The sequence below is a fragment of the Pleurodeles waltl genome, chromosome 6 (genome assembly GCF_031143425.1).
Source record: "Pleurodeles waltl isolate 20211129_DDA chromosome 6, aPleWal1.hap1.20221129, whole genome shotgun sequence".
Taxonomy (NCBI): domain Eukaryota; kingdom Metazoa; phylum Chordata; class Amphibia; order Caudata; family Salamandridae; genus Pleurodeles; species Pleurodeles waltl.
This window is the reverse complement of record NC_090445.1, coordinates 726,354,624-726,642,981: the sequence shown is the minus strand read 5'-3', so window position 1 is coordinate 726,642,981 and position 288,358 is coordinate 726,354,624.

Here is a 288,358-nt window from a genome sequence, read left to right as displayed (position 1 = left end):
CCCCCTTAAGGTTTTGGGTAATAAACTTACCCTTATCACAAAGTAAACCTGCAAACAAATTCATGGATAAACTAACAATAAATATTTGAAACAGAAATAAATTATTATGGTTTAAAATTATCAACAGTTCTAAAAAAAATATTAATAATAGTTATTAATATATAATAATTATTGTGTGTGAACTAATATACATTGTAAATAAAATAATATCCACCCTATCCCCAGTTAATCCCACAACCAAAACTTAAAATGACTAAAGTAATTCAGAAATAACAAAATCTATGTATGCATCTTGGAAAGAATTAACACTGAAAAGAAATTGCATAATTAACATTTAAATCTTTTAACAAAAATGAATGCATACTTTAGAAAACACTACTTATAAACTACCCAAATTATTCCAAAAACCCACAAAAGTAATACATTGTTATCATTTTATTAAAAAATGAATTTACAATGAATGTAACGAAAAAACAATAAATTAAAACAATATAACAAAATCTGATATTATAGTAAATTATATTTACTAACAGTCTAAACAAGTGATCTCCTTACCTTTGATAATTTCGTTCTCAATATTTTGACCCTGATATTATTGTCAGAGGATATTCTTGAATCAATATTCTGGTGTAACATCTCACTCTGCATAGAAGAGGTGGCTATTTTCATCATTACCTGTAGTGTTCATGTTCTCCAAGTGTTTGATTTATTTAGAGGTCTATTTTAATTTTTACAGTAGAAGGATGAAATGTTCACCATATTTGGGTCTGGGTTGACAGTGCAGCTGTTTGCCATATTTATTGTTACCAGTTATATAATATACACATAGAAATTGCTTCAGCTACCATTATAAGAGTGTTACCATCTCACCTCATATTTAAGGGCTATTTAGTGTATCATTCTGCCTTTCATAGAATGGTTGCCTTATAATTGATGATAGACAACTTTACATCTCAAAAGTACACTGAATCATCAGACATAAAATTCTAATTAATTGTATACAGAAAGTAATTAGTTTTGTTTTCAACTGCAGCTGGATTTTTTTTAAATTGTTTTAGGACTCAAAACATAAGCCAGTCCTAATGGCAGTAGTCACTTACACTCATGAGTTTGACTCCACACCTTTTTCATAGAGTGGAGACATGTAAGTCCACACTTTTGAGTAACTTTACAATCATACTTTGTGAATAGCCAATAAGTAGTAAAGTTGCTCCATAGTGTAAAAGTAAATTGCATGTGTAAATTACTCACAAATGTAAGTTATATCTATGAATAGCCCCAATTAGTGTAATTGTTATAATCTGTATTTTGCAGGGCTATTCACACAGGCAATTTACACTTTTGAGTAAATTTACACGTGCAATGTACTCTCACACTTTTTAATAACTTTACAACTTTTGACTATTCACAAAGTTCGAGTAAAAAGTTTCTCAAAAAGTGTAACTTACATATCTCCGACCCCCGAAAAGGGATGTGAAGGTTAATATTTACATATGTGAGTTGCTAGTAAAAAAACACAGTAGTAAGTCTAGCATCACACATGGCCAACCCTGAGTAGTGTAAACCCCTCCTATGGAAAATAATGGAGATAGGAACTTAAAATAAAACCCTATAGGACATTTTGTTAAATTATATTAAATATTTGAAAATACTTAGAAACATAAATCAATACAATTTAACGTTAAAAATAATTGTTGAAAATAGTATGTATTTTTTATTCAATTCTACAATATTTTAATACAGTGTTTGCATTTACAAATTAAATTAACAATTAACTTTCTTAAGATTTAAATCACTTTTAATAAGTTCTCTTCATCACTTTTAATTCATATTAATGAATTTGTTTTATATAATAAACTTTAGAAAAATAATTTTATATTTAATTTCTCATATATACACTGGTGTAATGCATAATTCAAAATTAAGTTAATAGTACTGTAAATTTGGAATTTAGGGCCATATGTACGACACATTTTCTCATTGACACAGAATGGGAAAAACCCTTTGCTACATCTGTCCCTTAGTTCTATATTCAAAATAGATATAAAAAATTAGTTTGCATGGTGGGGTGAAGCTTTGCCAGAAGGAAGATGGCCAGTTCACTGTAGTGCTCCAAACAACACTGGTGCTGCAATTCAGGATACACCAACTCTGGGCAGCATGAGCTGCACTGTCCCGGATGAGTTGGGATACTGCTCTACAACTGGAGATAGGTTTAGTGGCTCTACAGCAGCTCCAGTGGATCCAGGAACTGTGTGCCAGACCGTAGTCCAGGTAGTCCACTTGCACTCTAACAGCCAACCATTCCCCAGCACTGCTGCCGCCTCACAGTGAGAATAGTAGCCGGGGCAGTGCATAGATGCTCATGGCAGTACCCCCACTAGTCCTTCACTCCAGTGCGGATACTAGCCCATCAAAGAGGAAATAGTTGGGCAACAGCCATTCACAGTCCTGAGAGGCAGTGAAACCTACTCAACATGGGTCTGGTTACACAGGAGAAGGCCTGAGGCCACCACCTGCACACAGGCCCTTACATGGTGCAGAAGATTAAAGGTGTACCTGGTGGCAGCGCAAAGGATAAAAGGACCGGACAAAATGGCGCTTCTCCTGCAGGGACATAATCTGCACCCAGGGGCTCAGGGTGCCAGTGCTCAATGTGGGATCCTCTCTTCACATTCACACTTGACTCCATCTCATTACCATGGCAGGTGATACAGCAAAGCAAGTGTTGAATTGCATGAAAAGGCTGGCACCTAATCCACATTACCACCCCTGCGGCTAGTACTTGCTGCACATGTTACATTGTTCTGGGGCACCCCGGAGAAGGCAAAGTGGTAGAAATATGGATGGGAGGTGCGCTCCACCACATGAGTGGCAAGCCACTAACACCACAAGCCCTACCTCCACACTAATGATCCCACCAGTAGTGACTGATGGGGCTTGAAGCACCCAAACCCAGGATGGGCACTTGCCACTGAGGCAAATCTAAAGCCTTCGGAGGGAGATGGTGGATCCAAAAACCTCACCAACCATATGGACTGATGAGATGATTCTCTTGCAGAATGGGAGAGACTAGAAAATGAGATGAAAAAATTGGAACACAGGAACAGGTGGGACTCTCAGGCAGTGGCTGTAAAGGGCAGACATAAGTCCAGTTCTCCCCCAAGACCTGACGTAGCAAACGGACACTGTCTATGGGGGCGGCAACTGCCTCATCAGCCACAGCCAACAAAGACGGCAGTCTGGTGAGATCTGCCTAATCTAGTCACTGGGTGGGACTGTGGGAATGGGAATTTGTGGGTTGACTGCCTTCAATGCATATCTGACAAACTAGGGTGATGCTACTGTTGCCATTCAGACTGTAGCCCTGTGAATGGGTGTTGCTTTGAGGTTTCTGATCTACTGTTAATGATGTGGCAACAGGCCGAACAGGTGGCACAATTTATGGCCCATTGATTTGCTCACCAAGAGACAGTGCTATAGGCAAGGGGGAAGCGGGGAGGAGGGACTTAGTGCTCCCATTCAAAAAAGTTAGTCAGTGAGTGATTAACACTCAATACGATTAGTGTTGGTCTACTTTGCTGTTCTCAGCCCTTACCCCCTTATATTCTGTTGCATCACTAGAGTGCAAGAGTTCTTATTTGTGTTAATTCAGACACACACACCCCAGGCCAGACACGTTTTACTCAACCAGTACCTGGTACCCACATTTCCAGCGAACTCCTTGTGGTACATGTTGTTTTACACCACTGCTCACTGCATTCAAACTCTGCACAACCCTGTGATCACAGACTCCCCAGAATACCATGACAGGCCAAAGTCACCCCCAAACATCTTCGTAGTTCAACTTTCAATGTCAAGAGCCTGATCCAATAAATTAAGAGGAAGAAGGTCCTCACATATTTATCCTCAAAATCTGCCCACCTGCCTTTCCTACAGGACTCTCACAGAGTCAGATAAGTTGAAAAGGGAGTAGATAGGGCGATTTCTCAGTGGCAGTTACATTGGCAAACCAGGGAGTAATGCTGAGGCACAGGGCAGGTCTACTTCTACCAAGAAGTGAGGTTTGGCAATTCTCTTTCACAAATCACTTCCATGCACAGCACAAAAAACTTGGGAGGACAAAGGTGGCAGATGTGTCTTTGTCAAAATTAGGACAATGGGTTTGTCTGTGACAGCTGGATATGTATCCACTCCTAACACTGATAGGACTAGTTTATTTTCTTCCCTCTCTGGACTATTCTCTGAATTTGATTGTACCGATTTGTGGTGGGTGGGAACTGAGACATAGCGCTGGACCCTCACATACACAGGACTGGCACCTGTGACACCTCAAATGCTAAGGACAGTACAGTGCTCAGCGATGTTGTGAATGACTACTGTGTTAACGGAACCTTGAAGACTAATTCATCCATCCGACTAATAGGAAATATATTTTTGTCTCCTGTGTTCATAAGACATGCTCCAGGGTTGATTACTTATCCATCACCGGGCTCTTCCAGAGGCTAGGGACTCTAGGATAATGAGGGAGAAATTGCAGATCAAGCCCCAGTTCTTTTAGAGCTTGTTCTGGGACACACAAGACCAACTACCTAGAGATGGTGACTACACATGTTTCACTGCAAGACCTCAGAAGACAAAAATAAATTGTCCGTCTGTCTGCGCAATACTTGATTTGGAATGAGGAATTGGTGTCCTAACCTCAAGTCCTGTGGGCTGCAATGAAAGCTGCCACAGGGGAGAGTTAAGGAGGGATTTGTCAGCTCTAAAGCACATGGCCAGGGATACACAAGGACGACTGAAATGGGATATGCTGGACCTTATGCAGCAGTATTTCCCACCTCCTTCCCCACAGCTTCTGAACCGCCTTGAGAGAGTGAAGTTTGACCTGAATTCTCTTTTCTCATCCTAGACGCACCATTTACGTCTCAGATAGCACCATTACGAACAAGGCTAAAAGTAGACAGATTACTGGTGGCCCTACCCCGTCAGCAGGAGGCTCACTTTGCCACACAGGTCGTCAGGGACAGTACGGATCTCCTGATTATGCACCCAAATCAAGATAGTGAACACCTTTTGCCAGTTATCTTGATGCCCTATGCAATGCGGACATGCAGAGAATCTTTGAACTGAATGGATGTTTAGGGAAAGCATGTGACTTCCACCCCTCTCAGAGGATGACAGACTGCTATTGGAAGGGGAAATAATGGTAAAATAAATCTTAGAGGCTATCTCTGCTATGCTTTACAACAAGATCCTAGGAGGTGATGGATTCCCAACTGAATTCTGTAAAGTTAACAAGTAGATAGTGGCACATCTACTGTACAAAGTCATCAAAGAAGAGGAAGTAAAGGGGTCCTTGAGTGCAGATCCTAAAATCAGTCTTATTCTCAAGGAGGGCACGGACCCCACTCAGTGCCCAGCTACTAAGCCACATCAATATTAAATACTGATATAAAAATACTGGTTAAGGTGTTAGCTACTCAACCCAAAAGGTCCTGCATGCAGAGTTCATGACTCACAAGTAGGCTTTGTGCCAGGACGTTTGTCTAGCAACCACATGTGAATGCTAATCAATGTTCTTTGGCAGGTACGGGTGGATATCGATGACTATATATATATGCATATATATATATTATAAATATATATCATATATAGTAGATAGGAGATATGATTGCAGATAATATCCAGCCAGTGACTTCCAATGCTGGTCAGCCCTGCAGTTCTCACTGTGGAGGGGGGCTCAAGCCATGAACCATGAAAATGGTGACATATGGCTCAATTCTGTCTTCAGCATGATGCTGATTGCTATTCCTGAAGGCCTTCTTTGAGTGATTAATATGCGCATAAAAGTATGTCTATGGGCAGGCAGAAAACTCTGACTTAAACATCAAAACTTCATACAAATACAAGAGCAGGGGCACTGACAACCATACATATTCAAATACTATCTGGTTCATCGTCTGTTTCAATTTGTCAACCTCCTTGTAGACAAGGCACAACAGGTGACACAGGTACAAATAGAACACCCAGCAGCATGAGCCTCTGCGCACTATTGTATTAAGTCAAAACCCTAGGTGGTGGTGTCTGCTCTCTGCCAACGGTATTATGTATTCCTCATTTTCCAGTCAGTCCCCGTGTCCCTCCCTTTTTACGACCATTTGTAGAGACACTGTCATCATATGTTAAAGATACCTGTGATTCTTTTAAACAAATCAATGGTGTGTGCTGGGAAAATCAAAATTTATTGTTGAGCTTAGATGTAGAAAGTTTATACACATGCATCCCGCATGAGTTAGGTATTAAAGCTAGTAAACACTTTCTGAGAGCACGGTCTACCTCCTTTCTACAACATACAGACATGTTGCTACAGATGATGGAAATTTGTCCAAAAAAATAACTTTTTCATCTTTGATAATGAAATTTGCCAACAAACTCAGGGGATAGTAATGGGGACATGTTTTGTCCCCAGCTATGCAGGACTTTTTCTAGGCTGGTGGGAGGAACAAGTGGTATACAATAATTATCTTTTTCAAGAACATGCTGTCCTATGGGCCCGTTACAGTGATGATATTTTCTGTATTTAAAAGGGTAATGAAAATGAAGCTAGAACTTTTGTTCAACAATTGAATTTGAATCAATTCAATCTTAAATTCACAGCACATATCCATAGTTCGGAAATAGAGTTTTTAGATCTCAAGCTAGAGGTAAAAGAGACAGGATTGGTGAGCACACTCTATCGCAAGGTAACAGCAAGAAATAGCCTGCTTCATGCAAATAGTTGTCACCCTAGTAGTTTAATTCGTAGTATTCCTTATGGGGAATTACTACGAGCCAGGAGAAATTGTAGTGATGAGAAAGACTTCCGTCAGGAAGTAAAGATCATGACTAAGCGATTTTTGAACTGAGGATATTCTTGTAAATTTAGAGAGAATGCATGTAGAAAGGTGTTGCCCATCAATCGAGATAAATTATTAGTGCCCCAAACGAAAGGCAAAACGCAGGATCATGAACAAGTGAGATTTATTACAAGTTTTCACAACAAAACATGGGAAGTTAGACAAAGTCTAACAAAACACTAGGAGATACTAAGAATGGATGAGCATCTGGTGGGTGCTATAGCTAAGAAACCTCAATTAACTTTCAGGAGATGTAGGTCCTTGAAGGATAATTTATGTAGAAATTTAATTCGGTCTACAGGCACAATAAGACCGTCATCTATACGTGGCTTTTATGTTTGCGGAATATGCAAAGCTTGCAAGAGTAGTAACAATTGTCAATAAATCCAATTGTCTCCACATGTATCACCATACATTAGAAAAAAAACATCTGACTTGTAACACAGATGTCTGTTTCTATGCCTTAAGTTGTCCGTGTAAGAAATATTACATAGGCAGCACTATTCACAAGGCTAAAAAGTGTGTTTTGGAACATATGAGGGCTATCTCCAAGGAAGATAAGACGTATCCGGTTGCAAGGCACTTTGCAACTTTTCATAACAAAAATGTGAATCTTCTAAAATTTTGTGTTCTAGACAGTATTCCAATTCGCATAAGAGGTGGTAACAGAGAACAGGAGCTAAGAAGATTGGAATCTAAATTTATCATAAAGTATGCAACTATTTACCCTGGGTGCCTCAAGCTTGATGAGGAACTCTCAGCACATTTGGGATAACCCAATCTAGCAAACATTTTGCAAAATAGATTTCTTTGCGTAATGTCTTCCAGTATCAAATAAAAGTACGTCAGGCGTTAATCCGTGGCGTGGTAGGAGGTGTATATATGTTCAGAATTTGCACAGTCGTGTTTTGTAGTTTGAGTAAGCACTGTGAGATGTGATAACCAGTAATAGATATATATTTTGTGTTTTATGTCCTTATAGGTTGAAGTGACCTATCATATTCTATTGGGGGTGGTATGAATAATAGAAAACAATTCAAAAACATGCAATGTGATAGTGGATGATACTTTTTTGATAGTATAAGAATGGGATGTGTAAACTTGACTTTTTTGCTTAAGATAGACATGAATAGTTTCATTTTTGTCGTGTGATTAAGCATTTTCCTATTGTCTTCATGATTTTTCATTTTGTACTAATATAGTTTTGATTAGAAGTATGAAATACCCCGGAGATGTTGATATAGTAGATCTTTTATGTGGGAAAGAAAATACTAGTATTATGTTTCAAGATGGCCGACAATTTTCAAGGAGTTAGCATGGACTTGTAAGTCCTTTGTTTATGTTTAGCATAAAATGTGACAGTGCAAATGGCTATTTAACATAGTTGGAACAACGCAACTGTAGTAACCTGTGATCAAGGAGCGTCTTGCTCCGAAACGCATCAGGTTTTTTATGCTACCTGTGTTGCCATGAATAAGCATTAAATCGCTTGTTGTGCATACTTTGAGTTACGGCCAGTCGTTTTTGTCTCTCTGAGTTTCCTTGGGTTTCTCGGATTCACGCGACGACGCCATTTGTGGAATGTTTTGAAGGGTCGCTCTCTTGCCATTAACTCACCACTGTGAAGTGGCCGGATCTCAGCGAACATTTTCATGTGGATACATATATATACATATATATATATGTACATCTCCACAGAGATCCCTGCTTATATAGGTGTAGAAGAGGAGGAGCTGTAAACTCCACACCTAGGTATCTAAATAGAATTTTGTAGTACTGTAAAACATACTATAAAATGCAGTTTGTGAATAGTTCCCTGTTAGTTGGGGGACTGGATTTGTTATGAGAAGTTATATATGAGTAGTAGTAAATGCTGAGTGCATTATCCATTTTTCGTAATGGAAATGTGTAGTATTTGGTGTTGTGTGATATCTGTGTTATTTGGGTATCTATATGAGTCGTAGAATGTATGATGTGAGATGGTTCCAACCGGGGAATTGATTGAGGCTTCAGTAAATAAGGGGCATTTTCAAGAAGCACAGAAGATATTAATGTACCCCTCCATGAAGTGGCTGGATAAGTTTTTCAGTCACCATGATAACAAGAGAGCATATGGCAGGGCAAGTGTCCCTTCTGCAGGGTTCTTGCTGAGGCAAAGGCCACATGTCTAGAGTTCTGCTCCTCCTCGTTCTGATCTCGTCAGCCTGCTGCCACTGTGCTGCGGGGGAGGGCCTAAGAAGAAACTGGACTATCCTCAGTCTGCACTAGGACCCCACTCACTGCCTGTCTTCACCAGCTAGAGGGGTATTCGGCCATCCTGCTCTCATATATATGCAGTCTGCGACAACAGTTCCTATTTGTTTTATACTATAAACTTTAGAAAAATAATGTTATATTTAATTTCTCATATATACACTAGTGTAATATTTAATTCAAAATGAACTATCAACTCCCAACTGTTCCAAGCAGGATAGCTTAGCTGGAGACCCAAAGCCTGTTTTCCAGCAGCCACACTATAATGCCTAGCATCATGCACCAGCCCTAGCCTGACTTTGACAGCTTCCATCACCCAGGGAGGCTGGGCAATGTCCTCAGGTAGCCTCCTCATTGCCATTATAGTCCCTATCATCTAGTTCCCCAATGGACAGTAGAGCACTAATGTGAATCTATCCTGGATCGATGCAGTTTTTCCATCAGCACAGCACCCTATGCAGAGAAAACCTCCTTCGTCTTTAGTGGTCCAGCTTCTAAATGTGAATAACCTTACCTCGCCCCCTCCAGGCAGCATGCGCCCCAGTGAGTCCCATAGTTAAGGGTAGAATTCCAGAGTACAGTCCAGGAAGTGGGAGATCTGGACATGTTGCCAAATAAGATATCTTAAAGTCATATTGGTGCCAGTTCCAGTGCTGTGCAGGATTGTGTGTAGTTGATCTATGTGCAGCTTCATATGTATAGCTATATAATATACTTTCCTCCCTATAATACCAATCAATAAACGTAGTTTATTACAGGCGCACCTCCTCCACCAAGGCTGAGGAGCGTCGCCCCCCACCAGCAGCTGCACACCTTTTAATACAAAACTGTAATAAACTATGTTGAAAATTACAATTATAAGGCAAGGAAGCCGATTGTGTGCTCATTGAGATCTCTAAAGGAGGGTTTGTCTCTAGTAAAAATGTCCTGCAAGACACCATTTGCTCCTCTCTGTGCCATAGGTCCACAGTTAATTGTGTCTAGTGCTGCACAACGATGGCATTGTTTGTGCAAGAGCAGCCAATGAAAATATCAATATACAACACAGAGTAAAAGCGTTGGAAAAGTAATTAGGTCTCGCCTTTGGGAACTACTGGCATTGCTAATTCCTTTTGGCAATGTTGTACAGCATGCTGTGCAGAATAGCCAAACGTAAAAAAAAAAAAAGGACAACATGGCCAAATCGGCTGCATCATTTTGTAGGAGCGTGCATGCTTGATGATGTATGCGTGCCTACAAAATGATGCAAGTGCAGTTTTTTAAATTTACCAATCCTAGAAGGAGAGCTAAATAAAAAAAAAAAATAGAAGTGGCCCAAAAGCCTTTTTTTTAAACAGAGTGATTGGCAGCAATTTGGTTTCTGGTCCTACCCAAAAACAAAATAAAAAAAAACATTTTTTTTAAAAAAGGTGCTGTGTAGGGGAGGCAATAGAAGTGGTTGGTTGGCGCAATAGGGAGTGGGGGTGCAACACACAAGGGAGAGCAACTCAGATGCGTGCAAAACGCACACGAGGCAGAAAGCAACACAAGTGTGGGAGAGAGAGGGAGTTCAGAGGAAAGAAGCACACAAGAGAGAGCTTGCAACAAGGGTGAGACAGCAACACAGAGCGCAAGGGGCTTGTACTTAGCAGTGGCGGAGAAGCAAGTGATGGAGAGAGCTGGAAAACAAATGGAGTTCCGTGATGTGGTTAAGCAAAAAGAAAAAAGTAGTGGAAGGACAGAAGCTAACCAGTCAGAGAGAAAGTAAAGAGGCTATGCCCCAGGAAAAGGACAAACACAAGATGGACAAGCAGGGGCAAGGAAAGCTGTCAAGCAAGAAGCAAACAATGAGAGTGACAATACAACCAATTGATGATAAGCAGTGGGCTGGCTTTAAGTCCCAGTAAGTTCTTGTTAAGCCCACAATAGGTGTTTTGCAATCAGACAGCATATGGTGCCTGGTAGGCTAAACCAAAAAATAGAGCTGTGACATTTATTGCTTTTTGTACAATGCTGCAAATATACACACAGTATTGCGTTACACAAATCTTGATAAATCTTGGCCCCAGTTTGCACATAAACCTTTGTAGGTTCATTGTATTAGCCTCAATAGGAATTTTAACGACAAGCTGGCTGGTATTGATTACATACTACCAGTAGGTCTCTTTTATGTAGCTGAAACATGATGGTATTCTGGTCAGATCCGGTTCCTACTTGGAAGGAACTGTGCGCATCTGTGAGGGTATTGAACCAAACACCCTCAGTGTATAATTTAGATGAACTACCCGAACCTCCAATTAAGCTCAGTGTTAACTCTACGCAGTTGGCTTGTGTTGCTGGTTTAAGATCGAATGGGAATGGATGAATTTTCTTGTGAATTAACTATATGAAACCTGAATTACATTGCAAGTGACAATTTCCTGCTCTTGTTGAATTCAAGATAAATGATAATCTTGACATTAGTATATTCTTTTTGGCCCATCCTAGGAACGCTTTCTAGGTTAGGGGTCCTAGAAATAGACAATGGATTGTTAATTTGATGAAGCCTTCCTTTTTCTCAGAGCTAAGAATTTCTTTTTTGATGCTTCTGGACGGGTCTGTAGCTCGCAATGGTATAAGGGGTAGGGTGTTGTTTAATGGCAATGCTCTTTAGTCTCACAACTGGACTGTTGAGATTGAGGGAGCTTCCAATGCTGATGCGTCTACCCTAAGCAGAAGTCACTCATCTGTAGTGTAAATGAATTGTTTCTGAGCTAGAAGGATACCTTTGATTTGAAGTCTCTCCATCCTTTCCAGAGCCGAAGCACAGGATCAGTGCAGACTGCTCTTAAAAATGTATTACACACGGCAGGCTATTGAGGAGCCCAAGTACGTCTGTACTCAAGAGAGAAGCGTTCCACTGTCACTTCAAGACCAACCCCAACACTGCAGAAATAGCAGTTGGCGGTGACGTAATGATTTTCGATACCAAGATACTATCATCAGTGTCTGTTGAGAGGTCTTCAGGCATAATTTATGCTTTTAAGAAATGTGTCGAAAGTGACTTCTTCACATAACCATTGGCTACCCAATTTAAAATAATCTGTCGAAATAAAATAACACATAAGCAGCAGCAGTCCTGTACTTCACAAATTCTGATCAGTGCATCTGGCCTCCTTTGTTGCTGCTTATTCTCACACCTAAACTCCAACGTTCTAGTTCTCGTCTGTAAGCTTCCAAACCATTGATAACTGCTGCCTCATCAGTATCATGTGTAAACAAGCATTGGCAAAGCCAATACCTCTCACCTACAAAAGAGCTATTGGCTTTGGGAATGTGCTTTGCCATGTTGTACACCAGTGTGGCTACTGTCCAGCATGGCTAAATATTAGTGGCGTGGAGTGGGGAAGTAGAGTCTCATAGAGTGGATTTGGTGGAGTGTCGTAGAGTGGAGTAGGGGAAGTAGAGTGCCATCAAGTTGAGTAGAGGGGAGTAGAGTTCAGTGGTTCAGTGGCAGAGCGTTTTGTAGAGTGGAGTGGGGTGGAATAGGGTGGAGTGGGCTGGAGTGAATTGAGGTACTGGATGGATTGGATTGGAATATAGTGGGGTGGATTTGATTGGAGTGGGGTGGGGTGAATTGAGTGGAGTGGGGTGGATTGGATTGGAGTGGGGTGGATTGAAATGGGGTGAGGTGGATTGGGTTGGGGTGGATTCCACTGGGGTGGATTAGATTGGATTGGGGTGGGTGGTTTGGATTGGACTGATAGGGCTGGGGTGGGGTGGACTGGATTGGAGTTGGATGGATTGGAGTGGCACGGGGTGAGGTGGATTCGATTGGACTGGAGTGGGGTGGACCGAATTGGAGGTGAGTGGGTTGGATTCACTGGATTGAAGTGAGGTGGAGAGGACTGGAGTGGGTGGATTGGATTGAATTGGACTGGGGTGGGTTGGACTGAAGAGGAATGGGATGGATTGGATTGGAGTGGGGTGGACTGGATAAATTGGGTTGGAGTGGGGTGGGGTAGACTGGGTTGGGTGGGTGGATTGTATTGACATAGAGTAGGGTGTATTGGAGTAGATTGTGGTAGATTGGAGTGGGTGGATTGGAGTGGGGTGGGGCAGAGTGGATTGGATTGGAAGGGGATGGGGTGGATTGAAATGTGATGGGGTGGATTGAAATGGGATGGGGTGGATTGGATTGGGGTGTGGTGTGTTGGATTTGATTGGGATGGATTGGAGTGGGGAGGATTGCATCGAGGTGGGGTGGATTGGAACGGGATGGGGTGATTGGAGTGGGTTTGGGTGGATTGGACAGGGTGAATTGGAGTGGGGTAGAGTGGATTGGGGTGGACTGATTGGAGTGGGGTGGATTGGATTGGTGTGGGGTGGATTAACTGGAGAGGGGTGGACTGGATTGGAGTGGGGTAGATTAAGGTGGTTTGGAGTGGGAAGGATTGGACTGGAGTAGGATGGATTCACGTGGAGTGGATTGGACTGGAGTGGGGTGGATTAAAGTGGAGTGGATTGCAGTGGGATGGATTGGGGTGAGGTGGATTGGGTAGCAGTGGATTTGATTGGTGTGGGATGGATTGGAGTGGGTGGATTGGTTGCATGTGAGTGGTGTGGGTTGGATTGGAGTGGGGTGAGTTGGATTGGAGTGGGATGAGATGGATTGGAGTGGAGTGGGGTGGGTAGGTTGAGAGTGGATTGGATTGGAGTCAGGTGGATTGGACTGGAGTGGAGTGGATTGGAGAGGTTTGGAGTGAGGTGGATTGGATTGGATTGGGGTGAAGTGAGGTGAAGTGTGTTGGAGTGGAGTGGGGTAGATTGGACTGGGCTTGATTGGGGAGGATTGGATAGGTGTGGGGTGGATTGTTGTGGGGTAGACTGAAGTATAGTGGGGTGGACTGTAGTGGATCAGAGTGGGTGAATTGGGATGGAGTGTGGTGGGGTGGATTAGATTGGATTGGAGTGGGGCAAATTGGAGTGGGGCAGAGTTTCTGCACTAGAGTGGGTTGTTTGGGATTGGAGTGAGGCAGTGTAGAGTGGGGCAGGTTGGAGTGGGGATGGTTAGAGTGGGGCAGATTGTTTTGGATTAAAGTGGGGCAAACTGAAATGGATTACAGTGGGACAGATTGGGGTGGGGCAGGTTGGAGTGGGTATGGTTGGAGTGGGGCAGATTGTTTTGGATTAAAGTGGGGAAAACTGAAATGGATTAGAGTGGGACAGATTGGGGTGGGGCAGTTTAGAGTGAGACAGATTCTTTTAGATTGAAGTGTTGCAGACTAGAGTGGGGCAGAATATTATGAATTGGAGTGGGGCAGATTGGAGTGGGGAAGATTGTATTAGGGTGGATTGGAGTGGGTGGATTGGATTAGGTTGGTGTGGGGTGGATTGGAGTGGGGTGAAGTGGGATGGACTGGGGTGGATTGGACTGGGGTGAGGTGGATTGGACTGGAGTGGGACGTATTGTTTTGGATTGGCGTGGGGCAGATTGGAGTGGGGCGGATTGGAGTGGGACAGATTGTTCTGGATTGGAGTAGGGCAGATTGGAGTAGGGCAGATTGTTCTGGATTAAAGTGAGACAGATTGGAGTGAGACGATTTGTAGTGGGGCAGATTGTTTTGAATTGCAGTGGGGCAGGTTGTTTTGGAATGCAGTGGGTCAGATTATTTTGGATTAGAGTGCATCAGATTGCAGTGGGGCAGATTGTTTTGGATTGGGCAGATTGGAGTGGAGCCGATTGTTCTGTATCGGATTGGGGCAGATTGTTTTATATAGGAGTGGGGTAGATGGGAGTGGGTATTTTGTTTTGGATTGGAGTGGGTCAGACTGTTTTGGTTTGGAGTGGGGCCAATTGGTTTAGAGTGGTGTAGATTGCTTGGGATTGAGTAGGGTGAATTTGAGTGGGGCAGATTAGATTGGGGTGGGCTGGGAGGATTGGAGTGGGGTGGGCTGGAGTGGAATGGATTGGGGTGAGGTGAGGTGGAGTGGATTGGAGTGGACTGTGGTGGGTGTAATGGTGTGGGGTGGATTGGGGTATACTGCATGATTATGTGTTAAAGCATCATTCCATAAATACACATATTTAGAATGAGATATTCATCATCTTTTGAGAACAATGCCAAGCAAAAACAAAAGAAAACATGAGTGCAAAGTGACAGAAGATGACTTGGCAAAATAAAAGAAAGTTAGCTATAAAAATTAAAACTTTGCGTTTTTATGTGTCATGACGAACATGTTTTTGACAGTCATGGGCCTTCTGTTTGCAGGGCACTAGAAGTTAGAAAGAACAAAATAGTACCTCAATTAAGTCGGGAGCAGCGTACGGGCAATGATCAAGTCAAATCAATCAGTGCTTGGTCCCAGCTCCAGACTGAGGAAAGGAAATAATGCCAGGCCCGCAGTGATGAATTACGAGGCTATAAAACACTGGGTCCCAGTGCCAGTGCACCTGGTCCACTATGGCTAGCTACGCCCTTGTGTCCACTGTGCTTCATAGCAACTTTTAAACACTTCACATAAGAAACAAACTTTTTCTCTACGAAAACTCAAATCTGACAAATTACATGAAGCTACCACTTTGACATGCCTCTCTACGTTTGAACAGTCTAGCTTTCAATGACATGCATTACATTGAACAGTAAAATGGCAGCTCTTCAAAGCACTTCATTACTTTACAATCAATTCACTGTTGACAGAAACACTTCATTTGAAAACTTTAGGAAACTGAATCTTAGATAGATCAGAGTAAAATACCCAACTAACTGTTCAAACAGCTACTTACATACCATTATTTTCAGAGGGTCCCTGCTCAAGGAAGATTAGGAATAGGGCTGGGTGTCAGAGCGGACAGCTTCAGACGGGCTCGGAGATGCCTGCTCTGCAATTGAACCAGACATTATGATAAACGGTAATATTAGAAGCCCATTTAGAGAAAGTCAAGTTGGGCACAAAATAAGCAACGTCTTTAGCGATTTTTACATTGTTAAGTGTTCATTTTTTCTTTAATCGCAGCATCGGACGCACTTGGCCTCTGTGATTAGGTCCATTGTCCTCATCAACGAGTTTAAACCTGGTGCTCTGCAAGATTAAAAAGAAACACTTCTGTATGTAAGAGCCTGTTACAAGAACATTGTGTGCAAGGGATATCAGCTATACAGGTTCATTAAATCAAGAACGTGTGTCTGCCAGCTCATAGAGATGAGGTTTGAAAGTCGGGGGGGCGTTTATGGAGCAAGCGAGCCTGCCTGACATAAGGGCAGACACAGCTCCTCCATTAGGATGGAGGGCCATCGATCCTGCCAGCAGCAGATGCTGCAAATCACCTTTAACAAACAAAAAGATAACAAAACATGTTTATCATCTTTTCATTTGTTAAAGGGGCGGGGATGACGAGAATAGGGGAGTGCACTGTGCACTCCCCTTACTGCGCATGTATGTTTGGCTGGCTGTTTTGGGCTGGCCAAACATACATGAGCAGTAGGCTCTCTCCAGCCTGGCAACACAGTTGCCGGGCTGGAGAGAGCATGCACAGGCTCACAGTCTACCTGGGAGCGCCCTGGCTGGGCACTCCCAGCCAATCCTGAAGTTGCTCTGAGCAGCGTCAGGATTGATCGCAGGGCAGGCTGGGAGCCTGTGCCTTCCTGTAGCCACAGAAGAGGAGCAGCGCAGTGTGGGAGCGGACCAGGTAAGTGATTTTAAAAAATGTTGTTTTATTAATTCACCGTCCGACCATCCCTACGTCCCCCATGCCACCCCGCCCCAACAAAGCCTCGCGAGCCGCTCCTGCACAAGGGGTGTTTGGATGAGGGGTGGAGGGAGGTGGGGAGGTATGGTTGGGGGGACAGGTTTTTGTAAAATGGCACAATTTAAAGCTGATGTTAATAAAGAATGTTGTGAGAAGGCAAGAAGATTTATAAGCAATTTTGAACGTGTGGGCTTGAAACATTTAAAAACAAAGATCAGTGATATCTATTCAATCTAACACAAGACAGGGTTGTTTGTACACCTTATGCTTAACTCAAGTATTTGTAGATGCTCTCATATGTGATAATGAGCAAAAACATGCTTTGTGAAATAATTGTTTTGCCTTGGATCACACAATATGGTCTAGCAGGGAAGCTGGGATTGAACACAGATTTTCTAGATTCACACAGTGCAATTGAGACGCAAGATTGTTATCCTCTTCCATCAATAAAGATTAATTTTGTGCTCAATTCTTCGAGAAAGAGATTGGAGTTTGGGTGACAGGCAGAATCCACAATTTATGTTGGGTAGTTTCACATAATACAGACCTTATCCAAGGACATAACAACGCTTCACAACAGATATAGACTATGTTAAATATTATTTTGTCTCTAGATGCCTGTATTTGTTTTTAATTAGATATAAGTGGAACCATGTAGGTTAGATTTGGCATATGAATTTCCAAAGTGCTAAGAGCCCTCTAGAAAGCTTCTTGGTGCCACCAAATACATACCTCACAAAAAACAAAACAGTGCTAAGGAACCTAAAGAAAAAGATGTTCACACGCTTAGGAGCAGGAATTCAGCATAACAGGAAAGTTGATTGCCTTTCCTAAAGGCTGAAGGCACAATTATGTCCCTTAGTTGAGCATGAAGGACATTCTAAACTAGAGAACAAGGTGGTTGAGTGCTCGATCACCATATTAAGACTGCTTTGTTCCTGGTATGTGTACGAGGGATAGTGCCTCAGAACAACTATAGTAGACAAAATACTCTCCTAATCCACAGGGGCACAACAGACCTTGTAAATCATGCATTTAAATGAATCCTCTGCCATACTGGGAGTCTGTGGAGGGCTTTAAAAAATCAAAAGTGTGATCTATAAAACACCCTCACTGCAGCTCAGCTCAGGAGACATCAAAGACACTTTAGGTATACCCACCCTGTAGCTGACAAGTACATAATGGGCTTCAAGTTTACCCGCCACACACACACACACACACACACAAACACACACACACACATATACTCACACACAGCTGAGCCTGGCCTTACTTCCCTCTCCAGCAAAGCATTACTTTTCGGAAGCCCCTCTGACTGCAATATAACTCTATTTCCTGCATTTAACACAGCATTAGTTTCTCCTTTCAACAAAACCCAGTTTATCCCCTGATACACAATATTACTTTCCATCTTCAGGGTAAACACCCTCTGCAGTTTATCTCGCCCTTTTCAGGTCAGTCAATTTATCATTGACCCTTGTCATACATCTCAGCACATTGTGAATTGCAAGATAATTTAACTACATCTGAATTTGTTTATGTCCCTGCATATGCAGCGGCTTTGTAACTTTAAGGCAAGGGGCACTGAATCTGACCTCTTCTGCTACTATTACCCACGGCCTCTTTGTTTTTGTTCATGTCTGTCCAGTGTGCTGACTTTGAGAACTAAACTCTAGTTCAGGTTGATGCGTATGCACTAATCAGGTTCCTGGCTCAGCTTTCGGCCCTTGACCCTCCTGGAGTGTTGGAATTCTCTCATTTCTTGTCTAGGGAACTTTGATGCAAAGGCTGGGGACAGTGGCAAACTATTGGAATACTCGGAGCACAAGCTCCTTCATTGCTGAATGTTTGATAATTAGAGTATACCTATTGCCCCCTGTCCAAGGGAAATGTATTGGAAATGTGTTGTCTTTTATCTAAGCAGAGCGTTGAGTGATGGTTATTACAAACAGTTCAGCTCCTTATTACTTATTTATTTTTTGTTACATTTTTCTATAGCGCAAGCACATTACTCAAGGGCAGATTCATTTTTTTATTTTTTAAGGCACAGGGAGACTAAGGGGGTCATTACGACCCCGGCGATCAGCGTTAATGTGGTGGTAAGTACCACAGGCTGCCAGTACTTACCACCATATTATGACATTGGTGGGTTGGCTTAAGCCAACACGCCAATGTACGACTCCGACCGCCACGGCGGTAACAGCCGCCGGGCTGGAGATATCCATCTCTAGCCCGCCGGCTGCCATTGTTCCTCCTTCGGGATTATGACCCCCCCTACCGCCATGGTATTCGTGGCATTGAAAACGCCATGAAAACCATGGTGATAGGCCATATCAGTGACAGAGAATTCCTTCCCTGTCACTAATAGGGGTCTCTCGCCTCCTCCCTCCCCAGTTACCCCCCTACATTCACTCCCCCTTCACACACACACACATGCATACACACACTCATTCCCACATGCTGACACGCATGCATACATCCATTCACACACACATCCGCACACACTTCCAAACATACACGCAGACATGCATTCGCATACACGACATTCACGCACTCACACTTCCATACATGCACACACGCATTCAACAGACAACACACATCCGCATTCACGCACACACATACATGCACATCCCCACACACGCACACAACACCCCCCACCTCCCACCCCTGTCGAGACCCAACTTACCTGGATCCAGGGGGTCCTCTGTCAGGAGACGGGACGGGGCACTGCTACCGCCAGGCCGTATTATGGGTCATAAGATAGCTGGCGGCGGTCTACTGGCGTGGCGCTGATGGTGGCAGCAGCGCCACCTTACTGCCATCCGCCGGCATGGCCACAGCCGGATTTCAGCCATTCTTGTGGTGGAAATCAGGCTGTGGTCATAATATGGCAGACGGCTGGTAGCCGCGGAAACAGTCTTTTGCAGCCGTCACCACGATGGTAGGCAGTTTTTGCCGCCAATGTCAAAATGAGGGCCTAGGTGATTTGCCCAAAAATCACAAGACGTTGAGTCAACGGTAGGACTTTAAGGGCCTCATTACGAGTTTGGGGGTCAGACCGCCAGACCTCCAATTTGGCGATCCTGAGCCGACCCCCACGCTAGTGGTCTTTCAGACAGCCTTATTACGAGTTCAACAGGCAGGACCGCCGACCACCAGGCAAAAATGGCAGACAGCCAGTGGTGCAGCGGTCTGCAAATAAGTGGTCTGACCTCCAGCGCTATCAGCCCTGCGGCCAGTGACCGAGCATATTACAATCACACAGTCGCCTTGGCAGTCCTTTTATGGCGGTCAGTCAATTACAGTGTGAACCACGAGAGTTTGCAGTCAGCAAAGTAACAGACTAGTGCACATTAGATGAATCTGAAAACAGAGCTGCCACACATTGGCAAAGTGAATACACCTGCCAAGGACACTATAAAACACACCCCTTCACAGACCACAATCCTTTGCATTTCCAACTCAAAACACTGAAGCCCTAGCACCTTATTTTCCATAGACTGCGTAGATTAGGCACCCCTTTTTTCATCATCCCATAAAACACCCTGCCCACACTTTTGTACATTCACACCCTTTTACACTTCCCCTGTTTAGTAAGTCACTGTCTCCCGTTTATTTTTTTCCACCATGTCACGTTCTAAAAATCCCCATTTTCCAGAATGGTAGATGAACTCATATGAGTAGAGCCACAATTGTTTAGAGCACAAGTTCAGCATACTCCTTTACAGTGGGAAAATTATAATGTGGGACAGAATGAATGCTGTAGGCACCACCCTGAGCACGGAGGACATCAGGAAGCGGTGGAATTACCTGAGTGGCAAGCTCTGTTCCCTGGTCTCCAGGCAACAAATGCAGGCCAAGAAGACTGGTGGTGGCCCTCCCAGTGCCCCATTACATCTTTTTAACTATGAGGAGAAGGTCTTGGCCATCCTGCATCCTGAGGGCTTGACAGGAATACCCAAAACTGTCACAAAAATGCAATGTCCTGCATGCTCACAGCTCAGCCTTTGCCACTGTCTTTTTTGTGACCACTGTATTGTTGGACCCAACAGCCAGCCACTAAGGTACATCACATGCCATATGTGCAAATGTAACCTGTAAGTCTTTTAATAGACAGTAATAATCCCAGGAATCATGGTATGTATCAACAGGTAAATGCATGCCAAAACCTAAGTGCAGTGCGCATTCAGATATGTAATACCCAACATTTGTGTAGTATGTGTGGTACGGAAAGTTACCTGACTGCAACTCCCAGGAGGCACTGTTTCTCTAACTCCAGACACCAGACCAGTGTTCACTTGCCCAAATACACCTGTTTGTTATCCCTCCAATGGACTGTACTCACCTGGGAGGATGCCATTTGTATAGTGTGTGTAGTACAGTGATTGACATGACTGCAACTCCCAGAAGGCACTGTTTCACTAATTCCAAACACAAGTCCAATGGCCACTTGTCCAAATACTCCTGTGTCTTAACTCGCAGTGAAGTGTACTCACCTGGGAGGGTACCATTTGTATAGTGTGTGTAGTAGAGAGAGTGACCTGGCTGCAACTCACAGGAGGCCCTATGTCGGTAACTCCAACCATCAGCATAGTGGTCACATGTCCCAATACCTCTGTTTCTTAACTCTCAATTGAAGTGAGCTCACCTGGGGGAATAACGTTTGTATAGTGTGTATAGTGCAGGGATTGACATGCCTGCTAAGGTCAGAAAGCTCTGGTACTGTTACTCCAATCACCAGCCCAGTGTTCTTTTGTCCAAAGACCCTTGTTTGGTAACTCCCAAATGAAGTGTACTCACCTGGGGGGATAACATTTGTATGGTGTGTGTAGAACAGGGATTGACATGACTATTAAGGCCAGGAAGCTTTGTTACTGTTACTCCAGCCACCAGCCCACTGTTCTCTTGTCCAAAGACCTGTTTGTCAACTCGCAAGTGAAGTTTCCTGACCTGGGGGGGTGGGTAACATTTGTATAGTTTGTGTATTACAGGGAGTGGCATGACTGCAACTCTCAGGAGGCCTTGTGTCTATAGCTCCAAACATCAGACCAGTGTTCACTTATCCAAAGACCTCTGTTCCCTAACTCTCAATTGAAGTGTACTCACCTCGGAGGATACCATTTACTAAGTGTTGGGAAGTAGAGGGAGTGACCTGACTTCAAAGCCCAATAGGCCCTGTTTCTCTAACCCCAATCACCAGCACAGTGGCCACTTGTCCAAATACCCTTGTTTGTCAACTCTCAAATGAAGTATACTCACTTGGGAGTGATCAAACACAGATCATGCCCAAATCAGAAACGTATCGGTCAACATAGCTCCATCTTGACTTGCTAACCCAAGATGAAATATTTGAGGATTGTTATATACCTTTCCCAGGGTATATAACAAGTATTCATAAGGCCTCAATATGCCTCACCATATTGGTATTGGCAGCAGACACATTCAGACTGCACTGTGCACATGATGACTCTAGTTACATATACAACAGAATCCTGGGGTTGCCTGCATCACACTCAACTAGGTCTCCAAATGGTCAAAGCTATATCTTGCCTAGCCACTGGTTTGCCTGCACTTGTGACAAGATGTCATTTTTAGGCCATCCTCCCAAGTGCCAATGATCTGCACATGTCAGCAACTGCTTGAGTCAAAATGAATTGGCATGCTTCACACATGTTATGTCAATATACCCAATACCATGGTTACTTGCCACAATAGGATTAACTGCAACTTAACTTTGTACAAGGTCTCTGCTCACTGTAACTCTAAACCATTGGAGATAAATGTCACAATACAACCAGTAACATTGTATGTTTTACATCAACAGATCGAGCTGCCATTGGGCACACAGAGGCAACAGAACAGACTGTCACAACCCCTCGGATGTAGAGCTCAGTGAAGAAGACACTACTGGACGTGGAGGACAGTTCTGGCCCATCTGGGCAACCTGGTCAGACAGCAACAGTGAGTCTCACTGTGGCCACAACTTAGCCTCCCAGCCCTGTTTCCTCAACAGCACAGGCAACCATTCGCCCCCAACCTGTGTGCACATGACCTCACTAGCCTGCTCCTAGATTTGCCCCAGGGGGTCACTATTCTGGGGGGAGACTTTAACGCTGTCCCCGTGCTGGATGTGGCGGGATCCCCTTCGAACCACAGACAGACCGCGGCCACGGGATTGTCAAGCTAGGTGGGATCCGTGGGGCTGTGTGATGCGTGGAGAGTCTGGCATCCGCGGTGCCGTCAGTGCACGCATACTTCAGCAGCATACCATACACAATCTAGAATTGACCTTATTTTATTACCTGCCGCAGATGGCTGCCATCTCCCACAAATTGAGATCCTGCCGAGGGGTATATCAGACCACACGCCACTCCGGTTTGTAATGGGGCCCGCTCAAGTGGTGGTCCACCCTATGTGGTGCATGAATGCATGGTACCTGTGGCACAAGCCCCATGTCCAACAACTGCGAAAAACACTTCAGGAATATTTTGTTCTTAATAAAGATTTGGTCTCCTCACCGGGTATTCTCTGGGAAGCGAGCAAAGCAGTGGTGCTGGGCATGGCCAAGAGCCTCATCCGCTCTTGGGAGCGGTCCCAGACCCTACACATTATCCAATTGGAGGCTCGGGCCACCAAGCTGGAGGCGGAACAATTCACAAAGCCGAATGAAGCAGGGGCCAGGAAACTCCTGCGGATACGAGAAGAGATCCATGATCACTCTCTAGAGGTGGCTAAGTACCTTTGGCGTGCAGTTAATGCTAGAGTGTATGGGTGGGGAGGACAAAAATGGGAAGCTGCTTTACTGGTTGGCTTCACACCATCAATCATCTAGAATTATCCCTGAAAGTTTTAACACACATGGAGAACCTGTTACTAAACTACAAGAAGTGGCGGATACACTCACCTCCTGTTATCAGGTACTGTACAGGGCCTCTTTGGCGATTGACTTGGATCATGCTCACCAATTCTTAACAGACATTCCCCTTCCTGAATTGCCCCTACAGAGGCAGCCATCCTCGATGACCCCATAACAAACAAGGAAATCAATGATGCAATCTCGTCACTGGGAGCTGGAAAGACTTCCGGACCTTATGGGTTTCCATCGGAATAGTATAAAGTTTTTCGAGACAACCTAACGCCACATCTCAATGCCTTATATGAGGAGGTTGACCGATTGGGCTCCTTTCCGGAGGGATTAGACATGGCCACTATTGTGGTGTTTCCCAAAACTCAACCACCGTCACAGGTATGTGCTGACTACAGACCAATCTCTCTTATTAACAGTGAGATGAAGATTTATGCCACAATTCTTGCCTCACGTCTTAAGAGGGTCCTGCCATTGCTGATTCACTTGGATCAATGTGGATTTATGGCTAATCAAAGTACGCGACATTGTGTACATCGTTTACACGTGGTCTTAACACTGCATCACCAGTTACCCCAGGACCCGGCCCTTCTATTTGTTGATTTCAAGAAGGCCTTTGATACCATGGACTGGGGGTTTCTCTTCCTAGTGTTGCAGCGTGCTGGCTTGGGGCCTAGATTCTGTCGACCGGTCCGTGCCTTATACGCCAACCCCATGGCCCAAGTGCAGGTCAATGGTATCTTATCTTCCACTATCTCCATCCGCCATGGAACGCGTCAGGGCTGTCACCTGTCCCCTCTTCTTTTTGCCCTAGCCATTGAGCCTTTGGCACAACTGATTAGAATTGACCCGCTGTATTACGGTTGGCACTGGGGAAACGCATCTGAAGAACGTGTGGCTCTGTATGCTGACGATGTCTTGCTATTCATGACGGAAGCCAGTGAGTCTGACCCGAGAAGCTTTCACCTTCTGTGCTGTTATGAGGAGGCGTCTGGGCTCCCCTAAATCGGTGCTGATGCACTTGGCATCATCACAGGACTGCTATGATTGGCAGGGGGTAGGGCATATTCGATGGTTGAGCTTTAAATATTTAGGTATATGGGTGGCCCTCCTCCCGGAGCTAACATGGTCCTTGAACCTGGCACCATTGATGTCTCGAGCCAGGACAGACCTGCGGCGATGGCAAGTGCTGCCATTAAACGTTTTGGGCCATGTGGCCTTATATAAAATGATGATATTGCTGCATATTTTATATGTGCTCCAGAACGTCCCGTTTCCGATTCCACGCCCCTGGTTCCATACATTAGACAGAACCGCAACTTAATTTCTCTGGTATGGCTCGAGACACCAGATTGTGCTGCAGCACTGCTAGAGGAGGGTTTACGATCGAGGAATGGGCATGGCTAACCCTTATTTGTACTACCTTACGACACGGCTCCTGATTGTGCATGACTGGTTAATAGGGGGGTGGGCCGATCCGACTTATCAGCTGGAATTAGCTATACTTAGCTTTCCACAAATTTTAAACTTCCTCTATGGATCACCACTTCCCTGCGAGATAGACCCAGTGACTAGAGCAATATTTCTTGCATGGCGTGCGGCCCTGCTTCACACTCGATGGAATAATGTCATTACCAAGTAGACCCCCTTGTGGCACAGCAAATGGCTAAATAAATCGACTGCATTGAGTGGTTTTGATAGATGGGGCTTGGTGGGCATTTCACTGCTTGGTTATGTGTGGAGGGGAGACTCGATGTGATCCTTTCAGGATTTGCAGACCGACTTTCAACTCTCCCGCACACAATTCTTTAGGTACCTATAACTCCACCATGCCCTGAGCGTGCTTTTATCCCGTACTGACACACTACCTGAACATAGTCCACGGAATGCCAAATTACTAATGGGAGCACTGGAGGAAAAAGGGGCTTCCCAAATTTACAAGATGTTAATTAACCATGCCCTGGGCAATCTAAATCATCTCAGCCATGAATGGGAGTAATGGCTGGGACCTCTTGAGGAGGCAGATTGGCTGGATTTGCTGATAGCATCTAGACTACTGGCGGTGTCGGCAAGGTTGCGACTGGTGCCAATGTATTTTTTGTATGGGTCATACCTTTATCATGTCTGACTGCACCGAGTGGGCCTCTGCCCTTCTGCTCACTGTCCTCGGTGCTCAGAGGAAGCAGCGGACTTCTTTCATATGGTCTGGAAATGCCCACACATAGATGTGTATTGGGGTAAGATATCCCGTGGGCTAAATGCATGGGGAGGGAGCAACAGATGTCTTCAAAACTGGTCCTGTTGGGTGCAATGGAAGAGCTAGAGGGCTCCAAGGTAGACCGCACTTTTGTGGGAACCACCCTACTGGTGGCAAAAAGAGACACTGCAGCCACTTGGAACTCCGACACTGGCCCGTCCTTATGGAAATGGAGGCATGGAATTGATTGGTGCACAAGCCTAAAAAAATCAGTCTGTAAGGCGAGGAGTTGTCCCCATAAACACACAAAGGTATGGGGGAAATGGCTGGGCCTTCTCCCATGACCCCTTAATGTTGTGTGCTCTGTGATGTACAATGGTAATGTTGAGACGCCATATTGTCAACTCATGCTGTCTTTATTATGTTGATTTTATGCTGGCAACGCCAGAACCTACCTTTGCATTTCTATCTCTTGCTCTCTTTTGTTTCTTCTTTCCCTTTCTTTATATAAAACCAATAAAAGTTGTTTATAAAACAAATCTATGCATCATAGGACTACCATCTGAATTAATGACTCCTTGCTTACTCCATCTCATGATAATGGAGTGTACAGTGGTGCTGAATTGGAGTATAGTGTAACTATTTCTCCTGCATATGACTTAAGGGCCACTATCAATGCTGTCAGCTCTGCTGCCTGCGCCAAAGAGTGTGCAGGCAAGGGCAATTGTTCTATGACCTGTAGTGTCTGTGTCACTGAGCACTGACTACCACTGCCCCTGTGTGTCTAATTCCTGTTTCTTGGTCAATGGTGGATGAACCATCTACAAAAAAGAGAATACTGTCTGGTATAGGGGCCTCTATGGCTTGACTGCATTCATTGAAACTAAGGTCCCCATGAAGAGTTTGGTGGGTGGCGGAGGCCGCCCGCCAAACTCTTCCCGCCCTCAGACCACCTGTGCAGCCTGAACCCAGCCAGCCCTAATAAGACTTCACCGCAGGGCTGGCGGGCAGAAACAGTGTTTCCGCCCGCCGCCCCTGAGGTTAACAGGTCGTTAACATTGATGCTGGCTAATTGAGCCGGCACCAATGTTGTGGGCAGTGGAATGCGCAATGTGGGTGTGCATGGGGGCCCCTGCACTGTCCATGCCAAGTGCATGTGCAGTGCAGGGGTCCCCAAGGGCCCCCTGAGTCCCCTATTCTGCCAGCCTTACAATGGCGGTGTGAACCGCCATCGAAATGTTGGCAGATGAGGACTCACTAGAGAACACTCTGGGGAACTCGCAATACCCTTGGGGCAAACAAGAGTACAGAAACTGGGTCCCGCAATATGAGAACACTGTCAGATAGTCACTATCTGGATGCAGAGGAATGCTGAAGAAGGCATTCTTAAGATTGATAACTGAAAAGTACATGGCGTCCTGCAGAATGTTTGTGAGGACGATGGAGGGGTCTGGGACAATTGGGAATTTGGGTAACACAATAGGTCTTGAACCATGAGCCAAGTATTGCCCTTAGCTTTTTTAACCGAGTATAAAGGGATGTTACAAGGTGATATTTCAGGGTAAATTACTCCCCGTTCCAGTAATGCCTATATAGTAGGGGCGTTGTCCTCCTCTGCTTCCTTGGACAAGGGGTATTTTTTTTCTCTGGGTAAGATGGCACCTTCCTTCACTGTAATCCGGAATGATGCAGTAGTGTGGATGAGGCTGACATTGTGAGGATCCTTAGTCCACAGGAGGGCTGGCACCTGTGACAGATTGGCTTCTTCTACTGAGTCCAAAGCTCTGATTGGTGTGGGCATTCTGACTTCTAGCACAGTCCTTAAAGCATGTCATCCTGGAAAAGTATAATCCTTTTCTTGGGCTATCATCAAATAGCTTGTCGTCTAGTAGCTCCCTAACCATCTTTCCTGGCTCAAGGAAGATGACAAATGCCCACAAAGCACCATTATGGTCGCTGGCTCTCAGGGCGCCATAGGTAGGTGTTAGTTCCAAAGCCTCTGTCTGCAATATTACCTCTGCTTCTGATAGTCCGGGGTCCTGTTCTTGCTGCCAATAAAGGAGTTCTTTAGGCAATTGAACCTCCCTCCCCAATAGCTGTGGTGTCTCTACTATGATGGTGTATACTGCTGCAGTACATGCTTTCACATCAGTGGATCATGCTCTAGTATGGTCTCTGCTGGAGGAGTCCACCGTACCACGACTCTGGATGGTGAATCTTCAGGTGTGCAAACCATGCTACCATCTGGCTTAAAATGAATAGTCATATTCAATTTTGTCATCAAATCTCTGCCTAACAAATTTTCTGTGGCAGCTGGTGAGAACAGTAAGCAGCCGTCAATATGTCTTCCTCCGACTTCCATCTCTACTGGTTTGGTAAAAATGACCCTTATCATTTCCCCAGAGAATTCATGTGTGTCCATGGATCTGTTGGAAATTGGCAGTCCTCCCTCTTTAATACAGAATTTTATTGCTCTTGTATCTATGAGGAATGCATATCTCATGTCAATAATGGACACCATCCCAGTGGGTTCTTTATCTGACCTGTGTGTCACTAATAAAACTGAACACATAGAAATACTCTGCGGGCACCGTCATTGTGCACATCGTCCTGCAGGGTTCACCTAGAAAGTATTTCCCCCTTCACAGCAACTGCTCCTTGTCCATTTTGGGGTGGGATTTGCGAGGAGGTTACTTCATAGTTCTGCTGAGGCAGTCCTTGCTGCCTTGGGGCATTCCTGGTGACTGCACATTTTGCAAGGGTGTCTGGGGTACATATGTGATCTATGGATTCTGCTGTGGCTGCACTGTCATATTTCCAGATGGACCATAAACTTTAATTCTTCCACTTTCCTCATCCCACCTCTTCACGTTGCAGTCTCTAATAAGATGCCCAAATCTCTTGCAATAATAACACGCTTGATCCCTTTTTGGAGGAACCATCCTACCTCTTCCTAGTCCTCCTTGCCCCCCTCTACTTGTGTTCTTATATCATCCTGCTGCTGCAGGCACTATTGGGGGTGACCCTGGAACAGTTTGTTCCCACAGATATTGCTGTCATCTGAGTAGCCACTGCCAGTATAGCACCTTCCATTGCTCCCTTCTTCACTAACTTCTGCTTCACCAACGTGGCTTCTGCTTTTCCTGCTACTTACTGTTTGATTTTCTCCCTTTCCTACTTCTTCTTGCAAAAATGGATGATGTGTGCTTGAATTTCGGTCGAGGGTTTGGCTTCCAGTACCACAATGTTATCTAAGCTGTCCTATATGTCAGAAGGCAATCATTTCTTAAGTACATCATAGAATAACACAGCATTACCTCATATCACTTCTCAGCCCTGACCCACTTCCTGGGTCCACTTTTCTTCCATTTTATTGATGTACTGTGCGGGGTCCTCATTTGGTTGCATAGACTGAGTCATGAGTGATCCGATGTCTGGTCTATTAGGGTACATTTTCCTCAGCTGAGCAAATACCACAGATCTGACCACGTTAAATATTGATCCATCTCACCTGGTCTCAGTGAGGGTAGCATTTCTAACTCCAGCCTTTTGAAACATTGTGTCTGTTTCATCCCCTATGATGCAAATAAGCAGACTTTTAACATCCCCTACTGCCAGGGTGATGCCTGTAGTTTGCTTCTCAAATGCTCTGATCCATTTCCCTGCTCCTTCTGTGAGCAGTGGCAGCTGTTTTCTGAGTTTTTTCTTGTCAATTTGGACCACAGAACATAATGTGATGCACTAGGGCCCTTACATATCAGGGGCATCAGATGTAAAGGGTGGTGGTGCACGGGGGATGATGCTGTCTGGCGTACTTCTGCCAAATACATAGAAATCCCCTCATGTAAGGGTAGTCCCAATCTGGATCACTCTCGCCATAAAGAATGCAGTCTTCAGCATTTGCCATGTTGTGTGGGTCAAAGGACTCTTCTTCTGGCCATAAGTTAATTTGTGGAGCTAACCACTCAGTCCGGTCTTTTACATTTTCTGCAGATGGTACAACAAAATGCCACCTATGCTCTCCTTCAGTGATGGTCTCACCGGCATACATATGCTGACTTACTTCTTGAGTTTGGAGGAGTTCACCCATGCTTTCCACACTGGCATATAGATTCTATTCTGTCCGCTTATTCCCCAAAACTCTTCAGAGGTTGTCCAGTACAGTCATCGTCATGCCTTTCTCTCCCTACTTCACTTGTCTCTCACCTGTCCTCACTGCGTGATAGACAGTCCTGCACACTCTCTGCAGAGACTACCATGCCCACTTTCTCCTTCTGCCAAGGAGGTGGATTACTTTCAGTCCTTCTTTGTACCTGTTCCCTTCCTCGAGATACAGGTTGTCCTGTCATCTCCACAGCTCCATGCACATAGTTGCTCCACCCTACCTTCCCTGCATCTCTTTGCTGTGAGGTGGACATTTGATTTCTAATTACTCTACTTGAAGTGTCCCTTTTCTGAGGCAACCGCGATGCTGCTGATGAAATATGTGATTGGTCATCGCTATTCCCTGAACTCTGCTCTGCTGTATGAACTGTGCCTCTAATTGCCCTGAAAATTGTGGATCCACTATCCTAGTCTGCTGCCTAGGAGTGCTTGTCCTCTTTGGTCTTGGTATTTGTGGGGTCACCTTTGAGGTCGCTCTTGGGGAGTGTGTAGGGAATTTTAATTTCAGGGCTTTTGAATCCTGGTGCGGCTTCTTGCGGCTGCACTCACGTTTAGATGCTGGACACTGTTGGTGTACTGCTTGTAGGGTCATATGGGGGTGCAGGAACAGATGGGGTACTAAAGGTCTCTTCCTGTGAGGAATCTTTTGAATCTTCAAAAATTAATTTGCATACCACTAAGGTAGTTTCTCTTTTCTTTAAATTGGCTCCTGCATATTTACTTTGAAGGCATGTGACAACATGCTCAATTGCTCTATCACTGAACGTTCCTTCTTTTGGCCAAGGATAAGTATGCTTTTGGGTGGCTTTAAACCACTCCTGGTTATACTTTTGTAATTTCTTTATGTCACTGAGAAATACCTTCTTCATATGTTGTAAGGGGGGTCTTCATGTTCAGGTATTCTTCATCTTTTACCTTTTAAATTTTCTGCTACCAGATTTCAGTAATTTTAGAGTACACTCACACAACCTTTCTGGTGGGAAATAATTTTGTCTACTTTACTGTTTTTACAATAGGCTTTCTGTTTTTAATTCTGTCTACCAAGTCTTATGGGACACTTTACAGTATAATTTCCATTACATGCAATAAACATTTGTAAAAAAAACAGTTTGCAAGTTATACAATATCTCACAACAACATCACACTGTGGCCACACTTCATTCTACTGCACGCAGTCACCTTCAGTCACTCAACAAACCAAACTTTAATAAAAAAACATGTTTCATGCAGTGCCCTATTTCACAGACAGGTCCATTTATACAAATCAGTACAATACTTTATTACACATGATTAGCAATAGATAATTTGTAAGTTTACAAATTAAAATGGAAAACACTTGAAAACATGTGAACCCTGAATTCCTAAGTTAAGACATTACTTGCACTTTATTATACAATTGAGAAAAGTTTATGACCTAGCATTCGTTGACCTACGACTGCATACATGCTCTTTTGTAAATGTAACTTATTTGAAGTGTGTGCTGATAGTATTGTGTGTCCAAGACTCCCGAGAGCTAGGAATTTGGTTTCTTCCCTGCACCCATTGTAAGTCACACATTTGTGTGCTTTGAGCTAATTCAATTATATGCCTGGAGTCTAATCAGTCCACAATCTGTTTGTAGGCACAGAGAGTGTGCTGAGGAATCATGTGCTAATGTCGTGAATACCTGCAAGTTGGTCACACATTAGTTGGCCTTTAACAGATGACCCTTTCGTGTTCCTTACTCATCTACATCCTTGAATGAACCTTTCACCTTGCTTGTGTCAGTGTGGGGGTTTGGCCTAAACTGATTTTTGATTGTGAACAGCGGTGCAGCCTCTATTGATGTTTGATGCTGCGCAATGTTTTCAAATTTCATATTCACATAGTATGCTTATTTTTTTATATTTCTTACAACAAAGCATTCAGTTCAACTTGATAGATGCACCTTTATATGGAATGATCCTGCGGTTACCATGGTTGAAAAGACAACCTGCTTACTGACTGGGAACATAATACAATCAGATACCCACGTGCATACTGTTTGAGTTGAATTGTCAGATGGATTTGGAGCTGGTGTCAAGCTTCCTTGTAGTCTGATTATGTATTTATCGCGAGGGAGTCAGATCATCTTGGAGAATATTTAAAAAACTACTTAGCCAACAGGTTTATATGACATTCCAAATCACCTGTCTTGTTCCGCTTGTTTTTGGTCTCCAAGAAAGGCAGCAAATTGTGGCTGTGCATAGATTATAGGGCAATAAACAATGCTACCATTATGAACTGTTATTCAGTTTCCTTAATCCTGAATCTCCTCGGACAAGTTAAATCCACCATGATATTTTCCAAGTTGGATTTAAGATTATCTTACCATCTGGTCCAATTAGGGAAGGGATGAATGGAAGGTGGCTTTCCATACCAAGTTCTGGCTTTTTGAATGTCAAGTGAGGCCCTTTGGTCTATGTAAAGCTGCTATCGCCCTTCATTATTCTGTGAATTTTGTCAGGAGGGAGTTTACTGACATATTTGTGGTTGTCTACATAAACAATATCTTGATGTATTCCACCACAGAAACAGAACACATTATTTATCTCAGAAAAGACTTACAAGTCCTGTGAGGCAATAATCTATTTGCCAAACTAGAGGAGTGTGAATTCCCTGTGTTCACCATACAATTTCTAGGATTCATATTCTCCCCTGATTGTTTGACTATGGACAGTTCCAAAGTCCAAGCAATGTTAGATTGGCCAGTCCTCTGCAGCATTAAAGGCTTGCAAAGCATTCTAGGTTTCACCTATTTTTACTGACATTTTATTCCCAATTTTTCCCATATAGTATCTCCAATTACCTCTTTACTACAAAAAGTTCAACCCTTTAAATGGTCATTAATGGCTAATAAAGCATTTCGCAGATTAAAAGGAGCCTTCCCTTCAACCCCAATCCTTGTGCAACCTGACACAAGTCAACATTTTTTGTAGAGATGGATGCTTTTGGTGGTGCATTTGAGTCAGTGCTGTCCCAACAACATTATCAAACAGTGCAATTAGATCTGGTAGCCTTCTTTCCTGAAAAGTTCAGTGGTGTAGAACGTAATGATACAATTTTCAATAAGAGCTTTTAGCGGTAAAGTCTGCCCTTTAGCAGTGGCATCATTATCTCTTGGGAGCATCCCATCCTATGACAGTTTCCACTCACAATCATAATTGTCATTTAATAAAAACAATAAGAACACTTACCCATGGACAAGTTAGGCGGTTTCTGGTGTTTGCCGATTACCATTTTGTGATAACTTTTTGTCCCTGACCAAAAAATGAAAAAGCAGACATGCTCTTGGACCCAGAAGAGTCCAACAAAGAAACCAGAACAAAAATACATGATCTTCTATTGGCTAGAGGCAATTTTGAACCAGGTTCCTGTGTTTTAGAGTTCAGGGAATTTGAATTACAATCAGCCAATATGGATGTTCTAGGAAGGCTAAGGCAAGGTATCAGTAGGAGTACAATAGAGGGTTAACTCTTCCAGGGCAACCAGCTATTCCTACCCACTCCTGAACTACAAAGATAAGTGATACAGTTGAATTATGATTCTCAACTAGCTGGTCGTTTAGGTATTAGCAAAATGTATGAATTAATTAAATAATGGTATTGGTGGCACTCCTTGGTAAAGGACTGTAAACAATTTGTTCTCTCTTCGGAACTTGTGCCCAAACCAAAAATGGCAATCACAAATCGCTGGCTAACTACAACTGCTACCTAATGCACCAGAACCATGGCATACCATTTCAATTAATCTGGTCGCTGATTTACCATGAGTTCAAGGATTCAACTCTATTCTTGCAGTGGTTATTGACTTAACAGAAATGTGTCAATATATTGCTATCCCAGCTATTCCAAGAGCCGTAAAATAGCAGACTTGTTCCTCCAACACATTGTACGACTATATGGCCTCTCCACTTGAATAAATTCTGATCAAGAATCAGCTTTGGAGTGCATTTGCTAAAGAATAGGTGGTGAGCTAGGGCTGTCCACTGCCTATCAACTTGAAACTGGCTGACAGACCGAACGTTCCAATCAAGAAGTTGAGAAGTACCAAAGAAGCACTGCACTGAGTAAAGATCAAGAAGGATGGGCAGATAACTTGTGGTTAGCAGAGATCAGTCACAATAATGTTGTAAACATCTAGAGGTAATATTCCCCATTCTATGCTCTCTATGGGCTTGGTCCTTGAATTTGTCCTCAAAACCATATCAGACCATTAGAGTTTTCAAATATCAAACAAGGCCATTTCTCTAAGCAGCAAACCTTTAGCTCATTAAATGACAACTTGTTGAAAGCTAAACAGTCTTACAAACAGTATGCATATCATAAGAGAAGGAAAACTCCTCATCTTAAAGAAGATCTCCTCTGGTTAGCTACTAAACATATACGACTACCGCCGTGATAACCCAGATACATAGGTTTGTTTCCCATAAATCAAGTCCTAAGATGGAATGCCTTACAATTACTGTTACACCCTACTATGATGGACCATCTAGTCTTTCTTCCTCATAAAAACATGTATTTCTACTAAACAACAAACCAATCCACCTAAGCAGTTAAAAATCCAAGGAGAAATTGAAAATGAGGTTCAGGGCATTTGGGATTCCCAAATACTTTCTGGCCAACTTCGGTAGTTTATAAACTGGTAGCGATATAGTCCTCAAGAAAGATCATGGGAACCCGCTTACCTTGTGCATGCCTCTCATTTTTTTTCTTTTTCCATATAATTTTTATTAATTTCCAAAATAACCATTGACATATAATAATAGACATCCATAATACATCAATTATAGGTATAATACAATCCATATATCCATACATTCAGAGTCCAACCTTAATATGTTTAAGTTGCAAACTGTACCCGCTATACTTATAATTCCCTCCCTCCTTTGAACCTGTGCATCTGTGTTTATGTTGTCTGGCAGGTAAGCAAACAAAGTGTGTCAGAGCATGTGATAGTGGGGGCTTCAATTGCGAGGACAACTGTCAGGACACACAGAGAGTCTATTGTCCGGAGACGGTCAACCATCTGTATCTCTGTCATGTTGCGGAGTGCCTGGGGTCCTGTAACATAGCTGCCCATGTGGGGGATCGTCTTCTAATTTGTTGTCCGTGCGGACCCTTTTCATACTAAGTTCCTCGGCCATTTCTCTGAGCCATGTGGTATTTGGGGGCTCTGAAGAGAGTCAATAGATGGCTATACAGCGCTTTTCCAGCATCAGACAAAAGAGTATGAATTTTCCAATAAGTAAATTTTTACTGGGGCTGGTATGCCTGACCTGGCAATGGAGCTTTCATCAAGTCCTCGCCAATGTACGGTATATGTGGGAGATGAGGTGTTGGTCCCCCGTCATTAGCAGAAGAGTAGAAAGCATTGTGGAGCTCGGCGGATGGCCATCATTTAGTTTAAAAATCCACTCCCAAACCCTAGTAAAGCAGGCCTGCATCTGGGTCAGGGCCTAAACCTGGGGGTTCTGTCAAAAATCGACTCCAGCACGCACAAACCCTAGCTACCTTAAAACAACTGAAAGCAAACTTCCCTGGACACCTTTCCTTGAGATTCCTAGACATCTCCCGCCCAGAAACAACAAAAAGAAATGGTGGAGAAGCTTCTATGACAAACCAACAAAGTACAGGAATAAAAATGTGGCCGCTATAAAGGCAGGGATTTTGCAAACCTTGTGGCATTTGCAAAATAAATACGAATAGTATTTTACTTATTTGCTTACTGCACAGGTGCATTTTAAGCGTATTCAATATTTTCAGTATCAGCTATTTTAGAAAAAGAATTTAGCTCAGAAACTTTTTCAAGCCCTGCATCCTGAAAAATAAAAGCGCAATATCGTGCATTTCAGGCCCGAACTCCCGCGAGATTTGGGAAAACTGGGACCAGTACAAAATCCCAGCAGTCATCTCTAAAATGGGCCTATAAATACCACACCCTTTAGGTTCTCGATGTTTCGCACTGATGATTTAGAGGGAGACGCCCCGTCAACTTGAGCTTCATTCTCCACCCACCAAAAAATCTGGCAGCGTAGGCTTCATTAATGAAAAGTTAAGTAGAACCTCTTTATCACCCTCAAGACAAAACCGATCGAAGCAGCTGCATGCGTAAGTAAAGAGATTTGTAATGCTTATTATTATTATTTCACTGGACATTTGTGAATGGGGACTTGGGGGGAGCAAAGGGCTTGCCCTGTCTCCCCCCGGGTTTATCGGGCTGTTGTGGAATGATCCACGAGCCCGAACGGGGATTGTTTAAGGAACAGGATAGGGCGGTGACGTGGCAAAGGGGATAAAAGGTAGGGGCTGGGTGTGGGCGGCCTCTTTGCCCGCTGTCACACACAGCGGGCGTTTTGTCTTCGTGCCCTCCCGCCCTCCCATTTAAATTTTCAATTCTTTATGGTGTTCTCATTGGGGGGAGGTTTTTGGTTGAGTTTTTTCTTATTCTTCTTGTCCCTCCTTTTCATGGTTCAGCTTTTAGCTGTTTCAAGTTTTAACAGGGCAGGTCTAATTCTGTTTGTTTGGTTATGTTTTTTGCTGGGTGTAAGGGACATTTGTAGTTTACCGGGGGTGAAGAGGGTTTTTTTTGTTTTGTCTTTGCCGCTGATAGTCAGGTCTGGTATGGGTAGGGTAGTTTACATTTTTTTCTGTGGGGCCTTTTGGGGGGGAAGGGGTAGATCAGAAAGATGAGAGGGCAGGGAATTTGCACAGACAAGGGTAACTGGAGAAGGTGACTGCAGGACCGATGGGTTAATGGGTTGGTCAGGTCAAGGTGGGGATGGGACAAGGGGTAGTGCGGTGGGGTCAGTTTAGAGGGAGGGGGAGAGGTTAGGTGATGATGATTTTGTATTAGTGAGGTTTGGGTAGTTTTGTGAGGCTATTATGCCAAGGTTGTAATTCGCCAGACCTGTTCTATTAAAGCAGCCTTTTACCCCTTTTAAGTGAGTGTCGTGGTCATTTCACTTTTCAGCCTGATGTAAATGATTACTGTGAAACAGGCAGATAGTAGAAAAATCTTTCTTAATGTTTTAAATCAATTAATTTGTTCAGTACTGTAAACTTTGTAAGTGCTCTTCTGAAGGTACAGTTAAGGAGAAGTGTCCTCCTTGTTTGTTTTCAAAATTCATAGTCAGTTTAACTCAGCATTTTCCTAGGCACACGGAGAGTTGCTAGTGGCAATATAATAACACTCTATACATAGCTGCCGAGGTTTCAGATTGCTATGTGACATTTTCGAAAATTTCTGTGTAATTAAGAGTGACATTTCAATCACTATGAGTGACGCTTTCTTGCAAGCAAAATCAAGCGATGAAGAAGAGACAACCATATAAATATCGTAATATAGCGAGAATCCCGTACCTCCTGCTGCACACCATTGCCACCCTGTGTCCTTTGGTAAACACTACTCAAAGCTTGCCTAGCAATGTGAGAAACTGGAACAAGAAGGTTTTACTGCACTTAAGGACTTGCGTGACAATCTCAGCCATTGCAGTAATGTGGGAAAATGACCAGAAATGCATTGTTTTTCTAACGTGAGATGGGGACACTTGGCGGGGCTGTCTATAGGATAAGAAAGATATTTCCTGAAAGGATGGTCCTCTTACTCAGAAGTTAAAACCAAGCAGAAGACAAGAGCCTTATCTCAGTCAGGTGAATGGTCAAGATCACCCAGGTAGGAGGGATAGATCGTTTATATCACAAATTTAAAATCACGAGGTAAGAAGCGAAATTGTTAAGGTTCTTCTTTTTTCTTTGTTTCTTCTCACAGGGAAAGAGCAACCTGTTTCTCATTTTTATTGTACTTTATTTTAGCTTATTATTTAATCCAGATCCCACTTCACTTGGGTCCAAATGATCACCACTTAATATTCAGAATCTGGTGGGGTTTGCGTGGGCATGAGGGATTGCTGGGTCCATGCTGCCTCAGCAATTATAGCAGACAAAGGGGAGGATTTTTACAAAAGGAACAATACAGTCCATCAAACTAGATCTGAGACAGCACTACTGAGAAATATTCTGAAGAAAAGTAAGCCTTTCAATTGGTCTAATGAATATTAGAAAGCTTTCTCAAACTGAAAAAAAACCTTACTAAGTGCACGAGTTAGGAAGGTTTGATACCATCAAAGACGCCATTCTCACCACAGATGCCAGCACAGGGCCAACCTTAACCCTAATTGGGTGGGGGAGGGCAAGATAAAATTGGATTTACCTAAAGATCATGGATTCTTTTCTAATCTTGTGATAGTTGATGGCTTAACCAAATGTGCCACTATGTTCCTATCCAAGCTATTCCATGAGCCCAGTCTTGTTCTTCCAAAACACCGCATAATTATATGGCCTCTCTACTTGAATTATTTCTGATCAAGGGTCACAATTTACGTCTCTATTTTGGTGTGCCTTTTGTGAAAGAATACTGAGCTAGGGCTTCCTTCTGACAGACTCTGAAGAGGATGGAGAAAAATTATTTGGTGGTGGAGCAGGATGCTGTGGCATGTTTTTGGATCATAAGACATTTTCATTTTTTGTGATTAGCCATTTGTATATGAATGGACACAAACAATAGTCTTTTGCTTTCACCTCTAAAAGTACAGAAAGAACCACTCCATACATCATGCCACTAGATGGTTACTTGGAACATAACGTTAAACATTCAGATTTAGTAGCTTGTCAAGTATGGTCTTAAGCACGAATGAGAATCCAAATGGCAAAAGAGAAGAGGTAGTTCTTTTGCTTGTGGTAAAAGTAAGGGTGGGCGTAACTTGTGTAATTTGGTGGCTAGTGTAATTATGTAAAAGTACTGCAAAAGTACACAGGATTACCTAAAGAGCGTAACCCATAATTTGGCACTATTTTCTGGCAAATGCATCCTTTCATCCAATGCTCCTGCGGAAGGATTTTTGTGACAAATTATGTCTAATTACACAAATGGGTATAATCGTCAAAAGAGTAATCTAAAATTACCAAGATTACTCCAATTACTCTGACAGAAATCAAATGTCACCAATGCCTAGCAAGAAGGTAAAGGAACACATGAACAAGAAGAGCAAAATTAGACTGATGATGATGTACTGAAAGCTGCTAAAGAATGGGTGTTTCTTAGTGTGCCACAAAATACCAGAGAACATCAAAACATTTTGGAATAGAAAAAAACGAATTAAGCCTGGAAGATGCTATGTTATGTTATGCAGATTTGTCGAATGCACTATCACCTGAGAGGGTTCCTGGCGCTGAGTGCATTTGTCTAGGCACACCTGGCACCTACTGGGACTACATCTTCTTGCAAAATTCAAGAAGTGAGGAGGAGGCTCTTATGCGTAGCGGCAGGTCATTCCATGCTTTAGGAGTGATGTAGGTGAAGGATCAACCACCAGATCTGGTTTTCAGTATGAGTGAAATTCATGAACATAGGAATCCGGAGGAGCGGAGGTGCCTGAATGTTTTGTGAAAGATGATGTGATTGTTGAGGTATGATAGGCCAGGGTTATTTAGTGCCTTCAAACTGTGGATGAGGAGTTAAAAATTGTTCTAGTTTGTGAATGAGGAGCCGGTGGAGCTCCTTCAGGTGTGGTGTGATCTGAGTGAGGCATGGGAGGTTGAGTGTGATTGTAGCTGCTGAGTTCTGAATCGTCTGCAACCTTCTGGTGAGTTTTTTGTTAATCCTGGTTTAGAGGGTGTTTCTATAGTCCACCTTGCTTGTGCCCAGGACATGCATGACAGTGTTTCAGGTGCTGATTGGGAGCTATTTGAAAATCTTTCTCAGCATCTTCAGGGTATGGAAGCATGAGGCGTTGATGGCATTGACTTGAGCAGTCATGTTGAGTTTGCTGTCATTTATGATCCCAAGGTTCTTTGCATGGGTGTGTGCTGGTCCTAGCTCTGCTGGCTACTAGGTAGCATACCACGGTGATGTGCTCTTCCTGAAGATTGCAATTTTTGTCTTATCCTTGTTCCGCTTCAGAAAGTTGGGGCCTGATTTAGATATTGGGGAACGGGTTACTCTGTCACAATGGTGACGGATATCCCATCCACCAGAATGTAAATTCTATAGGCTATAATGGGATTTAAATTTAGGCTTTCGGGATATCCGTCACTGTTGTGACAGATTAACACTTCCACCAATATCTAAATCAGGCTCAGTTGGCTTTCATCCAGTGGGCAAGTTCAGTCATGCAAGTATTGAACTTGATCCAGGTACTGTGCGTCTTTTCAGTGAGGGAGAGAATGAGTTGCTTGCCATCGATGTTGGAGAGGACATTGTTATCATGAGAGCAGATGATGCTGGCAAGTGGGATCATGTATAGGTTGAAGAGTTGGTAAACTCTGTTGTAGGGAGAAGTTAGTGCCTTACGTTACAAAAAATTGCGTCATAAACTGTCAGTCATAAACTGGGATGCAATCTCTAAAATCTTGCATTGGTTTGTTCAAAGGGTTCATTTTTATACAGTTTCTTTTTTGCAGTGGGAAATAAATGTTTACTGAATCATATTTCTGCAATGTCAACATTTTCCAATTCACAAATATATATTTAAATAACTAATCACTATTTCAATGTAGCGATTCAGTGTTCGTATATTCGAAGCACTCACAATTTGCAATTAGTCTCAAAATGGGCTTTTTGCACTTGCAAAGTACCAACAAATTGAAGCACATGATAACCAGGTGCAAACTATAAAAATAAAGCCTAGAATGCTTCACCTCTTTTCACAATGGCTGCTGCGTTGTATGCTGTGGTGAGGTGGAAGTATCTTTTGGCTGAAGGACAGAGGAAAATGAACAGGTAAGAGAGGATTTACAGGATCAGCATCACACTCTTTGACAAAATCGAAGAGGCCATTTATACAAAATACAGGCTTACTAGTAGTGGTATTTTAGATCTAATAGATTAGATGCACCCTTTATTGTATAGAGACACATGGCCAAGCCCTTCCCTCACAAATTAAAGTACTGTGCTCTTTACATCTTTTGGCATCAGGGAGATATCAAGCCAATGTGGCTGAAGCAGGAGGCATTTCACAGAGTGCACTATCTCAGATTCTTAGAAATGTTCTTGAAGCCACGTTGCCAAAAATGAATAGTTACACTGTGGTTCCTCATGCACCAGGCAAACTATTAGACACCAAGGTTGCATTATTCAGAGAAGAATAATTCCCTCAGATTATTAGCTGCTTTAATTGAACACACGGTTCAGATCTGAATTTCACAAAAAAATAGGAAACATTGGGGGACATTTTGACCTCGGCGGTCTTTTTCCAAGACTGCTGAGGGACCGCCGTGCGGAAGACCGCCAGTGGTGGCGGTTTGCCGCTCGGCCTATTATGACCGTTGGCAGCTCTCCGTACTTTTACGGACGAGAGCCGCCAACAGCCATACTGGCAGGAGGCAGGGAAGTGGAGGTTGCTCCACCTCCACCGCCACGCCAACAGAACACCGCCCAGCGAATCACGTCCTGTGATTCGTCGTGGCGGTGTTCTGTTGGCGGTGTGGTGTCGGCGGAGCTGCCCCCATGGCTCCCATCCCCTCCCGGAGGATCGTCGGACCAGGTAAGTCGATCATCCGTGAGGGGAGGGGGCAGGGGGTGTTGTGTGTTGTGTGGGTGCATGGGGGTGTGCGTGTGTGTATGTAGAGGGGGTGTGTGAGTGCGTGTATGTCTGCGGGGGTGTTGTGTGTATGGGAATGGATGCGTGTATGTCTGTGGGTATGCCTGTATGGATGTGTGCGTGTATGTTTGAATGTGGGTGTGCGTGTTTGATTGTGTGTGTGGATGTAGGCATGTATGTCAGCGTGTGTGCGTGTAAGTATGTAGGTGGTGCCTGCGTGCCTGTCGTGTGGGTATGGGGATAGGGGTGGGGAGGGGGACCCTGCCACCTTTGGGGGGTGGCAGGGGTGGTGGGGGGGTAGGGGAGGGAACCAGGGTGGGGTTGGGGGTGGGGGAGACCCCTATCAGTGCCAGGGAAGGAATTCCCTGGCACTGATAGTGCTTACCGCCATGGATTTCATGGTGGTTCAAACCGCTGGAAATCCACGGCGGTAAGCCGGGTCCAAATACCGCCAGCGGTATAGTGATGGCCGTCGGGCTGGAGACCCAGGTCTCCAGCCCGGCGGTCGTCTCCGCCCTGGCGGGCGGAACGGAGAACCGACGGATGACCATGGCGGTAACCGCCATGGTCATAATTCCACAGAGTGAGACCGCCAGCCTGTTGACGGTCTTACCGCCGGTTCTCCGACGTCCGCCAGGGTCGTAATGACCCCCATTATGTCTCCTTAAATATACAGGTAGTGTGTGATAGTGTGTGCATCATTACTGACATTGTAGCACATTATAAAGCCAGTAACCATGACTCCTATATGATCCACTACTGTGGTCTGTACAGGAGTCTGGCTACAGGGCAGTTTGAAGATTGTTTTATTTTGGGTATGCAATACAAAATACTTCAAAGATATATATGCCTTTAATTTGTTTCATGAAAGTGCTGGATTTCTTATAATGTTTAATGTAATTTTCGGGGACAGTGCAAATGCTCTTCACCCATGGATTATGACACCCTTCCTGCATCCTCATTCTGCCAGGCAGAGAAGATATAATATCACACAACGACAGACCAGGTTCATAGAAAGAGTACATTTGACCTCCTCAAAAGATGCTTCAGATGCCTACATAATAGTGGGGAATCATTGAAGTATGCACCAGGCGTAGCTTTCAAAATCCTGGCATGTTGTGCTATGTTGCATAATGTTGCAACACAAAGGGGCCTTTTTTTTGGAGATGTTAGGGGATAATACTAATGATGAATGTATACCTCCACCTAGTCAACAACATCAATATGAGGATGCCAAGAGAGCTATTGGCGGAAGGAATGTTAGACACAAATCTTCAGCAACTACTTTTAAAGTAGGTATTTTTATTATTTACATTTTCTATTTGCGCAAGGTAGTATTTTAAAAATTTTAAACAATATTTAATGCTATACTTTTTACAGGCCATTGAAGAAGAAAGTCATGTTTTCTTTTCAAGTAACATTTTTCCAATGATAATGTAAGTCTAAACATATCTCGTACATATTTTTTAAAGTGCATGCAGTGAAAAAACATGTTTTCATTCCATTCCTGCTACTCTGTCACTATATGTTTGTGTCTTAGTTCCATGTACATATAGGGTTGGTCTAGTACTACATCTTAGAGTTCCCTGCTCCTACACAGACAAACTGGTGTGATTTGAGGCGTCTTCACTCTCTTCTAGTACACCAGCCTCAGCACTTCTTGCATGTCTATTTTACATTTCATCTTGCAAATTACATTTCTTCTAGCCCTTTAGCAACATCTCCACTAAAATGTCCTAGTTTTACTTGTCAATTGAGGAACCCTTGTGATACAAGACTCATAGCTTTAGCAAGGCGAGCTACTGATTGACCAAGGCTTTTCAATCTCTTAGTTAAATGTTTATGCTGATGGGATTCCAAGTGGATTGCTTTATCATAGAGTCCTTGCCCAGATACCTAGTGTATCTGGATGGACTCAACCTTGGTAGCCAAGGGAGCTCTTTGGGTATTGGGTGGAATCCTAGATTTAAAATAGTCTAGGGTTGTGGTGACTGGTGTTCCTGAGCCTGATGGGTTTGGGCCCCAGCGTTCCTCAAAAGCAAGAAGACAGGTGGGAAGGCAAGTTGAGCTCAGCCTTAGGCTGGGTTTTCAATATTAAAGCAGGTTGGAGGTAGTTGTGATTATTGGTGAACATTTAACTGTGCATACTTGGGCGAGGGCTCCCCTCATCCCTGGTGATCAAGCCAGGGCAATTATGGCAGCTATGGGACATGGCCTTCTTTCAGTGCTTTGGGTTTCATCCCTCCTAGGATATTGACAGTGTGGCCCAGTATCGTATGAGGGGTATAGACAGCTGGGGGAGGGCAGGAGGCACAGTCACGGCTGGAGTGGGTCAATTCCATAGGCTCCGAAGTACTGCTTCATATGACCACAACCCAGTTGGGCTGGTCGAAGTGTCATCAGTCCTCCTTGTTGAGATGGGGCTGCCATTGCGAAGAAAGAATAGCAACTGCAGAATGCTACTAATTAGTGCCAAAGTGAAAGAGAATCCCCCGAAAAAAATCGAGAAAATAGAGTGTATGGCTGAAGATATAATGCTTAATATAGAGGAAAAGGAGCTGACAAAATTGGAAGCAACAGCCTTAAAGAAATGTACAATTCCAGCTGTGCCAGATGGGTTACAAATATGCCCAATTAATTCACCAAATAGTCTTGGAAAGTTAGTATTTAAAAGGGACTGTATCTCTGCAGATGACCTTACCACTTGAAGAGCATAGGTTTTGCAGGCAGATGCAAGAACCATGGGGGTCATTCTGACCCCGGCGGTAAAAGGCGCTTACCGCCGGTCAGAAGACCGCCATAACACCGCCGCGGCCGCGGAAAGCCACCACGGTCATTCTGACCCACAACGGCCAAACCTCCAAAAATCCGATCTCCACTGCAGGCCGCCACATCAGCGGGCAGCGATAAACTGGAGATGACCAAACCTCCACCGTCACGCCAACAGAAATACGCCCATGCCATTTCGACCCACGAATCAACGCGGCGGGCTTTCCAACGCGGTATTCCATTGGCGGTACACACCGCCGCGGTCAAAATACACACACAGCACCAAAACACAGGCACATTGGACAATTACAAATACACACACCTGATACACATACACAACCCACTCCCACACAATCAATCAACTATAAAACACACCCCCACATCACCCACAAACCCCTACGACCACAATTACTGAGAGAAGGAGAGAGAGACACAGCAGACAATCCATAGCAATACACACTGAGGCACACTACACCATCACACACACCACATAGTAGCACAAAGCACCACACACCAACATACTCATCATCACATACACCACCCCACACCTCACCCACACCACCCCATGGCACCCCAAAGGCACCCACGCTTTTCGGACCAAGAACTCCGGGTGATGGTGGAGGAAATCCTAAGAGTGGAACCCCAGCTCTTCGGCTCACAGGTGCAGCACACCAATATAGCTAGGAAGGCGGAGCTATGGCAGCGGATCGTGGACAGGGTCAACGCGGTGGGACAGCATCCCAGGAATAGGGAGGACATCCGCAAACGATGGAACGACCTACGGGGGAAGGTCCGATCGATGGTCTCCAGGCACAACATCGCGGTCCAGAAGACTGGCGGCGGACCCCCACCCACCCCTCCCGAATTTACATCATGGGAGCAAGAGGTCTTCAACATCTTGCATCCTCAGGGCCTCGCAGGAGTAGCCGGAGGAATGGACTCTGGTAAGTCCAATCTCAACTACTATATCCCCCCCACCCCACCAGCATGCCAACCCACACCCCCACCCTCACCCCCAAACCACCAGCACACATCCTCCCTGAAAATGTCTCACCAGCACAACCCACCCATCCCAACACCAACTCCTGCATGCCAACACAATCCATGGACACCCATCACCCAAGCATGACCACTGCACTTACCCCCCCCCCCACTAACTACCCTCACAACACCTCCCTCAAGGGAATGCCTGCACTGGGGGACGAGGGCACCCATAACACGCACGCCATTGCACACACAGAAACAATAACCAAACTCTCTTACCCCATGCAGGACCCGAACGCTAACACACCAGCCAGGAGGGTCCAGAAATGTCCATCCCACCCCCGGAACAGGCCCACAGTGAGGACAGCAGCTCTGTCGACACTGAACCTGATGACCAGCCCGGACCATCGGGGACCTCTGGGCAGTCGGTTCCCCTCAGGCAGCCACAGGCCACACCAGACCCGACCCCCTCTGCCAACACCAGCACAGCTCCCACCCAGCGGGCCCATGCCTCTGTCTCTAGGACACGTCAATCAGCGGTGTGTCTGCCACTACAGGGCACCCAGGCTAACCCAACACCCCAACAACAACAGGGACCTGGGGGCAGTGGGAGCGGGCACACCGTCCAGGAGACAGAGGCCGGGGGAAACCGGGCAGCTCGGAGGGCTGCTGTGCGACAGTGGGGGGGAGGAGAGGCCCAGGGAACCCACTCTCCAAGAGGCCCTCACCACCATCATGGGGGCCTACCACCACTCCCAAGAGACGATGGCGACGGTACTGGCCAGGTTCACGGAGATCCAGGCACAGCAGGAGGAACGCTACATGGGGTTCAGGGAGGAGCTGAGAATCATCGGGACCGCAATGGGGACCATCGTCCTGGCCCTCAACAGGATAGAAGACGCGTTGCGGGACCATGTGGCACCACACAGGGCCCCTGTCACTAGCCCGGACCAGGAACAGCCTACCACCTCCGCCGGCGCAAGTGGACAGGAGGCCCCAACACCACGACAGGCCACCAGAACCCCACCTCCTGCTGAAGAACAACCACCCCGTAAGAGGAGCCTGAGATCCAAAAAAAAGACAGAGTAGGATGTCAAGACCCCCGCCAGCAGGACATACCCCCTGAACTCTTCCCACTGTCCCACATTGCCACCCTGTCCAACCATGAACTGCCTCTGCTCCATCCTTCCACAGGCAAAAGGACAATGCACCTGTGAGACTGAGAACTGGACTCTGCCATGGACATTACTCCACCCCCACCCATCACCCTTATAATCACATGTACCAATATCTAGCACTGTAAATAAATCACATATTGCACACAAATCAGTTTGGAGTCATGCTGTATTATTAGCAAATGTTTTACATATTACTGTTCAATATCTGTTCGGTCAATTAGTGATGACAACATACCAATGTCAATACGCTGTAGTTCATGGGCAAACCAAGCAGAAGTCAGGCACTGAGTCATACAGCACTGAGAAGGGAAGGGAAAAACAAAAATTACCCAAAAAGATCTGGTTGGAACTACAGAAAGTACAGATGCAGGAGGCTATAAGCAATTGTGAAATGGCGTGGGTGATTCTTACCTGGGTGTTACTGGAAATACTGTTGTATCACTCTGTCCCTATTGTCTGTGTCGTCCTCTGAGTCTTCCTCCTCTTCACTCTCCACAGGCTCCACGGCTTCTACAACACCACCATCTGGACCATCCTCCTGCAGGAAAGGCACCTGGCGTCGCAAAGCCAGGTTGTGAAGCATACAGCACGCCACGATGATCTGGCACACCTTCTTTGGTGAGTACATTAGGGATCCACCGGTCATATGCAGGCACCTAAACCTGGCCTTCAGGAGGCCAAAGGTTCGCTCAATCACCCTCCTAGTACGCCCATGGGCCTCATTGTAGCGTTCCTCTGCCCTTGTCCGGGGATTCCTCACTGGGGTCAGTAGCCACGGCAGGTTGGGGTAACCAGAGTCACCTATTAGCCACACACGTTGTCTCTGTAGCTGCTCCATCACATAGGGGATGCTGCTATTTCGCATCACATACGCGTCATGCACTGACCCTGGGAACTTGGCATTTACATGGGAGATGTACTGGTCAGCCAAACAGACCACCTGGACATTCATCGAATGATAACTTTTTCTGTTTCGGTACACCTGCTCATCGTCTTTTGGGGGTACCAAAGCCACATGGGTCCCATCAATGGCACCAATGATGTTGGGGATATGTCCAAGGGCATAGAAATCACCCTTCACTGTAGGCAAGTCACCCTCCTCTGGGAAAATGATGTAGCTCCGCATGAGTTTCATCAGGGCAGACAACACTCTGCTCAAAATCTTAGAAAACATAGGCTGAGACATTCCAGATGACATGGCCACTGTGGTCTGGAATGACCCACTTGCCAAAAAATGGAGGACTGACAAAACCTGCACCAGAGGGGGAATCCCTGTGGGTTGGCGGATGGGGGACATCAGGTCTGGCTCCAGCTGGGCACACAGTTCATGGATAGTGGCACGGTCAAGTCTGTATCGAAGTATTATATTGCGTTCTTCCATTGTCGACAGGTCCACCAGCGGTCGGTACACGCGAGGATTCCTCCTTCTCATCCCAAGTCCCAGCGGACAGTGCCTAGGAAGGACAACATGGAGCACAGAGTCAGCCAAACCACAGGTACGTACAGACAGCTTGCACAGTTAAAGAATGGCAATGGGTTGCAAGGCGTGTATGTGTGGCAATGCAAGGCCTAGGCCTGTGTGTCGCAGTCAAAATTAAGCCATGTAGGCCCTTGAAATGGCGGCTGCCTGACCTGTGAAGTGGGACAATGGGATGTGAGGTCAATGCGCTGGCGGGGCACACCGTGGCGGTAGGCGGTCGAAGACCGCGGCGCAAAGCCGCATTGGTTAACATTGAAGCCTATGGGTTTCAGGAGCCAATGACGAAGTGCGCCGGCGGTCGCGGTACGCACCGCCGCGGTACGCACCGCCGCGGGCGTGACCGCCATTTTCTATCTGCTTAATCACTCGAGACCTGATCATCCACAGGAGAGGACCTATACTGCAAGTGCTGCTGTGACCTCGGTCTGGAAGATACAATGGCTGCTGCGACTGGGGAAAGGGCCCCTGCCTTCACGTCTGAAGAGTTGGAGAAGCTCGTGGATGGGGTCCTCCCCCAGTATGCGCTACTCTACGGTCCTCCAGACCAACAAGTGAGTACACCGGGTGCACATGGAATGGGCTATGCCTGTGTGGATTGGGGTGGATGTAAGTTGGTGGGGTGGGGGGCGAATGAGGAGTGCAACGCCCGACAGATGAGAGCATGTGCCATATGGCAAAGTTGGAGGGGGGGGCCAATCACATCTAACATGCAGGTCATTGATGATTTCCTCCTTTCCACCCTGTACATGTCAAATAGGTCAGCGCCCATCAGAAGATCGAGATTTGGCGTGCCATCGCCAAGGAAGTCCGGAACTTGGGGGTCCACAACAGATGGGGCACCCACTGCCGCAAGAGGTGGGAGGACATCCGCCGTGGAACAAGGAAGACCGCAGAAACACTGCTGGGGATGGCCTCCCAACCTAGGAGGGGTGCCAGTCGCACCATGACCCCCCTGATGTCCCGGATCCTGTCGGTGGCCTACCCTGAATTGGATGGGCGCTTTAAGACATCACAGCAGACACAAGGGGGTGAGTATCAGCACATTCTCCTATCTTTCTGCGCAGTGGAGGCGTATGGGTGGGGGAGGAGGGCTGTGGGTGACATTAGGCCAGGGCGCTTTCTGTAGTGTAGTCCTCTCCCTTAGGCATGGCCCTGTGCCCCCGGCCCCCACCTCGGTAGGGTGACAAGTACAGCCATTGAAGGTCCAGCATCTCCCATGTGCGCGTTTGACGTCTCTTGGCCTGTTGTCTTAGTCAGTAGTACTGAGTAGTGTACCCCGAATGCGCGGCTTAGTGCATTAGGCACCTGTGTCTGTCCTCTCCGCCAACGGTGTTGACATTGCATGCACTCAACCTGGTCTTCTTTTTTCTCCCCCCACCCTTTCTCTTCATCTTCTTGTGCATGTGTGCATTAGCATCATCAGGCGGAGGAGATTTGGCATCGGAGCACGAGGGAGCTGCAGGACACAAGGCCCCGGTGGGCCCAGGAACAGACACCGAGGGCACCAGTGATCCGGAGGGCGAGGGGAGCACCACGACGGGGACCGCTGGTGAGAGCAGCGAAAGCGACACGTCCTCGGATGGGAGCTCCCTAGGGGTGGCGGCAACATCCGTGCCCCCCGCCTCTACAGGTACAGCCGCCACCCAGCGCACCAGCCCCACCCTCCCAGCAGCCCCTCAGTCTTCGCTCCGTGCCCGTTCGCCCAGGAAGGCGCGCGTCTCCTTCGCCCCAGGCACCTCAGCCCCTGCCCCTGTTGCCCCTGCTGCCCTCAGTGCGGAGCTCATTGACCTGGTAAGGACGCTCATTGTTGGGCAGACGACCCTTTTGAATGCCATCCAGGGTGTGCAAAGGGAGGTGCAACAGAGCAATGCGTACCTGGAGGGCATTCATTCGGGTCAGGCTGCCCATCAACGAGCGTTCACTGCTCTGGCCTCAGCACTGACCGCAGCCATTGTCCCTGTTTCCAGCCTCCCTCTTCTTACTGCCTCCAGCCTTTCTCTGTCTCCTGTCCCTCAGCCTATCCCATCCACACCATCAGACCAGCCTGCACACACCTCAACACCCAAGAGCAGCTCATCCAAACACAAGCACCACAGATCCCACAAACACTCACCCAAGCAACACCCAGATGCAGACATGCCAACAGCCACTGCCACCCCTGTGTCCCCCTCCTCCTCGTCTCCCTCCTCCCTCCCTGTGACGTCTACACTCACACCTGCATGCACCCCAACATCAGCCAGTGCTTCCATCACCACCTCACCCTCCAGTACAGTCCACACTCGTGCAGTCACCACCCCCACTGCCATTTACACGTCCCCTGTGTCCTCTCCCACTGTGTCTGTCACCCCCTCTTCCAAGACACACAAACGCAGGCAGCCACCCACCCAACAGCCATCCACCTCACGACAGCCTACAGCACCAGCACCTTCACCCAATGACAGCACACCTGACTCTCCTACAACCACCTCCTCTACCTCCACTTCCATCTCCACTTCTCCTACCCTTTACCTTGGCCCTAAGAAACTTTTCATGGCTAACCTTGACCTCTTTCCCCCCGATGAGCTCCCCCATCCATCTTCAAAGAGTCCCAAGAGCACCGCAGCCACCACCAGCCCAGCTTCGGGTGTCACTGTTGTCCATGGGTTCTGGAGCCCACCCTTTGCCAGCAGTGACACATCGATCAGCAGCAAGGACACGTCCAGCCCCCCCCCCTGCAAGAGGACCCGCAAAAACAAGGGCCGCCGTGCGAGGACCGACAGGGCTGCCCCCAAGGAGCAATGTGCGGCCACTTCACCACCCACACCATCTAGGGGAGGCAAGGGCCCGAGAGCCCCATCAAAGGAGCGGAAGGGCAGCAGGAGCGCGGAGAAGGTGGACCCCACATGCCACATCCCAGCTGGGAAGGAGGACACTAAGGAGGCCAGGAGTCCGTCCCCGAAGGGTCCAGAAACGTCATGGTCCGAGGGCGACTGAGCAGGGAGTCCAGGCCAGGTCTGGCTCCCTTGACCTGCTGGATGAGCACCGCTGAACCGGGCCCGCCGTGGAGAAGAGCACCGCTGAACAGGGCCTGTGGTGAAGAAGAGCACCGCTGAACAGGGCCCGCCGTGGAGAAGGGCACCGCTGAACAGGGCCCGCCGTGGAGAAGAGCACCGCTGAACAGGGCCCGCCGTGGAGAAGAGCACCGCTGAACAGGGCCCGCCGTGGAGAAGAGCACCGCTGAACAGGGCCCGCGGTGAAGAAGAGTACCGCTGAACAGGGCCCGCCGTGGAGAAGAGCACCGCTGAACAGGGCCCGCGGTGAAGAAGAGCACCGCTGAACAGGGCCCGCGGTGAAGAAGAGCACCGCTGAACAGGGCCCGCCGTGGAGAAGAGCACCGCTGAACAGGGCCCGCGGTGAAGAAGAGCACCGCTGAACAGGGCCCGCCGTGGAGAAGAGCACCGCTGAACAGGGCCCGCGGTGAAGAAGAGCACCGCTGAACAGGGCCCGCCGTGGAGAAGAGCACCGCTGAACAGGGCCCGCGGTGAAGACGAGCACCGCTGAACAGGGCCCGCCGTGGAGAAGAGCACCGCTGAACAGGGCCCGCCGTGGAGAAGAGCACCGCTGAACAGGGCCCGCGGTGAAGAAGAGCACCGCTGAACAGGGCCCGCCGTGGAGAAGAGCACCGCTGAACAGGGCCCGCCGTGGAGAAGAGCACCGCTGAACAGGGCCCGCGGTGAAGAAGAGCACCGCTGAACAGGGCCCTTCTTCTCAAGCACCGCTCCGCTGGGCCCTTCTTCTCAAGCACCGCTGCGCTGGGCCCTTCTTCTCAAGCACCGCTCCGCTGGGCCCTTCTTCTCAAGCACCGCTCCGCTGGGCCCTTCATGTCAAGCACCGCTCCGCTGGGCCCTTCTTCTCAAGCACCGCTCCGCTGGGCACCGCCGTCTCAAGGACCGCTCCGCTGGGCCCTTCTTCTCAAGCACCGCTCCGCTGGGCACCGCCGTCTCAAGCACCGCTCCGCTGGGCCCTTCTTCTCAAGCACCGCTCCGCTGGGCCCTTCTTCTCAAGCACCGCTCCGCTGGGCCCTTCTTCTCAAGCACCGCTCCGCTGGGCCCTTCCTCTCAAGCACCGCTCCGCTGGGCCCTTCTTCTCAAGCACCGCTCCGCTGGGCCCTTCATCTCAAGCACCGCTCCGCTGGGCCCTTCTTCTCAAGCACCGCTCCGCTGGGCACCGCCGTCTCAAGCACCGCTCCGCTGGGCCCTTCTTCTCAAGCACCGCTCTGCTGGGCCCTTCTTCTCAAGCACCGCTCCGCTGGGCACCGCCGTCTCAAGGACCGCTCCGCTGGGCCCTTCCTCTCAAGCACCGCTCCGCTGGGCACCGCCGTCTCAAGCACCGCTCCGCTGGGCCCTTCTTCTCAAGCACCGCTCCTCTGGGCACCGCCGTCTCAAGCACCGCTCCGCTGGGCCCTTCTTCTCAAGCACCGCTCCGCTGGGCACCGCCGTCTCAAGGACCGCTCCGCTGGGCCCTTCTTCTCAAGCACCGCTCCGCTGGGCACCGCCGTCTCAAGCACCGCTCCGCTGGGCCCTTCTTCTCAAGCACCGCTCCGCTGGGCCCTTCTTCTCAAGCACCGCTCCGCTGGGCCCTTCCTCTCAAGCACTGCTCCGCTGGGCCCTTCTTCTCAAGCACCGCTGCGCTGGGCCCTTCTTCTCAAGCACCGCTCCGCTGGGCCCTTCTTCTCAAGCACCGCTCCGCTGGGCACCGCCGTCTCAAGGACCGCTCCGCTGGGCCCTTCTTCTCAAGCACCGCTCCTCTGGGCACCGCCGTCTCAAGCACCGCTCCGCTGGGCCCTTCTTCTCAAGCACCGCTCCGCTGGGCCCTTCTTCTCAAGCACCGCTCCGCTGGGCCCTTCTTCTCAAGCACCGCTCCGCTGGGCCCTTCCTCTCAAGCACCGCTCCGCTGGGCCCTTCTTCTCAAGCACCGCTCCGCTGGGCCCTTCATCTCAAGCACCGCTCCGCTGGGCCCTTCTTCTCAAGCACCGCTCCGCTGGGCACCGCCGTCTCAAGCACCGCTCCGCTGGGCCCTTCTTCTCAAGCACCGCTCCGCTGGGCACCGCCGTCTCAAGCACCTCTCCGCTGGGCCCTTCTTCTCAAGCACCGCTCCGCTGGGCCCTTCCTCTCAAGCACCGCTCCGCTGGGCCCTTCTTCTCAAGCACCGCTCCGCTGGGCCCTTCATCTCAAGCACCGCTCCGCTGGGCACCGCCGTCTCAAGCACCGCTCCGCTGGGCCCTTCATCTCAAGCACCGCTCCGCTGGGCACCGCCGTCTCAATCACTGTTTATGGTTCACTGTGCCCACCATGCCTCCTCCTTGACCAGTGGAGACTGTCATCCACCTGATGGACTGTGGCTTTGCACTCCCCAGGATGGTACAGTGGGCAGCCCACCCACTGTAGAGACATTGAGAGACTGTGGCTTTGCACTCCCCAGGATGGTACAGTGGGCAGCCCACCCACTGTAGAGACATTGAGAGACTGTGGCTTTGCACTCCCCAGGATGGTACAGTGGGCATGGTGGCTCCTCGTGGATCTGGCGTCGTGGACTCATGTGGCTGTGGTGCCCCCCCCTTCCCTTCCCCCTGAGGTGCCTGTAGTTTTTACATCTGATGCCCCTGCAGTGTTCTCTCCAAAGGACTCAGGTCTCCTGTGTGGGCTTTGCCCTTGTTTCTCAAAACTTTGGCCCACGGACATGATGAATTCGTAGGATGTGCAGGACTTGTTACTTCAGTTATACACTGATGTGTATGTCATTTGTTTTCTTGTGAATATCTTTCATGGTTGTACGATATTTTTCAGGACCTTTTTGGTACATAAATATTTATTCCAAATTTGATTATGTCCTAGCATTTTTCTGGGGTGTTTGGGTGGTGTCACTGTGACTTGTTGCTCTGCATTGGTGTGTACATAGTTGGGGGGTGGGGGGGTCGCATATGTGTGTGCCCGTAACCTTTCGTCCTCCCCCCTCCCGTGTGTCATAGGTGCAGTACTCACCGTTGTCGTCTGCGCCGGACTTCGTACTCGTGATGAGAAGGTAGACGAGAGCAGGTAGGATGTTTAATTCGGGTTCCATGCTGTCCTCCTTCCTCCTGGAGTGCGTAGTGGTGAGCGTTTTCCCGTTCGTAGTCTGTTTCCGCCGTGTTTTTATCGGCGGTGCTCCCGCCCCGGAAAAGGTGGCGGATTGGTGAGTTGTGATAGGGTGGGCGGTACATTGTCTGCCGCCTGGCTGTTGGCGGTGACCGCCGCGCTGTTTGTTTGTACCGCCGTGGCGGGCGGAGTGTTAAAGTGGCTGTCTGTGTTGGCGGTTCCCGCCAGGGTCAGAATTTCATATTTTTTACCGCCAGCCTGTTGGCGGGTTGGCCGCCGCTTTAACACCGACCGCCAGGGTTAGAATCACCCCCCATGTGTTTTTTAAATAAAAGAGCCTTCAGTCTGCTTAGCTTGTCTAAATTTAAATTTGAAGTAGCAATGTGAGGCCAAATTTCTGCTACTTTCATCTGTCGTGTGGGTGGGGGAAGCACATTACCTCAACAGGTAACAATTTGAGGGACCAAAACAATGTAGGCAATTCCGGCTCGCATTCCACAACAGTTCTCTTTGCTCAGAACCACATAACTCCGATTTGAGAGAACCAGAAACGTTGGACCAATCAAAGAGATAGGAACTCCCTTCAGATAACACACTAAGGGGCTGATTACAACTTTGGAGGAGGTGTTAATCCATCCCAAAAGTGACAGTTAAGTGACGGATATACCACCAGCCGTATTACGAGTCCATTATATCCTATGGAACTCGTAATATGGCTGGTGGTATATCCGTCACATTTGGGACGGATTAACACCTCCTCCAAAGTTGTAATCAGGCCCTAAGTTTGCTACTAAAGCATTACATGCTCCGTGCAAGGACAGCTGTTTACAAATCATCGAATGGCTCACAGAAGTCTAACACTCAGTTCCGCTAAGAAAGACCTCTTTAATGCCATTGAAACAGTTGTGCAAGAAGGGCAGCTCAAACACCTCGAGGATGTAACTATCTCCTAGTCTTTAATACCTGCCTACTGGAACGTGCTTCAAACAGAATGCACATTGGAGCATTGATATGGGCAGATTAATGAGTCCATGAATTAACCGGACAATAGATGGTTTTGCCACAGTAAAAGGCAACCTTTCCAACCTTTCGATGTTAAGCATGACATAAGTAGCTTCTTAGCCATTATTTGTTGCTGTCTTGTTAGATTAAATGAGACAAACAGGGCTTTTGAGCTAATATATTTCCAGGGTATTCAACCACTTTTTCATACTTGTAACGTCCAACCTAACAGCATAATGAACCATACTTGATTTTGTCCATGTTGTAAAGACAACATGCTATTTTGTATAATGTCAATCTCAGAAGAAATGATGTTGTAAAAGGTGTGTATGTAGTTGGACAAGGTGTTCTTTCCATTAGCTACAACAGCTATTGCTTTCTGTAAGATTTACTGATCTATTTGCCTTAACGGGGCTGTAGCTTCTTGTTGGGAAAGTTTCCAAATTTCATTTTAAATTGCTTATAAAAGTACTTTTTTCGTGGATTTCTGGGGCCCAACAGGAAATCTTGTAAATCTGTATCTTCTGATAGGAGACTGGGGGTCCCTTTACAACTGCTAATGTGGAATATTTCAGCCATCGTTGGCATAATTTCCCTACACTATATGAGGTGACAACATCAGAGTGTTGTGATGATATGTAACGAGGTCAGGTCGGCTCGCTCTAAAACCCCAAGTGGAGTTTACAAAACGTGCATGACAACCATTTGCCACAATAACCACCCATCAGGACCTGAAAGTGTAGTGTTAAATGTTCTGTTCTGGACCCACCCATTGAGCTGTTCTTCAGGGACATTGATAAATCTTTGCCAATTATTACATTTTGCTGGTGAGGGAATACTGGGCACATTCATTTCCTTAATTTTCACCAAGTCTAAACAATTAATTTGTTGTATAATTTGGTTTGAAAATATAATTTGCAACAGAATGAGGCATGCTCTAAACAAAGCTTCCATTCCCTTAATTTGCCAATCTTTAGTTCCCCAAACACTCTATAAGTCAATTGACTTCAACCAATATTCATAGACTTCTATCGCCAACTGGGAAACAAGGGAATCAGAATAAATCAATCTTGTATATGTTAACAAAACATTTTGCAATGCTGTAGAAGATAACATGAAATAGTAAGACTCAGGCATGGCTTGGGGCTTTAAGATGGCGGCAACACTTTTCCACCGCCATCCACGCCATGCGGGACCCACCTCCCTGAATCCCTGGAGCCCTGCTGGATGTTGAGAGAGAGGTGATTCGATTGACCGCCGGCGCACGGATATTTCGAACCTCGTGGGTCTTGACAGGTGGGCGCCCAAGATGGCAGGCACCCACTGAGATCGTCACACCGGCCAGAGCGCCTCCCGGGTGGGGGCGCCACCACATGGTGGAGGACTGGGCTTGATCCCCACCTGGCCGATTGTGGCTGCCCCTTGGGGATTAAGCGGGACGAAGATGTCTCGGACCTCAAGGATCCTGAGAGATGAGCGCCCAGGAGGATGGGTGCCGGTTATGATCGGCACATCGGGCGGATCGCCTCCCGTGTAAGGGCGCCACAATGCAGCAGAAAACTGGGCCCGCTCCTCACCTGGCTGATAGCAGCTGCCCTCTTGGAGTACTGGCAGGCTGCGGATCGGCGGCAAGGCTGGGGAGAACCTAGCACTGGCCACACCGAAGGTTGAAGGCAACAGTGGGGTGGTGAGTGGCCTGCACTGTCGACGCATTCGGTTCCGCGGGCCCTCACAGCTGTTGGACCGCAGGGGAGACTGTTTCACCCCCCTTTCCATGGCTGTCCCCCTGCAGGGGGTGCCCCCAGGCTGACAGTGGGGGTGAACTCTGGTGGCCCCCTGGACCGGGAGGGCTGCTGCTCCTTGGAGCCTGGCAACATATCAAATGGGGCTTGCGGCCATTTGGACCACATGGCTGGTGGGCCCCTGGACACAAGGTGAGTGGCACCCGAGTAGGTGGCTCTTGGATTCTCCTGCTGGCCTTGTCAGCCTGGGACTGACTGAGGCTTGCTCTGCCGGGCTGGAGGGCTGCGTGTCCCCAGAGGAGGCGAAGAGGGCCTGTGCTAGGGAGGGGGCCTGTGTCTGGTCCTGGCCCAGTGCTCCCTGGCCCATGGATCGCATTGGGGCTTGTCTGCTGGCCCCAGTTTTGTTGGTCCTACCGGGTGAATGAGCCTTCTGTGGCTGGACTCCACTGGGCCGGGCCAGGCGGATCCGGGCCCCCCAGTATCTTGTGAACGTAATTTCACCTGTGGCGAACTGACCATTGGAGCCATGGGAAAGGAAAGGCAGGCCAAACCATCCTCCTCTCAACCTTGCATTGATAAGTTCACTACTCCAGCCGGGATGACCGAGGGTGGTGTTGCGGGGGCTCCTGCCCTGGCTGGAGAGACGGAGGGGGACACTGACAAGATCCTACGTGCTATACAGTCCTCTCCGGCTTTGGTGGAGAAGAAGATTGGGGAGGTCAGAGTAGACATGGCGCTGCTGCGTCAGGACCTTAAGAACGTTACAGTGCGGCTCACCGAGGCTGAGACCCGTGTGTCAACAGTGGAAGACGAGGTCCGGGATCTTAAAACCAAGGTGTCCTGCCTTCTCACCCACACACATGAGCTACAGCAGTGAGCTTAGGATGCCGAAAACAGCGCAAGACGGAATAACCTGCGCTTCGTGGGGTTCCCAGAGGCGGCCGAAGGTTCCGACCCCGTAGAGTTCTTGGAGACCTGGCTCAAATCATGGGTGCTCTCGGACAAGCTGACTACATGGTTTGCTATTGAACATGCCCATAGGGCCCTTTCTGTAAAGCCCCTGCCGGTGATGTCACCCAGGGCATTCATGGCCCGCTTCCTTAACTTTTGGGGTTCGGGACACCATACTACGAGAGGCACGTGCTCAGTCAGAACTCCGCTATCAGAACTCAAAAATCCTGATCTTCCCGGACTACTCTTGGGAGGTCAGAATGAGACAACGTTCCTAGGAACAGGTAAAACAGAAACTACGAGCACTCCACCTGAAGTACATGCTCCTTTTCCCCTCCCGCCTTAAGGTCCTGCATGCGGGCAAGGCGCACTTTTTCGATACACCAGAGGTGGCCTGGGAGTGGGCGATGGACGAGAGGCCACTTCAGGGGGGAGTGCCGGGGGACCCCCTTCCCACTTGGACGGACCGCTGGGTGCACTGCCTGGGGTGGTCTCCGGGGGTCCCGGCCGCTCGGGATGCCCTCGTACTGGTTACCGCCACAGGAGACGACGATCCCGGCGGACCTCTGGGGCCCTCGTGGCGGGAACACCCTTGCCACCTCGGCGGAGGGAGGTCTCCCATGACTTGATCTCACCGCTCCGAAGGAAGGAGAAAGACTGAGTCAGACTCCGCTCATTTGACGCCCCCATGGCGACGATCAGCTCTGCATGGATCACTAATGGAACGCAGATGAGATCCAAAGCATTGGAGGGGGCCATCACTCCGCACCACTAAGGATTTTACCTTACCTTTCCATTGATTTGTTGGGGCTTTTCCAGGCGACAGATGCGTCTTCAATTTGGGAGGGGAAGTATAGGGAGGGGGGAGTTGGGAGGTATTAATCTCTGTATGATGGCATTATTATGTTGTTGTTTGTTCCTTACCCTTAGTATTTGGAGGTCCCACATAGGAAGGCACACACAGATCTCCCAGACACCGGACAAATGCAAGTACCATCACCCATCGCACCTCACCCAGATCAATGTCATGCTCCTCCAGCTGTGTAAGCGACATTGGGGGGTGCCCCGTTCCAAGACACCATATGACGCCCACGACGATAGTCTCCTGGAACGTTAATGGTCTCCTCAACAAGCGCCTCCAAACTCCCATCCTACTTCTCCAGGAGACACACCTACTGGGGTCCACATGTCAATTCTTGTCCCGCTATGGCTTTGATCGGGTCTACCATTCCGGGTACACTCGGAGGGTCTGGGCGTGGCAATACTTCTACACCGGGGCTATCCCATGACAATACAACAGATCTGGGAGGACCCACAGGGAAGGTTTGTGGCCCTGATGGGACGGTTGGGGGGACGTAACATAAATCTACTTATCATATATGCCCCCCTCCCACGGGCTGGAGTTTTTTTTTTTGTGCTCTCACCGCCCTCCTAGCCCAGATGCACAAGGGATTCACGGCAGTGGGTGGCAACATGAACATGGTCCTGGACCCAAACTTGGACATTGCGGGTCCCTTGTCAGATGTTCTTTGCAGACGCTCTTCGGCTCTTGCCAAGTGGATGACGGCCACTGGCCTCAGTGATGCCTGGCAAGTGTGGCACCCCTGCCACCAGCAATACACCCACAGCTCGGCAGTGTATCACACCCAGGCCTATATAGACATGATCCTTACACGAACCACTGACATCCCTCTAGTCACCCAAATCCAGATACATGCCCGGGGCCTCTCCGATCACGTCCCTATCTCAATGGTTATTGGCCACCCGGGGCAGAACCAGAGACCTATATGGCATCTCAATGCTTGGTTCCTCCAAGATGAGACCTACTCTGCGGACCTCCTCAGAGAGATTAAACTCTACTTTAGTGAGCATACCGGATCGGTTCAATCCCTATCACTCTTTGGGAAGCCGGTAAGGCCACAGTCTGTGGCCATGTGAAGGGTCTCCTGCGACGACCGGAGAGGGAGAAACAAGCCCATATTACATCCCTTGAGACCCGGGCACTCCTCTTAGAACGCGAGATGTTGAAATCCAGGGGCGAGAGACACAAATGAGCCCTGGAGATGGTGAGGCAAGAAATTAGAACCTACTTCTTGGAAGAGGCAAAACAGATTTGGCGGGCAACACAGGCACGAATTTATGGCTGGGGAGACAAGAACAGTAAGGTCCTTTACTGGCTGCCCACTGGCCCAATGAAAGGGCGAGTGATCCCCGAGATAACAGACGAGTCCGGGCTCATACACATGAATCCCCAGGACATAGCTTAGACCTTCGCTCAATATTATACCACCTTATACTAGGCAGCACCCACACCTATTGTCGAACAACAGATGCCACTGCTGAATGAAATAGACATACCGGTCCTCTTGGCCTCCGTCAGAAGAGGTGTTGATGACCCCATAATCCTGGAGGAAACAGGGAAGGCCATCACAAATCTTATAGCCGAAAAGACCCCTAGCCCGGACGGGTACCCGGCAGAATATTACTCTAAGTTCCGGGACCTATTGGTGCCCCAGCTCCACAGTCTCTATGAAGAGGCTTTGGAGAGGGGTGCCTTTCCTCTCGACTTGGACCGGGCCACAATTGTTGTGTTGCCTAAGTCCAATCCGCCCTCCGTGCACTGCGCAGATTATCGCCCAATATCATTAATAAACATTGAGCTCATGATTTAGGGGGTCATTACAACATTGGCGGTAAAAGCCGATTACCGCCGTGCAGAAGACCGCCAACACACCACTGCGGCCGCGGATTTCCGCCACAGCTATTATGACCCACATCCCGAAATCCAACTTCAGACACCCACACAAGTCCGCCACACCAAAGGTCAGTGATAAACTGGCGAAAACAAAACCTCCACCGTCACGCCAACAGAAATACGCCCATGCTATCACGACACACGAATCCACGCGGCGGTCTTTCAACCGCGGTATTCCATTGGCGGTGCACACCGCCGCGCTCAAAATACACACACCCTTACAAAACACAGCCACATTGGACAATTCAAAATACACACACCTGATACACATACACACACCACTCCCACATACCCAATACTATATAAAACACACACCCACATCACCCACAAACCCCTACGACCAAAAATTCTGAAAGAAGGCCAGAGAGAGACACCACCATCCACAAACTAGCAGCCACAGGCACTCAACACCATCACCCACACTATTTCCACGCACAAAGCACCACACACCACGACATATCACCACACTTATCACCACATACACCACCCCACACATCACCTACACCGCCCCATGGCACAGCAAAGACACCCCAGGTTCTCGGAGGAGGAGCTCAGGGTCATGGTGGAGGAAATCGTCCGGGTAGAGCCACAGCTATTTGGAGCACAGGTGCAGCACACCTCCATAGCTAGGAAGATGGAGCTATGGCAAAGAATAGTCGACAGGGTCAACGCAGTGGGACAGCACCCAAGAAATCGGGAGGACATCAGGAAGAGGTGGAACGACCTACAGGGGAAGGTGCATTCCGTGGTCTCCAGACACAGCATCGCGGTACAGCGGACTGGCGGCGGACCCCCACCTCCCTCCCCCATAACTAACAACATGGGAGGAGCAGGTCTTGACTATTCTGCATCCTGAGGGCCTCGCAGGAGTCGGTGGAGGAATGGACTCTTGTAAGTCAAATCTTAACTATCATATCCCCCACCCTACCTGCATGCTATCACAGACCCCCACCCTCGCCCCCTCCCCTATCACTCCAACTCCTCACAAATGTACTAATAACACAAACCACCCATCCCAACCCCAAGCCCTGCATGACAGAACAAAGCATGGACACCCATCACTAAAGCATGCCCACTGCACATACCCATAACACCCCCCTCAACCATCATCACACAAGCCCCCACACAGGAGTGCTAGCACTGGGGTACACGGTCACCCACCCATTGCCCACCATGACACACACAGATGCAATAATCATGCTTTTACACCCCTGCAGGACCACTACCCAACGTCACCAGACAGGAGGATCCAGACATCTCCACCCCACCCACAGAAGAGGCCCACAGTGATGACAGCAGCTCTGTCCAACTGGATCCAGATGACCAGCCCGGAACATCGTGGGCCTCGGGACAGTCGGTTCCCCACACCCAGTCACAGGCCACCACAGACTTTCCACCCTCTGGTAACACCAGCACAGCACCCACCCAGCGGACCCATACCTCCGTACCCAGGACACGTCAATCAGCTGTGTGTCCACCACTACAGGGAACCCAGGTTAACCCACCACCCCAACAACAACAGGGACCTGGGGGCAGTGGTAGTGGGCACACGGTCCAGGGGACGGAGGCCCAGGAACACAGGGGAACTGGGAGGGCCGCTGTGCGACAGGGGGCAGACAGGCCTAGGGAACCCACTCTCCATGAGGCCCTCTCCTCCATCATGGGAGCATACCACCACTCCCAGGAGACGATGGCAACGGTCCTGGCCAAGTTTCAGGAGACCCAGCGGCTGCAGGAGGAACAGTATTTGGGGTTCAGGGAGGAACTCAGAACCATCAGCACCGCCCTGGGCACCATCGTAGGGGTGCTGAAGGAGATACTTAACACCAGGAGGGACACTGTGGCACTCCAAGAGGCCCCTGACACTAGCATGGACGATGAACTTCCCACCACCTCCGCCGGTGCTAGTGCACAGGAGGCACCGCCACAGGACCACCACACCAGCACCCCACCCCCTGCAGAAGGAGAACCACCCCGCAAACGGTCCCTGAGATCCAGGAACAAGACAGAGCATCATGCCAAGACCCCCGCCAAGAAATGAGACCACCCTGATTGTCATCCTACTGTCCCACTGTGTAACCCTGTCCATTTTGGAACTGCCCCAGCTCCACTTCCTATGCCCATATGGGCAATGCACCTGTGAGACTAATAGAGTGGACTATGCCATGTACATTCCTCCACCATCACCCCTTACCATTTTACAACCCCCCTCCAATATTGAGCACTGCAATAAACACCCTTGAAGCACAAAACAATCTGGAGTCAGTCTGTGATTTCGAAAATGTGTATTAGCAATGACAGTGAAAAAATGCGTTCTCAAATGTAATGTCAACATACCTATGTCACACATCTCAAGTCCATGAGGAATCTAAGCAGATGACACACGTTGGAAACCACACCTGTGAAACCGTAATGGAAACGTACAACTCAGTTACCATATACTGGTTAAAATCGACAGACAGGATAGAGGTAGAAGTGTGAAAGTACTTGTAGTAGGCAGGAATGTGTTCTCACCTGTGTGTCACTGGAAATATTGCTGGATAACTGAGTCCCTGTTGTCAATGTCTTCTTCCTCTGCTTCCTCCTCATCACTGTTCACAGGCTCCACAGCTGCCCCAACACCGTCATCTGGACCATCCTCCTGCAGAAAGGGCACCTGTCGTCGCAAAGCCAAGTTGTGAAGCATACAGCAGGCCACGATGATCTGGCACACCATCCTTGGTGAGTAGAATAGGGAACCACCTGTCATATGGAAGCACCTGAACCTGGCCTTCAGGAGGCCAAAGGTGCGTTCGATCACCCTCATAGTCCGCCCATGGGCCTCATTGTAGCGTTCCTCTGCCCTGGTCCTGGTATTCCTCACTGGGGTCAGTAGCCATGACAGGTTGGGGTAACCAGAGTCCCCTAATAGCCACACCCGGTGCCTCTGTAGTTGACCCATCACATAAGGGATGCTGCTATTCCGCAGGATGTAGGCGTCATGCACAGAGCCAGGGAACATAGCATTTACCTGGGAGATGTACTGGTCTGCCAAACATACCATCTGTACATTCATGGAATGATAACTCTTCCGGTTCCTGTACACCTGTTCACTCCTGTGGGGGGGGACCAGAGCTACATGTGTCCCATCAATGGCACCTATGATGTTGGGGATATGTCCAAGGGCATAGAAGTCACCTTTCACTGTAGGCAAATCCTCGACCTGAGGGAAAACGATGTAGCTCCGCATGTGTTTCAGCAGGGCAGACAACACTCTGGACAACACGTTGGAAAACATAGGCTGGGACATCCCTGATGCCATGGCCACTGTTGTTTGAAAGGACCCACTTGCAAGGAAATGTAGCACTGATAGCACCTGCACTTGAGGGGGGATCCCTGTGGGATGGCGGATTGCTGACATCAGGTCTGGCTCCAACTGGGCACACAGTTCTTGGATTGTGGCACGCTCAAACCTGTAGGTGATGATCAAATGTCGCTCCTCCATTGTCAACAGGTTCACCAGCGGTCGGTACACCGGAGGATTCCGCCATCTCCTCACATGTCCCAGCGGACAGTGCCTAGGAAGGACAACAGCGACCACAGAGTCAAACAACTCAGAGGTATGTACCCACAGTCTACACAGAACACCATTCATACACAGAATCTGGCCTGTATTTGTGTTGTGCGACAAGGCCTAGGTCTGTGTGACGCAGTTGTGAATTAGGCCATTTGGGCCCCTGAAATGGCGGCTGCCTGACCTCTAAAGTGGGACAATGGGATGTGAGGTAACTTCGCTGGCATTCTACACCGTCGCGGTAGGCGGTCGAAGACCGCAGCGCAATGCTGCATTGGTTAACATTGGACCCTATGGGTCCCAGGAGCCAATGACGATGTACGCCGGCGGTGATGGTACGCACCGCAGCGGATGTGACCGCCGCGGACGTGACCACCATTTTCTATCTGTTCAATCACTTGATACCTGATCTTCGACAGGAGAGGACCTACACTGCAAGTGCTGCTGTGACCTCGGTCTGGAAGAGACAATGGCTTGTGCGTCTGGGGAAAGGGCCCCTGCCTTCACTGCAGAAGAGTTGGAGAAGCTCGTGGACGGGGTCCTCCCCCAGTACACGATACTCTACGGTCCTCCAGACCAACAGGTAAGTACACAGGGCGCAAATTGTATGGGCTATGCCTGTGTGGAGAGGGCTGGTTGTAAGAAGGAAGGGGGCAGAGTTCTGGGTGCCTGAAGGACTGTAAATGCATGTGCCACATGGCAAGGGTAGGGATGTGGGCCACTCACTTAGACGGTGCAGTTGCTAATGACTTCTCTTCTTCCCCTGTACATGTCATGAAGGTCAGCGCCCACCAGAAGAAGGATATTTGGCGTGCCATCGCCAAGGACGTTCGGACCCTGGGGGTCCACCACAGACGGAGCACCCACTGCCGTAAAAGATGGGAGGACATTCGCTGCTGGAGCAAGAAGACGGCGGAGGCTCAGCTGGGGATGGCCTCCCAACGTGGGAGGGGTGCCCGTCGCACCATGACCCCCCTGATGTTCCGGATCCTGGCGGTGGCCTACCCTGAGTTGGATGGGCACTTGAGGGCATCACAGCAGACACAAGGGGGTGAGTACACTCTCATTCAGCGGACTTTGCGCGCAGTGAAGGTGTCTGGGTGGGGGAGGAGGGCTGTGGGTTACCCTAGGCCAGGGCGAGTTCCGTAGGCTAGGCCCTTCCGTAATGCAGGTCATGTGGCACCCCACCCCACCTCTGTAGAGTGCCAAGTACAGGTATACATGCCCCTGTGTCATCTATGTGTGCAGATGTCGACCATAGCCATGTAGGCCATATCCCAGGAATTGCATCTGTAGAGCCCAACAGCGCGACGTAGTGCAGGGGGCTGCTGTGTCTGTATTGTCCGCTAACGGTAGCGGTAAGCCATGCACTCAACCTGTCTTTCTTCTGTCCCCCCCCCCTTTTTGTGGTCTCCCTGTTCTTGTGTGCATCAGCATCATCAGGTGGAGGTACAGTGGCACCGGAGCACGAGGGAGCTGCATCCCACATGGCCATGGAGGGCCACACCACGGACTCGAATACACCAGTGGGACGGAGGCCGAGGGGAGCTTCACGGCGGTCACAGGATCTGCAACCAGCGACACGGACTCGTCCTCCGATGGGAGCTTCCTTGTGGTGGCGGCAAAATCTGAGCCCCCCACTTCTACAGGTACAGCCGCCACCCCCCCTACCAGCACCGCCCTCCCAGCAGCCCCTCAGCCTTCGCCCCGTGCCTGCTCACCCAGGAGGGTGGGCATCACCTTCGCCCCAGGCACCTCAGCCCCTGCCCCTGTCACCTCTGCTGCCCTCAGTGAGGAGGCCATTGACCTCCTCAGGTCCCTCACTGTTGGGCAGTCTACCATTTTGAATGCCATCCAGGGTGTAGAAAGGGAATTGCAACACACAAATGCATCCCTGGAGGGCATTCATTCTGGTCAGGCTGCCCTTCATCGAACCCTGCAAACTCTGGCCTCAGCACTGATGGCAGCCATTGTCCCTGTCTCTAGCCTCCCCCCTCCAACTTCCTCCACCCAGACCCAATCCCCTGTACCCCAGCCTATCCCAAGCACACCATCAGACCAGCCTGCACACACCTCACCACACAAGGGAAGCTCAGGTAAACATAAGCACCACACATCCCACAGGCACTCACGCAAGCATCACACACATACAGACACCCCAACATCCACTGCCTCCACTGTGTCCCCCTCCTCGTCATCTCCCTCCTCCCTCCCAGTCTCGTCTACACTCTCACCTGCATGCACTACCACTACAGCCACTACGTCCCGCACCAGCACACCCACCACCACACCCCGCTCACGTGCAGTCACCACCCCCACTCCCATTCACACGTTCCCTGTGTCCTCTCCCAGTGTGTCTGTGACGCCCCCTCCGAAGATACACAAACGCAGGCACACACCCACCCAACAGCCATCCACCTCACGACAGCCTCCAGCGCATGCACCTTCACCCAAAGTCACCAAACGTAAACCTCCTAAAACCACTACCTCTTCCTCCACTCCCAAACCCCCTCCAGCTACCCGTCCCAGTGTTCCTAAGAAACTTTTCCTGGCCAAGCTTGACCTCTTTCCCCCCCCCCCCTCCAACTCATAGGTCCCGTACTAGCACCTCAGCCAAAAAATCTCCGGGACCAGTAGTGCCTGTTGTTACAGGTATGTGGAGTGCACCGGCCACCAGGCCAGCCAGTGTGGCACGGAGCCACAGCACAGCCAGTCCCCTCCCCGTGAAGCACCAGAAGTTGGACAGTGCCCGGCGGGAGAGGGGGAAGACTCCAGGCAGCAAAGCCGCTCACAAGGGTCCCGGGGGGAGTGTCGACTCAGCTGTGACTCCTCCCAAGGTGGGGAAGGGGCAGAAGAAATCTCCAAAGTCTGGGAGGAGCAGCACAGCAGAGAAGACCGCCATCATCCCCGCTGTCCAGGAGGCCACCGCCAGAATCACTGCCCAGGAGGGCAGCCCAATCGTCACTGGCCAGGAGGCCACCGCCAGAGTCACTGCCCAGGAGGGCAGCCCAATCGTCACTGGCCAGGAGGCCACCTCCAGAGTCACTGCCCAGGAGGGCAGCCCAATCGTCACTGGCCAGGAGGCCACTGCCAGCCACAGCCCAGCTGGCCAGGAGGGCCCCGCAAGCCACAGCCCAGCTGACCCATGAAGGACCGCCAGCCACAGGCCTGCTGGGCAATGAAGGACCGCCTTGGCAAGCACCGCTGGACAGGCCAGGGACCGCTGAACAGGGCAAAGACCGCCATGGCAAGCACCGCTGAACAAGGCAAGCACCGCTGAACAGGGCAAAGACCGCCAAGTGAAGCACCGCTGAACAGGGCAAGCACTGCTGAACAGGTCAGAAACTGCCAACTCAAGCACCGCTGAAAAGGGCAAAGACCGCCATGGCAAGCACCGCTGAACAGGGCAAAGACCGCCAAGTGAAGCACCACTGAACAGGGCAAGCACAGCTGAACAGGTCAGAAACTGCCAACTCAAGCACCGCTGAACAGGGCAAAGACCGCCAAGGCGAGCACCGCTAGCCCATTAGCGGCAGGAGCAGTGACGCAACTGGGACCGTCACGGGGTGAGTGCTGCACTCTGGGCACCAGTCCCCCTCCAGAACCAATGGAGACATGCATCCACTCCGTCTGTCCTTCACAGGGTGAAGCACTCTGGGCACCAGTCCCCCTCCAGAACCAGTGGAGACATGCATCCACTCCGTCTGTCCTGCATAGGATGAAGCACTCTGGGCACCAGTCCCCCTCCAGAACCAGTGGAGACTGTTATCCACTTGAGAGACTGTGGCTTTGCACTCCCCAGGATTAAACAGTGGGCAACCCACCCACTGTAGAGACTTGAGAGACTGTGGCTTTGCACTCCCCAGGATGGTACAGTGGGCAAACCACCCACTGTAGAGACTTGAGAGACTGTGGCTTTGCACTCCCCAGGATGGTACAGTGGGCAACCCACCCACTGCAGAGACTTGAGAGACTGTGGCTTTGCACTCCCCAGGATGGTACAGTGGGCAACCCACCCACTGTAGAGACTTGAGAGACTGTGGCTTTGCATTCCCCAGGATACATCAATGGGCATGGAGCCCCCTCGTGGATCTGGCGTGGTGCACTCATCAGGCTGAGGTGCCCCCCCTTCCCTTCCCCCTGAGGTGCCTGTTGTATTTCTATCTGATGCCCCTGCAGGGTTCTCTCCGTTTTGATCAGGTATCTAGTGTGGGCCTCGCCCATGCATTTTGGGCCCTGTGGTCCACGGACAATGAATGGTGCATTACCTGCACTACTAATTGTCGTGTATATTTTGTTTAATGTGTATATATATATATATATATATATATATGTATATATTTGATTACTGTATTTTGATATATTACAATGGTTCAATTAATTTCCTTTGGTCTTTGCATTCTTTCGGGAGGGTCGGGGGTTGTTACTGTAATGTTTGGATATGCATTGGTGTGTGTGTTGTAGTGGGTGGAGGTGGGGTTTGGGATGCTGGTTGTGTGTGTCCCTGTGTTTTTCCCTTCCCCTCCCCTATGTCGTAGGTGCAGTACTCACCGTTGTCTTCGCTGCCGGCGTTGATGCTCCTTGTAGATGAGCAGGAAGACTATAGCAGGGAGAATATGGAGTTCCGGCTCCATGGTGCCCTCCTGCCTCGTGGAGTGTGTAGAGGTGAGCGTTTTCCCTTTGAAATGGCTGTTTCTGCCGTGTTTTTATCCGCGGTGAATCCGCCCCGGAAAAGGTGGCGGATTGATAGGTTGTGATACTGTGGGCGGTACATTGTCCTCCGCCTGTCTGTTGGCGATGACTGCCGCGCTGTTTGTCTGTACCGCCGTGGCAGAGTGTTAAAGTGGCTGTCATAATTCCCATTTTTTTACCGCCGGCCTGTTGGCGGTTTTACCGCCGCTTTAACACCGACTGCCAGGGTTGTAATGACCACCTTAGTCTAATATACTGGCTACACGCCCTTGGCCGGTGCTGTGACACTTGATCCACCCTGATCAGTTTGGCTCTATGCCCACCCGTAGCACCAGATATTGCCTGCGAAGGATCCATGATGCCCTGGCACCTAGACACACGCTTCACTCCCCCTGGCCCTCCTCCTAATTGACTTTGAAAAAGCATTTGATGTGGTGGACTGGAGCTACCTAGACCTGGTTCTCCAGAAGGCAGGCCTGGAGAATCCATTTAGGTGCATGATTCAGTTATTATACCATACACCATTGCTCTGTGTCCTTGTGAATAGGAGGCTTTCGGAGGTCTTCCCCATTGGAGGGGCACTAGACAGGGGTGTCCCCTATCCCCACTCTTCTTTGCCCTCACTACAGAGCCCCTCGTACAGATGGTTCACCAGAATGCCTTCCTGGAGGGATGGCGATGGGTGGGAGGGGGGGCGGACCGCATTGCGCTTTACGCAGACGATGTACTGCTTTACTTATCACAACCAGAGATAAGCGGCCCTCTGTGTCTTCAATTGATATGTATTTTTGTTAAGGCATCTGGCCTTAAAATGAATTCTAAGAAATCTCTGCTGGTCCAGTTTTCGGAATCTCGAGCGCTGATTGCTGGCAAACGACCATTCCTACCTGACGATTAAGCTTCACGTACCTTTGCATGAAAATCACACTAGAACCCTCTATGACCTGGGCCCTCAATCTCACCCCACTCTCCCGTAGGGTGAAAGCAGACCTGGGAAAATGGCAGATTCTGCTGCTAAACCTAATGGGTCGCATAGCACTGTATAAAATGTTGGTCCTACCTCACTTTCTGTATGTCCTTCAGAATCGTCCTATCCGAATTCCCCGACACTGATTTCGTGAGATGGACGTAGTGGCCTGCTCCTTTATATGTCGGGAGGGCCAAAGGCGCCTATCCTGGGACACATGTCAGCACGGCGTGTATGACGGCGGTCTGGCTATGTCTATTATATACTTCTATTACCTGGCAGTGCAGGTACTCACCATCAATGAATGGCTTACTGGGGGGGTGGGATGACCCAGCCTATCGTTTAAAATTGTCAACAATGGGGTTCCCATGACTTGTGGATTTGCTAAATGGCTCTCCCATCCCCAGGGCTACACCTGAAATTACCAGCCAGATCCTACATGGATGGCGCGCGGCCCAGAAACTGACGGGGTGGTGTGGTCGAGTCACCCAGTACACCCCACTATGGCGGGGAACGTCGATACATGAAGTTGCTAATCTTGAGGGCTTTATGCGCTAGGATGCCATTGGCATCACGTGGTGGGAGATTTCTGGGAGGGTACACACATGGGCCCATATTTATACTTTTTTAGCGCCGCATTTGGGTCATTTTTTTATGCAAAAGCGGCGCTAACTTGCAAAATACAATTGTATTTTGTAAGTTTACGCCATTTTTGCATCACAAAGCGGCGCAAATGCGGCGCTAAAAAAGTATAAATATGGGCCATGATGTCTTCCCAGCAACTTCATGAGATATACACCCTGAATCAGACACAATTCCACACATTTTTACAGCTCAGACATGCATTACATGCCCATACTAACAAAGATACCCAGATACCTGAATTTAGTCCTATGGAGACGAAGATGATGATGGGGTTTTGGGTAGGGGGGTGTTTCACAGATTTACCGCTCTCTTGTATTGAACGCCTCTCCACCCCTTCTGCCTTCACGGGCCCACTGGGAGGCCTGGATCGGCCCCCTGGAAGAAGAATATTGGTGAGATGCATTGGTGGCTCCACGCACTCTTTCAATCCCCACAAGGCTGCGAATGGTCCAGGTGTATTTTTGCACTGTGCCTATTTGACACCAGCCCGACTCTTTCGTGCTGGACTCAAACCGAACTCTCAGTGTGGTAGATGCCTTCACTCGCCGGCGGATTTCTTTCACATAGCATGGCTTTGCCCCAGGATCTAACAATACTGGACACACATCCTATGTGAACTTTCCACTCTGTTGAACCTCAACTTGAAGGCCTCCCCCAAGGTTTCTCTACTAGGGGTGATGGAGGACATTGGGGGTACCTGGGCGACTTGCACACTAGTGAGCACGGCCTTGCTTATGCAATAAGGGACATTGCTAGATGCTGGGCGTCCAAGACCCCTCCCTCGCTACAACAATGGAGAAGGGGGATGGATTGGTGGGCTCGAATGGAATGGTCCGTTTACCAGGCAAGGGGTTGTGAAAGAAAATACCATAAGATTTGGGACGTGTGGTTGGCCGCTACTCACCCATGAACATTTAAACTTACCCAAGTGCTGTATGGACTTGTTCAACTGGGAGTCTGTAACTGAATGTACTAATGTGATAATGAAATGTGCCTTCTACTTTGCAACCTGATGTTATGTTTATAAATCACTAAAAGTTGGTTATAAAAAAAAAAAAAGACTCAGCATTTTTTAAATTGTGCCCAGTAAAATATGAAACTTTTCCTCTTATGTTTTAGAACTCCCTACTGGTGGGGTCGGACAGTGTTCCTATTGTGTACAATTATCTCTGGGTGCTGGCTTTATGTTTGAAATGATGTCCATAATGATTGTAACAGAACATATCACCATAATTTGCAGTTATTTGACAAACATCTTCACTTTCAAATTCAGTATAATATTCAAGCTCAGAAAGCATAGAATCAACTAGTTTTACATCTTAATCATCAAAAACTACTCCTGTTGTTATTACATCATTCATTGAAACATTAAACACATATGGTATTTGAAGGGTCTCTGTCGGCCCAAAGACGTCAAATGATACTTTATCCCAAAAAATACCATCAGCAATCGATATAGCTGAAATGTTCACTAGAGAAAAGTCTCTCCGGCCTTATGTGAAGACAAATGTGGTGTTAGGACCTCATCCACCAATTCAACAGCAGAACGTTCAGGAAGGTAATGACCATGTATTGGTAAAAATAAAATGATAACAAAGCCAATCCAAAGGAGAAAGGCAAGCACTGTTAACAGGACCCACAGATTGTGCAGTGGACAGATCAAATAGTTAATTTTAAGATAAGTGAACAGCTCATGTGCTCTTGATACAGATACTGCAGAAGATGTAGAATAATCAGTGAAAGAGTCATTGATGCAAAATATCCAGAAACAGTTCTTGCAAATACTGGAGCTGGTATTGAAAAAGGAGAGCTGGCAGATGTGTTCTCTTGGTGGTTCATTGTAAACGACTCCATGGTTTGTGTTGAATTTGAAGAACATTGTTCAGAAGAATGGATGTTTCTTGTCACAGAAGAAGTTACTGGTACTAATAAAAGATCATTTTCCACCCTCCCCAAGCTTGGGGAAGTATCAGCATTGTTGGCTAATTCAGTGCCTAACCAATATTGGAGGCACCATTATAGTAACAAGACTGCTGGATTTGGGCAGCAGTACCACCAAGTACCACCATTTGATGTGGTGGACTGGAGCTACCTAGACCTGGTTCTCCCGAAGGCGGGCCTGGGGAATCCATTTAGGCGCATGGTTCAGTTATTATACCATACACCATTGCCCTGTGTCCTTGTGAATGGGAGGCTTTCGGAGGTCTTCCCCATTGGAGGGGCACTAGACAGGGGTGTCCCCTATCCTCACTCTTCTTTACCCTCACTACAGAGCCCCTCGTACAGATGGTTCACCAGAATGCCTTCCTGGAGGGATGGCGATGGGTGGGAGGGGGGGAGGACCGCATTGCGCTTTACGCAGACGATGTACTGCTTTACTTATCCCAACCAGAGATAAGCGTCCCTCTGTGTCTTCAATTGATACGTATTTTTGGTGAGGCATCTGGCCTTAAAATGAATTCTAAGAAATCTCTGCTGGTCCCGTTTTCGGAATCTCGAGCGCTGATTGCTGGCAAACGACCATTCCTACCTGACGATTAAGCTTCACGTACCTTTGCATGAAAATCACACTAGAACCCTCTATGACCTGGGCCCTCAATCTCACCCCACTCTCCCGTAGGGTGAAAGCAGACCTGGGAAAATGGCAGATTCTGCTGCTAAACCTCATGGGTCGCATAGCACTGTATAAAATGTTGGTCCTACCTCACTTTCTGTATGTCCTCCAGAATCGTCCTATCCGAATTCCCCGACACTGATTTTGGGAGATGGACGTAGTGGCCTGCGCCTTTATATGTCAGAGGGCCAACAGCGCCTATCCTGGGACACATGTCAGCACGGCGTGTATGACGGCGGTCTGGCTATGTCTATTATATACTTCTCTTACCTGGCATTGCAGGTACTCACCATCAATGAATGCCTTACTGGGGGGTGGGATGACCCAGCCTATCGTTTAAAATGTCAACAATGGGGTTCCCACGACTTGTGGATTTTCTATATGGCTCTCCCATCCCCAGGGCTACACCTGAAATTACCAGCCAGATCTTACAAGGATGGCGTGTGGCCCAGAAACTGACGGGGTGGTGTGGTCGAGACACCCAGTACACCCCACTATGGCGGGGAATGTCGATACATGAAGTTGCTAATCTTGAGGGCTTTACGCTGTAGGATGCCATAGGCATCACGTAGTGGGACATTTCTGGGAGGGTACACACATGGGCCCATATTTATACTTTTTTAGCGCCGCATTTGGGTCATTTTTTTATGCAAAACGGCGCTAACTTGCAAAATACAATTGTATTTTGTAAGTTTACGCCGTTTTTGCATCACAAAGCGGCGCAAATGCGGCGCTAAAAAAGTATAAATATGGGCCATGATGTCTTCCCAGCAACTCCATGAGATATACACCCTGAATCAGACACAATTCCACAAATATTTACAGCTCAGACATGCATTACATGCCCATACTAACAAAGATACCCAGATACCTGAATTCAGTCCTATGGAGGCGAAGACGATGATGGGGTTTTGGGTAGGGTTTTTTTTCACAGATTTACCGCTCTCTTGTATTGAATGCCTCTCCACCCCTTCTGCCTTTACGGGCCCACTGTGAGGCCTGGATCGGCCCCCTGGAAGAAGAATATTGGTGAGATGCATTGGTGGCTCCATGCACTCTTTCAATCCCCACAAGGCTGCGAATGGTCCAGGTGTATTTTTTGCACTGTGCCTATTTGACACCAGCCCGACTCTTTCGTGCTGGACTCAAACCGAACTCTCAGTATGGTAGATGCCTTCACTCGCTGGCGGACTTCTTTCACATAGCATGGTCTTGCCCCAGGATCTAACAATACTGGACACACATCCTATGTGAACTTTCCACTCTGTTGAACCTCAACTTGAAGGCCTCCCCCAAGGTTGCTCTACTAGGGGTGATGGAGGACATTGGGGGTACCCGGGTGACTTGCACACTAGTGAGCACGGCCTTGCTTATGCAATAAGGGACATTGCTAGATGCTGTGCTCCAAGACTCCTCCCTCGCTACAACAATGGAGAAGGGGGATGGATTGGTGTGCTCGAATGGAACGATCCGTTTACCAGGCAAGGGGTTGTGAAAGCAAATACCATAAGATTTGGGACGTGTGGTTGGCCGCTACTCACCCATGAACATTTAAACTTACCCAAGTGCTGTATGGACTTGTTCAACTGGGAGTCTGTAACTGAATGTACTAATGTGATAATGAAATGTGCCTTCTACTTTGCAACCTGATGTTATGTTTATAAATCACTAAAAGTTGGTTATAAAAAAAAAAAGACTCAGCATTTTTTAAATTGTGCCCAGTAAAATATGAAACCTTTTCCTCTTTTGTTTTAGAATTTCCTACTGGTGGGGTCGGATAGTGTTCCTATTGTGTACAATTATCTCTGGGTGCTGGCTTTATGTATGAAATGATGTCCGTAATGATTGTAACAGAACATATCACCATAATTCGCAGTTGTTTGACAAACATCTTCACTTTCAAATTCAGTATAATATTCAAGCTCAGAAAGCATAGAATCAACTAGTTTTACATCTTAATCATCCAAAACTACTCCTGTTGTTATTACATCATTCATTGAAACTTTAAACACATATGGTATTTGAAGGGTCTCTGTCGGCCCAAAGACGTCAAATGATACTTTATCCCAAACAATCCCATCAGGAATCGATATAGCTGAAATTTTTACTACAGAAAAGTCTCTCCGGACCTTATGTGAAGACAAATGTGGTGTTAGGACCTCATCCATCAGTTCAACAGCAGAACATTCAGGAAGGTAATGACCATGTATTGATAAAAATAAAATGATAACAAAGCCAATCCAAAGGAGAAAGGCAAGCATTGTTAACAGGACCCACAGTTTGTGCAGTGGACGGATCAAATAATTAATTTTAAGATCAGTGAACAGCTTATGTGCTCTTGATACAGATACTGCAGAAGATGTAGAATAATCAGTGAAAGAATCATTGATGCAAAATATCCAGAAACAGTTCTTGCAAATACTGGAGCCAGTGTTGAAAAAGGAGAGCTGGCAGATGTGTCCTCTTGGTGGTTCTTTGTAAACGACTCCATGGTTTGTGTTGAATTTGAAGAACATTGTTCAGAAGAATGGATGTTTCTTGTCACAGAAGAAGTTACTGGTACTAATAAAAGATTATTTTCCACCCTCCCCAAGCTCGGGGAAGTATCAGCATTGTTGGCTAATTCAGTGCCTAACCAACATTGGAGGCACCATTATAGTAACAAGACTGCTGGATTTGGGCAGCAGTACCACCAAGCGCACAGGACTTAGTCTGATCCTGTGTCATGTGACAGCTGTTGGCCTAACTCTTCCAGTCAGCTAGCAGCACCTTACCAGTACCCAAGAGTAAAAGGTGATTTGTGGCAACCCTTTGATGACATCTGGATTTCTCATAGAAATCGTTGTGAAACAGATCTTACCCCTTTCCCTGAGTCACAAACATCTCACACATACAAAGGCAAAGCAGAAGCAGGACTAGGTTCAATACGTTTTTATAGGTTTTATTGAATCAACTTAATTCTATTTGAAAAGGCATGTATTGCGATTATGAGGATGATAAAACATAATAAAAGCAAGGCAGTGACAAGGAAAGTGAAACATAGGAAAAGTCCCACCACACTACAACAGTGGATCTAGAGTCCCTACCTGCACTACTAAAATTCTATACAAGAGCATGGCAGTGTGAGCCCTATTCTTCCCATCAGGCCCTCCGGGGAACCCCATTCCCCCATACCTGAGATTGTAGGTAAAGAAGAGGTTGTCTGTTGGTCTTCTGCGAATCCTCCCTCATGGAGAGAGAAACGGCATCAGATCTCAGCAGAAACTGCCAAGGCGACAAGCAGTGTACAATAGCAACTGGTTGGAATTCCCCTCTATCGTGTAGGGGGCAGTGAGGTGTTTTATAATAAAACATCTTGGCCCATGTTTATACTTTTTTGCGGTGCATTTGTGTAATTATTTTACGCAAAAGTGGCACAAACATACAAAATACAATTATTTGTATGTTTGTGCCGCTTTTGCGTCAAAAGATTACGCAAATGCGCAGCAAAAAAAGTATAAAATTGGGCCCTGGTGTTCTGAGAAAACTGCCCTGATGTGACAACACATATATTTCTGTGTAAGAGATCTGGGGACATGAAGAATGTTTTGTTCCGGCAACGACTCATAACTTATCTCGTACAGTCTTGAATAAAGCACAGAATGAAAATGTCGTGCAGAGAACAGAATAACAGAATTCTGTGTGAAAGGACACACTGATAAAATAATAAAAACATCCACACTAAAATAAGGATTTTGCTAAATAATAGAATAATGGAAATTTCATGCCTCAGAGTGAAAAGACACAAGCTGCAGGCGTAAGCTAAATTACAGTGCCTATGTAATAGCTAACGTAACCTCACCACATTTGCATCACTTTGCATAGAGGTTGTAAGCTGGAATTTTCTGTTGTTTAAAAAATATACCTTTTTCAACAAAGGCCTTTTAGTCATTCACATACTTGTGTAACCACCACCTAAATCAGTCTTGTACTATGTCTAAACTTATGTAAAACATGTAGAAGTCTGGTGAATCAGTGTATAAGCCTAAATGTATCCCATCATTTAATTTAAAATATAATATAATAATATTGCACTGATAATTTGACTTCCCCCATGTCAAACTACTAGCATACAAATAGACTCATCTGGTGGATTTATGCTAATGTAAAGCCCCTTTGCAATCATTGCCTTCCTGTTGGATGCAAAACAACATGCTTCAGCATCACTCCATCAGTAATACTTATATATCATTACAAATCAAAAGAACTTATTGGAACCTAACTAAAATTAATTTCTCACTCTGCAGCATCACAACTTAGTGCCACAGGCTTACGTTTAATTCCCATACTGACTTTAAGTCAGTGCTACAGCCCCTTATTTTCTCTTATCTGATTTGCCTTCTCAGGCTTTAGATTTTTAGGCAACTTTTGTACCAAAATGTTCTTGAAGAGAAACCCCCACCACTCCTAAGCACTTTTTTGTCTGTCAGTCTCCCTCGCACCTTGAAAGCCTGAAACAAATATTAGGCCCCACCACTTTCAAGAGTCACCAGCCGCCACTGGTCTACAGCAGGGGTCTTCAAACTGGGGGGCGGGCTACCCAAGGGAGGCCTCCAGTGATCCCATGGGGGGCATCAGGCTCTGTCCAAAAGAAACATTATGCTAATAATACGGCTTTGTTTTAAAGTAACAAAAAATTAGCAGCAGTAAACTGTTCTGTAATGGACCATCAATAACCTGTATTGTCTTTTAAATTCAAGCTGGGAGTATGTGTCAAAAGGGAGGTGACCCCAAATACTCTTTAAAACCCCTCATCCCCACTTCTAATAATCACACTGTGGATACGTTTCTATATTAGTAATGCCTGCCTGACCAGAAAAGTATGTTTAGCATCATGTATTTTATCGTATTTTGAAAACAGTAACAGATCTTAACTAAATGGTTAAATAAGTGTAGAAATACTTTAACATTGCCAATTTAATAGAATAATTGTGTGGGGGGGAGGTGGCATTAAAACGTTTGAAGATCATTGGTCTAAGGTATCCTGAGGATATATTTTCAAAGAGCATCTTGAAGGAGTTAAAAATAGGTGGAATGCACTAAGGAAATTATTATCCTCTGTATCCCTGGGTCAACATTTTGCAGCAATCACACCAATGCCTCACTCACCCTTTGGCTTGTATCCTGTTTGCGTGCATTCAGTTGTGAAACTTTCATTCACCATACTCATACATACCATACATACCGACTCATTTGGACAATAAGTTTGCATTTCTTTAGTAGCATCATATATACAGCTCCATGAAGGGAAGGAGCCAGATGAACCTTATAGTCAAACTTTCAGCAAAGGTCTTTTATCGGCTGTGAACCTATTTGGTTCCTCCTTTCCCTGCATGTTATAGATGGAGCCCTAAATAGGACAGCAAAAACAGGTGGTCTGAAGGCAAAAAGTTAGGGGGAAACCACGCCAAGGATACAGGGACTAACAATTAGGTACATGAAGGAAGTTTTCATTCACAACACATGCTTTCTAACACTACTATCTATTTGCATCATTGCTCTCTGTGTTCTGGAGAAACAGTGGGGAGAGAAGACATGGAGGTAGCCTATTAGGAGGTGGAAATGAGCAGAAGCAAAATGAGCAGATTACCAGAAACTTAATCCATTTGAACTAAATGGTGTCTTCCTATAAAATGTTGCACAACTATACTATATATTTATCACACTTCTAAATTAGATAATCATCTCATTGTAAGCACAAAATCATTAGTTCATCAGTTATGATCATATTCATCATTAAAATTACTAATTTGCACAAATATTTTGTCACCTAAAATTGCACCTCAGAAAAATTGAAAATTATTATTATTCCAAAAATTCTAAATTAAGTGGTATAACATAAATGCCATGAAGGCTATCAAATGCACAGTTATAGAGAGCAGGCAAAAATCAGAAAATATTCTAAGTCCCAATTGAGCAGCAAAATCAGAAAGAAGTTATGCAGCGTCCCTAGTAGAATAGGAAATTCTGAGACACGCCCTGAGATCAAGGTTTTTTATTCACAATTGTTTCATAGAATAGTAGCGGTTCAGCAGATTCATCACAGTGTGAGCAAATGTGTCATTTCTTCAGCAACATTATTACCTAGATTTCCCATCATCCATCTGCACAGGAAGTAGCTTCATTGAATTTCTCATTGTCCGTCTGCACAGGAAGCTACATCACTCCTACACCCTCGCAGGACCTACTTAATGGCAGCTGCAGTGCCTATGTGCAGTGGACGCATGCAGTGAGCGCACCAATGGCATGCCAAAGACATGCCTGTCTGCGCTCATCTGTGTCTGGACCGTTCCCGCCACCAGGAACCCTGCTCCTCTCCTCTCACCACCGCTCCACTGCGACCCTCCATGCATCAACCTTGGCTCCTGCTCCACACACTGCTGTCCACTGTACTATACAACACTGAGTGAATGTTCTTCTCTGCTTCCTGTAAGTTTTCATGCACTTACCCACACCCAAGACTCACGCACCCTCACAACAGCACCCAACACCCCACTCTCTCATGCTCACACTATCCCACAACTATCTAGGCAACACTCCATACTTGCATGCATGCTCCTCAATGCCCTCTCACACCAAACACGCTAGAGATATGGGACCAGCTACACAATAATGCCCCAGACCTAATTTTCCTCACAGAAACCTGGCTGAACCCTGCATTGCCACCTGACATTACCACAACCAATCCCCCTTGCTAAAGAAGGCCAGGTAAGACAGACTTCACAAGCTTGGAGGCAGAATCACCATTATTCACAAGAACACCATCAGCTGCACCACCTCCACAGACCCATCATTCCCCATCATGAAACAGTTGTTGGTAAAACTCCACATCAAAACCAGCTTCACCCTATGCAGCATTCTCTTCTACAGACCACTGGGAATGCTTACCAACTTCACCGACTCTATCATGGAATATGTTGCACCAATCACCTTTGAAGCTAATGATTACCTCCTACGACCTACCCATGTTGTCAGACAACTCTAGGGGCCTATTTTCACCACCTTCGACAATATCAGAGTTGACAAGCCCACACCCGTCTTCTGATCAGACCATGCATTCATCAAATACAGCATCCTGGTCCCAGTCCAAGGTACACACCACCTCCAGACCAGCCCACCAAACAGTATCACTGACAAGGACTAGAACACCACTCTCAACAACTGCCAACCCAGACACAGCAACAGCCCCCTCAAAGCCATCAAGAATTTCAATAACTGAATTACCTCCTGTGCCAACTCCTTGGCCCTCTCAAACACAGCAATACTACAAGATCTAGATCCCAGGGTCCTTTTTATACAGAGGAACTCAGACTGATGAAACCCCACTGCAAACAACTGGAGCGAAAATGGAAAATGAGCCCAGACAACATACACCACTGGTTCAAATCCACCCAGAGACATGAACCCCAAATGATCTGAAACATCACATGTGCAAATGCTCAGGGCAGACCGCATCAGAAGCAAAGAAGTCAACATTATAAAGGATGTCACCTCACCAGCAGCCTCCTCCAACTAGGATCTCCCCCTCACAGGAAATGTGCAACAGTCCCTCTCAAATCTTCAGCACCAAAATCCCACCATTTACACCAAATTCAACCCTACTACCACACCCAACAGACCTTGCAAAAACCAATCATGTCGGTATCCAAAGAACCAGTGCTAACCACATGGCCTGTTCTCATCTTAGGAGAAACTGCCACCACCAAGAAGTCCACCGAGTTGGGTGCCACATCAGACCCTGCCCTCACCTCACCTACTCCAGAAGACTGCAACCCATCAGTGCCATGCTCACACCCATTCTGAATGCCTCTTCTGCAACCTTCCCAGATGCTTCCCCACATGCAACTGTCCTCCCATTGCTCAATAAACCCTCCATGGACCCTTCAACATGTGCCAACTACCAGCCGATCTTCCTGCTATCATTCCTGGACAAGGTCTTGGAGAAAATCATCTACAGATACCTCACCGAATACCTCAGTGAGCACCAGCGTCTCAACACCACTCACTATGGTTTAAAATGTAACCACAGCATGGAAACTGCCCTTATCGCTGCCATGAAAAGCATCCACTTGACTCTGGACACAAGAGGCACAGCAGTCCTCATCCTCCTGGACCTCTGTGCAGTGTTTGACACGGTCTCCCTCCCCATCCTCATCCAAATCCTACAATGACATCATAATACAAGGACAAGCACTCTGATGTGTCTGCTACTTCCTGACTGGAAGGAACCAGTCAGTCAGCCTGGCTTCATACAACTCACACACCTGCAACCTCATCTGTGGAGTTTCGCCAGGATGCTCCCTGAGTTTTGCCCTCTTCAACGTATACATGACCCCTTTTGCTAACATTATACCCTCTCACAACATCAACCTCGTCTATGATGATAACACAAAGCTCATTCTCTTGCTTATGGACAAGACGCCCATTGCCTGATCAAGTTCAATGCCTGCAAGACTGAAATCACCCACTAGATGAAGATCAACAGTCTAAAACTGAACACTGACAAGACCCAAATTGTGATCATCGAGAAGAGCACTTTAGCATGGGACTTCACCCTGTGGCAAACAGATCTAGGGTTGACACCTATACCCAACACCAAGAACCTCAGGGTTGTCATCAACAGCAAACTTCATATGACTGCCCAAGTCAGTGCCATCACCGCCTCATGCCTTCATAACCTGAAGATTCTGAGGAAGTATTTCAAATATGGCCCAAACAGCACCTAAAAATCCATCACAGACACTCTGGTCACAAATAAGCTGGACTGAGGGAACACCTGCTATGCCGGTATCAACAAAAAACTCACCAGAAGGCTGCAGACCATTCAGAACTTGATAGCTAGAATCATTCTCAATTTTCCACACTGAACTCACAACACACCAAGGAACTCCTCTGGCTCCCCATACACAAACGAGTACAAATTAAGGCACTACATAAGAATGGCCCACAGTTTTAAGGGAGTCTATAACAATGGACCAGAATCCCTCAACAATCGCATCTACATCCCCAAACTTTCCAGACACGTCTGCTTCACAGAAAATAACAGAAAATCAGATACTGTGGATGAGCCTTCTCCAACATTGTTTCTTAAGCATGAAATGACCTGCCACTAAACAAAAGAGCCTCTTCTTCACTTCTTGAATTCCGTAAGCAACTGAAGATTTGGCTTTAGAAGTAGTCCCAATAGGCCCTAGGTTTGGCAAGGCTCACACCTGCTCAGTGCCAGGATACCCTCAAAGGGGACAGTGCGCTCTACAAATCGGCATAACATAGCATAACACATCTTAACATATAAGCGCTATCCTATTTTCCTGAATAATTATTCAACATTATTTAGACCAAGGGTCTCCAACCTTTTCTGTAAAAAGAGCTACATATGTCCAGTAGAAATCATCCTGAGCTACTGATAATATTAGTGTTGGAACAGTACCATATCATAGAATATTAAAGTTGTAGCCACTCACACAAGACTATCATCAGTTATCAACTTAGCACATCAAGCAGTGTTGCTAGCAGTAATGAGAAAAAGGCTTTAGCAATTTGGAATGCCTCTACATGGGTAATACAAATCAGCCGTAGCTGAAAATCACTAAGATAGTAATCATTCTCCGTACTGCTGCATGATTAATCAAAAGATGAGCTTTAAATATAACATTACATGTTTTTCTAAAGCACAGATTCACCCCAAATGGTATTTTGGAACTGAAATAACAATGTTTTTGTGACCAAAGTCAGTGATTGGAATTGTTGAATTAGAAAATCAACTGGAAGTTAAATTGGAAATTCAACTTCCAACTCCAAAAACCTATGGGTCTAGAAAATACATAAATTTTCATACACGCTTTTCAATCAATCATCTGTGCAAACACTTCTAATCTATTAGGTTGGGCTGTGTTAGACTTTTCATCCTTCACGTGGTCACCCTTAACTTTTTGCCTCTGTTTCCCAGGTAGTTGATGTGTGCTGGACATTGTTTTTGCTCTTTTTGTTACTCTGGGCACTTTACCACTGCTAACCAGTGCTAAAGTGAAAGTGCTCCTATACAAAATGTGTATGTAATTTGTTCATCAATGATTGGCATATTTTATTCACTGGTAAGTCCCTAGTACAGTGCACTAGAGGTGCCCAGGGCCTGTAAATCAAATGCTACTAGTGGGCCTGCAGCACTGGTTGTGCCACCCACAATAGTAGTTCTGTAAACATGGCTCAGACCTGCCACTGCAGTGTCTGTGTGTGCACTTGTAAACTGCCAATTCGACTTGGCAAGTGTACCCACTTGCCATGCCTAAACTTTCCCTTTTCTTACATGTAAGGCACCCCTAAGGTAGGCCCTAGTTAGCCCCATGGGAAGGGTGCAATGTATGTTTAAGGTACAACATATACTAATGTGTTTTATATGTCTTAACAGTGAAATACTGCTAAATTCGTTTTTCACTGTTGCAAGGCCTATCCCTCTCATAAGTTAACATGGGGACTGCCTTTAAATATGATTAAAGTGTAGCTTCCCTTTGGGAGCGGATAGACATGTGGAGTTTGGGGTCTATGAGCTCACAATTTAAAAATACATCTTTTAATAAAGTTGACTGATTGTGTATTTTGAAAATGCCACTTTTAGAAAGTGAGCATTTTCTTGCTTAAACCATTCTGTGACTCTGCCTGTTAGTGGATTCCCTGTCTGGGTCAGTTTGACAGCTGGGCTGTTTGCACCCCTCTCTAGACAGTGACACAAAGGGGGCTGGGGTGTAGCCTGCATACCCTGATGAGCCATCTGTGCTGGGAGGGAGGGGAGGAGTGGTCACTCACACCTGAAAGGGCTGTGCTGCCCTCACACAATGCTGTCTCCAACCCCCTGGTGTGTGTATGGGGCCTGGCCTGGACAAGGCAGGATTTCACAAACAAGAGAGACTTTTCTTTGAAGTAAGCCTACTTCAAAGGGCAAAATGGGTATAAGAAGGGCACCCAAAACCACAGACTTTAGATCACTTCTGGAAACCAAGAGGAACCTCTGCCTGAAGAAGAGCTGAAGAGCTGAGGAAGAAGAGCTGCCCTGTCTGTGACTGTGCTTTGCGGAGCTATCCATCAGTTGCTGCTTTTGCCTGTGCAAGAGGACAAAGACTGAACTTTGTGTGCCTTCCTGCTTTTGAAGAACTCTCCAAGGGCTTGAATTAGAGCTTGCCTCCAGTTGTTGAAGTCACAGGGACAGCAAAGACTTCTCTCTGCCAGCACCTGGAGCCTCTGCTGAGATTCCTACCCTTCCAGGTGGTGCCCATCCAGTTCCTGGGACCCTGAAAGGAGAAGCTGACAGAACAAGAGTAAGAAATCCACGCACAGACCGTCGCGTGGGAAAAAGATCGACACAACTCCGAGACCCAGCTGATAAAACGCCGTGCCGCCGGCTTCGCAGCTGAAATCGACGCTCGCCTGCAGTGCGGCTGGAAGATTGACTCACGGGGCTGGAGAAACGATGCGCAGCGTCGCTGACGGAGGCCAGTGAGATCGCAACCCGGCCTGCGTGGTTTTCGGATCACAGTGCGGCAGGATTTCTGATGCAAACATCGCTAAGCCTGTAAAAACGACGCAAGGCCTGCCCGGACAACGAGTGCTGTTCGGATCGACACATCGCTCTCCTGCAGAGAGAAGAAACAACGCATGCCAACCCGACTGAAGGAGAAATGACTCACGGTCTCGCTCGTGAGTGATATCGACACATTACAAGCCCCTTTTCACTCACACTCGCCCGTGGGGGTTATTTTTGAAGTGCCAGGTACATTTACACGCTAACAGTATTAGCATTGTGTTTAAGATTGCATGAAGACTCTTTTTGGTTTTTAATTGATAACTTGATAACTTGACTTGTGTATTGTGGATCTTTGTCGTTTTGGTCTTGTTTTATTTAGATAAATATTCTCTATTTTTCTAAACCTGTGTTGTGTCATTTTGTAGTTTTTTCATTAAGTTACTGTGTGTGTTGGTACAAATACTTTACACCTAGCACTCTGAAGTCAAGCCTACCTGCTCGTGCCAAGCTACCAAGGGGGTGAGCGGGGGTTAGCTGAGGGTGATTCTCCTTTACCCTAACTAGAGTGAGGGTCCTTGCTTGGACAGGGGGTCACCTGACTGCCACCCAAAGACCCAATTTCTAACATTTGTGATCAGCGGTTGGGATTGGACTTGCATTTGTACTTGACATACAGTGATTAAGTGTACACTACTGTTTTGAGTTCAGACCACTACGTGATCACATACTACTTGTCTTGTGATTTTGGCTTTTCTCTTTGGGACTTCTTTTTCTGTTCTACTTCTTGCTGATCCCTTGATTGACTTTTTTGAAACTTCATTTGGGAACCTGTTTTTCTGCTTTTGGAACTTTGCACTTTTTTTAAACTCTTCATCAGGTCTCAATCTGGAGATGCATCAGCTGGAGCTGCTTTTGACATAGAGAAATTGGAGAGCTACACAGTGGCGTAGTTGAAGCAGTTCTGTAAGGATTTTGCCAGTCCCATTAAGAGCTCATCCAAGAAGGAGGAGCTGCAAAAGGCGCTGAGGGCCTGGGTGACAGACAAAGAAGCTGAGGGGCACACAGATGAGGGCAGGAAGGGGAGGAAGGGGTGCAAGTCACTCACAATGATGTAGTGGGTGGGCCTGTTATGTCCAGGGAGAGAGTTTCCAGGGCAGGTAGCATTGTGTCACCCAAGGGTCTGACCCCTGAAGAGTTACAGGACAGACAGGCAGAGAGAGAATACCAATTGGAGCTGAAGAAGCTCAGTCTAGAGATGGAAGTGAGAAGGATGGCCATTGAGGAAAGTAAGATACTGCTGGCTCATGAGCTTAGCTTAAAGGAGTTAGATCATAGGCGCCAGTCCACTAGAGATGGCGGCAGCAATCCCACAGTGCAGCCTGAGAGGAGGGTTCACATTCCTAAAGACCTTGTGAAAGATTACAAAATGGAGGATGACATATACTTGTGGTTTAAGGGGTATGAGTCTGCTCACCACATGAATCTGGTCCCTGAAGCTCATTGGGGGTGGGTCTGTGGAAGCACTTTGAGGTAGAGAGGAAGGACAGACTGACAGACTTAGTGGATGCTCAGAATCTCACCTAAACTATAATGAAGGATGCCCTACTCACAAGATATGGTCTCATCCCTGAGCAGTATAAGGACAAGTTTAGGTCCTATAAGAAGAAAGAATGTCAAACATGGTTAGAATGTGTTGATTCTTTTTGCAGGTCACTGGATGGTTGGGTGAAGGGCAGTAGGGTAACAACGTATGAGGAGCTTTACAATTTGATTGCTTGGGAGCACTTGTATAGTTTATGTTTTCCAGAGCTGCACCAGCACCTGATTGACAGCAAGCTGACTGGCCCCAGAAAGCTTGGGCAGGAAGCGGGCCACTGGGAGAGCACCAGGGTCCTCAACAGGTATGGGGGAGACCACGCCAAGGGTGGGCAGGGTCCCTCTCAGAAGAAGGGGGGTAAGGGTAAACAGGGGGAGTTCTCCAAAGGCCCCCAACCTAGGTCCCAGGGTAAGGATTCCCAGCCCCCCAGTGAAAAGAAACCATGGTTCTCCAAAGGGAAGCCAGTGCCAGGGGGACCTCCACGTAAGTGTTTTGCATGTGACCAGGTGGGTCATGTGAGGGGGGACCCCAAATTCCCCAAGAGCACACCAGCACCCACTGGTGCGCAGTCCCAGGGTTTGGCTAGTATAGCGCTTGGGGGGGAGGAGTTGGTTTCAGGTGGGTGGGACCCAGCTGAGATGACCCTTGTCTCACTAGGGGACAGTGAGATGGTCCAGAGAACCCTTGAGCCTGAGAACACTAAAAAGTACAAGCAGTGGATGACCATCAATGGACAGAGGGGGGTGGAGGCTCTGAGAGACACAGGAGCCAGTGTGACTACAGTGAGGAGTCAGCTGGTGTCTGAAGAGCAGATTGATCCCCGGGTACTTCACCAAGTAGTTGCAGTGGACAACTCAGAGCACCTGTGCAGAGTGGTGCGTGTTCCCTTTGAATGGGGGGGGGGGGGGGTCTCAGGTTCCTTGAAGGTAGCTGTGAGTCCAACCATGCCTGTATATTGTTTGCTAGGCAATGACCTGGAAGATTCCCCTTGGAAGGCGGTGGAACACAGGTCTCACTTGGAGATGTTGGGTCTGGCTGGGTGGGTATGCGTATCCACCCGGTCAATGGCAGCCCGTCAGGGTGGTCAAGATCCCCTGGAGCCTGAAACTGTGGCCCAGGTGAGTGCCAAGAAGAGGAAGGGCAGGGGGCACGTGAAACTGGACCCAGAAGTTCCCACGGTCAGGGAGGACGTGGAGCCTGAGGGTGACGCCCGGAGCCTGCATGGGAACAGGTGGCTGAACTTGGGGAGGTCTCTCAGCTGTCGCAGTGGCAGCAGGAACGGGGACCCATCAGGGAGGCATTCTGTGAGGCACAGAAAACTTGCCCTACTCTAGAGGGACTGTGGGAGCAGGCTGCAGCCCAGGCAGCTGACGAGGAGCCCAGTACTCACCTGATCTATTGGGAGGACGGCCTCCTGTATAGTTAGCCTAAGGTTCCTGAGCCTGGGTCAGCTCGTATGCTGGTGGTACCCCAGTGCTTCAGGGCCTTCCTACTGGGGTTAGCTCATGATGTGCCTTTGGCAGGATCTCTGGGGCAGGACAAGACCTGCAAGTGGCTTGTCTCCCACTTCTATTGTCCCAGATGCACAAGCATTCTGCTGCACACTTTAGGTCTTGCCTAACTTGTCAAGCAAGTAGCAATAGAGGGGGGATATGTAAGGCTCCCCTCCAACCTTTACCTGTTGTTAGTACTCCCTTTGAAAGGGTAGGTATTGTCATTGTGGGTCCTCTGGATCCCAAGACAGCCATGAGCAACAGGTTCATCTTGGTCTTGGTGAACCATGCCACCGCGTTCCCAGAACCCATTCCTCTGAGGTCAGTCACTTCCCCTGTGGTGGGTCGTGCACTGATGGGGGTTTTTACCCGCATGGTGTTCTCCAAGGAAGTGGTATCTGATAGGGGTATCAACTTCATATCAACATATATGAAGTCTCTGTGGAAGGTGTGTGGGGTAACCTAGAAGTTCACCACACCTTACCATCCACAAAGTAATGGTCTGGTTGAGAGATTCAACTGCACCTTGAAAGGCATGATCCAGGGCCTGTCAGAGCCCTTGAGGCGAAAGTGGGACGTCCTCTTGCCATGCCTTTTGTTACCTTACAGGGAGGTGCCTCAAAAGGGACTTGGGTTTGAGCTGATCTGTGGCCCCTCCTGCGAGGGGACTTTTAAGTCTGGTGAAGGAGGCTTTATAGAAAGCTCCTAGTAAACCCCCCCAGGATGTATTTAATTACATGCTGTCTTTGAGAAATCAGACTGCTCGCTTCAGGGGTCTCGCACAGGAGAACCTAGGAGCAAGCCAGGAGGATATGAAATGGTGGTTTGGCGAGAATGCCACTCTGGTCAAGTTTCAACCTGGTCAAAAAGTGTGGGTAATGGCACCAGTGAAGCCTAGGGCGCTCTAGGATAAGTGGACTGGGCCATTTGAGGGGGTGGAGCGCAAGAGTGAAGTCACCTATCTGGTGGATTTGCAGTCTCCAAGGAACCCTTTAAGGGGTCCTGCATGTTAACCGCCTCAAGCCACACTTTGAGCGGACTGAACTGTCCATTCTCCTTGCAACAGATGATGGGGTGGAGGAGGAGAGTGAAGCTCTTCCTGACCTCCCGTCTGCAGGAGAGAAAGATGGGTCTGTGGAGGGAGCGATCCTCTCCCCCTCCCTGTCTAAAGAGCAGCAGAGGGACTGTTGCCAGGTGTTGGGACAGTTCGCCTCGCTGTTTTCCCTGATCCCAGGGGTCACACACTTGTGGACACATGATGTGGACACTGGGGACAGTCCACCTATTACAAAGAAAGTTTACAGGGTGACTGACAGGGTCAGGGCTAGAATTAAGGCTGAAGAATCCAAAATGTTAACCCTAGGGGTTATTGAGCATTCCAGCAGTCCTTGGGCCAGCCCAGTGGCATTGGTCCCAAAGGCTGCTGCACCTTGTGCCACTCCAGAACTCAGGTTTTGTGTGGACTACCAGGGACTCAATGCGGTCAGTAAGACTGACGCACACCCCATCCTCCGAGTTGATGACCTCATTGACCGGTTGGGAGCTGCCACCTACCTCAGTACGTTTGACTTAATGTCTGGGTACTGGCAGATTGCCTTAACTGAGGGGGCCAAGGAGAGGTCAGCATTTTCTACCCCAGATGGGCACTTTCAATTCAAAGTGATGCCCTTTGGGATGAAAAATGCCCCTCCCACCTTTCAGAGGTTAGTCAACCAGGTGTTGGCTGAACTGGATGAGTTCAGTGGCGCCTACCTGGATGACATTGCTGTTTTTAGTTCCACATGGGAGGAACACCAGTTCCACATGGGAGGAACACCTGCAACACCTCTGGAGAGTGTTAGAGGCCCTGCAGAAGGCAGCCCCCACTATTAAGGCAAGCAAGTGCCAAATGTGTTGTACTTGGGACACCAGGTAGAGAGTGGCCAGGTGGCACCACTACAACCAAACATTGACACCATTCTGGCTTGGGAGCCTCCCAAGACCCAGACTGAGGTGAGGGTTTTTTTAGGCCTCAGTGGCTATTACAGGAGGTTTGTCAAGGGGAATGGTACCAATGTGACCCCCTTGACTGAGTTGACCTCTAAGAAACAACCAACGAAGGTGATCTGGACAGAGGCTTGCCAGATCGCTTTTGATGCCCTGAAGGCTGCCATGTGCACATTGTTTTTGCTGTTTTTGTTACTCTGGGAACGTTACCACTGCTGCCCAGTGCTAAAGTGCAAGTCCTCCAATAAAGAAATGTGTATGTAATTGGTTCATCCATGATTGGCATATTTTATTTACTGGTAAGTCCCTAGTACAGTGCAATAGAGGTGCCCAGGGCCTGTAAATCAAATGCTACTGGCGGGCCTGCAGCACTGGTTGTGCCACCCACAATAGTAGCTCTGTAAACATGGCTCAGACCTGCCACTGCAGTGTCTGTGTGTGCAGTTTTAAACTGCCAATTCGACTTGGCAAGTGTACCCACTTACCAGGCCTAAACCTTCCCTTTTCTTACATGTAAGGCACCCATAAGGTAGGCCCTAGGTATCCCCAGGGCCAGGGTGCAGTGTATGTTTAAGGTAGGAGATATACTAATGTGTTTTTTATGTCCTAACAGTGAAATACTGCTAAATTCGGTTTTCACTGATGCAAGGCCTAGCCCTCTCATAGGTTAACATGGGGGCTGCTTTTAAATATGATTAAAGTGTAGATTCTCTTTGGGAGCAGATAGGCATGTGGAGTTTGGGGTCTATGAGCTCACAATTTAAAAATACATATTTTAATAAAGTTGATTTTAAGATTGTGTGTTTGAAAATGCCACTTTTAGAAAGTGAGCATTTTCATGCTTAAACCATTCTGTCACTCTGCCTGTTTGTGGATTCCCTGTCTGGGTCAGTTTGACAGCTGGGCTGTTTGCACCTCTCTCTAGACAGTGACACAAAGGGGGCAGGGGTGTAGACTGCATACCCTGATGAGCCATCTGTGCTAGGAGGGAAGGGAGGAGTGGTTACTCGCACCTGAAAGGGATGTGCCTGCCTTCAGACAATGCAGTCTCCAACCCCTGGCGTGTGTCTGGGGCCTGGCCTGGGCAAGGCAGGAATTTTACAAACAAGAGAGACTTTTCTTTGAAGTAAGCCTACTTTAAAGGGCAAAATGGGTATAAGAAGGGCACCCAAAACCACAGACTTTAGATCACTTGTGGAAACCAAGAGGAACCTCTGCCTGAAGAAGAGCTGTAGAGCTGAGGAAGAAGAGCTGCCCTGACTGTGACTGTGCTTTGTGGAGCTATCCTGCAGTTGCTGCTTCTGCCTGTGCAAGAAGACAAAGACTGAACTTTGTGTGCCTTCCTGCTTCTGAAGAACTCTCCAAGGGCTTGAATTAGAGCGTGCCTCCTGTTGTTGAAGTCTCAGGGACAGCAAAGACTTCTCTCTGCCAGCACCTGGAGCCTCTGCTGAGACCTCTACCCTGCCAAGTGGTGCCCATCCAGTTCCTGGAACCCTGAACGGAGAAGCTCGCAGAACAAGAGTGAAAAATCCACGCACAGACCGCCGTGCGGGGAAAAGATCGATGCAACTCCGAGACGCAGCTGATAAATCGACGCACTGCCAGCTTCGCGGCTGAAATCGATGCTCTCCTGCAGCGCGGCTGGAAGATCGATGCATGTGGCTGTAGGAATGACACGCAGCATCGCTGACGGAGGCTGTTGAGATCGCAGCCCGCACTGCGTGGTTTTTCGGATCATCATGCAACAGGATTTCCGACGCAAACATAGCTGGGCATGTAAACACGACGCAAGGCCTGCCCGGACGCAAGAGTGCTGTTCGGATCGACGCATCGCTCTCCTGCGGAGAGAAGCAACAATGTTCAGTCTCGCTTGTGAGTGATCTTGATGCATCGCAAGCCCCTTTTGACGCACACTCACCCGTGCGGGGTTATTTTTTATGCGCCCAGGTACATTTCCATGCTAACAGCGTTAGCGTTGTGTTTAAAATTACTTAAAGACTTTTTTTGTTTTTTAATTGATAACTTGACTTGTGTATTGTGGATTTTTATCATTTTGGTCTTGTTTTGTTTAGAAAAATATTCTCTCTTTTTCTAAACCTGTGTTGTGTCATTTTGGAGTGTTTTCATTAAGTTACTGTGTGGGTTGGGACAAATGCTTTACACCTAGCACTCTGAAGTTAAGCCTGCCCGCTCGTGCCAAGCTACCAAGGTGTTGAGCAGGGGTCAGCTGAGGGTGATTCTCCTTTACCCTGACCAGAGTGAGGGTCCTTGCTTGGGCAGGGATTAACCTGACTGCCAACCCATTTCTAACAGGCTGCACCCAGGAGGACTCCTTAAAGGTAGCTGGAGATCTACTAGTAGCTTTCAAGCTACTTGTTGGAGAAGAATTACTTAAACTAATGTCATCCGGAGCTGTTCATGCTATAATACATTTAACAATAAGGCTGCTGTCAAATTAATAAGTTCAGCAAAGAAACCTAAAACATAACTATATGTAGCAATATTACATCTGCACCATGGAAGATTCACAGTGAGCACAACAACAGCAGTGGAAATAAACTATTATGTCTTCAGCTCGACTGTGTATTGCGGAGGTTGTGGAGAGAGGATGAGTGCAGGGTGGGATTTTCGGGTGGTACAGAGATGTCTTCCATTTCATTCAAGATAACGTTTAACAAAGAAATGTGATCTAACTAAAACACAACAATAACTACACTTCAATACATCATAGTAGGGTTATTGCAAATGCAATTGTATTAGTTCAGTTTATATATGCAAAATTATGTGTGAAAATACGTAGTACACATTGTTAATGATGCCCAAAAAAAGAACCCCTAAAATTCTCCTTCAAGGATTTACCTCTCTTCAGTCATAGTCCCTATTAAAAAAACAACATGCTCCGTCTGGGCTCGGGCGGCCCAAGAGAGGTGGTGCGTATACCGGCAGAGCAGGCCGGTATTTAATTCAAGCAAAAGTCAAATGAAAACGCACCCTCAGGACATCCAGAGTAGTGAAAAAGGTGGTGAGTTTTAATCTACAACACAACTCGTTTTGCTGGCCCTGCAGCCTTGATCACGTGCATTTGACGCAAATCAGCACCATGGCAGATTTGCCTCAAAACGTTTACTGCCGGCTAACGCCATTCCAACGTGCCTGCCGGGTGCCTTATTTATGGAATGACGTTAGCAGGCGCTGCAGCCTGGTTAGCATCAAAATAAATGATTCTAACCGGGCAGCGGAGGTGAAGGGAAGACTGGGGGTTGTGCGCCAAAGAAGGGTGCAAGTCAGGTTAGAGTAAAAAATATTGGCTCTATCCTGACTTGCGCCATGCCACTCTAAAAAAAAAAAAGAAATTATACTTACCTGCACTCACCATGGATGGGTCCCCCATCCATGAGTGTCCTCCAGGGGTGGGCTAGGGTGGCAGGGGGTGTCCCTGGGTGCAGGGAAGGGCACCTGTGGACTGCTTCCATGGTTCCCCACCATGGAAAAGAGCCCACAGGTCCCTTAACGCCTGCCCTGACCCAGGCGTTAATTTTTGACGCAAATCAGGATTTATGTCATTTTCCGGCTCCGCCTCCAAGCTGTGCGGGATTTTTGCGCGATTGGATAAATATGGCGCACGGCTGTTTAAGTCATTTTTTGGACGGAAACGCCTACCTTGCATGTCATTAACGCAAAGCGGTTTCACGTATCCAGAAAATGACGCACACTGGGATATTTTGATGTTAGCGGGGTCTAGCGTTAAAGTATAAATATGGTGTTCGTTTTGCGCCAAATTTGCATTAAAAAAAATTACGCAAATCCAGCGCAAGCAGAGTATAAATATGGCCCCTAGTTTCTAAATCCAGTATATATTTGGATTCCTTTTTTCTTAAGATTAACTCTCTGTCACCACCCCTATGATTGGATGGCACATGTTCAATCCTAAAGTAAGAGTATCCTCTATTGATTTTCTAGATACAAAGATAATAGTCAATAACAATATGATACATACAGAATTATTTCGGAAGCACAGGGCACTATCTTGCATGGGGAGGCAAGCTCTTACCTCCACCAAAATTGGACATTAGGACGTCAGGACTGTCGGGACCACTTCAGTCCACCACCCATGATGCTGGATCAACGCACTTCATCAGGAGAGGGGACCCAAGCCACCAGTCGTCGCTGCAGAGAGGTGCCTGCTGAAGCAGGGAAGTGACTCCTTCACTTCAAGGGAGATTTCCTTGTTGTTCTGGTGCAGGCTGAAGAGAGGCAGTCCTCAGGGGATGCACAACCTGTAAACAGTTGCAGTTGCTGGCAGGAGCTGAAGATACAATGTTGCAGAAGTCGTCTTTGCTTCTTTGTTGCATTTGTAGAGTTTCTGGAGGGTCCAGATGCAGTTTCTTCGGTAAGAAAGTGAAGTAAAGGATGCAGAGAATTACTGCTTGAGTCTTGCAATCCAAATTTGAAGAACCACAGAGAGATACCCTAAATAGCCCTGAAAGGGGGATTGGTCAGATACATAAGTAAGCACCTATCAGGGGAGGGCCCTGGCATCACTTACTGCCACTGGCCACTCAGATGCTCCCAGAGTTCCCTGCCAACTTGGAATCCAAGATGGCAAAACCCAGGGAACCTCTGGAGGAGCTCTGAGCACCACCCCTGGGGTCGTGATGGACAGGGGAGTGGTCACTCCCCTTTCCTTTGTCCAGTTTGGCATCAGAGCAGGGACTGGGGGTCCCTGAACCGGTGTAGACTGGATTATGCAAGGAGGGCACCATCTGTGCCCTTCAAAGAATTTCCAGAGTCTCTGGGAGGCTACCCCTCCCATGTCTGTAACACCTATTTCCAAAGGGAGAGGGTGTAACACCCCTCTCCCAAAGAAAATGCTTTGTTCTGCCTTCCTGGGCTCGAGCTGCTTGAGCACCAGGAAGGCAGAAACCTGTCTGTGAGGTGACAGCAGCTGGGGCTGTCTGGAAAACCTCAGAAGGCTGTAATGGAAGTACTGGGGGTCCTCTAAGGAGCCGCCAGAGTGCATGGAATCATACAACCAATGCTTACAAAAGCCTTGGGTATGATTCCAACATGTTTGATACCAAACATGGCCATATTCAGAGTTACCATTGTGAAGCTGGACATAGGTAGTGACCCATGTCCAGTGTACGCGTAAAATGGCGTCCCCACACTCACAAAGTCCTGGAAAATGGTCCTGGAGGTCATGGAGGCACCTCTGCTAGTGCAGGGGTGTCCTCACACACAGGTACTCTGCACCCTGCCTTTAGGGCCGGAAGGTCTGGAATAGGGTGACTTATAAGTGACCTGGTGCAGTGTAAATGGCAGTGAAAGGGTGCATGCACCATTTCACACAGGCTGCAATGGCAGTCCTGCAGAAGCCTTTGCATGGGCTCCATATGGTTGGCAAACAAAATGCTGCAGCGCATAGGGATCCCCTGTAACCCCAATGCCCTGGGTACCATTTACTAGGGACTTATAACGGGGCACCAATATGCTAATTATGAGTGGAATACTGTGTTAACATCCAACAACCAAATTTAGAGGGAGAGAGCATAACTACTGGGGGTCTGGTTAGCAGGATCCCAGGAGACACAGTCAAACACACTGACAAACAGGCTAAAAATGTGGGTAACCATTCTAGAAAGAGGCTACTTTCCTACAGGGGGGCACCCACAAAGGTGGTCAGGGTTCCCACCAGAACAAAGAGGGGGACAAAAACTTAAAAATAAGGAGTTCTCAGAAAGCCCGCAAAATAAGTCCCAAGTGGATAGTGGCAACCAGTCCCAACCTGATTCTGCAAAGAAACCAGGATTCTTTGACCGTAAGAAGGGGAGGTTTGTACCCCAATCTACAGAGTGCACTACGTATGGCCACTCTAAGGGCGACTCCAAGTGTCCCAAGAGGGCAGAGCCCCCCACTGGAGGGCAGACACCAGGGTTGGCTAGTGTAGCACTCGGGGAGGAGGTAGTCCCAGTTAGCTTCGGGGAACAAACTGAGGTGACCCTAGTATCCCTGGGAGATTAGGAAATGGTGCCAACAGCCCACATGCCTGCAACTATTTCCAAATATAGGCAGTGGGTCACCATTAATGGGCAAAGCGTGGAGTCTCTGCGTGACCCAGGAGACAGCATTACTACTGTCAGGGGTCAGTTGGTGTCAGCAGAGCAGGTCATCCCCAATACATTCCACCAGGTCACAGTCACTGACAATCGCGACAGCCACCTACCAGTAGCTCTGGTTCCCTTTGAGTGGGTGGGGGTATCTGGTACTCTGAAAGTAGCTGTGAGTCCTGCCATGCCTGTAGATCGTCTGTTAGACAATGACCTTAAGCACACTACCTGGAAGGAGGTAGAGCTCAGGTCTCACCTAGAGACGTTAGGTTTGCCTGAGTGGGTCTGCATGACCACAAGGTCCATGGCTGCTCTGGAAGGGAGTCAAGGACGTCTGGAGCCTGGAACAATGGCCCAGACAGCTGCCAATGAGAGGGGTAAGGGGCGTGGGAAACCGGTCCCAGAAGTTCCCACAGTAGTTGATGGGGTCCCTGAGGAGCAGGCTCCTGAGCCAACTGGGGAGGACATTTCTTCCCTGGGTAACCTGCCTGATCTCGCTGGCTGGCAAGGTGAGGGTGGTCCAACCAGGGAGGAATTCTGCATGGCGCCGAAGGAATGCCCCACTCTTGAGGGTCTGAGGCAACAGGCCTCAGCCAATGCAGCAGGTGAAGCCATTGGTGATCACCGTATACATTGGAAGAATGATCTCCTCTACAGTGAGCCAAAGGTGCCGGAGGCTGGGGCAGCACATGTGCCGGTGGTCCCCTAGTGCTACCGGGCCATCCTACTCGGTCTGGCTCATGACATCCCACTGGCGGGACATTTGGGGCAAGACAAGACCTTTGCCAGGCTTGTCACCCACTTTTATTGGCCCCGATTGCGGATGGTCTCAGATGCATTTTGTTGGTCATGTCCAACCTGCCAGGCTAGTGGGAAGACTGGGAAAAGGCTCCAGGTCCCCCTGGTCCCATTCCCTGTCATTGGCACCCCCCTTTGAGAGGATGGGCATCGACATCATTGGTCCCTTGGACCCTAAAACTGCCTTAGGCAGCAGGCTTATCCTGGTTTTGGTGGACCATGCCACCCCCTACCCAGAGACCATCCCCCGTGAGAACAGTGACTGCACCGGTGGTGACCAGAGCTCTCATGGGGATATTTACCAGTGTGGGGTTCCCAAAGGAGATTGTGTCTGACAGAGGCACAAACCTCATGTCTGCATACATGAAGTCCATGTGGGATGCGTGAGGGGTGATCTACCGGTTCACCACTCCTTACCATCCTCAATCCAATGGTCTTGTGGAGAGATTCAACAAGACCTTGAAAGGCATGATCACAGGCCTTCCTGAGGCCATGAGGAGTAAGTGGGACATCCTCTTGCCATGCCTCCTCTTTGCTTATAGAGAGGTGCCCCAGAAGGGGGTGGGGTTCAGTCCCTTTGAGCTTCTCTATGGGTACCCTGTCAGGGGACCCTTAAGCATAGTGAAAGGGGGGTGGTAGAAAGCTCCCAGGACCCCCCCCCCCAGGATGTGGTCAGTTATACGCTGGCCCTCCGCACCCAGATGCAACGCTTCTGGAAAAAGGACAGGAGCAACCTCGAGGCCAGTCAGTAGGTTATGAAACAATGGTACGACCAGAAGACCACCCTGGTAGAGTTTCATACTGGTGACAAAGTTTGGGTGATGAAGCCTGTAGAGCCTAGGGCCCTCCAGGACCGGCCCATTTGAAATCAAGGAACATATCAGGAAGGCCACTTGCTTAGTGGACGTCCAGACCCCTAGAAAACCACTAAGGGTGCTCCATCAGAATCAACTGAAGTCCCATTTTGAGAGGTCTGAGGTCAACATGCTTCTGGTGACAGATGAGGGTATGGAAGAGGAGAGTAAACCTCTCCCCGACCTCCTCTCTGCCAAGGAAGGTGATGGGTCAGTGGAGGGTGTCAATCTCTCTGACTACCTGACCCTGGATCAGAGAGGGGACTGCTACCAATTACTGGAACAATACTCCTCCCTGTTTTCCCTCATCTCTGGAACCACACTCTTGTGTGCTCACGATATTGACACGGGATATTGACACGGGAGACAGCCCCCTGTAAATTTACAGAGTGTGAAACAAGGTGAGGGCTAGCATCATGGAGGAAGTTGTCACGATGCTGGCTCCTCGGGTGATTGAGAAGTCCAGCAGCACCTGCTCCAGTCCTGTGGTGTTGGTTCCCAAGCTACTGCTGCTCCTCGTGCCAAGCCAGAACTTAGGTTCTGCGTGGGCTACCGGGGTCTCAACTCTTTCACGAAGACAGACGCTCACCCTATCCCCCGAGCTGATGAGCTTGTAGACAGGCTAGGTGATGCCAAATTCCTCCGTACTTTTGATCTCACATCAGGGTACGTGCAGATCACCTTGACTGAGGGGTCGAAAGAGAGATCTGCTTTTTCTACTCCTGAGGGACATTACCATTTCAGAGTAATGCCCTTTTGGTTGAAAAATGCCCCAGCTACTTTTCAAAGGTTGGTTAACGGGGTCCTAGCTGGGAAGGAGGCATTCGGCGCAGCCTACTTAGATGACATCGCCGTCTACAGTTCCAGCTGGGAGGAACACCTGCTCTACCTCAAGGAGGTACTTCATGCTATGCAACAAGCAGACCTGACTATCAAGGCCATTAAGTGCCAGATTGGGCAGGGTTCTGTGGTGTACTTGGGAACCTAGAAGGTGGTGGCAAAGTGCAGCCCCTTCAGGCCAAGATTGAGACAATCATGGCCTGGCAACCACCTAGAACCCAAACTGAGATGAGAGCCTTCCTGGGTCTCACTGGGTATTACTGCAGCTTTGTTAAGGGCTATGGCACCTAGGTTGGAGAATTGGACAGAGGCTTGTCAGAAAGCCTTTGATAACCTCAATAAGCCATGTGCACAGCCCCCGTGCTCAGGGCCCCTGACTACTCCGAAGAATTAATCGTGCAGACAGATGCTTCAGTGTATGGGATAGGGGCGATTCTAGCACAGCTGAATGAGGAGGGCCTAGACCAATCGGCAGCCTTTATTAGCTGAAGGCTATTACCACAGGAACAGAGGCGGAGTGCCATAGAAAGAAAAGCGTTTGCTGTGGTCTGGGCATTGAAGAAGCTAAGACTCTACCTGTTTGGGACTTAGTTCTGGATTCAGACAGACCAGAGGCCCCTCAGATGACTCATGCAGAAAATCCTAAACTCTTGAGGTGGTCCATTTCCGACAAGGGGATGGACTTTAGGGACTGATGGTCTCTCCAGATTCTTCAGCTATATCGATGAGAGCTCCGAAGGGGATGGGTATCTCTCCCCACTTTCAGCTGAGGGGGACACAGTAGACCTGACAGCCTTAGGGTGGTCATCCCCCAACTTTTTGCCTGCCTCCCTCCACTTTTCTGACACTGTTTTTGCTGTTTTAGGACTCTGCGCACTTTACCACTGCCAACCAGTGCTAAAGTGCTCTCTCCCTCAATCATGGTAACGTTGGTTCACTCCCAATTGGCATATTTGATTTACTTGTAAGTCCCTAGTAAAGGTCACTGCATGTGCCCATGCTACTAGTGGGCTGGCAGCACTGATTGTGCCACCCACATAAGTAGCCCCTTAACCATGTCTCAGGCCTGCCAATGCAAGGCCTGTGTGTGCAGTTTCACTGCCACTTCGACTTGACATTTAAAAGTACTTGCTAAGCCTTAAACTCCCCTTTTTCTACATATAAGTCACCCCTTACGTAGGCCCTAGGTAACCCATAGAGCATGGTGCTATGTTGGTAAAAGGCAGGACAGATATGTGTTTTAAATGTCCTGGTAGTGGAAAACTCCTAAATTTGTTTTCCACTACTGTGAGGCCTGCTCCTTTCATAGGCTAGCATTAGGCCCCCCTCATGTACTGTTTGAGTGGTAGATTCTGATCAGAAAGAGGTAAACAAGTCATGTTTAGTATCGCCAGAATGGTAATGGAAAATTCTGCTTATTGGTGAGGTTGGATTTTATATTACTGTTTTAGAAAAGCCACTTTTAGAAAGTGAGCATTTCTCTGCACATAAAATCAATCTGTGCCTTACCGCCTGTCTCCAGTCAATGTCTAGGCTGGGCTGGGCTTCCTTGCGCATTTCACCCAGACAACCACAAACACAGGATATTCAGTAACACCTGCACTCATCTGCATGCTGAATGGGGCTTCCTGGGCTGGAAGGGTGGAGGGCCCTGACATTTACATTTCAAAGGCTAAAGGCCTGCCCTTACACAATGGACTGCCAAACCCACTACTAGGACCCTGGCAGAGAGACTTGTACTGAAAAGGGACCTTGTGCACTTCAAACCACTCTTTGAAGTCTCCCCACATCAAAGGCATTTTGGGTATATAAACTGGGTCTCTGACCCCACCAAATCAGATGCTTCTGGACCTGAACCAACATGTCAGGAGGAACTGCCTGGCTGCCCAAAGGACTCACCTGGACTGCTTTGCTGTGAAGGACTGGTTCCTTGCTGTTGCCCTGCTGCCTTGTTGGCCTCTGACTCTGCTGAGAAGTGATCTCCAAGGGATTGGATTGAGCTTGCCTCCTGTTTTCTGAAGTCTCAAGGTCAAAAAGACTTCATCCCTTCAAGGAAATTCCTTGTGCACCTAAAATCGATGCACAGCCTGCCAGAAACGACGCACAGCCTGCTTTCCATTGAGAAAATCGCCATACAGCTGAAACGGAACGATGCAGCCAGACTTCCAGAGTGAAGATCGACGCAGCGCCTGTGTTGCTAGCGGAAATGTGACACACAGCCCTACCGGAGCAACGCACAGCCGAGCCAGAACAACGAAGCTTGATTTCCTGAGTGAAGAATCGACGCAGCACCTGCCGTGCGACAGAAAATTCACTGCATCGTCTACCAGATAGACGCAACTCCTGTGACTTCGTCCTGCAATGCCCCAGATTTCCACGCATCGTCCCAGGGCGTCAAAAGAACCCTGCATCGCAGTGAGGACTCAATACTGCATGCCGGAAATCGACACAAAAACCCTTGCAGCGTGGAAGGAAACAACGCATCCCTGTGCTGCAGCTGAAAAATCCACTGCACACCTTATTTTTCCATGCATGTCCTCCTCTGTGGTCTCCATTCATGATAATTTTGACGCAAACCAGGTACTGTGTGCAAACAAGAGACAACTGTTGATTTTTAGGATCAAAGACTCTTTTTAATCTTGCAAAAATGATATTTCAACTTGTGCTTATTGAATCTTTATTGTTTCGACCTTAATATCACTAGATAAATATCTTATATTTTTCTAAACCTGTGTGATGTATTTTTGTGGTGTTTTCACTGTGTTATTGCATGATTTATTGCACAAATACTTTACACATTGACTTCTAAGTTAAGCCTGACTGCTCAGTGCCAGGCTACCAGAGTGTGGGCACAGGATAATTTGGATTTTGTGTGATTTATCCTAACTAGGATTGTGGTCCCTATTTGGACAAAGGTGAATACCCCTGCCAACTAGAGACCCCATTTCTAACACTGGCCTTGCAACCACACCCTTATAACCACCCTAACAAAGCCCCGCACATGGCCTTTGGCTGTGTGCAATGCAGGTTGTCCATAGGGCCTGTTTCTGTAAGTGGATGTGTGAGGGGGTGCGTGAGTGGGTCTGAAATCGGTTGTGTGAGTATATGAGTGGGTCTGTGTGGGTGCATGAGTGTCTGAGTGGGTGTGTGAGTGGGCGCCTGAGCCTCTGAGTGCATGTATGAGTGAATGAATTAGTGTATGAATGAGTCTGTTTTTCTTTAAATTTTTTCCATATTCGCTAATATTTCGCGAATAATTTGTGGAAATTGGTGAAAATTCACGAATTTTCATGAATATTGCGCACTGTGATGCAAAATTATATCAAACCTAAAATTTGCCCTTTAAACACACGTATGTGACACCCTTGGGGCCGGGTACCTTCACCCTGACCCCGTATGCCACTTTCAATTTGAATTGTCACCCCAGGGGACCATGTCCAGTGAAATTAAATGGGCGGTCGCAACTTTCTAGTCAGGTTGCAGTTGGCAAGTTGCATGTGCATTTGCGAAAATTCACGAATTTCGTGAATTATTCACGGCCGGAGATATACAAATTTATTTGCCCTTAAATGTCTCCTAAACTACTGAATGGATTTACACCAAATAAAAAACACAATTTGCATACCAGCAGCTAACTTTCTGCCAAATTTTCTGTAATTCCGTCCAGTGGTTCTAACTGCAGACGTGTTGACAGGTCCGATGGGAATTAACATGGGAAATGCAATGTTTTTTAACCCCCTTTTTCTCGACCCTCGCTTGATGGATCACCTCCCAACTTTGAGTGCGCAACAAGAATCACCGGGCCACTTTTTTGGGGAAATTTAGTGAAGATTCGTCAAATGGTGCCAAAGATATGGGCAAGTCAAAAAAAGTAAAATTGTATGGAAACATGGTCCTAACTATAGCAACCTACTGGCAACCGCCAGTAGGCTATACACATATGTAGGTGAAGATGTCAGTTAAAACACACCTAAGGTAACTATAACTCGGACCTCTGCCATGTTCAGTTTTCTTATCAATAATCTCATTGTAAATGTTACAGTGATATAATCAGTGATCTCATAGAAGTGATATTATACACTGCTAATCACCTCACATATTACACATATTACATCACTCTTGAAATCTTCTAAGACATAATTGAAAAAATATCACTGCACCATTTGCAATGAAATAATTGATTATAAAACTGTGCACCGCAGGGGTATACCTACAAAGACATGCATATACATACATGCACGACTCGACAGAACGCATGTTTGTATGTGTGTGTGTGTATATACATATATATATATATATGTATATATAATAATCCACAACAGATGGAACAATATCCACCAGACGGCTGCACTGACCCCTTGATCATCTCCGACTCCTGAGGACAAAACAATGTTCAAAGTTGAATTTCTTTAATTTTATTCCATATAATAATGTCACAGTTTCCTGCACAGAATGTCAACGCGTTTCAGCAAACGCCTTCTACTGGACAAACGTAGCCGAAAAAACGGCATCTTATATACATAATTAAAAAACCATCATTTGTTTCCATTTCATACTAGTGCAAACTAATGGTGCAGCCATCTTTTAACATGCAAATAACTCAAGTAAGCCTACATGTTAAGAACAAAGCACTGCCTTAACAATATTCACATATAGTGTTTTTGCCAACCTGGACAATAATAAAACATGTAGTCCTTGCAGGCACAATCAGTTGTTATAATATAATAATAAATGCCAACAATAAAATAAGCTAAAGGCTGATATTTTTCAATCTAATTAATTTTGCTACCCAATGTAAAAAAAAAAAAACGCAAAAAGATACATCTTCATTAACTCAATGCCATATCATAATTAACACATTAAAAAAATATTACTACATACTATAAGCCAATATTAGCGATTATTATTGATCAACCATTTTTAAATGTTGTTAAATATTTATAAAAAATGTTCTTCAATAGTCATATTTTTAAATACTTGTGAATATTTTCAAATGTTGTTAAATACTTTTAAATATTTTTAATGATTAATAAATACATTCATAACAACTAAATAGTCATTAACCTGTAATTAAGTAATCAAAATAACGTTTATCATTATTCAAATCACAAAATGAATAAAATCACTATTATTTTCCAAAATCGTAATTTAAGAATAATGATAAAGTGTCAAGTGCTATAAATATTCATAAATAATATGGCTATATTGTTAAACTAAGCTACGGATTTTTAATATGGAGCCTTTTCACACGATTACGTCATATATTATAACCCATACATGAGAGCATTTTATCCTTTAAGTCCTAGATATACCCTCACCATTCGAAGTGTCTGGTATTTCTGACACACGAAAAATAATTTTGTTTTGTAAGGCATAATATTTTAATCTTGAATCCTTCATTCAAAATTATAATCTAAGCATGTAATAAAGACAAAAAGGCCACTGGATAAAGTGCAAAGTGCTAACCATCAAAACCACTTCTATATAAATTGTGTGAGTGTCACATGTTGAAAACAGTGATGGAAAATTCATCTCTTCACCTACTGTCATATAAATATAGAAAGAAGAAGAAAATCTAAATAAAAAATAAAAAATAAAGACATACTATTCTGTGTTTCTCAAGGCAACATAAAACATTCAAGTCACCACTTATTGTTGGCGAATCTAGATATTATATTGTCTGCAAAATCCAATAGATACTAACTATTGCATCAATACATAACATTTTCCACTGTATTATAATTGGAATGCATTTCCTATGATATATCATAAATGGACATGTAATTCCACATCAAGATTGTGCCCCCAAGGAGACTCAGAACCAAGTAGTAAAATCATCTTAGACTCCATTTGTCTAAGTTCAGATATTCTATCACCCGCCCTAGAATTACTTTTGATAGATTTAATTCCATAGACTATTAATGTACTATGGCCGTTCTCTGCTTCTGACGTGATCAAGGTACTAATGAGTTCATTTTAACTTTTACTGCCCTGCATTTTTTTTTGTTTGTTTTTCTCATGGGTGCTCCTCTCAAAAGATTATCTTTTTCGAAATGGTGGTGCTTCCATGGCTGAGGCTGAATTCATGGAATGAAATTCTCAGTGCCTCCGGCTTGCTTCCCAACCCTCGTCATGCCTCCCACTCAACACAGTTGAGCTGTGAGGACCATTTGGACATCCAGTACATGAGGAATGGGCAATGTGAATCAGAAATTCTTAATTGCACTGATAATGCTGTAGCCCAAGCATCTCGCACTCTGCAACATAATTCCACTCTACTCCAAACCATATAATTACTCTCCACACAGCACAATTTAACTCCAGATAATTCCACTACACATAATTAAACTCTAACCTGCAAATTTACACTTCACACCATATATTTACATTCCACGCATATCCACTCAATTCCAAAACACATAGGGGGTCATTACAACATTGGCGATAAAAGCCGCTTATCGCCGTGCAGAAGACCGCCAACACACCACCGCGGCCGCGGAATTCTGCAATTGTCATTATGACCCACAGCTTGGAATCCGCCAAAATCCACACACCCACACAAGTCCGCCACACCAAAGGTCAGTGATAAACTGGCGATAACAAAACCTCCACCGTCACGCCAACAGGAATACGCCCACACTATCACGACCCACGAATCCACGCGGCGGTCTTTCAACTGCGGTATTCCATTGGCGGTACACACCGCTGTGCTCAAAATACACACACATTTACAAAACACAGCCACATTGGACAATTCGAAATACACATACCTGATACACATACACACACCACTCCCACACACCCAATACAATATAAAACACACACCCACATCACCCACAAACCCCTACGACCAAAATCCCGAAAGAAGGCCAGAGAGAGACACTACAATCTACAAACAAGCATCCACAGGCATACAACACCATCACCCACATAACATCCACGCACCCCACACAACACACCACTAAAAACCATCCCACACATCACCCACACCACCCCATGGCACGGCAAAGACACCCCAGGTTCTCTGAGGAGGAGCTCAGGGTCATGGTGGAGGAAATCATCCGGGTAGAGCCACAGCTATTCGGATCACAGGTGCAGCACACCTCCATTGCTAGGAAGATGGAGCTATGGCGCAGAATAGTGGACAGGGTCAACGCAGTGGGACAGCACCCAAGAAATAGGGATGACATCAGGAAGAGGTGGAACGACCTACGGGGGAAGGTGCGTTCCTTGGTATCCAGACACCACCTTGCATTACAGAGGACTGGCGGCGGACCCTCACCTCCTCCCCCACAACTAACAACATGGGAGGAGCAGGTCTTGGCAATTCTGCATCCTGAGGGCCTCGAAGGAGTAGCTGGAGGAATGGACTCTGGTAAGTCAAACCTTAACTACCCTATCCCCCACCCTACCTGCATGCTATCACATACCCCCACCCTCGCCCTCACCCCCATCACTCCAACTCCTCACACATGTCCACTATCACAAACCACACATCCCAACACCAAGCCCTGCATGCAACACCAAAGCATGGACACCCATCACCAATGCATGGCCACGGCACATACCCATACACCCCCCTAAACCATCATCACTCAAGGTCCCACACAGGAATGAAAGCACTGTGGTACACGGTCACCCACCCATTGCACACCATGGTACACACAGATGCAATAATCATGCTTTTACACCCCTGCAGGACCCCTACCCAACGTCATTGCACAGGAGGGTCCACACATGTCCACACCACCAACAGAAGAGGCCCACAGTGATGACAGCAGTTCTGTCCAACTGGATCTAGATGACCAGCCCGGCCCATCTGGGACCTCGGGGCAGTCAGTTCCCCTCACACAGTCACAGGCCACCACAGAGCTTCCCCCCTCTGGAAACACCAGCACAGAACCCACCCAGCGGGCCCATACCTCTGTCCCCAGGACACGTCAATCAGCAGTGTGTCCACCACTACAGGGAACCCAGGCTAACCCACCACCCCAACAACACCAGGGACCTGGGGGCAGTGGTAGTGGGCACACCGTTCAGGGGACAGAGGCCCAGGAACACAGGGGAACTGGGAGGGCTGCTGTGCGACAGGGGGAGGACAGGCCCAGGGAACCCACTCTCCACGAGGCCCTCTCCAACATCATAGGAGCATACCATCATTCCCAGGAGACGATGGCAACGGTACTGGCCAAGTTTCAGGAGACCCAGAGGCTGCAGGAGGAACAGTATTTGGGCTTCAGGGAGGAACTCAGATCCATCAATTCCACCCTGGGCACCATCGTAGGGGTGCTGAAGGAAGTCCTCAACACCAGGAGGGACACTGTGGCACAACAAGGGGCCCCTGACTCTAGCCTGGACGATGAACTGCCCACCACCTCCGCCGGCGCTAGTGGACAGGAGGCACCACCACAGGACCTCCACACCAGCACCCCACCCCCTGCAGATGGAGAACCACCCCGCAAACGGTCCCTGAGATCCAGGACAAAGACAGAGAACGATGCCAAGACCCCCGCCAAGAAATGAGACCGCCCCGAATGTCATCCTTTTGTCCCACCTTGTCACCCTGTCCATCCTCAAACTGCCCCAGCTCCACTTCCTATGCCCCTTTGGACAATGCACCTGTGAGACAAATAGGCTGGATTCTGCCATGGACATTCCTCCATCATTACCCCTCACCATTTTACAGCATTCTCCAATAATGAGCACTAAAATAAACACCCTTAAAGCACAAAACAATCTGGAGTCTGTCTGTGATTTCGAAATAGTGTATTAGCAATTACAGTGACAAAATGCTCTTTCAAATGTAATGTCAACATACCTATGTCACACAGCTCTAGTCCATGAGGAAACAAAGCAGATGTCACACAGTGGGACCCACATCTGTGAAATCGTAAGGGAAAGTAAAACTCAGTGACCATACACTGGGTGAAAAGGACAGACAGTAGAGAGGTAGTAGTGTTAAAGTACATGTAGTAGGCAGGTTTGTCTTCTTACCTGTGTCTCACTGGAAGTATTGCAGGATAACCGAGTTCCTGTTGTCGATGTCCTCTTCTTCTGCTTCCTCGTCTTCACTGTCCACAGGCTCCACAGCTGCAATAACACCTCCATCTGGACCATCCTCCTGCAGAAAAGGCACCTGTCGTCGCAAAGCTAAGTTGTGAAGCATACAGCAGGCCACGATGATCTGGCATACCTTCTTTGGTGTGTAGAATAGGGAACCACCTGTTAAATGGAGGCACCTGAACCTGGCCTTCAGGAGGCCGAAGGTCCTCTCTATAATCTTCCTAGTTCGCCCATGGGCCTCATTGTACCATTCCTCTGCCCTTGATTCCTCACTGGGGTCAGTAGCCATGACAGGTTGGGTAACCAGAGTCACCTGAAACTGTTAGACACACACTAACCTGTAGGGATATCCCCAGACCCAGACAACTATTCCCACTGATTTGGTTCCAGGTGCTCACCTAATAGCCACACACAATGCCTCTGGAGTTGCCCCATCACATAAGGGATGCTGCTATTCCGCAGGATGTAAGCATCATGCACTGAGACAGGGAATTTGGCATTCACATGGGAGATGTACTGGTCTGCCAAAAACACCATCTGCACATTCATCGAATGATAACTCTTCCGGTTTCTGTACACCTGTTCACTCCTGCGGGGGGGTACCAAGGCCACATGTGTCCAATCAATGGCACCTATGATGTTGGGGATATGTCCCAGGGCATAGAAGTCACCTTTCACTGTAGGCAAATCCTCTACCTGAGGGAAAAGGATGTAGCTCCGCATGTGTTTCAGCAGGGCAGACAACACTCTGGACAACACGTTGGAAAACATAGGCTGGGACATCCCTGATGCTATGGCCACTGTAGTTTGAAATGACCCACTTACCAGGAAATGGAGTACTGACAGCACCTGCACTTGAGGGGGGATTCCTGTGGGATGGCAGAGATGTCTGGCTCCAACTGGGCACACAGTTCCAGGATTGTGGCACGATCAAGCCTGTAGGTGATGATTACATGTCTTTCCTCCATTGTCGACAGGTCCACCAGCGGTCTGTACACCGGAGGATGCCGCCATCTCCTCACATGTCCCAGCAGACGGTGCCTATGAAGGACAACAGCGAGCACAGAGTCAACCAACTCAGAGGTACGTACACGCAGCTCACACAGAACACGATTCATAATCCGAAATTAGCATGTATGAGTGTTGAGGCAAGGCCTAGGTATGTGTGACGCAGTTAAAAATAGAGCCATGTGGGCCCCTGAAATGGCGGCTGCCTGACCTGTAAAGTGAGACAATGGGATATGTGGTAAATGCGCTGGCGTTGTACACAGTTGCGGTAGGCGGTCGAAGACCGCAGCGCAATTCTGCATTGGTTAACATTGGACCCTATGGGTCCCAGGAGCCAATGACGATGTACGCCGGCGGTGACGGTATGCACCGCCGCGGACATGACCGCCATTTTCTATCTGTTCAATCACTCGATACCTGATCCACGACAGGAGAGGACCTGCACTGCAAGTGCTGCTGTGACCTCAGTCTGGAAGTGACAATGGCTCGTGCCTCTGGGGAAAGGGCCCCTGCCTTCACATCGGAGGAGTTGGAGAAACTCGTGGATGGGATCCTCCCCCAGTACACGCTACTCTGCTGTCCTCCAGACAAACAGGTAAGTACACTGGGAGCATGCTGTATGGGCTATGCCTGTGTGGAGTGGGGTGGATAAAAGATAGGGGGGGGAGAATGAGGCGTGCATGAAACGATGGTGAGTGCATGTGCCACATGGCAAGGGTAGGGATGCGGGCCAATGACTGTGACGGTGCAGTTGGTAATAACTTCTCTTTTTCCCCTGTACAATTCCTGTAGGTCCGCGCCCACCAGAAGAACGATATTTGGCGTGCCATCGCCAAGGACGTCCAGACCCTGGGGGTCTATCACAGACGGAGCACCCGCTGCCGTAAGAGATGGGAGGACATTCGTCACTGGAGCAAGAAGATGGCGGAGGCCCAGCTGGGGATGGCCTCCCAACGTGGGGGGGTGCCCGTCGCACCATGACCCCCCCTGATGTTCAGGATCCTGGTGGTGGCGTACCCGGAGTTGGATGGGCGCTTGAGGGCATCACAGCAGCAACAAGGGGGTGAGTACACTCTCATTCTGCTGATTCAGCGCGCAGTGGAGGTGTCTGGGTGGGGTAGGTGGGCTTTGGGTTCCCCTAGGCCAGGGCGAGTGTGCTAGTTAGGTCCCCTTTTTCAGGCAGGCCCTGTGGCACCCCACCCCACCTGGGTACAGTGCCAACTACACCTAGTCAGGCTCCTGTGACATCCATGTGTGCAGATGTCAGACATAGCCTTGTAGGCCATGTCCCAGGGATTGCATAGTGGACCCCAAGTGCGCGGCGTAGTGTAGTGGGCTTCTGTGTCTGTTGTGTCCGCCAACGGTAGCGGTAATGCATGCACTCAACATGTCTTTCTTCTGTTGTCCCCCTCCTTTTTGTGGTCTCCCTGTTCTTGTGTGCATTAGCATCATCAGGCGGAGGAGCAGTGGCACTGGAGCAGGAGGGAGCTGCATCCCGCATGGCCCTGGAGGGCGACACTACGGACTCTGATTTCACTAGTGGGACGGAGGGCGAGGGGTGCTCCACGGGGGGAACAGGAGCTGACACCAGTGATACGGACTCGTCCTCTGATGGGAGCTCCCTTGTGGTGGCGGGCCCATCTGTGCCCCCCCATCTACAGGTACAGCCACCACCCCCCCCTTCCAGCACCGCCCTCCCGGCAGCCCCTAAGCCTTTGCCCCGTGCCCGCTCACCCAGGAGGGTGGGCATCTCCTTCGCCCTAGGCACCTCAGGCTCTGCCCCAGTCACCCCTGCTGCCCTCAGTGAGGAGGCCATTGACCTCCTCAGGTCCCTCACTGTGGGGAAGTCTACCATTTTGAATGCCATCCAGGGTGTAGAGAGGCAGTTGCAACAAATCAATGCATTTCTGGAGGGCATTCATTCTGGTCAGGCAGCCCTTCAGCGAGCTTTTCAGACTCTGGCCTCAGCACTGATGGCAGCCATTCTCCCTGTCTCTAGCCTCCCCCTCCAACTTCCTCCACCCAGACCCACACCCCTGTACCTCAGCCTATCCCAAGCACACCATCAGACCAGCATGCACACACCCCAACACACAAAGGAAGCTCAGGCAAACATTAGCACCACACATCCCACAAGCACTCACGCAAACATCACACACATGCAGACATAGCAACATCCACTGCCTCCACTGTGTCCCCCTCCTCCTCGTGTCCCTCCTCCCTCCCAGTCTCGTCTCCACTCACACCTGCATGCACTACATCTACAGCCACTACTTCCATCACCAGCACACACACCACCACACCCCTCTCACGTGCAGTCACCACCCCACTACCATTCACACATCCCCTGTGTCCTCTCCCAGTGTGTCTGTGACACCACCTCCCAAGGTACACAAACGCAGGCACACTCACCCCCAAAAGCCATCCATCTCACGACAGCCTCCAGCCCATGCACCTTCACCCAAAGTCACCAAACATACACCACCTACAACCACAACCTCTTCCTCCACTCCCAAACCTGCTCCAGCTGCCCGTCCCAGTGTTCCCAAGAAACTTTTCCTGTCCACCCTTGACCTCTTGCCCTCACCTCCCCCACCCCGTCAGTATCCTACGGCCCGACTCTCCAGGTCCCAACCTAGCACCTCAGCCATGACATCGGCGGGATCAGTGGTGCCAGTAGTCACCGGATTCTGGAGTGCACCAGGCAGAAGGGCAGCCAGTGTGGCAGGAGCCACAGCACGGACAGTTCCCCACCTGTCAAGCATCAAAAGTTGGCCAGTGCCTGGCGGGAGAGGAGGAAGACACCAGCCACCAAAGCCGCTCCCAGGGGTACAGGTGGGAGTGTGGAGTCAGCTGCGACACCTTCCAAGGTGGGGAAGGGGCAAAAGAAACCCGGCAAGTCTGGGAAGACCGGCACCGCGGAGAAGACCGCCATCAGCCCTGCTGCCCAGGAGGCGACCGCCATCAGCCCCGCTGCCCAGGAGGCGAGCGCCATCAGCCCCGCTGCCCAGGAGGGGAGCGCCATCAGCACCGCCAGCAGCAGCCCCGCTGGCCCAGACAGGACCGCCAGCATCAGCCACGCAGGCCCAGACAGGACCGCCATCACCAGCCCCGCCGGCCAGGAGGCGAGCGCCATCAGCACCGCCAGCAGCAGCCCCGCTGGCCCAGACAGGACCGCCAGCACTAGCCCCGCTGGCCCAGACAGGACCGCCAGCACCAGCCCCGCTGGACAGGAGGCGACCGCCAGCAGCAGCCCCGCAGGCCCAGACAGGACCGCCAGCACCAGCCCCGCTGGCCCAGACAGGACCGCCAGCACCAGCCCAGCTGGCCCAGACAGGACCGCCAGCACCAGCCCCGCTGGCCAGGAGGCGAGCGCCATCAGCACCGCCAGCAGCAGCCCCGCTGGCCCAGACAGGACCGCCAGCACTAGCCCCGCTGGCCCAGACAGGACCGCCAGCACCAGCCCCGCTGGCCAGGAGGCGACCGCCAGCAGCAGCCCCACAGGCCCAGACAGGACCGCCAGCACCAGCCCCGCTGGCCCAGAAAGGACCGCCAGCACCAGCCCAGCTGGCCCAGACAGGACCGCCAGCACCAGCCCCGCTGACCAGGAGGCGGCCGCCAGCAGCAGCCCCGCAGGCCCAGACAGGACCGCCAGCAACTGAGTCGTTGCAAAGGACACCGCCACCACAAGCACCGCTGAACAGGACACCGCCGCCACAAGCACCGCTGCCAAGGACACCACCGTCACAAGCACCGCTGCAAAGGACACCGCCGCCACAAGCACCGCTGAACAGGACACAGCCGCCACAAGCACCGCTGGCCCATGAGCACCAAGAGCACTGACGCTACTGAGTCCGCCACGAGCAGGATGAAGCACTTTGGGCACCAAGCCCCCTCCAGAACCAGTGGAGATTTACATCCATTACCTCAATCCTTGGCAGGATGAAGCACTCTGGGCACCAAGCCCCCTCCAGAACCAGTGGAGAAAAGCATCCACTACCTCTGTCCTTGGCAGGATGAAGCACTCTGGGCACAAAGCCCCCTCCAGAACCAGTGGAGAGATACATCCACTACCTCAGTCCTTGGCAGGATGAAGCACTCTGGGCACAAAGCCCTCTCCAGAACCAGTGGAGATTTACATCCACTACCTCAGTCCTTGGCAGGATGAAGCACTCTGGGCACCAAGCCCCCTCCAGAACCAGTGGAGAAAAGCATCCACTACCTCAGTCCTTGGCAGGATGAAGCACTCTGGGCACAAAGCCCCCTCCAGAACCAGTGGAGAAAAGCATCCACTACCTCAGTTCTTGGCAGGATGAAGCACTCTGGACACAAAGCCCCCTCCAGAACCAGTGGAGACTGTTATCCACTTGAGAGACTGTGGCTTTGCACTCCCCAGGATTGAACAGTGGGCAAACCACCCACTGTAGAGACTTGAGAGACTGTGGCTTTGCACTCCCCAGGATTGAACAGTGGGTAAACCACCCACTGTAGAGACTTGAGAGACTGTGGCTTTGCACTCCCCAGGATTGAACAGTGGGCATGTGGCCCCCTCGTGGACTTGGCATTGTGCACTCAACCGGCTGGGGTGCCCTCCCTTTCCCTTCCCCCTGAGGTGCCTGTTTTTGTTCTATCTGATGCCCCTGCAGTGTTCTCTCCATCATGTTCGAGTACCTTGTGTGGGCCTCGACCATGCAGTGTGGGCCCAGTGTTCCACGTACTTAAATGGAGCAATACCTGGACTTCTATTCTTGGTATATATATTTGTTACTAGTGTATATATATTTTTGCGTACTGGATTTTAATAGATTACAATGGTTACACTCATTTCCTTTTGTCTTTGCATTCTTCCAGGGGGGGGTTGGGGGTGTAACTGTAATGTATCATGCTGTATTAGTGTGTGTGTTGTCGTGGGTGAGGGTGGGGGTGGGGGTGTTGCGTGTTGCGTGTGTGTGTCCCTGTTTTTTCCCTCCCCCTCCCCTGTGTCGTAGATGCAGTACACACCGTGGTCTTCGCCGCCAGTGTTCGTGCTCCTGGTAGAGGAGCAAGAAGATAAAGGCGGGGAAAATGTGAAGCTCTGGTTCCATGGCGTCCTGGTTCCTCGTGGGGTGTGTAGAGGTGAACGTTTTCCCTTCAAAGTCCAGTTTCCGCCGTGTTTTTGTTTGCGGTGAATCCGCCTCCGGAAAAGGTGGCGGATTGGTAGGTTGTGATACTGTGGGCAGTACATTGTCCTCCGCCTGTCTGTTGGCGGTGACCGCCGCGCTGTTTGTTTGTACCGCCGTGGCGGTCGGAGTGTTAAAGTGTCTGTCTTTGTTGGCGGTTTCCGCCATGGTCGTTATTCCATTTTGTTTTCCGTCGGCCTGTTGGCGGTCTTACCGCCGCTTTAACACCGACCGCCAGGGTTGTAATGACCACCATAATTACACTCCACAAATAAATTCAGCTTTGCAACATGTCATATAATTCCACACCATCCAATACTACTCCTCAACATGCAACATATTTCCACTCCACAGCATGCCACATAATACCACTCCAAAGCATGCCACATAATTCCCCAGAACACCACACAATTCCACACCACACAATCCAGTGGCACACAATTCTACACCACACAACATAATTGCATGCCACATAATACCACTCAATGCCGCACAATGCACCTGCAAATAATTACACTCTACTCATTACTACATAAACGAACTTCATGCTCCATAGCAACAGTTCACATAAATACACTCCACACCATGTGATATCATTCCAACCAGCATATTTTCACTCAACGCCATACACTTCCACGCCACACAATTCAACTCTACACATTTTCATTCCACATCACATAATTTGACAACAAACCGCATAATTCAATGCAACAATTCAATTACACAACACACCATATACATCCAATCCACACCACAGAATTCCACATCATGCAACAAAATTCAACAGCACACCACATAATTCAACTCCACTGCATACCACACCACAACACAAAATACCATTCCACTCCATGACACACAGTCCCACTCCAAATAACTCCAGTACACTCAATACCACTTGATTACTATCCACATAATTCCACTGCACAACATGCCACATAATTCCACTACACAAATCCACTCCACACCACACAATTCCAACATACACAATTCCACAACAATTGCTATCCAACCCACATTCCACTCCACTCCACTTCACATACATCCACTCCACTCCAAACCAAAATACATGGGTAAAAGACATAGGCCCTCATTATGACTTTGGCGTTCTCTAACCGAGGCCGCCAAAGCCACAGGTGCCAGAAAACGTGCCACACTTTGGATGGAAATCCGTCAGTACCCATGTTCACGGACAGCGGCACATTGGCGTTGCTACCACCTGCACTGCCCCACCAGAAGGATGCTGCCAGCCGCATTAAAACCATTAATATGGCCTGGCGGTGTCCTGCTGGTGGGGCGCTGCCGGCGGTAGCAACGCCCCTTCCCGTTTCCTGCCGGATGACCTCCTCAACAGACAAGGTAAGTTGGGTGTCTGACAGGGGAGGGGAGTGGGAGGGAGGGGGGTGTTGTGTGTGAGTGTGTGGTGTCTGTGTGTGGTCATGTGTGAATGCGACTGAATGTTGTTGTGTATGTGTGGTCGTATGCATGTGAGTGAATGCGTGTATGAATGTCGAAGTGAGTGCATGTCTGCATGTCAGTGTGTATGCGTGTGAGTATACGCATTTGGATGTATGTGTGTATGCATGCCTGAATGCGTGTGAGTGTGTGTGAGTGAATGCATGCATGGATGAGTGTGTGTGGATGCATGTATGGAAGTGTAAGTGAATGGGTGTATGCATGGTGCGTGTGTGTGTATGTGTGCGTGTATGCTTGGAGGGGGATGGGGCGCTGTGACAGTAGGGGGTGGGTGGCGGTGTGACAGTAGAAGGGTGGGGGCACTGTGACAGTAGGGGGTTGAGGGGTGCTGTGACATTAGGGGGGTGAGGGGCACTGTGACAATAGGGGGGTGGGTTGCGCTATATGTGTACAGGGTGTGGGGGGGTCAGGTGATTGCTGGGGGTTGGGGGAGCCATCTGCCGGTGACAGGGAAGGAATTCCCCGTCACCGGTAGCCCTACCGCTGTGATTTTCGTGGCCGGCAGTAGGCCGGTTCATAATGCCGCCGGCAGTCTGATGTGGACCGCCGGGTCAGAGATGTACATCTCCGGGCCTGGCGATTCATACCGCCATGGCGGTATGAGTGGAGATGTGACGGGTTGGCAGCTCATAATGTGACAGTATACACCACCAGCCTGCTGCTTATGACCTCACAGTACATCACTCATGACATGTTCTATGACATCATTTATGACATAGCTGATGACATCTCAAATTACATCATTGATAGCATCACTGATGTCATCCTACCTTATGAGGAGCTACTACGCATCAAGAGCAATTGCGCAACAGAAGGGACTACCTTATTGCAGAAGCTGAGGCACTGGAGAGGTTTCATGTAAGAGGATATTCTTCATCAGTCCTTAAGAAAGATAAGGAAAAAGTACACAATCAGCCTCAACAACAGCTACTAACAAGTAGAAGGAAGGATTAGTCAAGTGAGGATGATAATTAGGTTCTCCACAAGTGAACATCAGATTTTTTGCATTCTAAAAAGGAACTGGCAGATACTACGAGAAGACAGTGTCAAAGGGGCGATTATACCAGCACAACCATTAGTGACATATAAGAAGCCAGCATAATTGAGGGACTATCTGATACACAGTCATTTCACTAGCAAAGAGTATCAGAAAAAAGTACTGTAAGGCTCTTCCCATGTACCAGATGTAGGGTCTGCAAATTCAGCAGTAAGTTCAAGAAGTATGAGATTCGAGGTACGGAGAGAAAGGGTAGAAAGTAACTCGGATTATGCAGTATACTGTCTGATATGCCGATGTGATAAGAAGTACGTTGGGAGTATCATGCATCTGACAAAGATGCATGTGCTTGTGTATACCTGTGCTATTGCTAACAAAGACCAAACATACCTTGTCACAAGACATTTTGAGTTGATGCATCAGAGTAACTGTAAGGAATTTCGGTCTTTGCCTGGACCATGTACTGAGAGGGGAAAGGAGAAGCAATAGAATCCGCAAATTGAGGCAAATGGCATCTAGGTATATTATAAATTTACAGACCAAGATGGCTGCGGGCTTCAACAGTGATGAGGAGCTTTGGGTCGACATTAGAGAATTAATGTATGTGAGATTGACTAGGAATTTAGAACCCTTTATAGTACACTTAACTCAGAATAATAATAGTAGGGCATGGGTTGGGTATTTTACATAGTGAGTGTGGTGGTGTAGTGTGGAATTCATTGATGTAACTGAACAGTGAATATGCAGCTAATCCATACATATGCTTGAAGTATCACATTATCATCAGGGATTGTATTTTAATGTATAATTGGCCTATTAAGGGCATTATGTAAGCTCTTGGGTTGTTCCAGGGACTGGAACAAAGATGTTTGATTGCATTGAGGTGCCTATTGACTGTGTACACAGGGCATGATTCACAAAGGTAAACTTAGACTTTTGGTCTAATTTTAGAGCAAAAGTCTCAGTTTACGACTTTTCGGTATTCACAAAGGTAAGTTACAAGTAGTATCTTTATGTCCGCACTTGGGCCGTTCATCCACACTTGGGGTAGATTATCCGCACTCAGGTGGATTATCCCCACTCAGGGCGGATCATCCGCACACGGGGCGGAGGGGGTAACGTACATACTGACACACCCAGCTCCAGCTGAAACTCCTCAGCCCACACCCAATCCTAGCCTTGCTGCACACATAAAAGCAGAGTTACCACAAACAAACCTTTTCAGGTCTTTCAGCATGTTGCTGAATGTGTTTGTTGTTTTGGCCCTTGCCGTGCAACAGCAGGATTTGAGGAGAAGGAGGAGTAGGAGAGTAGAGAGGATCTTCAGAAAAAGGACCAACCTCTTTGGGATGTCCAGTCAAGATGTCATGGGCAGATACCATTTCCCCCCCGATATCACCATGAAGATGGTTTGTAAGTGGGAGCACGATCTTGACTATGTGACCTTCTGCTCCCATGCCATCCAAGCCTAGGTCAAGATCCAGCAGCTTTCAATCTTTTTGCTACGGGGTCATTCCAGATCGTCTCTGGTGACCTTGTGGGTATCTCCCAGGCAACCCACTCCCGATGCCTGCATTGATAGGAGAGCACATTGCCACATATGAATGCCCCATTCACTGTCCACAAGGCAAAGGGTAGCTAGGGATTTCTACCTCATTTCCCCCTTCCTATGTGTGCTGGGTGCAATTGATTGCACTTATGTGTCTCTTCAGCCACCTCGCCACAATGCACACATCTTCTACAACAGACACCGTTGGCATTCCATCAGTGTGCGTGGTGTCTGTTATGCCAGTGGTAGCCTCATTAATGTACAGGCAGTACCCATGATAGCTACGTATTCCGCAGATCACCTCTTGCCCGATGGATGGCAGCAAGAGAATTTGACAACATGTGACTACTGGGTACGTATCAAGCACGACACAAATATGAGATGTTTAATTGTTTTTTTAGATGCACAACCATTAGACAACACTGATTCTCAAGCCACATACATGCCCCCAACAGACAGAATATGTACCATTTCATACATCATGTACTGAACTGATACAAGAGGGACATTTACAAATATCATTTCATTTCCCTCCACAGGTGATGTTGCATATGCACTCTCCCCTCATCTCCTCTCACCATACAGACGTGCAACTACTGCACCTCAACAGAGGTACAATAGGGCACATAGATGTACACAAGCTATCATTGAGCACAGTTTTGGTTTCCTGAAGTCAAGATTCAGATGTGCTGACCATATAGGGGGGTGCTGCTGTACTCACCTCAAGTTGTGTGCAACATTATAGTAGCCTGTTGTGTTTTGCACAACATGGCATTAAATTGTGGCTTACACATACCTTTGGACCCTCATCTAGGTCTGAATCTGGGCAACTGGGCCATTGTTCAAATCAGAAGCAGGATATACATCTCCGTGACCAGCTCGCTGACACTTTCTTCACCTGAGCAACGTGTCATGGCCTTCATGTGGTTCGCAGTCTGTTGTCAATGATGATAGTTGGACGTTTGTCACTATGTCTGTTTGAAATGGGGTCTTTGGTTAGCAGTCAGGTTACCCCCTATCCAAGCAAGGATCCTCCCTCTAGTCAGGGTAAAGGAGAATCATACTCAGTTAAGCCCCACCCACCCCCTTGGTAGCTTGGCACGAGCAGGCAGGCATTCCTTCAGAAGCAATGTGTAAAATATTTGTACCAACACACACAGTAATACAGTGAAAACACTACAAAATGGACACTACACCAGTTTAGAGAAATAGATAATATTGATATAAATCAAACAAGACCAAAATGACAAGAATCCAACATACAGAAGCCAAGATATGAATTTTCAAAAGAATACGAGTCTTAGGGCCACATGTAGCAAAGTCCGATTTTGCGAATTGGAAATTGCGAGTCGGTGCGACTCACAATTTCTGATTCCCAAAGTCGGATGCAGTACGGTGTCTCCGACACCGACTGCGAGTCGCTATGGGGTCGCAAAGACCCACCTCATTACTATTAATGAGGTGGGTCGCATTTTGCGACCCCATAGTGAGTCCCTGCACTCACAGGGATGGTGGCCTGCTGAAGTCAGCAGACCTCCATGTCTGTGACTGCTTTTTAAATAAAGCAGGTTTTTTTTTTATTTTGCAGCCTGTTTTCCTTAAAGGAAAACGAGTTGCAAAATAAAAACAAAAACAAAACCTTTTGTTTTCGGTTTTTCAGAGTAGGCAGTGGTCCATTGGACCACTGCCTGCTCTGAAAAACCCTTATTGGCAACATTCACAAAGGGGAAGGGGTCCCATGGGGACCCCTTCCCTTTTGCGAATGGGTTACCACCAGTGTGACACTGGTGGTAACTGCGAATTGCTTTGCGACCGCATTTGCGGTCACAAAGCAATTTAGCATAGGAAGGGAACACCCCTATTTGCGAGTCGCATTCACAATTTGCGAGTTGGTACCGACTCGCAAATTGTGAATGTGCATCGCAAAAGGCTTTTTGCATGGCGCAAACTGCGATTTTCACAGTTTGCACCATGCAAAAAGCTTTCTACATCTGGCCCTTAATCCTTAGAAAACAGTGAGAATGCTGTTGCTACACAAAGTACCTGGTTAGTGTCAATAATAAAGCTGCACGGGCGAGCGTGTGTCTGAAAAGGGTAGAGATGTGTCAATTCCTTACTCGCAAGTGCTGCCGTGCATTGTTTCCTTCTCCAGTCATGTCGGCGATGTGTCATTTCTGGACAGGGCACCTCGGATGCGCGCAGAGTCGGGTTGACTTGGAGGCCCAGGGACGATGCGTAGAAAATCCTGTCGCCCGGGGTTAGAAAACTGCGCTGCGTGGGCTTTATCAGCGTCTGTAAGCGTGTGTTGCACGTCATTTCTCCAGTCGCGTTGCGTCTATCTCCCAGCCGCGATGCAGGTGGAGTGTTGATTTCGGCCGCGAAGCCGGTAGCGCATCTTTTATCAGCCACGTTGTGGAAGGTGCATCAGAAATGTCCCCACACAGCGTTCTGTGCATGGATTTTCAGCTCTTGTCTGCCAGCTTCACCTTTCAAGGGCCCAGGTACTGGATAGGGCACCACTTGCCAGGGAAGGAGTCCCAGCAGAGAGTCCAGGTGCTGGCAGGGGAAGTCTTTGATGGCCCTGAGAATTCAACAACAGTAGGCAAGCTCAGTTCAAGCCCTTGGAGATTCTTCTCAAGCAGGAATGCACAACAAAGTCCAGTATTTGTCCCCTTTCACAGGCAGAAGCAGCAACTGCAGGATAGGCCAACAAAGCACAGTTACAGGAAGGAGCAGTACTTCTCCTCAGCTCTTCAGCTCTTCTCCTTGGCAGAGGTTCCTCTAGAATCCAGAAGTGATCTAAAATCTGGGGTTTGGGGTCCACTACTTATGCCCCTTTCTGCTTTTGAAGTAGGCAAACTTCAAAGGAAAGTCTCCCTTCTTTGTAAGATTGTGCCTTGCCCAGGCCAGGCCCCAGACACACACCAGGGGGTTGGAGACTGCATTGTATGAGGGCAGGCACAGCACTTTCAGGTGTGAGTGACCACTCATCCCTTCCCTCCCCGCACAGATGGCTTATCAGGATATGCAGGCTACACCCCAGCTCCCTCTGTGTCACTGTCTATAGGTGAGGTGCAAACAGCCCAACTGTCAAACTGACCCAGACAGGGTATCCACAAACAGGCAGAGTCACAGAATGGTTTAAGCAAGAAAAATGCCTACTTTCTAAAAGTGGTATTTTCAAACACACAATCTAAAAACAAACTTTACTAAAAGATGTATTTTTAACTTGTGAGTTCAGAGACCCTAAAATCCACATCTCTATCTGCTCCCAAAGGGAATCTGCACTTTAGAAATATTTAAAGGCAACCCCCATGTTAACCTATGAGAGAGAAAGGCCTTGCACAGTGAAAACCGAGTTTGGCAGTATTTCACTGTCAGGACATATAAAACACACTAGTATATGTCCTACCTTAAACATACACTGCACCCTTCCCATGGGGCTATCTAGGGCCTACCTTAGGGGTGCCTTACAGGTAAGAAAAGGGAAGGTTTAGACCTGTAGGAAAAGGGAAGGTGTAGGCCTGGCAAGTGAGTACACTTGCGAAGTCGAATTGGCAGTTTAAAAACTGCACACAGACACTGCAGTGGCAGGTCTGAGCCATGTTTACAGGGCTACTAATGTGGGTGGCACAACCAGTGCCGCAGGCCCACTAGTAGCATTTGATTTACAGGCCCTGGGGACCTCTAATGCATTATACTAGGGACTTACTTGTAAAACAAATATGGCAATCACAAACAAAGCCAATTACACATACATTTTTACATAGCAGCACTTGCACTTTAGCACTGGATAGCAGTGGTAAAGTGCCCAGAGTAACAAAAACAGCAAAAACAGAGTCGAGCCCACATCAACAACCTGAGAATTAGAGGCAAAAAGTTAAGGGAGACCACGCCAAGGATGCCAAGTCTAACACTGTCCATATATTCCATCCTGAGACTACTTTGTAAACCATACATGATGTCTTTAAACATCAGCCATTGCCAAGAGTCAAAAGATTAGCCAGACAATATGTTATGTGCACATGTCAGGGATTAGTGGGAACAATGTCTCTTAGGGCTTCATTGACTTTAGGGATTAAATGTCTGCATTTGTGAGACCTCCCGGGACAGTGTCACAAGAGAGGTCTGCTTGACAAAGGACCTCTTCCCTTGGGATGAAGGTGCCACATCAGAGGGTGAGTTCCTGTTTCCAAGGGGGAATTGGTGCTATGATTGTTCACAGTGTAGTGATCCTGCCCTAAGTGCAGTGACTCACCCACAACTGTGTGGCCTCTGCCAAAAGGGCAGAGGCCCTTTGAGAACCAGGCCCCTTGTATGTGTGTGCGTGGCAAATCATGTGGCACCCTGGCCATATACCTGACATATGTACACCATGGAACAAATTAAACAATGTAGAGACATGGATAGTCCATGCTCATAGCAGACATGTTTGGCAGCTGCCCATGGGATGTGCCACACCAGACCTGTGGTTAATTATAGTGGGGACTGGACTGGGACTTTTGTTCATGTTTCACTATGAAATAACAGAGACTACAAGACCCAGAATTCATCATGACCATCTGGCCTGGATTAGCTCATCAAGAATAGACCTAGAAAATTTGGCAGGGCTCCATGATCACAAATTTTCTTCTTCATGAATCAGACTACCACCTACTTGTCACATTCATAATGTGTAGTCATTTTATATTGTGTGTGGTGGAGAATGCATCACACATGCAGGTCTCATGTACCCCTATGATGACATGTCACTGTCTCTTGTCAACTCTACAGGTACCTTGCGTCACATATGACATAGAGTGGCTGCTACTAACTGGGCAAGTAATGTTATTCAAATACACACAAACTGTTCCAAAGGTTCATCAAGGCCTACTGCAGGTACAAAGACACACTACCCTGCAGCACTCAGTGAATAAACTCTGATTGGCTGATTCTCCAAAGAGTCCCAGGTGTGCAAAATGAATGTACACCCGCTCTGTGCACCCCAAAAGCAAAGCACTTCTGTAGTACAGAAAGGGCAGCGAATGCTCATGCTTTCCTTTCTGCCATAGGGATAGTGCTGGTGTACGTATAGTGCCTGCACTAGCACCAGCAGGGGTCCACGTATTAGCATGGGGGCATATCCCATGCTAATGATGGAGTCCCCTTGCTACTGTAGCTATGCCACAGATTAGATGGTTGTGAGTAGGCAAAGAAGCTGTCAGGAGGTGCACTTACAGTGTGCACATAAAAGGTGGGGCACTGTCAGTGCCTACCCTGACGGTAGCCCCGTTTAGGGGAGATAGGTGGCCCTATAGGCCCCACAGCCATACCTTTGCATGTGGGTGTAGTCACTCACTGGACTTGCCTGCAAGGACATCACAAATCCCCCTCAAACGTTCAGGCAAGGTGACGTCTGCAAAGTGCTACATGGAGCGGCTGCTATAAGACAGCTCCTTCTTCCACTTGAATTTGCCATCCCCAGGGTATCTGGAGTGTGTGTCTGGCCCAGGGGCACTGCATTCAATGAAATTGGGCACACTTTCCCCTTCTCCACCTTTTTAAAGCACCGTTGTGGTGCAAACAGAGAAAGTGTGTCTTATGTGTTATAAGACCCCAGTTATCAATGTGGACAGCAGCATGCATCTGTTTCTCTGGGTGCACATAATGCTTGGACTACCTACCAATCACTTCCTCAGTGAGCATGTCCTTATCAGTATCACTACCTGTGTGGGTTCCTCATCCACAGGTCATTGAACCATTTTGGGTGAGGTTGGTTCAACAGTGCAGCAAGATGGCAGAGGATCCTGCTTGGAGGTGAGGCAGACTCTGAATGACCATTGAATGGATGTTAACCCATCCAAATGTTGAAGGGGGTTTAGAGTACTGCTCACTACTGAAAATCCAGAACACATATATGAGCCTGAGTCACAATGGGCGCCCGCACTTGGAAGTCTCATTGTGGAAAATCTTTCCCAAGTGCAATCACTGAGGGGCCTCTGCCACTAGTGCATAGGCTGTTTGCAGGGCCAGACTGGACAGGGGGTAACATTGTGTTTCGCCAGGTGGCTGGGGGGATGGGGCCTTTTTTTTTAACTGTGTGTAGGTCTGAACTGGTGCCACAATATGTGTCCCCAGTAACAAAGCAGCAATACTGCATGATCCACACACTTATGTTTCTCTGCGTGGGTGCCGGTCTGACATACTTGAAAGTGCTACTATGGCTTCCCATTCCTGCTATGACCCTCTGGTGTGTGTGAATCTGGCCCTATGTGTCCAGGGATGAACACCTCTACCTGCTCCTACTTTGGTGATACACTACAGTCTACTCTGATGCAAGTGCCATATGTTGACCACAGGTATCATAATGCAAAGGGCCAAACTGTGCTAGGCAATAATGTAGTGTAGCCTGTATCTATAAACTCTTCCCTTCCTCCATTTGACTTCCTGCCCTTTTTAAACCTGTTTGCATATGTTACACTTATTTGACCTTGACTTCTGACCCGAGTGCGGATTCTACACTCTGAGTACAGAGAGTACGCTCTAGGTGCGTAGAGTACGCTCTGGGTGCCGATTATCTGCGCTCGGGGCATAGAATCCGAAGACCGGCCAGAACCCAATGAATTTCTCAGGAAATGCCATAGAGGAAATGCTTGGCATGAAGTTCATGAAAGGAAGTTTCAGGCAGCCACATTATTGTCATTCTGAGTCATCCCCACCTACAGATAGGATCCTCTGCCATCCTGCTCCTCTGTGTACCCTAACTGCCCCCAACATGACTGAAGGAATTGATGAGAGGGCATCCCCCTTCAGTGAACACTACTGGGGAAATAAGCCTCACTCGCACATTTGAAGGAAGAAATGCAATGCCAACACCATGACTGGTAAACCAAGGGCCTCATCACTGCTGGGTACAGTGACAAAGGGATGGGCCAGAAAATGTCCAGTGTGGGGTCAAGATGTTTTTTGGGTGTCAAATGAGGGATCAGTCATGCTTTTTGTGTGTTTTTTGTCAGTGTAAAGTATAATTTCATGTATCTTGGTGTAAAGGCTGACTTTGGGATACTTGTCTCACAGAAAATGGTACAAACATTTCTAAGGGAAACCAAAGGCACACGTCGCCACAACAGTGGCTTGTATGTCAAATGTAATGTCCAGCTAGCTGTACCAACTATGCATACGTGCCAACTGGTTTACAGCACCAACAGGCACTCTTGGAATGCCAAATGTGGCACCTGCCATGTAGATTGGCTTATGTTGTCAGGGATCTTCCAGTACCTAGACCCACAGCTTAGCAAAGGTCATAACGAAGGCCAGGTTGTATATGTACACCCATTTAAGCATTTGTGTGGAATCAGACCATGCTATACATCAGATGGCATGCAATAGTCAGTGCAAGACTATCCAGTCTGCACATTACAGGATGTTCAAAGATACATGCTTAGATGTGGACAGATCCATCCAAACAGTGTCCCAGATCTACTTGTAGACTGACTTTGGAAGATGACTAGGTAGCAAGCACAGACGACACTGCCCCAATTTACAAAGGTCAACTCGAATATTTGATCTAAGTTTACAACAAACATCTTTGTTTACCTTTATGAATCGGGCCTCAGTATTGCAATAATGCTGAAGATGAGGCTTCATCACTATAGAAGTGTATACACCCCACAATTGTGTCAGATATCAAAGTGTGAGAAATGTCAGGACATTACAGTGATAGTACACATACATTTAGGATCCAAGTCACCTAGATTTAGTTTGTGAGATAAAAAGAGTACAAAATCAGCACTTGCTTCATGTACTCATATGCCATGTCCTGATTTGTACACCAGCTATATAATATTCTCACTTCTATTTCAGTGGACCCGGCTGGCCAGGAAGGCCAGGGAGAGGACCACCGACAGAGGATGGCATCCTCAGGAGGTGGGAACAGCCTTGTTTGTCAACAGAAGAGGAAGAGAAGGAGGAAGAGGACCAAGAATATGTTCAGGCAGGGGGAGTGCACCCACCAGGTCGGACACAACATCAGCACAGACCAGGTGGAGGCTGCAGACACTGTAGGGGGGGCATTAAATTGGACAACTGTGGCCAGAGGGAGGGAGGAATTGTACTCCACCACTGAAACAAAAGAACTGGACCTGCCTGAGGTGTCCCCAGTGCAGCCTGAATCAACACCTGTGCCTGTTTCTGACCCCTCCCTACCTCTTGAGGCCCCCAGTCCATTGGTGCTCACAGCTGCACACCCTGTCACTAGTCCCCCTCCAAGTGCCTGCCCCAGTTCCCCGAGGAGCATTCCTGTCCCCGACACCCCACATCCCTCGTGTGCAACCCAAACCCCTCCCTGTTATGTCACCCCTGTGGCTGCATCCCAGGAAGGGATGGTGGCATCTGAGGGGGAGCATGGCATGACCTCTTGGCTCCTACAGCAGATCCTTGAGGAACTGCAGAGGTCCCGAGAGGAAAAAGCTTGTGCAATGGCCACCCTCAATTACACCTTCACTTCCTTGGGTGTAGCCATGATATCTGCCCTGTCCCAGTGCCCCCCCATACAACCCTCCATGTGTCTCTCTGTTCGTCCTTCTATTCTGTTTCCCCCTGTACCCCTTATGTGTCCCAGTCCCATGGGGCATCAGGTCCCCCACCGGCCAGCCAGGAAGAGGCCATAGATGCAGAGGATTACATTGTCATTGAGAAGGAGGATGACCAGGATGATGTGTGACTGGACAATGTACTGTGACTGGACATTTGTTTTAGTTCTTGTATATAGACTGATTCCCCAGACTCTTCCTGGCGTGTTTTATTTATTTTGTCCAACCCCCTCCAAGTACTCTGTCCATTCTGTGTGAAGAACATTATTTGATTTTGTTTCTCCCTTCCCAATTGACGGTATTTTTTTTCTTTCAAATCATATTTATATTTAAAAAAAGCAAAAAGCACTGTGTCCTGTACTTCATTGTATTTGCTAGAATCAAAGTATGGAAATATATGTCTGGAGTGGTTTAGCTATGCACACAGATGGTTCTACTAATGAGCATGTCTTTGCCACATTTATCAAGACATATATGGCCTACAACCACAATAAGCGATTGACCATCATCAACTATTATTCAACTCAATTTAAATGTGGAATATGTCTTTTACTTACATTGTTCTATGCAAACATGTTACAGTGCACATGGAGGATCTCGTTTAGGCCTTCTCAGTTTTCGTGCTGAGGATGTTTGTGATGTTGAGCGTTTCCTGGGGTTCTGAGGTGCAGGTGGGTGTCATGCCTGTGCCTGTATGGGAGTGGCGCTTCCTGGATAGGGGGTGGTGGTCTCTGTAGAGGGGGAATGCTTTCTTGATGGGGGTCGAGGTCTCTGTACAGGGGGGGTGCTTCCTGGACAGGGGGTAGTGGTACCTGGACAGGGGGTTGGTTCTTGGACAGGTAGTGGTGGTCTCTGTACAAGAGGGGTGCTTCCTGGATAGGGGTGGTGGTCGCTGTACAGGGGGAGGATGTGTCTGTGCACTGGGGGGCATGTGCAAGGGAAGTGTTGCAGTCGTAGATTGATGAGGGCCCTGTGCTGGTTTCCTAACCAGAGGCTGGGGGTGATATGGTGCGGGTATATGTGTTGGCTCCCCTCCATGCATTGAATGTGAAGGCTTACTTGGTATCATTTTGAGTATGCCCTCTATCATCTTTATAGCCAATGCATGGTGTCTTGTACCCTCATCCCTCTGTATGGCCATGATGTCACTCAGCCTCTTCCCCTATGTCTTTCCAGGATGTACCCATCCACTCCAATTCCTGGGCCATTCTGTGCACCAACTGTGGGAGCTGGAGCATGTCCTGTAGTGAGGCAGACATGTCAGACAGTGTAGCCCCTATGTCACAAATGTCCTGCCTCACATCTCACTGCTGTTGGAAGAAGTCCTCCTCCCTCTTTCCACCATGAACATCTGCCAGCCCTCTCTGCCTGAGATGGCCTCGGATGGGACAGGCATGTCCACTAGCGGGGGGAAGGGGTGGCAAGCGGGAGGTTGTGGGGAGGAGATTTGTGCCTAGGGACTACCTGCTCTTCACCAGGGCTGGCATTCACCTCAGATGTTGGAGAGAAGGCCTGGGAGGCACTGTCAGAGTAGGAGTGTGTAGGGGAACCAACACGTCTGACCTGGATGTGAGGAAGTGATGATTGTGTTGGGATGTGTGAAGAATGGACAATACTTGGGGGTCTGGGAGGAGGCACTATGCTGACCACAGCAGATGTACGCTTTGATGGAATGCTGCGTGGGCCAACAATAGTATGCAGGGGATCCACCTCTACATCTATTGGAATCAGGGCCTGATCTTCCTCCTCCTATTTCCTCCTCCTCCTCTCGTGCAGATCTGGCAGCTGACAAGGTAGCTGCCAAGAGGAGTGGGTTCTCCACTCGGATTGCCCGTCGCCCGCCACTGGTGGATGGTCCTTACTTGTGACTGGACTCACCATCCTCACCACCTGTGAGACAGAGGTTGCAACAGGCTAGGTATTTGCCTTCCAAAATCATGTGGTGCAACACAGGGATTGAGTCAAATTATCTTCACATCAACAGATGTTTGACATGTGACCTGGTTTGTGTACACCTACATGTGACAGCTCACACTGTGGCATTGAGGTGTCCAATGCAGATGTACAATGCAAAAGCAAACTCACCAGTTCCAACCAGTGTACTGTATGGTATTGAGATTCTCCTTGATGTCAGGTGCTGGACCAGGCTCCTTGAATGTGTAGCAGAAGACATGGTCCTTGATTCAGCAGCGTGCGAAAGAAGTGACACCATAGTTAATGTTCTGCATGATTTTTATGTGAATGTGCACACTTGACACACACATCACTGATTATGTTGGGACATTTTACACACCAACTTCGGATGTAATGCTGAAGTGGCAATATCTGCTTATCCCCTCCCACAAGGATGTGGTTATTGTACACACACGGGTAGGGTATCAGTTATCTACAACACTATATGGCACACTTACCTGACGGACGGATGACAGTGGGTTTGACTGATGCAGCCAGGATGTCTCCTAAACCGCTGGATGGTATCATCCCCATCACTGAAGTAGTCCTGGTAGCAGCTGTAATGTAACATACATATCTATAACTAAATGGAAATGATGACAGTGATGATTCTAAATGTACATGTTAGAGGTATGGACCAGTGATCTACAAGTTACAGGCAGCTGTCATATCAACCAGGTATCAAACTTACAGGCAAACATGTATTTGGAGGTTACTGAGAGCTACAGGACGGAAATAACTATGGTGTCCTGCACTGCCTACCTTTGGACACACCTTCAATTTCAGGGGCATCACGCATCCTACATATGATGTGGTATCTGTTAATTTGTAACGGAGTCTTCCACAATATGCAGAGCTGGTTCATCTTTGCGCATCAGATTTTGTCAGTGCATGCTCAATATACACAATTATCAACCAAGGTATGGGTAACAGTCATTCTCCTCCCCCACAATGGAACAACATTGCCCATTGTGGACTGTGAGGTCAGCCACTTCTGCTGTGCACTCTTCTTCTGGCCTTTGTTCCAAGAGTATGAGAGCAATACCATTGTCTATTTTACCTGACACTGGATTGGTTTATGTACAGGACACATCCTGAAGTCCTGTATTCCAAGGGTTACTCATTTGTGATTATGGGGGAGGGGGAGGCAAAGAGAAATAAACATTTGTCTAGGACCACACAGTGGCCAAGTAGAGAAGCTGGGCTGAACCCCACCTTTACTGGTTCAGATTGTGCAGTTCAACCACTAGATGTGTATGCTTCCCCTCCTCTACACCCACCTTACCAGCCACAACCCCTCTCCTCAAATACAAGCCTACTGGTATCAGCGCACCCTTCATCCACATCATTACTTTAGCTGCTGGTTCCTGTTTTTTTGTCAGCAAGTATCCATGTCATCAACTTCCAAACAAGTTTTGACTACTCTTCTCTATGAGAGACTTGGAGACATATTTATGAGGCAATCAAGGCACAGGAGCATCACTCTTTGTGCTCCTCCAGCGGCACACACTAGTAAATCATGTTTATGAGGCCACGGTAGACCACTTTGCATAGTTTGGAATGGCCTCCTAGCGGTGGGGTGAGTCAAGGCTGCACCAATCACTGTGTTGCCTTACTCTGCACTTGAGTGGTATTCCATAAAAGTTGGAGGGGGGTGGTTCCTACACCAAAACTATGGATTGTGACAGTTCCCCAGAGTGACAGAGCCATGTACACCTGGGGAGGCACAAACATCTTACACCTCCTGGGGTGAGTATTGACTTGTTGCACTGACCTACGCAAACTCCACATAGATGAGGGCCAATATGAACCCTTAGGTAGGTACTGTACATTTAAACCACAGTTTAGGAGCATTTGGTAAAGTAATTTTTCTGTATCCTTACCTGTGTCCGACATTTGCCCAGTGTGTGGTGCCTGACCAGATGTCACACCCATACATGCTGCAGAGGTCACTGCAGGCTGTGTATTTCTGGACAGCGTCACAGGACCTACAATGATATGTATGTTTTCTCTTTACATTCTAGTTGACACATGATACATAACATTAACTAGTTAATTTCAGAGGTTTGGCACAGTTTATAGATTCGATGCAATGTATCTTTCAGTTGACTGATCACAAAGTAAGAGTTATTGCCCTCTCCTGTCCATATTTTATGTAACAGTTTGTGCTGATGGTATGGGTTGCTGTGCTCAGAGACTTTGCCTCCCTGATGGTGCAGGGACCTAGACTCCAGTGTGTGACTGTACTCTGGCTGTATGTGGCAAGAAAAGGGAAAGATCATCAGACACAACCAAAATATTTGAATATGTGCAACCTGTCACATTTGTTCACAATTGCCTCTACATGTCAACAGCAGTAGTGAGTGAATGAGGGGCATTATCTATTGCCATGTACCAGTGTTAAGTGAATGAGGCAGCAGTGATGGGCCACTCTTTGGGACAGAGAAATTGGAAGTTGCAATTACCATCACCAATGATTCTGGGATTTGTAGTGCTGAGACACATGAGGGTTTAACTCACCATGCAGATTGCACATACTTTGAGCAACAGTCATGGTCCCATTCGTGGAGTGATCCTGACATTGCTCATTTGGTGTCATTGTTAGTATCATTACATATTATCTGACAACACATTGAGGTCCCATCACTCACAGGTAGCATGGAGCAGGTGGAGGGTCTATAGTGGAGAGGATATCCCGCTTAAGTGGGGTGAGTTGGAGCCCGAATCCAGTTGGTACACCAGGAAAAACTCTGGCCACCTTTATCCTAGTGTACTTCTCCTTCACCCTCCTCTTCTCATCCTGCCACTTCTTTTTGACGTCAGTCACAGTCTGTATGTCCTCCCCCAATGGAGTGACCACCGTGACCAACTGCTGCCATAGGGCTGCCTTCTGTGTGAAATGCTGCTGTAGGGTTGGAGGCCATTCAGTCTCTTGTAAGTCCTGATTAAGTATCTGAGGATCATGGTGGTCTCCTCCTCAGTGTAGTTGTTCTTCCTCTTAGTAGGTAGCATGACTTCTATGTATGCAGAGCAGGCAGGTGCAGTGTAGTTGTGGAGAAACCAGAACTTTGCTTGTGTGCTGCTCTTACTGGGTTTTTGGTGCAGGGTTGCAGGTGACACTGATGATGTGTAGGTGCATATAATGACAATGATTCCGGCCCAACTGATGATCCGCCCCAAGTGAGGATGATCTGCCCTGAGTGCAGATGATCCAGCCCGAGTGTGAAAAATCCTCCCTGAGTGTGGACTTCAAGATACTATTCAGAACTTATCTTTGTGAATACCGAAAAGTCATAGACTTGGACTTTTGGTCTAAAGTTAGACCAAAAGTTTAAGTTTACGTTTGTGACTCGGGCGACAAATTATATTCTAGTACGATCAAGTACAGAATGTACTGTTTTATTAATAATTAATTTGTCAATGGTACCTTATTAAGGATGGATCACTGATGGTTGTAGATCCATATGTGAGAAATGAATTTGAATATCTGAATGCATATTTTGCCAATTCAGGGTGCTATTTTGGTATTAGCCTTATTCTAGTACCTGGACTGAGATAGTAGATTGCATTTCAGTGATCGTTTTGAACGCACATTTATGAATTTAATTGCCAATATCAGGGCAGTGCGCGCTCTACGGGCAACTAGAATGCAAAAACCTAACAATTTTAAGCTAACATAATTTATGCATGGTGCTGATATGATGTTGTTTAACCTTTTACATTGCAGAGTTTAATCCTGAAGACTTATGTTCAGCATGCATATAAATACTGTTCACATGTAATGTACTGTTGCAGGCTTTCAGACTGTGTCAGGGCGTGGTCCCCTTTCAGGGCCTTCTAGAAGCTTTCTCTGCAGCATGTCTGGGTGTGGTTGGTGGGCTGGGCTAAGACTCTATAAAAGGGAGCCAGCCCAGCTCCACATGCTCACTATTCAGAGGTCCCGGTGCAGAGCAGCAGCAACTTCCTGAGCTCCTGTTCTGGAGGCCTACCTTGATCTTCCAGGCCTCGCCCTTTCACTTGGCTGGGTGATTCTTGATCAGGGCGGTAAGACGGAGGTCGGGCTGGGCCCCCGATCCCATTCTCGAAGTATATCGAGTTCTTGGGCCTAATTAATATGATAAATCTATTTGCTCTTGTGCGTGTGAAAGTGCGCTTGATATTTAATGGCATTTACAGGCTGACATTTGAATCGGCTAGACGCGCAATTCTTTGCTTGTATGTAACTCTTGATATTCATTGTGCGCTACCATTTTATGGCATTTCTAAGGTGACATTCGAATTGGCAAGACCCACGATTCATTTCTTGGGCTTAATTCATGTTATTCATTGTGTGCTACCATTCCTTGGCAGTTACATGATGGTATTCGAATCGGCAAGACGCGCAATTCATTTCTCGTGCTTTAACCCTTGATATTCATTGTGTGCTACCATTCCTTGGCAGTCACATGGTGGCATTCGAATCGGCAAGACGCGCGATTCATTTCTCGTGCTTTAACCCTTGGTATTCATTGTGTGCTACCATTCCTTGGCAGTTACATGGTGGCATTGAAATCGGCAAGACGCGCAATTCATTTCTTGTGCTTTAACCCTTGATATTCATTGTGTGCTAACATTTCGTGACAGTTACATGGTGGTATTCGAATCGGCAAGATGTGTTATTCATTTCTTGTGTGTAATTCATGTTATTCATTGTATGCTACCATTTTCTGACATTCATATGGTGACCTTTGAATCGGCAAGCCGCGCAATTCCTTTTCTGTGTTTAAAATCATGGTGTTCATTATGCGCTACCATCTTAAGGCATTTACTTGGTGGCTTTCGAGTTGGCAAGATGCGTGATTTATTTCTCGGGTCTAATTCATGTTATTCATGGTGCACAATCATTCTATGGTATTTACAACCTTTTTACAAATCTGCAATGTGCGCAATTCATGTTCCTGCAATTTTGAGAGAACAAAAAAGCTTGAGTTCTAGATGTAATGTTGTGTGTACATAATAAGTTTCTCAAACACGATTCATATTATGGTTTAGAAATCATTCAGATTATTTCCTGATCCTCATGCAAAAGATAATACTTGAATTTGAAAGTTGCATTTAACCTTTCTTGATTCCCTCACAGGTATACAGTCATCTTGAAGCCTAGTCATTTTAAGTCTATGCTTAGGTTGTCCATGTTTTCAGGATGACAATGCTTAATGTCATAGCCTAGTATTGATTAATATGATGTAATCTTGATATTGTGTGTTTTAACCTTTTTGCTTCCTACAGTTCTCCTTCCCAGCTGTTCCCTTCCTAATCCCCTTTTCCCCACTTGGACTCTCTTAGACACTGTGACAATTCTAATCAGAGTATTGGAGCTGTCTTGTGGTGGAAGTGTTGGGAACGTGCACATACCCCGAGGATCTGTTGACTTTGACGAATAGTGAGCCCACAAATTATTATCCTCCTGGTTTGTGTATGTTCTCAACATGGCCACACTGGACGAGCTAGTCAAGGCTATCACTCAGCACCAAGCAGAGGTGGTATCATCAAAAGATTTGGCAACTAGCCTAGCTGAGTGAGTGAGTCAGTTACAGGATAAGGTAGAGAAGAAGGAACAAAATCCCACAGGTGTGTCTTAGCCAGGTCCTTCTTCTCAGACTTCTGGAGGTAATCCGACAAACATTTCCCTCAATGTTCCTTCAGCCATTCCTTTAGCTCTCCCAGAACGTTTCTCATGCGACCCCTTGAAAGCGCAATCTTTCCTGGTTTAAGTGGAATTACACTTCACCTGCAGACCACATACTTTACCCGATGCCCAGTCCAAAGTAGCTTTCTTGTTATCATATCTGACTGGAGATGCAGCTACCTGGGCTATCCCTCTCGTGCGTAAAGACAGTCCCCTGCTGTACAATTGGATACATTTTGTTCGCGAGTTTGAACAAGTTTTTGATCGTAGAACTGTAACATTGTCAGCAGATCGTGAATTATTAGACTTACGACAAGGGATTCAGGACTTAGGGCCAGATGTAGAAAAGGTTTTTACCCATTCTGTGTCTATGGGAAAAAGTGTTCGTACATATGGCGCTTAGTGTCATATTTAGCCAACTTTAATTGTCTGGTCGCCAAGACATCCTGGCCTGAGGAAAAACAAGCGGCCTTGTTCTACAAGGGACTCAAAGAGGAGCTAAAAGATATCCTAGCTCAAATAGACCCGCAGCCTACAGACTGTCAAGAATTGAGAAACCTTGTCTTGAGACTGGATCATCGTTTATCAGAACAAAAAGGAACACGCAAAAAGACTGAAAAATATTCCTGGCGTGTTCACAATAATAGAGACTCAAGAACTCCGAAAGAAAGAACGCCGGAACCGATGGAAATTGGAACCATCAGGAGACCTTTGACCAAAGACAAAAAGGACCTACGTAGAAAGAATGGACAATGTCTCTATTGTGGGCCCAACGGTCATTTTGCCAAAGAATGTCCAATCAAACCAAAGACCAAACGAGGTCCGGTTCAAAAGGTTGCAGCCAATGCACAAGTCGAGTCGGAAAACTAAAGCACCCAAGATGCACAGAAGGGTTGCTCTTGGGTGTCACCGTGGACCCTTCACAATCTAGACATCTCAAACTGGGTATCAAAGTTCAGGTAAAGAAAAATACCTATTTCAAGAAGGCTCTAGTCGATTCTGGGGCTACCGGGAACTTTGTTGACGCCCAATTGGTCCGTGCATTGGGAATCCCATGTATTAAAAAAAAGACCCCAGAAATCATCCAGGAAGTAGATGGAAAACTCTTGACTGGAGGTCCGGTAACTTTTCAGGCTGTCCCTTTGTCGTTGATTTGTGAAGATAAGAATCAAAGAAAGAAACATACATAGAGAAACTCATCCTTGACGTGATCCATGCTCCCCAGTGTGGAATTATCCTTGGCTTACCATGGTTAACTCATCACAATCCAGAGATTGATTGGGCAGAACGAAAGGTCGTGTTCTCATCTGCGCTATGTAAAGAACAATGCCTCCAAAAGTATCAAGTATCAAAAGTTTGCAACTCTTACATAGCCACTGCAGTGGAGAAAGAAGTTAAATTGCCCAAACAGTATTCATCTTATGAAGATGTATTTGATGAGAAAGAAGCAGAGAACTTACCTCCTCATAGATCTTATGACTGTCAAATTGATCTAGTTCCAGGTGCGATACTTCCCAACTATCGTGTATATGCCCTGTCAGAACATGAAAATCAACATTTACGAAAGTATCTAGATGAATTCTTGGAGAATGGTTTCATTCGCCCTTATAAGTCTCCTGCAGCTTCTCCTTTGTTTTTTGTTCTGAAGGCGAATGGAGAACTTCGAACTTGTATCGACTATAGGGGATTGAACAAAGTCACCATCAAGAATAAATATCCTTTGCCCCTCATTCCGGTCTTGCTGGAACAAGTAAAGAAAGCAAAAATCTACACGAAGCTTGATCTTCGAGGTGCATATCATTTGTCAGAATGTGAGATGGCGACGAATGGAAAACAGCATTCAAGACAAGATGTGGCCTTTTTTAATACACCGTCATGCCTTTTGGTCTGTGTAATGCTCCAGCAGCATTTCAATTTTTCTTGAATGACGTTCTTAGAGAGTACCTCGACATATTTGCAATAGTCTATATCAATGACATTCTGATCTACTCAGACAATGAAAATTAACATGTCCAACATGTCAAGAAAATTCTTGCAGTCCTCCAAAAGCACCATTTATATTGCAAACTAACCAAGTGTGATTTTCATGTTACCACAGTTGAGTTTTTAGGGGTTATCCTTACCCCTCAAGGTATGGTGATGGCAGAAAAGAAAGAAAACGCCGTATCTGATTGGCCCACCCCAAAGACTGTTCGTGATGTACTATGTTTCCTGGGGTTTGCAAATTTTTACTGGAGGTTCATAAATCATTTCTCCCAGACAGTGGCTCCAATCACTAAGCTATTAAGCAAGAAGGAAAAATGTGTATGGTCCCCGGAAGCTGACCAAGCCTTTTCAACTTTGAAGGACGCTTTCTCCACTGCCCCAGTCTTGACTCATCCTGATGAGGATCGACCCTTCAGTGTGGAAGCTGATGCTTCAGATGTGGCAATAGGAGCAGTCTTGTCGCAACGAAACAAAGACACTGGTCAACTTCATCCTGTAGCTTACATGTCTCGGAAGTGGAACGAAGCCAAACAGAACTATGTCATTGCTGAAAAAGAGCTTCTGGCGATTCCTGACGCCTTTAAAGAATGGATACATCATTTGCTGGGTGCCAAATACACTGTCACAGTATATACTGATCATCGCAACCTTCTTTTGACGACTTTTGACTCCTCGGCAATTACGCTGGATGCTGTTTTTTGCCGAGTTTGATTTTGTGGTAACTTTCCGGCATGGTAAAGACAATCGCAAAGCTGACGCCTTGTCCCGCCAAGAGTCTACCACGTTGCCTGCAGTTCAAACCTCCAGAGCTATCATTGCTCCAGACAAAGTCCTATGTATCATAAAAACTGAATATTTCTTTGAAGACATCCGCAATTCTTTCACTGTTGAGAGATGGCAGACATGGGCCCAAGCAGATCCCAAAAGGTCAATCAAGCAAGGATTACCTTTTCATGACGCTCGTTTGTTCGTGTCCACTACCAAGCTTCGCAAGATAATGTTTCATTGGTTGCATGTTATACCTACGGCAGGTCATCCAGGTACTCCAAAAACTCTTGAATTAATCCAATGCTATTTTTGGTGGCCTACCCAAACAAAATATGTAAAAGCGATGGTAAACAACTGCGAAGTCTGTGCTCGCACTAAAACAAGTCATTCAAAACCGAAAGGGTTGTTGCATCCACTCCCAACTCCAAGTCGTCCTTGGGAGCACATTTCTTTAGACTTTATTACAGGTCTACCAGTGGTTCAACTACATTCAGTAATCCTGGTGATAGTAGATAGTCTCACGAAATATGGACATTTCATTGCTTGTAAGAAATTGCCCACCTCCAGTGAACTGGCAACTATTTTACTGAATAGAGTGGTTCATTATCATGGACTGCCAAAAATGATCCTCTCCGATTGGGGGGTCGCAATTTGCCTCCAATTTCTGGAAGACATGGTGCAAAACACTCCAAGTGACATCTACACTATCTACTAGCCACCATCCCCAAACAGATGGTCAAACGGAGAGACTAAATCAGACCTTGAAGCAATTCCTACGTGCTTACGTTGAAAAAGCACTTAATTCTTGGACATCAATGCTCTGGTTAGCTGAGTTAGCCTACAATAACTCATTCCACACTTCTATTGGCGTTACACCTTTTTTTGGCTTGTTTGGCTATCATCCTGACACCTTGCCTATCACAATCCCTCAAGAAAGTTCTCTTACTCCAGCTGTGTCAGAAACCATTCAACATCTGCATCAAACCCAGAAATTGATTCAACAGCATTTGGAAAAGGCCAAACAAAAATACAAAAAGCATTATAATAAGAAACATTGTGAGGGACCGCAGTATCAACCGGGTGATAAAGTGTGGCATTCCACAAAACATATAGACTTCAAAAAGAAGCACATGTTCAACCCCAAATTCATAGATCCTTACACTGCCCTTCAGCAAATCAATCCTGGGACCTATAAACTGCAATTGCCAAGACCATTACGGATTCATCCAGTGTTCCACACTTCCCTCTTGAAAAAGGCAGTCCAGAAGATCCGCCCTCATCCAGCTCCAGTTCTAGTAAAGGGGGAAGTAGAATACAAAGTCAAAAAATTTGGATTCTAAACTGAGAGGGCGTAACCTTTGGTACTTAATCTCATGGAAAGGTTATGGCCCTGAAAGTAACTCATGGGTTTCCGCATCTGATATCCATGCTCCAGTACTTGTGAGGCGTTTTCATCATCTCAATCCAGGCAAACCAGGCCCTAGAGCGCGTCTGGGAGAGGGGAGTACTGTCAACATCAGGGCAGTGCGCGCTCTACGGGCGACTAGAATGCAAAAACCTAACAATTTCAAACTAACATAATTTATGCATTGTGCTGATATGATGTTGTTTAACCTTTTGTATTGCAGAGTTTAATCCTGAAGACTTATGTTCAGCATGCATATAAATACTGTTCACATGTAATGTACTGCTGCAGGCATTCAGACTGTGTCAGGGTGTGGTCCCCTTTCAGGGCCTTCTAGAAGCTTTCCCTGCAGCATGCCTGTGTGTGGTTGGTGGGCTGGGCTAAGACTCTATAAAAGGGAGCCAGCCCAGCTCCACGTGCTCACTATTCAGAGGTCCCGGTGCAGAGCAGCAGCAACTTCCTGAGCTCCTGTTCTGGAGGCCTACCTTGATCTTCCAGGCCTCGCCCTTTCACTTGGCTGGGTGATTCTTGATCAGGGCGGTAAGACGGAGGTCGGGCTGGGCCCCCGATCCCGTTCTCGAAGTATTTCGAGTTCTTGGGCCTAATTAATATGATAAACCTATTTGCTCTTGTGCGTGTGAAAGTGCGCTTGATATTTAATGGCATTTACAGGCTGATATTTGAATCGGCTAGACGCACAATTCTTTGCTTGTGTGTAACTCTTGATATTCATTGTGCGCTACCATTTTATGGCATTTACAAGGTGGCATTCGAATCGGCAAGACACGCGATTCATTTCTCGTGCTTAATTAATGTTGTTCATTGTGTGCTACCATTCCTTGGCAGTTACATGGTGGCATTCGAATCAGCAAGACGCGCAATTCATTTCTCGTGCTTTAACCCTTGATATTCATTGTGCGCTACCATTCCTTGGCAGTTACATGGTGGCATTCGAATCGGCAAGACGCGCGATTCATTTCTCGTGCTTTAACCCTTGATATTTATTGTGCGCTACCATTCCTTGCCAGTTACATGGTGGCATTCGAATCGGCAAGACGTGCGATTCATTTCTCGTGCTTTAACCCTTGATATTCATTGTGCGCAACCATTCCTTGGCAGTTACATGGTGGCATTCGAATCGGCAAGACGCGCAATTCATTTCTCGTGCTTTAACCCTTGATATTCATTGTGTGCTAACATTTCATGACAGTTACATGGTGGTATTCGAATCGGCAAGACGTGTGATTCATTTCTTGTGTGTAATTCATGTTATTCATTGTATGCTACCATTTTCTGACATTCATATGGTGACCTTCGAATCTGCAAGCCGCGCAATTCTTTTTCTGTGTTTAAAATCTCGGTGTTCATTTTGCGCTACCATTTTAAGGCATTTACTTGGTGGCTTTCGAGTTGGCAAGACGCATGATTTATTTCTCGAGTCTAATTCATGTTATTCATGGTGCACAATCATTCTATGGTATTTACAACCTTTGTACAAATCTGCAATGTGCGCAATTCATGTTCCTACAATTTTGAGAGAACAAAAAAGCTTGAGTTCTAGATGTAATGTTGTGTGTACATAATAAGTTTCTCAAACATGATTCATATTATGGTTTAGAAATCATTCAGATTATTTCCTGATCCTCATGCAAAAGATAATACTTGAATTTGAAAGTTGCATTTAACCTTTCTTGATTCCCTCACAGGTATCCCGTCATCTTGAAGCCTAGTCATTTTAAGTCTATGCTTAGGTTGTCCATGTTTTCAGAATGACAATGCTGAAAGTCATAGCCTATTATTGATTAATATGATATAATCTTGATATTGTGTGTTTTAACCTTTTTGCTTCCTACAGGTCTCCTTCCCAGCTGTTCCCTTCCTAATCCCCTTTTCCCTACTTGGACTCTCTTAGACTCTGTGACAATTCTAATCAGAGTATTGGAGCTGTCTTGTGGTGGAAGTGTTGGGAACATGCACAGACCCCGAGGATCTGATGACTCTGACAGAAATGACATGTAGTTCATTGACACTGTCAAAGGCCACTTGGTGGCCGCCAGTAGGTAGTTATAGTTAGGACCATGTTTCCATAGGAAAAGCACTTTTTGACTATATCTTTGCAAGCCCTCACCATGCGCTGCTAATTACCTAAGATATTACATCACTCATGACATCATCTTTGATATTACTGACATCACTGTAACATCTGCAGTAAACTTATTGATCAGAAATCTGTGCTTGACGAGGGCGCAAGTTATAGTTACTTTTAGGCACGAGTTATAGTTCATCGAAATAAGTCTAACTATAACAGCTGAATTTCCATAGTTTTCTGTGTGTAAATTATGAACCTAACTATAACGTCCCTATAAGCATTTTTTAAAGTGAATATATATATGCCCTGCAGGCAGGGAAAGAGATGGAATCTCCACTTTCAGCAAGCAGGAGTATTTTTAAAGCTCCCGCTTGCTGAAAGCAGAGTGTTTGCTTAGCAGGCGTTGTCGCCTCTTCTGCCAAGGAAAAGCAAACAGCTACCTCCCAAAGGTGGGTACCTCGAGAGGTAGCAGGAGCTGGCTCCGGCCGGGTGGGCAATGTGGCCTCCTTCTCTTCTTTTACACGGGCCTGCGCTGGGGAGGTGGTGGTTCCCAGGCACGTATATGGCCCAGGAGGGGGCCACACAGCGCCCCTCCTTCTGTCTTAAATTGTGAATTGGCCCCATGGAGGTGGTGGTCCCTGGGGCCTGGGGATTTGCTGGGCTCCCCTATCATTTTCTGTTATAGACCTGGGCAGGTGGTGGTCCCCGGGCCAAGGGGGATCTGCACAGCCTCCTCGCATAATTTTAATAATTTACCCCCGGGGAGGTGGCGGTCTCTGGGGCTGAGGGGGTCCACGTGCCCCCCACCTCACTTATTGTAAATATTGCCCCAGGTAGGTGGTGGTCCCGGGGCCCAGAGGGTCCACATGGCCCCCCACATTGTTCCTTGTTTTTAGCCCTGGGGAGCTGGGGGTCCCCATCGACTGGGGGACATGCAGCCCCCACCACATTTATTTCACATGTAGCCCTGGGAGGGTAGTGGTCCCCAGGGGCTTTTCAAAGCCATGGGAGTGGGGCCCCATGCAGCCCCCCTCATAATTATACAATGCCCCCAATACCTGGCCCACCTGGAGGCAATATTAAAAGCAAGAACGGGAGACTACTCTTGTTTTTTTTAAATTCACAGCAGAATTCACAAATATTCACAAATTTTGCAGAAAATTTGAAAAAATGCTTTTTTTCCTTGTCGGGTCCCAGGGCGACCAAGGCTAGGGAGTTATTGTAAACATACACTGTTCCTTTTTTAAAAATTTCTTTTTGAGACTTGGCTGAAGCTGAGTCTCACAATGGCTTCCAACACTTCCTGGTTTGAACAGCTAATTAGATCTCAGCATGAGATTGGGACGATTTGCAAAGTCTTTGTGCCTTCATATGTACAAATTTGGTTTTCTTTCAATATTTTAAAAACTACTGGACCAAGAGCTAGCTTTATGCCAAATCTGGTGTAATTCTGTCCAGCGGTTCCGGCTGCAGTCGTGTTCAAAATCCCCAGGGGAATTAACAGAGGGAACACACTTTTTTTACCACTCCCTTTTTATCAGCCCCTGCATAACAGATCACCCCAAAACTTTCCATGCACAACAAAACCCATGGACACACTTTTGTGGGTAAATTTCATGAAGATTGCATTTTTCTATTGAAACTCTGACTTAACTATAACTATCTGGCACCATTTACGCCACAGTAATATACTGTCAGAGTAGTTATAGTTAGGTCAGAGTTGCAATAGGAAAAGCCGTTTTTTAATGTTCCTAAAAACATTGTTGCTATTTAATGACTGTGCACAAAACTTTTCAAAGAAGGTTCATTCACTTTGGCTCATTTTTGGAAGGTTTGGTGCTGATCTGTCAAGTAGTAGCCAAAAACCAAGAAAAACAGTGGGTCCCAAAACATTGTTTTCCCATTTTAATTCTCAGACAAAAAAGCTTAACTGAATTACAGGAAAGTTGGCACAAAATTAGAAATGTATCCATAAACTGTGCATCTCAGACTTTGGTGCAAATCTGTTCAGTAATTTTCAAGAAATTTGCGTTTAAAGAGGTGTTCAGGTGGGTACAATTTGTTGGGGTAGACATGACAGGACAGTATTAGGGGCAGGATGAGCACTCCCTGATCGAGAGGTGTGGTGTGGGGGCCAGGGATGGGGTTCAAAGGGGTCGTCCTTGGTTGACTTACCCAACATGCTGTGGCAGCCATTATGGGACATATGGACATTGTCTCTACTGAAATCAATTGTAGTGAAAGTCTGTGTTTGAGGGTCACCAAAAAGAACATATGAAGTGGGATAACAGAATCTAGTCACATTATAAATTGTTTGCTGGTGGTATCATAGTACTTTTAGGAACTGTGGGGTGTATAAGATGATTGTACCCGTGAAAAATGCTGTTGATCCTCCACTGGAATTTGATGAACCATGTTTGATAGAAAATTGATTTTTCACATTATTTTTGCACAGAGGTTTTGAAAGGTGTTTTTAAAGGTAAAATGAGAACAAATATTCCATACGCTCACACTTTTCTTTCTCAGCCATAGGAGAAAAAGTCTGCTATTCCGAGTCAAACATGTACTTCCAACAGCAGCAGCACCTCGTCAGCTGATTTCCAAGTGTTCTGTTGCAGCTTCACCACAGTGTTCTAATAAACTATTAGAGCAAGTATTAGACCAGTAATATTCTATATTTATGGAATCAACGTTGTAAAACTGAAATCATTTCCTTTAAAAATGAACAAAATGAGGGGATTCATTTTGTCTTAGAAATTATAGTTAGTGCTCCAGAAAACTAAAATGTTTACATATACTTCAAACATCAATTGCAGCCCCTCAGTATATTTGTCACTGTTCTATTGCAACTTGGCCACAGTGCTCCAAAATTCTGTATTTATAACAAAAGTGTGGCACCTTAATGCCACCTTGGTGCAATCGAAGCTGTAAAACTGAAAGCATACAAAGGATACTGATGTAAATGGACAAAATTAGGGTTTACTTTTTGTCATAAAAATGATGGTTAGTGCTCTAGAAAGCTAAAATCAGGACACATTTTCTATGTGTTCTCTAAAATTTTAATAATCCATGTCAATAAAACATTCTGACAAATAGATCGAAATATGTACTTCGCACAGCAGCAGTCTATCAGATGACCTCTTGGTGATCAACTGCAGCTTCACCACAGAGTTCTAAAGAACAGCTAGCGCACTGCCATTTTTTCCAACAGAAAAGTGAGGCACTCCTGTTTGCCATTTTGTTGGAATAGGAGCTGTTGACTTTCAGACCTCTCCTGAGGAGCAAGATAAAGTAATTGAGCATTGAGATGTTAATACAATATGAAATCAGTTGGTTAAAATATGAGGGAAGGTATGGGTTTGTACTAATTTTAGGAATATTTGAAGGGCTAAAAGTCGTTAGAGAGGCATCTGTCTAAGTACAGCATCCCCTTTCCACATCTGTTCACTCATCTTTCTCTTTACAGAGGTCCCTAATTTTAAGATAGTAAAATTTTGGTAGATGAACGTTGTGCACAGCAGGACTTGGCCATCTGCACAGAGTTGGGCACTGGCCCAATTTAGAATATGATTAAAAAGTACCTAAATGCCAGAGGTTAAAGTGACATTATAGTTAGGTTAGTTGTTAATGACCTAATATATTACATGTTAAATCACATATTTGATGCTATCAAACATTAGATTTAAAGCATCATATAATATTGTTTAAATTACTAATGCGTTCCACGGTACCCTAAAAAAAGGAAAAAAATAAGGGTTGGGGAATGAGCACACGTGGAAGGTTGGGTATGTGTATGTCATGAGAGATGTAATATGTGAGGTCATGATGGGGACTCAGGTTACAGTTAGTTAGCAATTATATAACTGGCATCTTTCAGTGTCTATGGGGGAGTTAATGTTAGTTCTTGTCTCATTTGAACATCTACTATAACTGCACTTTAAACTTTGTTTTTTCAGTGAATTTCTATTTTTGCTTTAGCATAAATTGAGGTAATTCTTGACATGTGTTCACCAGTGGCCAAATGCTGTATGACTTCATTGGAGGTAATTCTTGGCAGAAAGGTTGACAGTCTTATATATGAGAGGGTGGATTCCATGACAAAATACCAGGACTGACACACTGAAGTAATTTTTGATCTAAGGGTAAGCAATAGTACATGACCACCAAAAATTGTAAAATTGTGAAACTGGCATTTTATATGCCATTTTTGAAATAGGAGGGCACCTATTGCACATGACGTGTGGGCACCCTTGAGAAAATGCTGGCCCTGGCACAGTGGAGGTCATTTGTGACATATGGTGACACCCATAGCACATTTAAAAAAATTGGGTTAACTCCTGGGGAGCGTCAGGTTTCATTAGCTTGAAAAATCGTGTAAGGATTTCAATATATAATAAGTGCCCTTTAAACGTTATGGAATTTTAGCATCTTTATGTGAAATTGTGTTTTAAAATTCATAATTTCACTCCAATTCATCAAATGTTTTTTTGTGGCAAGAAACCTCCTGGAAGACTTCCGGCTTACTCACTTCACTCACTCACAAAAATCAAGTCAGCAACACATGTTTTTGTTATGTGGTAATACTAATAATGTATTTATTACTGGACCGCAGCATGTCAATTACTGTGTGATGTGATGGGTCATCCTGGAAAAATTCAAGATCAAGAGTTACATGATGTCACTTCATGTTGTTTCATTAAGGTCAGAAGGTATGGGATGCCACTTCCAATACACCTGGCAATTTGGTGACTCGACAACCATTGGCCTTCTCACCATTTTAATTCTGCAAGCAGGGGCGTCTGGTATTAAGGGGCGAAGTGGGTGTTGCCCCTCTAGTACTAAACAAAACCCACAGAGTTGATTTAATGAAAGGCTCTGTGGTGGTTTATTTCAGGCACAAAGTAACCCGAAAGTCGTTTTTAATAGCTGGAAAAGTGGACACAGCTACACATGTGCCGGGCTGGGCGAGAGGTTACTCGAGCTGGAGGCACAAGGCAGTTTTGTGTCGTCAGGGTGGTGGGTGCTGCATTTTTCAATGCCAGTGTATTTGCTTCATTTCAAGCATTAAGGCTTGTGGTTTTAGGTGTGGTCCACATAGCTCTAGAGACAAGAGAGGCAGGGTAATTAGGTATCAGCAAATATGCTAGCCCCTACCCAACCCCAATGCTGGTATGCTTTTGTTTCAAGAGGATGGGCCGGAGGAAGGGCCCGCAGTGTCTTTGGCAGCTGACGAATGTGAGGGAAGAAGTAACGGGTGAAGCCCATACTGTTCTGCACAGAGTGCAACTTTAGCTTAACATGGTGCGCTTTTCTCCTGGCACAATCTTTGCCTCAAACAGCAGTGTTCCACAGGTATAAGTGCTGCCCAATCCCCACCCTTTTGGATATGCGAGTGCCTTTGTGGATTGGAGCCAGACTGCAACCCCAACCCACATGTTTCCATTGATCTGCTGGCTGCCTCCTGGGAGAGCTGGACATCTCCATTAGGTACGTAAAAATACTGGCTAGCAATTAAAATGTTGCATATTTCCAGAAAGAAGTCAAAAGCAGGTAGCAATTACACAATCCTGTGCCTTTTTCATAAACATGCAGAGTAATTATGTTCGTCAAAAAGTATGTAATTTAAAGTCCATTCCACTGGTCCAGCTCTCTTATCTATACCTTGAGGAAGTTGTCTCTCTATATAGAGATATAAAATGAAGAACACTGTGCAGAGAGTCCAGTGGATCCCCAATTAGTAATGCAGAGGCAAAAGTAGATAGGACTAATGCTCTATTTGTGGAAGTGTGGGTGAGCAGTTGGGCTTATCAGAGGTTAGTGCTAAGCATCTGTTGTACTCACAGAGGCAATGAATGACACACACACTCAAAGAGTAAATATGAGACCAATTTAGAAAAATAACAATGTTGTTTTTATAGATGTTTCAAACCCAAGAACTTTGTAGTCAGGTAACTAGACTTTTAAGCATAAATACTTTGCAGTTTCAGAAATAGACAATGCAATTTTCGGAGTACTCTCAATGTTCCCTTATAGAAGAAAACAGTGTTCAGCAAAGATAGGTTTAACAACGACTTACAGGCCCAATCTGGGAAAGCAAATGTAAGTACAGGCCACTGATCAGAACCACACCAACATGTCACACTGGTCAGCACTGGGGCCGCCGGGTGCAGAGGTGCAGTAAGGCATCGGGTGCCCAATGGTTCTCTATGGGAGTTGGACCTCGTGAAACAGTCTGTAGACTCTGGCTAGGAAGCCAGCCAGTGACAACAAGCAGGTAAGTAGTAGACTTGGGGTACTCAGGGATGCAAGTGCACCGTTGGTCTTCTTCTCATGCACCCAGGGGCCACAGATGCATGGGCGTCTTTAGGCATTGTGTTTTCACGTTTGGGAGCACTTGCCATCACGGGGTCCTGTGTGTTGAAACTGCAGGTGTCATTGGGGAGTCTAGCAAGGGTGGACCCAGGGTGGATTCTAGATCTTGGGAGCTGGGGATGTTGTTGGCACTGATGATCCACCTCAGCTGGAGTCAGTGGTCACGGGTGCCGGAGTTGATGGAGGCGTCAGATTTTCTCTCTCCACAAGCCTGTGGAACAGGAGGCCTATGGGTAGAGGCTGCTGGCGTCTCAGGAGAGTCCAAGATCGGGGACACCACACTAGATGTGGTCTCTGGGTAGATGGGGACCCTCGTTGGCACCATTGGTTGCCTTCACCTCGGGTCGTGGACGTCGGGTGCAGTGGTCACTTCTCGTGTTGGGTTTCCAGGGTCCAGCAGCTGCAGAGTCTTTTCTTTGGGGTTTCTTCTTGCAGGGCAAGTCTGCTGCCCATGAGAGACTTGAGTCTTTATTGAAGCCTGGATGAGTTGGCTTCTTGTGCAGGATCCTTTTAGGTCAGCATGCAGGCCAGAGGGGCTGGTTCTTCTGCGGTACAACTCCTCTTTGTCCAGATCATTTTAGGTTGTTGAAATCTATGTTCTAGGGTTCAGGGGTGCCACCTAAATACTTAACTTAGGGGCATTAATGGGAGTGCCAGGCAGTAGCCAATTGGCTGACCACCTTTAGGGTGACTACACCCTCCTTATGACCACATACGCTGGCATAACCCTAACCCTAGTGGCCTAATTCCTTCCAAACAAGATGGAGGAATTTTAGAAATAGTGTCCACTCATCCGCCTTAGCGGTGGTACTGGCATGAAGTAATTTTCCTGCCTCTGCTGCCACCAAAAGTGGGGTCAAGACATGGGGGTTGGTCATCTCCGCCATGTGGAGAGACCTGGGTCACAATACAAAGGTGGCAAGGCTTTTGAATCTCCCTGCCCTGGAATGTCCATCCTGCCTGGGAGAGGAGATCACACCTCTGCTGAGTGCAGGCTTTTGTCTCAGGCCCTGAAGAGTGCTGGTTCTCACAATAGAGGGCCAGAAATGCATCGGTGGTGGCTGAACTGGTCAGGACCAGTTAGTCAACACACTGATAATTGGTAGGTTTTAGGGAGCAACTCTAAGGTGTCCCCTGTGTGCATTTGTTAATAAATCCATCACTGCTGTCAGTGAGGGTTTATTGTTCTGAGATATTTGATACCAAACAACCCAGGATTCAGAGAATCCATCATGTAGCTGGGGTACTCCTAATGACCAGTGTCCATCACATAAATTTAAAATGGCTTCCCTGTGCACTTACTATGTCTCAGAATCGACAGCGACATAGCAGGGGCATATATGCTCATGCATATATGCCCTCACATGTACCTTGATGCTCCCTGCCTTAGGAGTAACTTACACCTGGCACATGCAGTGATGGGGACCTGGCACACAGCGGTGTGTGACAGGTCGTGTTTTCAATTTAGACTGCACCAAAACATGCAATCTGTAATGGCAGCACTTGTGTGAGTTTAGTAAGGGGTCCCTAAGGGTGGCACAATTGGTGCTGCAGCCCTCGGAGACCTTCCTTAGCACCCCAGGGGTACCATTTACTAGGGACTTGCAGTGGTAGTTAAAGGGTTTGCCAATTGTTCAAAACAACTGTGCAGTTTTGGGGAAAGAGATCTGCCACTGGGAACCTGATTAGCAGGGACCCAGTGCACTAACAGTTAAAGCTACATCAGAAACCGGGCAAAAAGTGGGGGCTAGCTACGTCAAAAAGGTTGCTTTCCTACAATACCCAAGTAATGTACATTGATTGGTTTGAGAGTTAAATGGGCCACGCTAATGCCCAGTGGCACACTGACCTCTTGTTAGCACACTGACCTCTTGTACTGAAACAAAATGAAGGACTGGGCTCTGGATCAGGAGCAGACCCACATCTTTATCCTCTGCCATCCAAAGAGAGTCTTATAATGCTCCTGGCCTCTCTGCCAAGAGATTGAAAGGGAAGCCTGCACAAGTATGAATACCAACTAAGTGGGGAGGTTTTATGAGTGCAGGGTTGGTGGTGTGCTTCTATGAGTGCCCGGTAAGTGGGAACCGTGAATGAGTGCAATGTGGGTGGTGTGCCTGTATGAGTACAGGGTGGTGGTGTGCCTGAATGAGTGCAGGTTGAGAGGTGTGCATGTATGATCACAGGGTGAGTGGGGAGACTGTATGAGTGCAGGGTGAGTGGGGGTGCTGTACGAGTGCAGGGTGGGTGGTGTGCCTGTATTAATGCTCGGTGAATGGTGTGCCAGTATGACTGCAGGATGAGTGGGCATGCTGTATGAGCGCAAGGTGAGTGGTGGGCCTGTATGAGTGCAGGGTGAGTGGGGATGATGTATGAGTGCAGGGTGAGTGGTGTATCTGTATTAGTGCAGGGAGGGTGGTGTGCCTGTATGAGTGCAGGTTGAATGGGGATGATGTATGAGTGCAGGGTGAGTCGGAACACTGTATGAGTGCAGGGTGGGTGGTGTTTCTGTATGAGTGCAAGGCAAGTGGTGTGCCTGTGTTAGTGCAGGGTGGGTGGTGTGCCTGTATGAGTGCGGGGTGAGCGGTGTGCCTGTATGAGTGCAGGGTGAGTGGGAACACTATAAGTGCAGCATGGGTGGTGTGCCTGTATGAGTGCGGGGTGAGCGGTGTGCCTGTATGAGTGCAGGGTGAGTGGGGATACTATAAGTGCAGCGTGGGTGGTGTGCCTGTATGAGTGCGGGGTGAGCGGTGTGTCTGTATGAGTGCAGGGTGAGTGGGGACACTATAAGTGCAGCGTGGGTGGTGTGCCTTTATGAGTGCGGGGTGAGCAGTGTGCCTGTATGAGTGCAAGGTGAGTGGGGATGATGTATGAGTGCAGTGTGAGTGGTGAGACTTTATGAGTGGAGGGTGAGTGAGGATGCTGTATGAGTGCAGGCTGTGTATGAGCACAGGGTGAGTGGAGGTGCTGTATGAGTGCAGTGTGTGTGGGGATGCTGAATGAGTGCAGTGTGAGTGGTGTGCCTGTGAGACTGCATGGTGAGCGGTGTGCCTGTATGAATGCAGGGTGATTGTTGATGCTGTATGAGTGTAGAGTGGAGACGCTGTGTGAATGCAGGTTGAGTTGTGTGTCTGTCTGATTGCAGGGTGAGTGGAGACACATTTTGAGTGCAAGGTGAGTACTGTGCTTGTATGAGTGCAAGGAGAGCACGTTTGCCTGTGTTAGTGCTGGATGAGCAGTATTTATTTATAAGTGTGGGGTGAGAAAAGCAATGTGCATCTAACTGCTAGATGAGAGGGGTGCTGTGACCGTCTGTAGGGTAAGTAATGTGTCTCGTTATTGCAGGGAGAGTGGCACAGTTTTATTTGTGAATCCATTTGCTTCTTTTCTTGAAAACAATGGTAGCAGGCTTTCTTGGAAGATAACATGAAAATACACCACTTACTCCTATAGTTTCTCAAATTCTCTTGTAAGGGAGACCCCCTCTGCTTCCCTCCCCCAATCCATGTTTGATTCACACTTTACATTCAAGACACAACTTTCTGCCCCACCACTTTTAAAAAGCACCAGTCACCACGGCCTATAAGGGTGAAATGAGTACTGCTGACATGCTACTTTGGAGTACCACAGTCGTGTATCCAGAGCAGATATAAGCTGTAAACTTTATAACGGTTCATTTTGCACACCTATAATACAACTTTATTGATGCAGCACAACATGAAAGTACCACAGACGGTGTTTGTCAATGTAGAGATTTAAACCAATACAAATGCAGAAAAACAGGGTTAACAATTTTAACACAACTAAGGCCCTCATCATGACATTGGCGGTAAATGCCGTTTACCACCGCGGTCACGACCGCCAACATACCGTCCCGGAGGCGAACATCCGTTCGACAAATTATGACACACACACACCAATGCGACAAAATACTGCCACATACACAAATCCCCCAGCCCAAAGGTCAGTGGTAAAGTGTCAGTACCAACACCCATACCGTTACGCCAACAAAACAACGGCCACCACATCATGACCCACGACACCACGGCGGACATTCAATGGCGGTAAACCATTGGCGGTACACACCAGCGCGCTCAGAATGGACACCCAAATACTAAACTACACAACATTGGTTAATACTAAAAACACACACCTGACACTAATACACACACCACGCCCACACACCAACAGCACTATAAAACACACACCCACATTACCCACAACCCTTTACGAAAAACAAATTATTGCCACTAGACTGACACCAAGACCACTGCGACAACTAGACACACACACCACATACACCCATTCATCCCTCATGCACCCCACTTCACACACCCAACCACAGTACCCAACACCCACACACCTACACACACCACACAACACCCATGTCCCCACAAAGGCACCCCGGTTTCACAGGTGAGGAGTTGCGGGTCATGGTCGAGGAAATAGTCAAGGTAGAGCCACAGCTGTTTGGAGCACAGGTACAGCAAATATCCACTGCAAGGAAGATGGAGCTATGGTGGAGAATTGTGGACAGGGTGAACGCCTTGGGACAGCATCCAAGAACAAGAGATGACATCAGGAAGATGTGGAATGACCTACGGGGAAGGTACTTTCAGTGGCAGCAAGGCACAAGCTAGCCATACAGAAGACTGGCGGTGGACCCCAACCTCCTCCCCCACAGCTCACAGCATGGGAGGAGAAAGTCTTGGCAATACTGCATCCTGAGGGGCTCACTGGAGTAGCCAGAGGACTGGACACTGGTGAGTCAAAATTCACTACTTATCACCCCCCATACCTGCATGCCATCTCACCCCATCACCCTCACTCCCATCACTCCACACCATCCCATACACTGTACCTACACATATGACTAACCCCAATGCCAAGCCCTGCATGCGATACCAATGCATGGACAGCCTCCCAGCCTTGAAAAGACACCCATCACAAAAGCATGCACAGCATAGGGGAACTAACAATCCCACAATACATCACCATAAACAAACAAAGGTGGCAGGGCAACAGCAACGATAGAGGGGAAGCTAGGGATGTACAATATGTCAGAGACATGAAGCATAATACATCACTTACATCCCCACAGGTGCCCCAGCCAATGTCAGCGGAGAGGAGGTACCACGACTATCCAGTACCCCAACAGAAGATGCGCCCAGTGATGACAGTACCTCTAGACTTCTGGATCTGGCTGAACTAACTGGCCCATCAGGGACCGCTGGTCAGTCGGTCACCCCAGCCCACTCACAGTCAACCAAAGAGCCTCCCCATCCAACACCACAGTACCCACCCAGCATCCCCACACCTCTGTCCCCAGGATACGTCAATCAGCAGTGTGCCCTCCTGTACAGGGACCCCAGTCTACACCTCATCCCCAAGACAATCAGGGACCTGGGGTCAGTGGCAGTGGGCACACCATTCAGGGGACACAGGGCAACAGGGACACTGGGAGGACCGCTGTGCACAGGAGGGCAGGCCCAGGGAACCGACTCTTCAGGAGGCACTCACCAAGATCCTGGGGGCCTTCCAACAATCCCAGGACACAATGGGTCAGATCCTTACCAACATGCAGAAGAACAAGTGGCTGCAGGAGGAACACCAGGAGATCAGGGAGGACTTGCAGGCTCTCAACACCACCATGATCTCCATAGCAGGGGTGCTGGAAAACCTGGACAGCATCATGAGGGAATGGACAGCACACCAGCAGGCCCCTACCACTAGCCAGTCTATTGACCAGCCCTCCACTTCCGCTGCAGCTAGTGGGCAGGAGGCCCCACCACAGGACCTACAGGCCTCCAGCAACCCTCCCCCTGACGTTCCCTGCGACCCAGACAAAAGCCAGAGACACTTGCCAAGATCAAGACCACCCCCAGAAAATGAGACTCTCCTGATTGTCACCCTTGTGTCTAACCCTGTCACCTTGTTTACTTTGAATGGCCATTGGTCCCCTTCCTATGGCCCCTTGGACACTGGACCTGTGCTACAAACAGACTGGAACAGTACCTTGGACTTTCCTCTACCATCGCCCTATTCCATTGCACTTTTCCATCAATTATTTGCACTACAATAAAAACCTTGAACACAACTTGAGTGACACAGTTTTATGTGTTGAAAATGTGCATTTATGAGAACAGTCACACCTAGTGCAAATGATCTGAACAGTGTGTTAGCAAACAAATAATGACCTGTAGCTGTCTGTAGTAAAAACATCAGGACACTGTTGTCACATCACCAACATCTGTAAAAGGACAAACCAAAGGTGACAGTAAGTTGAGATGCAAAGGAAGTGAGTGCCTTCATGCTACAGCCACACAGATAAATCAATAGTCAGAGTAATAGTCAGTTCCACTGTCTCACCTGTGTGTCCTTGGAAGTATTGACATATAACTGATGTTCTGTTGTCCACATCCTCATCCTCTGCCTCCTCATCCTCACTGTCCTCAGGGTCCACTGCTGCCACAGGGTCATCTCCAGTCTCCTCCTCCTGCAGATAATGCAAATGTCGTCTGAGGGCCAGGTTCTGCAACATGCAGCATCCCACTAATATCTGGCAGACCTTCTCGGGTGAGTAGCACAGGAATCCACCTGTCAGATGCAGACATCTGAACCTGGCCTTCAGGAGGCTGAAGGTCCTTTCGATTATCTCCTGGTTCGCCCATGTGCATCATTATAACGGTTCTCAGCCCCTGTCCTGGCATTCCTCACAGGGGTTAGGAGCCACAATAAGTTTGGGTAGACAGAGTCACCTGCAAGTATTGAGGGACAAACATTAGCCTTATATAATGCTATGGGGATAACACCTGAAGGCATACACTGACATACAGTGGGTGGGGACTCTGGCTTACCTATTAGCCACACCCTGTGCCTCTGTAGTTGTGCCATCACACTTGGGATGCTGCTGTTCCTCAGAATGAAGGAGTCATGCACCGACCCAGGATACTTGGCAGGGAGATATAATGGTCCGCCAGGCACACCATTTGCACATTGAGTGAGTGGAAACTCTTCCGATTCCTGAACACCTGTTCATTCTGGCGGGGTGGACAAACGCAATATGTGTACTGTCAGTCGCCCCAATAATATTGGGTATATGTCCCATTGCATAGAATCCTGCCTTCACAGTGGCCAAATCTTCCACCTGGGGGAAAGCAATGTAGCTGCACATGTGTTTCACCAAGGCAGACAATACCCTTGCCAGCATGATTGAGAACACTGGCTGTGACATTCCTTCTGCCAAGCCCACTGTCACTTAGAAAGAACCAGTTGCTAGGAAATGGAGCACTGATAGAACTTTCAGAAGAGGGGGAATCCCAGTGGGATGACGGATAGCTGATATCAGGTCAGGCTCCAGTTGAGCACACAGCTCTGTGTTTGTGGCCCTGTCCAGTCTTTAGGTGAGTATTATGTGCCTCTCCTCCAGTGTAGCCAAGTCCACAAGGGGTCTGTACACGGGGGTTTGTCTCCTTCTCCTATTCATCTGCAGTGGTAGGTATCTAAGGGACACAAGAGTGAGTAGGCTGTCACAATTTGAACAATGGAACCACCACCTCAGTGTACATAGGGCATTCATGTGATGGGACAGTGGGAATGGCAATGTATGTGCAAATTGTGGCACTGACACAGTTATGGAAGATCTGAATGTAGTCCACCACCATGAAAGGACAACCGCCTGTCCTGTATCTAGGGTCAGGAGGAAGTGAGGTAGCTCCGCCGATGTTGGGGGTCATGGCAGAAGGCGGTCTTGCACCTCCTTGCAAATCCTCATTGGCTATTATGGGGCTCTATGGAGTACAGTGGCCACTGGGGATCAGCGGGGGCGGTGACAATGTACACCGCATCGGATGTGACCGCCATTTTCTATCTCAATCTTCACTTGATTCCTGACTTTCCACAGGACAACATCTACACTGCATGTGCTGCTGTGACCTGTGTCACAGTGACCCCTAGGAGAGACACAGCAACCCTCACCTCCAGCAGAGGGCATGTAGGCCACTGTCCAGGGACTGTTGTACTAGGAGCCCCCTCCAGAAGCACCGGGCAAGTTCCCCACCTCAGAGCCTGTGACCTTGCACTCCTCAGCACTGGGAAATGGGCATGGAGCCCCCGCTAGAACCAGTGGGCAAGTTCTCGACTTCAGCTGAGGTGCCTCCCACCCCCTTCCACCTGAGGTGCCTGTCCACTTCTGTGCCCCTGCACAGTTATGTGCGGAGTTAGTCAGGACCAAGTTGGGGCTTGGACTGTGCCCTGTGGCTATGAGGACCTTATGTACTTTGGACTGGGCATTGGCCCTTTCTGGACAATTGTTCATTCATCTATGTTCTAAAATTGGTAAATATGATGGCTGTTGCCATGCAATTACAATCTCAGTACTGCCGTCCTGTAGTCCTTGTATTATTATGCGTGTGTCCTGTGCCATTGGTTTATGTCTTCAGCTGGTTGTGTGTATGGTATGTGTGTGTCTGGTGTGTGTCGTGCGTGTGTGTGTGTCACTCTCCTTTTCCTCCCTCCCTCCTTTGTGTGCTAGGTAGCTGTACTCACCGTCGTCGTCTTTGTTGGCGTTCTAGGTGGAGCATGGTGTAGAAGAGCATCGGAAAGACTTGAAGTTCCGGTTCCATGGCGGCGTTGATCTTCTCTGTGTCTCTGTTGGTGAGTCTTTGGTCTTCAGTGCAGTGTTTCCTCCAGGCTTTTGATAACGTTGGTACCACCCCGCAAATCATGGCGGTTTGCTGTGTCATGATATGGTGGGCGGTACATTGTCTTCCGCCTAGCTGTTGATGGCTACTGCCGTGGTGCGTGGTGTTAACTCCCTGGCGGATGGTGTGGTACATTGGCTGTCTATGGGAGTTCTCCCCGCCATGGTCTTAATTTGGTGGTAATGACCGCCAGCCGGTTGGCGGTGTTACCGCCACTTTAACAGTCACCGCCAATGTCATAATGACCACCTAAGTCTCTAATGTTTGCTCTGTATGCTGAATCTGGAGGTAATATTGAATGACAAGTGTATTACCACTCCGGGATGTTAGCTCCAGGTTTAAAGCTCACTTTTAAATGAGAAACAGACAATTCAGTTGGCAGTGAGTGCTATAAAAGTATTAAAATTATTGCGATTTACAGCGAAGCAGAAGGCATTACTGCCTACAGGTAAACAGGAAGAGGTACTCTATTAACATGCGTTCGCAAAGTGATGACTTATATCCATCCAAGGTCATAACCATGGCGACAGAGACCTGTGTGAACATGGTGAAATGCCTAAAAGCTCTCATAGGCTTGTGTATTTAATGGCAGTCCATTAAGTAGAGCAGCTTAGCATCAAAAATGGATGGTTAAATGTCATAGCGTTTTAGTAAGACCTCTCCAGTACACAATGACTGTTCTCTAGCCATGTAGCACACGAACAAATAGCTCTTTCCAAGTGTAAGTTCCGAGCATTGTTATAAATAGTTGTTTGCAGTTCACTTTATTTGGGGCTGCCATCTTCATACCTTGATGGGCTGCATCCCTCCACAGTACTGAGGCCTGACGTGCAACGAGCCACCGGTATTTCCACAAAATAGCCGATATCTTGAATTCCTAACAGAGGCTTGTCAATTGTTTGTGTAAAAGCAAAATCGTCATTCAACACAGAATGTGTAACGTAAGGGAAGTAAGAGTCTTTCCAATAATGAAGATCTTAGCTACTACATAACTGACAAGATCATGATCCACAGATCATAGTGATCTTGCGGCAACTTTTCGACAGTTGTTGAAGAGATCAAATATAGGTTGACAAGTTGTAACACGTTTTTAAAAACAAAGACTTAAGACTGGGGCCAAAATGAACACACGTTATATTTGCATGTTACATCACTAGAACGAGGGCCGGTCATAGGATTTTTGGGGCCCTTCTAATTTGCATATGCACTCAGGGCTGTTTGCATCGCAATAGATGCTTCTGCTCTTGAAGCTGCTCTGTGCAGACCCCTCCTGGGCTGCAGCCCCTCCCTCCCAAACACCTAGAAGCACTTGCTAACAGCTTATAAAGGGCTGAAGGTGTGAGATTGTTTATCACAAGATAGGGTTAATACTGCCAGGGAACTAAACAGCAGGACAATATTCATCCCTGGTGCTTCTGTGTTGGGGTGTTGTGGATGCCTAATACAGTAGCAAGGTCAGGGGCGGGGCCCCACTCCCCTAGGCCCAATTGCAAGGGGGCACCTTTCGTGCTGTGGCCTGTGTGTCCACCGAGTTAGTTGGGTGAGTGCGGGCCCTGGGCAGCTGCCCACACTGCCCGTGTCTAGTGTGTTCTGACTAGAACCTAACAAGAGCTAAGCACATGAAAAATGTTCATAATGGGTTACTAACTCACTGTTTAAGCATAATACTCCCTGGGCCAGATGTAGCAAATTGGCAATTTGCGACTTGCAAATTGCGAGTCCCTGCGACTCGCAATTTGCAAGTCGCAAATTGCTATGCAGTACGGTGTCTCAGACACCGACTGCGACTCGCTATGGGGTCGCAATGACCCACCTCATGAATATTCATGAGATGGGTCGCAAATTGCGGCCCCATAGCGAGTATAGGCACTCGCTAACATGGAGGCCTGCTGACGTCAGCAGACCTCCATGTTCGTGACCTGCTTTTCAATAAAGCAGTTTTTTTTTTAAAGTGTAGCCCGTTTTCCTAAAAGGAAAACGAGCTGCACTTTAAAAAAAAACGAAACCTTTTGTTTCGGTATTTTTTCAGGGCAGGGAGTGGTCCCTTGGACCACTCCCTGCCCTGAAAAAATATTTTTGGGTCCAGTCACAAACTGGAAGGGGTCCCATGGGGACCCCTTCCAATTTGCGAGTGGGTTACCATCCACTTGAAGTGGATGGTAACTGCGATGCCATTTGCGACCGCGTATGCGGTCGCAAATGGTATTGCATCCCAATGCGACTCGCAAATAGGAAGGGAACACCCCTTCCTATTTCCGAGTCGGAAATGCATATTGCGAGTCGGTAACGACTCGCAATATACATTTCTGCATTGGGAAACGCGTTTAGCGAGTCGCAAACGGCAAATTTTGCCGTTTGCGACTCGCTAAACGTTTGCTACATCTGGCCCCCTGTCATTTATCATCTATGACTGAATCGAGTGCAGCATCGGGGTCCATAGGTCCCTGTAAGCAATTAAGCTTTTGTACTGCTTTCAGTACACGAATTTCCAATTTTCCAGCATTCTTTGGTGACTCAACTTGATAAAGCACATGGTTTTAAGTGCTCTGGGTAGGATGAGTGCACTTCAGTGAGCTGACTGTGCCTTCATACACTGGCTTCTGGCTATGCACTCATCTGCGGATTTCGCTCTACACGGTGGCGTGGCAAGCAGTGTTACCAAGCCCTCCAGTGCAAACAAGGAAATATATGTTATTTATTTAATTATTTAGCAGACTTACTCCTATTGACATTATGGCTCTAGGACAACCAGGAAGCAGAGGGAGCAGACTAGCAAAAAATGCCAAGTCTTCAGGTGTTTATGTTCCCAATCCCCCAGTTCATTTGGCGGGTTTGCATATCTTTTGATAGAGGCATATTTCTTTGTTATAACGTTGACACAACAAAGTGCTGTGGATATGGCTTAATGGTCCTTGTTTAAAGAACAATCTTATTAGACAACCCCTCTGTTGGTAAGCACACCCAAACATCAATTCAGATGGAGTTATCTGTTGAGTCATGTGTGATGTCCCGAAATTCACGAGAACAAGGCAAAGTGCTTGATGTGATGTGAATTGAACAAATAATGCAGGTTATTGTTTTCTAAATAGTTTCCAAAAACCTTGCAGTTCTCCGATCTTTGTCGTCAGTCTGCATGGATTAGCTAGTAACTCAAAAAACGTTGAATGTTTATTTTATCATTATAGAGCAGTTTTTAATATCTGTTATGTTATGTTAATTTGTATAGAGCACAAATTACCGAGAGGGTATCCAGGCACTTAACCTGCCCCACAATTCCACATTCCTTGCATTCCATTTCATGTGTGTATGCAAGAGAACACATTTATAAACATGGTATGTATTGCACCATTTAAACTTCCTTATAGGAATATGATGTTATTCATTGCTCTGGTAGACAGCCACTAGCGTTTATTTCTATTTTTAAGTGCCATAACTCACTGCTATGACACAGGAACAGTTGATTAAAAAAATCTAGTTATCCACTGTTGCTATGTCATAAAGACCTTCCAAGGCAGGCTGACAGGCCCTCTGAGAGCCGGTAAGTGCAGTGTGGAATGTTTGATTTCAATGAAAGCAGAAAACACAGCTGCAGGACGGGGAAGGAAGGCAGGAAAGGTGATGGAGGCTGCTTAAGAATGGCAGGTAATGTATTTTATTTTTTACATTTAGGGCAGGGAGGGAAGACCATGTTATATATGGCTCCCCATTACTCCACTGCCTCGCGTAGCAGCTGAAAGCAGGGTAGATGATTTTGGGGTGCATATGTGCATAACAAAACAATTATAGATGGGTAAAAAATGAATTACGGGTATTATTTTTCACTTCAGGCTTCTGAGCGACATCATTTTTGTCTGTTTGACGTCACTAAGAACTTCTTGGTGAAAAACATCCCCGTAATCTCCTGTTGCCAATCTATAATTGTATATGTTAAGGATTTTTTTAAAAAACGATGCATCGCAAAAGAACGATGTAGAATGTAGTTAGAGCTTGTGGCCATTTTTTAGGTCCCTTTTTTAACATGCTCACTGATTTTTTTAAAAACCTTCAGGAAGAGGGCAAAACAAAATCTGAATATATTTTCCATTATCTAGTATTCTCAGACTTGTGCCACCAATTTAAGAGGAGATCTTTCATTGACTGATTCAGAGTCAGTCACCTCAACCCTGTACTAAAAAACTGAGGGTAAAAGGTGGGTTAGAGCCTCAAATGCACTACAAGGGAGTGAAAAAGCATGGCATAGACACCGGTAAAGATGATGTTTTATAATCCGAAACCTAAAAAGCATCGATATGTTTTCGTTATGGTGAGTTAGGCAAACATACTTCTCTCCAGTGCACAGCTGTGACCTCAAAAATGATATCACAAATGGCATTTATCACTGGTAACATTGTGGTATATCACTGTTGACACGGTTAATGGCATAAATTGTCACAAGTGAATTCTCTTTTTACACATCTGTTTGCCTACAATGGAAATATATAGCAATTGCATGGCCATCAATGTTTGACCTTCAAACCCTTCTTCTACAAGTAATAGCTACAAGCTCCTGAATTGTGATTGCATGTAACTATGACATGTGGTGTTACCAGCGATGTTAACAGTTATGTAATTTCATATGTTATGTATGTATCCACAGAATAATGATTTATGGGATTACACTCGTCTTTAATATACATCTCCATAGACCTTGCTCGTGGCTGGAAGGCTGCAGGACTGTGCAAACAAATGAATGTCCTTCCAGTTTTATTGATATGAATTGCATCTGAACACGAAGGGAAAGAGACACCATGATTCTTCATCCCAGTATGTTAATGATGTGTTTGTTCCATGTGCGTAGAACTTAGTAAATGAGAAAGCCCGAATTGAGGAAGCCCCTTAGGAATCACGGATCTCCCTAGGGATATGATGTGACTAGTCAAATGAGTAGGTCAACATTGGAAAAACACTGATAATCACTGATTATCGGAAGTTGGGGAAATCATTGGAAATTATCAGTTAAAAATCTAACTTAAAATAAACGCTGCATGGATACAGAGGAAGACAAATGAAAGTTGATTGTGGCCCAGCTGTTAAAAAGGGAAGTTCCAAGACATAGGATCCTGCAGATAAAGGATGTCGTAGGAGGGATGCCAGTTACATATTCTTGCAACTTTGTACACAAAACATAAGGTGCCAGACCCCCTAAAGCAACCTCCTGAAATGAAATATGATTTGAAGCAACCTCTGGTCCTTCAGGAGCTGGCGACAACACTGAAGGCCATGAAACGCAGAAAGGCACCAGGTATGAACATGCACCCTAAATAGTATTACGCCTGATAGGCTCCTTGTTAAGCTCTTCAAGAATGTGTAAAGGCCAGCAGTCAAACTTAATGTGAGAAGCAGGGATACTGCTGGTCCTTAAACTGGGAAAAGATCCCATAGATTATAAATCATATAAAGTTCCTGTCAACTCGGAATTGAGTTTATTGAGCAAACTACTAAAGGGAGGTAAAAGGTACTCCAGGTGCTAGTTCACGGTGATAAATTCAGATTTGTGGCCCATATTGATACACTCCAAAATCTAGTTTTATTGATTAATGTATCAGTAACAGGGGCTATGGATGGGGAATCTGCTGTCATGGATCTGCATTAGCTCTCGAAAAAACGTCTGAAACAGTGGCTCAGACTTTATTTTACAGGTACTGATGGCCTATAACTTAGGTTCATGCTTCGTGAGAGGAATTAGCCCACTGTACTCTCAGTAATGGAAATGGGTGAGGACGGCACAGTTGTTTCTGAGACCTTGTAAATGGGCAGAGGTACCAGTCAGGCCTTCATCGTACAGCTGTCCCTGCTGCCCTGGCTATGTAACCCCTGGCCCGAGTGCGCCACAGGGGAATAATAACATAGAGTTTTGGAGCTAAGAACATGATACACGTTATTGCTAAATGGAAATGATACATACGTTTCTTTAAAAAAAAATACCTTAATAACAGTGCCACATATGCTAGTGATAGTGCACCTGGTCCTTAGTAAGTATACTTACAAGGGAATGCATATAGGTCTATGAACCTTTTGGATCGCATGGAGTATCCTAGCTATGCAGTAGACTATTGAACCATCAACAACACTAAAAATCAATAACAAACATTAATGGAAAACCTATCTAAGGAAAAAACCACCATCACTCTAAATAAGGTTAATAGTTTTTTTCCCTATTGGTTACAATTCTAATAAAAAACTCATTCAATTTTATCATTAATCAAGCTTTATTATTCATCACAGAAGCATTTTTCATCCAAGAATCACAGAATCAAAGTAACATTAATCAACTACTTCCTCAACACATAACATAGTAATTCAGCAAATGTCACCGTCAGTGTTGCCCTTGTCAGCCTACCTAACCCAGATTAGCATTAGCATGTGGGTCTTCGTGCGAAAGCAATTTAGAGAAAAACATTAATTTGGAAAAATCTATCTAAAAGAGAAAAATATTTTTAAACAGCGCAGTGGGTACCTAGAAAAAAAAGCACAAATTAATCAGTCACATTATTGTAGCTACCTAACCAAGATGGATCTGGAACGAGTCAGTCTTTGTCTCCAGGTCATCAGGCTCACAGAGGGTAAGCCCAGTTATCAGCACTTCGGACAGCGTCTCCTGACGTCATCAACTTTCCCCACTAAGCTCTAAATTTTCTCCCCTTGTCATGACTTTTTATTAGGGTCTTTCAGTCCATCCCACTAATTGCTAATTGGTCAACCTTATCAGAAGTTATGACTCTAACCTATAGTTTTTGTTTACCGCATATACACGTCTACTCAGGATTCAAGTTCCATTAGTTTGATGGGTTCTTCTGTCGATGAGAACATCATCTGGCCCTTCAGGTAACAAAATTGTTGCACACAGTCTTTTAGTCAGAGCTTTCATTGTTCAAGCCCTGGGAAAGTGCGTTAACTACACATAATTGTATCAAATTGTCTTCATCCTCTCCTGTCTACTGGTACATTCGCAGAATGTTCTAGAAGAGCCATCTGAACTCTGCATAGTTCAAGGTCCTTCTCTCCAGTTCCACTCCTCGGAAGCCTTGTAGGGTCTCCACGTTAGAGCAGGCAAGGCCCAGTGAAAACCAGGCCCTCAAATTGGAATTAACACAAAACAAAGGTTATACATTCAAATATGACATGTTAATAAATTTTTCATTAATATTTTCCATTATTTAGCATCTTGTTAATACACATGGTGACCACTCCCCGTGGGCACATTTTGCTTACACATGTTATTTTAAAAAAATTGAGTCTTTATTGAATTTTCTCCTTCATAAACACACGCAACGAATTAGAATTTCTTATATTAGCATATCTGCTCCATCACTAGCGACCCAGGGCAAGTTTGGTAATATGCATGGTCTTTATGCAAACTGGTCTAAGACTTGTTTATACCCTCTTGGCCTTATAGCCTGCTGGTAGGTGAATGACCTCCCAGCATTGGCACTCAGGTGGCAGCCCAAGTCACTCCAATACTTAGGTATTAACTGTGCACACTGCTACAAACGGATAATAGATTTGAATGTTGGCCGAGTTTTGGAAATCATACGCAAGGTGGTGCCCTTCTGGACATCCCTGCCACTCCACGCTGGTGGGCAAGAAGCACTTGTCACGATGGTGGTCCTTCCAAGACATCTATGTTTTCCAAGGAATTATGTGCCTGCTACCAAAACCAATACTCATTGCTGTAGATAGTCTGATGAATACACTTCTTACGGGCAGACCTAAAAGTGAGAAGAATTTACTGGAGGGGAGTCACAGTGTAATGCAATTCAAATATCTCTTTATGGGCTGAACTGAAGTACCTGATGAGGTCCTTACTTGGGTTCACTGCTGTTACAAAAACAGGGGTGGAAAAAATCCCATATTCAAATGGAGCATCTTTATGGGTCTTGTCAACATTTTGACATTTGCATTTAAGAAATTGTGCCGATGGGTGGAGTGAGTAGGGGTGTCATACTATGTGGGACATGTATAAAGATGGCACCTTCTCAGCTTTCAAGGAGTCTAAGGCTCAGTTTTTGGTGTAGCAGTCAGTTCCCGGGTTATGCTAGAGAGGTCAGAAGAATTTACATAGGAAGGATTCCAAGGGGGAGTCACTGAAACAAAAATACTAGCAGCAGTGGAACGGCTGTTTAGTGGAGTCGACTGGTGGCAGCCCTGTGCTGAGCAATAAACAATCTTACCCTCGAAGGTCATTGCCTGTTAGAAATGAATGGGAAGACAGCTTGGAAACATGACTCACCAATGCAGCCGAAGAGGGTGCAAAGTTATAATGAGGATATAATGAGCAACCCCTCATTACGTGTTCCACGGGTTCATATCTTTCACAGGGCTGCATGATACCCAGGGGAAAAGATCCGGAACAACACGCCCGGCTGCGTTGTTCACGCAAGTGGAACGACGCTTGCCTGAACAACGCAGGCCTTTTTCTCTGCCTTAACCACGCATGTGCTGAACAATGCACATTCAGCTTTAAGGCAGAGAAAAAGGGAAGATCCATCGAGAGAGGACACGGTCAGGTAAGTGGGACTGGGGCAGGGTTGGGGGTAGTTTTTAGGGGTTGGGAGCAGAGGGTGAAGGGGTTGGGGTGGTTAGGTTATTTTATTTTTTTAAGGGGTGGGGGTCGGTACTATGGTTTTTAGGGCAGGGGTGGGGGTGGGGGTCGGGTTATTTTGTTTTTAGGGGTGGGAGGTCAGGGTAATTTTGTATTTAGGGGGTTGGGTTTTTAGGGGTGGGGTAATTTTGTATTTAGGGCAGGTGGGGGGTCGGGTTTTTAAGGGCAGGGTGGGGGGTCAGGGTAATTTTGTATTTGGGGCGTTGGGGTAATTATGTTTAGGGTGGGCGGGGCAGGTTTTTAGGGGTGGGGTAATTTTGTATTTAGGGTGGATCGGGTTTTTAGGGACAGGGTGGGGGTTTGGGGTAATTTTGTATTTGGGGCTGGGGTAATTATGTTATGAGGGTGGGTGAGGGTCGGGTTTAGGGGTGCAGGTCGGGGTAATTTTGTATTTAGGGCAGGAGGGGGGTTGGGTTTTTAGGGGTGGGGGTTGGGGTAATTTTGTATTTAGAGCGGGTGGGGGGTGAGTTATTAGGGGTGGGGGTCAGGGTAATTTTGTACTTATTGCGAGAGTAGGTTTTTAGGGGTGGGGTCAGGTATTTTTGTATTTAGGGTGGGTGAGGGTCGAGTTTTTAGGGGCGGGGTGGGGCAGTCGGGGTAATTTTGTTTTTAGGGGTTGGGTAGTTTTAATTTTGGGGGGGTGGGGGTCGGTTTTAGGGCTCAGGGTGGGTGGGGGTATCGGGGTAGTTTTTTAAGGTGGGGGTCGGGGTACTTCTGTTTTTAGGGGCAGGAGAGAGGGGTCGGGTAATTTTGTTTTTAGGGGTTGGGTTGTTTTATTTTTGGGGTGGGGGTCGGTTTCAGGGCTCAGGGTGGGTGGGGGATATCGGGGTAGTTTTTAAAGATGGGGGTCAGTGTACTTCTGTTTTTAGGGGCGGGTGGGGGTAATTTTGTTTTTAAGGGTTGGGTTTTATTTTTGGGTGGTGGGGATCGATTTTAGGGCTTAAAGTGTGTGGGGGTATCAAGGTCGTTTTTAAGGGTGGAGGGGTCGGGGTACTTCTGTTTTTAGGGTGAGGGGGTGGCATGCAACAACCACGCATGCCATTTCCACACATGCCTTTACTAGGCATGCCTTTACTATGAAAAATTGTTGTAAAGGCATGCGTGGAAACAATGTGGTCATTGTTCCGACTGCATGCTTCAGGCACGCGTGGTTGCCGCATGTGTGGTTCCATCATACAGCCTACCCAGGACCCTGTATAAACTGTATCTGACCTGATCAGAAGCTTTTGCCAACTGTCAGACTGACCTACTGCACAAGGTTTGGTTTTTGACCTTTTAACGACCAATAATGTCGTACTAGGTTAGAGCGGAGACACCAGTGACATTGTTAGTAGGTCATTTCAAACGACAAAGCTATATTTTTGCCCTGCACCCTAAACCAAAGGAGACTGCCCACCAGCCATACTAATGTGGAGGATGGTGCTGCGGTCATTGAGCTTTCTGGCACAAGTGAAACTTGTTTGAAGCATCAAGGTTTGCAAGAAGAGTATAATTTCACTTTACTGTGTGACTTTACTTCTGATTCTGTACCTCAGTAGGTATTGCTTTGACTAGTCTTCACTTTGAGTGTTTCCTCTTCCAGCTGTTCTTTTTTAAGATCCTATTTTTTCATTGTATGTTAAGGTCAATACATTTGTTTTCATACAAAAATAAATAAACACTAAACACAGGAAACCCCTTACTTATGCTGTTCTATACATTCTCACCCTGGAACTTGAAAAAGCACACTGCAAATCAGTGGCGGCTGACACCAATCTAAAGTGGTAGGGTGGCGCGGGGGTGTTGGGGAATAAAAATTAAATAAAAAGACTTAGCTGTCACTCCTGCTGATACTGCTGGCTGCTTCAGTACTCCTCTTCTACCAGCAGTCCATGGGGCACAAAGCACAGGCTCCCCACCCAACCCAGACGCTGCTCTCATGCTATTCCTAGCTTGAGAGACACAGGGGATTTGTCTGTGATGGCTGGTATGACGCTCGTTCAGGCACAGGGAGCCTTTGACTTTTCTCCACCTGGCTGTGCAACACTGCTGAGTTGGAGAAACATAAGTTGCCATATCGGCTTGGCCCTCCTAAGGTGGCCGGCCAAACTGACATGTGCACTTACAGTGCACTTCAATCCTCCTCCATACCATGGCATGGCCCCACCCTAGACTTTATCAGCTTTCGCTCAGACAGTGATAAATGAAATGATAATAACATTGTTTTATTATTTCATTTATCATCTGCTAGCTCTGAGCAGTGGGGTGACGCTTCACCGCCATTCTGGAGCAGCCGTCCCTGGTGCAAAGTGAAAAGCCTTATGATTAAGTTGAAATGTATTCTTTGAATTCTACCATTTTTTGTTGACTGGAAATTACCGTCTTAGGCCTCGTGCTCATGCACGGGCGCAAGCCTCGTGTTCTTTTATCTCTGATATGGTATGTTTTAAACGTGTTGCTTGTCAAACATTGCCCTGACCTGCGCACCGTTGCAACTCATGTTCTGTGTGCCATTCAGTTGCTTCGGCTGCTTCGAGAGACCTGCTGAGACGCCACTGCTCTAGCTACTTTTCATTAACTTCCATTTCGGACATTTGAGACAGTGAGCTATCATGCCAGGAATGAGTGACCCAAAATTAGAGGCCAGTTACACTCTCTCAACCTCCTTTCTGGCTGCCCACTTTCTTATTCCCCTTACCTCCCTAATTTCTTCCTATTCGGGATTTTTCACACACAACTACAATATTTCTACCCCGAGGTGAGCCATGTGAACATTACACTCTACTGTGGTCCTTCTGATTTCAACTGTACTTTGGTGGGGGGGACGGGGGGGGTGTATATATAAATGTATATATGTCTGTTTTTCTGGTGACTGTTTTTCTCTCTTTTTTGCCTTTGCGTGATTTTAGCTTATTTTCAGCCTCTTAAAAAACCTTTGAGTCCTGATGGTGATCCTGATACCCACCTAAGGGAGCTAAACGTTGACCTTTGTAACAATTGTAACAAACCCTATTTGCACTGTTAATCAGTTAATCCGTTTGTATCAGGCTGTGCTGTTCTTCTTTTGGATAAACATTTTGACCACTAGTATTACATGTGCATATCACCCGAGCATGTTTTGTCACCTTCACCAATTAAGCCGTTGTTAAATAGCTTTATTTTCCTTTTCCTTTTGTTACAAATAAATAACCATTCATTATTTAAGACTGCTGATGTTGTGAGCCTAGGGACCACTACTCGGCAGTGTTCAAGGCAGAATGAGACATGCCTGACAGGTGACAAACTCAGTCTGTGAGCCTTCACCTATCAAAGATTGGGAGGTACTGACCTGAGCAAGAATAAAGCCAGGGTCAGCCCTGCTTGACACGTGACTGATTTTGTCTTTGTCCTTTGCATCTTTCAAAGACTGTGATACCCTGCTATTTCCCACCTCAATGAAGCTCTTTGTATCAGTTTCTTGAAGAAGTGCCATTTGGTTAATTGCATCTCTTCATTATGCTGTAATCAGGATAAAAGAGTTACTGTAGGAGTAAATGGAAAGCTACCAGCACTTAAGCCCCTCGTAGATGGAGTTTAGGTGGCCAGAACATATCCCTCACTGAATAAAAAATTGTGGGATAGTCGCATCCCTCCCTACTACACTAAACATCTCTCCTAGACAAACAGGTGATGTGTGGCTGCATCTGTCCCTGTGTTTATCATCTGCCGTGGATGGAGACGTGGTATCGTTGGGCATCTTTTTTTTTTGGATACTGTACATCTGTTTCGGATAAAGAAGGGGAGCATGGTTGTGCCTGTTTTTGCCTCAGAGTACCTCCTGGATTATGAGATAGTACATTTTTGCATTTAGCTCGTGTCTAGCACCTCTCCTGGATAGACGTATTGTAATGAAGAGATTCACATAGCAATTATGGGTGTCTAAGCAGTGTAAATAAAATTTGTTTCTATTTCCCAATTTATCGGTACTCAATTTACCAACTTTGAAAGGCTGGAATACTGAGTCTATGTTGCATGGGTTTCAACTCATGACCTTCCAAGCAGTGCATGATTAAGTGGCGTCCTGTATGGCTGAGCATGTACTTCACTGTGCACCTCAGTTGGCTAAAGAAGACTACTAAGGTGAGATGTAGGCTTCCAGGGGGTATCTCTTTTGGGTGAAGTGGTCCTTCATACAGAACACATATGTTCCTGCTAACAGCTACAGAAGTTCCTTATCATGCTCAACACTCAAAAGCTTGTAGCTTTAAACATCATACCAAACAACTGACATTGTCAGTGCTTGTTTTCTATCAGCTTCTGGGCCTAGGCCCTACAGCACTCTTAGGCTGGACTGGAAACAATATGAGATGGGTGCCAATATGATCAAGTCATCTGCATTGAGCAGTCATTTTAATCCTGAGACATTCAGCATCAGACTTTGGCATTGTGCTACCAGTGCTGCAGGGTCATTGATGCAGATGTTGAACATGGCTGGCCTGTGCTTGGACCCTTCTTTACTGCCTTAAGGCACCAGTTCCCTTCCTCTTTATCTTGCAGGGGATTGAGGTATACATGAATGTTATTCTATCGAGGATTTCCCTTTAATTCTTGCCTGCAGTAATTGAATGTTACGTCCAGGGGAATGGCATGAGTCAACTGCTTTTCTGAAGTCTGTGAGCCAAGCAATTATTTTCCCTCTGACTGTGATTTACATATTTTCTGATCAGTGACTGTAACCTGAAGATATGTTCTGTGGTTTATTGACTAGGAAGAAATCCTATTTAGCTGTTGAGAATATTGTTGTCGAAGGGGAAAAAATATTATTAATACTGCATAATGTATAGCATGGTAATAATGTTACTGTGTACATAGGTTATTCTTTGCATAGGTTCAGGGCCTCATAATTTCTGCACTGGGATGATTGATAAAGCTGTTGTGCAAACTTTAACGAGTTGCATAGGTGTGAACACCCACGGGTGAAATTTCTTGGAAAAATTACTTTTCCAGATTTTTTTGCAGGAGATTGCTCTCGCAAAAAAGTCAGCTTTGCACAGTAATTTTCGTGCAAAATGTACTCTTCTGTGGGATGCTACGCATGCTTTTTATTGAAAAAAATTGGCAACTTCTTCAAAGTGCCAACGTTTGCAGTCTTCACAAAAAAACTGAAATGCCTACTTCACACTCCCCTAATGTAAGTCAAGCTTCTAGACCGGCTCCGGGCTGTTTTTGGCATCTCATGCAAACTATGACATCGCCAGAAGGATTTCTTTGTTTTGAGGTCTTACTGACAAATTGTAGCTGTTTGTCCTCAAAGATCTATTGTGTACAATGCCACAACTTAGGCGCGCATTGCGAGTTGAGGTATTTCTCACAGAGCAATAACACTCAATGAAATACCAAGTCTCAATTACAAGGGTGTCCAGGGTCAGAATTATTAGATCAGAAAACCCTGCCCAGTAATGTTAGGTCCAGAGACACCGGCCAGTAAAAGCTGCAGCAGAACAGAACTTGCAAGCAGCAGCATTGTCTGGCTCCCGCCCATCTCCTGATGCTTCCCCTGCTCCTCTGTACCAATCCCGTCCCACTCTCACTGTCATTTCTGCTGACACTTTCCACCTGCTGTAGGATAATGCCAGCGTTTGTTGCAGAAATGAGGAAAAACTGACCAGTAAAGCACCTGATAACTCTGGGTCCATGCAGGTAATTCCTATTTCGAGTGAAAACTCTTCATGGCCGGACATGGATGCACTGATATCTGGTGATAAGGTAGATTCTGCCCCCCGGTATCTCTGCACCAAAATTTGGCCAACTCTTAATCATGGCCTAAGAATGTGTTTTACTCCAACCAGTTCCTTGGGCCAGATGTAGGAAGCACTTTGCGAGTCGCAAACGGCAAAATTTGCCGTTTGCGACTCGCAAATGCGTGTTTCCTATGCAGAAATGCATTTTGCGAGTCGTTACCGACTCGCAAAATGCATTTCCGAATCGCAAATAGGAAGGGGTGTTCCCTTCCTATTTGCGATTCGCAATGGTATGCAATTCCATTTGTGACCGCTTATGCGGTCGCAAATGGAGTCGCAGTTACCATCCACTTGAAGTGGATGGTAACCCATTCGCAAACGGGAAGGGGTCCCCATGGGACCCCTTCCCCTTTGTGAATGGACCCCAAAATATTTTTTCAGGGCAGGGAGTGGTCCAAGGGACCACTCCCTGCCGTGAAAAAAACGAAACAAAAGGTTTCGGATTTTTTTAAATGCAGCTCGTTTTCCCTTAGGGAAAACGGGCTACATTAAAAAAAAAAAAAAAACTGCTTTATTGAAAAGCAGGTCGCTAACATGGAGGCCTGCTGACTACAGCAGGCCTCCATGTTAGCAAGTGCCTATACTCGCTATGGGGCCGCAATTTGCGACCCACCTCATGAATATTCATGAGGTGGGTCATTGCGACCCCATAGCGAGTTGCAGTCGGTGTCTGAGACACCGTACTGCATAGCAATTTGCGAGTTGCAAATTGCGAGTCGGAAGGACTCGCAACTCGCAAATTGCTTCCTTCCTACATCTGGCCCCTTATCACTAATTAGCGTTCTTGTTTGCTTGATTCTTATTCTTGGCTTTCTTTCTTCTTGTAGGGTCTGCCCTTTACCTGGAGCATAGCTTCCATCCTTTTTGACAAGTGTACCTGTATCTTTTAACATCTGTGAACTATGTTTTTCTTTTTTTCTGCGAGCACTCCACTTGACTACATATGTTTTCCTGTCTCTTCCCCATATGCTGCTTCCTGATCGTTTCCATGCGCACTCTTTGTTTCGCCCCACCCCTCCCAGCTTTTCCTAAACGCAGTAGCCACAGGCATATTTTAGCTGGGGGTAAGACATAAATGGAGTTAGTTTTATTTATTTCCCGTAGTACACTTGTTACAAGCAAGCCCCAGTCTTGGAAAACAATGGCAGCATCTATGGCACCGAAGGAATCGACTCCTGCACTCACTTAGCTGACGTTTGAGGAAGAACTTGTACTTCTCAAGACTAAAAATACATTTCTTATCTCCTGAAAGTCCACCAATCTGCTTCCTGGGTTGAAGCAGAGCATATAATGGCTGGATCATTTGTTTCACTTCCTAGTCCTTTTGAAAATAAATTAGACCTTGGCAAGTGTTTTTCTTTAATTCTGAAACGTCATACTCTATGCCTCAGAAAACTATTATGTTATTTTAAGTATCTGCTTCAAACTTCTAGATAAACCCTCTTTAGAGTTTAATATGTGACAGGTATTGGAAAAATAAATCGACCTTTGCAAACATTGAAAATAAAGATTTGTGTTTGCTTTAATTCTATTGTTTTGATGTATGGCTGTGTATTTTAATTCTGAGATAAATATAAGGGGATTGATTTCGGGGTGCTATTGTTAAATATTTTTGCAAAATCTTTGATTCGTCATTTCGGGGTCTATTGATATATTTCAAGAGTTCTACATCCTCCTATTCCTCTGACTTTTTTCTTTTAAACTTCTTTTACCGCATATCACACTTTAACCATTTCTCTTAGCCTTATTCTTTACACTAGGCCTGGGTGTTGAACTCCGCTCCTTTGGTGCAGTTTGTGGAAATTGGGGCACCAAACCCTACTCAGAGTAGCGCGGAGTTCTGGAATTCCACAATCTGGCACGGAGGGGATTTTGTTCACATGCGCAAGGTTTTATTTTGGTGCTGTATCACAAGTGGCACAATATACTAGGGCTGCTAGGGTGCGCGCAAGACTTTGCGCTTGCTTGTGTTGTTTCCAGCAGCATGCGTGAGACTTCATATTTACCCACGCTGCTTCCAGCCGCAACGGCAGCCAAACAGTCTAGTTTTTTTTCCAAACAGGAAGGAAGTGCCTCAGAGATTCCAACTTCCTGTTCCTGTCCAGCAGGCTCCCCCCAGTGCTTTGTCCATCTCCTGGTCACTTTTCACTTGGTTTCTCTTTGTCTCCTGGAAATATCTTTGGATTTAAGGACTTTGTTTTTGTGAAATCACACAAGTAAGTAAAAAATAACTATTGAATAAGAGTGTTGTTTGTTTGCTTTGGCAGGCACCAGTATTTCTTTGTACTTCAATTTGATTTTAAAAATGTATAGTGGTGAGCGACCTGGAGTTGTAGTATGGGCCTAGTTATTATTTATTTTGCTTTTCATTGATTTTTCATCTTTTGTAAAGGAAAATTGTTTCACAGCTCAGTACCTTTTCTACACGTCTGTAACATTTGCAATATTATTTTACTATGTGGCCTAGATTTCCAAAAGGCCATCTAGGCAATACTGGTAGTCATCAGCGCATGAAATAAATATTTCAGTGGTATATATTTTTAAAACTTCATTTCGGATTTGGATGGCATTGGATTAAGATAAAAATGTTGGTTATTGCTTCAATAATCATCATCAGCTTTATTTCGGCTGTAAGCCATAACAGCAACTTTCTTTCAAAACAGCTAAAAATACGTAGGCCCTCATTACAACATTGGCGGTAACTACCGCCTACCACCACGGAGACTGCCGGCAACATACCGCTGCCGTAGCTACCAGCCATCTACGCGTTTCATGACCGCCGACGGTATATCGCCAGAATGCTGGCAGAACACCGGTGACAGTCATGGCGGCGGATGGCGGTAAGGTGGGGCTGCTGACAGCAGCACTGCCACGCCTGCAAAACACCGCCGACCGTATCATGTCCAATGATATAGCCTGTCAGTGTTTTGCTGGCAGACGCTGCTGTTAACAGCAGCACCGTGGACCGTCTCCAGCCAGAGGACCCCCTGCAAGCAGGTAAGTCAGGTTCGCCGACCAGAGAGGGGTGTGGGGTGTGTTGTGTGTATGTGGGGGGAGGTGTATGTTTTGGAATGCATGCATGCTGGTGTGAGTCGCGTTGAATGCATGCGTTAATGAGTGATTGTGAGTGTTGTGTGTTGTAAATGCATGTGTGTGACAGTCAGTCAAAATAACTTTATTCAGCATATTGCCATAAAAGTACACATACATACATATAAATCATCATAAAATACAGTACTTATTGTATAATTCAAAGGCAAGTCTCTTTGATCTGCAAGTCTATAAAATCTAAGTTTACCACTTAAGCCTACTAATCAATATAAAATAATAAATATTATAAAATCGTATACAACAGTAAAACGATATCTAAATTCCCTTAATAAGTAGTCACGTTACTGATACATATCAGTTCCTAATGGTGATAGCGGATTTAATAAAACTTAAAATAGAGCTTCACATTTGTTTGGATGAAAGGCTTTGAATGCCAATCAATCCTTCTTTATAAGAAAGGGTGTGCAAATTACGCAAAATAGGTAATAAAAATGTTTCCCTAGGAGCTGAGTAGAGTGTACAAAATAAAATAAAGTGACAAGTACTTTGTTTTGAAAAATTCTCACAAGGGCATGGCAGTAATATTTTTTCCCACACGCATTTTGTCGGAAACGCCACTCTAAAATGGATCAAGTTAAATCTAAAAAGTGCAAGTAAAGAATATAGAGAAGGGATCGGCAACCAAACAAAATAAGGTTCTAATGAATCTGAAGATGAAATTTGTACATATGAATTGAAAGAACTCAGTTTCTCTGCCTCATGATATCTAAGGTTCATAACGTGCTCTTTGTATCGGAGTTTAACAATTTATTTCGCATTGGCGGGCAAGAGCTCTGGTTTGAAATACATAAACTCCAAATCCAAGTTTCTAAAACCTTTGTGAACAGAATTTAACCATGGGATTTTGTTAGAGTTTGCTAACTAGATACAGTCTTTTATACAATCATGTGTTAGAATGGCTGCCGGATTTCACCATACATTTATCGATAACAGAAGTGGGGCAATAGCTATCAAGTCTGTAATGTAACGGATTCCCAACTCCTCATGGCATATAATATTTGCTATGTTCTTGGGCACCATAAGTAGCCGATGGAGAAATTTATTCTCTGCCAGTTGTAATATACTTGAACTGGTATATCCCCAGAGGCCACTCACATAAGTCGCCGCCGAAACACATTTGGATTTATAGAGCATGATGATCTGGTGAACCGGTCTATGCCCTAATCTACAGGCAAAGCGGAAGATTGCTTCAACATTTCTTTCCAGTTGTTGGAGCTTAAAATTCAAATGAAATTTTCATGACTGAGTGGTACTTAGGTACAGACCTAGATAACAAAAATCTTTTACCTTTGTTAAAGCGTTTCCCCCCATTATAAAACATTTGGTACGTGTGTTTTTAGGGCCGCAAATCATAACATGTAACTTTTTAAAATTAACTTTCAAATCTTGTGTATGCGTTAAAAAAAGATCCAAAAGGGTCTGTAGGCCATTGGCCATGCAAGCAATTAAAACGGTGTCGTCGGCATACAATAAAATCGGCAATTGTCTAAAACTCATCCTCGGGAAATCCTTACCATTTTGGGCTAAATAACTATACAAGCCATTTATGTACAACAGAAATAAAAAAGGTGCCAAAGTGCAGCTCTGTCTAACACTCCGATTTAATGCAAGGGGATGGGATCTTTGGCCATGTTGTCCAAACTGAATTATAATAGTAAGGTCAGAATATAGGCGTTTAATCAAATCCAACAGATCTTGCTCGATCCCCATTGTGTCCATTATTTCCAAACAATTTTGCTCTGTTCATCATATCAAATGCACTGGACAGATCTATAAACGCTAAGTGGATAGATTCCCTTTTTGCAGTAACATATTTGCTAAGAATAAGATGTAAGTTTAGGGCCTGATCCACTGTGCCTAATCCAGGCCTAAACCCATATTGAATTGGTGATAGAATGTTTGTCCTTGCAACCCACTCCTCAAGCCGGGTCAAAATGATGCTCCCCAGAATCTTTGCCGTGGAGTCAATGAGAGAGATGGGTCTATAGCAAAAGGGGTCAAGCCTATTACCATGAGGAAGGAATAGCACTTTGAATAGCACTATTCAACACATTTGTGATTAGTGGAACCCACAAATCAGGTAAGGATTTAAATAAGTCCACTGGAACCCCATCGGGCCGGGGTTTTTCCTTATTTTCATTTTATTTATTGCTGCACTGTTCTCATATGCCTCAAGTAAAATACCACTCTTGATTGGAATGGGAGTGGCCGAACGTGGGAGGGCACATGCCTCCACACCATAATTAGGATTATTTACAGACTGAAATACAGTTGAGAAATGTTCTACACAGACCCCCTCTGGTATCAGACAGTCATCCTCCCTATTTACCTGCCCTGAAAAATATGGATGATTAACCACCTTCCAAAATTGAGAGGGGTCCCGCAGTTCCGTGGCTGCCATGAGATCTTCCCAAGCACTAGTGCGTATTTCATTCTTTCCTTCCTCAAGAACTGACTTGTATCGTCCCCTAGCCTGTTTAACTAAATCGCGGCTGAATGGAATAGTTTTAATAGCTGTGTTTAGATCTCTATGGGCAGCCGTACAGGCCGAATTAAACCACTGTTGAGGTTTTACTCCTTTGGGATGTTGGGCACACTTCAGTGTCTCAGAAATAGCACAGCTTAAAGACTCAAAAGCAGTTATAAGATGGTCGCAAGTGGATTGCAGGGACAAAAAAGTATTAATGTGGACCTTATTTTGAATTATGAGGACCTCATGAAAAGTATTTGGGTTTACTCTCTCCCATCTCATACGCGGGCCAGAATTTCTTTTAGAAACCTCTTTACCTTTATGTACTATTCTAGGTAAAATTTCCCTAGTTTTAAGAGCTAATTTTATGCTCAAGGGATTATGATCACTGGCACAGTGAGTTTTAATTTTAAAATCTACCATTGAGCGTGAAAGTGAAGGACAGATAAGGATAAAATCAATAATGCAGCCATTCGTGCTCCCTGTATAGGTGGGTATTTCCCTTGTCCGACTGTTTGTCATATCCCTTGCAAAAGCGAGATCAAATATATAGATAAGGGTATTCAAGGCATTACCTAAATTAGAGTGGATAAAATGAGTGAGTGACTCTCTACCTTCTGTGGAAGCACCACACAGATGAGGTAATTCATGATTGCACAATTGAACATTAAAATCTCCAACCCAAATCATATCAAATTCCCTGTCCTGGAGTTTTGCAGCAGAGTCTAACAAATCTGTAAGCTCTTCGAGGCTTCCTGGCAGGGTGGTAATCGGAATATTATTATAAAAATTTAAGAGTAAGATGTCTTTCCGCCCGGTCATTGATAATATAACCACCAAGAAAAAAGCAGAGGACCAGATCAAAGAAACCTTGATTTTTGGAAGTAATAATGACACAAGTACCAGGAGCCCGCCACTTGCTCTGTCCGGTCTAGATGGAAGAGCTGGCTGGGACACAGAATAGTAGCCATCTAAATAAAAGGGTGCCGTATGCCAAGTTTCTTGAAGACAAATGATATCAAATGTGGATACAAACTCCAACCATTCTAAGTTTTCAGCTTTAGAACGAAGCCCAGCAATGTTCCAACTAATTAAGAATAAAAAATCATTACTTTGCTGGGGTATTATCCCAGGCCCCTTAATTATGGCCGTATCTGTTATATTCTGTGATAAGCTAACTGGCTCATCAGACCCTGTAGGCAATTCCAAAAGTGTATGCCCTCCAGCCAACTCGTTTTCCTGTATAGTATCATTTAGAAACCCCAACCCCTCCATTTGTCAATCAATTGCATCAAGGGAGGACTGATTTTGGTTGCCCTCAGGATCGACGGTGGGGTTCCATGAAGGTACCTTTGGCAGAACTATATTTTGTCCGTGGGAAACCTTCATAAAAGGAAGTGATAGAGTGGTCGGCCCATAAAAAAAGCTTAATGAATACATTTTGATCCCACCATCCCCTTTCGCACACGATGGTAGAGTCGCCAGCAAATAGTTAACAAAGTGAGAATTTGCAAAATTGATCACTATACAATCACCTTCGTGTACTTTTTTAGACAAACCTACCCACTTCACCCTTCTTGCCATAATAATTCTATTATTTAGATCATCTTGATATCTAAGTTTTCAGCTCATCCAGTGTGCACATTTCCTTATTAGAGCGTGAGTATCTTCCTTCTGGGTACGATCAAGAGGGGGCACGTTAGCTAGAACTAAAACATAAGGCAAGCTATCCGGTGGAAGCTGTAGAACCTCCTTTGTACTGAAAAAAGATCTAGGCTTGAAAACTGTATCAGGCTTCAATAAGGCAGTCACACCACCAGTCAAAGTGGGCAAGGGGTCGATTAATGAATCATCATGGGAGCCACAAGTGGATATACAGTGAGACGAGAGTTGATTGTGATTCGATGAGCAATTAGCCTGCTGTGAGGGTTTGGGATCAGACGCCAATTTCCGAGTAGAAGAAGTTGAATTTATACCGGTTTTTATAGTAGACTGCTGAGACAAAAATGTAAAAACAGATTCTTGAAGCTGCTCAAATTTAGAATTAATTAATAATGTTAATTTCTCCTCTAATGCCACAAATAGGGGTTTGAGGATTGAGTCCAAATTAGTCAAATGGTTATCTCTTGAATCTCTTGAATTCCTACAATCTGAGCCAAATTCGCCAAATGATAGATTTGTCTTAGAAAGAAATTCAGCTGAAGCATTTGTTCCTTCAGCCCCAAGTGTGGTGTTCTTCCTTTTACCCATCGTCTTTCGAATGATAGTGGGGCAAAGCGCAAAAATGTGGCCCAATCCAATCCGATAAGAGTAGTGCACAAACAGAGTATGGCAGTATAAGATATATAAATAAAAACTGCTTGGTTAGCAAGTCTTACTTGGTGCCGGTTACTTGGGGACCTCCTGAACCGTGTAACTCAGAGGGGGGGGCCCGGGGAGCGGGAGTGCGATAGTCTCCTGTGGCAGCCCTCCTCCTGCTGCCCGGCTCAAGTCACAGCTGCCCCACAGTATCTTCAGGCAGCCAGACGCCTATGGATTGCCTAATCCAAAATCTATAGGGGGATATAGAGGGATATCAGGGGGGGTCCTGCCCTGCCTCTTCCTGGCAATGACGGGCAAGGACGGGCCTGCCCTTGGCCCGGGCTTCATCCGGGCGCGTCCTGCGAGCGGGAGCGCAGTTGTTGAATTTAAAGGGCTCCCGGCCCTGGGTCAGCCCCTCCTCCTCCTCAACAGTAGCAGCAGCGTAGTGCGCGTTGCGCGAGCGGGAGCGCAGTTGTTGAATTTAAAGGGCTCCCGGCCCTGGGTCAGCCCCTCCTCCTCCTCAACAGTAGCAGCAGCGTTGTGCACGCATGTGTGTGACAATGTATGTTGGTGTGTGTCGGGGTGTGTGGGTATTTATGTGTGCATGCGTGGGTGGTGGTGGGTATGCGTGTGTGCATGTGTGTATATGGGTCCGCGTGCGGGTGTGTATATGTGCGGGGAGAGGGAATGGGAGGGTCGGGAGAACTCTGGGGAGGGGGAGGGGAGCAGGGGAGACCCCTATCAGTGGCAGGGAAGGGATTCCCTGGCACTGATAGTGCCTACCGCCATAGTTTTCGTGGTGGTAAGTTTGGCATGAAAACCATGGCAGTAGGCCAGGTTGTAATCCCAAGGGTGGGATTATTCCGCCCAGCGGCCGTTACCACCCTGGCGGTCGGTGTGTTAAAGTGGTGGTCTTTGATGGCGGTTACCGCCAGGGACATAATTCCATTTATTTTTACCGCCGGCCTGTTGGCGGTATTAACGCCGCTTTAACACCGACCGCCAGGGTTGTAATAAGGGCCATAGTCTATTAAGAGTATATTCACAATACATAAAATCATTAATAAATTACAGTAAAAAAATCACCAAAAAAAAGAGGAAATGCCCATTTAGCATGGTCATTATCATAACATTTCATACTTTGAGTTCTTGAAGACAATGGCCATTCAACCACAGGCAGAGTCCTTCTAATAAAAACCCTCCTTTGTGATAACGCTCATTCTATGAGTTAAAGGGCTACAGTGTTTGAAAAATGGATTGAATTTAGGCACTGTTACTACTGCGTTCCAACCAGTAGCCACAATGCAAGGGTTGTGATCTACAAGTAGGAAGGGCTCTTAGATCCCACAATCCAGGCACATCACAGGAACCTGAGGACTGCAAACACTACCTTTTCACTAGTGTTGCTTGATAATATACGTAGTGACTCCCTATAATTCTTAATCCCAAGGAGCCGACATAGGGGGATGATCCATTTCCTCCTTTGCTTTGAGTACCTTGGAGAGAAAAAGAGGGAGTGGGCCAAAGACTCGACTTCCATTGGGCAGTAGGGACAGGAACTGTTCACGCAACTGCCTTTTTCCCATCCAGAGGTAAAGGAGTTCAATGGCAGAATTCCTAATCTGAATTTAATAAACAGATTTTTTGCCTGTGCCGGTTATTTGTTATTCAAATAGGGCCTGATTACAACTTTGGAAGACTGTGTTAATCCGTCCCAAATGTGACGGATATACCACCTACCGTATAATGAGTTCCATAGGATATAATGGACTCGTAATACGGTAGGTGGTATATCCGTCACATTTGGGACGGATTAACACCGTCCTCCAAAGTTGTAATCAGGCCCATAATGTTCGAACTTTGGCAGGCACTTATGGTGGAAAAATTGTTCTGTTCTGCTACCCGTTAACTGTGCTCCCCAAATCTGGGTTAATACAGCCTCCCAATATCGCTGTTTTAAGCGCAATGCCATACCTCTTGTTATATTCTGCAGGCATCCCCATAGCTCCTCCATTTTGATCCAGTGCCACAGGTCCTTATTATAATTAAGCCACCGAATAGATGCTACTTTATCAAACAATAGTAACTCTAGCATGGCTGTCCTGTATGACCCCAAGTACTCAGAAGACCACACATGAACCCAATATAAGAGGGGTTTCAAGTCAATTACATGATGTATTTGGTTTAAGGCCAAGTCAGGGTTAATCTTTGTAAGTTACAATGACCCCAAAGCTCTGCACCGTAAGCTGCAGCAGCCTTATACACCATAAGTGCCGGAGAGTTGGTTATTGTTTGCATTTCATTTTTTTGCAAAAAGTGTATATGTTGCGGGGTAATATTTGATGGCATAGGAGGATGTGACTGTTGTTATGAAATTTTTATAGCTCAGTAAATTTTTGTGTTCTGCATTGCTGAATTAATGTTAGTGTTTTCTTCAGTGTTACCACTGTGCCTCCTTATGGCCTGTGTGTGTGTGTCGTCGTCCACCATTTGTCTTTGTTCTCCATGCCGTGTGGCCAGGGGCCATTTTGTGTAGTCTATGTCCATAGGATTGCATGAGTTCTTTGTTCTCCATGCCTCCTTGTTCGAGGTTATTGTTTGACGATGTGGCCATTCTCTGCATCCAACCAGTGACCCTTTGCCATAGGTTTGCATGTTTTCTTTGTTTAACATGCCTCCTTGCTCCTTGTTGTTGTTTTCCCCTGTAGCTAGCAGTCATTTTGTGCATCCAGCCAGTGTGTCTTTGCTGTATGCTTGAGTGGGTTCTTCTTTGTTCACCATGCCTACTTGTTTTCTGCATCCATCCAGTGTCCCTCCGCCATAGGCTTACATGTGTCCTTTGTTTGCCATGCCTCCCTGCTCCTTGTTGTTTTACCATGTGGCTGGAAACCATTTTGTGCTTCCAGCCAGTATGCCTTTGACATAGGCTTGCATGGGTTCTTCTTTGTTCCCCGTGTCTCCTTACTCCTTGTTGTTTGACCATGTGGCTGGCGGCCATTTTGTCCATCCAGCCAGTGTGTCTCTGCCATAGTCTTGCATGGACTCTTCTTTGATCCCCATGCCTCTCTGCTCTTTGTTGTTGTTGTTTGACCATTTGGCTGGCAGCCATTTTGTCCATACAGCCAGTGTCCCTTTGCCAGAGGCTTCCATGTGTTCTTTGTTTTCCATGCCTCCTTGCTTCTTGTTATTGATTTACCCTGTGGCTGGCAGCCATTCTGTGCATCCAGCCAGTGTGTCTTTGCCATAGGCTTCCATGGGTTCTTCTTTGTTCCCCATGCCTCCTTGCTCCTTGTTATAGTTGTGTAACCATGTGGCTGGCGGCCTTTTTGTCCATCCAGCCAGTGTCCCTTTGCCATAGGCTTGCTTGTGTTCTTTGTTTGCCAAGCCTCCTTGCTTCTTGTTGGTGTTTGACCATGTGACTGGCAGCCATTTTAGCCATGCAGCCAAAGGGCGTTTGCCATAGGTTTGCATACAACATCAGCAATTTTTGATTATTTGATTATTTCAGGTTTATATTTTAATTTTTAATTTTAATTTTCTATTTTCATTTTTCCTTATAATTTTTAATTCTATTCTATTTTTTCTTTTAGTTTTTTATTTAAGTTTTTATTTTAATGTTTTACCTGAATTTTGAATTCTATTTTTGTCAATTTCTTTTTGTTTTATTTCAAGTTTTATTTTAGTTGTTTCAATTTTTTAATTTAAAAAAATATTTTATTTCATTTTAGTTAATTCTGCATTTTGCCTTGATCCATCCATCCACATCCATTCCATCCATCTGTCCATCTATTCAGCCATCAAAGCGCACAGCCACGCTTCAGCATTCGGTTTCTTTAGGTGCATGCATGATAATTTCATTTCCTCCTGGACACCCTGGCTGCGGCGCACTGCAGAAGGAGCAGCAGCATAATTCATTCTCTTATTGATAATTCCATTTCCCCTGGACCACCTTGCCGGTGTCGCGTGGGCTCTCATTATCCTAAATGAGACCACTGGATTTCTAGGTAGCAGGGTTGTTTCTGGTGTGGGGGACTAAGTCTTACCCACTTGGAAGGACCACTGTCACCTCAAATCCGGTTTTGCTCCGGCTAACTAGCAGTGCCTCATCTCTCCCAGGGGGAAGAGATGATTGGGCAGCCGAGCGCATGACATCTTTGGAACTTCTCAGGGAAGTCGTCGTCACTCAGATCCAAACCAGCTCTCTCATTTACAGTATGATCTCATATACAAATGACAAAGGCAGTTTAAGTTTTATAGATTGTTTTTAATAAAACAAGTGCATTTTAGATATTAAGGCGTGAGCCGTGATAACCAGAACCATACAACACAGTAGGATTGAAATAGTCACGAGGAGAGTGAAACATAAAAATAACGCTATCATGGTGGTAATAAATTCTACTCTCTTTCAGTTAGTTCTATTTCGAGCACAGCATGTTAAGCTTCTAACTTGCCTTTTAGATTCCCCGGGAAGCCATCAACCCTCATACCTGAGCAAAGGCCTGTGATCTGGTTCAGCATCTGGAACAAGGCAGTCAGCGTCTAGTTGTGCTTCCCTGGTCGGAATCTCCCTCTTGCGTGTATTAGGACAAGGAAGTGTTTTTTTAACTAACATGTCAGTGTGATCACAAAATATCCCTACGCAAGAATGCCAAAGACTAAACTCCTACCATGTCTATCAGCAATGTACCAGACTGTATCCTTGACTGAAGCACCGAGTGAACAAGAATGTGTCATTGAAAACTTCAGTGCTGAAGTAGGCTAAACAGTGTTATATAAAAAATAAAACAAGACCGTAGAACTGGCTATTTGAAAAATAACAGTACGAAGCTGAATAACAAGCATTTAGAGCAAAGTGCACAGAGGCTCTATGCTGCGAGCAAAGGAATAAAAGACATCCAGGGCAAAGTGCACAAAGGCCTAACGCCTGAAGCTAACACGCAAAGGATACATAAAACTGACCACACTACACCCTCCCCTTGTCGGCAGCAAGTGGTTCTAATTAAATTGATAATAAAAATATGCCCCAGATATAAAAATATATAAAATATATTTCAACAAGTCCAGAGGACACCAAAGCATAAAACTAAATCTTAAATTTGCAAGCATGTGACGGAAAGCCAAATCGTTACAATGTCAATTTTGTTTATTCTGCTTAAAAAAAAAAAAAATCTAATTTCAAATGGAAGCCACGGAAAGCAGGAGATCCTCCACTTCGACAGATGTCAACACTGGAAAATCCACGCCAAATACTATCATGGAGCAGGTGTGTTCCAAAGCCCCAGAACCATCCAAGGCAGCACCCCGTGCAGGGCCTATGAATGAGACAATACCATCTTCCTCCAGGAAGGGAATCTCATAAACCGCCTCACGAAGCAAACGCAACCGCAGGGGACAAGTCTGGGAATGAGCCCTAATCGGGAACATCAACAGATCAGCATCAACCACTGGGGGGCGCTGTAGTGAGAGACAGAGAGCCAGTGCATATTCAAATGAGCACTAAAGGCACTGAAACACGGGTTGCACACAATCCAAAACTGGTCGGAATGACAGAGACCAGTCACACTCCAACTGTCCCAGGAGTGTTGCTCCAAAATGCAGCATCATGCGTTCACGACACAGCTGCGCTGACGGGAGTGCCAATAGTGGATCTCGTTGCGGTGGGACAGCCATTGTGGAAGAACAACAGCAACAGCAAAACACCAGCCAACAAAGCCAAAGTAATCTGGAATCCCCCAAAAATGCTTTTGAGAATAGAATGAATAGCCGAAGGTATCAAACCGAATATGGAAGAGAAGGTATGAGCAAAACCAACACCAACAGCTTTGAAAAAATGTGCAATTCCAGCAGTGCTGGACGCTTTAAATATACGTCCCACGAGTTCACCAAAGTGGTTTGGAAAGTTAGTATTCAATAGGGACTGTATTTCTGCTGATGACCTTGCCACCTGAAGTGCGTAGGTCTCGCTCGCAGGTGTAAGGGCCACATGCTTTTGAAACAATAGAGCCTTCAGTCGACTCAACTTGTCGAAATTCACCTTGGAAGAAGCAATGTGAGGCCAGATGTCCGCTACCTCCCTAAATTGAGTGGGGAGAAACAACACATTCCCGCAGCACGTAACAGCCTTGATGACAACGACCCCGTAAACTATTCCAGCACTCATGCCACAACAGGCTTCACTGTTAAGAAGGACATAGCTGCCGTTTGAAAGCACCTGGAAAGTGTTTTTAATCACGGGGACTGGAACTCCCTTCAGATGCAAGCCAAGTTCGCAACCGAGGCATTACACGCCCCATGCAAAGACAGCTGCTTACAAACCATCGAATGGCTGACAGAAGTTTCGCATTTACTACCGCTAAGAAAAACCTCCCTCCTACCATTAAGACATCTGTATAAAAAGGGAAGCTCCCACACCTCATGTATGTAACTGTCTCCCAATTTCTCATATCTGCCCACCGGAATATGCTTCAAACAAGAAGTGAATTGCAGATTGGAAATAGGCAAATTTATGACCCCGTGTATCAACCACTCAGCTGACGGAATCTCAGCCACAGTAAAAGGCAACTTCTCCAATTTTTCAATATTTAACATAACATATGTTGCTTCCTTTTTAGCCATTAGCTGTTGTTGACGTGTCAAATTAAAGGAAAAAAATATCTCCCTGGCTCGGATGTGCTACCACGGAACGCGACCAGCCTTCAATGTCTGTAAAGTCCAACCCAACTGCATAATGGACCACGTTTGACTCTGCCCATGATATAAAGAAGACATATCTGATCTAATAATGTCTATAGCAGAGGAAACAATGTTATCAATCGTATATACACGGTCAGACAGGGTATGCATTCCATTATCCACAACAGACAATGCTTGTTTCAAATTCTCCTGATCTATCTGCCTCAACCGGGCCGCCGCCTCCTGTTGTGAAAGTTTCCATATCTCATTGTATACTTCATACAAAAAACTTTTTTTCCGGGGCACTCTTGGACCTGATAAAAAGTCTTGCAAGTCAGTATTATTAGACAGTAACGTGAGATGTGTCTTAACTGCATCCAGCATGGACGACTTCAACCATTGTTGACAAGGTTTCCCCACGCTATATGTAGTAATGATATCAGCATGTTCTGGTGATATGTTACGAGGGTCTGCCCTACTAGTCCTGAACCCCCCCGAAAAGGTGACAAAATGCTGATGACACCCATTAGTGTCTATGGGCCACAATAACCACCCGCCTGGACGTGTCAATGAAGTGTTAAGCGTACCATTCTGGACCCAGTCTGTAAGCTCACTAAACGTGGCATTAATATATTGCTGCCAATTTTTCAATTTGAAAGGGACAGGTATACTAGCAAATTCAAATCTCTAATCGTTGCTAAGTCCAAACACTAGTCTGTTGTACAGTGTCATTTAAGAAAATCATTTGGACAGGAATAATACATGCCCTAAACTATGTATCCCTACCCCGCATTTGCCAATTTTTCTTTCCCCAAACACTTTTCAAATCAACAGTTTTGGACCAGTATTCATATCTTTCAACCGATAGTTTGGATACAAACAAATTTGAATACAGTAATTTAGTATCAGTCAATAACATTTGCTTATTAGCATGCGGAGTAACCTTAAAATAGTAAGACTTAGCACTCTGTTGATGATGCCCAGAAAAATATGCAAATTTATCAGAATAAGTTTTAGAACTCCCCTGTGGAGGAGTCAGGCAATGTTCCCATTGCATATACTCAAATATCGATTTAGGGCTACTAGCTTTATGATTAAAGTGGTGTCCATAATAATTGTAATAAAACATGTCACCATAATCATCTCTAAACTGGTAAACATCTTCATTTTCAAACACAGTATAATACTGCAATTCTGTCAACATAGAATCAACTGTCTTCACATCCCAATCATCAGATACAATGCCTGGTATTACGATATAATTCATTGATAATTTGAGAACATACAGTATTTGAATTATTTCCGTGGGACCATATATATAAAACATTACTCTATCCCACACAATCCCATCCGGAATTGGTACAGCAGAAATGTTCACAAAGGACAAGTCTCTTCAAACCATATGTGATGAAAAATGCGGTTTCAACACCTTCTCCACGTGCTCAATCTCAGATCTTTCAGGAAGAAAATGACCATGTATTACTAGAAAAAAGGTAACAACAAACCCCATCCATAGGAAAAAAGTCATCACAGTCATGAAAAGCCACAGATAGTTCCAAGGAACAACAAAATATGTGTGTTTGAGCCAACACAGCAGCTTACGTGGACCCAGGGCTGGTGCTGAAGAGGACGAAGAGTCCGACATGGTATCATCATTGTTATTAAAGCAGCCGGAGGCAGTTCTCGCAAAAGGTGCAACCGTAAACAAAGGAGCAGATTGTGGCTCTCGCCGTGGTACGCTGTAGATAACACCTTCAGCAACATCAGTAGTCACAGCAACTTGATCAAAAGATTCAAAATTATTCGCCATTAGTGGAACAATCGCAAGATCAGCTTCCACCCTCCCCAAGTTCGGAGAGGAAATAGCGTCGTGGAAAATCACCTGCAGCGGAACTTCGTCCCCAGTAGTGAGAGGGATTCTGGAACTACTGGGCGTCCCGCTTGGTCTGCTGTGCAGAATCACCCACATGTTGTAACTTGACATTGTCAATGGAAACAAAGCGATTACCTTTGGCCCCTTGCAGCGGTGGCAAAATCACAGTTCTTGTGCAGTGGATCCCTAGTACAGGGACTGGCATTCGATATGAAGGGCCAAATTCTTTTTTTACTGCAACCTTTTCACGCACAAGATCCCCAATTCTGGGAATCCAACCAGTAGGCGTTACTGGTTCATCCTTAATTCCTGTGGAGGCAGCACTGGCAGAAGAGTTATCTTAACGGAATTGTTGTAAATCCTGCAAAACAGTGACACGATCATTTATGTCAAAGGGCGTATCTGCCGTCTCCACACCAGGACCATCTAGATCAGGAACATACATTTGTGTTCCAAACAGGCACTCATATGAAGTACGACCCCCCAGGGACCTTCTAGGCAAGTTATTAAGTGCTCTCTGTACTCCATAAAGGTGGGATAGCCAACTACGACCCGTACCTATAACTCTGGCCGTTAAGGATTGCTTTAAATCGCGATTTAAGCGCTCCACAACAGAATTTCCCTCGGGATGAAATGGAGACGAGAACTGGAGCTGGACCCCCAACGAACCATTGTGTCCCTGAATGCCTTAGAGGCAAAAGCAGGGCCCTGGTCCGAATGAAAAGCCGCAACTGCATACGTATCGACAAAGATGCGCAAATCTTTAATAACAGTTCGAGCGTCAGCCGAGCGCTGTGGCCAGACCCACACAAATCTGGAGCACGAATCTACAGCTACCAATATATATTTGTATGCACTATCTGGTGTCAGCGGACCACAATGATCCAAGTACACACACTGTAAAGGTTTATTCAATATCAGAAGGGGCATCTGCTGCGGGCGTCTAGCCGTGGAAACTTTAATTTGTTGACAGATGTCACAACAAAGGACATACTGCTTTGTCTCTTTATAGAGATCAGGCCACCAATAACGAGCCTGTAAGAGTGAAATGGTGGCAGCCACGTATGCATGGGCAGATGCCGCCCCCTCATGTGCTGCAGTAATTAATTGAGGTCGCTCAATTTTATCGGGCATTTCACGTACACCAACGCCTGGGATTTTAACTACAGCGTTCAGCATACCACCCATGCAGTAACTATATTTAGAAGGGAATCCTTTAGGAAATGGCGTGCCATCAGCCGTAGCCTTTATGGCAGCCAAAGTCTCTTTGTCTGGTCTGGAACTCGAACGAGTTACTGCGGCCACATTGGCAACTGCCACTGCCGATTTCGCCAATGTATTTCCAGCAACGTGTATTCCAACGCGCTGGTGTCCAAGTGTATGCACAACATGGACTTTAGGAAGCGTTTCCTTTAGATCCGCAACCTTCCCCCACAGCAATTTGTGTTTAATGGTGTTACCCTTGGAATCTCTGAACCCATTCAACCTCCAGTAATGTAAATATTAATTGAAAGACTGAACACAGTAATAGGAATCACAAACCAGCAGTGTAACTATTGCCGGATCCGCATGTTCCATAGCTAACAACAGAGCTTTCAGCTCAGCCAACTGTGCCGTACAGTCTCCCAAGGTCTGTGTATAAGTATGTTGGGGGCAGAACTTTTCCCCCTCCCTATAGCCGCTCACCACTGCACATGCAGCAGAATACTGTTGTTTAGTCCCAACCGCAGGTTGCGCAGAGCCATCGGTGTACATGACCACCTGATATTGATCAATAGGCAATGTGCCAGCGGGAACTGGGTACTCCATTTCATATTGAAGAAATTCCTGAGTCTGCAGTTTAGGGTCAAATATGTAATCTACATCAGTGGCTGTCAAAGACGTTGCCCATTGTATCCATCGCGGGTTTAGAGCTTTCGAATTAGGAACACTCGCTTTTGTAACAGCCTCTAAGGCTGGAACCGGGGAAACAACAATGATGTGTTGGCCCTGGGCAAGAGGTCGTTCTTTAATCACAGCCATCTGTACAGCAGTGATAATTTTCTCAGTCTGTGCAAAACGTTGTTCTGCAGCAGAGTACAAGTGGGACTTGTATGCTATCGGGACCGTCTCACCCTCATTAAAGGTGAGATACGTAAACCCAACGGCCCCAGGTATAACCCTGATGGCAAGATGCGTTTTATTATCCCAAGTGTGTAAATGCTTTACTGCTAAGAGATCAGTTTGCAAATCGCGAAGAATGTGTGTATGCTCAATCGTCCAAAATCTACTTGAAAAATTCAGGCGAATCAACTCGTATAATGGTTTTATACGTGTAGCGTAATCAGGAATGTAAGTTCTGCCAAAATTTAGAAACCCCAATAACGACTGGAGTTTCCGAATCGTATTAGGTGGTTGCAACTGTGCAAATTTTTCCAAAAAGTGTGGCGCTAAGCTCTTGCCCTCATTCGACAACTCATATCCCAGGAAAATGACGCTGTGGAAGGCAATTTTTGACTTTTTAAAATTCAATTTATAGCCAATTTTGGCAAATCCCACAACAATGCGGGCTACCCGCCTTAAATGTTGTAGTAACTCATCATCTGTCAGATATATATCATCAACATATGACAAAGCTTCAGGGTCCAACTCGTGCAGAATTTCAGTCACACGAGCCGAAAACAGTCCTGGGCTATTCTTATACCCCTGAAGCAAACGACAAAACTTTTTCGGAGAGCCAAACGCACTAAAGCTTGTATATTCCCTACTCTTGGCGCTATATTTTGGCAGAAGAATCCATTCGAGATATCTAATGTTGTTTTGTATTCCTTAGGCACAATATTCATGAGCGCTGCGCTGTGTGAATTTTGTATTGCCTATGTGCGTGTATGTCCATTTAAATGTCTGTAATCCACCACTATCCTATAAGAATGGTCTGGTTTAGCTACAGGAAATAAGGGATTATTCATCGGCGAGACACAGGGTTCAATAACTCCCTGGTACTCCAATTGTGTAAGTATTTTCCTTACCAATGCCCTTGCTTCAAATTTTATAGGATATTGCGGATGCGGCTCAGGTTCGCCCTTAATCGGAATTACATGATAAGGTGAATCCCTATCCCACCCCACATGATTTCTATATAAAGCAGGTGCCTGTGCCAGAGCCCATGTATTACTATAGGACTCTGCTAGTTCTCCCGGAACAAGTGGTGAGAATGAAAGTGTAATAACCTCCTCCCCAACTGGATAGTCGCGAACAAAGTCTGGGGGCCAATCCTGTTCGGCCAGCAGAATGTCATACAATTTGCCCACACGATCCCAAAAGATGGCGTTTATAGTGTGCTCAATGTCACCTTCTAATTGCAAAGTTACTGTATAAACTCTATCGGGATCAGAGACACGCATATCTGCTGTTTCGACTTGTATGAAGTCATCAGTTGCTTTCACCTCCAGATGCTCTAGAAGATTCAAGCGAACTATTGTGACCTCTGCTGCGCTGTCTAACAGTGCTAACGCCCATGTCTTGTTCTACAAGAGAACTCTCTTCATGTGTGGCATGTCTAACTGAGACTGCCGCCATCTTCTTCTTTTTAAACTGCTGCTTTTGTTGGACCGGTTTCTCTTCTTTCTTGACAGAAACCTCAGTTGAGCGTTGTGATTCCTGTCTCGGTTTCACGTAGTCTGTTCGCCGCTCTGACCGGTCACCTCTCTCATTTCTCTTTTCCGATGAGTCCTGAAAGGAACGAGATTGGCGTGTATCAGTATATTGATATCTATCAGGCGTCTTCAAATTATCCCTATTCCTGAGATTATACCTAGTCTGTGGGGTCTCCGGTTGCGGAGACTGTCCCCTGTCTTTTTAAGGTGTTTGTTGTTTTTTCTCCCAGCGCTTTTTAGTACCCTCAGGTTGCTGTTGTTTAGTAGTATCCTTACATTTCTTACCCTGTAACTGTGGTTTTTGCGGTCTAGCCCCTAGGCTATCACGACCGATACTCGAATATGTTTCTGCCATTATTCTCGGCAGCTCCCGCTCCTGATTAAGTTGCGGGACGTCTCGAAGACGCATACGCACCGCAAAATAATAGAAGAAACTTCAGCAAAATTGCCTATCAGCTGCATCCCTAAATCTAAGGCTGGGGCAGCCCCATATTCATCTTGAATTTGTTTGAGCACTTCCGGTAGATTAGCCAATGTCGGTGTACCGTGTGCTGTAGTGTAGAGCGCAGCAAACACCGTCCACCAGGTATTACAATGGTCCACAGTAGGAACCATTCCATACGGCAAACACATCGTCAATATTCTATGTTTATCCTGAGGTCCCGTATGGGGAAATACTGCTTCCAGCGTATTAATTTTTTGCGCCAGCCAAAATGGAGTTTCCTCTCGTTTTGCCGGTACTTTACCCATAACTGAGTGTACAGTGGCCAGATTGATACCCGGAACCACCGCATGTCGTTGCGCCGGAGCAGCACGCGCTGCGTTTGTATTTAGTGTCTGCATTACAAACTGAACTAATCTTCTATATGTAGTCGCTAAATCTATATATAAACGACGAACTTCAGCCACCGCCAAGTTAGCAACCGCAGGATATGGTGTGTATGTGGCCAATAAAGGCCAGGTAGGACCATTATTACTCAGTGGACCTAACCTAACTTGTGCTACTGTATGTGGGAGGGCGCCATCAAGCCAATTATGGTGTTCTTGATAAGATAAAGATATCTCTAAGTATGCATATGCCCTGTATTGTCCAGGGACATTCGCAATAGTGTATTCATGAAAAGCGTGTGTACCCCCATCAACTGCTGGAAATATGACCCAAGAATAAAAAAGCTCTGTTCTATAGGCTGCATGGGCGTCCACCACAAACGTGACCGGACCCCCCTGGTTTGTCAGACCATGTGCTATCAGATGTCCTGTGAGCGGTTGTCGCATATTAAGCACGATGTTCACTACTTGGGGATTCGCCATAATGAAAACAGCACTAGGTCAGAGAAGGCACACCAATATCGGGGTTTTCCTTTCAGAGTTCAAGCTTGAACAACTGACCACAAAACAATAGGACGTACCTATATTGTGGTGGCGGAAATCGTCAGCGCCACGGACGTCTCCGTTAACGGAACCGAGGAGTCAATATATATATGAGACCGAGAGAGTCAGCCGGACCCGAAAATTAGAGCCAGACCAATCGTTGGCGGCACCATGTTGCGTGGGCTCTCATTATCCTAAATGAGACTACTGGATTTCTAGGTAGCAGGGTTGTTCCTGGTGTGGGGGACTAAGTCTTACCCACTTGGAAGGACCACTGTCACCTCAAATCCGGTTTTGCTCGTGCTAACTAGCAGTGCCTCATCTCTCCCAGGGGGAAGAGATGATTGGGCAGCCGAGCGCATGACATCTTTGGAACTCCTCAGGGAAGTCGTGGTCACTCAGATCCAAACCAGCTCTCTCATTTACAGTATGATCTCATATACAAATGACAAAAGCAGTTTAAGTTTTATAGATTGTTTTTAATAAAACGACTGCATTTTAGATATTAAGGCGTGAGCCGCGATAACCAGAACCATACAACACAGTACGATTGAAATAGTCACGAGGAGAGTGAAACATAAAAATAACGCTATCATGGTGTTAATAAATTCTACTCTCTCTCAGTTAGTTCTATTTCGAGCACAGCATGTCAAGCTTCTAACTTGCCTTTTAGATTCCCCGGGAAGCCATCAACCCTCATACCTGAGCAAAGGCCTGTGATCTGGTTCAGCATCTGGAACAAAGCAGTCAGCGTCTAGTTGTGGTTCCCTGGTCGGAATCTCCCTCTTGCGTGTATTAGGACAAGGAAGTGTTTTTATAACTAACATGTCAGTGTGATCACAAAATGTCCCTACGCAAGAATGCCAAAGACTAAACTCCTACCTCGTCTATCGGCAATGTACCAGACTGTATCCTTGACTGAAGCACAGAGTGAACAAGAATGTGTCATTGAAAACTTCAGTGCTGAAGTAGGCTAAACAGTGTGATATAAAAAATAAAACAAGACCGTAGAACTGGCTATTTGAAAAATAACAGTACGAAGCTGAATAACAAGCATTTAGAGCAAAGTGCACAGAGGCTCTGTGCTGCGAGCAAAGGAATAAAAGACATCCAGGGCAAAGTGCACAAAGGCCTAACGCCCGAAGCTAACGTGCAAAGGATACATAAAACTGACCACACTACACCGGCAGAGGATTTTAAGGGTTTTTCCATTTACCCTTGCACCTCTCCCTGACTACCACAGGTGTCTCCTTTAAAACAGATGGAGTTAAAGCAAACAGCTATATCTGCATGTTGTACTGCCTGATTTGAAATGAAATTTTATGAGATGGTGTTGGGGTTTAACTTCACAGTGTTTGATTAAATTGATATTTATTAGATAAGTAACCAACCACACTAATCTTGCATTTGTCTGTACTATTTTAACCTGCAATGATGCTGTGTTTCACTAACTACAAGTTTTTCTTCCTTGATTGCTATTAGGTGCACAAGAAAAGAGACATAGGGCCTGATTCTAACTTTGGAGGACGGTGTTAAACCGTCCCAAAAGTGGCGGATATACCACCTACCGTATTATGAGTTCCATAGGATATAATGGACTCGTAATACGGTAGGTGGTATATCCGCCACTTTTGTTACGGTTTAACACCGTCCTCCAAAGTTAGAATCAGGCCCATAATCACCTACAGTGCTGCCAAAGAGAAGGCATGTACAGTCTCTTCTGCTTGTGCAGCTAAGTACCACTGCAAACTGAGAGATTTAATATGGCCCCAAAGAAAGTTAATCCCAAGAAAGTGGTCTTTAAGAAAAAGCAGCTTTCCACCAATGGTATGCCGACTGCAACTTTTTTTTTGGGAGATGTGTACCTGCCACACCGGGTTCCAGGGTGGAACCTAGGAGCAGCACTCCCACATCTACAGCATGACCCCAACCTAAGCCCAAGACCATGTCTGTCAGTGAGGCAGCCACTGCAATCATGGCAACACCGATGAGCAGCGACATTCAATTGGATTTGTCCCTTTTGCAAAGTAGTACCCAATCGTTTCAGGCAACAGAGAAAAGTGGACAGCAGCCAGCAATAATACACCTTTCTAAAGTTGGAGCAGAACAGGAGGTCAGACTTTCTGCCGAGCAAGAACCTTCTCATAAGAATCGCTGGCTCTCAGATCTCTAGCAAGAAAAAGGAAGGGTACTACTCCACCATCTTCTCCAAGCATAACTTCTGATGACGATGATAGGGGCATGGACTGAACCCCAGCAGAGTTCGGGAGATGCCAGAAGAGATAAGGGAAAATAAAAGTTCCAGAAAGCCTTAGAATCGTGGAGGGGGATGATGTTGATGAGGATGATGCCAGTAATTGTGGAAGCTGGCACAGAGGAGTCAGCCATTACTGTCCAACCTGCTCTGAGGGATATGGCACAGGCAGCACTACCAGTTCCCATATTTGTAAAGCCCCATAAGAGACCTGCACCAACCCATACCTCAGTAGACATATGCAGTGCAGAGAGGTAATGACACACCCACCTTCCTCAAATTCTTCTTCAGGCATTGCCAAAGGCCCAGTCCGAAAGTACTTCTCTCCAGTTTGGGACTTTTTTACGATTAGCAAACAGGAGGAGAAGATTGCAATATGGTCCATTTGTCATGTGATTGTTCATCAAGATAACCCTAGTTCACAATATGGTACTGGAGGCCAGACGACCCATATGAAAAAACATCATGCAATCCAGTGGGAGGAGCACCTTAAAAAACCTGCTGAACGTGGTTGTGGTAGTGAAGGTGTAGTGAGCTGGGAAACATCAGCTACAACTGGTCAAATCATGAGGAAGGGGAGGAAGGAGAGGGTGACATCCTCACACAGAGCAGCCCTGTCCCCAGAAGTGCACCAGAATCACCTGACTCCGCGACCTCACAATGGCACAGGAAGACTCAGAGTCAGATGGAGACACCATGGCATATGGTGACTGCACAACGATGCACATGGGTCTACCACCACCTACATCTCAAACGTCATCTGTGCCAGTTGCCCCTCAAAAGAAGAAAATCCAGGCTACTATTATGGGCGTGTTTAGGCATGATGGGCCCCATGACTTCAACCACCCAATGGTACATTTGTACAATGGAAAGCAGGCAAAAATGTTAGCACTGGACCTCCTCCCTTTTTCTTTTGTGGAAGGAGTGGGATTCTTAGAGTTTGTGGCAGCCATCTGCCCAAAATGGAAGGTTCCAAGTTGGACCTATTTTGCCAGAGTTGCTGTTCCAGTGCTGCATCGCAATGTGCTGCAATTGGTTAGACAAGCTTTGCAGCAAAGCTTTGTCCACACTAGCTACCTGACGATAGACATGTGGATCAGTTGTCAGGCTACTGATTACATGTGCATCACTGCACACTGGATCTCTTTTGTTGGAGGTAAAGCAAAAGCTATCTATGAGTCTTAGCCCTGAAGACATTGTTCAGAGCGTTCGTCAGCATCCAACAGTAGCCTTGTTCGCCATGGAGAAATCACATACAGCTGCGAACATCTTGGACACGTTTATTAGCAAGGTGTCTGAGTGGCTGCAACACAGAGGTCTTCAAACTGGATTTGTTGCTACGGACAATAGCAGGAACATAATCAAGGCCATGGTAGATAGTGGCTATTTCACGGTCCTGTATTTGGCGCAATGCATCAACCTGGTTGTGCAAGACTTTCTAAAAACAGAAGACATATTTATCAACATACTGACCACCTGAGACGAATCTGCCATTCTTTTAAAGCCCAGAACCAGTTGTGGATTATTAACGTACCAGTTAAAGCCCTGATACAGGAGGAGCCAACACAATGGAACTCAACCTATTATTTGTTGCAAAGTCTGTTTTAGCAGTACAGACAGATCAATGACTATGTCATTCTATGAGGAGGGGATGCAATTGGGAAAGCTATGACCATGGAGGCAGACAAATGAGGTCTAGTCAAATGCTTGACACAGATGCTGCTCCCTTTTGAGGTTCTCACACAGGAAGTTAGCAAGGCAGACAGTACAATGGGGTAAGCTATCCCTTTATTGCATCTGCTAAAGCAGCAACTAAAGAAGATGTTCAAAATGTTCCCACTTGGAGGTGTGAGTGAAAACTCAGAAGCGCATGCCTTGGCTAAGAGCCTTAGCAATTGCTTGACTTGTAATGAAAGGCTGCAAAATGACATTATCATGTCCAATGAGTACATCTGTGCCACCCTACTTGATCCACGCTACAAGAAATTCTTTCAACTTTCATTCCTTTTCCTGAAGGGCATGTTTCAAAATACAAGAGGCCAACTGTTGAGCAAGCAGGAGAACTGGAGGAAGAATGGCTTGAACTTAGATCCCGCTCTGCAGTTCTGAGGCACCGCTTTCAACTTCCAGAGAGGGCAGTCTTGTCTCACAGCAGCCAACACCAGCAATAAGAACACTAGCAACAACAGCATCAGAGGAATCAGACCCAACCTCTGCATTGGTTTGGTTTCAAGTGGCAGGTTTTAAGTCCAGTGCAGCGGCGAAGGCAAAAGAGGTCGAGAAAGTGGCAGCAGCAATGACACTTCAGAGGGTGTTCCAGGAGTACCTGCATGACCTAAAAGAGGTATATGTGGATCAAAACCCTTATTGTAATAGCATGAGAAGATGTGCCAATGTCCAGAGCTCAGCAGACTGTCAATAAAGTACCAGGCTAGTCCGGTAGCCAGTATGTCTGCTGAGCGTATGTTCAGCGCAGCTGCCACAGTTGTTACAGTGAGAAAGTCCAGGCTCTCGCCTCAAAACATGGAGACCTTAACCATTATCAAAATGAACCAGCATTTTAAACCACCTGATTACACTGTTCCCGAAACACCACAGGAGGAGGAAGAGGATGATTGGTCAGGATCAAGTGTGTTTGGTAACCAACTTCTGAGTGAACCACCTGAATTTGACAACAAACTCTACTTCCCGGACTGAGTGTGCCAGTGCCACCATAGAACTCTAATAATTTCTCATTGAACTTCTTTCTTTCTTTATTTCTTTGCAAAAAATAGCTAGTGAAACATTGTTTGTGTCAGGCTTATGCTGCCCCACCATTTATAATAATAACATATATGGCCAGATTGGAACTGTACTAGTGTGCAGTGAAGAAGGCCCCACATTCCCTTCAGGACATTCAAGACAATGCCTGCCTCCCTCACATGCCAATGCGTATCCTTTTTTTTACATCGCCTAGCAGGGCTGCCCCAGAAGATCATTAATTAAAAGACTGCTAGTGCCAATGCCAATTTCCAATGTGTTTCTACCATCAAAGAGGAGATGATATTTTGTATCTACCACTGTGCTTGGATTGGAAGAGGTAACTACTAACTATTGCACCAATGAGTGGTGGTATATTGAGTGACTGTGAGTGATGATTAATGATGTATGTGGTGGCTGACAGGGAGGGAGGTCAACAAATTTGTAAACTTGATTTAGATGATTTGCAATGCTTGGGGCTGATGGGTGATCATTTTTTCCTAAGAGTGATTGGCCTTTCAAAATTAGCGAATTTTACCTGCAGGGTCCACCCCTTTTTTCTGGTTCCTCAGAGACCAGACCAGTCACTTTAGGTACCAAACTCAAATCTACCAAAATACTCCAATTCTGTTTCTCTATTTGGTCTTCAACAGCAGTGCACTACACAGGTCTACCTCACTCAGTATGGGACTGGGACGGAGTACTCAGGCAGGAGAGGCAGATGGAAGGACGGAGTAGGACTACCTCAACAGCTAGAAGGAGAAAGTTATTGACTTCAAAGAGAAACCATGATGATGGCAAAGACTCTGAGGCTTAGTACTCACTCAGCCCTAGACTGGAGGGAGGTGTATTGATTTGGGAACTGCTGCTGAGTGTGTGTTTGCTGCAGTGATGACTCAAATGTGGATCCCCTCTTTTTGTTTTTGTGCTGCCTCTGTGTCTTCTTGGTACACTCCTGACTCCTCATGAAGCTTACCTTGCTTCCTTTTGTCCTTCTTTACTCTATAATACAGTTACTGTTTTTCAATACACAGGCCTTCTACTAGTCGTCTCCTGCACAAACAACACTTGATGAAAGCTCAACACTACAGCTTACCTAGTGAACAGGTTCAGCAAGGTGCCCATGAGTGATGGACATTCCGTAAAGAATGGAGATGCCCCACCCAATTTGGCATTACAGTATCATTTTTCCTATTTTTAGCAATCATAATTTTAAGAAGTGGGTGGATTAACTTCAATCCTCCATAATTTGTATTTTTCAAACCTAGAAGACAGAACATTTAAAGACATACTATCTTGGATCTCTCTGGGGCTGAAGGAAAGTTTGCAATTCATTAATTGAACTATGTCATACTTATCCTTTCATCATTTCCTTCCACAACAGATTGATGATGGTGTGCTGCTCAGCACCCTGATGAATAATGTTGCATTTCCTTTGTGTAGTGTTTGTCTTTGTCACACCTTTCCCCAAATCCCCTTCGCCATCTATTCATCGAGCCCATAACTCTCTTCCCCCGGGCTATGTGATTTATTGGGGTTTGACTCAATTTTACACCATAAATGGATCACACACTTGTTAGGGAGGATTTGGTGAAAGCGACACTAACTCACTGCATAACCTTCTATTGCCTGAGCAATATTTCACACCTGCCACATCAACATCATCATTCAGGCCTTGTGTTCTGTGTTGCAAAAAGACTTAACTTTGTCCAACCACTCCTGACTCTGAGCCCACTTCTCCTGACTCAAGTATTTCATTTCCTATGTTTAGTTTTCATTAAATACTAGCTCGCCATTGCTCAGAAGTTGTTGGTATTGCTAGTTTTTATTATCATATCAGGTCTTCTTTGTTGTGTGTCATATACTGTCATTGTGGTACTCTGGTCTCAGTCTTTCTAAAGTTATGATATAATATATAACCCACTAACTCTCTGTTTTCTTTCAATCTAGTTGACAGTAGCTGATATCACTTTGATTAGTCCTGCACCTGGAGTTCACATAGGTGGGAGTGCCACCTTGTGTCTTCCCTGTTAGCATGCTAGCCTGCTACTACGAATACCCCCTTAAGTTAAGATAAGATGCAACCTTGGAGTAAGAAGAATGAGGTACCAGCCCTCGCTTCATCCATTTAGGTAAGAGAAGAGCTATGGATTGAAGTGAAGTTGTTTAGTTAGTAATTAACCTTTACTGAACAAGATGTTGTTTGTGTGCATCTAGGTTGTTGTAGGCACAGAAGGCAATGCATCTAGTGATCAATATCGTTACAGAGGGCAGTAGAGCAAGGGTATAAGTAATAGAGATTTTTTTTAGCTGATTTAAAAAACAGACTACACTAAAAGACAGCATTGCAAACTAAAAGTCCAAAATAAAGATTTGAAGAAAAATAAATTATCCCCTTTTATTTTTTGCAAATAGAAAACCCATCCTTTTCACCCACAACAGGCCCACTCCTCTCCTCAAACAAATGGTTCTATCCCCAAAAGTCCAATGAAAGTCCACAAAAGAAACAAAAGTCCATAGCAAGTAAAAGTTGCACGTTTACTAATAACAGCCAGATAAAGCCAGGACAGGGTGAAGCTTGGGCAATGCCACATTTTGCCTAGGGCACCTTAATTGCAGCTTCCCAGTGCTTACATCCAATACGGCAACTTAAAGAGATGTTCTGGCTTGGACTTCCTCAGCTGTGGTGCCAAATTGGCTGTTCCTTCCATTACAAATCCTCTGCTTCATTGGATGCATCCTGCAGCAGAAGGCCCCTGACATGAGTACAGCCATCCTGGCAACCTTTGCACCGGAAGTTGTTCTTCTCTTGTGCACAGCATCTTTAATGGCTGGTACGCACCTGAGTTACTCGATTGTACTTGAGGGACATGGGACGAGGGGAGGAGGAGGCAAAGAGAAGTTAAGAGATGAATTAGACTTGGGAGGGAGAGGCTGAGTGGGACAAAGGGTAAGGGAGACACTGAGGTGAGAGGGGAGACATGATAAGAGAGCGACATGATGGAGACAAAAAGGGGGAGGGATATGAGTGAAGTGATAAAGAGAGGTGGTAAGAAACATGAGGCTGTGTGAGGGAGAAAGAGGGGTTGAAGAGAGAGGGTGAACGAGACAGAGGGGGTGGCAGACGAAAGAGGGTGTGAGTGTTGGACCTGGCCCTTGTGGCAGGTTCACCCCTGACTTTTTGCCTAGTTTATCCTATTTTTTCTGACCTCTCGCTGTTGGCTCTAGGACTCTGAGCACTTTATCACTGCTGACCAGTGCTAAAGTGCAGGTGCTGTCCCATCTAAAGTTGGTATGATTGGCTTATACCTAATTGGCATATTTATTTTACCTATAAGTCCCTTGTATAGTGGTATCTCTATACCCAGGGCCTGTAAATTAAATGCTACTAGTAGGCCTGCTGCGCTGCTTGCGTCACCCACTAAGGTAGCCTTTCAAACCTGTCTCAGACCTGCTAGCGCAGGGCCTGTGTGCGCAGTTTCTGCCACAGGGACCTGGCATCTAAATTTACTTGCCAGGCCCAGAACTCCCCTTTTACTGCATGTAAGTCACCCCTAAGGTAGGCCCTAGGTAGTCCTTTGGGCAGGGTGCCATGTATGTAGAAGGCAGGACATGTGCCAGGTTGCGTGGCCTGTCCTGGTAGTGAGAAACAGTCTAACTTGGTGTCTTACTGCTGTGAGTACTGCCTTCTCATAGGATTGCATTATAAATGCACCGCCTTATGTGTAAGGGGTATTGTCTGATTTATGAGGGATATCGTAGGCATGTTTGAAATGGTTGTAATCGTGATAATAAATGCTGCTTACTGGTGTAGGTATATTTTTTATTACTATTACAGAAATGCCACTTCTAGAAAGTGTGCATTTCTCTGTGCATATGACTATGGTGTATTGCAGCTTGACTCCAATCCACGTCTGGGCAGAGTGACAGTTGGGGCTTTGTGAAGACATTTCAGACAGCCTGTTCACAGGGAGGGTAGAGGTGTCACAGAGGTGCATCTGCATACTGAATAGTCTACCTGGGCTCAGAGAAGGGAGAGGCGGGGCACACTTACATTTGTAAAGGCTGTGCCCTGGCCTCACACAATAGGGTCATTTACCCCCAACTGATGTTTGGAGCCTGTGCTGGAGGAGAGAGGGAGCACTCCTAGAACCAGTTGTAACAGGTTAGAACCTCTTCTCCCCTTTCTTTGTAAAACACTGTAAGGACTGAGTATAAGTACAGGGGAATTGTCCCCACAGTTTGGAGACTCTTGGAATAATTTTGGAACTGGACACAAAAGGCTGGAAGGACTCACCAGGAACCGCCATGGACTGCTGCTGCTGTGCTGATCTGTGACCTGTTTGGTCACTGTAAGGACTTGCCACCTGCTTGCATCCTCTATGTGGTGGCCTGTTGCTGGGCCCCTCCACCTGTGGGCTTTTTCCCTAAACTCTGTCCCCCAGGAGCAGGGTGCTGTGGCCCCTGTCCTCTGCTATCAGCTTCCCAAGTGCAGGAGGAGCACTTCACCTCCATTGCATAGCACTTGGAGAGCGCTCTGTTGTAATTGTACCCCAGCATCTTGGAAGCGCCTTCGTTTCCTCGTTTTCAGCCTTCTATGCAGAGCTTCATCTGAGCGCTGCCCGAAATCACAGCCACTACCTGTGCAGATTGCTTTTGGGAAGCGCATCCAGAGTGCACTGGGATTCGTGCCCCCGGGGCTCAGGAGTGCTTTTGGTGGTGCCCCCGGGGTACCAGAAGGATCTGCTAGGCCCCAAGACCTCACCGCCGCAGCCTGGGATTGCAGAGTAACCGTGCACTGTGTCGGTGCAGCTGGTGTGTTTCCTGCAAGCTGGTGGAGGAGTGGGGCAGGGCCTGGGATGAGGAAGCCCAGGTCCACAGGAGCCCCGAGCCTCCAGAAGCAACGGCCGGTCTCCCAAGGACACCCGGAGACCGTGTACCGTGTGTGCCTCACTGGACGGGAGGGAGCCTCATCGGAAGCCCCCACCCGGTTGAGGAGCAAAGACAATGGGGCGGCCCACGAGTTAGGAGGGGGTCGCCCATCCAAATTGCTGGCTTTGGCCCCGCCTATCCTTGGGAGGGTCAGCCGAGGCCCAGGGTCCCCAGAGATCAAGGGCCCCAGGAGGGGCCAGTTGTAGATACCTGGTCAGCAGACGGGGTGGAAGCCTCATCGGAGGTTCCCCACGCCACCAGGCCCCAGTATCGTCCTTTTGGGGCATTGTTGTGCCCCCCCTTGTGCAAGGGCCAATGCAAGCCCTGGGGGACCTCCAGCGACCGCAGGCCCCAGGAGGGGCTCGTCATTAATGCAGAGGGGGTGCATGGTGCTCCCCTCTACCCCAGAACCCTCAGGAGGCCCCAGTTTTGCACATAGGAGCTCTGGGGGCCCCTTCTTCTTTCTTTTGGCAGTGGAGGTGCCCTCATCCAAACCAGGTACTCCTAAAAGACAATATATATAACATAGGTTCTTGTTAGAGACTTTGGTCCCCATTACAACCCTGGTGGTAAATCCCGCTTAACGCCGTGCTGAAGGCCGCCAACATACCGTGGCGGCCTCGGAATTCCGCTACAGGTATTGCAACCTACATCTCGGAATCCGCCACAATACAGACACCCACACAAGTCCGCCACACCAAAGGTCAGTGATAAACTGGCGATACCAAAACCCACACCGTCTCGGCAACAAGTATATGCCCACACTATCACGACCCATGAATCAACGCGGCGGTCTTTCAACCGCAGTAATCCATTGGCAGTGCACACCGCCGCGCTCAAAATACACACACATTTACAAAACACAACCACGTTGGACAATTCAAAATACACACACCTGGTACACATACACACACCACACCCACACACTCACAACACTATAAAGCACACACCCACATTACCCACAAACCCTTTCAACAACATTTTTTTGAAAAAGCTGAGAGAGAGAGAATAGCAAACACAACACCAGCATCCACAGACACACAACACCATCACACATACAACATCCACGGACCTCACACAACACACCCCAACACAACACATCACACAGCACAACAAACAGCACCTCACACATCACCAACACAACATCATGCCACCTCAAATACACCCCAGGTTTTCAGGAGAGGAGCTCAGGGTCATGGTGGAGGAAATCATCCAGGTAGAGACACAGCTTTTCGGATCACAGGTGCAGAACACCTCCATTGCTAGGAAGATGGAGCTATGGCGGAGAATCGTCAACAGGGTCAACGCAGTGGGATAGAATCCAAGAACACAGGATGACATCAGGAAGAGGTTTAACGACCTACGGGGGAAGTTGCGTTCAGTGGTATCCAGATATCAGATTGCTGTACAGAGGACTAGCGGTGGACCCCCAACGCCTCCCCCACAACTAACAACATGGGAGGAGCAAGTCTTGGCAATACTGCATCCAGAGGGCCTCGCAGGAGTAGCAGGAGGACTGGACTCTGGTAAGTTATATCTTATTTACCATATCCCCCACCCCACCTGCATGCCATCACGTACCCCCACCTTCACCCTCACCCCATCACTCCAACACCTCACATATGCCCCACTATCACAACCTACACATCCCAATACCAAGGCCCTGCATGCAACACCTATGCATGGATCCCCATCACCAAAGCATGTCCAGTACAGATACCCACACAGACCCCAAACCAACTATCACAAAAGGGCAAACACAATAATGCAAGCACAGGAGTAGAGGGTACCTCACCCAATGCAGAAGATGGCACAAACAGATACTAAAACTATGCATTTACACCCTAACAGGACCCATACCCAACGTCACCGGACAGGAGGTGCCAGACATATCCAGTCCCCATACAGAAGAGGCCCACAGTGATGACAGCAGTTCTGCATGCCTGGATCAAGATGACCAGCCCGGCCCATCTGGGACCTCTGGATAGTCGGTTCCCCTTGCCACTGTTACAAACCACCACAGACCCTCCCACCTCAGAAAACACCAGCACAGCACCCACCCAGCGGGCCCATGCCACTGTCCCCAGGACACATCAGTCAGCAGTGTGCCCACCACTACAGGGACCCCAGGCAAACCCACCAACCCAAGACAACCAGGGACCTGGGGTCAGTGACAGTGGGCACACGGTTCAGGGGACAGAGGCACATGACAACAGGGAAGATGGGAGGACTGCTTGTTAGGGTTTGTACACAGCAAAGAGCATGTCCCCTCTCACTGCACTAGTGGGTTCTGTAATAGCTCCCTTTTAAACTTACTATTGAAAGCCTTTCTTGTTATCTCACCTTCCCCCCCCCAGGCTTCTGTGTATGTTGTTTAATGTGCTGTTTTGTTTACACATTGGGCCTTGCTTTTACCAAGGCTTCTTTAAAACACTCCTCCCTAGGCCATGTGTTAATCCAACTCATTTGCATGATAACTGAAACTCTGCACACCTTTCAAGAACATGTGCAGCATGTGAGGACCACACCCAGCTCTTCAAACCACACCCAGCTCTGCACACCTTCCAAAAACATGTGCAGCATGTGAGGACCACACCCAGCCCTTCAAACCACACCCAGCTCTTCGAACCACACCCAGCCCTGTCTATAAAAGGCATCCCCCGAGCCTCACCCAGTGCTTGTGCTCGTCTACCTCCCGCTTACCTGAGAACAGATCCCTCGGCGCTGGCACTCCTGCTCTTTACAGACTTTCTTTGACTTCAATGGGCGCAGCTGCTGGCTCTTCCTTCTTCCGGTTTCCGGTTCCTCCTTGCCTCAGCCTCTCTCCTACGAGTAACCTGCAAAAGAGAAAGAAGACAAGGTTAGACTGATCAGTATCTCTTGCCAGCAACAAGTAAGTGCAAAACTTTTTATTACCTGAGGGAGCTTTGACGGCAATTTCTGGATTCCTGTATAGACAGTTTGAGGCGAAGTGCCTTCCACAAGCATTGTGATTCAGGCTCTTTGTTGCAGGAGTATTTTGCGGAACTTTGTGAAGCGGACATTGTTTTTTTTCATGGAACTTTTGGGAATCGAACAGTGGAAACCATTGACAGCAAGGCAAACAGTAAATCAAGGACTTGCACAAATTACATGCTGTATTTTGATGTAAAAGTACAGTATTTGTTTTATAAAAGATTCTGGAAATATGGGAAAAGTGAGTCTGCTATTGGGAATTTAGGCTTTAGTTATATTATGATGAATGTTTGATATTGGTAATTCTGATAACGGTATTTGTTTAATGTTTTAGAAGCTTTACAGTAATAGAAAACACATCCCAGAGCAGTAACACATTCCAAACCTGGAAACTAGAGACCAGGATCCAAGAGGTACTTTTAGAAGAGAATTTCTAATAAATAAAGGGATAGTCAGGAACCCATTTAGGAATAGGTTGCACTTATCTGTTCTTTGTTTATGTTTCATTAGGCACCAGTTTCTACAGAAGTCAGAAAGGGCCGCAGATTTGTGCAGCACTTCAACAGTGGAAACGCAAGAACGGTGTTGTCTCTCTTTTTTATTTTATCCACTTCCCCCCTTCCCTTGAGCTTCTGTTCTTAGTGCACTGTTTTAAAAACTAGTGTGCTGGAACAAGCAGTTTCAGGGTGGGGTCGGATTGTCTTCAACCTCCATCAGAACTGAACAAGAACTCAGGTGAGCTGGGCTTTGACAGAAGCACAAGCCTTAAAAAATTTCAGTTCTGGTGGACGATGAACACCGGGGAAGAAATAGAGGGCATTGACGTCACGGATATGGCGCAGGCCCTAAATGAGGACTTGGCTCATAATGAATCAGTGTCTGGCATCTTGCAACATATGCAAGAGGAAATAGAGAGATTAAAGATGGAGAATACCTCTTTAAAACAGGATTTAAGCAGGTATAAATTTAGGGGATCTCAGTGGAACACAGCTTCTACGCCTTTGTTTAAAACCTCCTCAGAGACAGGGGCGCCATCAAAACATACAACTTTGCCTTCCCCAGTTGAGGTTACTGTTAATGTTCCTAATGTTGTGCCCTTAGCAGCACCTGAACGTTTTCATGGAGATAGTAACAAATTCCATGTTTTTATCAATCAATGTCAATTACACTTCATTTGTAAGCCACAACAGTTCCCTACTGATGATACGAAAGTGGCATTCGTCTTGTCTTATTTGGGTGGCACAGCAGCCAATTGGTCAATTCCTTTCATGGATAGAGATGATCCCATCCTCCATAATTGGAATCAATTTAAACGTACCATGACCAGCCTTTTTGCAAAACACACTTTCATGCAGGCAAGTGATAATGAGCTTTTAAATCTTAAACAAGGTAACAAGGATTTATTGACCTATCTCACTAGTTTTAATCGTTTACTCACCGAGACACAGTGGCCAGAAGAAAAGCGTGTCTCCCTTTTTTATAAAGGTTTGAGAGACGAGTTAAAAGACGCGCTGGCTCATATCGTTGATTTGCCAAAAGACTATTCGGACTTTGTAGATTTAGTTGTGAAATTAGAACATAGACTAGGAGAAAGAAAGGGAGATAAATACAAACTGGAATCACGGTTAACTTTTATTAGACACGAGAAGAAAGACACAGATAATAAACTCCCTGAACCAGAGCCTATGCAAATAGGGACACTCAGAGGTCCACTCACATCAGAGGAAAAAGAAAGAAGGAGAAAATGTCAATTATGTTTATATTTTGGCAGGGCAGGTCACTTTGCCAGAGAATGTCCAGTAAAGCCTAAAACTCCACGAAAGGGTGCTGTTTCCTCCACCTCCTCAACTGAATCGGGAAACGATTAAGCTCGACAAGGGGAGAGGTTACTTGTTCGAGAAAACATCTTAATCAAACCTCTAATGCTGCAGCCTTCAGGGTACCGCACATACCTAGACATTTCATAATTCAGGTCGTTTTAATTGTTGCTACCCAAGTGAGGCATTCTCTCCCTGTCCTACTGGACTCAGGCGCGACAGGAAATTTTGTGGATAATAAGTTAGCTGAAATCTTAGGACTTCCTATGTGCCTAAAGCCTTGTCCAGAAGCAGTATGTGCAGTGGATGGGTCAGAATAGACCTCTGGATTAATCACAAAACAAACAAGTCCACTTGTTATGGTCTGTCAGAACGGGCACACAGAGGTGATTAGCTTTGATCTGATAGATACTCCTAATTTTGGTTTGATTCTCGGGGTACCCTGGTTAACAACTCATAACCCAAAAATTGATTGGGTGAATAGAACTGTTACTTTGGATTCCTCTTTCTGTAGAACCAATTGCTATCAAGAAGCAGGTACAGAACAGAGCACAGTATTACACTGTGCTAGTGTTACACAAGATGAACCAAGTCTCCCTCCTGAATATTCTGACTTTAAAGACGTCTTTGATCCAGTAAAGGCTAGTGTGCTGCCCCACATCGGTCTTATGACTGCCGTATAGATCTTATCCCAGGGGCCCCTTTACCTAATAACAGAGTATATGCTTTGACTGACGAAGAAACCAAATACTTAAGAACCTACCTAGATGACCTACTACAGTCTGGGTTCATCCGTCATTCCACATCTCCGGTGTCATCTCCACTCTTTTTTATCCCGAAGCCGGATAAATCCCTCCGCGCGTGTATCGATTATAGAGGACTAAATAAGGCTACAATAAAGAATAAATATCCTCTTCCTCTAATACCTGTGTTGTTGGATCAATTAAGACATTCTACTGTATACACTAAACTAGATCTGCGGGGAGCTTACCACCTGGTCCGAGTAAAAGAGGGGGATAAGTGGAAGACAGCTTTCAAGACAAAGTTTGGTTTATTTGAGTACACAGTAATGCCCTTTGGGTTATGTAATGCCCCTGCGGCCTTTCAGTTCTTTATAAATGAGGTCCTACACGAATTCCTGGACATTTGTGTCATAGTATACATAGACGACATCCTCATTTACTCTAAGAACTCAGAAGAACATACCCAACATGTTCGTGCAGTATTATCAAAGTTAAAAGAAAATCATCTTTTTGCTAAGTTAGAAAAGTGTACTTTTAATGTCAACAAGGTGGACTTTTTAGGATACTGCCTGTCACCTCAAGGAATAACTATGGATGTAAAGAAAATCAGTGCTATTGCTGATTGGCCAGAACCATCCTCTGTAAAAGATATTCAGAAATTTCTGGGTTTCGCCAATTTTTATAGGAGGTTTATTGCACATTTTGCAGACATTGCGGCCCCAATAACTACCTTGTTGCGGAAAGGGCAACGATTTCTTTGGACTGGTGAGGCGGCACACGCCTTTCAACTCCTAAAACAAAAGTTCACTTCAGCCCCAATTCTGAAACATCCTGATCCTGACTTGCCCTTTTTTGTTGAAGCGGATGCTTCACAAGTAGCTTTAGGAGGAGTTCTCTCTCAACGAGATGCAGTAGATGGCCAGTTACATCCTATAGCCTTCTATTCCAAAAAGTTATTGCCAGCTGAACAAAATTACACTGTGGCTGAAAGGGAACTACTAGCTGTCAAAGTAGCCTTTTCAGAATGGAGGCACCATTTAATGGGAGCCAAGTACCCAGTTACAATCTTTTCTGACCATAAGAACCTACAGTTTTTTGGATCACTTAAAGCACTAACACCACGTCAGATGCGCTGGTTATTTTTTTTTAGCACATTTGACTTTGTTATAACCTATAGACCAGGTGCACAACAAATTCAATCTGATGTGTTATCTAGATACGGACATACCTCAGACATGAAACAAGATAAAATAGGAGAACCCATTATTCCTCCCCAAAAGTTGTTGGCACCAGTACAACAGAAGGATTTCATCACAGATCTATATAATGCACACATGCAAATAGCACCTCAGGATTGGTTAAAGGATTCCCATAACACAATACAACGAGGTTTATTGTATCACGACAACATGCTGTTAGTGCCCACCTCTGAATTACAAACACAGGTGATAATTTGGCATCACGCCTCACCGTTGGCAGGTCATCCTGGTTGGGTAAAAACCCTGGAAAATGTGCAAAAACACTTTTGGTGGGACACTATAAGAAAGGACATTAAGCAATTTGTCACTACCTGTCCAATTTGTGCAAGACATAAATCTTCTCATAAGGCTCCTGACGGCTTGTGCTTCTGTCAAAGCCCAGCTCACCTGAGTTCTTGTTCAGTTCTGATGGAGGTTGAAGACAATCCGACCCCACCCTGAAACTGCTTGTTCCAGCACACTAGTTTTTAAAACAGTGCACTAAGAACAGAAGCTCAAGGGAAGGGGGGAAGTGGATAAAATAAAAAAGAGAGACAACACCGTTCTTGCGTTTCCACTGTTGAAGTGCTGCACAAATCTGCGGCCCTTTCTGACTTCTGTAGAAACTGGTGCCTAACGAAACATAAACAAAGAACAGATAAGTGCAACCTATTCCTAAATGGTTTCCTGACTATCCCTTTATTTATTAGAAATTCTCTTCTAAAAGTACCTCTTGGATCCTGGTCTCTAGTTTCCAGGTTTGGAATGTGTTACTGCTCTGGGATGTGTTTTCTATTACTGTAAAGCTTCTAAAACATTAAACAAATACCGTTATCAGAATTACCAATATCAAACATTCATCATAATATAACTAAAGCCTAAATTCTCAATAGCAGACTCACTTTTCCCATATTTCCAGAATCTTTTATAAAACAAATACTGTACTTTTACATCAAAATACAGCATGTAATTTGTGCAAGTCCTTGATTTACTGTTTGCCTTGCTGTCAATGGTTTCCACTGTTCGATTCCCAAAAGTTCCATGAAAAAAAACAATGTCCGCTTCACAAAGGTCCGCAAAATACTCCTGCAACAAAGAGCCTGAATCACAATGCTCGTGGAAGGCACTTCGCCTCAAACTGTCTATACAGGAATCCAGAAATTGCCGTCAAAGCTCCCTCAGGTAATAAAAAGTTTTGCACTTACTTGTTGCTGGCAAGAGATACTGATCATTCTAACCTTGTCTTCTTTCTCTTTTGCAGGTTACTCGTAGGAGAGAGGCTGAGGCAAGGAGGAACCGGAAACCGGAAGAAGGAAGAGCCAGCAGCTGCGCCCATTGAAGTCAAAGAAAGTCTGTAAAGAGCAGGAGTGCCAGCGCCGAGGGATCTGTTCACAGGTAAGCGGGAGGTAGACGAGCACAAGCACTGGGTGAGGCTCGGGGGATGCCTTTTATAGACAGGGCTGGGTGTGGTTCGAAGAGCTGGGTGTGGTTTGAAGAGCTGGGTGTGGTCCTCACATGCTGCACTTTGGAAGGTGTGCAGAGCTGGGTGTGGTTTGAAGAGCTGGGTGTGGTCCTCACATGCTGCACATGTTCTTGAAAGGTGTGTAGAGTTTCAGTTATCATGCAAATGAGTTGGATTAACACATGGCCTAGGGAGGAGTGTTTTAAAGAAGCCTTGGTAAAAGCAAGGCCCAATGTGTAAACAAAACAGCACATTAAACAACATACACAGAAGCCTAGGGGGGGGGGGGAAGGTGAGATAACAAGAAAGGCTTTCAATAGTAAGTTTAAAAGGGAGCTATTACAGAACCCACTAGTGCAGTGAGAGGGGACATGCTCTTTGCTGTGTACAAACCCTAACACTGCTTTGTGACAGGGGGAGGACAGGCCCAGGGATCTGACCCTCCATGAGGCACTCTCCAACATCATGGGAGCAGACCACCATTTCCAGGAGACCATGGGCACGGTACTGGCCAAGTTTCAGGAGACTCAGGTGCTGCAGGAGGAACACTACCTTGGGATCCAGGAGGACTTGAAGGACATTAACACCACCGTGGTCACCATTGCAGGGGTACTGGCAGACCTGGCCAACACCATGAGGGACACAGTGGCACACAAACAGGCCCTTGACACTAGCCTGGACGATGAACAGCCCTCCACCTCCGCCAGCGCTAGTGGACAGGAGGCACCGCCACAGGACCAACAGGCCACCAGCACCCCACCCCCTGCAGAAGGAGAACCACCCACAAAAGGGTCCCTGAGATCCAGGAACAAGACAGAGAAAATTGCTAAGACCCGCCAAGAAATAAGACCCTCCTGAATGTCACCCTTCTGTCCCACTTTGTCACCCTGTCCACCTTAAACTGCCATTGCTCCCCTTCCTATGCCCCCATGGACAATGCACCTGTGAGACCAAGAGACTGAACTCCACCATGGACATTCCTCCACCATCACACCAGCCCATAGCACAGCCCCCTCCACCTATTTGCACAGAAATAAACACCCTTGAATCACAAATGAATCTGGAGTCAGTCTGTACTTTCACAAATGTGTAATTGCAACCTCTCAGAAATATAGCAATGTCAATGTTCATGTGCACATACCAATGTTAGACATTTGTTGGGCAGCAGTAAACATAGCAGAAGGCAGAAAGTGGGACCCAGATCTGTGAAATGGAAAGCCAAAGTGACATGTCAGGGTCCATACACAGAGGTAAAAAGGCAGATTTATGTTATGTCCTTATGTGTATGATATGAGAGAAGCAGTGCCATCCTCTTACCTGTGTCTCACTGGAAGTATTGCATGATGATGTTGTTTCGGTTGTCTATATCTTCTTCTTCTGCCTCCTCTTCTTCACTGTCCACAGGCTCCACAGCTGCCACAAGACCATCATCAGGTGCATCCACCTGCAGAAAAGGCACCTGATGTTGCAAAGCCAGGTTGTGCAACAAACAGCATGCCACGATTATCTGGCACACCTTCTTCGGTGAGTAGTATAGGGATCCACCTGTCAGATGGAGGCACCGGAATCTGGCCTTCAGGAGGCCGAAGGTGCGCTCTATTATCCTCCTAGTCCGCCCATGTGTCTCATTGTAGCATTCCTCTGCCCTTGTCCTGGGATTCCTCACTGGGGTCATTAGCCATGACAGGTTGGCGTAACCAGAGTCACCTGCAAATATCGAGGGGCAGCTGTTAGACATCCTCCAAACATTAGGGAGTCTCCCATACCCAGACACCTAATTAAACTGTGTGGATACCTTGAGCTCACCTATTAACCACACAGGGTGCCTCTGGAGTTGCCCCATCACATAAGGGATGCTGCTGTTCCTCAAAATGTAAGCGTCATGCACAGAGCCTGGATACCTGGCATTCACATGGGAGATGTACTGGTCTGCCAAACACACCATCTGCACATTCATTGAATGGTAGCTCAATGTATGTACACCTGTTCATTCCTGCGGGGGGCAAATGCCACATGTGTACCATCAATGGCACCAATGATGTTGGGGATATGGCCCAGGGCATAAAAGTCACCTTTCACTGTGGGCAGATCCTCCATCTGAGGGAAAACGATGTAGCTGCGCATGTGTTTCAGCAGGGCAGATAACACTCTGGACAACACATTAGAGAACATTGGCTGTGACATCCCTGATGCCATGGCTACTTTTGTTTGAAAAGACCCACTTGCCAGGAAATGGAACACTGACAGGACCTTCACTAGAGGGGGGGGGGGATTCCTGTGGGATGGCGGGTAGCTGACATCAGGCCTGGCTCCAACTGGGCACACAGTTCCTGGATTGTTGCACGATCAAGTCTGTAAGTGATAATGATGTGTCTGTCTTCCATTGTCGACAGGTCCACCAGGGGTCTGTACACCGGAGGATGCCGCCATCTCATCATCTGCCCCAGTGGACGTGCCCTATGGAGGAGAACGGTGAGCAGAGGGTCATACACCACATAGGTTTCACAAGGCTGTTTAGCACAATCGTTAAATTATCTCTATGTGCCTTTGTCTGTCCGTATTCCTGGCCTATATAGGTGTGACGCAATTAGTTGGCCTGCCATGTGGCCCCCTGAAATGGCGGCTGCCTGATCTGTAAGGTGGGACAAGGAGAAATGAGGTAACTGCGCTGACGTTGTGCAGCGCCACGGCCGAAGACCGCTGCGCAATTCAGCATTGGTTATCATTGGGCCCTATGGGTTCCATGAGCCAATGATGATGTACGCCGGCGGTGACGGTACGCACTGCCACGGACGTGACCGCCATTTTCTATCTGTTCCCCTCACTTGGTACCTGACCTTCAACAGGAGAGGACCTACACTGCAAGTGCTGCTGTGACCTGCGTCTGGAAGCGACAATGGCTATACTGTCTGGGGAAAGGGCCCCTGCCTTCACTGTGGAGGAGTTGGAGAAACTGGTGGATGGGGTCCTCCCCCAGTACAAACAACTCTACGGTCCTCCAGACAAACAGGTGAGTGAACCGTGTGCATGGTGGATAGGACATGATTGTATGGAGTGTCATGGATGGAAGAGACCTGGGGATGCAGGCCAGCATGTGAGGATGGAGAGTGTATGCTTTTATGGGACAGGGTGGGAGGTTTGTGCCCAATGTGTGAGAAGAACTGTACGGGAAAGTAACATCCTTTTTAACTTTACTATTCCTCTAGGTCAGCGCCCACCAGAAGAAAGGTATTTGGCGTTCCATCGCCAAGGGAGTGCGGACCCTGGGGGTCTACCATAGACAGAGCACCCACTGCCGGAAAAGATGGGAGGACCTGCGTCGCTGGACCAAGAAGGCGGCGGAGGCCCAGGTGGGAATGGTCTCCCAACGTGGAAGGGGTGCCCGTCGCACCATGACCCCCCTGATGTACCGGATCCTGGCGTTGGCATATCCTGAGTTGGATGGGCGCTTGAGGGCATCACAGCAGCCATAAGGGGGTGAGTACAGTCTCATTCAGCTGACTCTGTGCGCTTGACGAGGTGTCTGGGTGGGGGAGCTGGGCTGTGGATTCCCCTAGGCCAGGGCAGACCCGCAAAAGTAGATCCATTGATTTGCAGGCTCATTCCCACTCCAACCCCAAAGGTGGTATTTTCCCTCTACACCTAGTCAGGCTCCCATGGGTACCGGCTGTACATGAAATGGGTCTAGACAGAGTCCCCCATGGGCATGTGGTTTTCCCCTGCCCTATTAGTGCATGGCTTAGTGCATAGGGCTGCTTCCTGTGCGTTGTGTCCGCCAACGGTAGGGGTGTTGCAGGCATTGACCATGTTCCTCCTCTGTCTTCCCCCCTTTTCGTTTTGTCACCCTGTCCTTGTGTGCATTAGCATCATCTGGCGGAGGTGCAGTGGCACCGGAGCAGGAGGGAGCTGCATCCCACATGGCCCTGGAGGGTGAAGTAATGGAGTCAGAAGGCACCAGTGGGACGGAGGGCGGGGGGAGCTCCACGACGGGGACAGGAGGAGACACCAGCGACAGCGACTTCTCCTCCGATGGGAGCTCTCTTGCAGTAGCGGGCACCTCTGTGCCCACTGCATCAACAGGTACAGTTGCCACCCCCCTACCAGCACCGCCCTCCCAGCAGCCCCTCATCGAGTTTCCCGTGCCTGCTCACCCAGGAGGGTGGGCATCTCCTTCGCCCCAGGCACCTTAGGCCCTGCCCCAGTCAGCCCTGCTGCCCTCAGTGAGGAGGCTATTGACCTCCTGAGATCCCTCACTGTTGGGCAATCAACCATTTTGAATGCCATCCAGGGTGTTGAGAGGCATTTGTAGCAAACAAATGCATACCTAGAGGGCATTCATTCTGGAGTGGCGGTCCAACAGAGAGCATTTCAGGCTCTGGCCTCAGCACTGATGGCAGTCATTGTCCCTGTGTCCAGCCTCCCCCCTCCAACTTCCTCCACCCAGACCCAATCCCCTGTACCTCAGCCTATCCCAAGCACACCATCAGACCAGCATGCACACTCATCAACACACAAGAGTGGACATGGCAAACATAAGCACCACACATCCCACAGGCACTAACACAAGCACCATCCCCATGCAGACACACCAACATCCACTGCCTCCACTGTGTCCCCCTCCTCCACGTCCTCCTCTTCCCTCCCTGTCTCGTTCCACTCACACCTGCATGCATTACATTTTCATCCACTACCTCTATCACCAGCACGCCCATCACCACACACCTCTCACATGCACTCACCACCCCCACTACCATGCACACATCCCCTGTGTCCTCTCCCAGTGTGTCTGTGAGCCCTCCTCCCAAACTACACATACGCAGGCACACACCCACCCAACAGCCATCCACCTCACAACAGCCTCCGGTTCATGCACCTTCACCCAAATTCAGCAGACGTACACCTCCTACAACCACTACCTCTTCCTCCACTCTCAAAACCCCTCCATCTTCCCATCCCAGTGTGTCTAAGAAACTCTTCCTGGCTAACATTGACCTCTTCCCTACACCTCCCCCCGTCCTTCCCCTAGGGCCAGGCTGCGCAGGTCCCAGCCCAGCACCTCAGCCACCAAATCTTCCAGCACAGTGGTCTCAGCAAGTCCGGTCACATCGCTGGCGGCACCCATCAGGGTTGCTAGTGTGCCACCCAGCAAGGCCAAGGATCAGCCCATTCCACCACCTGCCAAGGTGAAGAAGGTGCCCACATGCTGGAGGGAGAAGCCGCACCAACCACCAAGCAAGGGCTCCTCCAAGCCAAAAGGGGACAGTGCCAAGGGACCAGCAGCAACATCAAAGGTGGGGAAGGGACACAAGACGAAGAGCAAGTCAGGACAGGGCACAGAGGCTTCGGCTGAGGGACCAGAGTCACCCCTTCTGTCAACCAGAACATCAACCTGGACACCACCACCTGCACCGCCACCTGCACAGCTGCTGCCTCAGCAACAGCCAGCATCATCCCCAGTGGGCAGCTGTCCGAGGCTGCAGGAGACGTCCTGCTGTGTCTATCCACAGGTGATGACACATGCACCACCGCCAGCACCTCCGCCACAGACACCGCCGCAACCACTGCCACCAGCCCCACGACGTGCTCAGACAGTGCCACCACAGCTGACATGGCTATCATCCCCAGTGGGCAGCCGGCCAAGGCTGCAGGAGACGTCCTGGACCCTGCACAGCGTACATAAGGCACGGCACCCAGCACTGTACCTGCATGTGGCAGGCGAAGTCGCAGCAGGGTGGAGTGTGTCTCTAGCTCCATGGAGTATCATGCTACCTTTTCCCAGGCAATCTCATGGCACACACACCCAGGTGAGGGAAAGGGACCTGCCACAATGAATGTGTAGCACTCTGGGCACAATGCCCCCTCCAGAACCAGTGGAGAATCACATCCACTCACCTAATCCTTGGAAGGATGAAGCACTCTGGGCAAAATGCCCCCTCCATAACCAGTGGAGAATCACATCCACTACCTCAGTCCTTGGCAGGATGAAGTACTCTGGCACAAAGCCCCCTCCAGAAACAGTGGAGAATCACATCCACTCACCTAATCCTTGGCAGGATGAAGCACTCTGGGCACAATGCCCCCTCCAGAACCAGTGGAGAATCACATCCACTTGAGAGACTGTGGCTTTGCACTCCCCAGGACAAAGCAGTGGCCAAACCACCCACTTGAGAGACTTGAGAGACTGGCTTTGCACTCCCCAGTATAAAGCAGTGGGCAAACCACCCACTTGAGAGACTTGAGAGACTGTGGCTTTGCACTCCCCAGGTCAAAGCAGTGGGCAAACCACCCACTTGAGAGACTGTGGCTTAGCACTCCCCAGGACAAAGCAGTGGACAAACCACCCACTTGAGAGACTTGAGAGACCGGCTTTGCGCTCCCCAGGATAAAGCAGTGGGCAAACCACCCACTTGAGACACTTGAGAGACTGTGGCTTTGCACTCCACAGGATAAAGCAGTGGGCAAACCACCCACTGGAGAGACTTGAGAGACTGTGGCTTTGCACTCCCCAGGTCAAAGCAGTGGGCAAACCACCCACTTGAGAGACTTGAGAGACTGTGGCTTTGCACTCCCCAGGATAAAGCAGTGGGCAAACCACCCACTTGAGAGACTCTGGCTTTGCACTCCCCAGGATAAAGCAGTGGGCAAACCGCAAACCACCCACTTGAGAGACTTGAGAGACTGTGGCTTTGCACTCTCCACTTGAGAGACTTGAGAGACTGTGGCTTTGCACTCCCCAGGATAAAGCAGTGGGCAAACCACCCACTTGAGAGACTTGAGAGACTTGAGAGACTGTGGCTTTGCACTCCCCAGGACAAATCAGTGGACATGGAGCCCCTTCGTGGAGCATTGGCATCGTCCGTTCATCCGGCTGAGGTGCCCCCGTCCCCCTAAGGTGCCTGTTCATTTTCGATCTGATGCCCCTGCAGTGTTCGCTCCATTTCGAGTCAGGTATCTTGTGTGGGCTTCGCCCATGCATTTTGGGACCCCTGGTCCACGGACAATGATTTTATTAATATCCAGACTTGTGTAGTTGGTGTACATATTTGTATATACTGATAATTTAATTTGGCCTATCTGATTTTTCAATGATTGCACTCGTTGCAATCATTTCATTTGGTCCTTGCATTCTTCCAGGGGGTGAAGGGGTGTATATGTAATGTTGCTGCATGTATTTATGTGTATGGTGTTGTTGGTGAGGGTGGGTATGGGGGTGTTGCGTGTTGTGTCTGTGTGTCACTCTCTTTTCCCTCCTCCCCTCCCCTCCCCTGTGTGCTAGGTGCAGTACTCACCGTGGTCGTCGCCGGTGTCTTTGCTGCTCCTGATACAAGAGGAGGTGAAGCAACATGGGCAGGACCTGTAACTTGGGCTCCATGGCGTCCTGGGTCCTCGTTGTGTGTTGAAAGGTGAGTGGTTTCCGTTCCAAGTACTGTTTCCGCCATGCTTTTGATAGCGTTGGTACCGCCCCAGAAAAGGTGGCGGATAGGCCTCTTGTAATACAGTGTGTGGAACCTTGTCTTCCACCTCTCTGTTGGCGGTTACAGCCGCTGTGTTTGTTTCTACCGCCATGGTGGTCGAGTGTTAAAGTGGCTGTCTATGTTGGCGGTTTCCGCCATGGTCGTGATCTCATTTTTTTACCTCCGGCCTGTTGGCGGTATTAAGGCCGCTTTAACACTGACCACCAGGGTTGTAATTGGGGCCTTTATTGCCTTGTATGTTGCCTACCTATTTTTAGGATGCTTCATATGTGTATGCAAATGTTCCTTTTATGGGCATAACATGCTAATATGTTTTTCTGACTTGCCATACGTTTTATAATGTTCCTAATATGGGCGTTTATGATATTCTTATGACAAGTGCTTTAGTGTAATAACGTGTTTCCTGACTACTGCTTATGTTGCAGAATACTGAGTAGCCTGTGTGTTATATGTGACTACTGCTAGTTTGTAGAGTAACTAATGTGTAACGTTCTGACAACTGCTAATGTAGCAGGATATTACTGATATGTGATGTTTGGTCTTGTGTACAATACAGTATATTTTCACATAACTTGGTGTTGCCTTTCCTTTGTGGTGGGGATAGTGCATCACCTGTGTTGTGTGTGTTGTGCAAATGCTTTACACCTTGCCTCCTGGTTAGGCCTGACTGCTTGTGCCAAGCTAACAAGGGAGTGAGCAGGGGTTATCTTGGATGTGTAAATCCCTTGCCCTGACTAGAGTGGGCGGGTTCTGCCTGGCCTAGCCAACCAGAAACCCCATTTCTAACAGTGAGGGAAAGAGAGTCAGAAAGAGAGAGAAAATAAAGAAGAGGGAACCGGGTTAAGAGATGCTTGAGAGTGGGGGTGAGGCACTGGAGCTTGCATCGCTGATATTCAATGAGCCCCCTCCGCCTAGCACTTTGGGGGAGGGGGCTGGAGATGAATGTTAAAAACAAGAGGTTAAGGGTCAGTCAGTGCTCAGGCCAGACCCTCCTCTTGCCCAGGCTTGTCCAAGGAACCCGGCCTCAGATAAGAGAAACTAGCTGGAGCGGATTACTCAGCAACACAGGAAAACACAAAAGCCAGCAGTTTTGGAATCTCATTGTTTCTGCGGTGATCCTGCGCAGGCGAGTCACTCAACCAGGCAAGTAGCAAACCACCCACTTGAGAGACTTGAGAGACTGTGGCTTTGCACTCCCCACTTGAGAGACTTGAGAGACTGTGGCTTTGCACTCCCCAGGATAAAGCAGTGGGCAAACCACCCACTTGAGAGACTTGAGAGACTGTGGCTTTGCACTCCCCAGGATAAAGCAGTGGGCAAACCACCCACTTGAGAGACGTGAGAGACTGTGGCTTTGCACTCCCCAGGACAAATCAGTGGGCATGGAGCCCCTTCGTGGAGCATTGGCATCGTCCGTTCATCCGGCTGAGGTGCCCCCGTCCCCCTAAGGTGCCTGTTCATTTTCGATCTGATGCCCCTGCAGTGTTCGCTCCATTTCGAGTCAGGTATCTTGTGTGGGCTTCGCCCATGCATTTTGGGACCCCTGGTCCACGGACAATGATTTCATTAATATCCGGACTTGTGTAGTTGGTGTACATATTTGTATATACTGATAATTTAATTTGGCCTATCTGATTTTTCAATGATTGCACTTGTTACAAACATTTCATTTGGTCCTTGCATTCTTCCAGGGGGTGACGGGGTGTATATGTAATGTTGCTGCATGTATTTGTGTGTATGGTGTTGTTGGTGAGGGTGGGTATGGGGGTGTTGCGTGTTGCGTCTGTGTGTCACTCTCTTTTCCCTTCTCCCCTCCCCTCCCCTGTGTGCTAGGTGCAGTACTCACTGTGGTCGTCGCCGGCGTCTTTGCTGCTCCTGATACAAGAGGAGGTGAAGCAACATGGGCAGGACCTGTAACTTGGGCTCCATGGCGTCCTGGGTCCTCGTTGTGTGTTGAAAGGTGAGTGGTTTCCGTTCCAAGTACTGTTTCCGCCATGCTTTTGATAGCGTTGGTACCGCCCCAGAAAAGGTGGCGGATAGGCCTCTTGTAATACAGTGTGTGGAACCTTGTCTTCCACCTCTCTGCTGGCGGTTACGGCCGCTGTATTTGTTTCTACCGCCGTGGCGGTCGAGTGTTAAAGTGGCTGTCTATGTTGACGGTTTCCTCTATGGTCGTGATCTCATTTTTTTTACCGCCGGCCTGTTGCCGGTATTAAGGCCGCTTTAACACTGACCACCAAGGTTGTAATTAGGGCCTTTATTGCCTTGTATGTTGCCTACCTGTTTTTAGGATGTTTCATATGTGTATGCAAATGTTCCTTTTATGGGCATAACATGCTGATATGTTTTTCTGACTTGCCATACATTTTATAATGTTCCTAATATGGGTGTTTATGATATTCTTATGACAAGTGCTTTAGTGTAATAACGTGTTTCCTGACTACTGCTTATGTTGCAGAATACAGAGTAGCCTGTGTATTATATGTGACTACTGCTAGTTTGTAGAGTAACTCATGTGTAACGTTCTGTCAATTGCTAAAGTAGCAGGATATTACTGATATGTGATGTTTGGTCTTGTGTACAATACAGTATATTTTCACATAACTTGGTGTTGTCTTTCCTTTGTGGTGGGGATAGTGCGTCACGTGTGTTGTGTGTGTTGTGCAAATGCTTTACACATTGCCTCCGGGTTAGGCCTGACTGCTTGTGCCAAGCTAACAAGGGGGTGAGCAGGGGTTATCTTGGATGTGTAAACCCCTTGCCCTGACTAGAGTGGGCGGGTTCTGCCTGGCCTAGCCAACCAGAAACCCCATTTCTAACAGTGAGGGAAAGAGAGTCAGAAAGAGAGAGAAAATAAAGAAGAGGGAACCGGGTTAATAGATGCTTGAGAGTGGGGGTGAGGCACTGGAGCTTGCATCGCTGATATTCAATGAGCCCCCTCCACCTAGCACTTTGGGGGAGGGGGCTGGAGATGAATGTTAAAAACAAGAGGTTAAGGGTCAGTCAGTGCTCAGGCCAGACCCTCCTCTTGCCCAGGCTTGTCCAAGGAACCCGGCCGCAGATAAGAGAAACTAGCTGAAGCGGATTACTCAGCAACACAGGAAAACACAAAAGTCAGCAGTTTTGGAATCTCATTGTTTCTGCGGTGATCCTGGGCAGGCGAGTCACTCAACCAGGCAAGTAGCAGGCCCATAAACTGTGCCGCTGCTGTCCTGTTAGCCACTGGAACATTGAGTCCTTTGCTCCTTTAAGAACCGGTTTCACATGAGCACACACTGGGGAGTGAAATGTATCAGCTCTGGAGGTAAAACAAAGAATTATCACCATGCCAAACTTTGTATACACATTTTGTTTCCTTTTATTTATTTTATTTTTGTGGTTTTTATATCGCGGACTTGGCTCAAAGACGTAAGAGCGCTTCACACAAGAGCAGGATGTAAGTTCTGTTTAACAAATATAAAACAACCTATTACCACCGGAAAAACAAATAACAAACAGTTTGAAAAAAAGTTTTGGGACCTTACAATACCTGACGTCACACAGGTGTATACTGAAGTCCTGGCGCACCTCTTGCCACCAAACATTTGTGACAGCCCCACTCCCAAACCTTAAATCAAGCATTGACGAATCTGTGCGGTCTTAAGGTGCTTAAAACTACAGCAGGAATTAAACAATTGTACAGTTAGCCACATCACATAGCAAGGATCCCCATACCAGGCACGGTGTGAGCAAAAACAAGAGCGCTTGTGAAAGACACTCTTCAATAAAAGAAAAAGTAGTCCCAAAAAATGCCATAAAATGGTCACTGCATAGGTCTAGGGGTGGTTGGGTGATGCTCTTGTGGAGGGCTAAAGCCTGGAAAACACATGACTTATGCAAGTCAGGGAACAATGGGGAGAACACTTGGTGGAGTGCCAAGGGAGCCAGCAAATGGCAGGCCTATAGGTGTGGCTGAAGCCCACAATGTAGACACAGCATGCCTCAGTTCAAGACAGCACATGCGCCCCATCTAGAGCAGAGACCTAAAAAGGAAAAAATCAGGAGAAATAAAGATATTTCTCCTTGTTGCAACTCCTTTACGCCTCCCCTCTCCCTCTGCGCCACCACTCCATCTGCCATGGAGCTGGTTGGGAAAAAGAAAAGGGAAGAAATAGAAGGAAGGAAGAAAGAAAAAAAATATTAAAAAGTAAAGGGAAATGCAAAAAAAAATAAAGGACCTCATTACACCCCTGGCGGCTGGTGATAAAGTGGCGGTAATACCGCCAACAGGCTGGCGGTAACTACTGCCAAATTTTGACCATGGTGGAAAGATCTCAGATAGACAGCCACTTTACCACACCGACCGCCAGGGCGGAAACAACAGGCACCACGGTGGTAGCCGCCTACAGCCAGGCAGAAGTCAATGTTCCGTCCACCATATTATGACAACACATTCCGCCACCTTTTTCCGAGGCGGTAACAACAACATCAAAAGCCTGACAGAAACTGAGCTCAGAAGGGAAAGGACTCACCACTGGAGATATAGGGAACAACCACACCACCATGGAGCTCGAGCTGCAGATCTTTCCAATGATCTTCTATCTCCTGCTCCACCATGAACACCAACAACTGCGAAGACGACCACAGTGAGTACAGCCACCTAGCACACAAGGGAGGGGCAGAGGAAAAAGAGAGTGACACACGCACACGCAACACACACACCCCAATCCCAACACCATACACACAATCCGATGCAGTAGTGTAATAATATAAATGCAGTAGAAAATGAAAATTCTATCTAATGGTATATACATATGTACAGTTCAAGGGACACTGCCCAGTCTTCAATCTGCGTGGGCCATAGGCCAAAGTCCAAGGCCGCACTTGTCACCTGCAGCAACACGGAGAGGACACTGCAGGGGCATCAGTTAGAAAATAGGCAAGCACCTCAGGGGGACGGGGGGCACCTCAGCCGGCAGATGGAACAACACCACTGGTTCTGGAGGGGTCAAGTCCACAGTCTCTCAGGTGGGTGTCTTCCCAACTGGTTCTGGAGGGGGCATCATGCCCTGTTCTCTTCATCCTGCGGAGTGCAAGGTCACAGTCTCTCAGCTGGGTGTCATTCCCACAAGATTTGCAGGGGGCAGGCCGCACAGCAGCCCATGGAGGCAGGACTACACACTGTCCACCGGCGGTGACGGCTGCTCAGTGGTGGTGGTGCTGATGCTGCTGGTGGTTGTGGGGGGAAGCTCCAGCTCATCCCCTGCAGCCTCTGACGGCTTCCCACTGCTGGTGGTGGTGGTGCTGCTACTGGTGGTTGTGAGGGGAGGCTCCAGCCCATCCCCTGCAGCCTCGGACGGCTGCCCACTGCTGGTGGTGATGGTGCTGCTGCTGGTGGTGGGGGAAGCTCCAGCCTATCTCCTGCAGTCTCGGACGGCTGCCCACTGCTGGTGGTGGTGCTGCTACTGGTGGTAGGGGGAAGCTCCTGCCCATCCCTTGCAGCTTCAGACAGCTGCACAACCATGGTTGTTGTTGGGGGCTCCAACTGAGCACTAGGGGCAGGCTCCTTGCCCTTCCTGGCAGCACTAGGGAGAGGCACACTTTCCTTAAGGCTGCCTGGTGCCCTGGATCCTTTCCCACCACAAGTGGGTGTGGACACTACCGTTCCTGTGGACTGGCTGGCTGAGGTGCTTGCCTCAGTTTTAGGCACTCTGGCCACACGTGAAGGACAGGGGGAGGGGTAGGGAAGAGGTCAATGGTGGAGAGGAAAAACATCTTAGGGACATTGGGGTGGGTAGAGGGAGAAGGTATGGGAGTGGAGAAAGAGGGAGTGGTTGTAGGAGGTGCCTGTCTGCTGTGTTTGGGTGCAGGTGCATGGGCTGTATGCTGTTGTGAGGTAGATGGCTGTTGGGTGTCTGAGTGCTTGCGTTTGTGTAGCTTGGGGAGGGACAGACACAGTGGGAGAGGACACAGGGGACGTGTGCATGGCTGTTGTGGTGGTGTCTGCCAGTGAGGTGTGTGTTCTGCTAGGTGTGGTGGTAATGGCGGTAGTGCATGAGGATGCAGTGCAAGCAGGTGTGAGTGTGGACGGATCTAGGATGGAGGTGGAGGAGGAGGAAGAGGAGGAGGAGGAGGAGGAGGAGGAGGGGGACACGGTGGAGGCAGTGGATGTTGGTATGTCTGCATATGGATGGTGTTTGTGTGAGTGCATGTGGGATGATGTGTGGTGCTTGTGTTTGCCAGAACCACTCTTGTGTGTTGTCCTGTGTGCATGCTCGTCTGCCTGTGTGCTTGGGATAGGTTGGGGTTGACGGGAATGGGATTGGGAAGAGGAAGTTGGAGGGGGAGGGTGGAAACAGGGAGAATGGCTGCCATCAGAGAGGAGGCCAGAGCCTGGATTGATCTCTGTTGGGCCTCCAAGCCAGTGTGAATGCCCTCCAGAAATGCATTTGTCTGTTGCATTTGGACTGCCAACCCCTGGGTGGCATTCACAATGGTTGACTGCCCAACAGAGATGGATCGCAGGAGGTCAATAGTCTCCTCACTCAGGGCAGCATGGCTAACTGGGGCATGGCCTGAGGTGCCTGGGGCCAAGGAGATGCCCACGCTTCTGGGTGAGCGGACACCGGCAACTCGATGAGGGGCCGCTGGGAGGGCAGTGCTGGTATGAGGGGTGGCGGCTGTACCTGTAGCTGGGGTGGTCACAGAGGTGTCTGCCACCACCCGGGGGCTCCCATCGGAGGAGGTATCTGTGTCCAAACTGTCCCCTCCAGCCTCCGCCATGGTGCTCCCCTTGCCCTCTGTCCCACTGGTGCCCTCACCGTCGGTGGACTCTGCCTCCTGGGTCCTGTGGGATGCAGCTCCCCTGTCGACAATGCCTCTGCTCCTCCGCCAGATGATGCTAATGCACATAAGGACAGGATGACAAAACAAGAAAGGGGGGAGAGACAAAGGATACACTGGGTCAATGGCTGCACCAGCACCACCGTTGGCGTACACACCGCAGTCACACAGGGAACAGCCCTATGCACTATGCAATGCACCACCAGTAATAATGCTAGCCACCAGGGCATGGGGAGGGGCACATACCACCAACTGCAGCACACCTTAGACCCACACAGCCCTGACCAGTAGTGGATGCCTAGAAGCTAGGTAGCAGGATTATCACTTCAGAACCGTGCCCAACATGGGACCTACTTTGCAATGTCAGGCCTGGCCTAGGGGCACCCACTGACACACATCCCCCACCTGGGTACCCCCTACAATGCATAAGTTGTAATGATGGGAACTGTACTCACCCACTTGTGGCTGCTGTGATGCCCTCAAGCGCCCATCCAGTTCAGGATAGGCCACCGCCAGTATGTGGGCCATCAGGGGGGTCAGGGTTCAACGAGCACCCCTTCCTCATTAGGAGGCCATCCCCAGCTGGGCCTCTGCCGTCTTCCATGCCCAGCCTCTCAGGTCCTCCCACCGTTTGCGACAGTAGGTGCTCTGCTTGCCGTAGACCCCCAGGGTCCACACATCCTTGGTGATGGCACGCAATATACCCTTCTTTTGATGGGCGCTGACCTGCAGAGAAATACACACAGGAAAAGGTATCAGTCAGACCGTCCAGCCTGTTACACTTATGGCCCACCATACCCATTCACATTACCATTTGCACACACAGGGCCCAGCACACAAGCTGCACGCCGCCCAGGGGACATCCACCCACCCCCCCTACACAATGCCTTCATACACACCATTCCATGCATTCACGCTCACAGTACATGCTCACAGTGTACTCACCTGTTGGTCTGGAGGCCCATACAGCAGTCCGTACTGAAGTAGGACCCTATCTACCAGTCGCTCCAACTCTGCCGAGGTAAAGGCAGGGGCACTTTCCCCAGTCACAGGGGCCATGGTAGGTTCCAGAAATCAGGTCACAGCAGCGCCTGCAGTGTAGGTCCTCTCCTGTTGAAGGTCAGGTAGCAAGTGAGTGATCAGATAGAAAATGGTGGTTACGTCTGCGGCGGTGCATACTGTCACTGCCGGCGTAGATCACCACTGGCCACTGTACCCAATAGGGCACAATAATAACCAATGAGGAGTTGCTCGGCGGATCACGACCGCGTACCACAGTGGCGCACAAAGTCAGCGGAATTACCTCACTTCCACCTGTCCCTCCACACAGGACAGGCGGATGCCATTTCAGGGTGGGGGGGCAGGTCCTGGATAAAAACTGCATCATAGTTTACAATTGGACATACAGGACAAATGCCACTTATATATTAAAAAATAACATCATGCATTGTACTGTTGTGGCTACAATGTACAGTTTGTGACCGGCTCCTCACTCTTTTGCCCCATAGATTGCTACCGCTGTAGATAAATAGGAGATGGAGACATACTTCTGTGTACAGACCCCTGGTGGACTTGGCAACAATGGAGGGCAGGCACATTATCCTCAACTATAGACTCGAAAGGGCCACAATCACGGAGCTGTGTGCCCAATTGGAGCCTGACCTAATATCTCCAGTCTGTCACCCCGCTGGGATACCCCCTATTGTGCAAGTTCTATCTGTGCTCCATTTCCTGGCAACTGGTTCCTTCCAAGTGACAGTGGGCGTGGCAGCAGGAATGTCACAGCCAATGTTCTCAATAGTGCTGGCCAGAGTGTTGTCTGCCCTGATGAAACATGTGCAGCTACATTGTTTTCCCCCAGGGGGAGGATTAGGCCAAAGTGAAAGCTGACCTCTATGCAATGGGACATATCCCCAACATCATTGGGGCAATTGATGGTACACATATTTCATTTGTCCCCTCCCCCCACCAGAATGAATAGGTATTCAGAAATCAAAAGAGTTTTCACTCAATGAATGTGCAGATGGTGTGCTTGCCAGACCAATACATCTCCAGTGTCAATGCTAAGTATCCTGGGTCAGTGCATGATGCCTTTATCCTGAAGAATAGCAGCATCCCAAATGTGATGGGCCACTACAGAGGCACATGGTGTGGCTAATAGGTGAGGCCTGGTTCCCACCCAGTAGATGTTGGGCTATGGGTATGGTGTGGGCCATATGGGATATTATGTGGCTAAATGTTGTCCCTCGATATTTGCAGGTGACTCTGGTTATCCAGACCTATCATGGCTACTGACCTCTGTGAGGAATCCCAGGACAAGGGCAGAAGAACATTACAATGAGGCACATGGGAGAACAAGAAGGATTATCGAACGTACCTTGTGCCTCCTGAAGGCCAGGTTTCAGTGCCTCATCTAACAGGTGGATCCCTGTGCTACTCACCCAAGACAGTCTGCCAGATAATCGTGGCATGCTGCATGTTGCACAACCTGGCCCTAAGATGCTATGTGCCTTTTCTGCAGGAGGAGGCTGGAGATGGCCGTGTGGCAGCAGTGGACCCTGTAGACAGTGAGGATGAGGAGGTAGAGGATGAGGATGAGGACAACAGAACAGCAGTGATTCAACAATACTTCCAATGACACACAGGTAAGACAGTGTTACTTCACATTTCATTGACAATTATTTTTATATCTTTGGCACTGGCATGTTGTTATTTCCCACTTCTATGTCCTCTTACTGTACCCTTTGGCAACTCATTTTGCAGATGTTGGTGCCCCACTATCGCTCCTGGTGTGATCACTGCAGACAAATACAGGTCTTTCCGATTTGAACATTACTGTACATTTGAATTGCAATGTTTGAACATGTTTATACGAATACATACTTAAATAAGTTTGACGTACTCTATACTTGTATTTTGTCAAAGGGTGTTTAAGTGCTAAGAAGTAAAGGGGCAAGTGCATTGGGATGGGGTGATGTTGGAGGAAAGTCCAGGGTATTGTTCCAGTCTATTTGTAGCACAGGTGCATTGTCCCTGGGGACATAAGAAGGGGAGCGATGGCAGTTTAAGGTGGACAAGGTGACTGTGTGGGACACAGGGGTGACAATCAGGAGAGTCTCATTTCCTGGTGGGGGTCTTGGCAATAGTCTCTGGCTTCTGCCTGGATCGTAGGGAACGTTTGCGGGGTGGTTCTTCTTCTGCAGGGGGAGGGGTGCTGGTGGCCTATTGTCCTGTGGAGGGGCCTCCTGTCCACTAGCGGTAGTGGAAGGCAGTTCAGATGTCTGGCTATTGGCAGGGGCCCGCTGTTGTGAGGCTGCCTCCCTCATTATGTTGGCCATGTCTGCCATCACCCCTGCTATGGAGGCCAGATTGACGTGTCCTGGGGACAGAGGTATAGGTACACTGGGTGGGTGCTGTGGTGGTGTTTCCTGAGGTGGGGAGGCTCTGTGGTGGAGTGTGACTGTGGCTGAGTATCCAACTGTCTAGAGGTCCCTGATGGGCCAGGTTGGTCATCCAGATCCAGGTTACCAGAGTTGCTGTCATCACTGTTGGCCTCTTCTGTGGGGGGACTGGATATTGCTGGCACCTCCTCTCCGCTGATATTGGCTGGGATACCTGTGGGGATGTAAATGCTGTGTTATAGTTTCTGTGTTTGACATATTGTGCATCCATGGCTTTCCCTCTTTGGTTGTATTTGCCCTGGCTGCTTTCACTTGTGTAAGTTGGTATTTGGTGGGCCACCTGATTCTCTCTAGTGTGCATGTTTTAGTGATAGGTGTCCATGCAGGTCTGTGAGTGGTGTGCATGCATTGGTATGGCATGCAGGGCTTGGCAGTGGGATGAGTGGGATGTGATAGTGGGGTGTGTGGGAGGTGGTGGAGTGATGTGAGTGAGGGTGAGGGTATGTGTTGGCATGCAGGTAGGGGGGTGATAGTAGTATAGAGTTGACTTACCAGAGTCCAGTCCTCCTGCTACTCCAGCCAGGCCCTCAGGATGCATGATTGCCAAGACTTGCTCCTCCCATGTTGTTAGTTGTGGGGGAGGAGGTGGGGGTCCACCGCCAGTCCTCTGGATAAGGAGCTGGTGCCTTGTTGCAATGGAAAGTACCTTTCCCCGTAGGTCATTCAATCTCTTCCTGATGTCATCCCTGGTTCTTGGGTGCTGTCCCACGGCGTTGACCCTATCCATGATCCTCCACCATAGCTCCATCTTCTTAGCAATGGATATCTGCTGCACCTGTGCTCCAAATAGCTGTGGCTCTACCCTGATGATTTCCTCCACCATGACCCTTTGCTCCTCCTATGTGAATCGGGGGTGTCTTTGCTTTGTGGTGCCATGGGTGTTGTGTGAGGTGTGTAGGTGAGGGTGTGTTGGGTAATGTGTTGGGGTGTGTGATGTGGGGTATGTGAGTGGTGTATAGGTGATGGTGGTGTGTGGCTCTGGTTTTGTCTGTGGTCGTGGTGTCTGTCTTGTGCCGATGCTTTGTAGTCGTAAAGGGTTGTGGGTAATGTGGGTGTGTGTTTTATAGTGGTGTGGGTGTGGTGTGTGTATGGGTGTCATGTGAGTGTTGTTTAAAGTGTCCAATGTGGTGTTGTTTTGTATGTGTGTGTGTATTTTGAGCGCGGCCATATGTCCCACCAATGGTTTACCACCATTGAATGTCCGCCATGGTTATTCGTGGGTCATAGTGTGATGGGTGTTGTTCTGTTGGCGTAACGGTGTGGGTGTTGATACCCCCAGTTTATCACTGACCTTTGGTGTGGCTGATTGGTGTGTGTATGTCATAATATGGTGAACGGATGTCCGCGGTGGCGGCAGTATGTCAGCGGCAGTCAGCGTGGCGGTAAGAGGGCTTTGTCGCCAATGTCATATTGAGGGCCAAAGTGTTAAAAAAGTCACAAAAACCACCAACAAAATGACAGAAATGGAAAATACACAAACACGCACACACTGATGAAATAAAATAAAATGAGGGGTGGATCATTTAGAAAAGGGTGGAATTAAAAATATTAAGGGCCAATTAAAGTTAAGCCCAGCACCATGCACAAAGACACAGAGAAAACATAATGGCTGTACTTTTGCGAACCTCGGTGTGCCGTTTGTGCGATATTTGCAATGCAAGAATGGAAATCGTGCTCTCGAACATGAAAAAATAGGGGGAACGGGTGTACCGAGCAACTCTGCTTGCTGGTAGAATTCCGGGGAGCTCACGAAGTTTTTTAATAACTTTTCAGAATTCCGTGTAGTGGGACTGCGCAAGCTCTGCCCACCCCTACTTTACACTTACCGGTTTTCTGTCAGTTTTTTGTCCTATGATTTCTCATCAGTTATTTTCCCCTATGATTATTGAATCTCAAGGCTTTTTTTCCAAAGCTAATCAGGATGCCAATTTAAATGCATTCCCTCGTTACCAGAATCCATTGGTGCCATGTGAAGCATTTGTTTTGATCACTTTGTTATGCAGTTCATTTCGATCATTTCTATCTTGTTAATGGTTGATTTTTATATTTTAGGGAACCATTACAATACCACATAGGGTAGTGCGCTTTTAGACATTTTCCGCAAAATAGTTAATAAATGCATGAATCCTTGCTTCCAAACTAATTGCAAGCTATTTTTCACCCAGACATTTCACCTGCTGTCATCAGGTCAAATGCCTGGGTGAAAGTTCACAAGCCACAGCACTAGATTGTCCCTTGGTGTTTTAGCATGACCTGTAGTCCTGGTGCAGAACTGCCAACTAAATAAAAGATCACACTGTGTGAGAAGGGGGGGGAGTCTTAAAAGGGGCCAGGGCCACATGCTAGGAAGCATGTAAGAGGCACTTGTCCCTCCACCCCATCCCCAAACCTTCTCCTAAAAAAAAATAAAAAAAAGAATAAGCTTGCTGAGGCTGTTGCCGATGGCCTGGGTTGTTCTCACACCCATTAATGGATGTCTGCAGTTCAAAGCCTCTGAAAATGAGCTGAAAATCCACTGTTTACAGTGGAGTTTCAGCTTGTTCTCTCTGCCATTGTGTGATATTGGCTCCTCACCATGTGACCATGTGAAGTGAGTGGATACTGTGTGTCACACAGGAGCCTCATGTGAGTTGGTAGGTCTCCTGGTGCGACTGGTAACTTGTGTTATCGCTCACTTTATGATTACTTGGCCATTCATTATGAGGGCCTCTGTGTGTTATAATAAAGGTTAAGTCAGTTTAGCAGGTGTTTAACTTTCAAGTTTCCTAAAGGCGTTAGTTTCACTTTAAAATGTTCATAGTCTCTTCTAGATGAGGTGTTTGGTTTATCTTTATTTTTGGGAGGGCTGCCTTGACTGGGGTCTCATGCAGATCTTTGGCTGCTTGCTTGCTGCTTCATTTGGGTGGGCTTAGGTCTATTCCAAGGCTTTAGTGAGGAAGATGATCCCAATCTATTTAGGAGATGGATATTTCTCTCACCCTCATCTGTCCAGATAACAGTTGTCATGGCTGTTGTAAATTTTCACAGATCAGCTTTACCTCATTTGGCTTTACTGGAGGTTTATGATATTAAATGTTTGATACTGATTGACAGTGATCAGAGAATGGAGATTGTTGTTTCAGTATGAATCTATTACAGTCTTCCTAGTCTAAATCAGTTACCACAATTATTTACCCTACTGCATTGTGATAACCTGCCCATAGGCATCACCTTTCATGTATTATTGCAGAATAAAGATGCCGAGCCATTAAAATAGACAGTCATCTCTTGCCACTTTAGACACTATCCTAGTTAGTCCATGTGCATTTTTGTGTCTGGGTAAGAGTAGCTTCTGGAAACATATGTCAGCTCCCTAGAGTGGAGGATGAAGTTTTGTTCTGGCCTTGCGCATTTGTGCCTCCTACTCCTCAGCAAACCAAATCTTACCTCATTCAAACAACCCAAATACCAATGTAATTCGATGTTTGACAAACCCTGAAACCTTGTGAAATGTTGAGGTCTTGATTCACAAAGGTAAACTTAGACTTTTGGGGGGTTATTCCAACTTTGGAGGAGGTGGTAATCCGTCCCAAATGTGACGGATTTACCACCAGCCGTATTACGAGTTCCATAGGATATAATGGACTCGTAATACGGCTGGTGGTATATCCGTCACTTTACTGTCACTTTTGGGACGGATTACCACTTCCTCCAAAGTTGGAATAACCCCCTTGGTCTAAACTTAAACCAAAAGTTTAAGTCTACGACTTCACAAAGATTATTTACGAGTACTATCTTTGCATCTGCATTCCTGCCTCGAGTACAGATGTAAAGATAGTACTGGTAAATGCCCTTTGTGCAACCCAAGGTCGTAAACCTAGACTTTTGGTCTAAGATTAGGCCAAAAGTCTAAGTTTACCTTTGTGAAACAGGCCCTGAATGTTTGAAATTTGGCATGTCAGTAGGCTATCGTGCCCTGTAGGAGAAGACATACTCCCACATAAAATAGTGCCTTTTTCGTTTCTCACAGCTGTGAAAGAGAGAGACTACCCAGAGGCTAACTTTCCCTTTTTTAGGTCTCGCCTCAGACAGCATTAACTGTCTGTTGTTGAAAACCTGGGGCCGTATCACACAAAGGTGGTCATTACAACCCTGGCGGACGGTGTTAAAGCGGCGGTAAGACCGCAAACAGGCCGGCCGAAAAAAAAGGGAATCATGACCATGGGGGAAACCGCCAACAAAGACAGCCACTTTAACACTCCGACCGCCACGGCGGTACAGACAAACAGCGCGGAGGTCACCGCCAACAGACAGACGGGAGACAAAGTACCGCCCACAGTATCACAACCTACCAATCCACCACCTTTTCCGGAGCGGATTCACCGTGGACAAAAACACAGCGGAAACAGCCATTTCAATGGGAAAATGCTCACCTCTACACACTCCACGAGGAACGAGGACACCATGGAGCCGGAACTCTAAATACTCCCTGCGATAGTCTTCCTGCTCCTGTACGATCATCATCAACGCCGGCGCCAAAGACAACGGTGAGTACTGCACCTACGACATAGGGGAGGCAAAAGTCAGGGACACACACACGCAACACCCCCACCCCCACCCCGACCCTCACCCACTACAACACACACACCAATGCATATCCAAACATTACAGTAACAACCCCCAACCCCCCCCCCGGAAGAATGCAAAGACAAAAGGAAATGAGTTCAACCATTGTAATATATCAAAATACAGTAACCAAATATATACAGATATATATACACATTCAACAAAATATACATCACGATTAGTAGTGCAGGTAATGCACCATTCAATGTCTGTGGACCACAGGGCCCAAAATGCATGGGCGAGGCCCACACACGATACCTGAGCAAAACGGAGAGAACATCAGATAGAAATACAACAGGCACCTCAGGGGGATGGGAAGGGGGGGCACCTCAGCCGGATGACAGCACCACGCCAGATCCACGAGGGGGCTCCATGCCCATTGATGTATCCTGGGGAGTGCAAAGCCACAGTCTCTCAAGTCTCTACAGTGGGTGGGTTGCCCACTGTTCAATCCTGGGGAGTGCAAAGCCACAGTCTCTCAAGTCTCTACAGTGGGTGCATGCCATGGCGGTCTTTGCCCTGTTCAGCGGTGCTTGCCCTGTTCAGCAGTGCTTGACTTTGCTGTCTCTGACCTGTTCAGCGGTGCATGCCATGGCGGTCTTTGCCCTGTTCAGCGGTCTTTGCCCTGTTCAGCGGTGCTTGACTTTGCTGTCTCTGACCTGTGCAGCGGTGTTTGCCATGGCGGTCCCTCATTGCCCAGCGGGGCTGTGGCTGCCGGGGCCCTCCTGGGCACTGACTATGGCGGTGGCCTCCTGGCCAGTGACGACGGGACTGCCCTCCTGGGCACTGACTCTGGCGGTGGCCTCCTGGCCAGTGACAATGGGACTGCCCTCCTGGGCACTGACTCTGACGGTGACCTCCTGGCCAATGACGATGGGGCTGGCGGTGGCCTCCTGGGCAGCGGGGATGATGGTGGGCTTCTCCGCCGTGCTGCTCTTCCCAGACTTTGGCGCTTTCTTCTGCCCCTTCCCCACCTTGGGAGGAGTCACAGCTGAGTGGACAGTCCCTCCGGGACCCTTGTGAGCGGCTTTGCCGGCTGGAGTCTTCCCCCCATCCCGTCGGCCACTGTCCAACTTCTGGTGCTTCACAGGGAGGGGGGCTGGTTGTGCTGTGGCTCCGTGTCACACTGGCTGCCCTGGTGCCCAGTGCACTCCACATACCTCTAACAGGCACCACTGGTACCGGAGATTTTTTGGCTGAGGTGCTAGTACGGGACCTATGAATTGGAGGGGGGGTGGTGGGAAAGAGGTCAAGGTTGCTCAGGAAAAGTTTCTTACGAACTTTGGGACAGGTAGCTGGAGGGGTCTGGGAGTGGAGGAAGAGGAAGTGGTTGTAGGAGGTGTAACTTTTGTTGATTTCGGTGCAGGTGCATGCGCTGGAGGCTGTCGTGAGGTGGATGGATGTTGGGTGGGTGTGTGCCCGCGTTTGTGTACTTTGGGAGGGGGCGTCACAGATACACTGGGAGAGGACACAGGGGACGTGTAAATGGTAGTGGGGGTGGTGAGTGCAGGTGAGCGGGGTGTGCCGGTGCAGGACCTAGTGGCTGTAGTGGTAGTGCATGCAGGTGAGAGTGTAGATGACACTGGGAGGGAGGAGGGAGACGACGAGGAGGGGGACACAGTGGAGGCAGTGGATGTTGCTGTGTCTGTATGTGTGTGATGCTTGTGTGAGTGCCTGTGGGATGTGTGGTGCTTATGTTTGCCTGAGCTTCCCTTGTGTGTTGACATGTGTGCAGGCTGGTCTGGTGGTGTGCTTGGGATAGGCTGGGGTACAGGGGATTGGGTCTGGGTGGAGGAAGTTGGAGGGGGGAGGCTAGAGACAGGGACAATGGCTGCCATCAGTACTGAGGCCAGAGATTGCAGGGTTCGATTAATTGCAGCCTGACCAGAATGAATGCCCTCCAGGAATGCATTACTGTGTTGCAACTCCCTTTCTACACCCTGGATGGCATTCACAATGGTAGACTGCCCAACAGTAAGGGACCTGAGGAGGTCAATGGCCTCCTCACTGAGGGCAGCAGAGGTGACAGGGGCAGGGGTTGAGGTGGCTGGGGCGAAGGTGATGCCCACCCTCCTGGGTGAGCGGGCACAGGGCAAAGGCTGAGCGGCTGCTGGGAGGGTGGGGCTGGTAGGGGGGATGGCGGCTGTACCTGTAGAAGTGGGGGGCACAGATTTTGTCGCAACCACAAGGGAGCTCCCATCGGAGGACCAGTCCGTGTAGCTGGTTGCTGATCCTGTCCCTGCCGTCAAGCTCCCCTCGCCCTCCATCCCACTGGTGTATTCAGAGTCTGTGGTGTGGCCCTCCATGGCCATGTGGGATGCAGCTCCCTCCTGCTCCATTGCCACTGTACCTCCGCCAGATGATGCTGATGCACAAAAGAACAGGGAGAGCACAAAAAGTGGGTTGGGGACAGAAGAAAGACAGGTTGAGTGCATGGCTTACCGCTACCGTTGGCGGACAATACAGACACAGCAGCCCCCTGCACTACACCGCGCTGTTGGGCTCTACTGATGCAGTTCCTGGGATATGGCCTACATGGCTATGGTGGACATCAGGACACATAGATGACACAGGGGCATGTATACCTGTACTTGTCACTCTCCAGAGGTGGGGTGGAGTACCACATGGCCTGCATTACGCAGGGACACAGCCTACAGAACTCGCCCTGGCCTAGGGAAACCCACAGCCCTCCTCGCCCACCCCGATACCTTCACTGCACGCAAAGTCCGCTGAATGATGTTGTACTCACCCCCTTGTGTCTGCTGTGATGCCCTCAAGCGCCCATCCAACTCAGGGTAGGCCACCGCCAGGATACGGAACATCAGGGGGGTCATGGTGCGACGAGCACCCCTCCCACGTTGGGAGGCCATCCCAAGCTGAGCCTCCGCCGTCTTCTTGCTCAAGCGGCGAACGTCCTCCCATCTTTTACGGCAGTGGGTGCTCCGTCTCTGGTGGACCCCCAGGGTCCGGACGTATCTGGCGATGGCACGCCAAATATCCTTCTTCTGGTGGGCGCTGACCTACATGACATGTACAGGGGAAGAAGAGAAGTCATTACCAACTGCACCGTCGAAGTGAGTGGCCCACATCCCTACCCTTGCCATGTGGCACATGCATTCACAGTCCTTCATGCTCTCAGAACTCTGCCCCTTCCTTCTTACAACCAGCCCTCTCCACCCAGGCATAGCCCATACAACTTGCTCCCTGTGTAATCACCTGTTGGTCTGGAGGACCGTAGAGTAGCGTGTACTTGGGGAAGACCCCGTCCACGAGCTTCTCCAACTCCTGTGCAGTGAAGGCCGGGGCCCTTTCCCCAGACGCACGAGCCATTGTCTCCTCCAGACCGAGGTCACAGCAGCACTTGCAGTATAGGTCCTCTCCTGTTGAAGATCAGGTATCGAGTGATTCAACAGATAGAAAATGGCGGTGACGTCCGCGGCGGTGACGTCCGCGGCGGTGCGTATCATCACCGCCGGCGCACTTCGTCATTGGCTCCTAGGACCCATAGGGTCCAATGTTAACCAATGCAGAATTGCGCAGCGGTCTTCAAACGCCTACCGCGACGGTGTACAACGCCAGCGCAGTTACCTCATATCCCATTGTCCCAGTTTAGAGGTCAGGCAGCCGCCATTTCAGGGGCCCACATGGCTTCATTTTCAACTGCGTCACACATACCTAGGCCTGGACTCAACACATATACAGACAACTTTTTGGATTATGTTTCGTGTTCTGTGTAGCTGTGGGTACATACCTCTGAGTTGCTTGACTCTGTGGTCGCTGTTGTCCTTCCTAGGCACCGTCAGCTGGGACATGTGAGGAGATGGCGGAATCCTCCGGTGTACCGACCGCTGGTGGACCTGTTGACAATGGAGGAGCAACATTTAATCATCACCTACAGGTTTGACCGTGCCACAATCCAGGAACTGTGTACCCAGTTGGAGCCTGACCTGATGTCAGCTATCCGCCATCCCACAGGGATCCTCCCTCAAGTGCAGGTGCTATCAGTGCTCCATTTCCTAGCAAGTGGGTCATTTGAAACAACAGTGGCCATGGCATCAGGGATGTCCCAGTCTATGTTTTCCAACGTGTTGTCCAGAGTGTTGTCTGCCCTGCTGAAACACATGAGGAGCTACATCGTTTTCCCTCAGGTGGAGGATTTGGCTACTGTTAAAGGTGATTTCTATGCCCTTGGACATATCCCTAACATCATAGGTGCCATTGATGGGACCCATGTGGCTTTGGTCCCACCCCCACAGGAGTGAACAGGTGTACAGGAACTGGAAGAGTTATCATTCTATGAATGTACAGATGGTATGTTTGTCAGACCAGTACATCTCCCAGGTAGATGCTATATTCCCTGGCTCAGTGCATGACGCCTACATCCTGCGGAATAGCAGCATCCCTTATGTGATGGGTCAACTCCAGAGGCACCCGGTGTGGCTATTAGGGGACTCTGGTTACCCCAACCTGTCATGGCTACTGACCCCAGTGAGGAATCCCAGGACCAGGGCAGAGGAACGCTACAATGAGGCACATGGGCAGACTAGGAGGGTGATCGAACACACCTTCGGCCTCCTGAAGGCCAGGTTCAGGTGCCTCCATATGACAGGTGGTTCCCTATTCTACTCACCAAGGAAGGTGTGCCAGATCATCATCGCCTGCTGTATGCTTCACAATCTTGCTTTGCGACACCAGGTGCCTTTTCTGCAGGAGGATGGTCCAGATGACGGTGTTGTGGCAGCTGTGGAGCCTGTGGACAGTGATGAGGAGGAAGCAGAGGAAGAAGACATTGACAACAGGGACTCAGTCATCCAGCAATATTTCCAGTGACACACAGGTGAGAACACTTTCTTGCCTACTACAAGTACTTTCACACTTCTACCTCTATCCTGTCTGTCAATTTCAACCAGTATTTGGTAACTGAGTTGTACATTTCCATTACTGTTTCACAGGTGTGGTTACCAATGTGTGTCATCTGCTTGCATTCTTCATGGACTTGTGATGTGTGACATAGGTATGTTGACATGACATTTGAGAACGGATTTTGTCACTGTCATAGCTAATACACATTTTCAAAGTCACAGACTGAGTCCAGATTGTTTTGTGCTTCAAGGGTGTTTATTGAAGTGCTAAATATTGGAGGGGGTGGTAAAATGGTGAGGAGTGATGGTGGAGGAATGTCCATGGCAGAGTCCAGTCTATTAGTCTCACAGGTGCACTTCCCATATGGGCATAGGAAGTGGAGCTGGGGCAGTTCCAATATGGACAGGGTTACAAAGTGGGACAGTGGGATGACAATCAGGGTGGTCTCATTTCTTGGCGGGGGTCTTGCCATCGTGCTCTGTCCTGTTCCTGGATCTCAGGGACCGCTTGCGGGGTGGTTCTCCATCTGCAAGGGGTGGGGTGCTGGTGTGGTGGTCCTGTGGCGGGGCATCCTGTCCACTAGTGCCGGCGGAGATGGTGGGCAGTTCATCATCCATGCTAGTGTCAGGGGCCCCTTGGAGTGCCACGGTGTCCCTCATGGTGTTCAGTATGTCCTTCAGCGCCCCTACGATGGTGCACAGGGCGGAGCTGATGGTTCTGAGTTCCTCCCTGAACCCCAAATACTGTTCCTCCTGCATGTGCTGGGTCTCCTGAAACTTGGCCAGGACCGTAGCCATCGTCTCCTGGGAGTGGTGGTATGCTCCCATGATGGAGGAGAGGGCCTCGTGGAGAGTGGGTTCCCTTGGCCTGTCCGCCCCCTGTCGCACAGCAGCCCTTTCAGTTCCCCTGTGTTCCTGTGCCTCCGTCCCCTGGACCATGTGCCCACTATCACTGCCCCCAGGTACCTGTTGTTGTTGGGGTGGTGGGTTATCCTGGGTTCCCTGTAGTGGTGGACACACAGCTGATTGACGTGTCCTGGGTACGGAGGTATGGGCCTGCTGGGTGGGTGCTGTGCTGGTGTTTCCAGAGGGTGGAAGGTCTGTGTTGGGCTGTGCCTGTGCGAAGGGAACCGAATGTCCCGAGGCCCACGATGGTCCGGGCTGGTCATCTTGATCCAGTTGGCCAGAGCTGCTATCATCACTGTGGGCCTCTTCTGTGGGTGGGGTAGAGATGTTTGGACCCTCCTGTCTGGTGATGTTGGGTAGTGGTCCTGCAGGGGTGTAAAAGCATGATTATTGCATCTGTGTGTGTCATGGTGTGCAATGGGTGGGTGAGCGTGTACCCCAGTGCTAGCATTCCTGTGTGGGGGCTTGTGTGATGATGGTTGGGGGATATTATGGGTATGTGCAGTGGGCATGCTTTAGTGAGGGGTGTCCATGCTTTGTTGTGTCATGCAGGGCTTGGTGTTGGGATGTGTGGTTTGTGTTATTAGTACATTAGTGAGGAGTTGGAGTGATAGGGGAGGGGGTGAGGGTGGGGGTCTGTGATAGCATGCAGGTAGGCTGGGGGACATGATAGTTAAGATTTGACTTACCAGAGTGCATTCCTCCACCGACTCCTCCGAGGCCCTCAGGATGCATAATGGTCAAGACCTGCTCCTCCCATGTTGTTAGTTGTGGGGGAGGAGGTGGGGGTCCGCCGCCAGTCCACTGTAATAACCCCCTTTATATCTTTCTTACAATGATATTTCAACGTATACTTATTGAATCTTAAGGGGGTTATTACAACTTTGGAGGAGGTGTTAAGCCGTCCCAAAAGTGACGGTAAAGTGACGGATATACCACCTGCCGTATTACGAGTCCATTATATCCTACGGAACTCGTAATACGGCTGGTGGTATATCCGTCACATTTGGGACGGATTAACACCTCCTCCAAAGTTGTAATAACCCCCAAAGTGTCTTTAGTCTTTAAAAAGCAACAAATATCTCTTGCAAGCGCAAAGTACCTGGTTTGTGTTCAAATTCTCCGCATGGGACCGCAGAGGAAGAGTTGCGTGGAAATGAGGAAGTGTGCGTCGATTTTGTGCAACACACAGATGATGCATTGTTGAGTTTCCACTCAGGGCAGGCTTTGAATCGATTTCCGGCATGTTGACTGGGATCCTCTTCGGGTTGCGGGGTTTTCAGATGCCCCGGGATGATGTGTTGAAATCCTGGGCATTCAGGACAAAGTCACAGGGGTTTCGTGATCCAGTGGGCATTGAGTGGAAATTTGTGCTGCACGGCAGGCTCTGCGTCGGTTCCTCTCAGGAAGTCGGGCTGCGTCGTTCCAGTTCAGCTTTGCCTTGATCCAGTGGCCCGTGCGTAGAATTTCCATTTGCAATGCTGACGCTGCATCAATCTTACTGTCGGGAAGTCGGGCTGCATCGTTCCGGCTTGGTGTGCGGTGATTTTCTCACCGCAAGGTAGGCTGTGCATCATTTCTTGCAGGCTGTGCGTCAATTTTCACCGCACAAGGAGTTCTTTTGCAGAGATGAAGTCTTTTTGGTCCTGAGACTTCAGGGCAAGCTCTATCCAAGCCCTTCGAAAGCACTTCTCAGCTCAGCCAGAAAGCAAAAAGGCAGCAGGGCAACAGCAAGGCAGCAGTCCTTCTCAGAAAAGCAGTCAAGGTGAGTCTTTTGGGCAGTCAGGCAATTCTTCTTGGCAGGTTGCAGGTTCTGGTTCAAGGATTCTTCACCAGTGGTATCTTGTCATGAAAGTGTCTGAGTTGGTAGGGTCAGAGACCCTGATTAAATATCCAAATGTGCCTTTGAAGTGGGGGAAGACTTCAAAGAGTGGCTTAGAAGTGAACAAGATACCCTTTCAGTTCCATCCTGTCTGCCAGGGTCCCAGTAAGGGGTGTGGCAGTCCTTTGTGTGAGGGCAGGCTACTGTCCTTTGACATGTAAGTGTCAGGCCCTCCACCCTCCCAGCCCAGAAAGACCCATTCAATATGTAGATGTATGCAAGTGTGACTGAGCATCCTGTGTTTGGTGTTGTCTGAGTGAATGCACAAGGGAGCTGTCAACTAAACCTAGCCAGACATGGATTGGAAGGCACAGAAGGACTTAAGTGTAGAGAAATGCTCACCTTCTAAAAGTAGCATTTCTAAAATAGTAATACAAAATCTAACTTTACCATTAAGCAGGATTTTGTATCACCATTCTGGCCATACTAACTATGACCAGGCTACTCCTTTCAGGTCAGGATCTACCACTCAAATAATATATGATGGTAGCCCTAATGCTATCCTAGGAAAGGAGCAGGCCTCACATCAGTGTAAAACGAATTTAGGAGTTTTACACTACCAGGACATATAGAACACACATGTTCATGTCCTGCCTTTTACCTACATAGCACCCTGCCCTACGGACTACCTAGGGTCTACCTCAGAGGTGACGTAAATGTAGAAAAAGGGGAGTTTAAGGCTTGGCAAGTACTTTTAAATCTCAAGTCGAAATGGCAGTGAGACTGTGTTGGATTGTGTCTTTAAAAAGCAATATTAACATGAAAAGCTTGCAAATTATTGTGTGATGAAGCTGCATAGAAAATATGTTAACGTAGGAATTAATGCCCACGTTTGAAATGTGCCCAGGGGGAGTGGCTACCAATGTATACGAAGACTAATGAAAGTTGCTAAATTGAATTAACTATGCACTAATGTTTTTGAATTTGTATTAGGGTAACATAACTAGAGTTATGTATATATATTAAGAGTTTACTTATTAATTAATAGGCCTTAGCTTAGCTAGGGTCTGGGCCCAGTTGCCTGGTCTCATATTAAACTGAACTTTCTAACGTGTAATGTGCTGTTTTCCTGAAGGACACAAAGCTGTACTTTTCCAGAAGTTATGTGTGTGTGTAGCCGTAGTAAATTCTTTCTCATGACAACCGACTTGTTCAAGGAGACATTCTTGCTGGATGCAACAGTGTAATTCGTAACAGGTGCAAGGTTACTAGAGTAGGGGAAAACAATGGAGACACTGTCTGGAGCGCAAAGTGTAACTTTTCTTACCTGACATTCCAACCGATGAAGACGTCAATAACATGGACCAATCCTCGACATGAGAACTGTGGTTTGTGGAACATTCTGGCGAAATGCATGAAGGATTATTGGACAGAGATAACGATGCACCAATTATTATCCAGTGAGGAGTTAAGGGAAAATTAGGCAGTTTTGATTTAACTGCACAACCCAAGGAGAAAAAGGGTCCATTCTTTTGAGACTTTGCCATTTATTCTTCCTGTTTCCTTAAACCATCTTGTACCCGTCCTTACTCGATACTTACCTCTCCTCCATATGAGGGAAGATTCTAATCTTTAGCTATGCTATATCGAGACTTTGCCCCATCCTATCTCTGCTGAGGATGAATCGACTGATGTCCTGAGGACGAAGACTGAAGCTGTTTGCTGATCTGTTGTATTGGTAACTATCTGATGCAGAATTGTAATTGTCTGTTCTGCCTTTTCTTTCTAGGTACCAACTGCTCTTTTGACAGAGGCCATAGTTTAGATGTTTTCCAAATTGGTGTTTGCTAAATGTTTTGCATGAAGCCCAACATGCTAATGCTAATTAGAGGTTAGTTAAGGTGTTCACAAATATCCTACGCAAATAGACAAATGACTGAGTTCTTGCTTTGTTGAATCATGTACTACTGAGACTTTGCTAAGTTGCTTCTTATTGATGACGTGTCAATACTGAATGAATGTTCTCTATGCATTGATTAATTGCGTTCATTACAAATCTGAACAGTTACTAATGAGCTGAATTGCTAATGAGATTAACAGAAATTACCTTAGATTGTAACTAATAGGGAAATAAATATCCCAACACTTAACTCAATTGGTGTGGTTATTCATGACTGAAAGGTCATGGTGTGTTCAACTTATTGATTCTTACGAAATGTTATTGATTGGGTTGCTTATTAGTTATTGAAATTATTGATTGGTTTATTGTACTATTGATTTGTGATGCCAAAAGACATCTCGTACTGGGAAATCCCCGAACGTGGTCTCCTTGTAAGTTTACTTATCAAGGCTCCAACGTGCTAACAACTGCACACACAGGCACTGCAGTGGCAGGCCTGAGACATGGTTAGGGGGCTACTTATGTGGGTGGCACAACCAGTGCTACAGCCCACTAGTAGCATTTAATTTACAGGCCCTGGGCACATGTAGTGCACTTGACTAGGGACTTACAAGTAAATTAAATAAGCCAATTGGGTATGAGCCAATGTCACCATGTTTTAAGGAGAGAGCATATGCACTTTAGCACTGATTAACAGTGGTAAAGTGCGTAGAGTCCTAAAGCCAGCAAAAATGAGGTCAGAAAAAGTGGAGGAAGGCAAAAAGCATGGGGTGACCCTGCAGATAGGCCATTTCCAACAGTCATAAAGTCGTTTTTAGGTCGAGCACGCAAGCGCCCTGATGAGTTTTAATCTATCTGTAGGCTTTTAACTATGCCCACCGCACACCTATCACTATCACTCGTTGATGGGCTTGCCTTTCAAAAATCCTTTATCATCATTGGTTAATGCTTTTCATTTGTTCCTCCTTGGGGCGATTTTGTTACCGCCTTAGTCATCGATCTGTCACCAGAATAATTGCACGTTTGCTGATACGTTTGACTGCAAGCAAACTTCTTTTTACTTTTGTGTCTCTCCTTTGTGCTCATGCTCATGGCAGCCATTGCACTTTGAATTGGGTCGCTTATGTCAACTGATTTACTTTTCATTTTTAATTTATGTGGCTAGAAAAGTCCAGTCAGGAATTTATAACGCTATCAGCTCTAACTCGAGCAAACGCGAGACCCATTGCATTGAAAGTGGTGATTTATTCTCCAAGTTTCCAGAAGAATTATTGTACATAAAACAGAATCCACACAGAAAAGCAGCCGAAATGTGTTTCATCCCTTGGACTTTCTCAAGGCTTCAAACAATATATATACAAAAACCATCATCACTAATAAATATCACTACTATTAAGACAACAGAAATACACAGTGAACAATCAGTGATTTATAAAAAAAGATGACGAAAGAAGGTTTGGGTAGTTGTTGAGGAATATTGGTCCATGAAATATAGGTGACCAATGTGGTTATAAAAACGAGACTTGTTACAAGGTCTTCATAACAAGAAGTCCAACCATAAAACCAAAGAGCCATAATACAAACCTGAAAATGAGAGTCAGTCCAAGAAGTGTGCTACAAGTTCTCATGAAATACAGCAAAGGTTTGTGGAAAAGAAACATGCGACAATGTGATACTAAGGGAACACACATGCGATAAAAGTGCGGATTGGGAGAATCTCAAAGGACACGGTAAGCAACATAACTCACCAAAGGGGACTGCACTTTGGTTCAGTATCTGAAAACACTTGTAAACTTAAAAAATACAACTAGAGTTGCAGGAATCAGCGCATCCATTACACAGTATGTGTAAGAAAAAGATGATAAACATACTAAGAATGGTAACAATAAAAAAAGAAGATACCTCTATTCATATTGCTAATATTATTGCGCCCATAGACAGTAAGAAAATAGGCACCAAATAAACTATTGGACAAAAAGACAAAAAGTCAAACATTACTGATGATGTTGTTTGTAACATAAGTATGCTGGAAATGTCCACTCATGGATACCAAAGATGGGTCAGTATTTAGCAACTGGCCATGATAAGCCTGCAAACGAAGTATATACGATAATGAATATTTTAGAATTCAAGGGAGCACATTTATTAATACTAAAAAAACAGTCAGTCGTGTGTTCGGTATCGCTTAAAGGTCCTTACCCTACATAGAGAAGCGACACCGTAACTCGACCCAAGTTGGTAAGAAAACACAGCGAGTCAATAAGTAAGCGTCCTGCACCTCCATCCCTCTAGAAAGTAAAGAAGGACAAGAATGTGCTGATCCTGGTAGAGAAATGGTAGCCGTATTGGAAAACTATAGTAGACCATCGCTATTGTAGCATATCGTAATAATGGTGGAAAAGAGCACCAAACCTGCAATTGTTTCATGTATGGACATTAAGGACAATATATAAAAAAGAAGCAGGTAACTAGTATCTTGAGAATCCACACTAAGAAGTTCAAAACTAATAGGAGCTCGCAGCTGATCTGGAACTGTGAACAGTAGAGAGAGAGAAAGAGTAAGTCCAGGTGATATAGTGGCCATATTAGAGTGGTGCTATTTTCCGTGTTACTTGCTATAAGCTGTCACATGAAAATGTACCAAGAATACATCCTACAACTGACTGGGTAAAATCAGTGTTCAGTGAACACCTCACAGAAACTAGGCCCTAACTCAAAAATTACAAAGAACCAATGAATAAGCAGTATAAATATCCTAACCAGGTGACGAGTCATCGAGATACATAAACAAAGAATGTTGTCCAGAGTTAAAGGAAGAGTAATCTGAAAAGTGCGTAGCAAGATGAACGGAAACCCACCATACATTAAGAAGGAACGTATAGGAATAAATTACCAGTATTCAGATATGTCAAGGGCACTATAGCACACAAAAACACCATTGTGAAAGTAGAATGGTGGTCCACATATAAGTCATAAAATAACATATACATTTGGTTATTAACAGATGCCTACTTAGCAGTACTCAATGTAATACAATTTAAAGAAACACATTACTTGCAATAATACACAACCAACACGTTAAGGGTGGATGTCAATCACTCACATGTAAGGTACAGATAGTTCCAAAAGACGCACCCAAAATGTAGTGTGCCTGTTGGTCATGTCACTCCTCAACAGACGAGTCCTGAATTTACATATTATTCAGGGGCCACACAGGTAAATGAGAACAGTGTAATGTTGTCATTCTTAATGGCTCCTAAGTGCTCTTGAATTCATTCTTTTAAATGCCTGACAGTACTCCCAATGTAACAAACCTGCTATTGCAGTTGATGAACCTGCTGATTTGGAACTGTCTACTAGTGTTTTATTGGAATGTGATACTCTTGTCATGATAAAAACTGTAAAGACTACAGAAACCACATTTATAGAAGCCTTTTGGCGGTGAAGGCAGACATGTACGAGCAACAGGTTTCTGATGCTGTGACAGAGTGGGGCTCTCCGTGTCTTGCCCCCGCCATGTGTCATAATAGGTTTGGCAGGAATAGAACCTTTTAAAGTCCCACCCATTTTTAATAGATGCCAACGTCTGTCTAGAATTCTATCCACATGAGGACTGAGTACTCTATATGCTGTCATTAAACTCAAACTTTTAGGACTTTAGTTCCTATTCCTGTTTGCGTGAGTAAGTGAAGTGTTATGATTGGTGCTTAAAATGCTGCATCTGTCAGTTGCAGGAATATTTTTGGATAAATTATTGTTCTAAATCTGGTTTCCATCTTCTGGAGTTCCATTATAAAGGGCCTGATTTAGAACTTGGCGGACGGGTTACTCCGTCACATTGGGGACATTCCCCGAAATCTAAATCCCATTATATCCAATTGGATTCAGATTTTGACGGACAGGGTATCCGTCACCGTTGTGACGGAGTAACCCGTCCGCCAAGTTCTAAATCAGCCCCAAAGTTTGTGTCATCATTATAGATACATCTGATTCTAATAATTTCACCATAATGTATGGCCTGAATCTGTAAAATGGGGTATGCACTTGCTCTAGATTTCCTAAACAATTTTGAGCAAACCAATCGATTTCTCTACACAGTGTGACATTCAAAAAGTCAATTTTATACATGCTATGTTGATATGTAAAAATAATGTTATAAGGATTGTTGTTTAGGTGCTGCACAAAAAAAGTCAGTTCATCGCTGTTGCCTGACCAAAACGTTATGACACCATCAATATATCATCCCCAAAATATGGTGTGTTCAATAAGATCATTAGGGTAATCATACCAGACATGTTTTGTGTCAAACTATCTCATGCAAATGTTAGGAAAGCAAGGTGAAAATTTGGCCCCTATAGCTACTGCTTGCGTTTGGCGATACCATGCCCCATTGTGAACAATGACATTGTTCTCTAAGATGAGATTTATTGAATCCAGTAACATTTCTGTGTATTCATTTTGAGTGGCATCACGTGTTTCTAAACAATTTCTTTCTGCTAACATCCCATTGTCCTCAGGGGTACAAGTGAAGATTGTGAACATATGTCAAGTGTGACAGGTAGGTTACCTTCAATCCACTCAATACCTGATATCTTACTAAGCCCTTAGGCCCGTATTTATACTTTTTTTGCGCCGCATTTGCGTCGTTTTTTGACGCAAAAACGGCGCAAACTTGCAAAATACCATTGTATTTTGTAGGTTTGCGCCGTTTTTCGGCGTCTGTTCTTGTCCCTAGCTTTTCTCCTTCTTTTTTTTGCACCTGTATCCTGCCCTGTAAATGTCTATCTCAACCCCTTTCAATATCTCTCTAGCTCTACTTAAAAAGAGTTAGCTGGCACAGTCAATTGTGCTCCTGCTTGTTTAATGAGTCCCCAGTTGTATGACTGGAGATGCTGGAGACATCGGACTCACTGATGGAAACAGTCTGACCTAGTATCACTTTCACAGCTTCCAATAGACCTACTTGTGACTTGGTCACCCATTCTTATACTCATTATCATCTCTGTGTAACTTTCGTACCTTTTTATCTTTGTTATAGAGTTGATGTTTGTGCAGAACTTCCCTAAAGATAGTGTAGTTCTTCTCTGCCACTTCCATTTGGTTCAAAGTTCTTATTTTTTCTTCCAGAACCCTCATTTCTTCTAGTAACATCTCTTTTGCAAACTGCATCCCTTATCAAGATATCCATCATGCCAAATGAAGATGTAAGTAAACACTTTTCCCGTTCCTTGAGAAGATCTTCACCTAAGTCCTCAAAGGAAGGGAAGATTACCACTCGTGATCCTCTTGGTATCTGTTTGTTGTCTGTATACTTCTGTAAAATAGTAAATTCCCACCACCGGGACAACTCCTGTTTTTCAAGTCACTCTAACCTAATGAATTTAGTCTGAGACCTTCCTGGTTTGTATCTGACATCATACTAGAAGTGTTTTGTGTAGTAGTTTTGAAAAGTTCCTCTAGTAGTGTGTCCCTATTGTCATCAAAATTAGGCATGGTAGCAATAATCATACAATGTACTGAACGGTATAATATAAAGGGGACCTATCAAAGACTAGGAGTGCAAGACACATATGTGAAACACAAACTAGAAAAGCAAATGGCCTCAACTTTGGTGCATTTCATGACTACTGGTAGCACACTTCTTTCTTGGTCTGACTCTCATCTTCAGGTTTTTATGATTGCTCTATGTTTTTATGGTGACACTACTTGTTATGAAGTCCTTGTAACAAGCCTTGTTTTTGTAACCACATTGGTCACGTATATTTCATGGACCAGTATTCCTCAACAACTACCCAGACCTCCTTTCCTCATCTTTTTTTATATATGACCTATTGTTCACTGTTTGTTTCTGTTGTCTTAATAGTAGTGATTCTCATTAGTGACAATGTTTTTTTGGAAATATATATATATATTGTTTGCAGTCTTGATAAAGACTAAAGAACGAAACAGGTATCGGCTTCTTTTCTGTGTGCATTCTGTTATATGTACACAAATTCTTCTGGAAACTTGGAGAATAAATCACCACTCTGAAGAAAAACCACCCTATGACTATTGGATTCATCATTGTTATCAGTGTGCTTTGGTACTTCTTACGTTAAACTTCTGTTCTGGAGTTTCTCCATGGTGGGCATCTTTCACCCATGATGGCAGGGTGATTTGTACCAGACGAGCACCTGTCTACATTTGTTTATGGACATAGCAGGAGTCCTTTTTTCCTGTAACCTAAAGCCTTTATTTATTATTTTACCATTTTTGGATGTGCAGACTTTACAGCATTGCCATCGTTTGTGTTTCTAGTTTGTGTAATACAGATAGCACCGCTGCACATATAGCACCAGCCCTATCCTTAGAGGGCATTCCCTTATTTGTATGGGGGTGTGGCCCCATGCAAGTGAGGGAAAGTCTCTTTGAGTCTGCACCTGTGCCATATTACTGACGTGGGGGCAGAGGCAATCATACCTTTTGAGGGCGCAATGAAAGTGTGCTACAAAAAGGTGGCATACTTTCAGTGCACCTTCTAAAGACAGCTCTCTGGAGGGATGAAAATGTGTCCCATTGACTCCCCAGATATCCTCTTGTAGGATGGTGCAGTAACTCACTGCACCTGCCTACAAGGGGATCTCTAATCCCTCTGAAAAGTCCAGATGGGTTGCAGCCTGCACAGAGAAATACAGAGCAGTTTTTAGAAAGTTGCTCTGTATTTCTCTGGAATGCCTTATAGGACGCGCTTTCCCTGTTTACACAACAGGGAAAGTGCGCCCAATAGGTAATACGGGCCCTGTTGGCTGCAACCCACTATACAGAGTGGACTTTAGGTCAGCCTCATGCTCTTGATCTGATGGCTTTTTTAATCTATCTCAGTTTCCTGTTCCTTATTCAAACTCTTTCCTCCCTGTTCCATTGAACACCTCTCCCCAAGCTTCGTTAGTTTTTAAATATTTTTGCGATGAGAGTCCAGCAGCTGCTTCCTACTCTTGCTGTGGCCACCTTTTTAACACTTCTTTTAAAAAACAATTCTGTGAGCTGAAGGCTGCTTCTGGGGCACCCACTCTTGGGCCCCTGCTCCAAGCGCCATCATCTTCCTGCCCCTACCTCACATCACACCACCATATTTTTACGTTTTTTTATTTCTTTTGCTGAGGGTCCAACAGTTACACACTGCTTCTGGGCAACTTGCTTCCTCCACTTGCATACTTTTTCTTTTTGTTACCACTCTGAGATTGCCATTGGCCATCTTGGAATCGTAAAGTAAAAATGAATTCAAAAGATGACCACCATGTTAATACATGCACGGCGACCATATTTGAGTGATTTTTATTTTGGTTTAAGAAAAATAATTTAAGGATGGCGGTCATGCTAGCATGCAGATGCATGGTGGCTAATCTGTATTGACTTTTCTTAATGCAAAAAAAAATCATTCAATGATGGAGGCCATCTTTGGATGTGTTTTCTTTCTCTTACATGATAGCCTCTATGCCCACATGGCACACATGCATAGCAGCCATCTAGGGGGAAACTACAGTCTAGACCTATTGGTTTTGCCAAAGCTTATTTATTTCTTTAAATCCTGCAATGATGACATGCCTTTACAAGGCAAGATTCAATATGTTTATTTCATGATGCCTGAGGCAGTAAGGAAGACCCTAGTGGGCAATGTATATACTTTGTTTCTTTTAACCTATATGTACCTGGGTCAGCACGGGAGCTATAATGTTTCCTTTCCTTCTAGGTTCTCCTACTCTGTTTACTATCCTTTAATAAACTGATGACAAGAACCTAGGAGCAGAAAGCATACGGAAGATGAGTAATTTTTATCAGTGTGTGGTGATTCAGGATATTTTAGAGATGTAAAATATTCCCTCAGGCAAAGCAATGCAAGCACTTTCTAGCAGGTGGGATGATACACCAAACAGCCAATAGCACGAGGTGAGAAATACTACTCTGAATGGAACCAAAGCCCACTCTATGTATATTTGAAACAAGTGGCAGCAATTGGTCTTATAGACAGATGTGGCATCAAGCCAGACAAAATCGCTGAGGTCCTACCCTTTCCCAAAGGTCTAAAAAAAGAGAAAACAGCACAGCAGGTTTTGTCCTAATACCAGCTTTAAAAAAGTAGTACATTGCCCAGCGTGGGCAGCCACCCCTAGAAAGCTGAACAAAAAAGGTCATACTTTCCTGCAAGGGGGGGCATACCCTGCACTTCTAGTGTCTTTTTTTAATTCAAATTAACTTCTCACTCCCCCATCTTCAGGTCCTCCTTTTTCCTTGAACTTCATTGCAAATGATTTTTCTACTCACTCCGTCTGTTTCGGCTGCTCTTAACATGGTTCATGCAAACACTCTGCCAAAACCCCGACGCGCACAGCACGGGTTTATTCGCTCCACAAATACTTGAGGCTTATCATGGCCATCATTTGCCTGTACTATTTGATTTCTCCCAAGGACTCATGACTACCAGCAGCTTGATCTATGTACCTTTCGTGTTTACATATAGGGGGTCATTACAACATTGGCGGTATAAGGCGCTTACCGCCGTGCAGAAGACCGCCAATACACTGCCGCGGTAGACCGCCACAGCTATTATGACACACATCACGGAATCCGCCGAAATTCAGACACCCACACAACACTATCACACCAAAGGTCAGCGATAAACATGCGGAAACAAATCCTCCACCTCCACGCCAACAGAAACACGCCCATGCTATTACGACCCACGAATCCACGCGGCGGTCTTTCAACCACAGTATTCCATTGGCGGTACACACCGCCGCGCTCAAAATACACAGACATCTCCAAAACACCGCCACATTGGACAATTCCAAATACACACACCTGATACACATACACACACCACTCCCACACACCCAACACAATATAAAACACACACCCACATCACCCACAAACCCCTACAACCACAAAATCGGAGAGAAGGCGAGAGAGATAGCACAGCTATTGACAACCCCATCACACAGAGGCACACAACATCATCACCCACACAACATCCACGCACTAAACACCACATACCACTACACTCAGCACACACATCAGCACATACACCACCCCACACATCTCACACACCACCCCATGTCACGCCAAATACACCCCCGCTTCTCCGAGGAGGAGCTCAGGGTCATGGTGGCGGAAATCGTACGGGTAGAGCCACAGCTAGTTGGCTCACAGGTGCAGCACACATCAATAGCCAGGAAGATGGAGCTATGGCGCAGAATAGTGGACAGGGTGAACGCCGTGGGACAGCACCCAAGAAATAGGGAGGACATCAGGAAGACGTGGAACGACCTACGGGGGAAGGTGCGTTCAAACGGTCTCCAGGCACAACATCGCAGTGCAGCGGACTGGTGGCGGACCCCCACTTCCTCCCCCACAACTAACAACATGGGAGGAGCAAGTCTTGACCATCATGCATCCTGAGGGCCTCGGAGGAGTCAGTGGAGGATGGGACACTGGTAAGTCAAATCTTAACTATCACATCCCCCACCCTACCTGCATGCTATCACACACCCCCACCCTCACACCCTCCCCTATCACCCCTAATCCTCACTAATCTACCCATAACACAAACCACCCATCCCAACACCAAGCCCTGCATGATACAACTAAGCATGGTCACCCCTCATCAAAGCATGCTCACTGCACATATCCAGAACACCCCCCTAACCATCATCACACAAGCCCCCACACAGGAATGCCTGCATTGGGGTTCACGCACACCCAACCATTGCACACCATGAAACACACACATACAATAATCATGTTCTTATACCCCTGCAGGAACCCGAAGGAACGTCACCACACCAGAGGGTCTAGACAACACCACTCCACCCCCAGAAGAGGCCCACAGTGACGACAGCAGCTCTGCCCCACTGGATCTTGATGACCAGCCCGGACCATCATGGGCCTCAGGGCAGTCGGTTCCCCTTGCCCAGCCACAGCCCAACACCGAGCTTCCACCCTCTGGTAACACCAGCACAGCACCCACCCAGCGGGCCCAAACCTTCCTACCCAGGACAGGTCAATCAGCGGTGTGTCCACCACTACAGGGCACCCAGGATAACCCACCACCCCAACAACAACAGGGACTTGGGGGCAGTGGTAGTGGGCACACGGTCCAGGGGACGGAGGCACACGAACACTGGGGAACTGGGAGGGCTGCTGTGCGACACAGGGAGGACAGGCCAAGGGAACCAACTCTCCACGAGGCACTCTCCTCCATCATGGGAGCCTACCACCACTCCCAGGAGACGATGGCGACGGTCCTGGACAAGTTGCAGGAGACCCTGCGTCTGCAGGAGGAGCAGTATTTGGGGTTCAGGGAGGAGCTCAGGACCATCGGCTCCGCCCTGGGCACCATCGTAGGGGTGCTGACGGACATTCAAAAGACCTTGAGGGACACCATGGCACTCCAAGGGGCCCCTGACACTAGCCAGGATGACGAACTGCCCACCACCTCCGCCGGCGCTAGTGGACAGGACGCCCCACCACAGGACCACCACACCAGCACCCCACCCCCTGCATACGGACAACCACCAAGCAAGCAGGCCCTGAGATCCAGGAACAGGACAGAGCAAGATGGCAAGACCCCCACCAGGAAATGAGACCACCCTGATTGTCCCCCCACTGACCCACTTTGTTACCCTGTCCATACTTGAACTGCCCCAGCTCCACTTCCAATGCCCAGATGGGCAGTGCACCTGTGAGACTAATTACTGGACTCTGCCATGGACATTCCTCCACCATCACCCATCCCCATTTTACAACCCCCCTTCATTATTTAAGCACTTAAATAAACACACTTGAATCACAAACAAATCTGGAGTCAGTCTATGATTTGGAAATTTGTATTAACAATTACAGTGTCATAATGGGTTACCCATTGTAAGGCTAACATACCAATGTCACAGATCACAAGCCCTTCAAGGATGCAAGCAGTTGACACGTAGGTTACCACACTTGTGAAACTGAAATGGAAGGGTACAACTCAATTAACAAATAGTGAGTGAAATGTAGGTACAGGATAGAGGTAGACGTGTGAAAGTTAAAGTAATGTGAAACCAGAAAATGTTCTCACCTGTGTGTCACTGGAAATATTGCTGTATGACTGAATCCCTGTTGTCGTTTTCTTCTTCCTCAGCTTCATCCTCATCACTGTCCACAGGCTCCACAGGCTCCACAGCTGCCACAACACCGTCATCTGGATCATCCTCCTGCAGAAAAGGCGCCTGGCGTCGCAATGCCAAATTATGGAGCATGGAGCAGGCGACGATGATGTCGCACACCTTCTTCGGTGAGTAGAATAGGGATCCACCTGTCATATGGAGGCACCTGAACCTGGCCTTAAGAAGGCCGAAGGTGCGTTTGATTACCCTCCTAGTCCGCCCATGGGCATCATTGTACCGTTCCTCTGCCCTGGTCCTGGGATTCCTCACTGGGGTCAATAGCCATGACAGGTTGGGGTAACCGGAGTCCCCCAATAGCCATACACAGTGCCTCTGGAGTTGACCCATCATATCAGGCTCCACAGCTGCCACAACACCGTCATCTGGACCATCCTCCTGCAGAAAAGGCACCTGGCGTCGCAAAGCAAGATTGTGAAGCATACAGCAGGCGATGATGATCTGGCACACCTTCCTTGGTGAGTAAAATAGGGAACCACCTGTCATATGGAGGCACCTGAACCTGGCCTTCAGGAGGCCGAAGGTGTGTTCGATCACCCTCCTAGTCTGCCCATGTGCCTCATTGTAGCGTTCCTCTGCCCTGGTCCTGGGATTCCTCACTGGGGTCAGTAGCCATGACAGGTTGGGGTAACCAGAGTCCCCTAATAGCCACACCGGGTGCCTCTGGAGTTGACCCATCACATAAGGGATGCTGCTATTCCGCAGGATGTAGGCATCATGCACTGAGCCAGGGAACATTGCATTTACCTGCGAAATGTACTGGTCTGCCAAACAGACCATTTGGACATTCATCGAATGATAACTCTTCCTGTTCCTGTACACCTGTTCACTCCTGTGGGGGGGGGACCAGAGCTACATGGGTCCCATCAATGGCACCTATGACATTGGGGATATGTCCAAGGGCATAGAGGTCACCTTTCACTGTAGGCAAATCCTCCACCTGAGGGAATATGATGTATCTCCTTACGTGTTTCAGCAGGACAGCCAACACTCTGGACAAGACGTTGGAAAACATAGGCTGGGACATCCCTGATGCCATGGCCACTGTTGTCTGAAAAGACCCACTTGCAAGGAAATGGAGCACTGACAGCACCTGCACGTCAGGGGAGATTCCAGTCGGATGGCGGATTGGTGACATCAGGTCTGGCTCCAACTGGGTACATAGTTCCTGGATTGTGGCACGGTCAAACCTGCAGGGGACGATGACATTTCTTTCTTCCATTGTCAACAGGTCCACCAGCGGTCGGTACACCGGAGGATTCCGCCATCTTCTCATATGTCCCAGCTGACGGTGCCTAAGAAGGACAACAGCGAAAAACCAGGTATGTACCCACAGTTACACACAAGACTACACCAGACAATAAACCCTTCCTGTATGTGTGTCTCAGGAGCCAATGAACAGGTGCGCTGGCGGTGATGATGCGCACCGCCGCGGACGTCACCGCCATTTTCTATCTGTTCAATCACTAGATACCTGACCTTCGACAGGAGAGGACCTACACTGCTAGTGCTGCTGTGACCTCGGTCTGAAAGCGACGATGGCTGCTGCGTCTGGGGAAAGGGCCCCTGCCTTCACTGCACAGGAGTTGGAGAAACTTGTGGATGGGTCCTCCCCCAGTACATGCTACTCTACGGTCCTTCAGACTAACAGGTTAGTACACAGGAAGCACATTGTATGGGCTAGGCCTGGGTGGAGAGTGCTGGGTGGAAGAGGGAAGGGGCCAGAGTTCATAGAACATTAATGCATGGGAATGAATGGGCCACATGGTCAGAGTAGGGAGGGGGCCACTCACATTGACGGTGCAGTTGGTAATGACTGTTCCTCTTCCCTTGTGCATGTCATGTAGGTCAGCGCCCACCAAAAGAGGGACATTTGGCGTGCCATCGCCAAGGAGGTCCGGACCCTGGGGGCCCACCAGAGACGGGGCACCCACTGCCGTAAGAGATGGGAGGACATTCGCCGCTGCAGCAAGAAGACGGCGGAGGCTCAGGTGGGGATGGCCTCCCAACGTGGGGGTGGTGCCCGTCGCACCATGACCCCCCCGATGTTCCGGATCCTGGCGGTGGCCTACCCGGAGTTGGATGGGGGCTTGAGGGCATCACAGCAGACACAAGGGGGTGAGTACAACCTAATTCTGCTGACTTTGCGTGCAGTGGAGGTGTCTGGGTGGGGGAGGTGGGCTGTGGGTGTCCCTAGGCCAGGGCGAGTTAGGTAGGCAAGGCCACTCCGTAATGTAGGCCATGTGGCACTCAACCCCACCTCAGCAGAGTGCCAAGTTGAGGTATAGTTGCCCCTGTGGCAGCCATGTGCGCAGATTTCCACCATTGCCATGTAGGCCATATCCCAGAAATGACATGTGCAGAGGTCAGGAGCACGGCGTAATGCATGGGGCTGCTGCGTCTGTCTTGTCCGCCAATGGTAGCGGCATGCCATGCACTAAAACTCTCTTTGTTCTGTCTCCCCCCCTTTTCCTGCTCTCCCTGTCCTTTTGTAATTCAGCATCATCAGGCGGAGGTACAGTGGCACCGGAGCATGAGGGAGCTGCATCCTACATGGCCATGGAGGGCCACACCACAGACTCTGAATGAACCAGTGGGACGGAGGGCAAGGGGAGCTTCACGTCGGCCACTGGATCACCAACCAGCGACACAGACTTGTCCGCCGATGGGAGCTCCCCCGTGGTGGCGGCACCATCTGTGCGCCCCACTTCTACAGGTACAGCCGCCACCTCCCCTACCAGCACCGCCCTCCCAGCAGCCCCTCAGCGTTCGCCCCGTGCCCGCTCACCCAGGAGGGGGGGCATCACCTTCGCCCCAGGCACCTCAGGCCCTGCCCCAGTCACCTCTGCTGCCCTCATTGAGGAGGCCATTGACCTCCTCAGGTCACTCACTGTTGGGCAGTCTACCATTGTGAATGCCATCCAGGGTGTAGAAAGGGAGTTGCAACACGGTAATGCATTACTGGAGGGCATTCATTCTGGTCAGGCTGTCCTTCAGTGAACCCTGCAATCTCTGGCCTCAGCACTGATGGCAGCCATTGTCCCTGTGTCTAGCCTCCCCCCTCCAACTTCCTCCACCCAGACCCAATCTCCTGTACCCCAGCCCATCCCAAGCACACCTACAGACCAGCATGCACACAAGTCAACACACAAGTAGCTCAAGCAAACATAGGCACCACACACACCACAGGCACTCACGCAAGCCTCACCCACATACAGACACAGCAACATCCACTGCCTCCACTGTGTCCCCCTCCTCCTCTATTCCCTCCTCCCTCCTCCCTCCCAGTCTCGTCTACACACACACCTGCATGCACCAGATCTACAGGCACTAGGACTCGCACCAGGACACCCAGCACCACAAGCCGCTCACCTGCACTCACCACCTCCACTGCCATTTACACGTCCCCTGTGTCCTCTCCCAGTGTGTCTGTGACGCCCCCTCCCAAAGCACACAAACGCCGGCAATCACTCACCCAACATCCATCCACCTCACGACAGCCTCCAGTACCTGCACCTGCACCCAAAACACCTAAAGTGACACCTCCTACAACCACCTCCTCTACCTCCACTCCTAGACCCCCTCCAGCTACCCATCCCAGTGTCCATCAGAAACTGTCCCTATGACAAATTGAGCTTTTTGCCCCCATCCCCCCTCCAATTCATCAGTCCCATCGTAGCACCTCAGCCAAAAAGCCTCCTGTACCAGTGGTGCGTGTTCCAGGTTTTTGGAGTGCACCGGCCACCAGGGCAGTCAGTAGGACCCGGAGCCAAGGCACTGGCAGCCCAACCCCTGTAAAGGCTCTGAAATTGGAGAGTGGACGACGGGACCGTCTTAAGACTCCTGGTGGGACAACAAGTGACATGGGATCGAAGGCGATTGGTGAGTCAGCTGTAACTCCAAAAAAGGGGGGGAAGGTCCAGGGGAAGTCTGCCCAGCCTGTTGTGAGTGTCACAGCGGAGAAGTACGCCATCATTTCCGGCGGTCCAGACACAACTGCCAGCACCGTCGTCACTGGTCCAGAGACCACCGCCAGAGTCACAGCCCAGGAGGGCACAAGTATCGTCACTGGTCAGGAGACCACCGCCGGAGTCACAGCCTAGGAGGGCCCACGTATCGTCACTGGTCTAGAGACCACCACCAGAGTCACAGCCCAGGAGGGCCCAAGTATCGTCACTTTTCGAGAGACCACCGCCAGAGTCACAGCCCAGGAGGGCCCAAGTATCGTCACTGGTCCAGAGACCACAGCCAGAGTCACAGCCCAGGAGGGCGAAAGTATCGTCACTGGTCCAGAGACCACCGCCGGAGTCACAGCCCAGGTGGGCTCAAGTATCGTCACTGGTCCAGAGACCACCGCCGGAGTCACAGCCCAGGAGGGCCCAAGTATCGTCACTGGTCCAGAGACCACCGCCAGAGTCACAGCCCATGAGGGGCCAGGATGCCACAGCCCCGCTGGGCAATGATGGATCGTCATGCCACACACCAATGCCCATTGTAGGGATCGTCATGCCACACACCAATGCTCATTGTAGGGATCGTCATGCCACACACCAATGTCCGTACCAGAACCGCCATGGCAAAGCACCGCTGAACAGTCCAGAACCGCCATGTCAAAGCACCGCTGAACAGGGCTAAGACTGCCATGGCAAAGCACCGCTGAACGGGGCAAAGACCGCCATGTCAAAGCAATGCTGAATGGGGCAAAGACCTCCACAGCAAAGCACCGCTGAACAGTCCAGAACCGCCATGTCAAAGCAATGCTGAAATTGGCAAAGACCGCCATGGCAAAGCACCGCTGAACGGGGCAAAGACCGCCATGTCAAAGCACCGCTGAACGGGGCAAAGACCGCCATGTCAAAGCACCGCTGAACAGGGCAAAGACCGCCATGGCAAAGCATCGCTGAACAGGGCAAAGACCGCCATGGCAAAGCACTGCTGAACGGGGCAAAGACCGCCATGGCAAAGCACCGCTGAACAGTCCAGAACCGCCATTTCAAAGCACCGCTGAACAGGGCAAAGACCGCCATGGCAAAGCACCGCTGAACAGGGCAAAGACCGCCATGGCAAAGCACCGCTGAACAGTCCAGAACCGCCATGTCAAAGCATTGCTGAACAGGACAAAGACCGCCATGGCAAAGCACCGCTGAACGGGGCAAAGACCGCCATGGCAAAGCACTGCTGAATGGGGAAAAGACCGCCATGTCAAAGCACCGCTGAACGAGGCAAAGACCACCATGTCAAAGCACCGCTGAACGGGGCAAAAACCGCCATGGCAAAGCACCGCTGAACAGTCCAGAACCGCCATGTCAAAGCACCGCTGAACAGGGCAAAGACCGCCATGGCAAAGCACCGCTGAACAGGCAAAGAACCGCCATGTCAAAGCACTGCTGAACAGGGCATGCACCTTGTAGGAATGAATGGACCGCCACATCAGGCATCCTTCTCCCATGTGCAGCTGGGACAGTGACAGGGCAGGTACTTTCACGGGGAGACTCATCCAGTCTGGGCACGAGTCCCCCTCCAGAACCAGTGGAGACCTGCATCTACTTGAGAAACTGTGGCTTTGCACTCCCCAGGATGGCACAGTGGGCAACCCACCCACTGTAGAGACTTGAGAGACTGTGGCTTTGCACTCCCCAGGATGGCACAGTGGGCAACCCACCCACTGTAGAGACTTGAGAGACTGTGGCTTTGCACTCCCCAGGATGGCACAGTGGGCAACCCACCCACTGTAGAGACTTGAGAGACTGTGGCTTTGCACTCCCCAGGATACATCAATGGGCCTGTAGCCCCGTCGTGGATCTGGCTTCGCATTCATCTGGCTGAGGTGCCCCCCTTTCCTTTCCCCCTGAGGTGCCTGTAGTGTTTCTATCTGATGCCCCGGCAGTGTTCTCTCCGATTTTGGTCAGGTATCTATTGTGGGCCTCGCCCATGCATTTTTGGACTGTTGGTGCACGGACATTGTTGTGTACATATCTGCACTACTTCTCGGATTGTATGTGTAAATAAGAGTGATTATGAGATATATATATGTATATTTTTGTATGACATGTATATTGGCACATTATAATGTTTGACCGAATTTTGCATTGTCTTTGCATTCTTCCGGGGGGATTGTGGGTTGTTACTGTGATTTTTGGGACTGCATTGGTGTGTATGTTGTAATATGCGAGGGTGGGGGTGTTTGGTGGGTGTCCCCCTAACTTTTGCCTCCCCCGTGTCGTAGATGCAGTACTCACCGGTATCTTCTGCACCTACGTAGCTGTTGGTCATAAAGGAGCAGAAAAACAAGGGCAGGTAGGATTTGTAATTCCGGCTCCATGGTGTCCTCCTTCCTCGTGGGATGTGCTAAGGTGAGCGTTTTCCCATTGCAGAAACTGTTTCCGCCGTGTTTTTATCCACAGTGAATCCGCCCCGGAAAAGGTGGCGGATTGGCGGGTTGTAATAGTGTGGGCGGTACATTGTCTGCCACCTGTCTGTGACCGCCGCGCTGCTTGTCTGTACCGCTGTGGCGGGCGGTGTTTTAAAGTGGCTGTCTTTGTTGGCGGTTTCCGCCAGGGTCATGATTCCATTTTTTTGTCCGCCCGCCTATTTGCGGTATTACCGCACCTTTAACACCGTCCGCCAGGGTCGTAATGACCCCCATAATGTTTTATATACATCTGAAGCCTTGACAAAGTCTTGAAGACGAAACACATGTTGGCTGTTTTGCTGTATGGACTTATTGTTACATTCGAACATCCTATTGTAACTTTGAGCATTTATCACTATCTGGCTGCTCTGGACAAATGGTCATTTTGTACAACGCAGTCTTTTGATTGAGATTTCTACTTTCTACCTGCACTTATAATAAATATCTACACATCATCTTCCAAGAACGAACTTTCTATTTATTCTTGAACATTATCAGGATTCATGCTATTGGTGTGCCCTGGCCACTCTTCTTTCATGGTTCATGCTTCACTTCTGCCTGCCCTTTGTTCTAAGGGGATTGCAGGTTCCGTTCTTTTCATGTTTTTTTTTATCTACTGGCTGTTCACTTTAAGGATATTGGAAAGGTTTACTATCTACACCTTCTTCATTTCAGCATGGTTTTTCTTGGACGATTCCTGTTTACGATCTACATAGTTGCACTAACGCCTGTTATACCTTAGGTTGGATTTCGCACAAACAACGATGCAGATGTCAGTTTCACATTAAATACTTTTACTGCTTTTCTTCATGCTCATCTGTCTGCTTGTCTGTCATTGAAAATTGGATGACTTACTGTTTCATTCGATCTAAAATAGAACTTTTTTTACCAGCAACAAATTCCATTTCAGCCCCTCTCTGTATTTCATTATCACCACTTCCCATTACAACTACTGAATGTGCCAGTAGCCTTGTTATAACTTTCAGAAACAAGCCTCGCTGTTCTCCCAATATGTGATTTTCAAATGCTCGATATAAAAATATAACACTGTCTGCACTGTCAGACTGCTCATTCAACAGCCCCCTCTAATCTCAAACAGGTTATTGTTGTTTTCTTTATGTAGTCTTCTGCTTTAAGATTTACTTTTGTTTTTAATTGAGTCTTCACTCATTTGCTCCTATTTTATGTGGGATTGAAATGTAATGTTATACCATGGCTACCTGTTGTTTTTTGTTTTGCATTTCATTATTTATATATTGCTTTCTAATTTGTTAAATGTCACGCTCCACCTTATTTATGTGATTTACTTCACCTGGACTACATCCTTATGAATCTAGAGGCACCTGTGCTCGACCAATCTGAATCTGCTGGTGTGTCCTGGGCCACCAGGCACTCCTTTCCATTTTTCCATTTTAGGTCTTGTGCTTTGTTGGGTCCAATATTCTGGAATCACCTGTTGGTTTCTGTGAGAATCTCACCTGCTCTATGTTTTAAACAAGCCTAAAGGATCATCTGTTGAACCTGCATTTCTCTGGCAGGCAGTTCTTCTGAGTAGTGGTTATCTTGCTTTTGCCTCACAATGTCTCAGTGTGAATTATGTACTGCACCTTTGTTTATGTCAAGCAGTTTGAATAAATGTTCTACATGTGCTCAAAGAAATCAAATAGATAATCCATTGGTGGTTTCATGAATCTGAGGGGTCCTGGGGGCTTGCTGCTTCTGCAGCAATGGCAGGTGGAAGATCGTGGCTATGAGACTCGGGTGCAGGCAGCAGCAAATTAGTGGGTTAGTGCCGACGTGGCTGAGACTCCCGAACAGTAACTTTACAGAAAAATCCAACTCACCACGGTGAACACAGTGAAGACAACTGGGTGATGTCTGGAACCTGGCTGCTGGGAGTCGGGGGTCTTGATCACGGGGCACAGTTCAGGGTGGGACAAGTTGAGACTCCTCAATGGACGCCCAAAGTCAATGTTTTTTAAAGGGGTGGTCAAAATTAAGGCAACCTCAGGTGGCCTAATATGCCATAAAATCATAACTTAATGAGTTTGGCGTTATGCGTCAGTCTTAAAGGGGAGGGACGCTGAGGCCATCATTTAAACCTTCTTCTGCTGATAACAGTGAAACATAAGAACAACCTTACTCCTAGAAATCATACTTTTTCTCATTTAAGTAACACAATTTTAGGTTCCACCAAAGTGAATATGACAACCCGACATGTACAGTGGTTGCTTTTAGATCAAAATCCACAAAACCTATTTTCATAAACATGCCAGCGGGGAAGGAATATGTGCAGATTAGTACACAGCAGAGACGTCTACTGAATGTATTCTATTTCTATGCTCCCCACCTGCAATTTATGCAAGAACAATGGAGAAGTGGCTTGCCAGCTTCACATAATAGCAGATTATGTGAAAGGAGATAAATGTCTTCGATGCCGGAGTAGAAGGCACAAAAGGAAAGTGCTAAATGCAACAGGGGAATAGAATTACAAATGTAAGCAACCACTTCAATGCATGCTTGTCATTCTGCAGGTCGTAGGGATATGTTTGTAACCTTCTCTTTAGGTCAAGAGTGTGAATCCAGGCATAGTCACCTTCATCTTTAACGTTTTTAGGTCTATAAAATGAACATCATTAACTTGGATAACATTTGGTATCATAATGCTTAGGATTTAGGGCCTGCAAAAACAATGGGTTATTGGATGAGAGGAGGGGGTGAATAGCACACAAACAGACTTGATTACCACAATACTGCACATCATCATCACATCCCATTGCCTTCGGTGCCTTCTAGTGACACTCTGAATACAATTAAAGCATGAGTTACATGCACAAGGTCTGGCCTATAAAACAATTTGGAAACTTCAAAGGCCTTCATTACAAATTGAACAGTGTTTGTGTGTGATCTATAAGCAGAGTAAATTTGACCGTGGACCCACTGATTGCAAGTTTTTTCTGGGTCCAGCGGTATCAGGTTTATAATGTGCGAAACTGCATGCAGTCTTATCACATTAGGATTTTCCGGGCGGCCATACCGTATGCAGAGTTATCATGCAGAAAACTGCATGCACAACATACAACAGTTGAGCAGGAAGTGATCTCCAAAAAAAGAGGGGTATCATTTCCTTCTGTCGTCTATGGGAAGCCGTTCATGTCAAAATTACAGCTCCCTATATAGGACACCTCCTGGAATGCATAGTGTGTTGCTAAATGAATATGACATACACCAGAATGAATGTACTATGTGTCAAAATAAATATGATACGTGGCAGAGTGAATCTGACTTGAACCAAAACAAGTATGAAACCAGGCAAAGTGAATATGCTACTTAGTGATTAATATGAATAACCCACACTCAGAATTGAATAAGAGATCTACTGAAATATATATCAATCATACTGAAATAAATATGGCCCTTACTGTAAATAATAAAGCAATCACTGAAACACATATAATATTTGTCAAAAAAGAATGAGACATTTCATGAAATGACTGACATATGCCAAGAGGAATATGACACACATTGGAATGAATATGAAACTTGAAATGAATATAAGGTACTGAAAAGAAAATGTTTTATTCTGAAAATAATATAATGTGCAATGAACAATACATTTATAAAAAAAATGAATATGTTTTGCATTGAAAGTTATATGATACACATTGACATGATTATAATATGTGTTGCAATTGGTATGAGTCATGTTAAAATCAATATCATGCGTTAATATGAATGAGACATCTATTGAAAGGAATATGACACATGCTAAGATGAATATGACATGAAATGAATATGAGCCATTTTGAAATTAATTCAACATGCCTTAAACTGAATATGACCCATGCTGACATTAAAATGAAACTGGTCAGAACAAATGTTATGCTTTGAAATCAATATGATACACAGCGACATGAATATTGCATATATTGAAATGAATTTGACCTATGTTGAAGTGGATATGACCCATATTAAAATTATAATGTCAGGTGTTAAGATGAATATGACATTCACTGACACAAATATGCCATTAATTTAAGCAATATGACACATGTTAAGATTTATATGAACCATTTTCAAATGAATATGATATCTGATGAAGTTGATATGACCCATATCAAAATTAATGACATTCGTTAAAATTAATATGACACTTATTAAAATGGATATGAAACTATATGGGCTAAATATAGCATGCTTTGAAATTAATAAAGCACATATCGAAATGAACACAAGCCATGTGTAAATTAAAATGCTCACTGTTTAAATATGGCTTGCCTTGAATCGATGTTGATTTGCTTTAAAATTAACAATACTTATTGAAATTAATATTACATATTCTGAAAGGATATGATAGGAACACAAATTAATTAACTAAAATAAATATATGTTTTAAACTATGTGCTACATTAGTTTTTGCCGGCTTTTGGACTTTGAGCACTTTACAACTGCTGACCAGTGATAAAGTGCAAGTGCTCTCTGTCTAAATTGACCTGATGATTGGTTTATCGATGATTGGCATAGTTGTTTTACCCATAAGTCCCTAGTATAGGCCAACATGTGTGCCTAGGAGCTGTAAATCAAATGCTACTATTAGGCCTGCAGCACTGCTTGTGCCACCCACATGAGTAGCCCTGTAAACATGTTTCAGACCTGCTACTGCAGTGTCTGTGTGTGCAGTTTTAAACTGCCATTTCAACCTGGCAAGTGCACCCACTTGCCAGGCCCAAACCTTCCCTTTTACTACATGTAAGGTACCCCTAAGGTAGGTCCTAGGCAGCCCCATGGGCAGGGTGCAGTGTATTTAAAAGGTAGGACATATACTGGGGTATTTTACATGTTTACATGATAATGAAATACTGCTGTAGGAAAGTACCACCTTCCTTGGCATGTTACCCCCATTTTTACATGTATGTCAGTATGTTTTTGCCTGTCTCACTGGGATTCTGCTGGTCAGGACCCCAGTGCTTATAGTTGATGGCCTAATGTGTGTGTCTGTATGGTGCTTGACTGTGTCACTGAGGCTCTGCAAATCAGAACCTCAGTGCTTATGCTCTCTCTGCTTTTAACTTTGTCACTATAGTTTAGTGACGTCATACTCCAATTCCAATTGGCACACTGGACCCCCTCTTATAAGCCCCTAATATATGGTACCTAGGTACCAAGGGCATTGGGGTTCCCGGAGATCCATATGGGCTGCAGCATTTCTTTTGCCACCCATAGGGAGCTCAGACAAACCCTTGCACAGGCCTGCCATTTCAGCCTGCGTGAAATAGTGCACACACTATTTACCAGTCATTTTCACTGCACTCAAGTAACTTATAAGTCACCTATACGTCTAACCTTCATTTATTGAAGGCTAGGTGCAAAGTTACTAAGTGTGAGGACACCCTTGCACTAGCAAAGGTGCCCCACACAGTCCAGGGCCAAATCCCCGGACTTCGTGAGTGCGGGGCCACCATTACACACGTGCACTACATATAGGTCGATACCTATATGTAGCTTCACAATGGTAACTCTGAATATGGCCATGTAAGGTGTCTAGGATCATGGAATTGTTCCCCCATTCCAAATCTGGTATTGGGGGGCCAATCCCATGCATCCTGTGGGCTCCACCATGGACCTCCAGTACTGCCAAACCAGCTCTCTGAGGCTTGCACTGCAGCTACACCTGCTGCCACCTCACAGACAGGGTTCTGCCCTCCTGGGGTCTGAAAAGCCCAGTCCCAGGAAGGCAAAACAGAGCATTTCCTTTGGGAGGAGGGTGTTACGCCCTCTTCCTTTGGAAATAGGTGTTACAGGCTTGGGAGGGGTAGCCTTCAAGAGCCTCTGGAAGTGCTTTACAGGGAACAGATGGTGCCCTCCTTGCATAAGCCAGTCTACACCGGTTCAGAGACCCCCTGTCCCTGCTCTGGCCCGAAACTGGACAATGGGAAGGGGAGTGACCACTCCCTGTCAATCACCAGGGGTGGTGCCCAGAGCTCCTGCATTGTGTCCCTTGCGTTAGCCATCTTGTTTTCCAAGGTGTGGGGACACTCTGGCGATCTCTGAGTGACCAGTGCCAACAGGTGACATCAGAGACCCCTCCTGATAGGTGCATACCTGGGTAGATAGCCAATCCCCCTCTTAGGGCTACTTAGGGTCTTCCCTGTGGGTTCCTCTTCAGATTTGGCTTGCAAGTTTCCACCAGGAATCCTCTGCAACTCCTGCTTCATCCTCTGACCTCTGATCAACCCCAGACTGCTCCAGGAACTGCTGTAACTTCAACAAAGTATCCAGAAAGGCTACTACGACTCTACAACTTCAGCTCCAGCCAGCAACTGCCACAGTTTCCATGGTGTGCACACTCTGGGGACTCCCTGTCTCCACCCTGCACCAGAAGGACCAAAGAAATCTCCTGTGGAGTGACTGTCACTTCCCTGCTCCAGCAGGCACCTTCTAAGATGATGACAGGTTCTCTGGGACTCCTCTCCTGATGACAAACATGCTCCTTGGAACACAGGTGGTGGACCCCTTTGACACAGACTGCCCTAACGTCCAGCTATCCAAATTTGGAGGAGGTAAGAGCCTGCCTTCCCCGTTTGCAATAGTACTCCCATGCACCACATCATCTTCACCTCCTGAGGCCTCTGTGCACTATTTGCAAGAATCCATACACAGCCTGGCCCAGGTCCCCAGCACTCTATCCTGTGACGCTCAACTCGCTGAGTTGTTCTCCGGCGGCGTGGGACCTTCTTTTGTAGTGCTGCAGCAACCGGAATTTGCACCTTCTTTGTCCCCATGTCCTGGGACCTCTGTGGGTGCTGCCTGGTCATCTGTGGGTTCCCTCCAGTGTTGGGAGCCCCCTCTGCCTCCTCAGTCTGAGTTGAGGCCCCCAGGTCCCTCCTGGGTCCAGGCAGCGGCATTTTGACACAATCCGCGACATTGCTTGAACCAAGGCTTGACGTGCTAATCCAGCGCTACAACTCACCTGCATCCAACATCTCCAAGTAGGACATCCTTTGCATCATGCAGGAACCCACAGCCATCTTCTTTGGTGCTCTTCTGCAGGCTTCTTTCAACCGGAGAATCCTCTTTTGCACCATCTTCTAGGTTGGCAGGGGCTCCTGTCCTTCCTGGAATCTTCTGTGACTTCTGGACTTGGTCTCCTCTCTTTACAGGTCTTCAGGCCCAGGAATCAACAATTTGTTGCTTGCAGTCTTGCTTGGTTCTTGCAATAACTCTATTCAAGACTTTTAGTGTGTCCTAAGGAAACTTGCAGTACTTTACTCCTACTTTCCTGGGCTCTGGGGTGGGGTATTCTACCAACCTTTGTGGTTTTCTTACACTCCCAGTGCCCCTCTACACACTACACTTGCCTAGGGGGGAATTTGTGATCCGCATTCCACTTTCTTACTATATGGTTTGTGTTGCCCCAAGGCCAATTTCTTCCTATTGCCTTCTATGGTATTGTTTGCACTACCCTATGACTATTTACTTACCTGTTTTTGGTGTTTAGTGTATATAGTGTGTATAATACTTACCTCCATAAGGAGTATTGCCTCTCAGATAATTTTGGTCTAGTGTCACTAAAATAAAGTACATTTATTTTTTGTAACACTGAGTATTGTCTTTTATTGTGTGTAAGTACTGTGTAACTATAAGTGGTATTGCAGGAGCTTTGCATGTCTCCTAGTTCAGCCTAAGCTGCTCTGCTACAGCTACCTCTATCAGCCTAAGCTGCTAGAACACTACTAAATTTCACTAATAAGGGATAACTGGACCTGGTATAAGGTGTAAGTACTTAAGGTACCCACTACAAGCCAGGCCAACCTCCTACAACAGCTCACAACCCACAGCCCCACACACCTCAGTCACCTTACCCCCAGACACCACCACAACACCCACAGACACACCACCACATTTGCTGTTGTGTTTTTAATATCTGACTTTGTGGGAACTGTTGGTCACCCAAGACAAGGGTAGATGTTTACTGTAAGGATATGTGGGTGTTGATCCAATTGGGGTGTCATTGCATTGTATTATGTTTGCTAGGGTAAGTATTTCATCTTGTGTTGGCCAATGTCAGCATGTATGGTGTAGATTTGTCCCCTGATATAGATAGTACTTTCGTCTCATATGCAGGAGCTAGAGTTTTGTTTGTCCACACAAGAAGGGTGTTAAATTGTGGCAGCTCCCTTTGGATTTGACTGACCATGTGTCCACTTTGATGTGTGTACCTTACAGCTACATCATCTAGATGTCTGGACCATGCTGTTGCCGTTGTATGTGCTTTCTTGACTTGCACTTACACATTTGGCAGCCAGGCATATCACTTGGCTCAAATGTTGTTTGTCCCTGAGATACATGAAGGGTCAGTTCCTATGCAAATGCTGTTTTAGGGGCATGTGCAAAGTGAAATGTGTCCATGAATGCTCCTGATGTCACCATCACTATTATGCAGGTATTGTTTGCATTGTGAGCTTTGGATATTCGTTTCACAACCTATTGTGCATCCCATTGACCTTCCATTGTGTTGCAATGCGGGTGCTGTGTGGGTCCATCGACAAGCAGCACCTGTGGCAGGACGTGTGTGTGATGGGCTCCATGGCGGCACAGGTCATGTAACACTGCGTGCAGGTGAGTTGCTTCCTTTAGGCTTTCCGTTTTCACCTGCTGGGATGTGGTGGTTGGACTGGTACGGTCACCCTGGCAGTAGGCAACATCATAATGTTTCCATCCGAAACACCGGCTCCGTTGGCCTTTTTGGCCTGCCTCGCCACCGCGGTGGTCTGCGCTGCATGGTGGTGCTGGCGGGACTGCGGCAGCCTTTCCTTATGGAACTGCCAGCATCGTAATACTGTGGTCTGACTGCCAAGCAGATGGCGGTCACACCGCCGCCATGGTGGTGCCCAAACTGCCAAACTCGTAATGCGACCCTTTGAGAATATGTAGCATTAATTTCAATATGTAACATTAATTGTAAAGCAAATCCTCATAAGTTCAAAGCAAGCCATATTCATTTAAACAACAGTCATATTCATTTAAACATGGCTTGTGTTCATTTCAATATTTGCCTAATTCATTTCAAAGCATGTTACATTTATCTCACAGTTTCATTTTCATTTCAGAAAGTGTGATATTCATGTTACAGAATGTCATATAACTTTTGATATGGGCCATATTAATTTCATCAGGTGTCATGTTCATTTCAAAGTGGCTCATATTCATCTTAACATGTGTCCTATTCCTTTCTATGAATGTCATTCATTTCAATGGATGTCATATTCACCTTAACACCTGTCATAATAAGTTTAACACGGGTCATATCCATTTCAACATAGGTCATATTAATTTCAATATAGGTAGTATTCATTTCGCTGTGTATCATATCAATTTCAAAGCACAACATATTCATTTTGACAAGTTTCATTTTAATTTCAGCATTGGTCATATTCAGTTTAAGAAATGTTGAATTCATTTCGGTGGATCTCATATTTGTTTCAGTGCATGTCATATTCATCTTAGCATGTGTCATATTTCTTTCAATGGATGCTTCATTCATATTAACACATCTTAATTTGAACATGAATCATATCCATTGCAACATACATTGTAATCATGTCAATGTATATCATATCTCTTTCAATGCAAGTCATATTAATTGCGATAAATGTCATGATCATTTTAACGTTACACATATTAATTTTAAAACATGTCAAATTCATTTCAATGAAGCTCATATTCATTTCAACGTAGGTCATATTCATTTTAACATGTGTTATATTCTTTTCAATCAATGTTAAGTTAATTTCAATGGATGTCATATTCATATTAACACTTGTCATATTATTTTAAGATGCAACTTATCAATTTTAACATATATTATATTAATTTGAATATGTATCATATTAGTTTAAAATGTGTCATATTAATTTCAAGGCGTGGCATATTCATTTTCACAAATCTCATGTGAATTTCAGCTGTGGTCATACTCATTTGAAGACATGTCAACTTCAATTCCATGGGGTTGCATTAATTTCAACACAAGCCATATTCATTTTCAATCATCTCCTATTCAGTTCTGGGTGTCTCATATTCATTGCCATCTCGGTAATATTCATTTCAACACAATTCAAGTTCATTGCAACATGTTTAAGGTTTATTTCAATGTACATTGTATTAGTTTCAATGTGCATTGTTTTCTTTTCAGAATATAATATATTCATTTCAATACTTTATATTATTTTCAATCTGCCATATTATTTTCAATGTATGTCATATTTCTCTTGGCATAAGTCAATCATTTCAAGAAATGCCCCATTCTTTTTGGTGAATATTGTATTCGTTTCAGTGATTGCTTTATTGTTGATATGTTTACAGTGAGGGCCACATTAATTTCAGTATGATTTATATATATTTCAGTATATTTCTTATTCAATTTGGTGTGTGTATTATTCATATTAATCACAAAGTAGAATATTCATTCTGCCAGGTTTCATATTTGTTTTGGTTCAATTCAGATTCACTCTGCCAGGTATCATAATTATTTTGACACATAGTACATTCTTTATGGTGTGTGTCATATTCATTTCACAGCACGCTATATATTTCAGGAGGTGTCCAATATGGGGATCTGTAATTTTGACATGAACGGCTTCCCATATTCGTCTGCCTTGATAGCACACTGGTAAAGCTGTCTCGGTATAGGATTACATCTGTTAGCTACTGCTACAGCAGAAAGGACAGTTCTGAGAAGAATCTGCCTCGGCACAGAACCAGAAATCCTTTTGGATTCTACAGTTCATTTCAATTCTTCATTTTGGTGTGCCACCTGGACTCGATTTCAAAATGAATCAACACCATTCACTCCAGCAGATTAAAGAAGACGAAATTTAATGAAAGTGAACTCTATTTTCTTGCTGATGAGGTGTTTCGCGAAGAGAACATTTGTGGGCCACCTTTAAGTGACAAAGTAAAGGCTCAAATCTGATAAGACATTGCAAATAAGATAAATGACATATGTCATTTTGTAAATTCTATCTCATAGGGGCCTTGGTGTGGCATGTTTTCCAATATCATATATAATAGAAATAAAGGAATTATGCAGCATAACGTGTCACATTTTGTGATAGTATGACTTCATTATTTTGGCATTTTAAAACTTGGTAACACTGTCTGGGCATTGTGGGCACCTCTTTAGTACCATTCTAATACTCAAATACAGCAATAAGCAGCAAGAAGATGACCAGTCCAGCTTTGCAAAGGGCCTTTCCGTGCATGGCAACACTTGTTGCTTCATTTTTACTAATTCTTTAACCATTCGAGCTAGAAGCATTTTTTTGGGTTAAAAGTTGCAGGTTATGCACCAGATCATGGATTATTTAGCAAACATATATTAAACAAAAATGGCCGCAGCCACACAATCACATAATTCCAGTGGCCCTGTCCATAGGCTATAATGGGATCATGATACAACGAAAGGGATATCCATCATGCTTGTGATGGAGTAACCCCCCTCTGTCAAAGTCTAAAGCAAGCCTTATGTGTCTAATGACTATGACTAAATAATACAGATGCCATACATCCATACATTTTTTCCAGCTGCCACCACTAATCCCTTAAGTATTTATGCACCACCATTCCCAGGAGAAAAGAAAAGCAGAAGAAGTAATTTAGATGCAAAACGTTCTACTTCAGAATCTCCTTCAACCAATATTGTCACTATATAAATTGGTAGCATCACACCCTCCATGACTGTGGTAGCAGGATCTACAACATGTAGCTTGACAACAGCAACAGATGCATCACCAAGCAATACTACAGATGAACTTCTGCCTCTAGGTTACAGTCCTCACCGTCTGTGCCAACAATCATGGCTTCTCAAAGGACAGGAACCGAGGAACCCATAAATCTTGATGATAATTAATTCGAGACCTGAACCTCAGGTAATGTAGAGGAAATAACATCACCTGCACCACATCCAGCACAGCCATTATTAGCAATAATGAGGTGTTTGTCATAATTACTAGAGGAGTTGCTGCAGTTGAACCTGAACACTTTAAATGAAGGAACTATCATGTTAGACCACAGCAATAGTTCCAGAAATGAGCCCAAAAATGTAGAAACTTTGCAGCCTCAAAATGTTAGCCTGCTGGGTCTTGTTCTGCCCTTAGACACTGCAATCAAGTGGGGAGGGACTTAAGATCTGTTCAACAATGTGTCCTGCACCTGGCAGCAGAGCGGGCCAACAAAAGAGCCATTAGGTGCCTGGCCTATGCAATCCAAGATTGCACAAGATATATTGCTTATGGTCATGTTACAATTTTGGCTTCTATACACCCTGGCTTTACAACAGAGTAGGATGACATCCATACAGACGTTGTTCTGTTAACAAACGGGCAGGGCCTTCAACCACCCATCTCCCCCTCCTAATTCATTAGTCCTCACCACGTTTCCCTCCTCAGACTTGACCGGAGGCCTGCTCGTACTGCTCCTACTGTGTAATTGCAAAAATCAAATTACACCCCTATTAATAAAACAGGTATGTGACTTATCAATTTGTTGTAATTTAATTAATATTTCTAGATATATATTTCAGATAAGCGTCAGGGATTGAGTGTGGGTTTTTTGTAAGGCAATCAGAGTTTGTTATTTATTTAAATTGTATTTCTGTAGGATGTAATTCTTAAACTGTTAAGCATTACAAAGTAAGTACACAAAAATAAATATTATAAACCCTGAGATTTGTTTGAGTCTGCTTTTAAACTCATTTATGTTATGGTAATGATTGCTTGTAATCAGCATTTGCTCATTTTTGTTGATGTGTATTGTATGCATTGACTTTTTTAAATGTTTGTTAATAATTATATAATTATATATTGTGATGAACATCCATGACGATATAGCTTTTTATAGTACCATTTATGCAGGGGCAGCTCCTCCGTTAGGGTGGAGGAGCGTTGCCCCCATGCCAGCAGCGGCAGCTGCAAAACCTTTACAAGAAAATAATAATAAATGCAGGGCAGGGCCACGGGAGTGATAGCTGTGAGGGGGAGTGCACAGCACTCCCCCTCAGAGCGCATGTGTGTTTGGCCGGCTGCCTCAGCCCAGCCAAACACACATGTGCAGTAGGTTTTCTCCAGCCCAGCAACTCAGTTGCTGGGCTGGAGAGAGCATGCACATGCTGACAGTCTGCCTGGGAGCGCCTGGCTGGGCGCTCCAAGCCAATTCTGATGCTTCTCTGAGCAGCGTCAGGATTGGCCACAGGGCAGGCTGGGAGCCTGTGCCTGCAGCGATGAAGCAGAGGAGATGGAGGAGCGGACCAACGCAGCAGCATGCAGATAAGTGGGTTTTTTTTAAATTTGATTTAATGTTTATTTCCCCATCTCGCCCAACCTCGCTACACCTCGCCCCCCCTCGCGCCGCCCCACCCCTTCCAATCCTGCAAGCCGTGACTGCTTTTATGTTATCAATAGTTAAATACAAAACTAAAAGGGTCTTTCATATATGTAAGGGAACAGTGTTCAAGTGGTAAGATTTGATGTAATGTTATTATTGTTTTCAAACATATTTAATTAAGTATTACAAATGATTTTCTGCAACAATGATGAGGCTAAGTGATATTTAAGTAATGTATTAAGTTTTATAATTATTTTACATTGACACTGCTATATGGAAGTGATTGATAAAAATGGTCACCTGTATTGCCTTCTGTCCTTGAGCATTTCAAGAAAGTAATTGTGGCAAATGGATTTTCAGCATATGATTTTATCACACAGTAAATCCTTTTTTTCTTTCTACATGCCATTTTTCTTAATTAAATTTTATCGATCGGTGCATCAACCATACAGAGTGAAATTCGCCAATAAAACAATGTGGTATGTTCACTTCGCATGACTTGCCATTGGCGCCTAAGTGGGCTAGTAGTGCTTCTGAAAGGCAAGAAGGATTGTAGAAGAGTAAGCGACATTTCAAGCTCTGTTCAACACGTGGCCAGCGTCCTCTATTTCTACTGGCTTTTGTGTAGTTGCATGTCAAGAGCAGTCTGACCTGTGGTTGACTCAACTCCAGTCCCACTGACGTTCAAATCTACCTCAAAGTCTCCTCAACTAACAACATTCTGTAGCTGTAAACCTGCCTTAAGTTAACCAGAATAGGATATCAATTATAAAAATAAAGCTCAGCCCAACAAAGAATTACTAACCACCAATCGCTCTGAATAACCACAGATTCAAGGCTGCAGCTCTCGCTTGAACAATAAAAGCATCAACCCCTGTTTGCAGGCTATTTAAAATAACTTTGATTAACCTTAGACACATACTCACATTCAAACAACACAAGATCAAAATAGCATGCTGCACGCTTACCCGTCCTGAAGAAAGCAAAACCCTTTCTCCATGAAGGTAATTTCAGAACAGCATAGCAAAACATGGACCTCTAATACTTGGATGTTAAACGTTGCCGATGAAGAGGTACAATAAGGAGAAACCCAGAACCCGGATCTTAACCTTCCACACATGCCAGATCTGGAAAAACATTCCCATCAACCTCAGATTTGCGGAAACCCTCATTTAATTCTGAAAAAAACTGAAGACAGATCTCCTCAAGAAGCATTACCTCTCCAGGCAGTACAACCTACCTGCATCATTGAAAATGGTTGATTATTACTTTTGAGCTCTCACCCGATGTCCAGCACTCCTTTATTTTCAGATAGGTTCACATATTCAGCTACATAAAAATAGTGATCTAGTAGCGGAACTTATCAGGAGATAACAAAAGAGGAGCAGGCAGCTTCATCACTTTTTTACAGTCACTAAACCCCTCAGCAAATCTTGTCCAGCTAGGCCCAAGGTTTACTGACAACCCTAATCAATGCCCACTGGACCCTGAGAAAAAAGACTGCTGACTCACATCACCACTGGAATGAAAAAACTGCCAAACCCAGACTGGCTCATAATCTCAAGGAACTCCCCTCACCCTCTGTACACTAAACCTAAAAGAAATACCAGACTATCATTTTTCATAATTTGGGAAAACTTGGAGGCTTCAATGGAGGAGTCCAAGTTGCTAGACAGACCTAGTTGCTACAACCCAGTCTTTTCAACAGCCACACTGGCAACTATAACTTCTGAACTGAAATCACGGGATGGGAGCCAGAAAGGAACCACCAAAATCATCATTGCCACCTCCTTATTAAAGCTGTGCTGTCACATTATCAGCCCCTCCAGCCCTTATACGACTGTTGGTAGTGACAACAGGCATTGCTATATTGACCAATGCAGAAAACCAAAGATCAGACAGTGCTGGCTACTGTTAGAGAGTAAACATTATTAATAAAAATTAATCACTAACACAATGTGAAATAACCTATATTTAAAGGCCTAACTGAAAAAGTGTGTTAGAAAAATACATGTGCAGCTTTAAAAAGTGACTAACATGGTGTCCACCATGACGTGTTTTAAGTGAAATTCATAATGTCCAATAAAAATGTATTTTGTTTAATCATAATTAAATGTACTGGCAAAAGGTGATCATTAATATGCAATATAAAACCAATACTTTGAAATTACTAGAAATGTTTTCTTCTTTGTGTTTAGCATTAGTTGAAAGGCCCACGTTTCTGTATTTTTCTAGAAGCACAATGTTTAAATGTTGCTGATTTCAATGAAATGTTTTGAAGTCAGTTTATTAAACATCCTGTGTGGATTGCACAGTGGAAGTTTGCTGCTCATGTGGTATTTGAGATTATAATTGTATGATTTAACAATGGACTACAGTGCTCTATATCATGTTTCATGTTGCTTTTTATTTTGTAATATTTTATGGAAGCTGTCAACCGCAAAGGAGCGTAAGAACAACAAAAAGAGATACATATGAAGCACAGATGAAAGTTTATTGGCTGCACACTTAACAACCTCATACTCTTGTCCAATAGAGGCTTAGTTAGTAACTTTTGGGACTTTAATTTAGCAAGCTTTAGGTGATGAGATTCAGATTCTTTTTAGTTCCATTGAGTGTCAGTTTGTGCTCCAATTACTGTGCCAAGCTCGTTATGAGTTAGATGTGTTTCTGTCTTTGCCTTTGATTCTAACAGTTCCAAATTTATTTTTGTTTTGTTTTTATTTTTGCATGACACCCACACATGCTTTTCGAATTAGAGAAATAGCCAGGGAAGCCTGACCTAACATTTGATTTTAAATGTTTATTAATTGATTATGATTAATTCAACTGCACACACTAAATGTATGCTGTTTCAATTTTTCTCTCAATTCTGCTGTTATTCTGTGTTGTTCTCTTGGAGTTTCATGTTAAATGCATTGGCAAGTTTGAGATTCTTTAGACACTTTGGACAGAGTGTTTTGTTTCTGTATTTCTATCATTTGGTTTTGCACATGATCTACATAGCTTTAGCATTGTTAATTTGAGGGCAATAAATGTGTAAACTTTACTAAACTGGTGTGGTGATTCATGGCCACATAGGCCACGGTGTGCTTAAATTACTGACTCATAATTGCATATTTTGTTACTGTTTGGTGGCTATTGGTTCTCATTGTCTGATTGGATGATTTCTTACACCTGTCTGACTCAGCAGATTTGAGTCGACCTCTGAGGATGATAGATGTCACTGCCCTTTTACGTGTCATCTTATCATAATAAAACAAAATAATATAAGGTCACGCGCCCACACTACTATCCTGACTTTATTTTTACACAAGATTTAGGCCCTCATTCTGACCTTGGCGGTCTTTCCGCAAGACCGCCGAGTTACCGCCGCGGTGAAGACCGCCGACCGCGGCGGTATGCCGCTGTGCGCATTCTGACCGCTGGGAGCGTTCCGCCGGAAAACCGCCAGCAGCCACACTGGCGGTCGGCGGGAAAGTGGAGACTGGTCAACCTCCACCGCCACGCCAGCAGAACACCGCCCACAGAATTACGACCCACATTTCTGTGTGGCGGTCTTCTGTTGGCGGTCTTCTGTTGGCGGTCACCTCCCCATGGCTCCTGTCACCTCCCGGAGGACCAACGCACAAGGTAAGTTGATCGTCCGTGAGGGGAGGAGGTGGGGGGGTGTTGTGTGATGTGTCCGTGCATGGGGGTGTGCGTGTGAGTGTGTAGAGGGGGTGTGTGAGTGCGTGCATGCGGGCGGGGAGTGCTGCTGTGCCTATGGGCAATGTGTTTAGTTCGGCGGGTGTGCATGTCGGCATGTATGTGTGCGGGTATGTGTCCCCGTTGTGTATGTGTGTGTAGGGGGTGTGTATATGTGCATGTTGGGGGTGTGTGCATGTCGGGGTGCATGTATGTGCATGTCGGGGTGGGGGTGGGGAGGGGGTTCGTACCACCTCTGGGGGATGGCAGGGGGGTGGAGGGTGTGGGGGGAGGGCTCGGGTGGGTAGTGGGGGAGACCCCTATCAGTGCCAGGGAAGGAATTCCCTGGCCCCGATAGTGCTTACCGCCATGGTTCGCACGGTGGTTCCCGCCCGCAAGAAACCGCGGCGGTAGGCAGGGTCATAATACCCTTGGCGGTCTTGGGACGACCGCCGGGCCGGAGTGCGCAAACTCCAGCCCCGCGGTCATGACCGCCGCGGCGGTCGGAGTGGAGAAGTGGCGGTCGGTCGCGGCGGGGACCGCCGCGGTCAGAATGCCATTTTTAATACCGCCGGTCTGTTCGCGGTCCGACCGCCGTCTCTCCGCCGACCGCCAGGGTCAGAATGAGGGCCTTAGTGAGTAAAGAAAATGAATATCTTTGCATAAATATCATCTAACAAAAATACCATCTCCTAAATATCATTTACACAATTATAACCCACTTGCAGTTACTAATAGTAAATCTACATCCAGTGAAGCAGTAGTTTTGTAAACAATATTTAGGTTACTATATTTCTGTTAAACAATTATGCCAGTCCTAGCGAGCAATGGTCAACACTTCTGGAAGAATGTGAAGGTGAATAACTGATCAGAAATTGATGGTTACCCCGTTCAGTTTGAGGAGTGGGTTGGGTTCTGCGAAAGCAACCTGCCCACAGTTAATGTCTGCCAGTTACTCCACACATCTTATCACCGGGATCCTTTGTGACAACCACCAGGCTTTAACCTGGAGAAACAGTCTGTGGCAATTCTCAATTTGAGAAGAAATACAACACACACCTAAGCACTGAAAAGTGCTCCAATATAAATCCAGTTCTCTCTTGGCCTGAGGACCAATTTCAGTAGGTTGATTACAAGACCATATGTCACAAGACCAGAGATACAGTCTCAGTGTCCCTGGCAGAAGAAGGTGGATCTTTGAGTAAAACATAAAGGAATGGATGCAAGAAAATTACTTCATTGTGCTGGACTGAACCACTGAAAGAAAGAGGTTGTAAATACTCAAAGAGTAGACTTGACAGCAATCAGAAGGCATTAAACTGTTGGAGCATATTCTGTACACAAAACCTTGGGATCCTGTGGTGGAACTGTCTCGCTGGTATTTTCATGAATGCATCTTACGGGTTTACAGCTGCCAAAAATTTACTGGGAATATCAGTAAAAGGGTTCTCTGGATGTATCCCTTATTGAAGTGTACTGTATGGACCAAGATGTTAACATTTTTTTGATCTTCTAGTTCCATAAAGTCTAATAGAAAGTCCCCTGAAGACTTTTGCAGAAGGTTGATCCTGAAGTATAACACTTCTTCTCCATTGCAACTCAAGTGATAATCTACTTTTTGAGCAATCTTCCCAACCCATTGCAAAAGTAAGAAGTATTTCTTGGAATGCAGAAACGACTGAGTCAGTATCACCATTGAAATTGTAGATGATCTGACAAAATCAAATGGATAATGTGCCTAGAAGATATGTAATAGGCCTCAAGAAAATGACAGAGGGCCTACTCTGGTCAACACATGACTTAGAAAACAAATGTGCAGAAGTGTATATTATACGAGAGAAGTAGAGGCCTCGATTTGGATACAATGGTCAAGTGGGGATGCAGGGACAGAAAGGAGAATGAGGGGAGAGGCCAGATGCAGGGTAAAAGCAGTCACAGTCCAACCTCGCATTCCACAGATAATCTAGAAGAACATATACATAGTGGAGAGTCTGAGCCACTTTCTGATACCAGGGTTAGGAGAAGGGGTAAATCATGACAGGCTGAAAGGGAGACATGGCACTAGATGTTTGCGTTTCAAGGCTGGCAGTGAGTGGGAGACAGACCGTAAAACTTCAAAGTCTGGTAGATGTGTAGGGAGAACATATTGATAGAGTTCAAAGGGTAGAATCAAAGGACATTGTGTATGTAAGAAGAAATAGATGTGTATTATATCTGTTATAGCTTTATTTTTGTAACAAGCAGTCAGATAGCCACAAAAGAATTACAGTCTATGTTAATTGTGAATGTTATGAAGGAGGTGGAACTTAGTCGTCCACCAAGACTATAAAAACCGCTGTTTGTAAGAGCTGAGTTGAGTGTAGCTTCAGTTACAGAACTGTGCTGTACTCCCGGACGTATTTTATTTACTTATAAATATACTCAATTATTATTAGAATTGTGTCACTTTATTTCTGTCAAAAACTCGACTGCATTTTGGCAAGCGGCAGCCAGGAGCCCGCTACCTCATCAAGTCCCTGGACCGCGGCGGAAGGAACCACTGCCTGTGACACTAGAATAGAATATTATACGCAAACCAGGTGAGGATTACACCTGTCTGTTCGAGCAGACGGGCGAGGTTCCATAGACTGCTGTCCTAAAGGCAGAGGAGGGGTTGGGCTTTGAACTCTGATAGTTAAAAGTGCATAGTTCTGTGGTAATTGTAGTATGGGGAAGTAAGTGCATGCAGGATTTGTGTGGGTTTTTTAAAATATAATGTTGATGTAGAAATGAAATGTGGTACCCCAACCAGGCCGGAAGACTAGCTAGTAGGGATTCCCTTTTGTGATAGAAAGGAGATAATGGGGGTCATTCCAACCCTGGCGGTAAAAGCCGCTTACCGCTGTCAGAAGACCGCCAACATACCGCCGCGGCCGCGGTAAACCGCCACGGTCATTCTGACCCACAACAGGCAATCCGCCAAAATACAGACATCCACAAAAGTCCGCCACACCAAAGGCCAGCGAGAAACTGGCGATGACCAAACCTCCACCGTCACGCCAACAGAAATACGCCCACACTATCACGACACACGAATCCACGCGGCGGTCTTTCAACCGCGGTATTCTATTGGCGGTACACACCGCCACGCTCAAAATACACGCACACTTACAAAACACAGCCACATTGGACAATTCGAAACACACACACCTAATACACATACACACACCACTCCCACACACCCAATTAAATATAAAACACACACCCACATCACCCACAAACCTCCACTCCTAGAGAATCGGGACCACTCACAGAGAAATAGAGAACCGACCACCCAGACGTGCATATTACATACACCCAGCAATATTACCACGCACTTCACACAACATACCAATACACATCACCACACTTAGCACCACACAATCCACCCCACACATCACCCACACCACCCCATGGCACCGCAAAGACACCCCAGGTTTTCTGAGGATGAACTCAGGGTCATGGTGGAAGAAATTGTACGGGTAGAGCCACAGCTCTTCGGGACACAGGTGAAGCACACCACCATTGCCAGGAAGATGGAGCTATGGAGCAGAATAGTCGACAGGGTCAACGCTGTGGGACAGCACCCAAGAAATAGGGACAACATCAGAAAGCGGTGGAACGACCTACGGGAGAAGGTGCGTTCAATGGTATCCAGGCACAACATTGCGGTGCAGCGGACTGGCGGCAGACCCCCACCACCTCCCCCAGAATTTACAACATGGGAGGAGCAGGTCTTGGCGATCCTGCATCCTGAGGGCCTCGCAGGAGTATCTGGAGGAATGGACTCTGGTAAGTCTCATCTTCACTACTTCATCCCCCCCACCCCACCAGCATGCCAACTCATACCCCCACCCTCACCCTCACCCCCATCACACTTACTCCATGTAAATGTCTCACCATCACAACCCATCCATCCCAACCCCAAGCCCTGCATGCGACCACAAAGCATGGACACCCATCACCAAAGCATGCCCACTGCACATCCCCATCCCCCCCCAAACCACCGTCACAAAAGCCCCCACACAGGAATGCCAGCACTGGGGTACATGGGCACCCACCCATTGCACGCTATGGCACACACAGATGCAATAACCATCCATTTATACCCCTGCAGGACCCGAACGCCACGTCACCGCGCAGGAGGGTCCACAAATGTCCACTCCACCCCCAGAAGAGGCCCACAGTGATGACAGCACCTCTGTCGACCTGGATCTAGATGACCAGCCCGGCCCATCGGGGACCTTGGGACAGTCGGTTCCCCTCAGACAGCCACAGGCCACAGCAGACCTTCCCCCCTCTGGGAACACCAGCATAGCACCCACCCAGCGGGCCCATCCCTCTGTCCCCAGGACACGTCAATCAGCGGTGTGTCCACCACTACAGGGCACCCAGGTTAACCCACCACCCCAACAACAACAGGGACCTGGGGGCAGTGGTAGTGGGCACACGGTCCAGGGGACAGAGGCCCAGGGAAACAGGGAAACTGGGAGGGCTGCTGTGCGACAGGGGGGGGACAGGCCCAGGGAACCCACTCTCCATGAGGCCCTCTCCTCCATCATGGGAGCCTACCATCATTCCCAGGAGACGATGGCGACGTTCCTGGCCAGGTTTCAGGAGATCCAGCTCCTGCAGGAGGAACAGTATTTGGGGTTCAGGGAGGAACTACGAACCATCAGTTCCGCCCTGGGCACCATTGTAGGGGCTCTGAATCAGGTAGTCACCACATTGCGGGACACTGTGGCACCACAAAGGGCCCCTGACACTAGCATGGACCAAGAACTGCCTACCACCTCTGGCGGCGCTAGTGGACAGGAGGCCCCGCCACAGGACCAACAGGCCACCAGCACCCCACCCCCTGCAGAAGGAGAACCACCCTGCAAGCGGGCCCTGAGATCCAGGAAGAAGACAGAGTAAGATGCCAAGACCCCCGCCAGGAAAGGATACCTCCCTGATTGTCATCCCACTGTCCCACATCGTCACCCTGTCCATCCTTAAACTGCCCCTGCTCCACTTCCCACAGCCATTTGGACAATGCAACTGTGATACAAATATTCTGGACTCTGCCATGGACAATCTTCCACCATCACCCCTCACCGATTTGCAACCACCCACCAATATAGAGCACTGTAATAAACACAGTTATTGCACAAAACAATCAGGAGTCTGGCTGTGATTTTGTACCAATGTATTAGACATTACCGTGCCAAAATGCTTATTTACATTGTGATGCCAACATACCACTGTCACACAGCTGTAGTCCATGGGGAAACAAAGCAGATGTCACGCAGTGGGCCCACATCTCTGAAATCGGAAGGGAAAGTCACAACTCAGTTACCATACACTGGGGGAAAAGGACAGACAGTAGAGAGGTAGTAGTGTTTAAGTATATGTAATATGCCGGTGTGTAGTCTTACCTGTGTGTCATTGAAAATACTGCTGTATTACTGTGTTCCTGTTGTCTATGTCGTCTTCTTCGGCTTCCTCGTCTTCACTCTCCACAGGCTCCACAGCTGCTACAACACCACCATCTGGACCATCCTCCTGCAGAAAAGGCACCTGTCGTCGCAAAGCCAGGTTGTGAAGCATACAGCAGGCCACGATGATCTGGCACACCTTCTTTGGTGAGTAGAATAGGGATCCACCTGTCATATGGAGGCACCTGAACCTGGCCTTCAGGAGGCCGAAGGTCCGCTCGATCACCCTCCTAGTTCGCCCATGGGCCTCATTGTACCGTTCCTCTGCCCTTGTCCTGGGATTCCTCACTGGGGTCAGTAGCCATGACAGGTTGGGGTAACCAGAGTCACAAATTAGCCACACACGGTGCCTCTGGAGTTGATCCATCACGTAAGGGATGCTGCTATTCCGCATGATGTACGCGTCATGCACTGAGCCAGGGAACTTGGCATTAACATGGGAGATGTACTGGTCTGCCAAACACACCATCTGTACATTCATCGAATTATAACTCTTCCTGTTTCTGTACACCTGTTCACTCCTCTATGGGGGAACCAAAGCCACATGGGTCCCATCAATGGCACCTATGATGTTGGGGATATGTCCAAGGGCACAGAAATCACCCTTCACTGTAGGCAAATCCCCCACCTCAGGGAAAACGATGTAGCTGCGCATGTGTTTCAGCAGGGCAGACAACACTCTGGACAACACCTTGGAAAACATAGGCTGGGACATCCCTGATGATATGGCCACTGTTGTTTGAAATGACCCACTTGCAAAGAAATGGAGCACTGACAGCACCTGCACTTGAGGGGGGATCCCTGTGGGTTGGCGGATTGGTGACATCAGGTCTGGCTCCAGCTGGGCACACAGTTCATGAATAGTGGCTCGGTCAAGCCTGTATGTCAGTATGACATGTCTTTCCTCCATTGTTGACAGGTCCACCAGCGGTCTGTACACGGGAAGATTCCGCCATCTCCTCGCATGTCCCAGCGGACGGTGCCTATGAAGGACAACAGCGAGCACAGAGTCAATCAACCCACAGGTACGTAACCACAGCTTGCACATAACACGATTCTCAATCCATTGAATGGTTTGTATGAGTGTTGATGCAAGGCCTAGGTATATGTGACACAGTAGAAAGTAAGCCATGTGGGCCCCTGAAATGGCGGCTGCCTGACCTGTGATGTGCGACAATGGGATGTGAGGTAACTGCGCTCGCGTGGCACACCGTGGCGGTAGGCGGTCGAAGACCACGGCGCTAAGCAGCATTGGTTAACATTGGACCCTATGGGTCTCAGGAGCCAATGATGATGTGCGCCGGCGGTCGCGGTACGCACCACTGCGGTACGCTCCGTCGCGGGCGTGGCCGCCATTTTATATCTGCTTAATCACTCGATACCTGATCATCGACAGGAGAGGACCTACACTGCAAGTGCTGCTGTGACCTCGGTCTGGAAGAGACAATGGCTCATGCGACTGGGGAAAGGGCCCCTGCCTTCACTGCTCAGGAATTGGAGAAACTTGTGGATGGGGTCCTCCCCCAGTACGCGCTACTCTACAGTCCTCCAGACCAACAGGTAAGTACACTGGGACCATGCTTTGTGGGCAATGCCTGTGTTGAGTGGGGTGGATGAAAGATGGTGGGGAGGGGAGCGATTGAGGCATGCATCAAACGACGGTGAGAGCATGTGCTACATGGCAAGGGTAGGGATGGGGGGGCCACTCACATTGAGCGTGCAGAAGGTGATGACTATTTTTCTCCCCCTGTACATTTCACATAGGTCAGCGCCCACCAGAAGATCGATATTTGGCGTGCCATCGCCAAGGACGTCCGGACCCTGGGGGTCCACCAAAGACAGGGCACCCACTGCCGGAAGAGATGGGAGGACATCCGCCGCTGGAGCAGGAAGACGGCGGAGGCTCAGCTGGGGATGGCCTGCCAACGTGGGAGGGGTGCCAGTCGGACTTTGACCCCCCTGATGTCACGGATCCTGGCGGTGGCCTACCCCGATTTGGATGGGCGCATGAGGACATCACAGCAGACACAAGGGGGTGAGTACACTCTCATCCTGGTGACTTTGCGCGCAGTGGAGGTGTCTGGGTGGGGGAGGAGGGCTGTGGGTATCCCTAGGCCAGGGCAATTTCTGTAGGCTAGGCCCCTCCGTAAGGCATGGCCCTGTGCCCCCGCCCCCCACCTCTGTAGGGTGCCAAGTACAGCTATTCATGGCCCTGTGTCATCTATGTGTGCAGATGTCGTCCATAGGCTTGTAGGCCATGTCCCACGGATTGAGTAGTCGACCCAAAGTGCGCGGCGTAGTGCAGGGGGCTTCTGTGTCTGTCCTGTTCGTCAACAGTGTCGCCAATGCATGCACTCAACATGTCTTTATTTTCTCCCCCCCCCTTTTTTGTGGTCTTCCTGTTCATGTGTGCATTAGCATCATCAGGCGGAGGAGCAGTGGCATCGGAGCACGAGGGAGCTGCATCCCACATGGCCATGGAGGGCCATGCAACGGACTCCGAATTCACCAGTGGGACAGAGGGCGAGGGGAGCTCCACAGCGGGGACTTGGGCAGACATCAGTGACACCGACTCGTCCTCTGAAGGGAGCTCCCTTGTGGTGGCGGCAACATGTGTGCCCCCCGCCACCCACCGCACCAGCACCGCCCTCCCAGCAGCCCCTCAGCGTTTGCTCCGTGCCCGCTCACCCAGGAAGGTGGGCATCTCCTTCGCCCCAGGCACCTCAGGCCCTGCCCCAGTCACCCCTGCTGCCCTCAGTGAGGAGATCATTGACCTCCTGAGGACTCTCACTGTTGGGCAGTCTACCATTTTGAATGCCATCCAGGGTGTCGAAAGAGAGGTGCACCAGAGTAATGAATACCTGGAGGGCATTCATTCTGGTCAGGCTGCCCTTCAGCGATCGTTCCAGACTCTGGCCTCAGCACTGATGGCAGCCATTGTCCCTGTCTCTAGATCCCCCCTCCAACTTCCTCCACCCATACCCTATCACCTGTACCTCTGCCTATCCCAGACACACCATCAGACCAGCCTGCACACACCTCAACACCCAAGGGAAGCTCAGCCAGACATAAGCACCACACATCACACATTCACACAAGCAACATCCACATACAGACATACCAACACCCACTGCCTCCACTGTGTCCCCCTCCTCCTCTTCTCCCTCCTCCCTCCCTGTCACGTCTCCACTCACACCTGCATGCACAACATCTTCAGCCACTACGTCCATCACCAGCACACACACCAGCACCCCCGCACACGTGCACTCACCACCCCCACTACCATTTACACGTCCCCTGTGTCCTCTCCCAGTGTGTCTGTGACCCCCTCTTCCAAGATACACAAACGCAGGTAGCCACCCACCCAATAGCCATCCACCTCACCACAGCCTCCAGCCTAAGCACCTGCACCCAAAGACACCAGACTTAAAACTCCTACAACCACAACCTCTTCCTCCACTCCCATACCCACTACACCTACCCGTCCCACTGCTCCTAAAAAGCTTTTCCTGTCCAAACTCAACCTCTTTCCTCCAAGTCCCCCACCCCGTCCATGTCATAGGACTACAGTCAGCACCTCAGCCACGACAAAACCGGCCCCTGTCATCACAGTCTGCCATGGACTGTGGAGTGCCCCACCCTCCAGGGCAGCCAGTTCGGTACGAAGCCAAGGCACGGGCAGCCCACCCCCGGAGAAACATCCCAAGATAGTTAGTGGCCGGCGCGAGAGGGTGAAAACACCAGGGACTAAAACCCCTACCATGGCTGCGGCAGGAAGTGTGGAGACAGCTGGCACACCGCCCAAGGTGGGGAAGGGCCACAGGCGATCAGGGAAGGCTGGGAAGGGCAGCACGCCCGACAACACCGCCATCAGCCCAGCTGGCCAGGAGGGCCCCGCCAGCCCCATCCCAGGTGGGCAGGAGGCCACCAACAGGCCCGGCAATGCAGCCCAGGAGGGCCCCGCCAGCCACAGGACAGATGGCAAATGACCTCCCCGCCATGGCTGGATCCGCTGAACTGGGCCCTTCATCTCAAGCACTGCTGCGCTGGGCACCCCCGTCTCAAGCACCGCTGAACTGGGCCCTTCATCTCAAGCAATGCTGAATTGGGCCCTTCATCTCAAGTACCGCTGCGCTGGGCCCTTCATCTCAAGCACCGCTGAACTGGGCACCACCGTCTCAAGCACCGATGAACTGGGCGCTTCATCTCAAGCACCGCTGAACTGGGCCCTTCATCTCAAGTACCGCTGCGCTGGGCACCGCCGTCTCAAGCACCGCTGAACTGGGCCCTTCATCTCAAGCACCGCTGAACTGGGCCCTTCATCTCAAGTACCGCTGCGCTGGGCACCGCCGTCTCAAGCACCGCTGAACTGGGCCCTTCATCTCAAGCACCGCTGAACTGGGCCCTTCATCTCAAGCACCGCTGAACTGGGCCCTTCATCTCAAGTACCGCTGCGCTGGGCACCGCCGTCTCAAGCACCGCTGAACTGGGTGCATCATCTCAAGCACCGCTGAACTGGGCCCTTCATCTCAAGTACCGCTGCGCTGGGCCCTTCATCTCAAGCACCGCTGCGCTGGGCACCGCCGTCTCAAGCACCGCTGAACTGGGCCCTTCATCTCAAGCACCGCTGAACTGGGCCCTTCATCTCAAGTACCGCTGCGCTGGGCACCGCCGTCTCAAGCACCGCTGAACTGGGCCCTTCATCTCAAGCACCGCTGAACTGGGCCCTTCATCTCAAGCACCGCTGAACTGGGCCCTTCATCTCAAGTACCGCTGCGCTGGGCACCGCCGTCTCAAGCACCGCTGAACTGGGCCCTTCATCTCAAGCACCGCTGAACTGGGCCCTTCATCTCAAGTACCGCTGCGCTGGGCACCGCCGTCTCAAGCACCGCTGAACTGGCCCCTTCATCTCAAGCACCGCTGAACTGGGCCCTTCATCTCAAGTACCGCTGCGCTGGGCCCTTCATCTCAAGCACCGCTGCGCTGGGCACCGCCGTCTCAAGCACCGCTGAACTGGGCCCTTCATCTCAAGCACCGCTGAACTGGGCCCTTCATCTCAAGTACCGCTGCGCTGGGCACCGCCGTCTCAAGCACTGCTGAACTGGGCCCTTCATCTCAAGCACCGCTGAACTGGGCCCTTCATCTCAAGCACCGCTGAACTGGGCCCTTCATCTCAAGTACCGCTGCGCTGGGCACCGCCGTCTCAAGCACCGCTGAACTGGGCCCTTCATCTCAAGCACCGCTGAACTGGGCCCTTCATCTCAAGTACCGCTGCGCTGGGCACCGCCGTCTCAAGCACCGCTGAACTGGGCCCTTCATCTCAAGCACCGCTGAACTGGGCCCTTCATCTCAAGTACCGCTGCGCTGGGCACCGCCGTCTCAAGCACTCCTGAACTGGGCCCTTCATCTCAAGCACCGCTGCGCTGGGCCCTTCATCTCAGGAACCGCTGAACTGGGCCCTTCATCTCAAGTACCACTGGCCCATGACCGGCAGGGGCTGGCCCGCATCTGTGTCGGACAGGGCTGCACGAAGCACTCTGGGCACCAGGCCCCCTCCAGAACCAGTGGAGACTGTTATCCACTTGTGAGACTGTGGCTTTGCACTCCCCAGGATGTAACAGTGGGAAGCCCACCCACTGTCTGGACTTGTGAGACTGTGGCTTTGCACTCCCCAGGATGTAACAGTGGGAAGCCCACCCACTGTCTGCACTTGTGAGACTGTGGCTTTGCACTCCCCAGGATGTAACAGTGGGAAGCCCACCCACTGTCTGGACTTGTGAGACTGTGGCTTTGCACTCCCCAGGATTGAACAGTGGGCATGGAGGCCCCTCGTGGATCTGGCGTCGTGCACTCATCTGGCTGAGGTGCCCCCCCTTCCCTTCCCCCTGAGGTGCCTGTAGTTTTGCTATCTGATGTCCCTGCAGTGTTCTCTCCGTTGGAGTCAGGTATCCTGTGTGGGCTTTGCCCATGTGATTTGGGCCCAGTGGTCCACGAACAATGCCTGCTACAATGCTCGGACTTGTACATTTATGTATATAAGAGTTTTTGATGTGTATATATATTTTTTGGGCAGTATTACAATATATTCCAATGTTTAGAATCATTTCCTTTTGTATTTGCATTCTTCCGGGGGGTTTGGGGGGTGTCACTCTGATGTGTTGCTATGCATTGATGTGTGTGTTGTAGTGGGTGAGGGTGAGGGTGGGTGTGTCGCGTATGTGTGTACCCGTAATAATTTCCCCTCCCCCCTCCCCTGTGTCGTAGGTGCAGTACTCACCGTTGTCTTCTGCGCCGGCGTTCGTGCTCCTGGTAGAGGAGTAGGAACACTATCGCTGGGAGTATGTGGAGTTCGGGTTCCATGCTGTCCTGATTCCTCGTGGGCTGTATGGAGGTGAGCGCTTTCCCTTCGAAATGGCTGTTTCCGCGTGTTTTTATCAGCGGGGCTACCGCCCCTGAAAAGGTGGCGGATTGGTAGGTTGTGATAGAGTGGGCGGTACATTGTCTCCCACCTGTCTGTTGGCGGTGACCGCCGCGCTGTTTGTTTGTGGTGGCGGGCGGTGTGTTGTTGTGGCGGTCGCTGTTGGCGGTTTCCGCCAGGGTCGGAATTCCCTTTTTTTTCCCACCAGCCTGTTTGCGGTTTGGCCGCAGCTTTAACAGCGACCGCCAGGGTTGGAATGACCCCCAAGGAGTATTAGTGGATAACCCAGGAGGCAGCTCCTGGAAGACACATAGGGGGTCATTACAACATTGGCGGTAAAAGGCGCTTACCTCCGTGCAGAAGACTGCCAATACAACGCTGCGGCAGCGGAATTCCGCCACAGCTATTATGACACACATCTTGAAATCCGCCGAAATTCAGACACCCACACAAGTCCGCCACACCAAAGGTCAGTGGAAAAGTGGCGAAAACAAAACCTCCACCTCCACGCCAACAGAAACACGCCCATGCTATTACGACCCACGAATCCACGTGGCGGTCTTTCAACCGCGGTATTCCATTGGCGGTATACACCGCCACGCTCAAAATACACACACATCTCCAAAACACCGCCACATTGGACAATACAAAATACACACACCTGATACACATACACACACCACTCCCACACACCCAACACAATATAAAACATAGACCTACATCACCCACAAACCCCTATGACCAAAAATCAGAGACGAAGGCCAGAGAGACAGAGAACACAGCAACTGAGAACCCCACAACAC